The following is a 288,358-nucleotide window of genomic DNA, read 5'->3' on the forward strand; positions in this document are numbered from 1 at the left end:
TCATCAACAACAACAACAACAACACCTCATTAGGTCCACTGCAGGACGGAGGCTTCTGGCATCCGCCTGCAACCGCTCCTGTACCGCGACGCTCGAGAACCTTCTTTGCTTTCGGATTTCTTTATTTCGGCCCTCCATCAAGTACTTGGCCTTCCTCTTTTCCTAAACCCTTCTCTAGGTGTCCACTCTGTCATCCGGGTGGGCCACAGATGGTCATTTTGCCTAATGATATGGCCATTACAAGTCTGTTTTTTCTTTATTTGAACTAATGATTGCTTCTACTTAGTTTGTTCAGTGATCCAGGAAGCTCGTTTTCTGCCTGTAAGTGCTACTCCAATCAATATTTGTTCTGTGGCTGGTTCGACAGACTTAGGTTTGCGTTCAAGTTGTTCAAGAAGGTGCGAAGTTTTTACTCCTTATGTCCACACCTCACATTTATTTCCGAACTTCCCGCTGAAAATCTCCGTGGCCGCCAGGCCAAGATTGTTTCGTCCGCAAGCTTTCACATTTCTCCCAAAATGGACCGCGTTAGCACGCGCTGGAACCCGCGGCCAAGTGCGAAGCAAACGCCCGTGCTACGAACCCAAAGAAAATGCTTTGCGCACGAAGGCCATGATAGCTCAATCGAAAAGACGCTGGTTTCGTAACGCGAGCGGTTCAGGTTCAATTCCGACCAAAAAAACTCTTTTTTTCAATTGCCGGAACCTGTTATTGTTCCTTCCGCTGCTAACACGTACCTTTCGGGCCTTTGGGGTTGCTAGATATACGGCGTAAAGGTCATTGGTGTGATTCCCGGCACCTCGCTCTCCACATCTTTTGTTGAGTCTTTTAGTGTCACGGACAGATTTGTGTCGGCCTGAACGGCTCTGCCGTAAATAAAGCGAACTTGAATGGCTTAATAGAACACATTGGCTCAGCAAGCATCAATAATGTGATTGATTTATTCCAGGTCAGTTACGAAATAATAATAACTGGCCTCTTCTCATCGCTCCTATCCTGCACAGGGTCGTCATTGTAAGACGGGAGTAAATACACGTGCCAGCTTTCCGTCAAAAACAAACTAAACAACATGGGTGCGATAGTCTGTCAGAAAAAAAAAAACTTCTTTCGATTTTTCGATAAGTTCCTGGGTCAGCATCGGCTGCTGGCTCGGCGCTAGTATATTGTAAGCGGGAACGCATTATATGAATTATGTTTTTGATGAAGACTAGCCTGAATGCAGTTTGTCATAACCACGCTTGTCATTCTGATAGGTCGTCCACTACCGGTGGTCCTGTGGAGATGTGTGGAAGTTATTTGATGCCGTTTCTTGATACAGTATTCTCTCTAACTCTGCAACTACAGGTGGAGGCAGCGAACGAACGCAGGCCACTTTGAGGGCGCCGGTCATACAACTGCTCCAAGAATCACCGATAGTTGCCTCCCGCCGTAGTCCGCTTGTGGACGAGCAGCTTATCGGAGTGAAAACGACTCCTTTCGAAGGGTCGCGGCCAATTGGGTTGTTCACGGTGGAAGCAGACCTCGAGGACGACAAGGTACCAAACGCATGTCTATTTCTATTTTGAGCGCACCACTACCGTATATGTCAATGTCTTATTATTCTACCTAAGTGAACGAATGTTAACCCGCACAGGTGTTTCAAATGCCGGAAGTGCAGTATTTTGGAAGAGTACCCTGCACGACGAATTTTGGTTCTATCCGCACTCTAAGCAATCACCGCGAGTGGTCTTCACCACAGGGCGCAGCACCAACCAATCAGCGTGACCAAATGTGCGAATGACAAGGACCAGCATGCGGCAAAAGTAACAAGTTAGAACATGTTCTGGGACAACTGCGCTCATGCAGGCATTGCGCTGTTGCCCGAGCGCAGACTTTGTTTTCAAGTGCAGAGCACTTTAGGTCCGCGCCTTGTCGTCGTAGCTCGATCTCTGGACCCAAGTAGAGCCGCACGGCGTTCCATCGTAGCGGCTGTCGTCGCGGCATAACCCGGGGCTTGGAAAGCCAAGGGGTTTATATAGTCACAAGCGTTCAAAACTCGTGAACCACTGGCGCTTGCCACACATCTCCACGTCGTTTAGCGCATAGAAAAGTGCAGGTACATTTCAGGCAAAATGTACGTAACTGACCGACAGCGCCCGCATTCATTTAGTTAGGAACACTCGTTGGGTTGGTTTTTACGGTAGTAAGCGAAAAAGGGGCAGTGAAACGCCGGCAGGTGCGGGAGCAAAAGCAAGCACAAAAAGAAGAGAACTCTCGTTGGCGCAGTTTCACGTAGGGGGCGCGCCAGCACTGTGACGGCGGGACAATTGAATGGCGAATCACTGCTATGCACTTCCAGCAGCTTTCACATTGAGTGGAACGGCTTTAATTTTTAAACACGATAGTCTTTCTTGGGCTACTTGAAGGGGAAAATTTTGGTCTGTCTGTCTGTATGTCTGTCGGTCTGCTACTCAATTCGGCCAGCCGGCCAAAGCAACACAGATGCTGCACAATAGTCTTATTTACTCACAGCCAAATCTAAGCGTCTAAGGCCGGTGTTAATGTTAATCTTTGTCAACATTGTTGAACAAGGACAAGATATTTCGCAAATATAAGGCAGAAAATCAATACATGAGTGATATTTGCAGCGTGACTTACTTAAAAAATAACGGAAGCCTGCTTTTTGCGATAGCAAATAAAATACTGCATCAACAGCAAACACCCTTGCTTGCTGTTGCCCGCGCTACCTGGCGGAATTGAAAAAAAAATCAAATGGCAACAGCAACGAAAGGTTCCACTAGATAGGTTTCGCATTCCACTTGGAACGCTCGCAGAGAAGGGCAATGTGGTTTTATAAACGCTGTAGTCGGGAGCCTCGATTCCCGCGCGTCTCCGCCGTACGGCAGCGCTGGCATCGAGGCACGCGACTCGGAGCTGTGGAACATGGTAAGTTTAAATTGACTAGAGCAAACCTGTAGCACGTTATCTTGGAAGGAACGAGGCTGGATAGGAACAGCCTGAGACGTGAGCAGGAAACAAAGGATGCATTTACTTGCCAGAGGCGCCAGGTGACTATCCTCTTGCGTCGATATTTGCAACGAAAGGAGCAGATACGCAGGCAATTTTGTAGCGTAAGCTGCACTGGTCGAGGTTGAGCATTTTCGCGTGGACCCTGAAGGACCTTGCTGCCCAAGGACGAGGAGCATTGGATTGGACTGGATTTGGATTTGATTAGATTGAATTGGTATAAATTGGATTGAATGGGATTGGATTGAAAGCCAATCCAACTGAAGTACGAGTGTGTAGAGAATTGGCTTTATACATTCGCCGGTCTGCGCATTCCATAGCCGCGGCAGACGCACTGGCGCCGGCGCGTGCCCAGCTCTGCGCCTCCGTTGCGCAGTAGCCAAGTCTGACGCTGCCCCAGAGCCGCTTGATAGCCGGTTCGCGTGGCTCCTGGAGAGCCGTGCTGCGCATTTGCGAGGAGCAGTGACTGAGCTGGACTGGACTGGACCAGACCGGACTAGGCAGGATTGGATTGGATTGGACTGGATTGTACTAAACTGAACTGGATTGGATTGGATTGCATTGGATTGCATTGCTGAACCTTAGCTCACGCTACGTATATCGTGTCATAGCCGAGCTAAGCCACTGCTAATTTTTTTAACTCCAGTCGTATGCTGGGCCTCGTCATTTGCCCACTTGGCACATTCGGTTACGCTGAATGGTTAGTCTTGTGTGTTGTGGTGAATCCCACCCGCGGTGATTTTGTAGAGTGAATAATTGAGCTGAGACTCACATAAAGCTAGTTCGTGTTGCTTTCAGCGGCATCACGAGAGATGCTCGCATTCGGGCTTCCTTTCAGTGAACTTTCTTAAATGGAGCAGTTTTTCGTGTCTATGCGCTAAGTAGCTGGAAAAACGTAAACATTGGCGCAGCCTGCACTAGTCTTGCGAGGCTCGAGAAACAGCAAAGCTGGCGGCCACACTCCCTTTATTAGAGTCCCGGCTGTTCAAAGCCAACGCTACGAATAACTCAACAAAGTAATCCTGTGCTCCCGGAATGGAGTGATAGCTAAATTTCATCGACTCGGGTTTCTGAGCTCAAGGGACCCGAGTTCGTTTCCCACCTTATTTCTTTCCGATTGGAGGTTTCCTGTTACCGTTAATTAAGCAACTTAAGGCTGGGTTGAACACCTCCGCTGTTACGGAGCTTCTGAGGACAATTGAAAATTTCGCTCTGTATATTGCAACACAGACGCTAAAAAATCTGTACCACAAGTCTACAGTACGTGAAGGCAGCATTTAGGCGTATATATGTTTTGTGCAGTAAAAATCAAAAGAGTAAAGTTCCGAAATGTGAAATTCAGACATTTACGAACACTTTTGGTGTTGAATTTGAACAAATTACGAATTGCCAATAAAATCCTCACTGTAGAGTATTTTCTCCTGGGGTGGCTTCTACAACGTGGAAAAAGTTTTATTGCTGGTTCAGTTATAACATGTTTGGTAAGATCTTTGAGCAGAAAACATGTCTGTGGTAAAATTGGAAACTTTTCGAAAGGTTGAACGAACGCAAAATTAGAAGCGTCGAAGAGCGCATTTTAAGGGGCCCACTGCAAGCCCGGGGTGTTAATAAAATTTTAAACGACAGTAGTAAGTTCCTGAAAGTATGTTGTTATTGACTTTCACTGTCGTCGCAAAAGTTCAAAGCCATTCAGAAAGAGGATGTTTCTTGACACCTTCTTTGTATAGGGGCCGCAAGGCAAAAACTAGTCATGAAACTCTGCCTATAGAGGGCGGGACTTGATAACCCCAGCGAAACGTTTCAGTGAGTTGGAGTGTAGAGGGAAGCGCAATGATAGGGACGAAGCGAAGACGAGACAAATACAAGTGCTTACTAGCCACGAAATGATTTTTTTTTTGCATCGGGGCGCCAATTTGACATGCTGGTCTACCACCGAAAACAACAAAGAAGGAAGGAGGAAGAGGAGGGCAGAAGGAACAAGGGAAAGCCGGACCATACTGATTCCTAAAAAACGCACAGCAATGGTGACAGGAGACACGTGTCAAGTTTTGACATAGTGAATCTATTTATCCATGAGCGAGACCCTCAGTGTGGTAATACAATCTTCACCCTGCTTGACAATGCAAAGAGCCCCGTAAATGTCGCGTGCCTTCTGCTCTCGGTAACGGCCCAATATACTGCATTTTTGAAACAACGGTACACACCCACAGCTTTTGTAGTGCGCAGCGAGGTGCCGGCCAACAGACCTGTTAAGCGAATTGGCGTGTCCACGCAAACGGTCGTTAATGCAACGGCCCGTCTGGCCTATGTACCACTTTTTGCTATTCAGTGGGATGCTGTGCACAACTGAAGAATGGCACTCAACATAATACCGAGGATGTTTCTTTTAGCTTTTGGGAGCAGAAGACAAGTGAGATTTAAGAGGCTTTTTGCATTGTTCAGCACGGTGAAGGTTGTATTAGCACACCCAGTGTCTTGCACATTGAGGAAGAGACTCACAATCTCAAAACTTGACACGCGTCTCCTGTCACCATTGCTGTGCGTTTTTTAGGAATCAATTTGGTGCGGCTTTCCCTTGTTCCTTCTCCCCTCCACCTCCTTCTTTCTTCCTTGCTGTTTTTTGGTGGCCGACCAGCATGTATAAAAGTGGCGCCCCGATGCCGTAATCATTTGGTTGTTAGCAAGCGCTCGTGTTTCTCTCGTCTTCCACTTCGTCCCGTTCATTGCACTGCCCTCTACTCTCAAAGGCATGTACCAACCGACTCATGCTTCAACTCTTCCGTGTTTCAATGAGGTGGTCCCGTTTTGGAACACGTGAAGAAACCATACGGGCAATTCCAAAATACGCTTGTCCGCCATTTCTTTTGAAGTCGATTCGTGAACAAATTCCAAAGTTTGCCCGGGGCTGCTGCACGTAAATGTGCAGATTTTGAGTAGGTATGGTGGGCTCTTTCATTTAACCCCAGTGAATGTATTTTTTGACTCAGTTTGTACACAAGGCGACACATTCCAGCGATACCCAAGTGAAACAAATTCCACCGCCTGGGCTGAGTCACTCCGTTTGATTATGTATGCTAGGGGGGGTTTTGTCTTTTGAAAAAGTACAAGGTAGTTGTGGTTCCCGTATTCGTTTATTTCGCATTTACATGTTCCTTCGACATAAATGGTTGCCTCAGAAAAACACTTTCGTAATCTATCTTAATTTTAAACTTCCTTATTCAAGATTAATGTAGTCACAGTGTGAAATGCGCGTAAGAATATAAGGCTCCAAAATCGTTTTTTTCGATTTTGGCACTTTGCACGTGATGACCAACTACTGCTGCGTGAATTGTGTATTGGTATTTACGAAGCTCTTGTATACCTATATAGGCCGACTTTGGTTTACACTTGAGTGTCCCCTTAACAGATTTATTGACTGACTCGGCCGTTTCCAGGTGCCACCTGACCAAATCCACGATCTGAAGGCGGATCCTGCGAACGTTTCAAATGGCCAGTCAGGAGTGATGCTAACTTGGAGAAGCACTGGAGCCCACGGCTCCGAGGGAACTGGTAAGAAAGATGTGTCAATGTATTTTTCCTCTTTAATAATGGTTCAAAACAAAGTGGACGTTGAAGATTCTGATGAACATATTTAGAGCATGCAATTGTAAACCAGACTTGTGGCAGAAATACACCAGATGAATGTGAGTTTGGACACTGCGGTCATCGCTCGAAAACCGAGAGAATTTTGCTCAGTGCGACTCCGCCTCGTTTTAAACGAAGTACGGTTGAACCTCGATTTAACGAAGTCATCTGGACCCGCAAAATATTTCGTTAAATCGGGAACTTCGTAAAATAGAGAGAACGACATATTTTGTTGGAGGGAACGACACATTTATTGCCTCGACAAAAATCTTGGGATTTTCGCCTGCGCGCCATTTGTGAAAACCATGAGCACACACTTCTCGTAGCTGGCCAGTGAAGTCAAAGCGTCCTCGACACCCTCGTGTGGCCCAGCAAACCGCCTCGGAAGGTCGACGGCGTCCATCAACTGGCTTGGTGTGGGCACGGGAGCTTCGACAGTGTGCGGATCATTCGCATCGTCAGACTGCACTATCTCCTCGTTGTCGAGAACTTGTGTTGTGTCAGTGCGCGCGTCTGCGACGGCGTTCACCAAGTCGTCAAAGTTCTGATCTGCGGCTACCTCGTCACGACGACGAAGCTCCTCCCAAACTCTGAGCGATGCCTTTTCCTGCTCGTGTTGCGGGCTTGTGGAGCCCGCCCGCAACACCAGCTAACAGTACACTGCAGGCTCGTGTGCTTGCCCTGCGCTGGCAGGACAGTGGCAGACATTCTAGACGCCATAAATTTGAAAAAAAAAACTCTTTCTCTGCATCTTTTTTTTCCAGAACGCTTCGTGAAATCGGATTTGGCAGCGAAGTTTGCTTTGTTATTTCGAGTTCATGGCAACTGCGGGGGGAATCCGACTTTGTTCGTTAAATCGGAAAATTTGTAAAACCTGGTTTCGTAAACTGTACAACGAAATTTATTGGAAGGCCACGATTAGACTGTAGCCCTAGGGATAAAAACACGGACGTCACTCGAATTATGAATCGACGTGGCCGTTCGTAGATGGCCTAGCTCAAATATAAAAGAACGACACGAAGTTAGTCGGTACACCACTGTAGTAAGCAGTGGGGGGCCTAAATGAGGGAGACAGAGCAGGGGAAAGAGAGAGAACTGGGTGAAGGGGTGAGTTAAACATTTTATGAGGTAAGAATGGGAACGGTGATCTCGTGGCGAAGAGCCAGGCGATACTTATCCGTTGTGTTAGCCAAGTCCAGGCTGCCCTCTAAAAGTGCGAACTTCCGTATCTCTACGGCTTTTCCGGCGTGTAGTAGTGTGACTTCGAACAAGGTATGTTTTGTAGTGCCGGGACATCGTTATTCTATGTATAAGGTACTTCTTTTTCCGCTGAACAAATTCAGTTGTTTGTCACCGCTGGTCCTGCGCCTTCTTAATATCTATGAATCGTCAGTTTAGCCCTGTTTGAAGATAAATCTATACTGACTTGCCCGGTTTTTCCTTAATCAGTAATGACGTGTTTCACGGCAAGACTAACGACAAAGTACTTCTGATCCAGTTGTGGGTGCTTGGTATACCTTCGTTCCTTTTGTTACTTGAAATATCCAGATATCGACAAGCATTCGCGTGGTTTAAGGTTTCCCCGAATAAGAATGTTTCCTCCTTGGTCGATCACTGTGTTATTTTGGGTAAAAGAACACCTTCGGTAAGAGACAGCTCGTCGGTTTGTTCCTTTGTTTCACGCAGCCGACAAGTATGACCTGAGGATGTCACTGGATGGTCCGGCATTTGCGTCAAACTTTGACATCGGGATACCTGTCCAGGATCCCCGTGACCTGATCACTGGAACTTTGAAGCCTGCACCGTCCCGAACCTACGAACAGATCGCGGTTGCCGTGCCGCCGGAGCTACTACAGCAGCTTCCATCAGCCAAGCAAAAGGCTACAGTCCACATAAAGCTGGTTATCGTCAACAAGGAAGGTATTAGGTGAGAAAAAACTCCCGTGCGATCGCCACTAACGTGAAACCTGGGGAGGGGTGAAGCACGCAGTGTTAAGTGTATTCCAAAGATTGTAAGCCTCTCTCTTGCCACACGGCGCACACTGATTAGGTGCCTAAGAAGCGCCGGTTGGAAGAGGAATCACGGCCTTTCTGGGGAAGTGGCGCTCTCTCTTTCGTTGAACCGGATTTAAGGAATAAGTGAGCGATAGACTGGCCGTAAGTTGTTTTCGTGCCACAGGCTGCAGCATGCTAAGTATGCTTTACAGAAAAACAACTTGGCGTTTGAAACAAATTTCGAGACAGAATATGACAGATTTTTATTATAAATACAATTATGAATATTCCTGTAGTCTAAATTAGTTTAAATCATGTTCGTTGATTTTGAACCGGTATTTTCTTTATATACACTAGTTTTTTGACCATCTTTCGGCAACTTGATTTAGCGTGACGACATCAGACGATGACAACATGAGACACCGAACGGCTCGAGCCCCTAAGGTGCTCCACCCCAAAAAAAACCTGGTGTTAGACGTTTTGATATAATATAAATAATATAAATTGGTGCATCCCAGTTTTGGCTTTTTGGCGGGTGATCTAACCTGATGTATTGGCGTCATGATGAGCAGGTATTATATCATGCAGACAAAACGCAAGTATGGATCTGTCAAAGAGTGCCTTATGAAAGCTACACAGAGAATTTTTGCAGTAAACTTCACTTGCGTAACCTATAAAATTGGGAAAAGAAGAATGGCCACCTGACTCACTAGCTCATTTCCCGCACGAGAATATTCTGAACATGCTGAGGTCGGCAAATGCAAATGCAAATGCAAGTATTTAGGCAGTGCCTATAAGCTTGCGGAACAAGCTATTTTCACCGAAGTGTAATGCATATTCATTTTAGAGCTGCAAAAATAGTGGCGCAAACAATGGAAGTTACGAAAGTACATCTAAACTTATACCTGCAATGATGGTGGCGTAAACAATGGAAGTTGCAAAAGTACATGTAAACATAGAAGTACCAGTGCGTACTGTTGTTGGTTCTGCGCGCACTGTGCTTGTGGTAGCTGCACAGAAGTGCGGCACTTTGGGGCTCTCTAACATGGCACTGCTGCTTGGCGTAAGCAAAATTGTCAAACATGATCGTTTTTCTCAAACATACCTCATGTTTCACGAACGAATTCCTACCTACCGTAACAAAAACAAGCCAGGTGCAAATAGCATCAAAAACAAAGCAAAGGTAGTGCCATATAGGAGGAATGACGATAAAAAAGGCTTTGCAGTCTGCTCCAGACCGAACAACGCATTTAAATTTCACTTGAAGACCCGTCCTTGTGACGTCGCGGCAGACGTCACGAAACACACGATCTCGCGGAAGGATCAAAGTTTCAATTTAAATTGCTCAATTTCTACGTGAATGAGGCATCACGTGCTGGCAGACAAATGCTGTGGCATTATAAAACACTAAATATTTAGAATAAAACAAACTTGCATTTTTTCTGCATGGCTCTTCCAACTAAAGGTTCAAAGAGGCAAAGGTGAATAGAAGCAGATAAGAAATTCAACCGGAAATACGAGAAACCACAACAATCTTTTTTGTCTATTTGGTAAGCCAGGTACGCCCTAAATGACACCTAATTCTTTGTTTCGGTACACAACATTCTTTTATTACGCGTCTGCAAAGCCCTCGAGTGTTATCCCAGGTGTTGACGCCATTGCTAATCGCGAGTTCGCATTGGGCGCATCCCTTACCTACGAACCATTCTGTTCACGTCGACATTCATATGTCGCTTATGCGAAGCTGCACTTATTAGGCCAGTTTCAACCTCACTCCCACAAATGTTACCGGGGACAAAAACCATGTCCTCGTTCAAAAAGCTTCGTGACAGGATTTTGGGCGTCGGCGCATACGTGAAGCCATCTCTTCTAAGAAGGAGTGGCCCATAATCCCTCAAAACCAGCAGCGTGGTGTATGAATGAACGAGAAAGAAATAAATCCTCCACGATACGTTACAATGGATTAAACCGTCCGCTTCTGTCGAACTTCTCAAACGTCACTGGCGAGCCATTCTGCATTGTACGCAATACACTACCAGACGTGGTTGCCCGGTTCACAACACAAGCAAGAATTCCACTGTAGTGCAATTAAATGCGTATAAATTGGATGAAGTTCGGAGCTTTGCACGGCGCGGCAGCATTCGCCATATTCGCATCTGTTGGCTGAACACAGCACGTTGAATTCCCATGTGCCTGACAGTCGGGGAATCTTGAGACTTATTGATGCCATTACGGTTGTGTAAATAATCCCCATCTATTTAAAGAAGAAGCACATCTTCCTTGACCCTCAAATTCGTTCTCGCTGTTCTTGGTAAGATGAGTATCACTAGCGAAACTTGATTTTGCCCAATCGTTGCTGTGTTGCACCACAGAGTATTCGCTAAGTCGTCTAGACAGCGGCCGGCTTCCGATGTTTCGGAAGCTGGGTGTCTACAGTCTACTGGCCGAGGGCCTCTTTCACGATGAAATAGTGGGTTTAAGATGGCAGCCTCCCGTTCTCGGAAGGATGATAGATTATGAAGGATGGTATGACTTCTAGTAATGATCGTGTGTTGATGCTGTGATGCTGCAATCGGTGGCTGTGCTTATTCTCCTTTATTGCAGGTCGGAGCCATCAAACCTAGTGGACGCTGACGTTTGGATTCCTCGAAAATTCGCAAAGAAAAGGATATTGAATCCTAGTGCCGAGGCCAGCAGGACTGTGAGTCCTTCGCCGACTGATAACCGGGCCACGAGCTCTGCAACCAGACCTAATCAGGACATCAAAAAACATTCCTTCCCTCTACTGAAGTACTTTGCATTAGTGATTGCGGCAATCGTTTTGCTGTCAACTTTAGCTGTGGGTGCGGCAATTGTCAATTCTATAGCCACTTTAACCGAGGACCTCGAAGTACCTGTCGAAGGTGAGCCCAGACAGGCATCGAATGTTCGCTTATCCCCTCCACGCTACGACGGGCATACAGCGACCTCCAGTTCAAGATCATCTCATAAAACCCGAGACACATCCTTCGAGAGTGCTAGTGCCACCTAGTCAAAGAAATGTATTCAGACGTTTTTTTCGTTTTTTCTCATTTGATCTCACCAGCTTTATAACAATAAATCGAAACAGGAGAACAAATGTTTTATGTTTATTCAAGCAACTAGTGTGTGCACGGTAGCAATGCTGAGGCTTTGATCTAAATTTTCCACACAGATCTGCCAGTTTATTCACAAAATATTACGCTTTTGTTGTTACAACCGCTAGTCGTATAAAACACGTACTGCGCGGCAATCTCATGGTCGCGCAAACCATAATCGTCATAATGTACGCCCTCAAGGATTTTATCTTCAGTAAGGCAAACATTTCTCAAAAACCGCACTCTACACGAATAACTTGCAAAGTAAATTGTTACGGCCTGCGAAGCTATTCAGAGGGCGCCTTCATCTGCGGATCACAGAAAGGCTAGAATTAACCGTCCACAAGTCCGATAATTCAGCTTTAACAATATTAACTGAGCCGACCTCAGTCATCAATCCATTCTCATGTCTTGCCCAACTGGCCTAAGGGCTCTCGGTTCTCGGTTTATGAAAGAGGACATACAACAGTAGTTAATGCGATAGTATTATGACCTTCCGGGTGATTCGTTTAAGTGCATCCCGTGCGGATTATTCTGATTCCACAAACATGCATTATTAGTCTTTGGCCACATACTCGCTCAAGGGGATTGATCAATGACGATGACAGCTGCCTTCGAAAGCTCTCGGCCGATTTAACAATTCCCGTTTGGCTGTGACGACAGCATACTGAACCACAATCCTTACGTACCCGTTCAGGGAGATTGGTCATTGGAGAGGGCAGGTGCGGTCACAGACTCACCACGGCTATCGCATTATCGTTAGTAGTCCCGCTAGGCGCGGTGAGTGGAAGGAATATTCAGAAGCCTTTGAAACTGATTCTGCATCATTCCGCAGTTAGCAATGTCAATAAAGATGTTTTATATCTCCATGTACCCTTGAGACCGTGAAGAATGCTCTAAAGCCTTTGGACCCTGGTGTTTTCAATTGACAACACTGCACAAAATCTTCCCTAAAGCCTCGAGGACAGTGCCAAAACTGCAAGTTATCTACGGAAGAGTTTTTTTAGGGAGGCCTCATGCGATGGACGTTACAATTATTGTATTATCGCGGTACCTGACGGTATAAAGGATACGCTCGCCTTGAGGAAAGGGGTGGTGATGGGCCGGGTGGGGACGCAAATCCTGGTTTGTCATAATTGCTGTAAATTCGTAAATTCTTGCACTACCAGCTCTGTTTTGTCAGTTGGATCAGAGTGTCTTAGTTTTAAAGGAGAAGAGAAAAAATCTTCTCCTCGATAGAAAAATGTTATCTGCCTAATTCCTTAAATAATTGTGATGCCTATAAAATATTATATACTTGCACCATCACCTCAACTGTTCGTTTCAAAGCTCATAGAGTGCTAAACTTCTTGAAAGCACACAGGAAAGCAATTGCTTCTTGAAATAAAAATTCTGACTCCTAAAGGGGGTAAAAAAGTTCAGCCACCTGACTTTCTTATCTGAATAAAATGTAAACAGTCCTTGAAGTGGCACCAATTAAAAAATTTAGTGCCCTTCCACTCTGGGAAGACGGATAACTGCAAAGCAGCACCCCCTCGACGGAGTGCAGGATACAAAACACGTTTTTTGATTTATAACTGAGCATAGTTCCTGGACAATTGCCCGACTGAAATTTGGAACAGACAATAGCTTTATCTTATAGCGTACAAACGCAGAGCTGTCTCGGTTCCTACCGTATCGTAGGCATCTTGCCGTTTGTGTAACACGCACACCCAACCCACTCTGCCACAGATGACACCGGACCGGTCGCATTCGGCTGTTGGACGGCCACGTTGACCTCACACCAACACAACGCACGTGTCATAAGTAAGGGTATGAAACCTATATCTGCGCTGCACCCTCTACCGCACTCGTCTCCCAACCCGCGCACGCATAAACTGACAACCGATCATGAGCGGGTGCTTAAAAGTGAAAGCCACTGTCGAACATGTTTCTCTGAAAGGCCTTCAAGCTAACGAGTGATATTGCCCACGCCTGCGTTCCAAGCGCGCCAGTTACTGTTCCTTCGGGAGGGATTCGCAGCTACACGACCAGCGGGAACTTAGGGGCAACGGCGGCGGCAGCGAAATTCCCTGGTTCTCGCACCCATTCACGCTTCTGTTCGTGTGACGCTCCTCAAGTTTCCGCTCTTGTTCCTCCAAGCGAGCGACATATGTCCGTCCCATAGCGAGTTAACACCTGGGCGGCTTCAACCTGTATACTAGTAGACACGCGTGGGTGTTGCTTTCGCTGCTAGGTCGTAAACGTCTCATTGTGTGGGCAACACACCAACCCAGCCCCGAGCCATTCGATTGCGGAGGACCCCTGACTGGGCGCATGGCGCCATGAGACTGCCACATTTAAATCTCCCACTACCCCAAACAAGTATGTCATCGCTAGCGGCATTGAGCCCTGCTGTGCGTGCTTGCCCCTCCCTTCGCGCCCAACCCGTGCACGCCTAAACTGGCAACGGGGGATGGGTGCCTACATAGGCACAAAATGCACTTGCGAATGGAGAACGAAAAACTTTATATGCGACCAGACTACGATGTATTATTATTCTTGCGCTAGAAGAACTATGGCCAGCTGGTCGACGAGGGCCGCCGACCTGACAATGTTGCTCGGAATGGCTTTTTAAAGCTAAAGAAGAATAATGTGGTCACCCCGGTGTTCTAACGATACAAGTTGCTTTCAACCGGCTGAGGAGCGCACTAGTGGGTGAGGTGGACCTTGAAGAGGCAACGGCCGCTGCTACATTCATGGCGGTGGCGTCGGTTTCCGGCGTCTGTACACCCATTCGCCCCGCTGTTGATTCTCTGCAATCATCTGATAACGGCGCTATGGCGAGGGGAAATTTGTGAAAGAGGCATCAGGAGTGGCGAGGGGAAGAATAGTTGCGATAACCGTCGTAAAAGAGGGGTCGGTGGTGGGGAGGAGGGGCCCCGGAGCGGCGCCGAGTAAAGATGCTTCACCGAAATAAAAACTCGGGGGTTAGACATATTGGCCGTGAGGCCCAGCACTGGAGAGGCCGGCGCTGCGATCGTTTTGACGTCACTTGTAGGATTACCGTTCCTATCTTGCAGCGTAGTTGGCTTGCAGCGCGTTACACTTCGCTTAGGAAGCACGTTTTAAAAGTATTTTCGTGTTCATTTCCTTCGTTTGAAGTTAATTCTCAGTGCGTCAAGCGCAGTTCGACCTAATAGTGACTGTATAACCGTATCAACTGTAGTAGATTATCCGCAAACACCATGATCGTGGTGGGGTATTACGCATGCGACCGAAGCGTAAGCAGCGGCTTGTTTCCCCGATCAACAAGGGGGAGTACGACGATCGCCGAGTGAAGTTTCTAGATTTCCCTTGTTTGCAAGAAATGTTATAAAGCAGGAAATCGTGAAGCGTTAACTGCTCGCAGAAGCACACGCACCCGCCGTGCCTGCCCGCACAGCCGAAGGTGCGGCTCGAACGGACGCTGGTCGCGGCAGCAACAACTTTTCGAGGCTTTTTAAAATCACACAAGTCGTGGAAAAGCAGTTCCAGATTTGTGAAAGTGGATGTTAGTTTGATAAAAAATTATGATCGGTAATTTTGTCAGCTGTGGTTTTCAAAGCGATGCTCAAATATCTGCCGCGATTTACGCCGACTGGCCGCAGAGGTCGGTCCCGGCAGCGCCGGCCCGTTCACGCACAGTGCGCCGAGCGGCCGAGAGGCCGTGCAGGTATCTTGATTGTCGATCGCTTCAACGGAAATCACCGCGCTTACATAGTTCCCAGTGCGGTGAAACGTTGTGTTAGTGACTGTCACTCGCAACGCTAACGGCGATGAAATATCTCCTGCTACGCCAAGCCTTAAGTTCGCAACATCTCGATTACGTGCATCCGAAGCCGGTTGGGAGCTGTTGGCGCAGGCCCTCCCGTCGCGCACGTGCGTGTTGCGTTTGTGTTCCTCTAACGTCTTGGGGGGGCCCGACGCTCGGTTCTACTATTCTAAATATCCCCATTACCCGAAATCATTACCGACATGTTTCGCCTCGTACGCAGCCTCGCCTTCTGTGAGCAGTCGTGAGATTCGAAATTGATGCTTGAGAAATGCCGGCTTACTGTAAACATACAAAACACGCTGTAATTACCACGCCGAGCCCCTAATGAAAACAAAATATAGTCGTGTCCGAACCCGCTCGAAGGCGTTAAAAACTCGCTTTCATACCGTTCATACGTTGCGGACAAGTCGCGAAAAGTAAACATCAGCCGTGCAGAGTACAGGCTACGGCAGTGATCGTTAATCGAATCCGGGCATGACTATAAAAACATCGTAGCGAGAATAGGCACTGATTAGGCCAAACTGCAGACCATAACAATACTTTTAAGCATGTGCGGCGAAGCAATCTGATCACCGTTCTCGGGTCATTCATTTACCAGGCAATACGAGCAGTTCGCGCGATGAGATCATAAGTGAGCGACGCGTTTCCGTCGCTGTTACAAGATGTTTGCTTGCACACACATGTCTCGTCACAAATATTTCATAATGAATGCACAGTGTACATTTCTCGGCATCAGTTGCATCGTCCTTGGCGTTAGTTGGCTGCGTACGTGGGTCGCGATGGTAGCAACTACCTAAACGCGGTGGTGTCGCCGGGAACAAAAGAGTAGCTGATTGCTTGCCCGAATTATTTGGTTTACAGACAACTTTTTTGGTAATTTGCATCAAATCTACAAGGAGCGGGCGAAACGGTGGCCACAACAAGAAAACACGCTTCCGCATACGCACGGTAAATGTGTTGTAGCAGACGACAACACGATTTGGCGTCCTACAAGTGACGTCACTCGTAGGTGGCGCCACGGTATGTCCTCGAGGCCAATACTGCTTTGAACTAAAAACATGACATGTGGCACGACTGTTTATAAAAACTAAAAAGAAATAGCGCCCTTCCACTCTACGAAGGATGAGCTGTGAAGCCGGACGCAGTACAGGAAATGAACGAAGCTAAACTCGTTTGTTTGTAATTTGCGATCAAGCAATTAGCACTCAGCCCAACGAAACTTTTAAGGAGTCGAGATTTATTCTATTAGACAAACATTGTATGCATCTTCCTCGTCGTAGGCATCTAACTGTCTGCGTAACACACCAACGCACTCCCTCCACTCCCAGCTCGTGTCTGATAAACCGGAAACCAGTTACGTAGCCATTCAAGCTGAACAAGAAACATTGGCTCAAGTCGACCTTGCTGTTCATCGGGGAGGGATTTCTAGCTGCTCGGCGAGCTGGAACTTGCATTGTAATCGGCGGCGGCAGCGGCTTCCTGTTGTTTTCTCACTAATTCGCACTTCTGTTCAGGGGGACGCTCATTCGGTTCCCGCTGTACTTCCTCCGAGCGAGCGACACGCGTCTGCCCAAAGGCAGTTAAAACCTCCAAGGACTCGAGCATTATCTATATAGTGGACAAACATGTGGCTGTCCGTTCCCGCGCCGTAGGCATCTCCTTTTCTGTGTAACACACCAACCCCAACGCAAACCGGTGGACCATTGAGGACATCTGACAGGTCGCGTTGAGCCGCCAGACTTCAACGTTTAAATTTTTCTAGCACAACGCGCATGGCATCAATAGCCACATGAAGATTAGCTGTGCATGCACGCCCCTCTGCGTCCAACCCCAAACAGTGCACGCATAAACCAGCCACCGGTGATGGGCGCGTGCTTAGCCCCGTTCTCCTTGGTGCGAACTTGCCGGCGAATTCGCAGCTCTGGCGCCGCTCGTGCGTGAAAACGATGTTTTCGTTGCTGCCGAATATGCATGAAGCGAGGTCGCTTTGCCGCACTAACGGCGGCGCAACTGCGAATTCGCAAGCAAATTCGCCCCCATGTAGAACGGGCTTGAGGAGGGAAATATACGGGCGAAAATGGCGCGGAATGCCTTTCATGCTCGAAAAGAATTATGGGCTCACGTTGTCCTTCAAAGCTGGCAAGTTGCTCTTGTTACACCTGATAAGGGCGCTACCACCGATATCAGGCGATTGCGCAACTTATAAAACAGGCATCAGTTGTGGCGAGGGGAATAACAGTTGTGAAAGCGGGGTTGGCGGTGGTGACGAGGAGCACCGCAGCAGCGCTGAGTAAATGGGCTTCACCGGAATGAAAACCGGCGGTGTTAGACATACACTGCTGCGAAGTAAAAAGACGTATTAGCTGCCATACCGGAAACATGTTTATAATGGTCTGAAGGGGCAAGAATGTCATGGTTATGGTGGCTTCAAAATGTGACGTATAGGCAACATGCGTACACGTGTGGGAAGTTTCCGCCATTGCGATTGTGTGCTCAGTTTTCTGGACTATCAGGGATTCAGGACAAAGCCGTGGCTTCCAATTCTTCTCTCTTGTTAATGTTTTCGCAATGGTACAGTCTATTTCGCGGCAAGTTGCTTCTGCGTGTTTGGCCAGAGCGTTAGATGATAAGTTTTTTACATTTCTTTCGTCGTACATTTCACGTCGGTGACAGCTTTTAAAGGGACACCGGAGGGATTTGTAAACATTGTGGGATTACTAGCGCAAATTGTACTCCGGAGTCTATAGACCACGTTTTGACCACTCTGAGTTCGTTTACGCGAATTTAATTAGTAGAAAAATCAATTCGAAAGTGCTGTCCTCCTCTCTGCATCTTCGCCTATTTTCTGTGGCGTTTTCGTGTGACGTCAGGAGGAGATGACTTGGCTTGACTGCGCTAGTGCGAGGCTCGCCGAAATTACGACAGAGTCAGTCAGCCCAGTGTCTAGTCCGCCGGCAGCCGATGGGTCGTCGTAATTAGTTCGCTCAGTTGAAACTAAGCCACCACCCGTTTGTTAATGAAAGAGTCTGCGTTCCCTTAGTTTGTTAGTTTGTACATTGCATCAAGCTCAAAATTCAGGTCGCTCTACACAATCGCTGCACAAACGCACATGGTAAGCTTCGCCGGCTGGTACGCTAGTAGGAAAATCCAAGGCCACTTGAAGGCGGGAGCAGTCATCGAAGTCAATATAGGTACTAAGGAAATAAAATCAACTGAAACCTTTACCGTACAGCGTAAAACTAGGGACCAGGAAGCACCCTTTTGCGCTCGGTGGACATGCACAGCGGTCAGAAGCATGACTACGCATCTTCGAACGTTTTTACGTCTAAGAAATGCAATTGCTAGACGTGAGATATTGTAGAAATTTGGAGGACGCTTACTGCACGAGCGCTATACAACAAACAGTCACCTAGGCTGATTGAAATGCTAAAACTAAATATAGTGTCAACGGGTTATACATTATATACCTCTTCTTTCAACTCGCGGTAGCCCCCTCGCCTAACGAAGTCCATTTTTCGGGAGCAAACTGCGTTGGTGCGGAGCATTTATGCGGCGCAAAGTGACCCACCAGAATGGCTGCATCTATTGGACGCGTGCGTCTGCTTGCCAGAGTTTTAACGGACGGCTTATTTTAGATGCAGTGATGTGCATCTTCTTGGATGACTCCTAATTTTTGTAGGCTGTATTAAGGGCAGTTTTCCACGCAGTAAAGAGAAAAAAAAAACCGTGGTCGAGTGGTCAGGAGGGCTAGGCATGCTATTTGGAAATCGCAAGATCGAATTCCCCCGGGCCATTTTGTTCTTTTTTTGTAAGTCGATTCTTTTTTTGTTTTCGGCCGATGTTTTCCATACACACCCTTTTAGCCAAAAATGGTGTAGCATAAGTGAAAAAAGGATGTTGAGAGGCCTTTACACCCTTTTTCTTGAATCTCAACACCCTTTACCTAGCCCTACACCCTTTTTGTTTGAAAAAAAGGGTGTTGATCAACTTCGACACCCTTGTTTCTTTTAGGGTGTTCAAAGGGTGCGCAAAAGCTGTTCAGCTGTTCATTGAACAAGGTCATGCTTGGATGCATAATAGCACTGTAAAGAACAAGACATCTCCACATATATTTCTATACTCGCAAAAAATTTCCTAACGCAAAAAAATAATTGTTCGTATGCAATGATTGCTCGTTTCCATATGCGGTGCACCGCATGCCCCAAGTTTAGCTTTGGCACGTGAAACACCAATTTGAACCTTCAAAATGGTAAAGGAATGTAGTCGTGTGAAACTTGAGTGGGAGTGTTTACCGACTGCAACACGCTTGGCTTTCTGTAGGTTGTTGAAACGGGGTGAAGTAGGTGTTCAGTCGCAAAAAAAAAGAGCGGAGCTGGGGTCGACCTAGTTTCATCCGGTGTTGCCAAGTTTTGTTATGTTTGCTAAGCTTTGCAATGTTCTTTACCTGAATGAACATTTGATCCTAGATGTGCGCACCCTCAAGGCAGAAAATGTATCTCGCCATTAAGCTCACACGTTAATCAGACAATCGGACTCATCCGACGAATTACCGGACGCCACAATGGTCTCAAGGAGACTGAGAGAATCAGGCTTGTCCAAGCCTTTATCATTAGTCGTATAACATATTCTCTCCCCTACCTTCGTGTCTCGAACGCCGAAATGAACAAAATTAATCGTCTCATCAGAAAGGTATATAAAGCTGCACTACAAATTCATCTAGTTCATTCACTGCCAGGCTTGAGGGCCTCGCGGTTCATAATACTGCCCAGAAGCTTGTCGAGGCACACCATATCAATCAGCTCCGTCGCCTCTCAACTACATCCACTAGACAGCATATACTGGTCCGACTTGGTATCAGGGCCCCAGTCTGTTCCGAACGGGCTATTCCTATCCCCCGGCCTATCCACGACTGCCTCCGCGTCCGCCCTCTTCCGAGATACATGCACCCCAGCTACCACAGAGGTAGAAGGGAGCAACGGGCACGGGCACTGGCGAAAACATTTCCCACCAAACCTGACATTATGTATGTGGATGCGGCAGAATACCGCCATCACAACGCCTTTGCCCTCGCTGTAATTAATAGCCCGAATGACCCCCTGTTAACTCTCTAACCGTAGCACAAGCAGCCCTGCCGCGTCAGAGGAGACGGCAATAGCGCTCGCACTAACAACCCGGCCTACACCTACAATTATAATGACCGATTCGAAAACGTCCATCCAAAACCGCGCCCGCGGGTATATATCGTCCGCGGCGTCCAAAATTCTCCTTCAAAATCCACCGCCCTCCCTGGTAGACATCGTCTGGACCCCGGCGCCCATTGGTTTGGGGAGCAATGAATGAGGCAGCGCACAATGCATCACGAGGATTGACCATCCGTGCAGGTTCCAGCCTCGTCCCCTACTACGGCACCAGGTCATCCGGGGATCAGTTAATCACGTACCACGATATAACCACACATTACCGCCTCTCTCGCCCTGGGTACCCTCCTGCCCACCCTGAGATAACCAACCATCAGGAGCGCTTATGGCGACTCCTACAGACAACCTCTTGGGCCTGCCGAGCACTATTGCATCGCATTCACCCCTCGCAATTCCCCTCCACTCTGTGGGGACCCAGCAACACTAGTCCACTCTGTCTGGGCCTGCCCTTAAGGTCCCTTTCCCTCCATATTTAGTGACGAGCAGTGGGAGGGAGCGCTGGGCAGCTCGAACCAAGAGGTCGAGATACTTCTGGTCACCCGCGCTGACAACGTCACCGCCAGCCTCAAACCGACGGCCACACCGCTCCCTCGAACCCGGTTAAGGCTTAATAAAGTGATCTCTCTCTCTCTCTCTCTTCGGTTACTGGTTCGCCTGCGATGCTCTCACGCGACTATCGTTGCTCTACAATACGCCCGCAGGATGCGCGCGCTGCGCCGTCATTGCCCGTTCGTTGCGCAAGCCGCCGTAATGTAGTTGCAGGGACCGCCAATTCCGTCCACAGCATCTCTGGATGCCGCATCCTCAAGGGGAGGACGAATTTCAGTTACGGGTTCGCTGTTCGCACCTCTGCGATGCTATCACGCGACTCATGGTTGCTCTACATTCTGTCTCCAGGGCGAAGAACACTTGGGGCCACGCAGCCCTGCTTGGGCGTGAGAACTTCAGCGACCACCGCTTCAAGAGAGGAGTGGAACTTCAGAATTCGAGAAGAAAGCGCATGGCTCAGTGATTGGTTTATTAGAAGTGGCGGCTGATCAATCGGATTCGGATCTGCTGCGCGACGCATTTTACGCGCGAAGTTATGAAATTGGCCGAACAACGACAGGTGAGAGACTTGGCTGTAGCTTTGAAAGGCTCATGTGAGAAGAGCGAGCCTCCCAGTGCACGGCAAAGAGGTCTAGCGGTCTAAAGCGCACCTGCAGACCAGTAGATCACTAAGATAAGCCCTAGGGCATACCCAGTCACACGAACGGTAAGACAGCACAGCTTTGTCGTTTTCCTTTTGTAAATAACTCTTGTACAATTAACGTTAATACAGTTTTCTTTGTTGTCATCTGGTCATCGGCGCCCTCTCGTCTGATCATCGTCGCCATCACCGCCGAGTTCCAGAGCGAAGGGTTGCGTCGCTGATAAACGAAAAAAAAAAAACCCAAGCCTACCAAAGAGGTTTCACTTTCGGGATGCGCCCATTGTTCTCGTGACGTATTCGTTTGCTGTCGTCTGAGTTCGGAGGGACTCGCAGGCAGTTTTGCACTTTGATCGTTCATGCTTGCAGTTTGACTCTCATGTGGTTGGCACTTTGATCGTTGACGCTTTGAGTTTGATTGCAGAAGCTTTGGATTCGGCACTTCTCCGTAGGATACTAGACCAGCAATAGCAATCATAGATCACCGAAACACCACAGCCATGTCAAACATTTTAATTGCGCGACGACAATGGCACATTATGTGGTCCAGTTTCAAGGCAAATTGCCTTTACCTTAGGCCAAGACGGCGAGGGCAACGCATGGATTCCCGGACTAGGGTTCCACTCTCACATTTGAGCTCATTAAAATGTTTTCTCTCTCTCTACCTATCTACAAAATTCATATTGGCTGCACATAGCCCGGAACCAAAACCCCTCGCAAAAATATTAGATTGGTTGCGACCGCCAAACATGTCCCCTGGTTGTATTGGCACGTGATGATGAAGTCAAGCTAGGAGCTTACAAGCTGGTGAAAGTTCTGTGATGATGATGATGGCCTTAGTGAATGGCATATACGCAGAAATGGGATGCACATGTTGCTGCAAGCAATAGGTGCATAGATGGCACTTACTTTAAACACAGCGCCGTGTTTTAACTTTAATGTAGGTCTCACCTTCGTCATGACTTATGCCCTAGCTCCTCTTACCCACTCCTCCTCACCCACCTGCTCGTCCACTTATTCATACCTGTGTATTAGCCAGTTTAAATGAAAACAGACGTGAGAAGCTCACGTCAGCTTAGCCAACTTTCATTTAACTGTGACATCCACATACCCCACTCCCCCAATTCACACGTATCCACTCGAAAGGTGATAGTGGCGTTTGCGTTTTGGGCAACGAACCGTGGTGGAATAGCCGTCACTCGGTATGGTGGGTTGGCTCAAGACGCGGTGCCTTTGGACTTTGCGGCGACCTTCAGCGTAGTCGGAGCTGGTAACCAGCTTCACACCCCCACCCCTCCCTTCCCCGGTTCGAGAAAAGGGTTCGCAGTAGAGCTGAGATACAGCTGTTTGCTGGCGGGGACACGCCATAATGCTGGTTGTATTAGGAGAGAGGCAGACATGAGCCGAGGGGGTATGAAATGCTGCAGCATGGGTGGGTGCCAGTATGCGTGTCTTTGTGAGCTTGCTTGGACGGGAACCGGGGTTGGCGGTGGGGCGAGTGAGGATGCAACGGGGGTTAGAATATAACTGTAGTGCGCGGGAACAGCGGGGTTAATAGCCAGGTAACTCTCGCTCACTGTGCTGCCTACTTGTCAAACGAGGTTAAAACCCCTTATCCCTCCACTCCCCTCGGTGTCAAAGGAAAATTGCGACTATTGGCGGTTCCTTTTTGGTTGCTTGCGCCATAGCAGTTGAAACACTCTGGGATCGTAGGTGAAATGTGAAGTATTATTTAGCAATATTAAATTATTACTAAGCATATAGTCGGTGTTATAATGGTAAGAGAATCGCTTCATGCATTTTCTGACTTCGGGTCATCGGCCGTTTGGGCAAAGGCGATAAAGAAAAAACAGCTGCAGCCAAACCCCTTTATTTACAAACCAAGAATCACAAACGCATTCTGGTGTACCAGCCAGAAATGCGTGGTGGGTGTAGTACACTTGGGGGCATGAAATTCTCACAGTCCGCGCAGATCTTCGCTGTCGTGCGGTGAGCCTGCGTAATACAGACAATGGACTATGCGCCTCAATTCGTGACCATTCAGGAAGAAGTCAGGCTGATGGATCATCCTTTGTCTCAGAATGTCTGGCACTTCACCGCCTTGTCCGCGTTGTTCTCAACCCAGGGGTGAGAAAGCACTTGGTCGAGGGAAATGCGCTCATCAGGTTGCTTCTTCAGCAGCTGTTCAAAGACAATGGAAAACAAACAAAAATACGTTCGGCGGCAATAGAGAAAATTTAATTGTTCTAAAGCATTGGCTAGTTTTGCATGCTTCTGTTTACAGTGGTCTTACATGACGAGAGAGAGACAGAGAGCGGGAATAGACCTTAATGATACTGGTGAGGTGAGCCTGGCCAAGGCGCCTAGCTTGCTAAACCAGATATATGCAAAAAAGAAATCAATGAAGTGATGATGATGATGATGATGATAGTGGTGGTGAAGAAAACTCTGATAACTATGATTCACTCATTAATAGAGTGTTGTTCTGAGAGTCTGATCCAGTCGTGTACTTAGCAGGAATGACGATAGAGCTTTTTGTCACACGAGATCCTCGTTTAAAGGTAGACCATGGGCCTAACACGTCACTTCGAGTCACTCCTCTAGAAAGCTTAAGGCCCAAGGACAGTAAAAGGGACGCTCTAGCAGCCCTATACCGTTTACATGCACATAATACGTGGTTCAAGTCCTCGCGTACGCCACAAATAGTGCAGAAGGGGGAAGCAGCCTGTGTCATTTGGAAGCGAAAGTAACTTTTGTAAGCGACATTAACCGCACGCGGTGAAGAACCGCTTCGTCATGCTTGGGTATTCCGTCAGGCATCATAAAGGTCCCGGGCGGGTCTATGACCGACTGGTAGCGGAGGGAACCCTTCCTCGACATTGATAAACGTTGAACTCCCAGCGGACAGGTATTGTCTCTGCAGGGCGCCCTTTCTCCCAGTGCTGCGTTGCTCTGCTACGGCGGACTTGGCTGACTTATAGTCGACGTGGTTCGCAGTTTTTTTATCACGTCGTACAGAGCACTTAGGAAAGGTTGATTGCGCAGTAGTGGAGGGCTTCGGTGTAATTTCGCTAATCTGGGGTTCGTTAACGTGCTTTCAGAATCTGAACACACGGGTGTGGCCGCTGCTCGCCTCTACACGAAAAGCAGCCTCTGCGGTCGTGGTCAAACCCGCGTCCTTGGGTTCTGCTTCACAACGCCTTAGCAACTAAGCCACCAGGGCGGGTGATATCACAGGAGAAAGGAAAATTTTCGCTTCCTTCCCTGTAGCCCGAGCAAGGATGCAAGAAAAAAGCTAATAAAACTGACTGTTCTAAGCCCGCGCTGCTACATCCATTATTGTTGAATAAGTTGCGTAAGCATCTTTTTCATGCCGTCGAAGTGAGTTTCTTGCGTGATGCTGCATTCGCGCCAAAACTAATTGAACCTAACCGAATAAAAGGAACGAATATGGTAATATAAATATCGAACACTCGAAAATGACCTTAAAGAAGGAAAAATAGTTGTGGAAATTAACAATGACTACAAAACAAAAGTAATAAAATGGCTGTTTATCGCATTGCTTCACGGTAATTACCGTTTAAAAACGATAGCCTGCTACCTTCTTGCAAACAATACCCAAACTACTGAAAATTTACTAACAAGATGCGACGGTTCACGGTACCCCGAACGATTATTAGATACTTGGTTTCTCGAAAATTTAGCTTTTCGTATTTTTTGGGACGAGTTACAAGACACGCCCCGAAAGGACATTTAGCAATCGGTGAAAAGGGAGCGGCTGGGAACACCTTGAAGTCTCCGTTTTTTCAAAACAATAATTTCGGTAAGTGTACATGCCCCAACAGATGTTAATTTGTCACTACAAAATGTCTCTTGCAATATCTAGGAAATTAACACTCGTGACAAAAATGTGACCAAACATTTCTGGTTAAGGCTTTGCCGTGCCACAAACGCAGACTGGTGCTTGGAAAATGGAAAAGCGCCAGTGAAGGTTTGGCCAATAAGAGATATCTTCGGGGATGGATTTGTACCTTTGGATGGGGGGCGCGCATTTTGTAAGAAAAAAAGAGAGTTCTGATTGACTTTCCCTCCATTAATCCATCACGTGTATGAAATGAGCCTCTTTACTAAGCAAGAAACCTATCTGGCGCTGAAAGCATCTTCCACGCTGCTTCAATTTACTAATGGGTGATGTCTTGTGTGAGTTTGTGCCAGGTGTTAATACGCGTTGTCCTGGAGCACGTTAGTACGCTTGGTACGTCCGTTAGGCAAAATACCCGGCCTATTTTGTCTTAGTTTTCTTGGACCTAGTGCCTGTATGGTCGCCTGTACTGGCTCCAATTAAACCAGTCAGCATCGTCCCCTGACACGGCGCTCGCTCCTACTGAGATCGTCTAAGCAGATACAATGACACCCCAGAGCACGGCCGACTGACTCTAGTAGCCCCTTCCCCAGTTCCCACGCCCATTCCTGCCTCACTCCACGCCAAACCGGGCGTTTCAGAAAGATTCTTTCCCAAGTAGAGCTTATCCACACCGCATTCACCATTCTGTTTTCCCATTCACAACTGCGGTTAATGAGACCAACGTGCCACCCTTGAAAACTCCATGTGGGATTTCCTTTAGGACCCCTTCTGTTGAATATTCAGCAGCATGCTATAGGCGTTGGTTATATATTAGGGGACACCTTTCTTTGACAATGGAGAGAAAGCTACTTGGGGTGGGGTGGGGGGTAGCTAACTGCTTTTATTTACTGCGCCAAAAGATTCCCCATTAACTGGTTTTGGTTTGAGTTTTGGCGTGACAGATACGCATTTGCTACAGTTCATTTATTCACGGGTAGCTCCTTGGTTGAGTGCACTGAACCACAATCACCAAGCATACAGTCATATTGGCGTCTCCTTCCCTACGATTACTTTGTTTCTAAACCAAAGCAAGAACTCGGGCCGACTTAATAAACTATAGCGTGGACCACGCGTATCCAGAGAGGTTTGCAAAAGGGGCACTTGCCCGCCTTCATGCAAGCCGCACGGGTAGTTAACCCCCTCTCCTCGACTATTTCTTTGTGCCGGTATTTAATTACATCATAATAATAATTATCATCATCATCATCGTCGTCATAATCACCAGCGTATCTACGCTCACTGAAGGACAAAGGCCTCTCCCATTAATCTACAATTATCCCGGTCCTGTGCTAACTGCGACCAATTGATCCCTCAAACTTCTTGATCTCATCTGGCCATCTAACTTTCTGCCGCCCCCTGCCAAGCCGGCCGTCTCTAGGGATCCACTCTGTTACCCTAATCACCAACGGTTTCTTGCCTTTGCATTACATGCCCTGCCCTCGTCCATTTCTTCTTCTTAATTTCTACTAATATGTCCTTAACACGCGTTTGTTCCCTGGCCCACTCCGCTCTCTTCTGGCCCTTAATGTTACACCTATCATCTTCCGTTTCACTGCTCGCTGAGTCGTCGTCAATTTAAGTTGAACCCTATTAGTGAACCTCCACGTTTCTGCCCCGTGGGTGAGTATCGGTAAGATGCAGCTGTCATACACTTTCTTCTTCAGGGAAAATGGTAGGCTGCCATTCATTATCTGAGAATGCCTGCCGAATGCACTCCACACCATTCTTATCCTTCTGATTATCTCTGCCTCATGGTTGGGATCCGGCGTCACAACTTGGTCTAAGTAGATATATTCGCTTCCCCCTTCCACTGCCTCGCCACCTATCTCAAACCGCTGTGCTGTCCCAATGTTATTGATCATTACTTTAGTTTTCTGCATAATATATTCAGGCCCACGGTTCTACTCTGTTTGTCCAGTGCGGTAAGGATGCACTGCAATTCGTCCCCCGAGTTACTTAGCAAGGCTACGTCATCCGCAAATCTGAGGTTACTGAGGTATTCTCAATTAACATTTACTCCCACCTGTTCCCTATCCGATGTTCTGAATACTTCTTGTAAACATGCTGTGAATAACATTGGGGACATTGTGTCTCCTTGTGTGACGCCCTTCGTTATTGGTATTTCACTTCTCTCCTTTTTGAGGGTGATGGTGATGGTGATGGTGATTCCAGTACAATGCTTGCTTATTTTCCCCCTTGCATTGGTGACCAGAAACTCCCGAATGTTCATTGTGTTCCTGAAGTCAGAAAAAAGAGGGGGGGGGGCGTTTCTTTTGGTTTTTATTCAGCGAGAACGCAAGCGGACACAACCAAGGAGGGCGTAGGGCAGCCATCACTGGACGCATTTGTTTGCGCTTTTATTTATTTATTTATTTATTTATTTATTTATTTATTTATTTATTTATTTATTTATTTATTTATTTATTTATTTATTTATTTATTTATTTATTTATTTATTTATTTATTTATTTATTTATTTATTTATTTATTCGTTTATTTATTTATTTACAAATACTGCAGGCAGTGCTGCTGCCATGCAGGAGGGGTGATTGTCGTGTTAGTAGCGACTTCTCAAAACACTTAACGTTAGTACACTGACCATTTTATACATTCATGGTAGCGCGTTTCACTCTTCAGTCCTGCGGGGGGAATATGACAATGGGAAACAATATTTGCGACTAAAGAAATGCCGTACAGCTCTCGAGCGATTTATTATGGCTTATCTTGGCGGGGCGGGACCTATATACGTATCTCTACATAAACCAAGTTGACTATTGCACAGGTGGAAAAAGATTTTCAGCCTTGAAATCTCTCGACACAGCTGGGGCGCTTCCAATTCCAGCTGCTCGAACATGTTTGTTACAGATGGCGAGGAACAGCAGTTGTAGATTATAAATCTTTCCGCCAATCGTTGCACCCTCTCTAACCGGTCGATGTGGCATCCCATTTAAGATCGTTGCTAATTGTTAAACCTAAGTGCTTTGCACATGAGAGAGTCGGAATAATTTGTTTAATTTTGTCACGTACGGTAGGCAATTTCGATTCTTTGTTATTGTCATGTGTACTGCTTTATTAGTAAACTTGAACAGCATTCTTTTCCGATCGCACCAGTCCGCAAGTTTGCAAATGCTCTCATTCAACACCCTCTGGCAAGAGATATTATGAATAATTGAATAAACAACACCATCATCAGCAAACAGTTTCACAGTAATGGCCTCCTCAATACCATTTGCAATGGCATTTATAAATGTCAAAAATAGTAAGGGTCACAGCAACGATCCTTCGGGAACTCCGGGACATTATACGATTATTAGATCGAACAGATTGACATTCAACTAACTGGGCACGATTTAGTAAATATGCTTGAATCCGACACACAAGCCTTTGAAAACGCACAATTTGTTTTAATTTGCCGATAAGCGAATTATGTGGCACACGGTCGAATGTTTTGACAGGCCCAAAAACACACTGCATCAATTTGAGGGTGGTTATCTATGGCTGAGATGAAGCCGTGAATTGCTGCCACAAGTTCAGGTCTAGTAGAGCCGTTCTTACGAAAGCCGTGCTGCTATTAATAAAAAATTATTTTGTGCTCGAGGTGGTGGATTATGTGGCTTGCTACTGTGCGTCCGAATATTTTGCATCCTGTTAGCGAGATTGGCCTGTATTCAGATGAATATAATGTATCGCCGGATTTGAATACTGGTACAACCTTGGTTAGCGTACATAGGTTAAGAGAGGCATTAAAGAGTTCGTGAAGATACTCAGAAACTAGTTTCGAGTACTGTTGCAGAAATCCCGTGGATATATTTCCGCCCCGCTTCATGTTTTAACATTATTTTTCATAGCAAGGAAAATATACACTGCCGGCTGATAGTAATTTCTTCCATCGTGGATACACTTAGACACACAGCGGGTATCCCTTCTTCTGAGCCGTGTAAACCGGGCTCTATAAAGAAAGCATAAGAACAATTCATTCGCAGTACTTTGAAGAATATTAGCAACAATACATTCAATTATTAGTTCATCAATAATCTGTCTAGAATGAGAAATAAACGCCGAAGCTTATCAGGGGTTTCTTCAAGAAAAAAATATTTGTTTGGTCGTAAAATGTTCAGCGCGCATTCTGAATCTTCAACAACAATACATCCTTTAAACAGCGTAGTTCATGGTCTATCTGATTCTGGGGCCCTATTCTTGACGCCGCAAATTCACCGTAAACTGTGAATTCGGTCTAAACTTTGTCTGATTGGCTTTCCCTTTTTTGTCACGTGCTTCCGGTTGACGAAGCGGTTGCGTGTGCTTTTGTCATTTTGACATTTCGTGACGTCTGCTGGGACCAGTTTTGAAGTTTGCGGTATTTCTCTCTACTGAAAGGGCATAATTCCTGGCTGGCAATGAAGACTATACCAAACGAAGCGAACATGACAACGTAGGCTTGTCCTTGCTATTCAACAACAATACAGCTTGTATGTCACGCCCTTTCTCTGATTGGCTGAGAAGACGTGACGTAATGTAAACAGTTGGCGGGAAAGCTTCCGTGACACATGGGAAACTTCAGCCTGCGTAAAAGTGATGTCATGTAACGTAACAGCTTGCAAATGATGGTTAAATCGCCGTGAAAAAGGGTAGAAAATTTCACCGACCTGCGGCGTCGTGAAATCCCCGTGAATTCGCGACAGGCATGGTTTCGCACGACACCCGGCTTAAAACTGTTTTATTGCGAAAGAAATAATAGTTTTCACTGTTTCCAAATCAGCAATACCACGGAATAACAATAAGGTCTCCCGTTTTGGCTGTATGTTTTGCCGTAGCAGTAACATACGGGGGCAGTACAAGCATCTTCATTACAAATCATTTGTGTACACTCCGCCACGTAAGCTGCAGGGTCACATGATCGATTCAAGAGAAAAATAGCAAAGAAATCTGACTGTTTTATTCATTATACGCTGACTGACATCGAGCTTGACGAATGAATGAATTGGCGGCATCCCTTCTCCCCGCCGTTATCAGGCGCAGCGTTTCGCTGTCCTTACCGCGTCATACAACCGATGGGCACGGCCGTCCTTTTCTGCCACAACGCCACTGACTTATAATATAGCAGCAGACGATAGCGTAGGGGCGGTGACAGCCGGGAGAGTGATAACGTCACAAAGTAGGCATTGAACCAGAGAGCTCAACTATGTAATTAAAAGCGATTGAAGCAAACAGATGCGGTAAAAAAGATTCTGCGATATTCTTCAACTCCACACCCGCCTTTTGCTCGCTTTTGGATGAACGTTACTTGATCGCCTTATGGAGCTGACGCCAAATGTAACATGAAGAATTGTGTTCCTTGTGCCCGCCTAAGTTGCCCTCGATTTTTTATAATACAGGCTAATTGTTTTATATCTCTTACCCGCAGTATTTGATAGCTTGCTTGTGATCTTTATAAGCTAAGCGTCAAATTCAACTTCATGTCGTCATATATATAGGTGCATCACGTCACTTATTGTTTGTGTTTCGCTTACGCAAAAAATATGGTGAATTCACTGTGAATATATGCCGTGCCGAATAGGGCCCCTGGGTGATTTTTTTGTTTCCGTATAATGCGCGCTTTTAAATGAATAATTTGTCACGTAATCCATAAATATTGACGTTATGCTTTCGTTCGGCGGATCGGTACGTGTTCAGTTACGCAGTGCATGACAATCTTTCAAAACGTATCCCACACTGATCAGACGTGGCCACCGCGTGAAAAATATGACGAAGAAAAACTCATATCCTCAAGAATAGGCTAGTTGTTTGCCCAATGAAAAGCATCATACGTTTGAACCGTAGAACCACTGCATTTGTATGTCCGTCTAATGTTACGTGGACCAATTTGCGGTTAGAAACACCGGTTGTAGTTTCTACGGAACATTTGTCGGGAAAATGTTTGATGAGGACCAAGTTGAGTATCGATAGTGGATTGTTAGCAACACATGTAGGCGTCATGACTAGCTGTTGTAAGTTCTAACAAAATCGGCTCCAATACGCTGTGAAGGCGGATGGAAAGGATAGTTTTAAACGACACCCACACCTATTGCCCTGGCGACGTCACTTGAATTCACACACGTGGGTCTATGAAGAGCGAAACAAGATATTATGCCAGCCGTCCCCTGGAATTCGCGGGGGCGTCGTCCCAAACGAAGCAGCGTAGGCCACGGCTGCGCTACAGCGGCGGCGTCCGCCGCTGTAGCCCGGCCGTTCGGCGGCAGAAAGAAAACATAGAGGAGCGTATTTCTAAGGGTGAGAGAACAGAATCTAGCCATCCTGATGTGCTAGCTCGGGACTACACCACCGCCCGACACAAGTGCATACACCGAGACAATCAGCATTTGAGCTTAGTGATTCATACAAACTAGTTAGTTTATTAAGATTCAGAATTGCGAGAAAGCTGATGAAACTTTTATAATTGCTTTTTATCAGATCCAGTATCTCCTTCCGCCTTTTGTAATATCTGTTAAAACAAAACCGAATCGGTATTCGCCGATTAGAATACGGAATACCAGTCGTGGGAAGCAGTGCGCACAAGGTAGCGTTTCTCTAGCGGCCAGATGTCTGTATGTGGTCTAGATTTTGTTTCCTCACCCTGCAAACCAACACTTAAAGTATATTTACCGTACGACCATTTAATTCCGTGGGGTCCGAGTTACCCAGGAGGTGCTGTCGAACAAGTTAGTGAAGTCGTGCGAAGGAAGCGCGCAATGGATATTAAGTGGCGCAAAAACAGGCCCACAAGAATCGTCGCTAAAGCAGACAACAAAGCTGTAAAGTCGACGCACCCGCCGATGTGGGCAGGCACCTGCGTGGGGGTAACGCTGGGTAATAGCGCCCCGTCGCCGCGGCATCTACACTGTGCTCCGTGAGTGGCAAACACCCTCCCCCTCACCAGCGCGTTGGGGTTCTTGTCGCGCGCTCGACGGACGAACCGTTGGCTGGTAGAGGTAGAAACGTTTGCTTTAAAAAAGAAAACTGCTGTAGTTAAGCTGGCAAAAGAGCCTTTTACGGTTGGGTATTTCGTCCAATATCACGCAGTTTACCTCATTTTCCAGTTTTTAGAGCCACACCTCCTCCACGTGATTCCCACTCCCGCTTGCATATTTTGTGAGATGGAGGAGTAACTGCTTCCCAATCACTGATCTGGGAATTCAGCCACCTGTCTGTAACAACCAAAATGTGTCGATCGTATGTTCGTATTGTTTTCTCCAGTTCAGCAGATTTATTTGTAAGACTTCTTGTGTTCAATACAGTGACCCTCAGGTGCTTTCCGTTGGATCAACTGGGTGATTTTGCAGAATCACTTTCTAGGGGCTCATGGGCACCGATAAACCTGCACCCAAACTAGATGTTATCTCCGATTCTTTTCGTAAACACAACTGGACTGCGGCAGACTTTCGTCTTGCACGTACAGCCTGCTACAACGAAAGACCGCTTTGAAGCTTTGCTCTTTAAGCTGTTTTTCATAGTGCCACAACTGGGAACGTTTTGTTAATGTAACCTTTGACATGTTATGGTTGACAGAAATGTTTGTACCCTTTAGCTCAGAGGAATTCTTCAGAACCAGCATTTTTTTTTTCGTTATAGCCGGGGAATTTAATACAACTGGTCTGGGTTTACAGTCAGATTTCCTGTGAATTCTTTCCACAGTAGTAGCGGTTACGTTATATTTGTCTTAAAACACTTCATAAACAATTCATGATTAATTTGAGGCCAACATTGCCCCTCACCAGATCATCTATGCATTTGTGCTTTGCAAACGACCTTCTCGCGTAGCGGCAGGTGTTGAGCAACCTCAAGGACCGTGTCAAATGTGTTTGAAAGTCTGAAATTATGTTCTCTCTGCTCCTGCAAACATTCTGGTCAGAAGCTGCTGTCGGAAGGCGGAAAAAGTTTCTGGAAAATCCGTTTCGGCCCCGACGGCCACCGCCGTGTTTAGCACGAAAGGCTAGAGGAAACATCAGAATAAACAAAATAAATGCATCCGTCAATGGCAGGGAGCTCAGCTGCACGCCTTCTCTTTTGAAACTCAAGCAAGGTGCCTCTGAGTGCCTGCTCGAAAGCATTCACTGACTGCCATGGTTGAAACTCTTTTGCCCCCTCTCTTCCCCCCACACCTCCTGCTGCCTCTTGCTACAACTTTTCCTCCGTACCTGGGCTTTTGTCAACTACAGCTGCACTTGCAGCCTTCATTAGAAAGGGTCAAGGGGAAACCAACAGGATTCCTTACAGGAAGCCGTAGACCGCTTCCTTTATTCCTAATTTTCCTTTATAAGAAAATTCCTAATTTTCCTTTATAGGAATTTATAAACATTTATACCTCGTCCTCCTCCTCATGTCCACAGTTAGAAATACTTAGAAATTGCCGAACACGCACGCATGAGCGCGTGCATCGTGGCGACCGCCGGCAGTTAGGAAAACCAAGAAAATACCTATCGCTGGCGCGTGCCTGCCTCGCGACGATCGTCAAGGGCCCTCTGCGCACGTTTGTGAAGCCAAGCATACCCACTTAAAGAGATTGGCATAGATTGGTAAAAAAAAATCTCCAGCATTAGCCATAATCGTGGTAACACTTGCTGGGAACGAGAAAGACACGTAACAGCGTACCTCCCCCCAAGGTGATGTCTAATGATTCTCACTTACCAAAACATGAAGGAATCACACACTTATAGCAACATGATGGGCTAAAGGTCGTTGCAGCAGCGGGAAGAAGCAAATCGGCTGCAACCGTAAACTTAAACCACCGTGATAGTCACGAAGGTTGCGATTAGCTTCTCTACCTTCAAGTCTTACAAAATATTGTGAGCTTCCTTCTTTTTTTTACAGCTGCCGCTATCGTGCTGTACACCCGCCGCGATGGCTCAGTGGTAAGGCGTTGCGCTGCTGAGCACGAGGTCGCGGGTTGGATTCCTGGCCGCGGCGGCCGCTTTTTTGATGGAAGCGAAAAGCAAGAACGCCCGTGTGTATGAGATTTCGGAGCACGTTAACGATCCCCAGGTGGACAAAAATTAATCCGGAGCCCTCCACTACAGCGCACCTCATCGGCTGCGTTGCGTTGGCAAGTTAAACCCTACAATCAATCTATTGTGCTGTATATCTGTAGAACCAGCATTGTTTGCTCATCCAGCACCAAACAAAAGTGTTGGAAGTAATAGAGGGTATTCGTTGAAAAGTTTAGCGGTCAATTTCTTCGCTTGGCAACACTGGAAATGGCCACAGACATGGCCGATGCGCCACGGACATGGACAAGTACCGCCATCCCGCGGAGCCCAACGTAACGAGTGACGGCGCACCGTGGCCTCCGCGATTTGCTGCCGGCGGCGATCGCGGAGGCCACGGGCGTATTCACACGGCTGCATGGAGGAGAAGAGGGGTGCCTGATATGGGGGCTGTGCGCACAACGTCGCCTAGCGACAGACGCTTGGCCACAGATATGGCGGCGCACTCGCATGGTTGCCTGCATGCATTCCACGCCATTGAATACCGGCCATATTTTAGCAGGGTGGCCGGCCCGTGAGTTTTCACGTGTGCCAAGATTGCTGGGGTGAATAAATTCACAACGGAGATGCCCGACTACGTTTTGAACTATATAGGTTTACTGCACAAACAAAAAGATTACAGGGCACCACCCGACACAAGAAAAGGGAACCTTCACACTGCTGTGCACGCAGGCACTAATCCGCCGTAGACTAGGCGCACGCGCGCACGGGGAGATTAGCGCACGGCGCTAACTAAGTAGTAACACAACAAAGGAAACCCAAATACAGAGGGGGGGCACTAGGGCGACGCCCGATCCACCGTGGCGTACGCCTTAACCTCCGACCCCGAACTTATAACTCAGACAGCTGTACGCGACACGCGAAACGCTCTAGATGCCAACACTTGTTTAAACTTCGACAATGCAACAACAGCAAAAAAATACTAACACCCACGCAACACGCAAAACACTCTAGGGGACCAACATCGTTACCCCCCCCCCCCGACAACAGCACTTTCTATAAAAAAAATCTTGCAGCTCTGCAAGCTGTAACCGACACTGGAAATGCCCTCCAACATCGTTACCCTTGAAAAAGACAATTACGACACCCAACACACAAAAAACCAACTCTCAGCTCGTTAGCTACGAGCGACGCTAAAAAAAACCCGAAGGAGGCGGATATCTTCATCTGATGCAACAAACTATTACGAGGGGGAGGCGCGGCAAAAGAAAGTCTCTACGAGGCAAGGCGAACCCGCCGGTTCACCGACGGAAAGTCACGACGAGGTGGAGCCGACCTCGCCGGGCGGCCGCTTACGTGTTTCGGGGCTTCGGGGTGCAGAAGCTGGTCGGCCATGGGACTCGCGGCGACGGGCGAACTCGAGCGTTAGGCTGTGGTCGTTCTTTCGCAAGCCTACCGACGTACTTCCGTTAAAGCGCGTCACCCCCGGACCCTTCCCCGCGTAGCGCTTTCACGAATCTCCACCCGACTGCCCCAGGCGACCGCTTGCGCTCGTTAAATAACCTCTGCCGGCAGTCCCGTAGACCCACTCCGACGTCTTCCCCATTGTTCCTTCATTACCCCCTCTTGGGTCCCTCGGCAACTCGCCACGATCGCACGCGCGCATCCAAGCTAGCGATCGTGACGTTCCCCTCTGCACCTGCACGCTTGAATGCCGCAGCTCGCATTTTCCTCAGAGTTGGCAGGGCGAAACAAAGAACCTGAGCACCAAGCCGGAGGGGGCACCCCGGATTCCACAGCACGTCGCAAAATGGCCGACTCCGCCCGGAAGGCCGTCATGTCGGCCGCCCGAATGTAAAAAATGGAGGGCCTAGCCTGCAGTTTGTGACAGTTTGAATTGCTCCTCTCTGGCCATGTCCCTGTTAACGACCACGTTTCGTGGAGAACAGAGGGTGTTTCCCCGTATTAGGCACAGTTTGAAGCTAATATTGATCGTTTACTACCAAACATCGTCACCCATCTGGATTTGTGGGTATATATATTATGCAATGATTTCTACCTTCGCACAGTTTGCTTTTCTTCCACGGGGCAGGAGTGTGTTGCTATGCATAGGAACAGATGCTCTCGATATGTTTTGGGGCAGGGAACTCGGTAGTCGCGTTAGGCAAAGGGTATGGCTTGCGAGTTCGCGTGGATCTTTGTCGGCTGCATCGCGCCGTCTGCTCCAAGATCTTTGTGTCCGGGTGTAAATGTGATGTAAACGTTCATAATTGTGGATTGGAAAATCTTTCCCAAGCGCTTAGGTACTCTGCCTGCAGCCAAGGGCATAATGCCCTTTTTAGCGTGCCTAGGGATGTCTAAGCATCTATTCCATGGTTCCGCAAGGCCGGTCGCCCAGAGAATGGCTCCGGTTTCCGCGTTTTTTATTGCTCTGGGCAGCCGGGTAATCAAGTCAAAGTGGCTGACACTGTAGCCCACAACGAAAACTGTTGCCTTTGTACTTTCGAACATTCCAGCACCGGGGTACGCTGTGTTTTCATGGTTTTGAAACTTTCCCGGAAGGGATTTCATCCTTGCTTGTCGCATGCTGTTGTGTAGGTTTGGATCTATGTTTTTCGGTAGGGTTTATGGACAGCCGCTCGATCTGACATATTTGTCATGGCGGCCAGACGTTTTATATATGGCGGTGGGCCTGTATTCTATAGGGGACCGGCCACCATTTCGTTTTTACCAGACGCTGCTTCTGTGCTAGAGGAGTGGTATATTTGGTTTTCCCGAAACGTATTATTAGAGACAATTTAAAGACATTCGTGTTGACCGTGAAAATTGGGAGCTCGAGTACTGCTCCGCATGCGGCCCTACTTGATATTTATTTGTCTTTCTTTAGTGCGGCTATGTACCCGGTACGGCAGGGCTGTGCGATATCCGGCTTACGATCAGCGCTTGCATAAGTTTTGCCTTGCCTTCTCTTCCGATGTATGGGCGTTATGCAATGCAGGCCAAATAACCGAAGATTTTCTGTACTTTAGCGATAATGAGATCGGCTCTGCCAATTCTCTGTTGGGCCATGCCGAGGATCCCTTCGTTACTGTTTTCGTGGGTTACCTGGTGACTGATTGCTAAGGGTTTTTCAATTGGCCACGTGGCGCCATGCCTCGTTTCCAGAAGTATCTTGCAGCGGTGGCAGGGCCGCTAGAATGTCAAAAACATAAGCCATATTCAGGGTACAAACTAAAAAAAAAAGAAGCAGAAGAAACCTTTCTTCGGTTTTTACACCTGGTATCCCATGGATGCTGCTGAATATCGCTTATATTGGTTCAACTGCCCCCGACCACCTCCCTCCTGTGGTGCAACGCGTTTGCCCCCTTGAAGAGAAAATCCTGCTGACGCCCTTGCCATGGGTGATGTCGCCTCGCTGCGAATGAAGTTCTGATGTACTTTCAAAGAGCAGCAAGGGTGAAACTTTCGTACCGCTGCATTTGAGTCTTTTCAGCAACGTTAGTTGATGGTCCAGTAGCCAAACAAATGCTTTTACTCTTTGCAGACTTCATGGTACTAGTCAGGCTCTCCGCTTTGAGCCGCGCGACAGTACGCTGGCTAACGCCGGCAGGGTGGCTAACCAACGAAATGCGGAAGCGACGAAGAGTGCCGGATGCGTCAGTCTCATTTGGGCATGCACGTCGGAGACCATTCTCTTCGTTTGTTTTGGCAGCTCTGGGTTCTAAAGCGTCTTGTAAATCCTATGCAACTAATGAAGTGGCGAGCTACCGGGGGAAAGGAAGCGGCCGTGGGTTTTCTGAAGCGAAGCTTTGCGATCGCGACGCCAGTGTCGACCGCCGCAATAGAAAAACCCTAAAATTTTTAAAAATAAAGCGTTCGGCTTCAGGTATTTTGCATAATAATCTCGTGGCACTATAAATGCAAGTAAGGCTTAGTACGGACTAAATTTTTTTTAACTGCCTCGGTTACACGCAGGTTCGCTTTTGTGATCTTGACTTCATGGCCAGAGAAAGTTGTTCTCTAGTATGGGTAGCTCTAGCATGGTGACTCAAAGGCCCTGACACGGAGAGCTACCGAAATCGAGGCCGGGCTTCGCCCTACCGCGAATTACCGTCATTCACCATGGCTTAAATAAAAACTCTTTCTCTCTCTCTCTCTCTCTCTCTCTCTCTCTCTCTCTCTCTCTCTCTCTCTCTCTCTCTCTTCAACTGAACGATATTCAACATAGCATAAATTATTCCTCTCCCTTTGATCTTCCCAGCTACGCAAAACTGTGCAGTTGTCTCTAAGGGAACAAAGGAGTCGTCGCTAAGTGGCTATACTAGTCCTCCCTTCGAGCAGGTAAGGCTTGAGTGCAACCTCACAAAGTGGGTCCCACTTTTTAGTAAGCTACGTTCCAAGTGCCCACGCACGCGTTAATGCACAGACATAAATTTGCGATATGTTTCGTACAACTAATGAATTTTCAGCCTAATTGCGCACCCTCCAAACGCTTTTCAATGTCGCGTCCAAAACTATCGTGATAAAAGCATAACATGGTCCTCAACCTCTTTAAAGCACTTAAGCTCACCGTTAACACGAACCCTAACAATGCCCCTCAACCAATTTACTTCTAGGGTCTCTACAAAACTAAAATAGCTGCATGCTGATGAGAAATGACATCCCCCTTCCACCACGTGCAACCTTAAACCCCACCAGTTCACCTGGTATGGACTCTTTGTATAATATGTGGATCGTAGAGAGAATTTTGAGCGCGAAATATGAACAGATTAAACGTGGTAAAAATTCGGTTTTTGTGATACCACTGCGTACATGGGCTTTATATGCGCTAAAACAAGCTCCCGCAGTACAGAGGATTATCTGGGTGTCCTTTCAGGTTACAGGCGCCTGTTGCCTAATCCATGCCTTGTTAATAATTTTTTTGTGTTTTGTTTCTTTTTGAAAACTTTGTGTATGAATGCATAGGTGTAAAAACGTGTTATTTGTAGCGCATGTTGATGTGCGCACAGTATACTTGTGTTTCGTATGTTATACAAACTCTCTCAGTATGTACACATGTGACCTTGCCATTATAAGTTTTCTTTACTGTCGCGTTCATTCCGCATCCTGCACTGCCAGTGTGGCAAATAGTCTGTATATTTTATTCATCTATGGCTGTGTCCTGGTTTTCCTAATTCAATATTTTGTACCTACTTCCACTCCAATAGCCACAAAGGGGCTGCAGTCTGTTCAAATAAATAAATAAATAAATAAATAAATAAATAAATAAATAAATAAATAAATAAATAAATAAATAAATAAATAAATAAATAAATAAACAAAATAAATAAATAAATAAATAAATAAATAAATAAATAAATAAATAAATAAATAAATAAATAAAAACCTATTCTACAAAGTCTACAACATTTGGTGCACATGAATCCACAACTAGACCCCGTGGACCGTTCTAACGCTTACCCTTCTATACCGTATTCCCCGTCCTCAAAGCAGATTGTTCCATAATTATGAAATTCACTACGCGTAAGCAATTATTTTAATGCCGGATTGGGGCCTAAGTTACAAGACTAACGGTAATGCAGCAGGCGGCGGCGCACACATGAGCCGTTTATTCTTTTCGGAGCCGGAACACGTGCATCCGGCTTCGTGCTCGTCTGTGGTGTTCGCGAATATTAAAGCACGCCCAAACGTGAGCACTGCAAAAAATGAGGAGAGATAGCAAATCTCTTTCCGCCCCCTTGTTATACACCATCATATAAACCTCAGTGAATACCAAGGAGAGACAGAGAAAGAGGGAGAGAGAGGCGAACACACTAGATGCATGGCAAATATCCCTGGCCAACCTCGCCCTCGAGACTCAGCGAGAGCTGGTCCGAAGAACGAAGATCGGGACAGCTTAAACTGTGGCACTGGAAAGAAGGTTACACTTACTTCAATGAACTTTACTTCACTGACTGACATTTTGTGCTAACCCTGGAGGGATTGAAGTCATAGACAGTGCTATGGCTGCTGAGCCCGCGGTCTTTGAACGTCATCCAGCTATCGCTGAACCGATGGGCTGCGGTGATATTGTAAGTGGGCGCAATCCCTCACCTTCAAGATGAGGTCCTTAGCTTCGGCCCCGACGTGGGGAGGGAAGTGCACAACAGCCTGGCAGATGCGGTTGTATGTCTCGCGGGTGGTGGAGGACTCGAAGGGCGGGTTCCCCACTAGGAACTCGTAGGTGAGGATGCCCACCGCCCAGAGGTCCACCTTCTCGTCGTAAACCTTGCTTTCAATCATCTCCGGAGGCAGGTAGTCCAGGGTACCACACATCGTCTGACGCCTGCGCCCATAGACACAGAGCACTAAAGCACATGACCACACACTCGGCCGTAATATACGCTTGTTAAAGTTCCTTCTGGGTATGCGCAATTCATTACCATCATCATCATCGTGCAGATTACCGCAGGATTAAAGCAATCAGCCCCGTTTAGGGCAGTCATAACCCCGGTCTGCCTTGTGTTGTTCTTCAGCTTCAACTCGGATGAGTCACTCATTATGTAAAAGCATGCATTGAGGGCAAATAGCTGTTTGAAGTTTGGCACTGAACGCAGATTCAGGTACGAACTCCGAAATCTACACAACATTGCAATGAAAGCACGTTGGGTTAGCTTGTTTATTGACCTGTTCTATTTAGAATGTTTTTACAACATTTATTAATGCTTTACGCTACTGAAAGCTTACAAGTAATCGTTGGACCCATATATAATGGCTATTACAGGGTGCAGTAGTGCAGGTCTGAATCTTGGGCCTTTTAATGAGGATAGTTGGATTCCAGATTTATTTATTTATTTATTTATTTATTTACTCTTAAATATTTTTATTTATTCATTTATTTATTTATTTGTGCTACACTCAGGGCCTCAGGGCGTAACAGAGACAGCGGCAAGCACATAATACAGAGGAATACAGCGAAAGAACGCACATTACGAATAACAGTTGTTAAGCAAACATGTTGGAAAAGGCTGAACGAAACGCAATCTTATTGCTGATTTCAGCTACGAACCGAGGAAGGCTGTTTCAACGAGCGCACGTGCTGTGGACAAACGAATCCTGAAACAGATTTGTACGACGCGATGGAACGTGAACTTTGTGCTGATTGTCGATGCGGGACGACATGTAAGAAGGACTGGACAGTAGCCTGTTTCTGAAGATGGCATTATATTGATAAATCTTGTGAAACAAACACAAGCGGAAATATTTCAACGACGTTCGAGGGGCGGTGTGGTGCCTTAGGTTCGGTGATAAAATAAAGGTATGGAACGCGATGCTAGGTTCTGAACTCAGCACAGAGTGTTGTCGTGTTTGGATCCCGAACACTGGCCCAATACTCCGATTTCTCACGAACGTATGCCTCACAGAGTAGGAATTTCAGGAAACTATTAGCCTAGTTAAATATTCGTCGGAGATACCCCAACGCTAGATTTGCGTTGTTAATTAAATCGTTTATTAAGTGCGAATGCACTTCTTAAGCGACCCTGAACCTGCGTCCACCGGCGATGTCCGCATAGCATACCCACGTGGGGGATTGGCCAGGAATCTCCTCGTCTTCCTTGGCAACGGGGGGAGATGGGCGCGCGCTGCCTGGCCGCTGACACGGCACATACCCACGTGGGGGATTGGCCAGGACTCGGGCGTGAGAAGGGCTAATGCACCCGCTTAAAGGAGTACTGACACGAAATTTCAAAGCTGAGATCCGCTCTAGCAATCAAGTACAACGACAACACAAATAGGTGTCTGTGAATAAATGCATCTTTCTTTCTTTGTAGGTGTGTGTGTGTGATCTCTCTTTCGCGAACATTACCGAACCGCGAAAATTCAACTCGTGCATTCGAACTTTCACATTCTTCCCCTCGGGGAAATGCGGGGAATTTTTTTCCTCTTCTCGGTCGCTGACTCAATTGTGGCCATCCTACGCCACTTTCGCATATAGAAGTTGTTAGAGTGTCGGTTATATTCTAAAATTGGGTGTCGTACGTATACACGTCCACCTCTCACAGCTTCATGTCGCCTTCTTGTTTCTGCCTTCACTTTTTGACACTATTTTAAAGCAAAGCTTTACTACTTTCGTCTAGCGGTTTCGTGAAGGATGCCGAAGTTACCCTTGTGACCGGACACACCATCACGTCGTCGGCGCTTCGCACAAGGCCCTATTTTATCTCGTTGCGCTCACGTAGGGCGCCGTCTGCGACGGGAGCGGCCGCTCAGCTGATCGGCAGCAGACCAAATCCCAAGCCTCCTAATGATGCACCCCTGGGTCATCTCGGGCTATGCGGCTCATCTTGCGCCGCATTCACCGTGAAAGAGGAACGCCGCGTTCGCCCCGAATGAAAGCGAGCCCTGGCCTCCTTCTGTGAGAGTTGCACGTAACCGAAGCGGTGGTCGGCAATACAGCTACATCAACTGGTTAACGAAGCGAAAACAAAACTCAACCATACTAAGCCAAGCTTTTTTTGCATATCCACGGTTAGATTAGCTAAGCCGCCACCATATGTTATCATGGTCAGAGGTGGTTGCTAGCAGCCCTTCATTGCATCAGAGACAGCGTGCTTGCGACCATACTTGTTATTTACTTGTGCACTTTTGAAGGCGATCCGGATATTTCCTAATTTGAATGCCTCAGATAAACAATACGGAAACATGGCCTGGCCGCATCGAAAATGTTGTAGTGATTCAATGCGGTTAAACCAAGTTTGTCGAGTGATAGCTCGGTTTTCGATCCCAAAGCGCCGATGCAACGAACACACAATTGCGCCGCAAGGCAAAACGCAGACGGTTCTGGGCCCAGTCGGCGCGAACGCACACTGAAATGGAATGCACCGGCGTCTTCTTCTATCATTTACTGGTGCACGCCGTGGCCTTAACTTCTCCCCTTACCCCTTTTTGCGCCCTTTCCTTGCAAAGAGCGACAGAATAGACGCTTTCATTTTGAACAGGCGCAGGAGGCGCTGGCTTCGCCTTGCCAGAGCTTGAAGGTGGGATTGACACCTGGAGTATTACAGTTGTTGCTCCCAGTGACTCTATATCGTTACAATTCATGCCAACATCGTAGACGCACAGCTCCCTCAAGGCAATGGAGGAAAAAGTGAAAGTGGCACTGCTGCTGAAGACGTATGAACTTTACCAGTGGCAAGAAACGTGCTGCCGCGTTGCTCTGCACCAACCGCAAAGCATTCTCCCGCTGCTGCTACAACTTATGCCCATCCCTCCCAGATGTTCCAACTGCCCAAGCTCCCACAGTCACGTGACGACCAAAGAGACCGTCCGAGGCGCAGGGGCAGGGTGCCCTAACAAGTACCTTGACGACCGGGCATGCACAGACCACCCGAAGTCGGCGATCTTGATCTCCCCGTTGTACCCCAGAAGGAGGTTCTCGGGCTTGATGTCGCGGTGGATGACCTTGTTCTCGTGGCACACCTTCAGGGCATTGCAGAGCTGGTAGATGTACTGCGCATGCCCCCGCACACACCGACGAATGACAGGACAGGGTACAGAGGCTGACAGTGGCGTGCAGATGCAATCAAAAGTAAGCGGAGCAAAGATCGGAGAATTTAAGAGAATTCCTCCGCCACGTGCCTTGTCAGTATCGCGTACGAGACTGTTTAAGGACGCCCTCCTAACTAAATCTGCCGACACCAACAGAATTTATGCTGATAGTAACATAGGTGCGAAGCTATTTCAAATTCACAAACGAGTGCTTCGTTTACTTCTAAAGAGTCGAGGGGCGAAATCCGTTAATTAAGAAAAACAAAACTATTACCTTTAACACGCTTGTCTACACGGCTGAAGAAAACTCTCCCAGTGAGTGGTAGGGTGGAACATACGGTACAGGTTCGCCAATTCCTCACTGCGCTCAATGAATTACACTCACCGTAAAATGCTGCATAAATGGGTTTAATAACTGCGAAGGGCCAGCTACGGATAAAAGCCCTTACCTACACCAACTCGACCCAGGCCTCTTCCTTTATCGCCTGCTGCTAATGGCAGTATATTCGCAGGAACTATTTGGTGCGACTCCTGTAAGTACAAGCGGATCATATCCTAGTGTCAATACAAAAAATGCCCCCTCCCTCTCGATTTTGCAGGAAAGAAAGGACTTCCCACCTCTCCCACCCAAACCATTCGCATGATTGAGGGTCCCACCATCGTTCCTGCACCGCATATCAAGATACTCGGTATGAACATTTGGTTTCACCGCGCGAACCTCCATGCGAGCCTCCGCAAGCATACCTCGGACTGAATACCTACCATGTCGAGGGTAAATCCGAGAGGCAGACACGCCTTGCCTGGCTCACACATTCATAATTCATACTATTTTATACACTTACCCTCGCGAAATCCCCACCGCGGCAGAAACTCTGAATAAGCATGAAATGATCATATATACCTACATATAGAGTATGGACAGCGCTTGTGCGTGTTTGGAATCGAGTCCGCAGCCAGTACTGGTGGCATGGGGAGGGAATGGAAACGACGGCAACGAAAGGCCAATATTTGTGCATGAATAGCAGACAGTGCGCTGATAAAACGAGCAAATGTAGCCAGTGAGACAGGCGACAAGAAAAAAACGTCGTATTGCGAACTTCTCAAACCGTAACAGGGAATGCGCTCGGGTCGAGCTTCAAGTTCGCAGAGAAGGGCGAAATTTCCACGCATTCTTAAGCCCACCAAAAATATCTTAAATTATTCTCGGAGAAAAGTCAGTACCAGAGAACCTCTGGTAATTTCTCTCGAATAAGAATGAGGGCAAATTCGAGTTAGTTTATTGAATCAAAATCAAACATTGAAGGAAATGTGAAAAAGGTATCTTAGTTTCTATAAAGTGCGTTTTTTTCACTGGCTAGGGTACTACCCTTGTCAGCTAATCGCTAAATAGATCTCAGTTGCAGCACTAGGGCATTCACATTACACAAAATCCCATTGAAGGAAAGGGCCGCTGTTTCAAATTTCAGTACACAAAGTCCATTGTGCTTGCTACATCCCCAAGCATTACCTTCGTTCGCTAATGTCGTAAAAAAAGCAGTTCGCTACGTTTTCATGTGCAGCCATGTCTGTTCCTATGCAGAGGCGCGCCTGACAATCGATCGCTGGCTTTCGTGTAAGAAACGACGATGTCTGTGATAGATTGCGCATTTCGCCACTGTACGAGTCCTTTGGCAATTCCATGCGACATCACGGAATATTCTCCCGGAAGTGGTTGCGTGGTTACCTCACTCTGAATAGACAAGACCAGTGGATATGGTGGAGCGCCCACCCAACTGAACTAATGGATTTTCTTCTATTTGTGATTCTTGTCTTCAAACGTCGTGGCTCAGATTAAGGCGGGCTAATATTGTTCAAAAGGCGGGATGCACTGTCTAGTTGTTATTCCACGACACAAACAGCGAAAAAGACAGACCGCAGAGGGATAAAGGGACAATAAGCCAGCGCTCCCTTGTACATGGAAACAAAACTTAAAGGATGGTCTCAAATCCACATATTTCCAACCTGGCAAGAAAATAAACGGACAAATACTTCTATAGGCATGAAAAATTACAATGTTCAGTTTAGAATTGTCGCATTCTCTTGGGCCCTAATTATTATTTCATCGTGTTCTGGTCTGCACGGGCTAGGCTTTACGGGACTTAAAATCACATGTAGTCTCGAGATCACCGGGCGTTACGCCAACCCAGTTTCACGCCTTCTAAGAATAGCCTCACACTCACGCAATCTCGCAAGTGCTGAGGCTCACTGCGGTTCAAACTCACGCTCAGCTGCCTCCCACGAAGACAAACTCACGCCTAAGTCTGCGCCCAAATGTAGTCGCAGTAGCGGACTCGAGAGTGCATCTGTTGAACTGCAATATTCTTTACACGCATTTGCATTTTTTTTCTGGTGATCTGGATTTCACCTGATTTGCACATACGATTTGGGCAGTGAAGGACCGGTCAGTGAAGTGAAATCTGGTTGGCTTATGCGTATTTATGCGGACAAATGATTATGAGGCATGGCAAGGCATCATCCACATTCAGGTGAAACTCTCCAGCCCAACGCAGGTCTCACAGCAGTTATTGTTCTGGAGTTATTCAGCAGACTGCAAAATACTTTTGCACAGTTATTATAGACAGAGAGCGAAAGCTTGATTTGTGCGCAGTTTGACGTTTAGGACATTGGGACACCAAGCTCTCGAGCCATGAAAGCTACGCCATTGAAATGCATAAGGAGCAAATTTTGACAACGAATCACACAAAAAATATTCAGAGTTCTGGAAAGTATTTTAGAGTTTTCATGTCTAAATGAACTTCTTGCGCTGTGTGAAATAACACTTTCTCGCAATGGATATACTTTTTTTAGGGACAGCTTTGGAGATATCAGGGTTTATGGCATTGATCAAGACGTTCCTATACTGCCAGTAAAATAACAGTTTGATGCTTACGTAGTTTTTGTGTTATATTATGGCCTGCAAGCGCCCCCCAATATACATCCATAATATTAATTGAGCCGTAGGTAGAGTAGGTAGAAGAATAGGTAGAGAAGAACAGGCAGAGCTCTCTTTCTTTTAGCGGTAGACTATTTTCCGGTAGATAATTTGCTCTACCGGGAGTGGGGGGGGGGAGAAAAAAATGCGCAGGAATTCAGATAATTGTCTAATAACTCGTACGGTTTTTACGCCGCTCATCTTCACTGAGTTTTTATAGCCAGATTTGGCTATGGGTGCACAAACACGTTGAGTAATTTTAGAACAATCTCTTACCGTTGCTGCCTGCTTGTCGGTGAAGCGGCTGACCTTTTTCAGCTTTTTGTAGAGCTCTCCCTGAGGGGCGTACTCAAGGATGAGGTAAACCCTGGTCTCGTCATGAAACCAGTTGTACATGCACAGGATGTTCGGGTGTCTGTAAGAGTGCAAGGAAGGCCTCATTGAAGGAATGGACAGACCGGTGGAACACCCTTACATACCAAACCACAGTGACAGCTCAGCGCACTCGGCACCCCGCTCACAACAAATGCTCGCCCCCAAATTCAGCCATGAGCGTAAGGCCCGGTTAAATAGGATTTTGAGGTGGCTCCGATAATTCGAACCATGAGTTATTTGAAACAAATTCAACTGTTGAGCTAAGCTCCTGTGGCTAAGATACCGTGTTTATGGCGTTTGCGCGAGGGCAGAAAAACACAATGTTGGATATCCAGCGTACAAAGGCTAAGCTTATGGCCAAAGCAAACGCATTTCGCCGCTGTTTTAGGATGTATGAGTCTGTGTCGTTGTGCGTGAGGTGGTGTGCGCGTGATAGGGAATATAGCGCGGAGCTGGAAACCAAACGTTCGGGTGTGTGTGCTATTAAAACGCAGTCAACGCCAAAGTGACATGGTGTTAAAAACATGGGTTGTACGTCAAACATGCTTGTCTGATTACTTGCGTAAGCATTGGGAGGGAATTCATTACACACAGAAGGCACAAAGTAGATTCATAATAAAAGGTTTGCGGCTTGGACGCTCAACAAAAGTAAAACTTCCTCGTACATTTCATCTAAATTCTACGTCACCTCTACGCCGTGTGCTAAAAAGCTGCGCTTGTCATCCACTCTCACAGGGCCGGAATGGAGGGTGAAATTTTTCGTTTGCCAGGCCGTTCTTAATATATTATTCAGGCTGCTTACATTGAACACAGATTTTAGGGGAATTTGAGGTGTTTTTCCTTTGTGGCCCGCACGCGAAACAATAAAGAACATTGGTTTGAGCAGTTCCCGGTGATTTAAGAGAGAGAGAGAGAGAGAGAGAAGAGAGAGAGAGAGAAACTGGAGCGAAATAGCACTCAGCCTAGTTCGTCAAAAACCGGCAGTTCTTGTCAGGGAGGCGTTGAAGAGAATAAAACACGAATAATTAAAAACAAGCCCACAATTTTCACCACCCAAAACCTGGTAAATCTGAACTGATAACGTTTTACCCAGGTCTGACCTACTTCAGCCGAATCCAATCTAATTATGTGTCGCACTCAGCAGCCCGGAGACAAGGAGCCAGCAGTGGAGAAGGTCAAGTCGAGCAAAACATTTAAAAAATAGCCCCGGTGACTTTATATACAACCACTAAAAAGTGCAAGACTTCAGGCCAAAAACCTATTATGTCTGGCTGGTCATTCTGCCTCCAGCAGAAGCACTGTTTTTATCGCAAGCAAAAGTTTTGCCTTCGCCCATATTTATTGTGGCGGCAGCCTTAGGACGCATCAATAAATCATCATAATCAATCGTCATCGATTGCAGTGAAGACGACTGCTCTACTGATTGGAGATTGCAAAGACTTGGACCGTAATCGTACATAGTCCCCAGTTTGTCGAAATCTGCATAAAGAGGGCCGCATGGCGGGTGTAGCTCGCAGCTTTGTGTCCACCAGCTACTTAAGATGTGTGCTTCTACAACTATATCTTTTATTTGCTCTAGTGGAATGGCTCTGAATAAGTGTAACGAGAACTTGCTCCCTCTTTTCCCGTCAACGTTGTACCCGAACGGTCCTCTTTAAAGTCATGATATTGCAAGGCAGCATTTCACCATCTATTCCATTTCACTGGGATCATTAGAAATATTCTCTTGCTGTACCAAGTTGAGAATAACACAGCGAGTCCTCTACTACTTTAAGTGCCTGGGCAGTTACATGGAAACCCACAGAACTATATGTATACCATGGAGTATCTCTAGCAAGCCTAATGTGCCGTTATAAATTTGGTGACATACAATATAGGTTACAAGAAGCACCCGGGAACGAAGGTAAATTTCTGCTAAATTAGCACCGTAGGCATTTGCCAGGATATGTGAAACGCATGCAAGACACGTGAGTCCCGGCAGCACATCTAGGGTAAACCTTTGCCAACTTCTAGTTGCTCGACGACCTCACACCATCAGCTATTCCAATCCCATACCATCCCTTCCGAGCAATTACGCGCCCATCCACTAACACTGCATTCAAACAATCTCGGCGTCTCTTCAACACGCTGAGCGCCGACATCACCTATTGGAACGACGTTATCTACAGCGGCGCCATGGCCGGTTAATCTGAGTGTTTTCAAATTCCGCGGTAGGAACAGTGCTAGTGCGTCCAGCAATACCCACGGTGTCCACCGCAACCCTCGACACACGACAACGTTCTGGACGTTTCCCGAAGTGACGTCACGCCAGGCACGCCTCCTTCACCCCCAACACCATCGTCGTTAAGCACTTGGTCCAGTTTCAATCTCGAATTGAATCTCTTTTAAGTAATGCACTTTATAAGCGACCCCAAACCATCCACCGCCGGCGGCGGCGGCGTCCGCAGTGCTCCTCTGTATTTATAAAAGAGACAGCATCCGGCGCCAGGTTTCGATCCGAGGACTTTGCGGCCGCAGCGCGACGCTCTACCGACCAAGCCACGGACGCGACGCTGATATCAGTGTTAGTGACGCGCGTTATATCTTTAACGCATTCAAACTACGTCGTCAGCGGCGTGCGTTGGCGACTCAGCGGCGTTATAGCGGCTTGATAACTGCGTGGTGTACACGTGATACTACAAACCCGATGGAAGAGATGGAAGAGAAGGCGGCGAGGCGGTGGGCTGCGGGGGCCGAGCGCAAGCGCCGCAAGCGGGCCGACAACCGTGCATTCGCACTTTCACATTCTCCCCCTCGGGGAAATGCGGGGGAATTTTTTGACAAGAGGCGAGCCAAAGAGTGGCGCGTGTCCAAAAGTCGTCGACGACTGGCCTAAAATGTTTTCCGTTTTAGTAAAAACCTTTAGAGCCCTCCAACTACTGTGAAGGTGGCAGACCAGCGAAGTTTTATTGGTGGATAATATATATATTGTGTTATGTGTGGGTACGTACTTTACTCGTCGACTAAAGCCACTTGAACATAACTTCGCTAAGGTAATTATACATTTTTATATAATCTTTTTCGGATTAGTTTAGATAGAACAACAGGTACACCGCTAGGCTACGTGTACTAGATCGACATCTACGGAACATTCACAAGAAACTAGCGGCGTAAGTTTTTCGTGTCCACGCAAAGCGATGACGTAAGGACACCGACCACCATCAGAGAGTATGTCGAAATAACGCTTCGATGTAAAATTGCAAAAACTGCAGAAATTCCGAGAATTGTCTAATAACGCGCAGCTTTCGTATGCCGCTTGTATAGGCTGCGAGTTCTTCACACCCAAATATGGCTATGAGTAGTGAAAGACGGTGAATATTTTTACACTTTAAAATTTTTCTTTTGTTTCTTTTCGCCAATGATGTAAATGTACAGGGTACCCCGCTATCTTGCACCAAGATATTAAAAAAGAGGAATGGCATTACTCGAACAACACCTAGCGCACAATGTTTCCAAAAGACTGGAGTAGAGGCCTGTGATGTTTTCTTTATCCAGATTTAATAACTATTCATAAATAATTATCTCACTCTAGAAGTATTGCTCTAATCATTGACGGGTCAATGAGACACTTGTTGGTACGAAGGAGAGGAATGTAATCACGGTATTTTAAGTGTCAAAATAATTGCGTACTCATTTATTCTGACTGATGAAGAACACCCGAGAAATATAAAAAAAAAACCATGTGACCACGCGAACGCGCGCATCATAAACCAGCGCTCTCAAGAAAGCTGAATGAAAGCAACTGCTTTGCCCGTCACAGGTCCGAAAAGGGAGCGCATCCCCTTGACGCCGCCAGGCTAAAGCCAGCGGCCACCACGTCCCCGTAACAGAGCGTGGCTAAACAAAGCTTACCTCCTCCTTCTCCTCCTCTCTTGATAAGGGTATGTATGGAAGGAGCAGAACAGCCAGTTTCGCGGGGTGCGTGTGGGTGGTACGATAGAGTTTCTTACTTTATACACTAGAGAGGAATCTGGAGCTAGCATCTATATCAAGGCTCTCCGTATCGTCATGGGCCGCCATGATACCGTGCGCTCGTCTTAGTTTTGTCATTGGCTTTGATCGAAACGTTTTAGTGGCCGTATATTCAAACACAGCGCCGCAAAAACGCAAAGAATAGTGTTAGTACATAAGTGAAAATTAAAACAGGTTGTTTTAAAGCTGTAGGAAAAGAAGGAAATAAAGCGTATTTTTGCCGGAATGGTCGTCCCTACCATTTCGCGGGGCCAAAGCGGTAGCTTAACTTAGCGCTAATATTTTGGGGGATCTCATTAGAGACCATTATTTTACTATTTTACCATTATTTCGAATAACAAGTTGTTTGAAAAGCTTGGAAGTGTTTTATAGCGTGCCAATGAAAACGTCGCCTTTGTGGCGAACCCGTGCATCGACCGTCCGGAACATTTTAACAAAACTTGTTGCTAAGCGAGTTGATTCATGCATGAAGAAAACGAAAACGTGGCGTTAAACAGTCATGGACAAAGACAAGGTAGGACGGATACAGGCGTCCGAATTTGCGGATCTTGTCTTCAGCGAAGTACGTTTTTTTTTTTCGTCAGCTACAACTTTCGCGGCGGTATATTACTCGCTCATTCATACGTTCCTTCGACTCTGGCATGACCAACCTTAGGTACGATCACGCACTGCCTGCTCTTTCACCGAACACCCAATAGCGACGGCTCAGGGCCAGTGCATGTACAGGAAGGATTTCGGCTATCGCGTTCCTCGTAGACGTGTTAATGCATAGTGAAGAAAGCAAATCCCAAAAACCGATAGGCAATCTAACTGTCATGTCAAGCCCATGCCAGAAGCTGTTGTCTTCCCATTACCCCCAACGACGACAACGATTCCCAAGTGCACGTTCCTCTCTAGTCTACTAAGAAAATCTATGGGAGATAAGGCACAAACACGGTCGCGCTTTCTTCTTTCTTTCATTTCTTTATTTCATTCCGGCTACCTCAGACGCAGCCTGTTTGCGGGCATTGCTTTAGGATGCGCGCGGGAGCGCCCTCACGTCGTATTTTTTTTATATTTTACGGTGTCTCTATCAGCCAGTATAAATGAGCACGCAATTAGCACGCCACTGAAATTACCGCAGTTAAATTCTTCTCGTGGGTACCTATAAGCGTCTCATTGACACTTCAATGATTAGGGCAGTACTTATAGACTTAAATAATTAGTTATATAATTAAATAAATCTCATAACGGAGGAATTACTGGTCGCTACTTCACTGTACTGGAAACATTATGCGCTAGGTTTTTTCAATGTAATACGATTGCCCTTTTTAAAAACTTGGTGCATGATAGCTGGGACACCCTCAATACAACTAGAGCGACGAAGTTTCTATACTTCGCTAATTAATATTATGGATTTTTTTCGCAAGAATCAAGGGGTCCTGCCGAGGAGGTTCATTTACGCTATTTTTATACTTGCGTATTTCCAATGTTTTTTCGCGGACTTTTGTTCATTATTCGGTTTTGGGGGGAAATGTATGCGAGGCATATTTCAGATTGTCCGATCATTTTCGTGAATTTTTTTATATTTGTCTCATTTTATGGTTTTTATAAATTCGGTTTGACCAACCATCTCCATTTACACTATTATAACGATTAGGCGCGGAAATTTCGCCAAATTTACATTTTTGTGGATATGCACGATGTTACACGGTCCTGGCTTTGGGGGTACTCGATAAAGAATGGTACGCATTAATAGACACAAAGCGTTAGAAATTGTGGGTGTGTTTAGTTGAGAGAGAAGTTAGTTTCTCACTAAAAGGAACAAGTGTGTCTCCATTTTGCCATAAAGCGGAGTGGTGTCCCACCTGAGGTGTGACTGGATCTCAACTTCCCTCCTGAGCTGGTGCTCCACATTGTTCTTCTGGAGCTGAGACTTGAACATCACCTGCAGTTGAGGGAAGACGGCATTTCAGCTTCTCCAGACACACCGTTCACGCAAATGAATCAAGGTAAGAGGAGTGTTTTGTAATGAGACCAGCACTGGTAATGCTGGACGAAGCGCCACCTCAGCCGACATTTGGAGTACCTCATTACCAAATCTGCAGAGAATTCGCCAGTGACGAACGAAGGCCGTGATAAATTCTGCTATCGTTACAACTTTAACGTTTTAGACGTTAAATGTCCATCGGATTAACGTATGCCAAAAGTCGGTACAAACGCCGATGCGGATTGGCCTTTGAGACATAACGACGCAGCTCCCTCAGTGGTAACGGTTAGAAGAGAGGCAGCTTTGATTTATTGACTGATTGATTGATCGATTGATCGATCGATTGATTGATCAATTGATTGATTGATCAATTGATTGATTGATTGATTGATTGATTGATTGATTGATTGATTGATTGATTGATTGATTGATTGTGGGGTTTAACGACCCGATGGTACACAGGCGATGAGGCGCGCCGTAGTGGAGGGCTCCGGATTAATATCGAGCACCTGGGGACCTTTCGTGCGCCGAAATCTTTAACCCACAAGCGTGTTCGCATTTCTCCTCCATCAGAAAAACGGTCGCGGCGCATGCACTGCCACTGCAATAAAAGTTTCTTGAGTCACTGTAATGTGCTCAAGGTGTCTAAAACTTTCATGTGGACAAAGAATAGTAAGGAAGACTGTCGGATAGAGCATCCCACCACTTAGGACGACTTAATACAGCATGTTTTCCTCATTAATAGCAACGTCTTTTTGCATTCGTGCAATGCTAGAAAAACGCGCCGCAAGCATACTTCTGCGCTAGCAATAACTCGTCAACAATGCTGAACACCAACTACCCACGCGGGTCCTTCTAGGTCCCGTTTTGTGTCCATTTTAAGTGCGAATGCACTTTATTAGCGACCCTGAATTCCGGTGACCGCCGTCCGTCCACATAGCAACAGCTGCGGGTGCGCGCGCTCCTCGTCTTCCTTGACAACGGGGGGAGATGGGCGCGCGCTGCCTGGCCGCTGACATGGCACATACCACGTGGGGGATTGGCCAGGAATCGGGCGTGAGAAGGGCTAATGCACCCGCTTAAAGGAGTACTGACACGAAATTTCAAAGCTGAGATCCGCTCTAGCAATCAAGTACAACGACAACACAAATACGTGTCTGTGAATAAATGCATCTTTCTTTCTTTGTAGTTGTGTGTGTGTGTGATCTCTCTTTCGCGAACATTACCGAACCGCGCAAATTCAACTCATGCATTCGCACTTTCACATTCTTCCCCTCGGGGAAATGCGGGGAATTTTTTTTTAGTTTTCCTGGTTCACCAAAACAACTAAAATAGATTTCTTAGCCACAAGCGGATTGAGAAGGAGTCTTCACTATCCCAATGTTTTTGCGGCGCTACTTCACGCTTCGAGCCTCACCTTAAGGGCGACAAGATACTGGGTGCTCTTTGCTCGGGCGAGGTAGACGTTCCCGAACTTTCCCTTTCCCAGTGGTCGGCCTATCTCGAAATCGTCTAGGCACCACACCTTCACCGGCAGTTCTTTCCTGCAATTGAGTGGGGTCTGTGCAATTAGGAACGACAGCCACACCCTTTATGACCTACATTCATTGAATTGGGCGTGCAGACTTCTAGGCTTCAACAGTTTGACACAAAAAAGCGTCACTCAGTGATGAACAAATGCTGCGCCAGAGCAGTTGAAAGCACTATAAGAAGTGCACGATTCTGAAGGGCTGGACGCTAAATGTCTGACGACTAAATAACAGCGCATTTGGTGCAGTTATTTCGTATGTACACCTATTACTGGCTCCTACAACTGAAAAGCACCAACAGGCCATTATATAATGACGATGACCATATCGCCACCATTATCTTTATCTTCGTCCTATTTCTTCGAGGAGCGCAATTCAAGGTGAGCGGAACAGGGTTGAATAGGTTTGGTTACACTCGCGCAATCACTAGAGTATGCGTTCGCGGAAATATCAACCAGATATTACACCTTTGCAGGAGCCATACAAACTTGCGAAAAGCGATTATGTCGTCCTTCCCTTGTTTGCGCTGAACTCTCGCCGCCATTTACCAGCGGCTGTGACGGGGCAGCGCTGGGGCAGTTCAGTGGGTGCCATTATTGGCTGCAACCAATCAGCGTCTTCGGCTTTTGTTGAAGGCGGTTCTCGATGGTTCGGATAGTTCGAGCGGCGATTCTCTGGCGCGACGTACCCTCCTAGGGATCGGGGCAGGTCTCCATCAGTTTGTAGATTAGCGCGTACTTCTACAGTGAATAAAAGGGAAGCAAAAGGCGTTTTCTGCCGACACAAACGCTATACGCGCATGCCGTCCTGGCGACAGTGCGGCCACGTACACACCAGTGCGTCTCTGGGCAACATATTGCAACGTCCGCGTATGAAACGACGTAGGCACACTGCGGCTGCAGCTTGTTCCTGTTCGACCGAATGAAACTTGCGGCGAAAACAGAGCTGTAGGTGCGTGAAAGGCGATGATAGTGGGGCGAAAATTTACACTAGGAATTGTCTCATCCACGCTACCAGTGAACGCCCCAATCAAATCCGTACCAGCTTTTTCCTAGAATCGGCCAAGGAAAGCCCTGGATGATGCAAGTACTTTCAAGCTGCCACGCTATACTGGTGAAATTCGCTTCTAAAATTCGTCGCGGCTGAGCTTGTTGCGTTTCTAGCATCTCATACCTCACGCCCAAGGGATGCGTTCTCTGATTCTAAGAATAACGCGACGTCACAACCAGGGTTCGGGCGACAAGAAAAGCAAAGCACTACTAGAAAGAAGTAGGCGGGCGTGAGTGCCGGCTGCTGTAAAAAGCGTGAGGCTCTGGTGTGCGCCGCCCATAGGTAAGCGTATCTTGGAGTAACACGTGCCCTGACAGGTGTCCCTAGGTGATCGGACAACCTGACGCATAGTTGATAAATTTAGTAAATAATACCTCAGGATTTTTTTGCTCAGTTAGTAATATTAACTCATAATTTTCTTTTGTTTGTGCGAAGACCGCTCCTTGAATATTACTACAATCGTTGCGAGCGTAAAGTCACCGCCCTCAGAACTGTATCGGCGACTCGTTTACGCTACATGCGTTCCATTTTAAGAACCATTAAACTGGAACTGCGAACTGTCGACGAGCATGTCTCGCCAAGCATGTCAGATTTCTCGACTCAACCGCAACACTGTCTTTCAGGGCACCGGGTGATTGGTCGCGCAATTATTGAGCCCACTTGATCACAGCTGTAATAATGGCAGTACCGTAACGATGAGTATCGCCTATCCTTCGCGTCTGGTTCCGACACAGCAGCGATAATGGTTTTGGCAGCACTGAGTGAGTGATCGCGCCTTTCTAGACTTCGACCTATTCGCTGAGCGTCCCCCATAGGACAAAAAAGCGGTGATACAAAGGCTCTTCGAAAGAAAAATCCCAAGCGGAACTTCAAACTCCGGGATACGATTGGGTGCCTCCCTATGTGCTGCATTATTTATCAGATAGCGAGGTGAACGTAGAAGTCGCAGCAAACAAATCGCTACATGGCTGCTGCGAGCGTCCCATCGGGGTAAGACACTTACATTGCGTAGCGGTCTTCCTGGCCAGGCTTGGGCTGGCCAACGCTAGGGTCAGTTGGTTTCGTCCCGCTTGTGGCACGGCCTGATGGGGTCTCAGAGGAGTGATCGCTCATCTCTCTCAAGAAGGCTCTTCAAACTCACGAGGAGGCCGGAAGCCGCGTGGAACAAACCAGCTACGAATGAATCTAAAGGTACCACCGAGACAGGACTGCGCCTGACCCCACCACAAACGCCAACTGAAATCCCGGGGGATTCAAATTGGCTGCGCAGACAAAGAACGAGCGCACGCGGTACCGCAGGTGGTGACGGGTGGTGGCCCATAAACTGGCGCATACCCACCCAGGGGGATTGGCAAAGAAGATTTTTTCATCAAAAAGAATTAGATAAGGCAAAACAGTACAGCCGAAGACAGAATTTTTTTATTTGATTTTTATTTCTTGGCAAAAACCAAGGGGAGGCTGAGACTGAAGGCGAACGTGACCTGGCAGAGGCCTCAGCCACCCGATTTACAGCATACATTACAACACGTCTCTTCACAAATTTAAGCATGATAGCACAAGCGTAATAGAGAAATAGCACAAATCAAAGTCATTACTACACTTCCTATGTATTATACAAAGCATAGGTCTAAAATTCACAAAGGGATCACAATGTACACATAAACGCAGTAATTCGTACACATGAACTTTCATCAGTTACACTGCTATGTCACAATTACGTATTATTATATTTTTGTTTGTAATTGGTTTTAATTTCTACCTTTAGGGGAACATGTAGACATATACTTAGAACCCTTAATTTTATATCAGTATTGCGAGCGTTTCGCTTAAGTAACACTTCTTTGACTTCTTTGAGATAGATAGATAGATAGATAGATAGATAAATAGATAGATAGATAGATAGATAGATAGATAGATAGATAGATAGATAGATAGATAGATAGATAGATAGATAGATAGATAGATAGATAGATAGATAGATAGATAGATAGATAGATAGATAGATAGATAGATAGATAGATAGATAGATAGATAGATACATTATTATTCCTGGGATGGTGGCGTGAATCAGCTGCCTCGGTCCAGTCAGCCGCTGAGGGCCCTGATGATGTGGGCCGCCAGTTCCCGTTGCTGTTGGAGACTCGCCGCAACAGCCAGCCACTCTCCAGTGTAAGTGTGTGGTTGGGTAGGGTTGTAGGGGCACTCCCACAGAATGTGGTCCTGGGTAGGGGGAATAAGGCAGTGGGGACAGAGTGGGACAGGGGTGTCTGTGAGTACCACACCCCTGAGTACCACACCCCCACTGCGCATGCTTGGACAGGCACCGCTGATGATGATTGTGGCAGAACGCCCCTGGGAATTGGCCAACCAAAGAATCCATCACAAGATAGCTTCGCTTTCAACCACCATCGTCATCTTGACGGCAGTCAATGCCATAGAAGCTCACTTGAACGGAACAGGCCTTGTATGCTCACCGGTCAAATCAGAGCTTCTCGTAATCATGCCAAAGGGAGCCGGGCGGAAGCGCAAGAACATCGACACCAGACCCGAACGACTCACGATTACAATCACAACGGCAGGGGACCACGTGATCCCGGAAGTCAAGAAGATCCGAGTACTCGGGCTCCTCATTGAACGCAACCGAGTCAATGGGGAAACGGTCACCAAACACACCAGAAAAGCGGCCGCCGCAAAGCGACTCATCAAGAGGATATCCAACTGAAAGGCGGGAATGAAGGAAGCCAGCCTGCTTCGGCTCGTCCAGTCTTTCGTAGTCAGCCATATATCGTACGTCGCCGCCTTCCACAACTGGAGGACATGCGAGCGTAATAAGATAGATGCCCTAATACGCAAGACCTACGCTGCTATTGGCCTCCTTAGCAGCACGAGCAACGAAGCCCTCGCGGCCCTCGGCTTGCACAACACACTGGACGAGATAGCAGAAGCGCAGAGGACGGCTCAACTCGAACGCCTCTCTACAACCCCAACGGGCAGACACGTATTGCAGGACCTGGATACGGTCGTTACGGTACATATTGCAACGCATACGGTCGTTAACGCACCAATGGGAGCGACCCGAACCGCAGCGAGCGTCCGGACCCCAGACGCGCACCGGGCAGAGGAGGTAGCCATAGCCCTGGCCATCTCCGACCACTGGTGCACCACAGTGCTGCGCGACTCGCGGACAGCGGTGAAAAACTACGCCAAGGGACGTGTGGGCAGTGAGGCTGCGCGCATATTGCGCAAAGCCGAAGCCGTCGGACGCGACAGTGCAGCGGTGATTAAGTGGTTTCCGGCCCACATGGGCAGTGCAATGTCGAACCGTGGATACGCGAACCACAACGAGACGGCCAATGCTGTCGCGCGCGGACTTACCAACCGCGCGGCCGCACCCTTGACCGATTCGGAGTGTGACTCGCAGTGCAGTACTAAAGACAAGATGACCACCTACAACGAAATCATGAAATGGTACCGCCTGAACAGGACCGACTATGCCACCGCCCCACCCGGGCCTGTCCTGGAATCAGGCCTTGCTATAAAAACAATTGCAAACGGGGTCCCTGCTGTGGGGATCCGCTTGATCCCCTTTCCTCCTCCCGCGAGCGCGATGTTCGAACGAGCGCGTTTTCCCGCGCACGTGACGTCACCTCGCGGGCCGACGCGCCGGCGGGCACCGACTGTCCTGCCGCCGCGGTCGCTCCTCCTCGCCCGGGAACCTGCCTCCTCTCCCCCTCTCCTTATAAGCGCGGCGCGTGCGCTTCGCGCTCTCTCTTGCTTTTGCTCTGGGCTCTTGCTCCGTCTCTGGCCCCATGGATAGGGGAGATGGGGGAATGGAGGACATGGGAGTCGGATACCGGGGCGCTCCTTGTCCCCGGCTGGCTCGTCTCCTCCCCGCCGCGCCGGCCGGTCGGGCGCTGTTTGGCCCTGATCGGACGCGCAGGGTAGGCCTCTGGTCACCTTGCGAGCGGCCCGCGTGCAACCTCGGCCATGGTCGCCTGTTTGGGCGACGCCGTAGGACGCGCGTCGTTACAGTGTAGTTCTTAACCCGGTCTTGGCGTTATTATGCACTGTACGACTCGGCCAATAAACCCCATGGTTCGTCCTGGCCCCCTTGGAGCCTGTCGTCGCCTGTGTCGGTGAGTCGAACCCGTCGCGGCGTCTCCCTTGTGGACGCCGCGAACCTCTCTGGGGCATTTTGGATGGGTCATTTCCGGGCGTCGAGCTGACATCGTCGCTCAACGTCTCTAACGAGGCTAGCCGGGGTCGTTTGTTGTCCCGTAGCCAGACCCAGTATGCCCACACTGCTTACCCAAGTGCTAGCGAAACACGTGTGCCAGAGCGTGTACGAAAGCACCTATGTAGACTATGTGGGCTAAGGAGCGAGCCACTGCGGCTCACATCCTCTGGGACTGCAGAACTCACCCGCGCGAAGCCAACGAGGTGACGACGATCCCTCCGCAGCTAGAAACTGCCACGAGGTGCTACGATCCAGACATACAACTTCAGGCCGTCCAGCATGTCTCGGCAGCCCTGGAACGACAGCGACCGAACGAAACCGCGGACAAGAGACGCGGCCCATGTGCCAAGGGGCGGCGGCCCTCTCGAGTCCCCGGGAGTACCGAGGACGCTCGACCTCTGGGAGCAGGAAGTTGAGATTAAAGGAGCCATGAAGACAAAATACACGTTTGCTTTATTCGAAAGATTTCGTGTTTTACAGCGTCCCCAGTGCTTGCGCGGCAGCAAATGATGCCGTATTCACTGAGAAATGAATCAATTTAAGGTTGAAATATTGATTCTCCCGCCAAATCGTGTGTTTTGGTGACGTCTGCAATGAAGTCATAACGGTGCGTATACAAACAAACTTCCTTTGCGCCATTCAGCTCTGCAGCCTTGCTGCCGTCAAACCTCCCAGATGGCGCTAGCATACGCAGCCATCCGCCATTGCTTTGTTTTTGACCGTATTTACACCTGGCTTGTTTTTGTTACGGTAGAAAGTAATCGCTTCGTGAAACCTCGGGTATGCTTGACAAACAGGGTCACGTAAGGCAACGTCGCTTACGCCAATCGGCCAGCGTCGTGTAAGACAGCTCCGAAGCGCCGGACTGCTGTGCAGCTAAAACAAGCATAGTGCGCCAAGTACCAACAGCAGTGCTCATTCGTTTTTCTGTTTACGTGTATTTTCGCAACTTTTGCTGTTTCCCGCACAATTCTTACTGCTGTAAAATTGATATTACATTTAGGCGCAAATAGCTCGTTCGGCAAGCTTATAAGCTCTGTCTAATTTGCGTTTGCTTTTGCCGGCCTCCGCCAATCGCAGAGCTGTCTGGTATGACATCATAGGTTCTGTTGCCGGAAATGAGCTGGTGGGTCGCATGGGCATTCCCTTTTTTCCTAATTATATAGCTAATTTGAGCGCAGTTTACAATGCAACTTCTGTTAGTATGGTTCTAACGAGGCAATCTTTTGAATGAAACAAACTTGTGTTTTGTCTTCATGGCTCCTTTAACGTACAGGCCGCGTTGGAGTAGCATTTTCCCTCCCTGCGTGGAAGAAGTGCTTACTTCTGCAGGCAACTCAATAAAGTTGTACTCTCTCTCTCTCTAGGGGAACCATGAGTTGTATGTGAGGCATTCCTCCTCTCCTCTCCGACACTCCTCTCCTCTCCGGCATTCCTCCCATCCTCTGCGAAGCCCCTATCCGGGATTGCTCAACGAATGGCAACACCTGCGGCTCCGCGCGCGATAATGCGAAGCAGCTCAGGGCTAGAGACGCTACGGTAGCCGCTGCGTACTCCCCTGGGGGCGCCACTGTAGCTCCGCGGTATTTAGAACGCGCGCGCGCGCGCTCCGCTCCCCTCATTTTTCTCCCGCAACGCAGCGATCGAACTAAAAACTAATGGAAACTGGAGTCGACCCCATGGCTGCTTCGCTTACTACTCAGGGTTCCCCTGCGAGAAGATGGTGAAATTTTTTTTCGTTATGATCAATCGCACTTGGCACAACCATTCTCTCGTGACGGCCATTGATGTTGCCTTGCAAAATATGAATGCTGGTATTACTGAATTGTAAGAAAAAAAATATTTTCTGCGGAAAAAAAGCTAGAAATATCCGGTTTCCTTTTCAAATACCGGTTTTGCCGACAGCCTACAGCCACGCACAAAGTTTCGTATTTTTAGCAGTGGAGCTGCTGTAGGCCAAGCCTTTCAAGCGTCTGCTGGAGGTTATGATTTACGCAGGTGTAGAAGCAGGTTTACAGCCAGCCGGCGGCCTCGCAAAAATAGGTTACCACACACACCGATAGACGGCGCCATGGTCTCGCAGGGGCCGGCTGCCCTCCCTCCCGCTAGGGGAGGGAGAGTGTGGAATCCCCCGTAGCTGACGTTTAACTGCCGGTTCCTTTGCTTGAACCGTAGAGTTTGCTTCGCGGCGGTGCTGCAGTTCTTGGGCTATCCCCGTTTTACGTTCGAGCCGACTCAAGAGAACCAGAGCTCCGCTGTTTCAGAAGATTTCACAACGGGTTAAACTGGGTTTATTTTTTTTGATGCGCAGCATTCTTTCGTAGTACCCCCACTGCCAGCACCATGTAACAGCGCCTTTCGTTCCTGCAAAAATGCAGTTTTTTCTGCGGAAGTAACACCTTCATTTTTTATTGTAGCGTAAAGGAAGGTAATTGGTCGTAGAGAATTTTAAAAACTAAAAATAAAGAGAAAATAAAATTTTCACAAAAAAGGATATGACAAAATAAAAAAAAATGCGGATCTCATACATCTCTCCCCAAAACAGGAGAATAGATGAAAAAAGTTCGCAAAATAGGAATAAAAATTGTTGAATAGGGTGAACCGTGCAACGCCCGGCATGTCCACAAAAATGCACAACTTTTACAAGCAACACCTTTAATCTTTACAATTGCGTAAATGGAGCCAAGTGAACGGGCCAAATTTCGAAAAACGAAAAAACAAGAACAAAAGAAAAGATTAAATTTAGACAAAAATGATATGCAAAATCAAAAATATGCTTAATTCCTATACATTCCTCCAAAAACAGAAGAATGATAAAAAAAGCCCTTAGAAACGTCGGAAATACGAAGAAAAAACAGCGAAAATGACCAACTCTGCAGTGCGCCTTGGATCACCGGAAACAAAACCTAATTAGCCAAGTAAAACCGCTTCATCGCTATAACGGTATACGTTTACGTCAAAGGCGAAAGACACAAAGGAAAACTCAAAAAGAATGACATCATCGAAAGTCTTTGGCTACCCATAGCCAAATCTAGCTTTAAGACACAAATTTTAGACAAGCGCATAAGGACTGGGACTGGAAAAGACTTTATTGAAACAATTCCTGCAGTAGGGAGGAGCCGGGTTACGGCTACTCCTCGACGTGGCCTGGCGTCGCGCCTTCTTCTGCGACCGTACTCGTCACAAGCCCGTTTTACGGAGCCTGTGCATTTCGAGCGCGGCGAAGACCTGCTGGAGGGCCCATGACTGGTCGGTCTTGCTTGTAGATTCGATGGCTCTCTGGAGTTCCTTCGGATACTCTTCGAAGTGCGCGCCGTCTGGGTCGGCGACACAGTCCCACATGATGTGCCACCGGTTGGCCGGTCCTTTCTTACAAACACTGCAGTGGTCACTCGAGTACTCGTCCGGGTACATTCGGTGTAAGGAGGCCGGCTACGTTGTCGACGCCGTTTGGAGTCTTCTTAGATGTATCGCCTCCTTTCGGCCCAGTTACCGGTGGGGCGGCGGGTACGCTCGTCTGGCCAGACGTATGGTCTTCAGTGTTTCGCCGTAGCCCCTGGCTCTGTCTTTGGTTTCCGTCCACCACTCCCATTTGGGACGATTGCCCACGTTGGGAGCGCGGTATGTCATAGCGCGCGCTTCCCTGTGGGTCGTCTCGTTGTAGTTCCGCGCGTAGGGCGAGCAGTTACCCGCGTGCGAAGGGATCCATCTGTCTTCCACTTGTCTTCTGTCTCGAACTCCCGATCTTTCTATAATTCTTGCCGCTTTGCCGCTCACTCGACCTCTTTCCAGGTTGCGGACGGCCTCTTGCGAGTCGCTCAGGATTGTGTCGCAACCTCCCTCAGACATCGCCAGGGCTATGGCGATCTCGTCGGCCTCGGTGGCGTTCTCGCACTTCGCGCTCACCGACTTGGAAACCGGTCCCGTGCGTGCATTCACAGTCACCAACACTTATCTTCCTTGCCCGTACTCCGCTGCGTCGACGTGCCTCGTCCGCGGGTCCCCGCCGTACTGTCCGATGGGAAACTTTGCTCTCGCCCGTCTTCTCTCTTGGTTGTGCTCCGGGTGCACGTTCCTCCGCAAACTTCCGTATTTAAAAAAAATTTCCTCCAACTACCGCTGCGAAGGTGGTCGGGAAGCAAAGCTTTAAATGACCCCCACAACAATTGCCCATGCGAAGTCACTTGAATTCACACACGTGGCTCTACAAGCACTGAAATCAGAGATTCAGCCATCCGTTATCTGGAATACGCGGGAGCGCCGTCTCGTACGCAGAAGCGTTGGCCTCGGCCGGGGTAGAGCGGCACCCGCCGTCGCTGTAGCCCGTCCGGGCTTCCGCAGAAAGAAAAAGCAGATGAGCGTCTTGCGAAGGTTGAGACAGCGGAATCTAGCCATCCTGATGTGCTAGCTCGGGGCTACACCATCGCGCGACACAACAGCAGACAACGAAACAATTCTGCATGTCAGCTTAGTGATTCCTATTTATACCGATTTAAACTAGTTAGTTTAGTAAGTTTGAGAATTGCGAGAAAGCTCAGGGAGCTTTTATATTTGCTCTTTATAAGAACCAGTTGCTCCTTTCGCCATTTGTAATACGCACAACCGAATTGGCATTCACCAATTTAGAAAACGGAGTCTCATTCGTGGCAAGCAGAGCGCTAAAGTTGGCGTTTCTATACCGGCCAGATGTCTGTATGGGTTTTGTCATTGGTTTTTTCCCGCCCTGCAAACCAATCCTTCACGTATCTCTGCCGTACGACCATTTACTTACATAGGTTCCGCGCTACCCAGGAGGTGCTATCGAACAAGTTAATCAAGCCGTACAAAGGAAGCACGCAATGAACGCGAAGCTGCGTCAAAACAGGCCGAAAACAACCGTCGCTAAAGCAGACGACAAAGCCGTACCGCCAACGTGGCCGGCTGTGCGAGCAGGCACCTGCGCGGGGAACGCCGGGTAACTATTCGTCGTGCCTCTGTACTGTTCTCCCTGAGTGAAAAACGCCCTCCCTCTCCTCAGCCGCGTTGGGTGTTTCTTGTCATGCATGCCACGAAGAGGCTGGTAGAGGTAGAAAGCTTTGCTTTAAAGCATCAGTGTACCACGCAGCTGCGGACGAAAGGCAGCTACGCATAACTGCGAGGTCTAGGCAGCTGCTGTTGGTAGCACCCTGAAAAAATGTCGGCGAATCATCATTCAAAACGTCCAGGCATGATTGTGGATAAAGTTGGCCAGGCTCCGACTTTGCAGAGGCACATTGGCCGAACATTAGGCTTGTATTTGCGACCCGCCGCGGTGGCTCAGTGGCTAAGGCGTTGCGCTGCTGAGCACGAGGTCGCGGGCTCGATTCCCGGCCGCGGCGGCCGCTTTTCTGATGGAGGCGAAAAGCAAAAACGCCCGTGTGTACGAGATTTCGGCGCACGATAAAGATCCCCAGGTGGTCAAAATTAATCCGGAGCCCTCCACTACGGCGCGCCTCATCGCCTGCGTTGCGTCGGCGCGTTAAACCCCACAATCAATCAGGCTTGTATTTGCACTTGATCAAGAAGGTTGCGGCAGTTTTAAAAGTTGACGAGTACAAAGCGCTAGGTGTAACAGGGAGTGCTCCCCTGCAGTGGCTTTGAAACGGAATGTGTCGCCATCGAGCTGCTTCGGTGACGAGAAGGAAGAAGAAGAACGGCACAAGCAGCCTTAACTCCGGCGTCGTTTATAAGTCAAATCATCACGCCCGTGGCGCAGTTTAGTATTCTGCAACTGAGCACAGGGTGAGCGAAAGTTTATTTATGAGCGCTGCTGTTACGCATGTCTTATCATATAATCTGATCGCAGACGGTACTGAGAAAACCCTCTTTGTGTGTCACGCGGAGACGCCGAGCTAGGGCTAATTCAAGATTGACTATGAGAACGAGAGAGGTCAATCTGAAGGGTGTTTGTACAATTGTATGCTCTGTACCCGCGGTACGGCTCACAAGAAGCGAAGAACGCTTTGCAGCAGAGCAGGCTTTATGGCGCAAGCTAACTGTAAACCAAATTCAGTATGGTAGTGTCTATTATCCCGGCAACCGGTAGAATTACCGTCAGAAATTTCTCACGGTAGTCGCTTCTTATTGGCTAAGCACGCTACGCGGAGATTCAACCTGATAAATATCTCCCTAACATGCCTTGGCTGCAGCTGCCCCTGTAGCGCTGTAGAATAGCGATTGGTTTTAAATGAGGAGACTTAGGTTCGAGTCCGACTGTGTTTTTTTTTTTTTAGCTTTCGGAATTTTTTTTCATCGTGATTTTGTTAGTGCTGTTTTTACTCTGGTTTTTACTATATCAAGAGATCGAAGCACAGAACTTCTAGAATTGGTTGAATTATGTTCATTACAGGTTGTGTTCTGTGTCGTTAGGCTGGGTTAGACTAGGTTTGTTGCAGTTTGGCAGGATTTGGGTAGGTTATGACGCGTTCAATTAGGTTACGTAAGGTTCGGTCAGGTTATGTTACGTTAGGTTACGTTGGGACATAATAATATTCAGCAAATTACGGGCCAGCCAGCTTTTATGGAAACTGTCGTGAGAATTTCCCGGAGGTAATTCTCACCGCTGCCGTGAGATTAGACGCAGCCATTCAGTATTGCCAGCTGGTCTGAGTGTTCATGTAACTTGCGCAACCCTGTACAGGCATCCATCAGCGACATGGACCTGTTCGTCCCGTGATACCAAAAAGTTGCGCAAGCGGCTTTGTCAAGAACATGAAAGGGGCGCTCAGCTTTCATGGCTCGCAAGGCTGCGAAGACGATAACTTTTAATGACAGACGGGGAAACACAACCGCAATTCACAGCACTTTAAAGGAGGTTATGCCTTTTCTATTGAAACATCGCCATTCGTTAGATCAGTTTTGTGCATTAAAGCAGTACTTCGTGTAGCACTACCAATAGTATGGCCTATACTGGGTGGAAACACAGTCCCATTTTATGTACCCGCTATTTATTCAGCTTGCTGACTCCATATTTATAGAACTAGCCTTATCTTTAATAAGGCACACTGCTGAATAACGTTACTGTCTTCACGTTGCAAGGGAACATCTGATAAGCAGCTAAAAAAGTGACAACATGATTGCACTCCCGGAGTTATTTAAATATTTTTGTCGCAGGTTTTCGCTACCAATTTTTCGTACATTTTTCGTATGTCAAAGCTGTTGCATATATTAGCAGGAACAGAAAAACGACACGAATGTCCAAGCTTACCGAATGTGGTTGACAATAGGTAATCAAATAAAAATAAGTATATCCTGCAGTGCTTCACTAAAATTTTCGACTTGGTGGACAGCTCAAGTATTTTGTGTGCCCATGTTTTGCAGACAAAAGACTTCCAGACGAGATGAGCGGGTAAGTTTGCACTACCGCAAACCTTTTTGTATTTAAGAAGTCTCGGGTGCATAGGGAGCGCAGATGTAGCACGTCCGTCCCTGTGTAGGTTGCGATGGTGGCGTGCTAATGGTGGAATGAGTGCCGAAGCTCCATCACGCCACACCGAGCATGGTAGCCAAAATAAAGTTGGAGGCTTGGTCATAAAACACGAATTCTCACAAGGACGCGCCGCCAAAATCTCAGCGTAACGCTCGACGTCCGATTTTAATCCTAAATGTTGATGATTAGCGCTCTTGCCGTAGACAAAGCAAATCTCAGAGGAACAACTCCAGTTCAGTGATCAAGGTGCCAGTAGGACGACAGGCGTAAAGACACGTGCTTATCGACCAGATTTAGGGGAAATCCCCAAGGTGGAGCAAGTTTCTACGAAGGAAATTCGAGCTTTCTCAGAAATTTTGCGGTTGAAGAAAAATTCGTTCTGGTGCAGGATGCGAACCCAGGACCACAGCTTAACCTGAGCAGTCCTTCTACCAAAAGAGCTTACAAGGAGGCTAGTCATTTGTAGCGCGGGCGCGAATTGATCAACAACTGGAAGCGATGGACAGGTGCTAATTGAGAAGATCTAGGGTAAATCCCCGAGGTGGAGTAAGTTTCTACGACGAAGGTTTGTAGCCATACGGCTACAAATGAAAGCTCTATAGCTTTGCTTTGTAGCCGTATGGCTGCATTGAGGTGGATGTCAAACTTTACTTCGCATAAAGGCAGTAGGCATGTTCTCTAATAGGACCCATTTTGGCTTATGGCGAGAAACTACAGCTGCTCTATATGTGTAGGTTTGGCCATAAAGATTTTTTTAAGAACTCGCCCCGCGCCTGCTTTGCAAAGAATGCCTTAATGGTTCCATGGCCCATTGTACGATGAGCTACTTTTTTTATTTCTTTTTAAATATTTGGCACCCGCATCAGAAAAACCGCGACTTTTGTCGTTTGAAATTGACTTCAGAAACTGTAAAATCTGACCAGTATTAGGTTCACGATAAGGGGTTTGGGACGAAAAGAAATGGAAAAAGTTAGAAAAATATCATTATTTGAGAGCAGCGTGCATACAAAAGCTCATATACCACAATTATGTCCGGTCGGGAGGTTGCATGCAGCCAATATACCCAGTCGAAAAGGACGAGAAGAAAATTTCTGTAGTTTGTCGTATACCCACGGGTCGTACTGCCGTCTTGGCGTATTCTTGTCGTGTCGTGATTCTGATGTTCTGTCGTGCGTCATATTCCTGTCCTGACTTCGATGCTCCGTCGTGCCGAATTCATCTCTTGACGTGACCCTGATGTCCCATCAGATGTTGTACATGGTTTGAGTGTTATTGCGCAATTTAAAGAGTAGCGTAAATGGCCTTTCCATTAGAACTACGAGAATGTTTATCGTTGAAAAAATTGTCATTGTTACGATAGAATTGTGTGTCCTGTAACAACAGGACTTTGTTGTCACAACGAAGTTTTTTGTAGTACGACAGCAATTCTTGTTAGGTGTTTGCGGTGTTCTTGTGGTTTTACTCTGGGTACTTCCTTATTATGGAATATACCCTTCCCCGCAGGGATCCGTACTACGCCCCGTACCGTCGGGCGGACGCCACGCAGGACATCTTCATCGTGGTGGGCTTCTGTATGCTCATGTTCCTCTCGGGCATGGTGGTCGCGCTCATGCTCATCTCTGGTGAGTGAGCTTTGCTGCCTCAATAGCTTTTACGCCAGGGGTACTGGGACACAGAGTAGACTCAGCCGCCGGTGCGCCATGAGTCAGCTGCGTGATAAGCCTGAGCAGATCTGCGCACGCGCGGTGGAATTTGTAGATTATGGGAAATACATAAAGTCATATAATGCTCCAGGCGTTTCGCGTATTCCTTGGATGAGTCCCATGGGCACTTGACATAGTTTGATAGCCACAATGATTATCGGAAAACAATTGTAGAAGATTTTCTCCTGCACAACCAGGAGGCTGGTGATGAAGGAGCTATAACTGCCTGTCATGCCGCAAAAAATTACTGCCAACTGATGCTGCACTTTGTGGAGTGCGAGTGTTAGTTCCCGTCTCAAACACCTGAAATTCAGACCGGAAATTGTCGCCGTGTGAGATGACAGGATAAGATGTGGAGGATGGTTCTCAGCTGTGAAAACCCAGCGCATCTGATAACCTCTCATTGAATTATTGCAGATAAACTATAAAATTGATTGATTGTAGGGTATAACGCGCCAACGCAACGCAGGCGATGAGGCACACCATAGTGGAGGGCTCCGATTTAATTTTCACCGCCTGGAGACGTTTAACGTTCGCCGCAATCCCGTACACACGGGCGTTTTTGCTTTTCGCCTCCGTAAAAAAAAAGCGGCTGCCGCGGCCGGGAATCGAACCCGCTACCTCGTGGTCAGCAGCACAACGCCTTAGCAAATGAGCCACCGCAGCGGGTTCAGTTATAAAATATACGTGTAACATAACCATTTGAACGTCGTTATATTGAACTCTAATGAGATCGCGAAACAGTTCGATGTATCGATAATTTGAAATGTGAAATAAGCCCGTCTGAAGGTAATCTGATTACAGGACATCCCTGAGGGCTTTCCGATATTGTGACAAGCGGTAGCTTTTGTTTTCCCCACGAATAATTTGAACCAGAGCGCGACGAGCACCACCATTTATTTAACGTGACAAAAGTCTGAGATTCGCTTGCTTCTTCTTCTGCGGCATAAAGTTCTCCACACTGTCTTCAAGCTTACGAACGGCGTCCAAAAAAGAAAATCTGGCGTTGTACACTCTGCCCCAACAGTGGCAAATATGAACCCTGACGCAAGCTAGGCTGCAGCAGGCGGTTGGGGACTTTGTCAGGGTCGCTGTAGGCTCCGTTTCTGGGCCATCGGTGAAGTCCGCTACAGCCTGCACATCGTTGTCAGGGCTTACGAACTCTTGTGCCGTTGTGTCACTCAGAATAGCGCATGGGAATGCCGAAAGCTCTCTTAATTTCCTGTCGAGGCGTACAGCGCCGTCGTCTTTGGTATCCGAGCCCCTCTCGTTTGAAGCCACGGAATGCCGCTTTGCTCACGACACGCTCTGGATCAGCTGGGCCGTGGCTGTGCTGCCTTCGCCTTTACGTCAGGTTTGATGCGCAGTTTCACGCTCAAAGTGCTACGAGAAAATTTGAGTACCTCTGCAGCCGACATCTTTTCACCAGCTGTACCAGCCGAATAATGTCCGCTTTCGTCGCTCGATAAGTCAAAATGCTTCCCTTTTACACCAAAGATCTCACCGACGTCATATCCGTCACGGAAGGGACGTCGCCAGAAAAAGGCCGAATGACGCGGCAGCGCCCGGATTCGAGCCCACGACTTCCTCGCGAGAATGGGATTTACTTGGTGCTCTGCCCACTGGGCTAATACAGACGTAAGCATCGCTACGAACTCGCCTTATGTCCTTCCATAAGACTCATTAGGATAGTGCTGCTGTCTAGGAGAGGCAAATTGAAGTAGCCCATCATGACCAATGAGCGCCGACAGTTAGCGCCTCAATGCAAGCGCCTTAGCACCCATCTTTGGTGAAAACCTACGCATAGCCTGCCAGCAGAGGGTTCAATTCCAGAATCCGCATATAGACCTCATGACCTCGGAAGCGCAAATCCTGGGAAAACTTAGACAAATACGTACATACTCAAATCCAGATGGTCCAAGATGCTGCGACACCAACATCAAGACCTTGACGAAAACTAAGAAATGCGGCGAGACAGCCACTCTGTTCCACGCCACATGGTCCTTTCCAGTCATATGGGGAACAGGCACCAGCAACTTTTTAACGCAGCCTCCTACACTTGATGCATGGAAGGCGGTCCTAGCAAGCTCATCTCTACAGGACCAACTCAACCTGCTGGAGAGAGCGATGACAGTCCCACCAGCCACTGGGGCCCTGGACCTAGGGTTCCACCCATGAAATCCACTAAACTCTATCCTTGCCTCATTCCATCCTGTTCCTATTCCTCAATAAAGTTCGTTCAGTCAGTCAGTCAGTCTGCGTGTACTCTAGACGTGCGTGAATTGAGGCACAATCCGCTTTTGCCTTGTTCGCATGACAGTTATGTGCTTCAAGGTGCTGTTTCTGTGCATGTCATTTTAGGTTTTGTTGTCCTTGAATAAACCGGTTATTTTTTCTTGCGTGTCGGCGTCACTTCGCCTGGCGGGGTCAGGCTCGCGAACCCTTCGCACACGAAGGCGGTTCCTTTAACATTCAACTGCTCCCTTGAAGGTACCTTTCTCATTCGTGTTCAACCAGATCAACCAGAGAATTTTTCGTGACCAAAACTCCAAAACGCGCGCCACGGACCAGGCCGCATCGGTTCCCCTGCATGAGCCATCATTGGTAACCTCTCAAGCAAACATAAAAAAAAGGCTTTAAAGCATGCTGTTCCGGTCGGTTTTCCTTCCGCCTTTATTGCCTTTCGCACGCAATCACTCCCTGCGTTCTCGCTGCCACGCGGCTGCCCGTCATGGTAGCGTACCAACAGTTGTTGAAGGCTGCCATACACATCATCTAAGCGACGCGACGCCGCCGCTTTCTCACCGACCACGGCAGCGCCCGCGAGATGCCACCATCCCCGCATTCACTTCATCAGGAGAAGCGCACTTGCAGGAGCACTTGCGGCGCAGCGTTTAATATATATAGAATGGGCCCGTGTTCGGGAGTTCGATACACCCGTACAACAGCGCATACTTTTGCCTAGGATTACCAAAGCGTTGTTCAGACTTCCAATATAGAGAATAATTCGATGAAACTGTGTTCCATACATCTGTGCTTGACTGTAGTGTAAATACGATTAATTTAACCTCTTGTGAGCGTAATTGTACAGTCGGTAAAACGCTTGTCTATAACAGCGATTTCAACTTCAACCAGCTACATCCGAAAACTGCCGAAACATACTCGTTCCAAACATGACGGAGGCAAAAGCGAAGGGCTAAGACCTCAGTATTCCGCAGTAGTTTTATTCAAATCCCGCTTCGGCGGGGTAGGATAAGGCTGAGAGTACGAAAGCTGTGTTATAGAGAAGACTTTTACCGGCTGTACATGGGAGAATAATTCAGTATGAAGACGTGCGCAGGTATTCTTCAGGTATGAAGACGTGCACAAAAGCACATTGTCGTGGGCTAGTTCCACAAAAAAAACAAAAAACTCGGGAGCTGCAACTGTGTACAGTAGCGTGCTGTACAGTCGGTAAATCGCTTGTCTATAACAGCGATTTCAACTTCAACCAGCTACATCCGAAAACTGCCGAAACATACTCGTTCCAAACATGTCGGAGGCAAAAGTTAAGGGCTATGACTTCAGAATTCCGCAGTAGTTTTATTGAAATCCCCCACCGGCGGGGCAGGATAGGGCTGAGAGTACGAAAGCTGTGTTATAGACAAGCCTTTTACCGGCTGTACATTATTCGGTCGCGAGTGTGGAGGAAGGCTTATTTCTCAGCGGTCAACTCTTAACAACGCTTCTCACTCGGAGTATGTCAGTAGGTGAAACCACACCGGGATTTTACGTATTTTCAAAATGAATGCACGCATGTCATAATCTGCCGTGATCTTTGCAGAGTACCACGACTACGTGAAGCGAAGCAACCGCAGTACCGTCTCCGCCAGAGAGGGCGAGGAACCAGGTGAGCTGCAGCCACGAGTAAAAAAAAAACGCAGTTCAGACTTTGACTGTTCTGAGGAATCACCGGCAGGAAGTGAGCACAGGTTCTCTCGTTTCTTCGCTCCTTATTGTGTAACCAGTTATGCAAATGTGACGTAAATCCCGTAAAGTAAGACATTAATAGTTTGCTGACAAGTCGACACCAGATTGAGGTACGTTTTTAGTTGTGCAAAAACTACGGCCTCCCTTTGTCTCATCTTGCTTTTAAAGTGAAGCTTTATTGCCCTCACTAATCCCCTACCTTGTACGCCAATACTTTCTGTGACGATGAGGATGAATGATCGTGGGTGAAGTGAAAGAAAAAAAGCGGTTCCCGTGGGCGTAATTGAACCAGGGTCCACCGAGTTGTCGAGCCGGTGCCTTTCCGATTGCTCCATTTTCACATGGTCGAAGCGAACACCAAGAAGCAGGTGGCGTACGCGCTGTAGACCCCAAACTCAAACGTTAGGCCTACAGTGCACACCTGAGAGTTTCTGTGCGTACTGTACAAAAGTACTGCGGACCTCCAGAGGAGCATTTACTCGCGGTGCGGGATTTGACAACCAAGGAATCCATCATTAGAAACTTTCGTGTTCAACCATCGTTGTCGTTAGACGGAGGGGCGCGCGATTTTTCGTCACAATTACTTTCTGGAAGCATTGAATGCTGACCACCCTCAGGCTTGTGTTGTAACTTACGGGGCCTAGAGCTAGTCAAGCTGCCTAGTACAGCTTTTTTCGTTAACCTTGCCACTTCATGCGTATGTTTGTGGGTATGTAATAAGTGGAAATAAACAATTCATTTATTCATTTTTACATTCCATTGAAAGGAAGGCTACATATAATATGAGGCTGCCTCTACGGTATACAGAGTCAGTATATAAATTCAGGTGGGCGTCACAACTTCCACATTCTAAGCTAAACTACGTACTTAGAGCAGGTGCAATTCAATGCCTAGTGGCTAAATACTAACTGGGGTCTAATTGTTCCTCCTTCATAGAAATTGTATGCTATAAGCGTGTTTTTCATATTGTCAGTGTGTTTCACATTTGAGGTCAGGGAAAAAGACTAAATCTTTGGTGGACGCAATGAGCCCCAATGAAAGGCCTAATAAAGACAGGGACTACGTAATTGTGCTAAGAGCCTGGAACGTATTCGGCCTTATCAGCGGGTTCCATTCCTCGATTTTTGTGCCAATGTAAAGACCTGTCTACAAGAACAACGACCAGCTTCAAAAACAAAGCTGTGTACTCGAAATAAGGCCCCATTCTAGCTTATGTCGGTAGGAGCCCACAACCACTTCTTTCTCGAGCTTGGTGCAGCATTGTTTACCCCTAAACATTGCAACTGCCAGGCCTCTTCGCACAGAACTTTTCAACAGTGTTCTGGCATAACAGGTTATTGTGCGATGAGCAACGGTTTTAATGCGCTGGGAAAGTTTTTGTTTACGGCATCATTATTTTAAAAACGTTTGGACTCTAGGTAGGCAATGCGGGGGCATCACATTGTATAGACGTTAATTATATATGGTGGAAAATGGCAACAGTCCCTTTGCGTCCCCTATTGCTACGCTGTGATGGTTGGGAAGGTGTATGCCGACTTCTTTACTAGCTTGCAGAAAGAACGCATTCCTTTGCGCATGTCGAGAAAGGGTGCAGAAGAGAGAGAGAGAAAGACCTTCATTCGCTCAGACGTAGAGAGCTTGGGCTCCCTCTGCCAGGAAAATGAGATATGCATGAATTAGGATTAGCATTGCTCGCTTTAAAGGCATTGAGGAGGGTTGTCGGCCACTTTTTGTCGCCATAACACAGCTACTCGGTCACGTGCGCCTTTGCATATAAACTTTACCCAGCGTCTAGCTATAGCAATATGTTTTACTTCTAGAAACTTCCGGATTATTTTTTTTTCTTTTCAAAATTCGACACGCTATGCGATTGGTTTTTGATAATTGGCTGGTAGCATTCTATGCTGCTACCAGTCGAGCACAAAGCACCGTTCTCCGCTGTGGACACAAAGAGCATAAACGTAAAAAACATGATTTTCCCCTCCTTCTACACCTGACATGATTGGTACCTTCTATTTGCAGTGTTGATGCCTGTTAACAGTAAGTATGTGCATTTCTATATTTGCCTTCGCCAAGTTTCAAGTGAGCTCGCATTGTCCAGTGACTCGTCAGGTACAAAATTTCGCGACAGACATCGGCGTCGACGTTTGATTACCTGGATCTATTCACGTCGCATCTTTCACCTGCTCAGCCAAGTAACGTGTGATGATTCTCGCTAATTAAAACATGTACCCAAGAATCCCCTGGGTATAAATAGCACACGAAATTACGACAGAGGGCACATCGGTACCCTAAAGCTTATCAACATTAGCATATTCAATGGAAAGCTGCGTTAGAAATCGCAAGCTCAAAATTTCTTTTATGCAGTCAAGGTCGTTAACGTCACCCAGACAACTCGATTCACCGAATCGCCGTTTTGAGCCCGTGATTGTTTTGAACTCACACGTGAAGCATGTGCCTAGAGCAGGGATTTCAACCCACATATATGTAGGTATCCACATATCTACATCCACCTCCATATCCACATATCCATCTTCAGTATAACTTTTACGTGGCCACACTTTTTACTCCTTAGCGTGTTTTACGAACATAAGTTATGCTAAAAGCGCGGCATTGCGTGAAAATATTGGCCCAAATCAGTATGCTCCACTTAACATAACGGCAATATTTGACCTTCGCTTGCAGTAGTAGCGCCAATGAAAATTACTTCCTTGGGTAAATTTTCCCAAAATATTTATTCCTTTGTAGCATGCGTCAGTTTTATTTTCGTCATGAGTTGCATTCAAGCGAGCGGCGAGTAAATCTTTGCGCCTTCCTGCGTTGCTCCATGCGTGGAGGAAGCCGGCCGGCCCTGGCCGCCTAGCGCCTGCCGGTTTTAAACTGCTAATTTGGCGTCAGAAGTAGGTCACCTTTTAGGGTAAGCATCAGGCTTGCCACTTAAGAAGAGCTCGCGCTGAAATACAACGAATTGCAGTGGTACCGAAAGCGCAGCCCTCAATAGCTGTCTAGCTGGGAAGATGTCGGAGCTGTGCGGATGTCGGAACTGTGCTTATGTGCATAACCATGAATAACCCAAGCGGCGCGCGCCGCTCTGTAACGCTACTACCGGCACTCAACAAATTTATTGTTAGCCAGACACCTAAATCGCCGATAACACGAAACAAGGAGAACAAAGTGTGCTTTTTTTGTTGCAGCCGAGTTTCTGGCACACGCCGGCGTACGCTTTTTGTCGGGGCCCTCAAGAGGTGAGCTGTGTCCGTGCACTCCTTGAGGTTCTCTTCCTAATGAGAACAATGCCTCTTTACAAAAGCTAAATATTTAAAAGTTAAACAGACGCTAGCATTTTTGGGGGCATCCTACCCGCAATAATTTTGGTCTGTCTGTCTGTCTGTCTGTCTGTCTGTCTGTCTGTCTGTGTCTGTCTGTCTGTCTGTCTGTCTGTCTGTCTGTCTGTCTGTCGCTTGATTCAGCTGTGGCACCAAATGTCGAAAGAATGCTTGAACACGAAGTATGCATCCTCAAAGGTGTTCTAAACTACAGAAGTTTGTGGCGTGCATAACAAAAATTAACATTTGTGAAATAAGTATATAACTGACAATGCACAGCATTCCGTGATTAGAAAGGACGGATTGTATCTTTTCACTAAAATGCGCTGAAAATCTGGTTGAAGATAGGCGGGATAAAAGCGAATACTAAAAAGAAACATTTTCACGTCCAGCTGCTCCGAAAACAACGAATTAAAAAAAAGTCCCCGAAGATGACACGCGCGCAGTGAGAACGCAGGAAATGGAATCCAGTTGAGCAAGCCCCATTTGTATCCAATTTCAAGGCAGCTAGAGGGGGGATATTAGAGTGATGATTGGGGTAAGGGGAGAGGTCACGAGCCAGAGGCGGCAGACAGCTATCGTTTTTTGACGTTTGAAGCGAAGAAACCACGTACGCGCCAATTTTTTTCCGCCATTCACGCTGATAGCTGGTAGCAGTTTTCCTCTAATAAACTTGGGTTCTCTGCGGGTCACTGGACGTTTATTGGCGTTTTTTTTTTGCGCTGCAAGAAACACGTTTTGGCATTTATGTGCCTTGCACAGAGCGAGCGTGAAATCTGAGCACACATCGCCAAGACCTTTCAAGGTGCTGCCACTTTTAACAGGGTTCATAAATGCCAACCCTACTCAGTGCTCAGTGCCTTGGGTACTTCATGCCTAATTGTCAAGCGGGGAAAAATCATGCGAGTATAAAAAAGAATGTAGATGGGACACGTGCATTGACATTGAGTGGTAACAGCTGCAGCCGTCACCATGCCGCAAGGTAACACTCATCAGAACCTTTCAGTAGTTTTCTTTGAGTGGTATAGCCATACTGCTAACCTACGTATGAACCACTTGCAACTGCACCACACAGGTTGTTCACAATTGTTGTGGGTAGTTGAGTTTCTGCGCGTAAAATCCCGAAATGTAAACTTGTTGTATATTGTCCCGGACCTGTTACGGATTGCCACGGACAGTACGAAGAACTCGACTGGCAGGACGAAAAGGTAGAGGTTTAAGTGACACTGATTGCCGAAGCAAAAAGGGACAATAGTTGCCGGGCTCGCCGGGCACAGTTCGTCGAAGTCCTCTTCTTCTATCTCCGCGGTTACGAATTGATGATCATCGGTGATTGGCTTTGGCTTGGCGATGATCGGGGATAACTTATTGCTTTGCTGGCGTTCAAACGACAATACAACAGATATGCAACAATGGCGGCACTACTCCCGGTGTTGACAGACGTTGACCTAATGTCTTGCAAAATGTCACTTAAAAAACTGACCTCATGCTGTTGTTGGCTGCGGGGCTAGCGTTAGTAGTAGACTTTGAGCCGGACAACATGCACTATTCCTGATTGAGCTCTTCGGAACGATGACCGCACTCTGTCAGGAGTAATTTCATATGTTAGCTCTCCGATGCAGTGCAGAACATTGCAGGGTCGAAAGTAGCGCTTCAGTAGTTTTTCGCTGAAACCCCCGCGGTGGACTGGGGTACACACTTTTAATTTATTTACGCCCATACCTCCCAGCTTAGCCGGTCTGAAAGAGTCTCTAAATGCAGGCGTGCTGAATCGCCAAGTCTCGTCGCGCATTGTTTCCTATCGTACCCCGCTGGTTTTTCGAACTTAGGCTTATCCAGTCACGAGTGATTTTATTTCTGGCAGCGGCCCCATTTCCCCTAATTAAATGAAGATTTAAAAAGTCCCATGTGCACTAAGTTGTATTGTCCGCTCAATACCTTCCCAGGTATCTTACATAAATATATAGCCATACTGTAAGCTTCAGTACATAGCCGATGCAACTTCTTCATTACCGTTTAAAATGTAAATTTAACGTACACCATAGCACCTGTTTGCCATTCCTTGATGTTATTCTTAGCGGGAGTATATACTGTCCACCCACTCAGCTTTTTTGTTCGTTGTTACTTTAGTATTATCTGCGCTTTCCGCTTTCGTTTTAGTTTACTCGCTTACGTGTTGTTTTCTTGCGTGTTAAAGGTATGTATCTGTAGAAACGCGCTGCCACTTAATAGGCAAAAACGAAACGAAACCGCTCGGACACAATATTTCAAATAGCGTAAAAACGCAATATGTGCTTCGCAGGTGTGTCAGTTAAGCGGAGGAGAACCATGACCCGTGACACCCCTACAGGTGAGGCACGCGTACGCCTGCAAGCAAACACAATCGCAGAGTTTGAAGTCCGCAGAATTTGTTGGTGGTCTTACGGAGGTTACATGTCATCGTGTTGGTCAAGAGAAGCTTACACGACTGTTAAATACAGGCTTGCCACAAAAAAAGTGATTGAAAGTGGTATGATACGTAAAGAAAGATTAGCCAAGGACGAAAGAAGCATAACACAGCAGCATGCATAGGAGGTATGATGAGCCATTGTGTTTAGTGCAAACAACATCAACAATGCTGAGCCCCAGCTCAAGAGGCTGACAGAAAAAAAAATAATCCAGAAGTAAAAAAGAAATCGTTTTTGTGCCATTTATAACCGGCGCCTTCGTTATACCAAGCTGGGAATCGGCTTTTCCAGCCGCGATGCCCAGCGATGACAGGGAAGCGATGCCTGGATGGGCATCACTTGCCTTAATTAGGCAAGCCAGGGAATTCTTCCCGAAACGTCTTTGCGCGAGCGGTGTTTATAGAGCCGCGATGCCAAAATGTAAATATGAGATGTGCATTCCTATCGGCGGCTGAAGAGGAGCAAGATTCGGATGGACTATTTGATGCTGGCCTGCACTTTTATTTCTTAATGCATATAAAATCAAACCTGTGCTTTCGTTGGCCTTGCACTTCTTTTCCCTTTAAGATGTCCTTTAGTAGTGACCCACCTAGCTTCAAATTTTCACCGGGACCCCGCGAACAGCATTAGAGACAAAATTGAAACCTGAAACACCGTATCAGTAATTAGAATCGAACCCGAGCCGCATATACCAACACAACTCGTTCCCTAATAAAGTCGGCGACCGTTTTTTCGGACTCGACAGTCACGGCCGATAAGTCAGAATAATAGGGAGTTTGAAAAAAAGGATTCACCGAAAAAAAACCTACTTTGACCCAACGGGTGGAAAAATGTATGTATGCGCTTTTGTACACACGCACGCTTGTATTTCTGCCAGTGCTTGTTCGTCACTATAGGCAGACAGTATTTTAAGGGCTCGAGCTAGATCAGTATTTGATGTCTCTGGCGTTTGTCGCATGTCATCATAGGAGTCGCTGTCCACCTGCGCCGGTTCGAAGACCAGGCGTACAATTTCATCATCACCCAACTCGGCACACGGCAGAACGGCATTATCGATGTTGGCTAAATCTTCAAACGTAGACGCTCCAACATTGACACCACTACCACGAAGGTCATCGAAAATGTCGGATGTGTGCGGTAGGAGCGATCACAGCTGTGGGGTTGTGGACTGTGTCACTATCCTCGTCACCACAGCCAACCACTAATCCTGCGTGCCGAAAGCAGTTGCGTATCGTGTCCTGCGTCACTGCCCTCCAAGCATCACACGGGATGCTGATTGCCGAAAGCACATCCACAACGTAGCTTTTGTCACTGCCCGCACACAACAGCACAAGATTCCAAAGGCGCGATAGGTAGTGAACCTTGAAGTTCTTGATAACACCTTGTTCCATGGGCTGCAACACACTGGTGGTATTCGGCGGCAAAAATTCCAAGAGCACCGAATCTGGAGTCTGAAAAACAAACGGCGTGCTGTGCGGCATCCGAACGGATTGATTGTAGCGTTTACTGCACCGACGCAACGCAGGCGATGAGGCGGGCCGTAGTGGAGGGCTCAGGATTAATTGTGACCACCTGGGGATCTTTAACACTCGCCAAAATCTCGTCCACACGGGCGTGTTTGGTTTTCGCCTCCATCAGAAAAGCAGCCGCCGCGGCCGGGAATCGAATCGTCCTCGTGCTCAGAAGCACAACGCCTTAGCCACTGAGACACCGCGGCGGGTGCGGCGTCCGAAATATCGGTACCTATATCGGTACATATACATGTACTTCAATCGTACAAATGACCATGCAGAGGAGGTGTCCGAATAAACAAGTGGTTTTATACTTACGTTTTGCACCGTTACGATGTCTAGGAGGTGAAAGACTTGCACGGAGGTTGGTAAGCCCTTTTTAACTGGAACCAGTAACGACTAAGTCCTGTGTTGGTGCTTGAACCGCGAGGTTCATCTGTTTTTTTAATTGCTTCTTGCTTGTTCCTACTCGCAGGACATACCCGCGGGGATTTTTGTGAAGGGGTGTTAGCCGAGGTCGGTCAGTTTCCGCACAGATTTGGAGGGTCATCTGGTGTCATTTGGTGGCTCCAGATCGTCTGGTGCAGAAGGATAAATCCACTCCACTCAGCTCACTACCGATGCAAAGATGTATAACTGGTCACGAAATTAGTAAACATTTCGCTCACCGTACTACAAATTATGGTTACCTTGCATGCTCACTTGCTTCCTTAGAGCGGGAGAAAGAGAATGTTTATTGAGAATTGTAGTGCTGTTTAGGCACTTGATGGTGTGGTGGCATCCTCTAGGGCCCCATATGTCTCCAGGCAGTCCTGTCCTCTGGTGATCAGCGCTAACTGTTCTTCCAGGGCGGGGCTGATTTCGTTTGATGTATTCGGAGCATTTTTGCGGAAATGGCCAAATGTCATTCTTCTTTTCATTACCACAGACAGCAAGCACTCTTAACATTGGCTGAAGTAACTGTTCGCATAAATACCCTATTCGTTAAAGCAATGCGGAAAAACTTACCATGAATCGCGTCGTTTTCTTTTTTTTTTCAGATGATCCTCTCCTATCACGTTGAAGCATATCGACATTTCGCCTGGATGGAACTATCTTGAATGATGTGGGTTTTAGCTCCTGTAAAACGCTTCCGGAATTATATGTCTTAAAATATCCCTCAGTGCTGATACTTTGTGTTCACCACGTATTACAATTCAATAATCAATCCAAAGCAATCCAAGGCTGACTGAGTGCTCATCAAGGCCTCAGTCAGCGAGTCGTTAGAAAGCCTGTGCACGTGCCGAGGTCGCATGGGTTGGTATACGCGTGAGTGGAGAGTGCGTGCGGAAAGTTGTGTGTGGCGGCCATGCGTGGGAGTGTCGACTGCGTTTTTGCTGGTGCGCCACCACCGCATACTCAACTTCTAGTTCTGTGCCTTATAAGCGACATAACCGAGGCGATGTCACTATTTAAGGATATATTTGTCAAGACTGACACTATTTGAGGGACAATCACTAGGAAATTAGCTTCGAGCTTTGCTTGAATTCTTGTCTGGTTGAATTCTTCGTTGAGTCTTTGCGAGTGCATGTCCATCGCTGAGAGAACAGTCCATAGAAGTATAACTGCGCGAACTATGAATTCTGACTCACCTTATTTGTTTTCTGGAAAGCAGCGGCCGCGCAGAGGTGTCTTAACCCATGGTCAAACATCATATCCTTCTTGTGTAAAGTTCCGCCCGGGCATTTGGACTATCAGAGTGAGTGTAAGTTGCTCGAAATTCGGCCTACATTGCTAGTTTGTGATCGACAAAGGTGTTATGCTTGAAAAAAGCTGCACTTCTTCAAGATAAATGCGCATGCAGACTAAGCTTTGCGGCATCAAAATCAACGGCGGTCGATGGCACAGGTCACTTGTATGACTGGTTCTTCGGCGACGTGTGGCCTTTTTTTCAATTTATTGCGCTACGCAACTTCGCAACAATATATTTTAAATATTGGAATAACCCTGTATCAATGTGTACATGAATTCTAACATCAGGAAGCCCAAGTCATGCTCGCCGCCAGCAGCAAGGTCTTCCACCCGAATTCGAACCACTGATAGAGAAACTAAAGAAGACATCACTCGTCAGTGTGAACAACAAATCCACCATGAGTAATTCGGTCAGTATTTCCCGTAGTTTTGTGGGTCACGTTCGGACTATCGGAAAGAACGGCACGAGCAGCTGCAGCGGATAAGGATATTTAACCAAGAGGATGAGGGTTTTACGTAGAAGCGTAAGTGAACTGCTGCGTGCCTTTGCCTGAAACAAGCAAGGTTCCAAAGTTTCGAACTCGCTAGTACAAACGGTAATGCCCAGTACAGAAGTGGGGCAGATGTGCGGGCCTGATATTAAGCTTAACGTCACTTTTGAGGGACTAGTCTCATCACCGTGGCTTTTAAGTGCGAATGCACTTCTTAAGCGAGCCTGAATCGTCCGCAGCCGTAGTCCGCATAGCAACAGCTGCGGGTGCGCGCGCTCCTCGTCTTCCTTGGCAACGGGGGGAGATGGGCGCGCGCTGCCTGGCCGCTGACATGGCACATACCCACGTGGGGCATTGGCCAGGAATCGGGCGTGAGAAGGGCTAATGCACCCGCTTAAAGGAGTACTGACACGAAATTTCAAAGCTGAGATCCGCTCTAGCAATCAAGTACAACGACAGCACAAATAGGTGTCTGTGAATAAATGCATCTTTCTTTCTTTGTAGTTGTGTGTGTGTGTGTGTGTGTGTGTGTGTGTGTGTGTGTGTGTGTGTGTGTGTGTGTGTGTGTGTGTGTGTGTGTGTGATCTCTTTTTCGCGAACATTACCGAACCGCGCAAATTCAACTCGTGCATTCGCACTTTCACATTCTTCCCCTCGGGGAAATGCGGGGAATTTTTTTTCTTCAAGGTGGCCGTCGCTAAGGCAAACCCCTCACAATGCCTCCTGTAAGGTCCACTGATGAGGCCAGAGGCCAAGCGCCCGGGCGGCGCGTGAGAACCCGCCACTCTGTCTGGTGGCTCAGCATTGTAGACTCTACGCTGCAGCCGTCGCCAATTCGTCACGGCGCGCACAGGAGGCGGATTGTCTGGCCCACCGCATACCAAAGGGATAATCCCCCATTGAGAAAGCAGACGGCGCCGCCGGATTCCGGGAACCATCGACGTGACGAGCGGTGGTGGTGGGATTACCAGCATCGAAGCGCGTGCCGCGCGAGACACTATTGTTAACGCGCCCCGGCCGGCACAGGGCACCGTCGACGCCTTTCCCTCCCACCCCGCGGGGTCGCGCGCACCTGCTCGTCTGCGCGCGTGCCGTTCACCCAAAGATGGCGGCGCCTCACTGAATATTCCTTAGGGCGCTGAGTGACAGCTGTCTACGTGAATTTGGGCACTCCCTTACGCGTGTACGAACGCTACAGGGGCGTTCCCGAGAGAGTGTGATCTCAAGGTGTTATACGGCCGAACTTGGCCGTTAGAAAGCGTTCTTGTCTGAGCGCCGAGCTGGGCAGTTCCCGGCGGGACAAGGAGTCTCGACCGTTGAAGCTAGGTTGGGATTTGTGAGCCCCCTATCGCGTCGGAAGTTTAGGGTGCACCGCCGTACCGGGCAACTAGACGGATCCTGCGGCGAGACAGGGTCTCGGCCATCGTTTTTCGAGCGGTTCGTGTACGCTCCGAGAATAGAGGAGTTAGACGAAATTGAGGAGCTCGAGTGATTTGTTGCGCACTCGGAGCTAGCGTCTAGCTGAAGTTCGAAGTTTTTCCTCTTACTACTCATGTACCCAGTTATCCTACTGTAAATAGCTGTATATAAACCTTCGTTTCACTTAATCAACCCCAACGCCTCGAGTTTGTCAATTCGACTGCCATCTCCAAGAACTTCAACACCATCGCCCTGCCAGCCTCCTGCCAAATCAACCGGAGCCCGGGCGATTGGGTTCCTGATCGACACCGGACTTCGGGGAAACGAACCACAACCATTTTTACTGGGGCAGTCGACAGGATTTGGCAGAAGGAATCACCGGGCCACAACCAGGGGCAGCAAGCGGACGCAAGCGCACCCTCGTCGGCGGCTGCCGAGCTCCGCGCGGAGTGGAGCGGCAGAGCGAGGCCAGCGCACGGGGCCAACGACGCTGCAGCCGACCACTGAAGGTGTGGGTGAATGGGATTTCTTGCGCTTCGTTGTGGCGGTGTAGGCTGAGTCCGGGGTTGCATGGTAGTCACGTGGAGCATGCTGGCGAACATGGCGGAAGGAGATAGAAATGGTCAGACGCATGAGGCGCCACCTCAAGGAGGAGAAGCGGCAGGGGGGTGGTCCAAGCGGAGTCCGAAACAATAATTATTAGACGAATGGAATTGGAGTTTCAAGAACGGGAGAGAAAAGCAGCGCGCAAAGCGGAGGAGCGAAGGAGAAAAGCAGCACGCGAATCCGAAGAATGGGAGAGAAAAGAAGCGCGCGAAGCGGAGGAGCGAGAGAGAAGAGAGGTGCGAGAATCAAAGTAGCGCATGCAAAAGCAGACGGTCGATTCTGAAGAGCGGTTGCAAAGGTATGAGTTGGAGCTGGAGCGGAGATGGCAGACACCCTTACGCTCGAACACCCGGGAGCAGAAGCAAAGGGGCGCAGGCCCAGCAAGTCGTATAGCGACAGCGGAGTTGAATGATTCCGGCCAGTGTTTGGAAGTTGAACATTGCGATGACAAAGTAAGCAGCCATTACTCCCTAAACGAGGCTAGCATTTCCGCTGGTGTCGAACGCGTAGAGATGGACATTGGGATGAGGAGTGACGAGGTAAGCGCGTCCGGTGATACCGCAGAGCGGTATAATGAGGAGATGCTTGAACGTGACGAGCAGCCTCGCAGGCAAAGTTTGGGGATGGAGCTGCAGCGTATAAGGCAGAACCCTTCGAGGAGGCCCGGTTATGAGCTGACAGCAAAGTTGAATTGGGGCAGCCCATTTTTTAATTTGAAGCCGCGCGAGAGCGAGATAAGCGGCCGTGGCTGCGCACAGGTGGCGAGCGGCTCAGCCGGGAACAGCTGCATGGAAAGGGAAGCGAGCGTGAGGAGTGTTCCAGCGAGCGTGTCCGGTTTAAGAACGGAGTCAAAGGGTAGCCACCTGTTGTTGCGAGTGTAGGGCCGCAAGTTATGTTTGCACCAGACACTGAGCTAATACATGCTGAACTTGCTGGCACGGGCAGTGCCCAAATTCTACTCGGTCGACCAGAGGAGACTGAGTCGCGCAGGGAAGTCTCGGGGCCCGCAGCGCTCCCAATTACGCTCGAACGTTGCACGATAAAGAACTCCGTGTCGGGCGTTCAGGAGCTCTCCCAGAAGAGAAAGGAGATAGAAGACGAGAAAGCATGTGACGAGACGGAGCGAAAAAGAGATGGAGTTGACGATCAGGCTGAGGAAAAGCAGGAGTTAAAGGCGGATAAGGGAGCTGAGAAGGTAGACTGGGTTGAACATGCAGAAAACAGAGGAGAAAATGAGAGAGAACGCGAGAAGGTGGAAGACAAGGAGCTGAGAGTATTTGATGAGGGTAGGAACGACACGGAGATGTCGCGTGGGTTAGGTAGTCTTGATGGTGAGAGGGTTCCCGAGGGGGCTGACGGAGAACACTAAAACGCATGCGTGGGGACTGCGAAACAGAGCATGAGAGCTCCCGAGGAGGTTACGAAGGAGAGAGAAAAACCATGTGAGGAGACAGATGCCGAGGAGACAGGGGAACGAGACGCAATCAGCGGTCTCGCAAAACCGGTGTCCGTAATAGAGCTTCGAAGCTTTAGTGTCGGTTGCGGCCATTACCGAGATTTAGTCGAGAGCCGCGCTGGAGGGGTTGACGCAGTAGGTTCTGTGACCTGGCCGTGTGTCACAGGCCCGTGTTCTGAGTTGTGCCAGGATGAGTGCGTACTGGGACAGCTAAAAAACTGTCTTGGTCAAGCCGCTGCTCAGACTGCCCATAGCGTGCACGAGCGGTTTTTGGTAATAACAGGTGCTTGTGAGGTTGTTGTTGTGGGGCAGTCTGTGCGTAAGGGAAATAATGATCCCGAGAAGGTCGTCGGGTTCGCGGGCCGACATTCCGCTCCAGCATCAACCCTGCGCTCACGCTGCCAGCGCGAAGCATTTCCTTACGTTGGGGCTTTGGAGAGGCATGGCCACTTGGCCTATGTGACCGGAAGCGAAGTCGCATTTTGCGATACCACTCCGTCCTCCCCGAGGTTGTGTTCGCCCCATGGGGCCAAATTGTCGAGACTTGCCTTGACATTGCAACGCTCCACGGTCGGGGCCATTTGCAGAGGGTTTGGAAATACGCGAATGCACTACCCTGATTTCAGAATGTTGCTTGGGGAGGCCGCTATTGAATTGGCTCCCAGCCTTAACACCGCCACGACGGACGTGAAAGTTCCCGTCCACCCGTCCTTTTTCGTTGGTGGTGTGTGTGTGTGTGTGTGCCGTGGTTGTGCGTGACGAGATGCCTTGGGTGCTCGCTCCGTGCACCAAATTGGCCGATCCGCGCACCGAACCGAACTTTCTGTGCACCGCAAGTTAACGAAAGCACAGCCTAACATTCTTGAAGGAACGTTATCAGGCTACGCCGTCAAGTAGCACATTTGCGTGCGTGCGCATTGTGACAATGCAAACTTTCTTAACGTTTTACTTTTGGTTGACTGCAAAATTGCCCGTGTTCTTTGCCAGTCGTTATTCCTTTTGTTCTTGTTGTCAAGTGCCGTAATGTTTGTGCGTGTTTGCAGTTATAGCGCGCATCAGTGCTATAGGTCGAGTTGTCTCGTTCGGGGCGTTTACGCGCCCCGGAGACACGACCCAATTTACTTTTACTCGCACTTAGTGTTTTAACTGCAGAGCATTTCAGTAACTCACGATGTCACCGGCGTTGACGTCCGTAGTCCGCACCGTCGTTGTCCCTACTATATAAAAAGAAAATACTATCCGGCGCCAGGTTTCGATCCCTCGACCCTGCGGGCGTAACGCAATGTACATGGTGCTGTAACCACTGCGCCACAAAGCCGACACAGAATGGGACGCTATGAACGGCCTTATATCGTTGACTCGTTCAAATTACTGCTGACGAGTGCTCTCTCGTCAGCAGTTGCCACAAGTGCAACAACATTAACGTAACGCAAACTACTTAACGTCGTGCGCCCCCGGAAATGTTCTGCATTTGATCGTGCCCCTCGCGAGGAGGATGTTTCACTGCGTCTTCCTACTGGCCAGTACACTCGTCGCCATCTGTCGGATGTTGTGCAAACCCTTTGCGGCTGATGGCGCGCGATTTGAAACGACATTTCTTTGTTCCGGTTCGATTATTTCTAAATTTAGCGGACCTGGGCCCATACTCCTCCTTTCCCTTTTGCCTTTGGCGGGATACACATGCTCATTACGCGTTTTAAAACATTGCTTTTCTGGTGGCCTAAGTAAGGCTGGCGATAAACAGGCACCGGGAATAGACTTTCAATAAGAGTGTTCGTCATAGTTTTCCTTGACATGCTGAACAGATTTTCAAAGGCAAGCGGTGCGGTAAGAACGTTAAATGACTCCACGACCTCTTTGAGAACGTGGAGTCACCGGAGAGCGCTGCTGACCTCGAAAATATAAGGTATATAATATATAACCAGTTTGCACTTTTTTAGCATTTTTTTTGTGTGTTTCCAGATTACTAGAGTATCCCGTCCCTATTGAACGGCTAGTGAACAGGTTGTGCTTGTAGTTTAGGTGAGAGAGGCTTCGGATAAGCTGCAGAAATGGAAGGGGGCTCATTTGTGGTTATACCTAGCTACTTCCGCGTGTTTTTTTTTTGTGTTTGTTTTATTATTATTGCTGAAGGAGAGATGAAACGAGTGGCCCTTTTGAATTCTTTTCGGATTGACTGAACTAAGAGGTCCAGTAGCCCTCGTAAAGGGGGGAGTTGTAAGGTCCACTCATGAGGTCAGGGGCCAAGCGCCCGGGCGGCGCGTGAGAACCCGCCACTCTGTCTGGTGGCTCAGCACTGTAGACTACGCTGCAGCCGTCGCCAATTCGTCACGGCGCGCACGGGAGACGGATTGTCTGGCCCACCGCATACCACAGTGATAATCCCCCATTGAGAAAGCAGACGGCGCCGCCCGATTCCGGGAACCGTCGACGTGACGAGCGGAGGTGGTGGGATTACCGTCGAAGCGCGCGCCGAACGAGACACCATTGTAAACGCGCTCCGGCCGGCACAGTGCACCGTCGCCGCCTTTCGCTCTTACCCCGCGGGGTCGCGCGCACCTGCTCGTCTGCGAGCGTGCCGTTGACCCAAAGATGGCGGCGCCTCATTGAATATTTCGTAGCGTGCTGAGTGACAGCTGTCTACGTGAATTTGGGCACTCCCTTACGCGTGTACGAACGCTACAGGGCCGTCACCGAGAGAGTGTGATCTGGAGGTGTTATAAGGCCGAACTTGGCCGTTAGAAATCGTTCTTGTGTGAGCGCCGAGCTGGGAAGTTCCCGGCGGGACAAGGAGTCTCGACCGTTGAAGCTAGGTTGGGATTTGTGAGCCCCCTAGGATAAACGTTAGGATCGCGTCGGAAGTTTAGGGTGCAGCGCCGTACCGGGCAACTAGACGGATCCTGCGGCGAGACAGGGTCTCAGCCGTCGTTTCTCGAAGGGTTTGTGTACGCTCAGAGAATAGGAGAGAGGAAGTGGAGGAGTCGAGTGATTTGTTGCGCACTCGGAGCTAGCGTCTAGCTGCAGTTCGAAGGTTTCCGTTTACTACTCATGTACAAAGTTATCATACTGTAAATAACTGTATATAAACCTTAGTTTCACTTAATCAACCTCAACGCCTCGAGTTCGTCAATTCGACCGCCATCTCCAAGAACTTCAACACCATCACCCTGCCAGCCTCCTGCCAAACCAGCGGCGACGTCCGCAAGCGGGTGACTTAGGCCAAGCCAGCAGAAGCTCTGCAGGCATTCAATAAAGTTTTACAAAACAACAGAAATGCGGGTGGCGTTAGGCTCTGGGCCCGAGACATATGGCAAGAAAGCGTGGCGGTAAAACATGAAGAGCCAGTACTTGACGATATTGAGGTCGTACGCTCACGGAAATTGTCAAGTGGGGATATTTTGCTCTTCGGCACCAGTGCAACCCAGCTTTGTAAAAGTGAGCGGCGAGTTTGCTAATGGAATAACGGAAACCACTCGGTCCAAGGAAAAATATGCCGACCAGTTTCTACCAATGTTACCAAACCATCTCCTAAGCTTACCTTTCGTATGCATGGGTCCCGACCAACACTTTTGTTCAAGATGCCCTGCTGGCCCTATACAATGATGTCACCAAGGATCTCAACATAGCACAGTTCAAAGCCACCATGGCAGTGTACCTACAGAAAACATTAGATGATGTAGGACAATATATTGTCCTGAGAGAAGTGTAGATTGCGAAATGCAGCTCAAGCAAACTGATTCCACGAGTAGATACCAGCAAACATGTACTGACACGAACAGCGAGAAATTCTCCAAGAAGCAGTGAAACACTAATTTCCCCGAGACTGTTCCCGCTGGCGAAACAAAAAGGTCTTCGAAAGGTGTATCGTTGGGCAAGTTAAAAGATCACTTTAGAAAAATAGCTACAGCGCGAATAGAAACAAAGGTACAGAAGGACGGCGGGAGGAGCGCTGACTTCCAACTTGATTTAATAAGGGAAACGTTGCATATTTTGTACGCACTCTTTGAAAGAATAGCAGTAAAAAAATAAAATAAAAATGAAATACAAGAATTAACATAAAAAACCGACGATTAATCTCTGATAGCCCACCACCACATCAACCCGCGTTCACACAATTGGCACAACCTGCAAAGACAAAAAGTTGTCATTCCCGCTGTACAGCAAGTGTTGGAAAGGCAATCTTTTTTGGGCCAAGGCGATTTTTTAAATTTTTTTAACAAATATTTACAGGGAATTAAAAAGAATACACCTGACCTCCAACGTCTCTTTTACGCGTACGATACGGCAATCTGGACCACGAAAGGCTCCTCATGATACCTTCAGGACAGCCTGCGAACGGCCCTTATCGCCATCAGCTCAGTCACACCAGACATTGGCCTCAAATGTGGCCCTGAAACATAAGTACTGACCATTCCCCTTCCCGCCCCTCGATGGAATCCCGTACGTATTTAACGGCTATTAACAAAAGCAACAAATTCAGATCAGCATGGTGATTAAGATACTGTGACTACATACCCAGAGCAATGACAAAGCAGACATGGCGGCAGCGCGCATGTTGGGGTAAGGAGCGGAACAGTTAAATATCCGCTAAAGAATCGCAAATCGTAACCAAGGCCTAAACGAAGCAGAATTATTTATTCATACTGTAACAGGCTCTAATTATCTCTCGAATGAGGTACACCCGGCAGTTCTGTCCTCTCGCTCATCACACCAAGAGACGATTAAAGCACTCATTCAAATGACCACTGAATTCACCTTATGGCTCACCACTGCACAGCCAAAGCCCACACAGCCAACAGAGGGCTCTATGTTTCCGCACGGGTGCATCATTGAGGGTCATCGTCACGGTCACACCATCCCTCTTCGAAATTTCATACGAAGCATGGGATCGCTGACTCATGCTGTGGCGGAAAGAGAAGCCAATGACGAAATTCCCCAGAAGTTGGAAAAACAAGGTTGGGAAATGATCGCAAGGGACACGTAAAGGGGAGAGAACAAGGGCGGGGGAAAGCAGCAAGAGGCGGCCCGTTCTGTGGCTGACAAATGAAGGTCACAGACTTCACGCAAGCCTTAATGGAAATATCTTCGGCGCATCACGCTAACATGCCAACCCGAGCCATTTCCCACGACGACCATGCCCTCATCACAGCAGCATCTATACTTAGGCATATGGCGGGTCAAAAACACAAGAGGTCCAATCAGAGTCCAATTCTTACGTACAAAGCTCACAAATGAGGACCTCTAATACAAATGGCCGCGTATCTGCTCCTTTCGTTGCAAATGTCGACGAAAGACGGTAGTGGACTGGCGCCCCTGCCACGTAAACGCCTCCCTTCCCTTTTTCCCTCACATCCCATGCTGTTCCTCTCTCGCCTCGTTCCTCCCAAGATAGCACGCTAGAGGTTTCCTCGAGTCGATTTGAATTTAGCGTGTTCCACTGCTCCCGGCCAGGTATTTCGATGCCAGCGCTGCCGTACGGCGGAGACTTGGCGATTCAAGGCAACCTGCAATAATGTTTATAGAACCACGTTGCCCTGCTGCACGTGCATTGCAAGTGGAACATGTACCTATCTAGTATTAACTTTCTTTACGGTTGCGTTTAAAATTCCGCCAGGAGCTACTGAGCCGTGGGCAACAGCAGACGACAATTTTCCGCTGTTGTATTGCATTTGACATAGCAAAATTAAAGCACACCTGAACTTTTTAATAAAGGAGCACTGCAAATATCGGTTATGTATTGATTTCCTGCCTATTTTTTGTTGTTGTTCAACAATGTTGACAAGGATGAAGATTGCCGCCGTACTTTAACTTTACGGTTAAATTTGGCTGTGGGCATGTAACACTACTGCGCTGATTGAAATTTACTTTGGCCGGGTGGGCAAATCGAGTCACTCACAGGCACACAGACAGACAGACTAGAGAGACCAAAATTTCGGCGTTTAAATAGTCCAAGAAAGACTGTACTATTTAAAAACAGGTATTCACGGATCCTGCATGTCACCCGCCTAAAAACGCCTGGTTCTGCGCAGTATGCACGACTGAGGGTGACTCCTCCGTCGACATATGCTGCCCGTGCTTTAACAGTGCAGATGAAAGAAAAATAGCGCTGGGAAAACGATTTTACAACATTAATCCCTGCATAGGCACCTTAACATAAATGCGGTTTCCCAATATGCACCTGCATAATACCAAGTCAACAAACGCACCGCGCACAGCCTTTTCAGCACATCAAATGAGGCGCAAGAATTTACTGGGTGCGTAGGCATACCGGGCTGCAGGGTAATAAAAGGGCCAACCAGCCAGCTCGCCCGTGAAACCACTATCTAGGCTCGCTTTAACCGCAGCCAACCCCAGGAACCTACGCCCGACACTCATCACTTTAAAAGATACATGCGAGCACCCTAACCTCCAAACGTGCGCCCCCAATCCCAACTATCAAAAAAAGAGCAGGTACTTTTATTCGAGCGCAAATGTGTATCCGCAATCTCAGCCAGAGTGGTTTACCAGGGTATGCGAAGCCCTGCGTTCCTAACCTGCGCCAAGGCCCTCAACCAGGACCCCATCTGCCCTGGGTGAACGCCATTTCCAGGGCGGAGAATCGCACTGCAGTCACCAACCCTAGATGACCAGCGCCGCCCGGCATATTTAGCCAATAAATTTGTTAAGGCGCCCTGAACTGAGGATACCTAACTCGACTGGCAGTTTCTGAAATGAAACTTCATTCATTGAATCAATCATTCATTCCTCATGGACAAGAATGCGTGCGAAATGAAACACGAACCATGCATTAAAACAAGGAAACACAAACACAACTTTATTTACAAGGTAAACAGCTACTGAAGAGATGGGCTCAGTAGTTTCTTCTGCTTGACTCCCACAGTTGACAGCGGTGCGGGTTCAATTTCGACTCACAAGAGAAGCCTTCATGGAAGTACTTGCTGTTCTTTGCTGTCAAGTCGATTCTGCGTTCAAAAACAGTGCGCTCGGTTAGTGGCACTGGCCTCGCTCGGACTTGCTTCTTTCGGCTACCAAAACATGATCGCTTTTCTGCGGGACGAACAAGGGGGTACCTACAAGTTATAACTTAGAAAAACAGTTCTGACTCCCACCGGGCACTTACTACGGTCACGTGTCACTCAAACATCAATAGATTCCGTTGTGCTACGAAAATATAGTTCCCGAAATGGCTAATTTAAAACTAACTTTTTTATGGAAGCCCCACTTCCGCCTCTCTCGCCTGCTCCGTTCTTCCCTTCTGCTTCCAGTGTCAGTATAAAAGACCCTGTACCATCACCGTGCACAAAAGAAAGCTTAGGAGAGGCCCAGGGTGCGTGTTCAGAGAAGTGTGGAAGAAGCGACGTGGTTTTTCACCACCATCGGAGATCGCTGGCAACCTCGTTTTAGTAACGGCGCCAAAGGCCCGCCCACCGAGAGACCACGTCACTGCGCGGCACAGACGCTAGCCAATGGTCGGCAGGCGGAGGCGAGCGAAGGCGGCCATCTGCATTGCCGCCGTCTGCACCCGCCCCCTGCGCCTTCGTTGTCTACCCTGTATGCCCTCCCGAACCCTACTTTTCAACTTCCCTCAGTGTGCATAAGGAACACTTGGCTGACGGCCCAGAACAGTACGGTTACTTTATGCGCAAAAATAAAAAAATGTAAAATGAAGCTAAGTGCACACAAATGTTAGCCCATATGTTCCTTGTGCAGCCATACTCGCAATTTTTCGAAATACTTTCTTGACCAGATGTCCGTCGATACACGTAAATGTTTAAATACCTTGGTGTGTACTTCTCGTCCATCCTAAATGGGAAAAGGCAGGCTGAGCATGCTTCCCCTGTTTTTGTAGCTCTAGCACGGTGAATTCGACGAAATGTACGGGTGCCCCTTTATGCAAAAAACATTATATCAACAATGTAAGGTCTATCATGAAGTACGCATGTGTAACTTGGGACACGCAACATGTATAGTTATTGCGAAATGCTAGCGCCGCTCGATTCATTGCGGGAGGTAACAATTTACATGCCAGTATCACGTCGCTTAAGAAAAGACAGCATCCAAAGTGGCTCTTATGCGAGCATAGCAGACTTAATTACTTTATTCTAGCTTTTAAAAAAATTGGCATTGGCTGACATTTTTTGTTTACCCCTCTTTTTTATCGCAACAAATGCGACCTCTGCTGGAAATCTTTCAAAATTTCGCACCGTTTGAATGCTATTGAGGATTTCTTTTTTTGCAACTCCATGAGTCGGTAGAATATCTGCAAAATGCCGTGGTTGCCAAAAGCTGCGCCCAGTGCGGTTTTTGGCAAGCTTCTGCGACCTGTAGTTTTTTTCGCGCATATAGGACTGTATTATGTTATTTTCTGATAAGAATATTTATCATCACTACGTTTGAATTTTTCTCCTGCTGCAATACGTCCTGGTGCTGTAGAGAAATGCGAGAAAATATAAAATTTCAGGTGACATAAGTCGGCACCAAAAAGGCTGTTAACCGGGTTCTTTTATAACAGCGACCAACCGTCCAACAATAAATGGATTTTATTCGCACGATTACTGCTGTCCTTAAATATGGGAAGTGAAACGCAAATAGAGAAATTGTGACGAGCAGTTTCTTAAAATTGCATTCCTAGCTCAAAATATTTGGCTGCAGAGCCATGTTTTTATTTGATGACAAGTGGAGTTACGTCTTTACAATTAAAAATGATTTTTAACCGCTCCTAAACTGAAGAGTTTTAAGCCGTTCTTATCACAGAACCTGTACGTATGATATCATCACTTAAGGTTGTCGTAGCGCCGGCAGCACTTTAAAAAGAGGACTAGAACCCCAGGTGTTATTCTTTCGGTGTCTTCTCAAGGCCCTTCCACCGCAGGTAAACCTCACGCAAATGGATGTTTCCTGCGCAATCATTTACTAGTTTAAAGAGGGTAGTAATCTTCTGTCCTGGCAAAGGAAGTGAACAGCCTGCGTTCGATTAACTCTGCAAGAGCAGAAAATGGAGAAAGTTGACCACAAACTGTTCCTTAATGGTACAGTAGGAGGTGCACCTACAAATCTTGGTGATGCCGTTGTTCGGTAAGCATGCTCGTAGACGTGGAGCGCTTTAAAGCGGCCACTCTTGCTTTTTATGACCGGTGTTGTCGGATACACCAATCTTTCAGGAGTGTACAATCCTCTAAAAACGATACTAACAAACACCTGACAGCTCAGACTTTGTAACCAATGATATTTATATAGTGTCAACCGGAAAACTGATTATTCTAAGGACCTTGATCGTTATAAGCGTTGTATCGAACATGTGATATCGTTCCCAGTTGAAAATGACAAACATTTCAGTAGACTGTGGTAGTTTCGTTGTCGTACTGTCGTCTTGTCGTATCGTGACTCCGATGTTCTGTTGTGTCGTATTCCTGTCTTCATTTTGATGTTCCGTCATGCCACATTTATGTCTTGTCGTGATCGTCATGTTCCATCAGTAGTTGCACATAGTTTGATTATTATTGCCCATTGTGAAGAATAGCGTAAATTGCAGTTCTGTTGTCACTGTAGGAATGCTGTTCGTTGAGATAATGGACCCTGCCGTTACGAGAGAAGTGTGTGACGTAACGACATTGCTTCTGTCGTAACAACAAAGGCTTTGTCGTACGACAGGAAGTCTTGTTAGGCTATTGCGGTATTCCTGCTGTGACTTTAGACTCGGTTGGCAGTGTATCACAGGTCTTTGGCGAGCATTCTGTTCCCCCCATATATATGTTTACATAAACGCACATGCATAGCAGACACACTAGTTCGTGCAGATTCTGATACTAGACAGTCACATTTTGAGTGCACTCAGATCTCTGTACCGACTTTTTGCAGTGCACACATGTGCCACACTCGTTGCGCCCCACATCTTCCGCAGTGCAGTCGACGCATGAACATTCAGCCATAATTCTAGCTTGAACATCGCATTTTTATAGATTCAAGGTTCCGACCAAACGAACGTGCAACTACTTACAGCTTTTTGCCATTAGGAGAACCGCAGTGCATCTGGAACAAACGGACAAGGTGTCAAGTAGGCGTAACGATCCGCGTCGACATCATGAGCCAAGACGCGTTCCCTCCTCGAAAAATAGCGCCGCTGGCTGCTTCTCCTGTCGTATTTCTGTTTCTGAGGGCTAAATTCGAAAGTGATCTATTCAGCAGCAATTGAACCTCGTCAAGAAAGCGTATTGTGAGACAAAAGATTAGACATGTACTTTGGGTTTTTACAGCAAGGCCACAGGCGATAAGCAGTGTGCACGAAAGAAAAACCAATGTTTTTCTTTGAGCGCCGCTGTGGACGTACAAAGCAACCACAGCGGAGGATGTAGCTGCGCTGCACACTGAAGGCACAAAAACCGTTTCAGGTGTAAGCCAGGTCCTCATCGAATGTATTCTAGCGATTCAGAAATCTGTCAAATTGTGAGCGTCGTTTTCACAGTTGTCCTTACTCCCGAATTGTGTCGGCACGCCCTCGAGCTGTTCCTACAGCATTTGAGGGCCAATTTCATCAAAAGGCGGACCTGCCGATATTACTCCCTAGCCGTGAACAGGGCTGTGGTGTAGTGTCAATAAACACTTGGTATTGCCTTGGTAAAATGCGGGAAAGGTAAAGAAAATACTTATTTTAGGTGTATTTAGGTGGATTTTGGTGTAGTGTCAATAAACAGTTAGTATTGCCTTGGCAGAATGCGGAAAAGCAAAACAAAAAATACTTATTTTAGGTGGATTTTTGAATGGATCTGTGGTGGACCTTCAGGAATGTGGAACAGGCGGCCAGGATTTGTTTAATAACTGCAGGACAAAAAATTCCCCCGCACCTCCCCGAAGGGAACCGTGCAGAAATGCGAATGCATTGGGTGCACCGATGAGTGTGTTGCGAGTAATGGCGTAATTAATGACGAGAGTGTGAAAGTAATCATTTATTCATCAGCACCTGTTTGTGTTATCGTTGTACCTGACGGCCACAATCACTGCCTTGTGATCGCTAAAGGGCACGGTCAGAGGGTCTTTGAGAAGCATACGCGCGTCACAGTTTCGCGTGAAGACCAGATCAATGCAACTCCCGTGAATGGTAGTGGGGCACGTGTCGAAGCCGGCAGAGAGACAATGCATAGAGTGCCTGGTCTGCATGTACTCGACCAGCCACTCGCCACTCTTCATGCGCACGTCAACGTTGAAGTCGCCAACCAAGACCATGGGGTCAGAGGGTTTGGAGCGCACGCGTACACTTTCCATAGCCGCGACCAGCTGCGCGGCAACGGCGTCTCGAGCGAGGTTGGGCGCGAGGTACACGGTCACCACAAAGACTCCGTCTCCGGTGTAGGCAAGGGTGTACAAGTCCTTGTACGGAGACGTGTCTCGAACGGGAGACGTGGCAACGGCGTGCGATATCAAGTTCCCATACATGTTAGACACGAGACTAACGCCGCAGTACTGGCCGTCCTTGCCGCTTCAAGCAAACTAGTACAGCTCGCTTCAAGCGCATGCGTTCGGCATCGAGCGCGGAGAGATAACACCTGCGGGCGCACGCCGACAGAGCACGACAACCCCCGACTAAGAAATGCATTCGCATTTACGACGACGACGACGACGAAGGCAGAACTACGAGGCGCGCGCTCACGTGCGCTCGCGCTGGAGGAATGCAGGCGCATGCCGCTCGATGGACGCAAGACAACCCCCGACTAATAAATGCATTCGCATTTAAAATATCAGCGGGTGGTCGATTTCTACCTTTCATAAAAATTAACTTACGTGCAACCACAGTTGGTAATGTAGGTAAAGAAAACTCATTTTTATCCCTTCTTAGATGGAGGAATTAAGGAAACACGAAAGAATAAAACGGCAATTTATGAGAGTTCGGATGCGAAAAGCAGACACATCAAGAATAACAAAGGAAATGCTCAAAATACAGGTAGAAAGGTAAATAGAAAGGAGACACTTTAAATATCCCGCCTTGGTAGCTGAGTGGCTAAGGTGGTGGGCGGCAGTTTACGAAGACCCGGATGTGACCCGCGTGAAGGCGGCTGTTATGTTGTAGAAGAGAAAAGAAAAATCTTCGTTTGACGAGATTTCGGCGAGCGTTAAAGATCCCCAGGTGGTCAGAATTAGTTTACTGCCGTCTATGGCGGACAACTTGGAAACCCACTTTCTTACACATTTTATGGTACGACTTATACACTGCAGCCTGGAAATATTCTAAAGAAACTAAGGAAGACCGCATGGAAATTTGTATCAATAAACCAGTCAATACATTGAGAAAAGACGTTTTCAGGGTTTATGTTTCAACGCGTACACACGTATTTATACACTCTCACATAAGAAGGACTCTAAACCAGACACGCTGGGAGAAATAGCTGTAGTGTTGCGGCCAATCAGACGGCGGGATAAGAATGCGTGCAGCACTTAAAAGGTACCCGAAGGCAAAATATGCTTGGTTCATTAAGAAGGCGTCTCTGTGCGGAGAACAAGGCTACCAATTTTAGCGCGAACTTCGAAGAAAATTGGGGAAAGAAAGAAAGCCTATTTATAGGTGATATTATTCTGAAGTCATAGGGTCTTGTTTGTGCGATTTGCGGCCACCAACCTAATTCCACACGAAGACGCGTGACTGGGCGATCGCAGTGGGACCATCAGATCCATTTGATCGTACCACTCGAAAGCAAGCGTGCTGAATGAAAACCCCGATCACGTCACCCCTGCCGTGCATACTACACCACTGCAGATCGAAGTTTGAAGGTTATTCAATATTGCTTTCAGAAAAAGGTCTTTTGTGACCGAACTGATTTACCCAAGCCCAGTTCTTTCAAGTTCAACAAAGTTCTGTTTGTGTCTTCCACGCTTCTTTAACGTTAATTATAGCAGAGCTGTGATCTTGACCAGAATTAGGAGCCCTTATCTAAAAATCGGTCGAGATTTAAAGCCAGTGCGCCACACTGTCAAATGATTTATACCCTCTTTGTCTATACCCAGCACCCTAAGCCTTTTCAAGAAAATACACCCCTTTTCATGGGTGTAATTAATTATCAAAACTCCCTAAAAGGTTCTATTCCTGTTTTTAGGGTGCACGGCTTTCAAAACCAAACTAAACTCCCGAAAAGTGTTTTAATCTCGTTTTTTAAGTGTGTAAGAGTGTCACTTACATACAGTGATTGACACTTTTGAGGGTGTATATCTTTTTAAAGTGTAGTAAGAGGCGCGTACTTCGTGCTTCCACTCACCATGGCCCAAGTGTAGAAGAAGATGTGCGTGGAGCTGTAGTCGCCGATCCAGTCAATGCGGAACTCAGGACGTGGGTACGCCACCCTTAACACAGAGCGCCGGTAGTACTGCAAAGCACATAGGGAACACAGTGATAGTTAACGCTGAGCTACACTCAAAAGAGATTTACGCCTTTCAGGGCGTAAATAAGTTTGTAACTACCTTATATGCACCCCAGCCAAAAATGCGGTAAAACACCCCTTAGGGGATTTTGTCGTTTACAACAGTCGTCCACCATAGCAAAAAGACAAAACTACACACCTATAAAAGGGCGTTTTATCGCTGTTACACCCTTTCAAAAGGTGTTTTCTTTTGCTTTTGCGTAAAATGCAAGAAGTTAATTATATACAAAAAGCGTGTAAATCATTTTGCAATGCGCATCCCATTTCCATTTTGTCCATAACTAATGCCCTCACACCGCATCAAAAGAGAGAAATGCCTTTTGAAAGGGAGTAATACGATAAACCTCCCTTTAATAGGGTGTATTCTTGTATTTTTGCTAGAGTGTAAGGGTGTTATATAAAACAAAGGGTGTTTTCTTTTGATTTTTTTGGCTTGGGTGTTAGTATGTTTGTCACAGGCTGACTACACCCTTATTTTACAGTGTACGGAGGTATTACACATGTAACTCGAATCCCAACGAACACGTCTCCGAACTTGCACAGATATGCTATAATGTATCGTCAAAAATACCCGTAAAAGTGTCCAGCTTCGGAGGTACCCAGCAGTATACTACGCAACATATGGGTACCCTCTTTCACAGCATTTCACCAATGACGTAGTAAATGTTGACAGCTCTACAAAGTTTCTTACCTACCCCGACGACACCACTTTGTTTTTTTATTTCACTTAATGCTACACAACTACAAACTAAAGCCAACAATGTTCTAGAGACCCTTAACGAGTGGAGCATGCTTAATTCCTTGACTATCAACAGCACCAAGACCAAAGCAGTTATTTTTAGGGCCAAAAATCAGAACTACAATATGGATGGGGACCTGCTTATTGGTGCATCGAAAATAGAGATTGTTGCTTCTGTAAAAAGCCTGGGAATTATATTTGAAGAGCACATTAATTGGACAAAACATTCTGACTTAGTTACAAGCAGGGTTGCACGGGTTGCCGGAATTCTTGTCAGGTTGCGATTCGTCTGGCCCACCACCATTAAGCTACTCATTTGCAAGTCTATTTCTTTCACACCTTAGCTACTGATTCTTAGTATGGGGGAACACCACGAGATTTTATATTACAAGGCTTGAACGATTACAGAAGGTGCGTGCGATTTCAAATGCTGCGCATGACGCGCACACCGCACCTCTTTTTAAATCTCTGGGCGTACGCGAAATTCATCATCGGTACAACGACACTTTGCTTAAACGATGTCATACGGGAATGAAACAAAATAACAACTTCATTGCTTTGCTATCCAAGTTGAATCTGAATTGCCGCAGCTACCCAACAGGCCATTATGAAAAATGGCACATTCCTTTTCCACGAACAAACTACGGAAAACAATCGCTTCGGTAATCATTACCATCATTAGTAAACAGGCTATCCTGTGACTGAACTTCTTTGTTGCCAGCGTTTATTTCTACAAAACTGTTTTAAATGTATATTCCGGGATTGTTTTCAGTGCCTCATTTATTTATTTTGTTTGCTATACAAAGCGTATTTTTCTTGCATGACGGGGATTGTGTGACTGTCATTTATTTTCAGCGTCTATTTATTTCTAGCAAACTGTTTTAAATGTATATTCTGGAATTGTCTTGACTGCTTCATTTATTTTTTTTTGGAATACAAACTGTATTTTTCTTGCGTGACTGATTGTGTGACTGTGATTGTCATTCATTGTTACGGATGAAAACCTGATCATGTTGGATGTTGCTGCTAAACGTTTTGTACATTTTTATCATGTATTGTAAGTTTCTTTTTGTAGCTTAGAAAAATGTTTTCTGGATGATGAACTCTCAAATTAGGGGGCGCAGACCTCGTCAAGCCCGTCAGAATGGCCTTTTGTCTGTGCTCCTGGCATTTGTACCCATGAATGAGAAAGCTTGATTGATTGACAACACTGACTTACACTCTGGGAGGCCGCACCGGTTGATCAGCGAATGCTGATAGACCGGGTACTAGAGGAGGCCGGCAGATTGGGACGTTTGGACTGACTCCTGAGTCCAAAGGTCCCAACTAAGTAATCAGTATTCTACTCAGTAGTCGCTAGTGCTGGCAGATATTGCGGTGTGCCGACCAGCACCGAGTTTCGGCTTGGGGCAACTGTGAACGTGTGACACCTTAGGAGGGCAAGTTCCTCCATGGCAGTGCCCCCATCGGCAGCGGGGCCGTCCCGTGGCCAGCAAGGGCCGCAGAAGCCACCTGCTAGTCCGTAATGGCGAACAATATCACCCTGTCCGCTGAGTTTCACCTGGATGAGTGCGCTGAATTTTTGATCGGCTCAAGTTATTACCAGGGCATTAGATTTGCACTCGAGTAATACGACGCCGCCCGTAACAGCACTAGCAAAGGTCACTTCATTCTTCAAGCAAACCTAAACCCCTTAAGCAAAGTCAGCGCAAATCAGGGTTACAAGCGTTCTAATTAAACTTTCTGTCTACATGCAGCTTGAGCAGCACTATATCAAGCAAGAGCATGTCTGGCATTGAAAAATTCGGCTTCCCTTGCGGTTGAGATGCGAAGACTGAGGAAAGAGTAGCGAATTTTTCGCTATATCTCGCGCACAAAAAAACGGCAATAGCTCATTTAGTGCATCACTAAGACCAAGCGACGGACCCAGATGTCAACGTGCGACAGCGTTTTTGAACGAGGTTGCGCAAAATGCGTAACATCGTCTTCAATTCCACATCTCACTTTTTAGATGCAAAGCATCTCTCGCTCAGGGCTCCGTCGTCCATCGTCTGTACGTCCGCACCTCTCCCCCTCTCCCCACCATCTGTGCGATAGCGCACGCACTTCTCTCCCTCTCTCTACGCCAGCTGTGAAATAGCGCGCGCGCTGCTCCTCCTCTCCACCTCTCCATGCCAGCTGTGCGATAGCGCGCGCGCTACTAGTCTCACCGCAGCTGCGCGATAAGCGCGCATGTGCGTCTCTTCCTCTCCATTCCATCTGCTCTATATAATAAACCCACTCTGCGCGCCGCTCTCTCAGTTGCTGCTTCGGTTGAGTCACGCTGCGCCGTCTGGAGTTCCGACATTTTCCGTTATTTGGATACCCAATCTCGTAAACGTTTAGAACCTCCGAGATGCTTCGCATCAACTCAGGGTTCTCTCGTGGGAAGCTAGTGTCATTTTTTTTTTGCAGTGGCTTTCGGAATTGAAAAGAAGAATAAGCGTGAGAAGTAACAAGAACGTCTGGTGTCACGTTCGAAATGTTCGCGTTAAGGCACTTCTTGCGCCGCGCGGAGTAACAGCAGGCTGAGGTGATGAGGCGCTGGGGAAACTTCCGGATAAATGGAGAGAAAAAATGGAAGCTAAAACGTAGTTGGAGATGTACTGGGAAGAGAAATTGGACACTACAAAGGAAAATTTCTACGGTAATTCCCAGGGTAGTGCTTTGCTTTTTGAGGCTAGAGCAGCTTGCTTGCGAACTCAGAGCTTTGTGGGGAAGTATTCACAAAATGATGGGGTATGCGTAATCTGCGGAAAAAAAACCGAAACTAGGCGGCGCTTAGTGTTAAAATGCGAGGGTGTCCATCCAAATCTACATGACGGAAATATTCGGCTTCCAGAAGCCCTAGGATTTGAGGGTAGCATAGAGGAAGTTAATTATAAGGCTGTCGAGGCGAATAAAAGATGCTGGTGGACGAAAAGCAGAGAGGGGAATATCGCCTAGGACAAAAAACAGCTGTAACAGGAAAAAAAAGTATTTTGTGTCTAACAATTTTTTTGTGTCTGCCCTAGAATTAAACCAAGAGTATAAAACATAGGTATAAAGTCCTTTTTGTGAGATGACACGCCATCACCCCGATACAAAGGGGAAAGCAAGAGCAGTCATCAATCTTGATCATTGTTGCGGTTCTTAAGTTGTCCCGGAGTATAGTAGAACACCTGCAGTTCAGAGGTTATGTCATCACTAAGCGCAGGCAATCCCGGACGCGCGCTTCTTCACCAGAACATCCACGCCGCGACGCGCACTCCCCACACCATCTTGTGAACTCCTTGAATCCTCGCCACTTCCCCTCCCACTTCTTGGCCTACCATTTTTCTTCTCCCCGCTTTGCTGCGCCGATCTTTGAGCGACGCCCGGCACGGATGGGATTCAAGCCTAAACAGCAGCGCCATTAAAAATTGGGCAAAAAGGAAGCGTTAACGCACGCTTGCTCGTTCTTGCAACTCTTTCACTCACATGTCGAGACAAGCTTATTTGTGAAAAAAAAAAACGTGATTATATTTCGATGAAACTGGCTCAAAAGTTTACAGTTGCGAGAAACGAGATTGTTAAGTCACAAAGGCATTTACAAAGTGCGGAAGTAACCTATGGTGATCTTTTTTGTGCTACTGTGTCCGAAGCGTCCACCGTGCCTTAAAATTGAAATTGCTGCTTTTGTACCGCCGTTGCTGTATTTGTTCAGGTGTGTACAGAAGAGCTCTCTTTGCTTTTCTCCTTAGCACAATGTCTATAAAAAAAAACAATGCGATCAAGAGACGCAAGGACGGGTCGCAAGTACTGCAATCGCACGTTCTTTTCGTCTTTTTACGTCAATCACCTTCGGTGGTGACCTTCTTAGACTGGGATGGCAATATTGCTGATCAACCGGCAGTTCTCTCAAATTAATAAGTACCGTAGTTGCACCGAGCACAAGTCTGAAAGCTCAATCGGTGCTGCTACAGAGCAGTTATGATTAAAGTAAAAAAAGGGAAAATAAACTGGCGGGGACTCGAAATCGTCGATACATTACGTGCTCATCAACACGCAGGCTTTGGCCACCAGGTGGCCAAGCTGTGTAGGCGTGTTTTATATAGGCTGTGCATTTTGATCTCTGGTGGCGTAATAACCATAATTTCGAGGAACCCGTCTTCCCCTTCGGATCCACAAAGGTCAACACGCAGGTTGGCGCCAACTTAGGGGATATCGGACCAGTGGTTCGATTGATTCTTGCGGCCATCCTTCGACCCGGAGAGGACCGGGCTTCGCTAAGCTTTCAGAAGGCTCCGGCGCTACACAGCCATCTTTGACGCGACAGAGACCCAGGGACCCCGGCTGCGCATACTGCGTCGTTGGGCAGGGTTGCTGCCCCGTCTAACGCATCGGTGACATGGCGTTCGTCGAAGTCAATGGTCAGCCAATATCACCAGAAGAATTCGAAAGCGACAGGGATTGGCTGTACAGCCACCGCCCACGCGACAGCCGAGCGATCAGCAAGATGTGCCTAACAGCAGTGCAACAACCTCGCGACAGGGGCGGATCATCGACACCCATGGAAGAATCTACGAAGCGCCCGCGCAACTCGCAGCCGCCACGTGCTCCCAAGCTGCAGAAAGAAGGTATTAAGATCCTTCTAAGGCCACGTGACGGGCTGAACGTCAAAAAGCTGGGCGGCGCTCAGATCAAAGACGCAGTTTCCGCAGCGGCAAACGTTATGCGAGGCGGAGTGGAAGAAATGTTCCCCGATTAAACCCTACGGAGAACATCGCCATAATCAGCCCACCGACCATGGCGAATGCCGACAGGTACAACACCATCAGAAAACGGCTAGTAGCTGATGCCATCAACGAAATCATCACATACGCAGCCCCACCACAAATACGGTCTAAGGGGTCTTACCGCCCTTTATACGACGCGACGGAGGACATCGCAAGAAGTGGGGTGTATAACCTAAAGATATGACAAGCCAGAACAATGCGCAATCAAACTCGGTCGTCATAATATTCCAAGGAATAGGGGTTCCTCACATGGACTACTACAGATAAGCGGAGTAAATGTGTCTACCCCGTAGCAAGGATCACGAGGTGTGCGACTCGTTCTGAAAACTGGGTCACCGAGCTGACGCCTGTCCTGCGCCAGAAGACGAAATCAGCAAGGGATGTGGCGAGGACCACCCTTTATTTAGACCCCTTTTTTTTTAGACCCCTTTAGATCATTTAGACCCCTAACAGTGTTGTCATTTTCAACACCAGTACACCCTAGCAAAAGTCCAAAAATAGACCATTTACAGTGTCTTTTGTTGCTAAACGAACCCAGCTAAAGGATGGTATTTGTTTTCGACACAGGTTGAAAGTGTGTTTGTGACAGACAAAACAACGTGTAAAAATTTACATGGCCCGCCAGTTGCTGCCATACTTATGTCCACGTCGCTCACGCTACGGACCTCTGTTGATGGGAACACTTACATTAGTATTAAATCATACCCACAAGACAAGTTTCGGTGGGTATATTTCGAACCTGAACCATCACCAGAATTTATTTGTTGCAGTGAAAAAAAATTTACACCTACCCGGTAGGTCGGCGACACTGCTCCAAGCATGTATTGGTCCATCGCACCTAAAAGGCTTCCCTGAAAAAAAAAAAGAAAAATAACATGCCATTACGCCATTTATGTGTAATGAGCGGCAAAATGTCACCAAGTATACACCACGTGCGTTGAAGACGCGAAAAGGACGAAGCTGTCACTGCGAGAAATCGAAATGCTGGACGGACTCGCTTCTAGAGCCCACGTGTAATGCAAAAAGGCAAGCAGCAGTTGCGCTCAAAAGAAAGAAAATTAATAGCTGTGGAAAAATACTGAAAAAAAGCTCCAATCTAGGCTGTCAAGAGGGTTGAAAAGGAAAGCTTTAAACGACACCCACAATTGCCCATGCGACGTCACTTGAATTCACACACGTGACTCTACAAAGAGTGAAACGAGAGATTCTGCCAGCTGCACTTGGAATTGGCGGGGTGGCGCCCCGAGCGCAGACCCGTCGGCCAGGGCAGGGCTAAAGCAGTGGACGCCGCCGCCGCAGCCCGGCCGTGCCTCGGTAGACAGAAAAGAAAGAGCAGCATTTTACGAAGGGTGAGACAGCGGTACCTAGGCCGTGCGTCGGCAGACAGAAAACAGACAGGAGCGTTTTATGAAGGGTGACACAGCGGAACCTGGCCATCCTGATGTGCTAGCTCGGGGCTACACCACCGCGCGACACCAGCATAGACACTGAAACAATTCAGCATGCGAGTTAAGTGATTCTCATTTATACCGATTTGAACTAGTTCATTCAGTAAGTTTGAAAATTGCGAGAAAGTTGAGGTAACTTATTGTCACGAAGCCAAGGACGACGCAGTTGTCTTGCAGGAGAAACAAGTTTATTGGAGCGAACTTGTGCTCCCCTAACAACTCAAAAGAATACAGAGGCGGCGAAGCAGCGGTCAACAAAGTGACTTGCGTCAGCGGGCGTCGCAGAATCGAATGCCCCGGCGTCTGCTCTGCAGGCTTTTTATCTTTCGGCGCGCGTGGTTCTGGAACCGTCGATTCGCATCGAGAACATTGTAGATGCAAGAAGATTATTCCGGGATGTTCACGTTAGATCGGAATGCTCTCCCTATCAGAACAGATAACACATGCGTCACAGAAAGAAAGAATGGAACACGCGCTTCCCTTGGCACGGAGATAACACAGACCGGCGCAGCCGGACGGTAAAAGCGAAACACAAATAAACAAACCCAATGCATGGTTCGCGGCATTATATAATCGCTATTTATTAGAACTAGTTGTTCCTTCCTCCTTTTGCAATACCTCCTAAAACACAACCTTATTGGTATTCACCAATTTAGAAAACAGAGCCCCATTCGTGCAAGCAGTGCACAAAAGGTAGCGTTTCTCTATCGGCCAGACGTATGTATGTGGTTTCTACATTTTGTTTCTCTGCCGTTCAAACCACTCATTAAGTACGACCACCTAATTCCGTCGGTTCCGGGTTACCCAGAAGGCGCTGTCGAACAAGTTGATCAAGATGGGGGAAGGAAGTGCGCAACGGAAGCGAAGCTGCGCCTAAACAGGCCCAAACCACTGTCGCTAAAGCAGACAAAGTCGTATCGGCAGCACGCCCGCGGGCGAGCAAGCACATCCGCGCGGGAAACGCGGGGTAAATTGGACGCGCCATTTACAGTGTGCTCCGTTAGTGAAACTCTCGTCAAAGCAGTCAGAAAGGGGTGCGGCAGTAGCCAGGCGACAGGGAGCTGGTCATCTAGTTCAATGTGAACCCGATTTGTCCAGATCTCGGAATAAAACAATACTGCCGACGGCATACTGTGACATTCGTTAGCGCCAGTGCTGCCAGCAGCCCGTGGCATGCCGTTTTTACTGTAAAGATGTATATCCACATCCGCGCCCCTCCCAGTTTTTCCGGTGTCATAGATTTACTCTGCGCCACTGCGGGGCTCCTCCTCACCACCACTGACGGCTCTTTCACAACTATTTTCTCCCTTCCCTCCACCGATGCCCCCTTGGCAAATCGCGTAGTCGGCTGCTAAGGGCGGTATGCGGTAATAAGACGATTGCGAAAAATAAACAGAAGGACGGACGGGCGTAGAAAACGCAGGCACGATTACTACACTCCCTTATATGAAATTTGTGCGCAACGCGAGCTGCAGTCTTCTCGGTCACGGCTCATTTCTCCTGGGTCTCAGGAAGTGTTCGCGTGATCAGCGAACGTACGGTGGCGTGCGCTACTCTGCTGCTACCTCGCAGTGCGCCGCCTCCGCCGGTCAGCATGTAGCAAATAGTGTTTGAGCCTCCCGCGCAAATGGCACGTGGTTCGGATTACCCCCGCACAAGGAAGCAGCGAGCATCCTGTTGCAAATCGTATTGGAACATCACGCGCAAACGTCACGCGGTTTTGATTAGCGGAGAATGGAACAGCTCCTGCGGAAACTGTCAGGGGCTGGACGTTCCTTGGTGGCGAAACATGAAACGGGAGAGGGAAAGGCACTCAGAGAGATGACGCCGTAGCCGCAAATGTTGTACTCCGTATTCAGCCTTCGCTAGACGCTCCTCTGTTTTCTTTCTTTCGTTGCTGTTGCGTTCGCTCACTCGCTTACGTGGACATAAACAGACGCCGCTCCCGCAATACCCAGGAAACGGCTGCCAAAGGGCCGCCCCCTAAAAAGACCAAAACCCGCAGTAGCCATTTCCACTCAAATTCACTTTGCCAAGTAACTGCGAAACCCTCCCGGTAGAAGAAAAACCTCCCCAGTTGGAACGCCGGCTCGAGCTCACATTTCGTTGTCTTCTAGGAATGCCTTCCGAGCGACATTTAACGGTGAGTTGCACGCCTAAGTATGCGATATCACCGGTTGCCCGGTTATGCGTGCACGGTTTGTGGGTAGAAAAAGGGGGCGTGCACACACAAGTAGACTTCATGCTTCTACCGATGAAATGCTGTTTGTGCTGGTAATTCAGATGTCAAAATTTACATGGCTCAATCGGCTGTCATCCTCAATCGAGTGATCCGGGTGTTGGTTGATGTGTTACACAGACACCTTACACACGCAGTAAGATGAATACGATGGGGAAGGAAAGCAGACATGTTTTTATGCGACAATAGAGCTCAAGGCTTCCAGGTTTTAAATCGTTATTGGACGGATGCATGCCGTTCGTTTGGAGGATGAGGAGCAAGAATCGAAGCATTGACCCGAACAAAAGCGCGAATGGGGGAAAAACAACGGAAAGCTGCTGGCACCGCCGTTACCGCCTCAAGTTCAGCTCGTGGAGTAGCGGCGAATCCCTCCCGGATGAACCGCAAATTGCCCGCTTGAAACGCCGGCGTGAGCCAATATCACTTCTTCAGAAGACTTTCAGGGGATGTTTTCAATGGCGTCTGCCAATTCTAAGCACGCGCACATGACCGGTTGCCGGTTTATGCGTCCGTGTGTTTGTAGTGGAGAATAGTGGGAGAGATGAGGTGAGGCGTGCACGCGCAGCTATAGGTTTCATGCCCGTACTGATGCATGGGATGTCCATTGTGCTGGTGCGAGATTTAAATGCGGACGTTAAACGGCCCATTGAGACCTGTCCGGAGTTCTTAGTGGTAGAGCGGATTGAGTTTGTGTGTTAGGCTATGTTCAGATTACAGATGTAAAACCCGAATCATGATATATGGACGTGAAAAACTTATGTCATGCAGTTCGGTTGGCTGAGACACGAAATGACGGCTGTTGCGGCAATAGTCTGAAACCGGCCTTACACAAACAGTAAGGAGCTTACGACGCGAGAGGGGCACGTGCTGTTTCATGGTTATCTGAATAAACAAAGCTTGGATCCATGAGAGGTTTATTCAGCTGAGGGCTAGGAAATGTGCTCCATCGCAAATTACGATAAATGTGGTTTGTTTTGTGCACTCCATGGACTCTGTCCAGCTTATTAGCAGGTCATCCTTCTTCACACAGTAGAAGGGACTAATTTTTTGAGTAGGTTCCGTCAATTATTTGGCGGCTTTCTGCCCCAGGTTGTGATAGTATTTGCCGCACCATTAATTTGTTTTGTAAAACCCAAATGAATGAATAATTTCACTTAGGCGAACACGGCTTCCCAGGGATATACCCACGTAATTCGCCTAAAAAGTATCAAATGTTTGCTTGTACTCGATGCTGACATGCAGGCGCTGCCCCCCCTCCTCCAGTGCTCGTAGTTGAAAAATGATTGCTACATAACTCGCATTGTTACGACAGCTAATGTTTACTACACAAGAGCCCCCTGGGATCAATTTGAGTTAGAAGGAGCTACCCACTAAAATCTATTTTAGGAACGTGCCAAGGCTCGCCGGCGTATGCGTAGAAGAGGAGAGGATCCAAATCTACAAGCTAAACCCCCACTACGCTTGGCGGGAGACTTGGCTTCCCCATCAGCTCATTTTGAAACAGCTGCGTCCACTTGTCAAAATCAATTCACTCCCAGACACACTTACTTGCTTAGGAGTGAATTGGTTTTCATCGGCTTCAGTTTGCTTCAGTGAATTCGGCTGAATGTACTTACATGGCCACGAGAAAATAGTCACAGTGTAAACACCGCATGATAAATTTACACTTACAACCGACGTACCGCGATTATCGAGAGGATATGAGCCGTAATCAAATTCGCAGTTCGCCTAGTTACTCGCGCGGAGCACTTAGGATATCGTAATTCTAACACCGAGAATATACAATCAAGGCTGGTGAATGCAGGAAGCATTTAAACTGAGTCCCACACCATGTGAAATAGATGAAAACAGAGGAGCTGCGATTTCATTGTGTCGGCTAATACGTGACGCTCGCTTGAGAACCGCGGCGCCATCGCCACGCAGTCTACGATCGTTGCAAAGGAATCGGCAGCCAAACATCAGCGGCGGGAGGGTGGCTCCCTCCCTCTCTCTCCCCTAGAGGAAGGTGACGACCTCGCCGCTGCCAGACCACTGCGCCCTCCATCTTGGGTCGCAGAACCTGCTCATACCACTGCATGATGCTCGATCGACATCAGACCAAAAGGCTCGAGCTACAACTGCTTCGCTGTTAAGCACGGCGGACAAAGCTTGGTCACTTACGTTTTGTTTGCGCTGTACCCTCATGCAGTTCTGGAACTTCACCATCTTGTCCATCCAGCTGTAGCCGGCCCAGGGTACCGGGTATATTTCATTCTTGGCCACAGAGGCTCCTGCGACGTGAAGTGATACCGTTACGGGTGGGCCCACACCAGAGATGCGCGCGCGACCGGTCTCGTGATGTCATGAGCCCCGCGGTGAATATCCGACGGCACAGAGCACAGAAGACCTCGAGTTACAGATGCAGAAGAGAGTGGATGACATGCGCCGTAATGTCAACTCCACAGTACCAAAAAACGATGATGGCACCGGCGTGTGAGGGTAGCCGTATAGGTGAGAAGAGGGTGAACGTGACGGCTGTTTGGATGGAAGTGGATTCGGCTCAGTGTACTTTGTGGCCGCGGGAAAATCATCGCAGTGTAAACATTTCGTCGATTTAAACGTTGAAAGGAAAACCAGCGCAAAACGATAAAACGCGTCAAGAACGGTACTGACAGGCAGCGCTGCCTGTGCCCTCCTTGTGTTTCGCTGTTTCGCGCTGACTATAATTTTAATATTGTAGCGTCTGCCCAAATCTTCGATTTCAGTGAGTGATTGGTTTTCCACTTCGAGTGCCATCTCCCGGTATGAACGTTGTTAATCGTGGTGGTTATTTCGTTCAATCCAAGTAAATGTGTTGTGTTGGGTTTTAAGGCGCATAGGCGACTAAGGCCATCATACGCCAAGCGGAAGCTTGTGTTTTCTTTAGTGGGCTTACTTGTGTCTAGGGCATTTAAAGCTTGTTTAGTAGCTTTGCATCTTTTAGAAAACCAAAAACAAAAAAAAAATTCACCAAAGGCATCGTCTCACAGGAGCAAACTCTGGGGAAAGAGGATGTGTTCGTTGTAGGACTGCCTAAAATGTTTTTTTCGTCAGAACCTCAAATTTCGCCCATGAGAGTAAATTGGGGTTCACTGTTAGATCACATGTAGGTATCCTGTAGGTATATCTTGTTTTATGAGGAGAAAGTTATGTGTCAGATGTGTGTGTCCTATGCGCAGGCGGCCTAGAGTAACTTTTGTGACGCGATATTCGTGCAGGCTTGTTTTCCATTCTGTTACGGTGGGTTTAACCTTGCAAACTTTGTTGTTAGTTGCGGTATCTCATGAGGGCTGCCATTTGGCTACGAGTTTACTCCGTAGAAACATCATGCAGTCGCTGTGAGGAATGTTTTCTTCATTTATTGATCTATTACTGGCCTTTGCGGCACATGTATCACCTCTCGTTTCCTGAATTCCCTTTAAGTTTGCGTCGTAGAGCTTCGGCTGTTACTGAATTATGATTTATGTCTCCTACTATAAGCTGGGCCACATTTATGTACCTCAGTGCTGTGAGGACGCTAAGAAAGTGTGTAGGTATTACGGTTCTTAATTTTTACAGCCAAAGCAATGGCATAACTTTCTGCGGTGAAACTGGAAGCACATTAAGATAGCCCAATTACCTTCTCCCACTTCCCTTGTACTACTGCAGTCCCAATGCAGCCTGATGTTTTGAACCGTCTGTGTAAAATGTGTTTATTCTTCATATTTTTTAGTGACAAAAAACTCCTGTATGATGTGCTCACACTGTTTCTGCTTTTTTTTGAAACTGTTAGTGCAATGTAACATAGAGTAGTAAAAGTGCACTAAGGTTGTAGTTGGTCATGTCTCTGGGCAATTTCAGGAAATGTGTCCAACATACTCCGCCCTTGGCCATATTCTTCAAACCGGTGAACTGATGGATTAATTGCTTCGGGTTTGTTAACAGCGTCCTAGACAAGCATTTTTATACTATCTGGTAACAAAGATATTTTGGTAGTGACCGGATCTTTAGGATGCATGATGATGCAAACATCGTTCTTCTGTCTGTGAGTGGTGGTTCATTGGTTTCGTCGTAAAGACTGTTGATCGGTGGCGTCCTATGTGCCTCAGACGAGGGACGTAGACCTAACTTGTGAACTGGGTCTAATCGTTCAATAGGACAGTGTAGTTGAAATATACACAATTAAGCCATAGTCAAAGCAGGAGCGTACAACGGAGTGATAAGTTTGAAAAGGAAAGCCCTGTCGGAACACCAGTGGTTGCGTAACAAGGCTTTAAGCACTTTAAGTATGTTTAGTACTCTGGATTATTTGTTTTCCAACATATTGATGGGACGTAGAAAAGTGAGTTTTTTGTCTAATATCATGCCAAAAAAATTTAATTTCGATTTTTATGGGAAAGTGGATTTCCTTGAGGTGTACATTGGTATTGGTCTGTAAGCCGCATTTTAGTGAAAAAAGAATAGCACTGTTTTGTCTGGTGAAAATTGGAAACCATTTCTGTCTGCCCATGGTGTTAGTTTATTTATAGTTAACTGCACTTGTCTCCCGCACGTCGCTAAATTGGAGAATTTCCAAGGTTTTTGAAGGTCATCCACATAGCAAAGACAATACATATTACACTTCTGAATTATTTTGTATATGGAGTTCATCTTTAGGACAGACACTGTACTGCTTGGGATACACTCCTGAGGGACCCCGTTCTCCTGCACAAGTGCTTGAGGGGTTTGAGCCCAGGCACACTTCAACGGTTTGCCATGAAATTGTTCAGGCACTTCAACATTCTTTCACGGTTGCCTAATTCAACTAAATCACGCATGATTCCAAACCTCTATGTGGTGTCGTACGCCTTCTCAAGATCGAAAAAGACAGCAGGGCAATGTTGTTTACGTAGAAAAGCTTGTCGTGCAGTGTTTTCGAGGTGGACAAGATGGTCAGTTGTTGGACATGCTTTTTTAAAACCGCACTAGTGAACACCGAGAAGCTTTTATTTTTATTTTAGAACAAAGCTTATTCTGGTATTTATGATACGTTTAAAATTTTTGGCTAGACAGCTGGTAAGGACAGTGGATCTGTAACTACTGGGAGAGGTTGGAGGCTTCCCAGGTTTTAAGAATGCTACAATAAATGATTTTTTTCAGTATTCTGGCCATCTTCCCAGGACCCGAATTTCGTTAGAAAATTTCAGAACTGCTTCAACAGAAGGTCCCGGGAAATGTCCCAGCATTTCGTAATGTATTTCATCTGCACCGGGGGCGGTCTTCTTACCGGCCAGCAAAGCTGTTTTTAGTTTTTCAAGTGGGATCAAAATGTTTTACGGTACATTTGTTCCCCCATCTGTTCGCAGTCTTTGTTTTTCTGCTGTGTTTGTGTACTTCACGAACGCTTTAGTGTAATGTGCAGAACATGAGACTGGAAAAGGGCTCCCCCAGCATACGTTTCTGTTCTTTTATGCTTGTTTGCACAACTGGTGCTGTTAACAGAGGGACTGTGTTGGGGGATTGTGTCACATTTAGCTTATGAACTTGCTCCCATACCTTTTGCGATACAACTGAGCTATTGATGAATGAAACAATTTTGCCACAAGACTTCATCGGCTTACGGCGGATGTACCTTGCTGTAGCTCTTTTCTTGTTACATTTACCAGGTTTTTCTGTGTTCGGTACCTTCAAAGGACACCCCATGCTTTATTTTACTCCTTTTTTGCCTGTTTACACTCTGGGGTACACCATACCTTGCGGTTTTTCTTCACCACTCCCGTGGATTGTGGACTAGCTACGCATGCAGAATTAGCGCTGAAAGATGTAAATTCTTCATTCAGTTCGTCAAAAGAAAGACTGTCCAAAAAACTGGTAAAACTTTCTTGGGAAGTAAACAGTTCCCAGTTGGCAAACTCGCGTTTCCACCAGCATAGTTTTCTTTGGATAATAGTTGAAGATATAACGCTGATGATCACAGGTAGATGATCGCTCCCATGCGGATTGTCTATGCTATCCCAATGAAAATTCGTAAATATAGAGGATGAACAAAGATACAAACCAATGCAGCTCATTTTTTCTGAGCTTGGACAGCAGTATGTAGTTTTTTGTGTGTTTAAAAGACAGACAATATAGAAGAAAATAAAAAATCAGACCTCTTGCATGAATATTTTCACTCCACCAAAAGGAACAGGGGCAATGAAATCGCGAACTGTTAAAAAGGGTTCAGCTAGCTTGCTTGTATGCCTTCTAAATATTGAAGCGTTATTGAAGCGTTATCGAAATATTAACCCAAACTGTAATTGTTTTCAATGCAAGCAGGGTGGAGCCATTGCTTCTAGTTTTGTTTTGAGTTCATGTTCTCGAGCTGGAAAGCGATTTTGAACAATAATTGCAACGTCTCCAGACAGCCTGCTTGCCTGCTTTCTGTCGCGGTGGAAAACCTGATAATTTTTAGGACGTTTGTGTGATTAGCACCCAGGTTTGTTTCTTGAATGCATACCGCCACAGGTTGAGTGTGTGGCTAATACGTCTTTGAAATCATTTAAGGTATTGACTAGTCCCGTGCAGTTCCAGTGAAACATTGATTAGGTGGCATTTTCTGCCGCTCAAGGAATGAGCGCCTTTCTCTGTGCGTTTGTAAAGCCGGTAAGGCCACAGTCACCTCTATCTCTTCATCTGATGGCAAATGAATATCTGGCCGATCAGGCTCCTTCGGCCGTGCACCCCTAGGAGTGCTGCGCGTGCTACAGGTGGCTGCAGCAGCGCAGTGTTTGCAGAAAGAGAACTGGCGACTCCCACATCTTTGCTCACCCTGACTTTGGGGACAAGCGCAGCAGCAGGAGTGAGCGCAGATTCTCTCCAAACAGTGCCACTACCACTACTATGGGTAGTGGTAGTGGCCACTGGACGCCACTACCAGTGGCGTTTTCCCAGCCGGTGGAGCAGCGTCCTGGGTTGCTTTCGGCAACCCAGCGGTGGGTGGAGGCAGGACCGTGTCTGCACTGCAGTACTGTGTCGCTGCCGAGATAAGACGCAATTCCACCCATCCATCCCCCCGCCCGGTGATTTTGATTTGATTGATTGTAGGGTTTAGCGCGCCGACGCAACGCAGGCGATGAGGCGCGCCATAGTGGAGGGCTCCGGATTAATTTTGACCACCTGGGGATTTTTATCGTGCGGCGAAATCTCGTACACACGGGCGTTTTTGCTTTTCGCCTCCATCAGAAAAGCGGCCGCCGCGGCCGGGAATCACACCCGCGACCTCGTGCTCAGCAGCGCAACGCCTTAGCAACTGAGCCACCGCGGCGGGTCTCCCCGCCCGGTGAGCTTAGTGCATATGCTCTGGACGAAAACATAACGTGGTCTTTGAAGCGCTAAAGCAATGTTTTCAGTTAATTTCATTAATTTCAGGTGATTTTCTTTTCAATCTTAAAGACGTCACAATACCGGTAAAAGGCTTGAGATATTTTGCAGTTTCAGCATTTGATTGTCTTGCTGGTGCAGTTCTCAGCTGGGTGGTCATGCTGTGCACATTTCCCACATGTCAGCCTCCCTCAGCATGTGTTTGTACCATGCCCTGACAAGTGGCTAGGCGGGTTAGGAATACATGGTCGAACCTGACCACGTGTTACTGCAGCAGTCATGGTCTGAGGAAGGCTGCTTCTGTCAATGGTCAGGACAACATGTTTAGTTTTGATCTCTTTGCCATCGCATCTCATAGTAATTTGTTTCACAGCTGTTACACCTTTGTCGCGAAGGTGTTCAAGAAGATCTTGTTAGTTTTTGTCCAAGAGTTCTATTTCAGAGATGACTCCTTGTGAAGTGTTCAGGGTGCGGTACACTGAGACAGCTATTTTGATGTGACACATGTTTGCCTGACTGATCCTTGGTACATGACCTGATGACCTGATAAGTACATCAACTGATGACAGTTTCTTTGCCATATAATTTATACCGACAATGGATTCAAGGAATCGTGCCAATTCGAACACGGACTAGCTGGTGAGTGTAATTTCAGCTTCAAGAGAGTTAATCACAAGAAATTTGGGGCACTTCTGGGGTGCACAAAATATTTGGCTGTCAGACAGCAACTTTGTTGCTACGGTGTGGACCGTTTTCGGGGTCCGATGAGTTTGGGAAGGTGTTTTTAAAACTACCATTGTCGTAGTATAGAGCAGGGAAAATGGACACTTTCTCCTTTCACGTTACCCTGGTAGTCAATGAGGTACCGAAGCTCCTTGCCTGGTAGGCAGACCGGGTGCTTATCGGCCGGAGCTTGACCAAGGCTCCCACAGCTATCGTTTGCGGATTCTACCCCTCACGCTTTAACACCTCGCAATGGTTGGACACAGCTTATGCATGGGAGCTGGGGCCCGCAGTGTCACTGCTCACCGTCACCATGAATACTTTTGGTGCCCCGTTCGGGGCCAAGTAAATGTATTTTTCAGACTTCGAACTACTTTATTTTGCTCCAGGGTTTGTTCCCCTTTTCATAATGCCGGATTGTTGTCGGGGAATCTTCCTTTTGTCGCTTTTAGTCATGTGGCTCGTTAAAGGGGCCATGAAGAGAAAATACAAGTTTGGTTCATTCGAAAGATTGCCTCATTAGAATCATACTGACACCACTTTTAACGTAAACCTCGCTCAAATTAGCTAAAACACTAGGAAGAAAAAGAATGTCCATGCGCCCCCTAACTCATTTCTCACAAAAGAACCTATGATGTCATACCAACCAGTCTGTGATCGGCGGAGGCTGGCAAAAGCAAACGCAGATTAGGCAGAGCTTATAAGCTTGCCGAACGAGCTATTTGCACTTAAATTTAGGGCAGACTCCTTTATATCAGTCAGAATTGTAAGGAAACAGTGGAAGTTACGAAAGCACATGTAAACTAGAAGTACCGATGTGTACTGCTGTTGGTACTGCGTGCACTATGCTTGGTTTAGATGAACAGCACTGTTGGGCTTTGGGGTTGTCTCAGATGACACTGGCCAATTCACGCAAGCAACGGTGTCTTATGTGACCAAAGTCATCGAGCGAACACCATGTTTCAAGAAACAATTACTTTCACAATGAACAGAAACAAGCCAGTTGTAAATACGGTCACAAACACACCAAAACCAGAAAACGGCTTGGCGCAGTGTAGTGGCGCCATCTAGGTTGACTAACAGTAAACAAGTCTCCGCTGAACCCATGTTTAGATGAAAGACCTGTTTTTTATCATTTCAAACGCTGGTGAAACATGTGTTGGCTCGACAATAAAAATTTTAGCTTTCATTCATGAATTTCTCAGTGAATAAAGCATCGTTTGCTTCCGGAGAAGCCCTGGGGGCACTATAGAACGCGAAATCGTTCGAATAAAACAAACTTATTTTTTGTCTTCATGGACCCTAATCTGCCTAAGTGCTGTTTCAGGTGAGGTCCGAAATCAATGCCCCATTCGTCATACTGGGCAATGAGCAAAAGAAAAGAGCTTAAGCAAGGTACATCCACCGCAATGCCGATGAAGCCTCATGGAAAAATTATGTCTCCGCCATCAATAGCTCAGTTGTACCGAAAAAGGTATGGGAGCAAGTTTGTTTTTTTAGGCAGAATACAAGCACACAGCGCAAAGTAGAATAATTTCCAATCTTCTGCCGAGGCAAACGGGGCAAAAGGCGTTTGAGCCCGTTTGATCGAGCCCATCTGATCGAGCCCGATCGGGCTGCCTGACGTGGCCCCGTCCCTGATGTAGCACAACGGCAGCAGCACTAGCGAAGCACATTTAACAACCAGTGAATCAAATTATAAGCATATAATAAAGCAAAGGCCATCATAGGCGAACTATATCAACGCAATTGTTGGTTAAATAAAAGCAATGACAAAGCACGAAAGAAGTATAATGATAACCGATATATACTACGCAAAAGGTAGAGACCGTGACACGAGTGGAAAAAGTTTAGGAAGAGGAAGTTTTACCCGACAATACCAAAGCAAACATTTTTTTTTGCACTTACGCCGGTTACGTAACATAATTTTAACGGTATACATAAAACAATACTCAAGGAAACCTTCTCATGACGGCACAGAATACGCATATAGCCCGGTCGCGCGCGACATTCATTTTGGTCCAAAAAAAAGTTTTTATATTTTTTTCCAAGTAAATGTACCAAAGAGAACTTTTTCACGATTGTCTCGGGGAACATGGCGAAAGGAACAACGACGCCTGACTGGGAAATGGCGCCCTATAGCTGTAGCGGCTTCGAATGGTAAGTTTGTTTACAATTTTCACACAAAGCAAACAACAAAAAAGATGTACATAACTCCGGAACAGAAATAACTATCACATCAGGTAAATGAGTTTTTTTGCATATTGCATTGCATACAGAATGAAATTAAGATAATGAATTTTGTGTACATGAACTGATGTAAACACAACTTAAAAAACAGTCATGTAAGGTATATAAAATATAACACTGCGAATAGGTTGTCACACATTTCAACTCTAAATTAGCTTTATGATGGCATTTTTTCAGAGTATTTGTTTTACAAGTATTTTGAAAGTTATCCCTCGTATAGAACTATTTAAATGATGCAATAAAATTGGGCTTTTATTTAGTGGATCAGGTATTTGAGATGCCAATCTCTGAGTACCATAATTTGTTCGGGAGCGTGGTTTTGTAATTGGATTTTTTCGTAGTTCATACCAGGTGTTTTTTGGACAGTAGTTAGCTTCAAACAATGTTTTATCGGTCCTATGCTGGCGGAAAATTTCTAGGCTTAGATTGTATTTGTATAAAGTTCGAATATCGAACACTTTATGAGTTTCAAAGTACGGCGCTACGCTTTCAGTTTTGTGCTGGTTGGCAATAGCTCGCATCCCTCTCTTTTGTAGCTTTAAAAGGTTTCTTAGGTTAGTCTAAGTTGTGGTCACCCAAACTAAACAGCAGTAACTTATACGTGAGTGGACCATCGAATAATATATATCGCGTTTAACAACTGCCGGCGATAGAGGTTTCCTACTATACATTACTTGCCGAGCGTACCCTGCCCATAAGTAATATCGAAGGTACCACGTGTACAGGGTAGCTGTATTCGCCAACTTGTTCTAGCTTTCACTTCTTTTGCAGGGGCTATTCGTGCACATTTACATAGCCTCGTTTGTGATTTCTTCATAGTTATCTCCAACCGAACGATTGGGCTTTCTTTGTGCAGGTACTGAAGTTGATGCTGCGTCTGCTATCTATACTCACTCAACAAGCCTATGTCACTTTCCAAGCTCACGCGGGTCCAGTATCTACCATTTATCCGCATTCCCAGCTTTCCCAGTCAATATCTTAGTCAGGGACACCGTAAAAGGTTCGGAAAGAAGTGCCTGCTTATTTTACTCAATTTGAAATCAGAATCTTTGTGGTTCTACTTGCAGATAATACGCTTCCTGTGCATTACATGTGCATGGCACTAAAAAGTTTGACACAGGTTGTTGCCACTCCCTGATCTTTAAATGCTTTCAGTAGTGCGGTCGTGTCTAGAGAACCAAATTTGTTTTAGTCTATAAGGTCATGAAGAGACGCTTGTTATGCTCACTAGCTTCTAGATTGGCTAGATTGATGACATTGATAAGGTAAACTGGTTAGCCTAATTAGGCAGCCTCGGCTTAATTTATGCTTTTGTTACAGAATTCAACAGCCCCAGCCTAGAGGGTGCCGAAGCTCATTAATATTGTTGCATCCTTGTAGGCGCAGGTCCAGAAAGCACGATGGAGATGCATCCATTTCGTAGGCGTAGCGCTTCACCGCAGACTACAGGTGGCCAGGGTGTTCGGATGGCAGGTATCAACGAAGATTGCTGGCCCTCTCTGGCACGCCAACGCAGGGCACAGACATTCACACCGTCGTCTCCGAACAACTTCGCTGGCCAAGAATCACGGCACGTATCCTTAACTCGGGTTTGTACACAGCACGGTAATCGCACACACTGCGACCAGGGGACCGCGGCTTGACCTTTATCCACGCCACAGTCTCGTGCCTCCATAGCAACCAGAATTAATGTTGGCATTATTGAAATCCACAGGGGACCTAAAACGCCACCATGCATTTTGAAAATAGTCTTCTCAGCTTTTCTAGTACGAGCAGCTGGCTTCGTAATAATCTGATGAAATCAAAGCCCGAGCAGCCCTTTGGCACTGGCCTCGAGGTTAAGGTGAGCCTGAGCGCTTGTTAGAAGGGATTTAAGAAAAGCGAGGTTGGCGACACCCTCGTGAGCGAAACGTTCTGGCGCGTTGTGTGTGAACGCAAAACTTTCAGCCATCTACCCCAGATGACTGATCCCTCTGGAAGGATCGGATACTCACCGTACGCTGTCAGCGCATGCATGAGGCCTGCAATGACCGCGTATCCTGATAGGGCGGTGAAAGCTCGGCTGCAGTGAATGGAAAGAAATATTGGCGGCAATTCATGAGAAAATCACCGTCTCACAGTGAAAAACCATAATGTGGCACACTTTTAAAAACTGGTTGCCTTTGCTAGTACGTTATTGTCAACCCAACTAAAGACCTCCTATCTGGCTGCAAAGGCTGGGCATGTAGCGCAAAAAGAATTGCGGCATTTTCGGGACAAAAAACAAACGATGTCCAGCGTTTTGTACGTAACCTTTCGCATTGGAGGACACAGACGTCCTGCCGTACCAGATATTGCATTTTTCGCTAAGTGATAAGCGCGAATTGAAGTGTCTGCTGTGATACCAATGCTGAAAGGCCAGGGTAAATGTTTATTACAGCCTCAGTGACACATGATCGTCGGCTAGGGGAAAGCTCAAGATCAGTGGGATATTTATAAAGTTGTATCAAGTTGTGGGTACCTATTTTTCCTTTCGAACGAGACACCGACAACAGATCTGACTGTGACCAGTTTATCGTACAGGACAATGATTATTAAAATGTATTGACATGTTAGTCCGAAGAGCGAAAAAAGTTTTACACAATATCATCTTGTTCTGAGTGTCTATCCTGTGCTGTGCTATAACAAAGGGAGATGGTGGTCTCGTTGGTTCACAGTAAGCGACAAAAAAATTTGGCGGCACTTAACTCTGCTTACGGGCTCTGAATGCGAAAACCTGGTACCTTTTCATACGTGTCCACTCGTCAACACGGCCGACGATATCTTACCGTCGCTAATTTTTATTGTTGTACTTTATACTCAATGCACAAAAATTAATCAAGTCTATGTTTACCACTCTAACCCGACCTTAACCCCTCCTAAGTCCACATTATTCAAACTCCATTCTACCTTTACCTTAATCAGGCTTAATCCGCCTTATTTCGCCTTAATTTTAATCCATCTTAATACCCCGAAAACTATCAAACATGCTAACCCAATTATCCCACTTTGCCAATCATGTCTATGAATCGTCTTAGGATTTTTCTTAGAATTAAAATTTGTTAGTATTTTCCTTTCATGTCAGTGCTCAGTGAAACATGATATGGGGATGAATCTGAACATTTTGTTCTTGGTGGTAAATCGCAGTATTTTTAACACTCCTGGTAGTCGAAATGAAGGAGTGTTCATGCACATTCGTGAAAAAAAAAACTGCTGTACCGATTGCAAAGTTTAAGGTACAGGCAACCGATTTTTGTTGAGCATATATTCTCTATCCCAAATAAAAGGGCATCACCTAAAGCACCTTAACCAGAAGCGGTTTTGCTGACACCGCTTTTAGATCTACGAGCCGTATGTGTCCCACCAAAAATAAAGCTGGCAACCGTCATATACTGTAGCGTGGCAACATACTTTTGTCTGTATGCGAAACAAAAAGCGATATTTAAAAACTTGTCTGCAGCTAAAAAAACCTGATTATCGTAGGCTTTCTTATTCCTTTACATACATTTTTTTTTTCAATTTACCAGTCTATTTTGCCCGCAGGAGCCATCTGTTAGGAGGGACGACAAGTAGAATGTGGCTTCACGTTGTGTAGGTCGGAAGTTCGATTCTCCCCGGGCGCGTCCTTTTTTTTTAAGCTGCCGTTGGCGTATTTGCAAACTGAAATCGAATATTTTAGCAGAACAAACGCTTGTGACTCGGGCAGAACCGTCAAAACTCCTTCACTGGGTCTGTTTACTGAATGCTGGCGTTGATTCTGGGCAATGAGGCTGAGTTAGCCACACTGAGAGCAGCCCAGCGGCGGTGGGCGGTGTCTTAAAAATCTTTAAAATAATGTTAAAAATACATATACAATTTAAACTTATAGAAATACGTGTGTTAACAGGCTTTCAATCCATGAATAAACGTTTCAGCAGTGGCAGTAGCTGCTAGGTTTGCAGGTCACGTGACCTGGACACGTACTCTAGTGTCAAGGTTCGACACTACGAACCGCCACCTTTACGATTTGAGAACGCTCGCGGCTAAATTAATGTGATTTCCGCCAATTTGTTTATATGAAACTTGTGGTTACTGGACTATATAAAACGCTGCCTTTCAAAAGAAATAGATAACATATACGCGACAAAAATTGGTTGTCCGTTCCTTTAGCGTGTGCAGATTTCTATATACTAACAGCTGAGTGTAGAACACATAGGTTTATTATCCTGTATCGATCTCCCAGCCGTCAAATAAACCACCTATTTTTAATTGTGGAAGTGCTCCTGGATTACGCATCGACTAATCAACGTATTCTACACTTGTTGGGAGATATGATATTACACTTATAATCTGCGTACTCAGGAGCAAGGAAATTCTCGTCGTACTGGAAGCGTTCAAGTTCAACAAATACTATACATGTTCCAACAAAGCTACAGAGAAAAATAGCCGCACTGCTGGTCACCCGATCTGTGCGGCTGAATACGAGCCACTGATACATGTGCGAGAACCGAGCCCGGGCCCGTGTCCCCGGGCCCGTACGAGCTGCCTGTTTATTAACATTGAAACACTCCCGCGCGGCCAAAATTCAACGTCCAGAACGAGGAAGCAAGTAATAAGCGTTAGCCGATCACAGCAAATACGCTAATGTCGTGTATGAAAATAGGTGGTAGGAAGCAGCACTACGAAGTTCCGGGGAGCACGATGACAACTGTGCAGCAGACAAAGGGAAACAGTCTTGTAAAGTTGATAAACACCTGAACGTCTGCTTCGGCACCGAGGGTTTGCCCAAACAGTTCAGGATGCCCTCGTTCAGGAAGCGAGACACAACTTTCATCGTAATGCAGTGTTGAGTCGCGTACAATGATGGCGTTCACACCATTCCCGGGTCAGTAGAAATGTGAGGATCACCACGAAGTTCAGCTTGCTTGTGAGTACTAGATTGATGTAGTCCAGCCAGCCGCGGATGCTGTACCGCTGTCTAGCCATCCGCAGCACCAGGTACCACAGAAGGAGGTTACTCACCGTCACTCTAACTTGCAGCAGCCAGCTTCCTTCAAGACTACTCTTATTCACCAACCTTATAAAACGAGTTGCTGTCGGTGACGGCGTAGTCGTGCTAGTTTGCAAGCAGTCCATCCTGGTGGCGGCCGGCCATGCCGGCCGCGACCAGGATGCACAGATTGGCAAGCCTTTATTCTAGGGACGCACGTGTGGCTGTCCATTTTCCTTTCATAGAACGCCAAGTATTTGCGGCAGACAAATAATTTCCCTATATTTTCAACTTCTCCTGGAAGTATGTAATTATAATTGCTCGTTCTCACGTAGCTTGTTGTAACTGCCTGCCCAGTTTTCTTAATTATTTAAAATACAATCGCAAAATAAGCCGTCTCTCGAAGAAGGCGGTTCCGGTTTGCTTGAGATTATTTCTGATTTGTGATTTTTTTAAAACATTCTCGGGATCACATTATGCTGCTGATATCTGCATCCATGACTCCTATCTACCCCTTCGGCCTGCCCGTTATGTGGTGGCCATGCCAACCTGGCTCACATCATGTGGGCATATCAACCGGAACCGAAGTCCCGTCTGAGGAGAAGTGGGCGCTCTCGCTTCGACGCATCGGCACGGCCACAAGGGCGGACGAGGTCGCTAGACGGCCACTACGGGACCACCAACCTAGGTCAAGAAGACGACGTCTAGGAGGGGGCAGGCCTTCAGCACGAGCTACCACCATCAGGACTTCGATTTTCCTACAGCCACTTCCTCACGAAGTTTTCCTCTCTCTTTTGCTCTCCCTCTCTCTCTCTCCGCCGATTCGCTGCTACCCTTTTGGTTCTGTAATTTGGTAGCGCCCGCCCCGCAAGTTCCTTTGACTTGCTCGTTCAGTTGTATTTGCACTTCCATGTGCCAACTTCACTTACTTGTGCTTGGTGTTGCGGAAAAAGGGCTTCGTGAACACACCCATGGGCACAACTGAAAAGAAAGATACGGAAACGAGAGTGTTTGAAAACGTGATTCATTAAAAAAAAACATGCGATATCCGGGTAATCCTGTTTGGCCGATAAACGCCATAATTTAGTTGAATACGGATTTTTGTTAGTTCTACTACATCAAGGCGGTTACTCAGGGCATCGGTCTAACAGCTGCCTTCTCACGGGGGCCCTACCGGAAGCAAAGTTAATTTTACCTAATACTTCTGAGGGAAAATCAGCTGGCCTCTGGACGCATTAGAGTCAGCGTGTTAAAAGACTTCCCTCCACCTATCAAAAGCATGTCGTTTACACGAAGAGTGCGCTCATCGCTTGGCTTCTTTAAGGAGCACAAACACTGATGTTATGACATCAACCTGACGCCACGCTATGTTGTGACGACTTCAACTTCACATTACATTGAAACGCGCCGGATAAATTAAAAATAACGCAGTAGCTCGTACTCAAGCGACAGCTTTGAGTGCAAATTAAGGCCAGGAACTTGGTGGTGTCTTTTTGAAACTAATTATCTGGTAGCCTACTACCCTCCGGTAGACAAGAAGCTAATCGAGGTGTAGTGAACCAAAACGTCGCTGCATATCAGCACAAAACACAAAGTTGCGTTTTCCGGCTAGCGAAGTTGAAACCTCAGAATTACAAGCCGGGAATCACTGAGAACGCTTCCCCTCTTAGATGTGAAATGTTTATAGTAAAACAACAATTGCCGTACATAGAGTGCTTTCGGCTTTAAAAAGCGTTCTATAACCGTGCGTGCCCACTTAACCGTTAAAGTTTCAAAAAGGATTATTGCTTTCTTGCTGCGTGCTCTTGCCCGAGGGGGCTTGGAAATATGTGCGTAGACTTGAGGCGGTTAACATGTGGTAAAAAATGCTCTGTTGTAACGCACGAGGTTCTCATGGTCCCAGTAGTTTAACGACACGGTCAACAACATGACCCGCCACACAATATAAGACTAGCGGACGAAAATTAGAGTTGTTTGCATCCTAAACAGATGCCTGTCGTAATACTGACCAGAATTCTAGCAACAGGATGGGAACGCCACGCCTGTTAAAATTAATAACTAATGGTGAATATTTGCCACCACAGGTATGGCCTACCAAAGAATGAAACACTGACAAAAAAGGTCGCATTAGTAGCGAACTGCATAATAGAGTAAACTCCCATTAAGACGAAGTCGAAGGGACCATGATGGTTTGTTCGTCTTACCAGAAGTTCGTTTCTTTTAAAGGCCTCCCGAAAAAGGGATCGGTAACAGGCCCAGGTGCATGCAAATATCTTTGTTGAAGACGGTCAATAGAATACTGATTGATAGAATACTGAATTTGATAGAATACTGTCTTCAAATGATCTTGCCTGGTTTTATGCAGGCCAAGCAGCGACGGAGATCGTGCACCTGCTACCCGAAGCGATAACGCAGCGGAGACAGAGGTAATTCCTCGCTTTCTCGATGGTAACTCGGTGGAACTCGCGACGCGAAACGACGTGAACTTACACGATCCCGCTGAGGAACGGTATTGGTCATTAGAGCTGCTACGTTCGCGAACAGAAAGCCTCCACCATCGCTCTAGCGGCGAAGCCTCTTAGGAGCTGGGGCTGTTGGCGTCTCCTGTTGTCTTTGTAATTGTCGTCTCATGTAGTGACGGTACCAAAATAGCTGGAAATTCGTTTGCCACTCGCGCTGGAGCTTCACGCGTACTAAAAAAAAACTCTGAGACACTCGCTAACGCGTCGCGATGGACAACTCTGTAACGCGAAATAAAAAAACTCGTTCACGCCTCGCGCTAGAGAGCTTCATGCTTCAAAGACAATAACTGTGTACCTATATCCCCCAACAGTTTCATCTCCATTGGAGAAAAAAAAAAACGCTAAGGCGCCAGGAATACACTTATGCACTGCATTCTTCGCCCCTCCTCAGGTTTCATATTTGTAGAGATAGCCCGGAACTCTCTCACTTTTATCCTCATAGTTTTCCGCCACTCTCGTCCAGAGCATAGAGGCCAGAAAACTCGGCCTCGCTTTTTTAGGGCCAAAGCTCCTTTGGGGCTCGGGATGTCGGCGTCTCCTGTCATTGTTTCACGTAGTCACGTAACTAAAACACCTTAGGGACACCCGTTTCCCAACGCCTCGCGTTGGAACGTAACGCGGGCTAAAAGAACAGACCGGGACACCCGCTTTCCAATGCCTTGCGCTAGAACGTTTCATTTCCGTGGGCAAAGCGGGTACCAAAAAAACGCACCTGCACACTCTTTTTCCAACGCGTCGCGCTAGAACCTTTGTGCTTCAAAGACACGAGACTTTTACAGAAAAGCTGTATACCTCTACCCCCAACGATTTAATCAAGTCCTAAGACGCCGAGCGCTCAGCAACGAGACCGCATAAGGATGAAAAGGCGCCTCTGAACAATGGGGCTTTCAAACATGTGCTCCTGGAAAAGATTTTGTTTGCAGATTATATTTGAAGGCTAGGCACGATGTAGTGACACTATCCGAGCGCGAGCGACAAGCTTTCTGAGACGACGAGAAACATTTCATCCCCTCCGTCTCGAAGGTCTGTGTCGAATTCCGTAACAAAATGGGCTTCAAATGCCAGGTTTTCTCATGTAAAGCACGATTCTTAGTATGCTGCGGCGCGTGACACGAAGACAGGTTAAGGGCAGTATGTCTTTTAATTAATTTCTTAAATCCGCTTGAACGTAAGTGAAGGGGCGAACACCTCAGAAAGCGCGTGATTGCTCCTCCCAGCGGTGCTTCTTTGGCGCTCAACCAGCGCGCGCCGTGTGGCAAGAAAGGGACAATCTTTGAACACACACATGTCCTAGGTTTATCAGTTCAATACACTTTCGCCTGCCCAGGTGGTTTCTTTTTACTTTTCTTTCACTCTAATTGCGTGAATGCCCCGCCGCACACCACCAATACTGCCGTGTTCGCTAGCTACCCAGAATCACCTGTAGTGGTTGGTGGTCACCACGAAGAGTCGTTCGTATTAACCGAAGAGTATGTCGACGAAAGAAGAAGACGACGAGCTTGTGTGGTACGATCACCATAATTGGCGATAGGGGAGAAGAAGAGGACGAATACAAAGCCTTCTGAGCGGCGCCATGGCCCGGGGTCCAGCTTCTCAACATTTGGTGCCATGAAACCAGGAAAGAACGACCCAGTGAACTGCATGGCGGCGCAGCGCATCTTCGAGGCTCGCGAGGCCTGGGCAACTCCTGGTTGGGATACTTCGTGATTACCTCATCTCTGATGCATTGCCCTTTGGCGGCGCCCGCCATGGCCGGCTGCTCGACGCTACACACCACCCACACGCACCCGGAGACGACGCAGAGGACGTGGGCCAACTGCTACGGCTCAGAGACACCCCCCGAGTACAGATTTCAGACCTCGTCAAAGCGGCAGACCGCGCACAGGAGCAGCGCCCTGTGAAACCAAGTACGCTGAAAACCTTCTACGAATCCGCGCAGCAAAAACAGATCACCCTTTACAGCTCGACAATCAGGTGAGAAACCTATTGGATATTGATGACAACACAAATGAATATGAAGAATCTGATTTATATCTCGGAATGATTTTTCGCATTAAATCACTAAAGGTGGATCCTTTCGAACGACACACAGCGTTCCATTCGCCTCTCCAATTGCCTTTCAAGAACCCTTTGTCCCTGCCAACGAATCGGTGACAGCAGCGACCCTGGAGGCAGCCACTGTGTCTTCGGTATGCGTCGCAAACTCTGCACCTTGTGTCGCGCTGCAGCCGCAGACCGATCTCATACCACAGGGAAATGAATAGGCCGACGAACTAGGAACAGGACCCGTCGAGTGTGTGACACAGAGAGAAGGAGCATTCAGTTCTGGCTGCATTGGATTCAGATAGTGCCGTCGGAAACACCAAATCGAATTGTCGGAGGACACGGAAGTTTAGATACAGGGACAGAGGACAACATATAAGTGCGCGAGCTGAGGTCCCTGCGCTAACGGCAGCTGACTTTCAACAACGAAGAGGGCAACCATTCTCACGAAGGAGGGCGATGCGGACTACTGTTCCCTTTTACCGACGGAAACGGCGACCGAATTACGAGGAGCCGAAGTCAATCCGGCGTTGCCAAACACCCCGAACCAAGGTAGGCCTCTCTTTACCTAAAGCCTCGGATCCAAATTGTGACGGGCTTTTGTTGCCCGTGTTCAACACAGCCGTGACTAGGAAGCGACACCACAGCTCAGAGCACCGTTGGAGAAGGAAGTGGCTGAGGGGATGAGACCGACTGGACGAAACGATCCCAACTAGAATGCTGAACTGGCCATCATTTATTTTTCTAGTGTTTCCTCTGCAGTTTCTCTGCATGTCTTCTCAAGAACCATTATAGCGGGCGGGAGTATGTTGAGGAAAGAAGAAGACGAGCTTGTGTAGTACTATCACCATCATTCGCGATAGGGGAGAAGAAGAAATGCAATAAATAGCGTTCTGAGCGGCGCCATGGCCCGGGGTCCAGTTCCTCAACAGAGTATGTGCATGGCTGTTCGTTTTAGCGGATTTGTCTTGCATTGGGTCTACCAAAAACCAAACAAACGTTCGCACGTTGTTCTGCATAAGCAAGTATTCGTTTTAACTGAGTGCGTCTTACCGGGAGTTCATTGTAGTAAGTTGTCACAGTAATATTCAGGACCTTAGTAACCCAAGTTAGTGAACTTGGGGCCAGTGACTACTTCCAACTAAACAGCTATACGCCAAAGCAGCTGTCACCCACCACACGAGAAGACGTGAAAACACTGGACAAGTTGCGAGCTGCATACAAAACAGCATATGCAGTAACTGTAGCTGTTATGAGAACATTGCGCCCTCTATCGGGAGGTCTGGGAACCTGCTCCTACTGCTCCGTTACGCACGACATTCAGCAGACGAACAAAAACGATCGACTAATAACAGGTCCACCTCTAAAAGGTAGGGGCAGTTACAAACTGCATACTAACCAGATGTTTGCCGCAACAATCACTAGGAGCCTAGGGCCACAGTAACAGGTAATGTTAAAAGTCGCAACAGTAACAGTCTGTAAATGAAGGACGTATCCTAAGCCTCTGTCGCGGAGCAGCTGCAACGAAACGAATAAGTTGGAAAGGTTTTGTAAGCATATCCTTCCGAGATCAGCACGCAGACGCGTTTCTTTTCGCTACATTTGTCGACAACTCTCCTGCCGATGTTGACGGGAAGCTTACAGCATCTACATCGAACTCTCAACATCGTTTTGAAATAGAATCACCATCCAAGCTGGTGCCTCCACAGTAACAAAGGTAATCGGAGACGGCGGGCAAGATTTCTGACGCACTAGCTTTTCTGCCTGTTGTATTTACTGCAATATAGGCGCTTTTTCACACGTCGCACGTAATAGAAATGGAGCGCGCGCCTATGGTTAGCCTTGCGTTGACCCTTTCGCGAACGCCACCCGAATTCGCGAATATGGCAACTCTGCAACGTAACGCATTCGCCTTCAAAAACTTTCGGGGGCACATAACCCAACCAGAGCCCCTTTTTTCGTGAAAAGCGCCAATTATTGGTCTCACAATTCAAGGCAACAGCCAACATAGTGGCCTAGTTTGCAAAAAATCCAAACGCGAGGTGCATTAGGGGCATTACTTGCATATTATCCGGTCCTTTGTTGCATCAGCCACTAGTATCCCAGTAACAACAAATTAAGCAAACGCGTGAAGAAGTATTTGCCACTACGTGTATCGCATAGCAGTGGCAATAATAATTCTTCGTGCGGTGAAAATCGATTCAACACTCTCTTACCCGTGAGGCGCACAGATTACGACTCGACCACCGTTCCTACGGCGTCCACGGGTGCGAAGCTGCCTACGCAAGTGACGCACATGGACCTCCTCACCGGCGTGTCAGAAGTTATTTATATTTACATTTATGCCCCGTTTACTCAAGGACTCGTTGCTCATTGTTTATTGCGAGCAAACGCCGGGGAGTGCAGTTGTTCTTAGAATACACAGTCGCCGTTTCTCAGAAAGAGCTGGGCGTGAATCCGTTTGGACAGAGTACGACATTAAACAAGTTGTGTTTGGCATGTGCGCCCATGCGAACTATTTCGAGTCTTTCCTGCAGCAAGTGATAAAGCATGCGCGTGAATTATCTTTAAGCAAGCCTTGTTTGTCGCATAGAGTGCACTAAGCGTATAGCTTTTCAGCCAGACTTCTTAGTTCCCTGCTTCGCGGTACATTGTCATTGAGAATCTCGCCTGGTTTTTGATGCTGTACAATTGCCATTCGCTCGTATGCAAAATATCGGGGTATTGGTACTGAGAGTGCCTTATCCTAGGAAGCACCGGTAAATTGTTAATAAGTTTACCATTGCTACATCGCCGGATCTGTGAGATGTGTAATGAAACAAAAAATAGTCAATTTTTGCTGACTGAACATCGTGAACGCTGATGTTAACAACGAAGCTGCACGCCACTCCTAAATTCCAAGAAGAAGCTGCATTGAACTTCTAAAAGCCAGCATTGATTGATTGATTGTAGGGTTTAACGCGCCGACGCAGCTCAGGCGATGAGGCGCGCCGTAGTGGAGGGCTCCGGAGTAATTTTGACCACCTGGGGATCTTTAACGTGCGCCGAAATCTCGTACACACGGGCGTTTTTGCTTTTCGCCTCCATCAGAAAAGCGGCCGCCGCGGCCGGGAAACGAACCCGCGACCTTGTGCTCAGCAGCGCAACGCCTTAGCCACTGAGCCACCGCGGCGGGTTCTAAAAGCCAGCAGATAGATTCCTTCCTGTTCGCACCCGTCCACGTGCCAACTCTCGCTAGCACTCTCGATTAGCGCGTTTCTTCCTACGGAGAGTGGGCTACTAATTTTCTGAGCATTCGTGAAACAACCGCCGAGCACCCTCGTCTATACATGCAAGTTGCTCAGTACCATGTGTTCGGGGTGCGCCCTCCAACTGGCCGACCCCTCTCCTTCACGCCTCTGCTCCGAACACCTGCGCTTGGCGTCGGCTCTCCCTCCGCCCACTGCTTGCTCTGGCTAGGCTATGCCCTCTCCACATCGTTGCGCCCGCATTACTACTACTCGCCCCATAAAAGCATCGACGAAGAACACCTTTCCTGTAAAAATTGGCGTTTGAATTGAATTAAGTTTTTTGCAACAATATTGCTTTGCACACACCAGGCTGCATACTAGCATCCTTGTTCGTAGGAATAATGTCGTTTTTGCCAGTTACTGCCACCAGCAAACTTTCGTTTTCGTTAGACTGTTGCATATAAGCATTAAGGTGCGAAACAGAAACACACTGCTTGTAGTTCTGCGCCATGCAGCAGCTCTAGGCAAATGTTATATTTGTTTGAAACAACTAAATTATAATAAGGTGAGGTTCATAGGAAAGAGCTAAGTGGGAGGTTAGTAACTGAGCACACAGGCAAATATCTGGTTAGTAACTCCAACTCTCACTACCTTTTGTAACTGGCTAGGTGGTCAGTAACAACGAGTCAGCCACTCAGCCACCGGCGCGGATTCTTCTTGTTTGATGCACCTTTTTTAGTGTACTCGTTGTAATGACACTGAACGGAGCGGCTGAGCTTTTAGCTAAGCCGATAAAAGGTGAGTACTTACACAGGTGCTGTTCTGTTGGACTGTACGAAGCGTAGATCTGGGTGCTGCCAAATGGCTCCCTGAGAAGAAGTACGGTTTTAAAATAACCAACAGGAGCGTAATAAGTTGAGGGAAGAAATATGGGGCCCTGATTAATTGATCGAACTGCTAGACACAAAATTACTCAACAAATTTTGCGATACACTCCTTATCATGAGCAAAAAAGATCTTAGAAGCTATTTGGAGTCTTACATATACAAGGTATATTTTATTTGAAACTGAAGCCTCACATAAGACTACAGAAGCTTCGCAATAGCGGTTGTGGGTTCGTGCCGTACACGGGGTGCATGTTTTTCTTCACTTTCTATCTTTCAGGCATTTTAAGGAAATATATATATTTTAACAAGAGTTAATGACGAGCCACTTCCTTCTTGCCATCCATTTTTACATTTCTAGACTTCTAGTCTCCCTTTTTGTGTTTTTTCAAAGAGCACGTCTGTCCTAAGCCGGATTCGCTACACGCAATTGGAGGGTCTCGGTTCTGCAGTCTCGTAGCTTAAGTTGGTTACCGCTGGTTCACACCTCAAGACACGCCGAAGAGACCCGTGTCACAGCCCCTGGACTAAAAAGAGGCGTCATCTGCCCCAGGTTCTTGAAGTGGCGCTGGGCACCACCCCACGGTCAGGAAGCCATACATACCAGCCATTCTATAAATACACAAACAGTGATGTGAGCACAGCCTTCCGGGTAGCCTAGTTGCTATGGCGTCGCACCGATACTGCCCTGGATGCGCGCTCCTCTTTCTCATAACTTTCTATGCTTAAGACATTTTCGACAAAATTATGTCTGCCAAAAAAAAATGAATGGCGGACACTTCCCCCGCGCCTGTATCGACGTTCTTGACTGCTGGCCTGCCTCTCTGTGTTGTCCCAACGATCCATACACTTCTACTTCTGATTTGATATACTTTGTGTCCCAGCTATCATGCACCAAGATTTAAAAACAGTAATACTTGGTGCATAATGTTTGCAGTACTGTGAAGAAGCAGACAGTATTTTTCGTTAATGAACCTAATTAATTGTAACTAATTATCTAACTAGGGAAGTACTGTCCTAATCACTAAAGTGTTAATGAGGGACTTGTAGGTACCCACGAGGGGAATCTAACGTGGTATTTTCAGCGAGGAACTAATTGCGTGTTCATTTATTCTGACTTATAAAGAAAACCCGCGAAATATAAACAAATACCACGTGACGGTGCCTCCGCGCGCATCGCAAAGCAACGCACTCAAACAGGCTGCCTCTGAGTTAGCCATAATGAAATAAACAAAAGAAAGAAAGAAGAAATCGCGACTGAGTTTGTGCCTTATCTGCACACGGGCCGCGCGAATCTTGCTGTTGCTGCTCCTTCAGTGCATGCCATCATCAAGGTGATGCGCAGTGTGCACCGCTCGTGTCCTTATCCAAGGCATCACGTACGTCATCGAGTTCGTTGTGGTCCCGTCATGTTCTCACGATATCATTCTTAGGTGGGACTTTTATCCCGTTATCACGCCATAATCGATTGGGCTCGTGCGCAAGTTTAACTTCTAGCATTGTGGGAGCCGCCGCAGAACGAACTCTCGATCAAGTTGCTGGTTTACGAAGATACCGATATTCCCCCGAGCTGGTCCGTGATTGTTTCTGTTTCTTGCAATGTCGCTGCGGACACAACAGTGATTTTCACACCGTCGAGTTTATTTCTTTCGCGCAAGTTACGCGTGTGCACGACATCCAGTCCGAGTGGCGCTGGCTACCACCCTTAAACACAGACAACAAATCACTTAACACAAATCACTTAGCGTAGTGGTCATCGCACCAGACTCAGGAGGTCGTGGGTTCGGATCCCACCCGGGCCAGTGCAGCATAGGGAGGGAGACGATAGCGTGTTGTCCTTCCGTTAATTATTTAATTTGTAACAATTTCGGAAGGCAAACTTCCTTTATCACAGGTTCTGTGAAATGAATACGAAGCTTCTACATACTTGTTGCGTACAAGGTACTCCTTTTCTTCTCACCTTAGCAAAGGAAGGTGAACCCTCGGCGAATGTTAAGCAGATGGAGAGGTAGAAACATTTGGTAACTATACAACAGTGAAAATTTTATTGATAGTTCTCCAACCAACCTAATGGTTTTGCTAGTTCTCCCTCTGCTTCACTTTCCGCTGGGTTTCTCTTTCCTTGGAGAAGGTAAGGAGAAAAGGAGTTCCTTGTATGCTACAGCTGTATAGAAATTTTGTATTCATTCTGAGATAACCCCTGATCTAGGAAGGTACACTTCCGAAACAGTTTTGAAATAAATGTAACGGAAGGACGACACGCTATCGTCTCCATCCCTATTCTATATATATACCGCCGATGAATGGTTTGCGGGATTTCGATTTTGCACACACGTTGAACACAATTAACAGTTTGAGTTTTACGTACGTAGAAGATTCACGTACGTAATGTTTCACTGATGATGAGTGTGCGTGCTTAAACGCGAATAGTCGCCGTAAGTCTCACGGATGTACCGCCGTCCAGTTTTTTACCAATATCACGGGAGCGTCGACCTTTTCGTCGATCAGCGCCGTATGATGGGGTGATACTACAAACTCGGAGAGAGTAACCACATGCGCATTAAGCAAAGGCCGCTGCTGTCGTCTTCTGTTAGGCTGTTCCAAGAGCTGACAGCCACCCCCGATTTTTTTATACGCTTATCACACTACCCTCCAAAGCGCCGTTAACGGGGCGAAGAGGGCAAGTGAAAGTGAGTGGCAACAGCAGTACGGGGTGGCTGTCTGCTCTTGAAACAGCCTAGCAGACGACAGCAGCAACAGCCTTCGCTTAGTGCGCATGCGGTTACTCTCGCCAAGTTTGCCGTATCACCCCATCATACGGCGCTGGTCGACGGAACGGTCGACGCTCCCGTGATATTGGTAAAAAATTGGGCAGGTGTACATGAGAATTGAATTTTCACGTTGTTGGTTTTACGTAGCTTACGTACGTAAAGTTGGCGAACATGGTGGTTTCATGCCGGCCCGCTTCGAAGCGATAACAGCTTCATCGCTAGTCCTTAGGTGTGATACTGTGACCTCAGCTATTGATGTCGCCTTCAATTTGTCCATTCTAACTCTCACTTAAAAATTTATTCGAAAACCAGCTGCTGCTTTTGAGATGGACAATTTTTAGTTGCTAAGCGTGACGAAGTTGCGTTTGTCGTTGTCATAGCAACTTGCTCGCAAAATCTCCAGTGGTTACCGCAGTGCTTGTTAGCAAATGGCTCTAAAAGTTGATTGATTGATTGTGTGGTTTAACGCGCCGACGCAACGCAGGCGATGAGGCGCGCCGTAGTGGAGGGCTCCGGATTAATTTTGACCACCTGGGGATCTATAACGTGCGCCGAAATCTCGTACACACGGGCGTTTTTGCTTTTCACCTCCATCAAAAAAGCGGCCGCCGCGGCCGGGAATCGAACCCACGACCTCGTGCTACGCAGCGCAACGCCTTAGCCACTGAGCCACCGCGGCGAGTGCGGAGAGCACGCACATCCTTGCGCCCTATGCGCAGGGCACATGTAATCGCAAGGGTTTCAAAAAAACATGCGCATGGGCTCCGTATATGTCTGAGGTTTGCGGACGTCAACCCGGTACGCACGTGAAACTGAAACTGTCGAATATATCAATAACAATTCGCCAGGGGCATAGATCCAGTTGGAAACAAATAAACTTCACGAAGCGTGCGAAAACTTAAGGTAAGCAAAGACACAGACAGACCTGAAAAACACTAAAATAAAGTTAAATTTTCGGGACGAGGACTTTTCTTCAGATTGAAGTGCAGGCCGCGTTGTCAGTGTTATATATCCCCGATAAAGCCAGGAAAGCGCAGGACAAGGGAAACGAGCTTGTTCATACAATCAGGTCACAAATTGGAGGACAGAGTAAAACAGGTGAAATGACAAGAAAACTTATTTTAAAATCAGGTAGTTCAAACGTCACAGTCCGTTACATATATAGAAGCGATACATGTCCGCAATAATGAGGCACGAGGGCGATAAAAACACCCTTAGGTCAAAAAGTCAAGTGGTATTTGACGAGTGCGGTTGCAATAGGGGTCCACCAACGAAGACACGTCAATGCAGGCATGTGGCGCACGCCTCCATTATAAATCTGCGCAAACAGACCTACAAATCACATGACTAAAACATGAGACAACAGTATACTTGTGTTGTGGTGGTGCATGGAGGGGGGTGTGCACATAAAGGCAGCCAGATAGGGGCTTAAGTGAGCCTGATAGTACATCCCCACACAAAGGGCAGCAGAAAAAAATTATCACAAGAAAAAGTTGTTTAATGCTATTGTCAATCCTCCCGGGGAAATAGGGGTCAAGAAGACAAAGACATCAGTAGAAGACAGGTGTACAGGTAACAGTACCCAAATGAGGCACACCTAGACTCGCACATCTGGTCCGCGCTTTGCGGCCTCAGGGAAATACGATGCGGTCAACAATGAATGGTAAAAAAACAGGAAAAAGGGTAGGAAGGAAAGAAGCTATCACACAAACTTGAGTAGAAGAGATTTGGTGTGAATAGAAAAAAAGTTACATTTTTGCCGCTGCCCATTCTATACTGCCGATTTTGCGTGCAGGCCGGGTCAACTTCACAAACGTTGTAATCCCGTGCAAGGCCCGAACGACTGCTTAGGGATTCGTCTGATTGATTGATTGATTGATTGATGATTGATGATTGATTGATTGATTGATTGATTGATTGATTGATTGATTGATTGATTGATTGATTGATTGATTGACTGACTGACTGACTGAATGACTGACTGACTGACTGACTGACTGACTGACTGACTGACTGACTGACTGATTGATTGATTGATTGATTGATTGATTGATTGATTGATGGATTGATTGATTGATTGATTGATTGATTGATTGATTGATTGATTGATTGATTGATTGATTGATTGATTGTAGGTGTTATGAATGAATGGGCAGGATCGCGCGGAGATCAATGAGCCGGGCTGCTGTCTAAACAAACACACGCATTCTATTCAGAAGACAATGCAAACGGGCAGGTACGGAAAGCGTGAAAGCCATATTTACAAGGCTCAGAAAGAGCCAGTGAGGCGTTGGCCTACTTCAGTCCACAGGGTCTGGCACGGTGCAGTAGCGTCACGGAGGGGCCTTTGGCGAGTCGATGCGAGGCGGTGCTCTCAGCGAGGCTGCTGAACTGTGTTCGCCGAAGAGCTCCAAACTCGCGTTATGGTCCCACGGCAAATAACGTGGTGATGCCGATCACTAGCGGTGGGAGGAGATCACTTGGGCTCGAAACGCGGCCTCGCCGCCCGCGCTCCGCGTCACCGGCACACGGCTGATTCGTGGGCCGGACCCCGGCTTCTTCCGGGGGCGTCCAGGGCTGTCGTTGGGCCTACGCCACGACGGATCGTAACTTGGAAGGCAGCGCTCGCGCCGGACCTCGGGCCTATACCGCGAGGAAGCAGTCCTTCTGCGTTTTGGCCGACCGCTTAGGAACGGCTTCCTTCTCCTTCTTTCGTGCTGACCGTCTTCCGGAAGCGCTCTGCCATCTGCTCAGCGGATTGGCCACGGCACTACACTACAGTAGGGTTTAACACGCTGACGCAACGCGGGCGATGAGGCGCGCTGTAGTTGAGGGCTCCGGATTAGTTTTGACTACCTTGGGATCTTTAGCACGCGCCGAGATCTCGCGCACACAGGCGTTTTTGCTTTTCGCCTCCATAAAAAAAGTGGCCGCCCTCGCTGGGAATACAAACCGCGACCTTGTGCTCAGCAGCACCTGTATTTGTTCTACCGCCAGGTGCCCGAAGCCGTCAAGGCACAAGAATGCACTTCGTGGCTTCCACAGCCATGGTTGAGGTTAAGCTGTGGCAGGACATGCCGGCAGACTTTCACCCCCCGCCAATGCGGTGTTGTAGAAGGCCGGGGTCCCCGCCCGATCGACAAGGCTCATGGGCCCGTCCCAAAGGTAAAGGCAGCTTTGCTGTAGTGAACTGTCGTTTCAAGTGTCCGCAATGAATGAGGTGCGGGTGTACCGAACAAAGACACCGGTGGGTCCCGGTGGTACGCGAACTCGACCCCGGTAACTCCCGCATGCGAGGCTATTGGGGTACCTCTGAGCCATCGCTGCGATTTCTAACAGCGGAGTTGTTATTGTTCGTAAGTTTGCCGTTCAGGAAACAAAACACGGAGAGAATGCCGCCTGCTTATGTACGCGCGCCTAGCGGCGACCGCCGATTCCCTAACTCGCCGAGAAAACTTAGAAAGAAAAAATTCAGCGCTTTCGTCAAGCGGTACCGCGCATGTATAAAAAACGCCAGTTCTAAATCTGACGTAAAGACACCGTACTTGGTAAGAGTCACTGCGGCCGGCGCATTCTCTAGAAGCGGTTATGGGTAATTGTAGACATGCGTATTTGTGTGCGAATCCTTCCGGAGACAACTTGCTGATGCTGCCATCGCTGCCTGGAGTCGATGGCGGAGATCTGGTGCGTCTTACAAATACGGAAGCTTACTTCGCTTCCACCACTCGCTGCGAAAAAGACGACGACCTCTTCGATCCAGATCACAATTACTAGCACCGCATCTATGTAAATAAACAATAATACTCAAACTAAGCTACATACCCGGCAATGCGCACCCACGACAGCTTCGCCATTCAAGTCTTCCGCGTGAGCACAAGCTACCCTGAATTTTTTTAATTTCGATGCCTTCCACCTGGGCATTCCCGACAAAGTGGGGTAACTTTCCAACCACGACATCCCCTGATCAGGGGGTTCTTGTACCAATTTTACAGTATGATGCCCATCCGCAGCGAAGTTCTTGGTGGGTGAACAGCGCGACTACAGAGGAACCTACCACGCCTGCCGCAGTGGTAGTGCGTGTCCAAGCCCATTATCCCCTGTCGAGAAATGGGTAATAATACTTTCAAGCTCCAAATATTTACACACAGGATATACAAGACAGAGACATGCGCTACCATTGCTGACAGTTAGATTGAAGCCGCCGGAAAGAGCACACACTTCATGGGGAGTTGTCTCCACCAAATGCAGTACGAAAATGTGCGCCTCTTGCACGCTCGGATGGCGATGAGATGGATTACAAGTGAATGCTCAAGGGTTAAAGACGCAAATGGGCTCGATGAACCGCAAATATAACTTGACCAGGTGTGGGTTCGAGCTAGTTGGTTTTGGTGGCTTCCACCCGATCTTAGGCCATAGTAGCACGTCTGTGTATTGTATGTCCTATGAGTAAATATTTGGCGCTTGAAAGTCCTATGATCGAATACCAACTAGCTCTAGCCTACCAGTTATATGTTTGGTCCTAGGAGTTCGTTTGCGGATTTAGCGCTTCAACTTCACTTCGAATCACTATCATCGCCATCACAGTCAGGCGGGCACATTTTCGTACTGCATTCAACGGAGACAACTGCCCCTTGAAATGTGCGCTTTTTTCGGCGGTTTCAATCCAACCGTCAGCCATAGTATCTTCTGTCCATGTCTTGTATGGGCTGTGTGGAAATATGTGGCGCTTGAAAGTCATCAGATGGAATACCGACCAGCTCGAACCCATACCTCGTGGGGACGGGGGGTGCTTGTATCCTTTGAACAGGTGGGTGCCCAGCCGTCCAAGACCCCGCCGGAGGGGTTCGAAAAGCCTACCAGATACGTCTGCCATAGCCGCTTGTGGTCAAGCAGTAAGCGATTGTGCCACCGTCAAGACGAGCCACCCTACAGCAACGCTTGTACCTTTTGAACAAACCCGTGGTCATCCGGCGTCCCACGAGTCGAACCTGGTATCTCCCACTTACGAGACGAGTGTTTTACCCTTCGATCATCGCCATCGATTTTTGCAGCCGCCTTGTTCCACGGGGGAAATTTTATATGCCATCCGGCTCAACTTCCCAAGCATTGTAATCCCACACAAGGGACGAGAGCCGGGCTGGGGAGTCGCTTGTAATTATTTTACCGGGCAGTGCCTGGCACAAGAAGGCACGCGAATGCACATGATGTCTTCTAAAGCCGTGGTGGCAACTCCGCTCGTAACCACGTGTGGGAGGACATGCCGCCAGACCATTACAACCGCGGCAAGACGGTGTTGTAGAAAGACAGGGGGCCCCGCCAGATTGCCAGGGGTCAGGGGCCACTGGCAAGGGTAAAGGAAGCTTTCCAAACGTCAATTCCCCGTTAAATGGTCCGCACTCGACGAGGGACGTTTGTACCCATTAAAAGCCGGTGGTTGCCCGGTGGTACGCGGATTCGAACCCGGTGCCTTCCGTATACCAGGCCGAACTGCACCTATGAACCGTCGCTGCGGTTAAAGTTGACCCGGCTTGCACGCGATATCGCCCTTGTGGAATGGTGCAGCTGCAAAAATTCAACTGCTTAGGACAGCCGCGATGGCTCAGAGGTACCGCACGCACCTCGTATGCGAAAGGTAACTGGTTAGAATCCGCGTACCGCCGGGTACCCAGCAATTTTTTTAATGAATACAGGCGTCCCTGGTCGACTGCGTACCCTTGTAAGGGTAAGTCACGCCTGAAAACTGCATTTATATATGTATACTCTTGCCAGGGGCAACTTACCCTTGACCACCTGCCCCCCCCCCATCTCCCCTCCCCGGCAGTGTAGAACACCGCCTTGCCAGGGGTGAAGCAGTCTGGCAGTATGTCCTACTACAGGCGGTTACGAAATGAGCGTCAAACATATTTGTGGAAGTGATTATGTGCATTGGTGTGGCCAGGCACGTAGCGGTAAAATAGGTACAAGCGACTTCCCGGTCTGAATCTCCATGCTTGTTTTGGAATACAGCGATTGAGAACTACGTTGGCTTGTGCGGGAAATCACCCCTATGGAGTGGGACGGCTGCTAATACCCCTAGCCGCTACACGTTATCTACAGACGAAGCAAGAATCTGGCGACGTTCTTCCTAAATCAAGCATCATCCAACCACGAAATAATTATTACATGCTCTGCAACATACCACGACGTGAGTTATGCCGGTAAATGACCGCCACCTAGCGCACCGCCTGCACGGCTTTAAACTATTATTTTAATGTAAAAGGAAAGTTTAACTGACTTTGCCAACGTTTTAAACCTGCTTGAATGCACCGTCTATAGGGAAAAATATATCGGCCCGACTGAAACGTCATTTCTTATGTGGTTTACTAATCAACGCTCTCACGCCAAAATCTGCCCCTGTTTACCTAAATCAAGGCATGGGAACACTCCTGGTCATTCTTTTGAACAGCTGAAGGCCACAAATCTGCCTGAAATGCCACCCTTTAACTAGGTTTCAATGGTATCCCGTCTTTATTAGAAAAAATGAAACTGTCATCTTCGGCGGGTACCGATGAAAGTACATCCAAGCTGTTAAAGAACACTAAGCACATATCAGCCGAGTTTTTACTTTTGCTGTTCTCCCAGTCGCTTTCCTCAGGTATCCTGCCTTTCGACTGGAAGTGTGGAAAGGTCATTCCGGTTCACAAGACAGGTAAAAGTGTGGAAAGATCATTCCGGTTCACAAGACAGGTAAAAGACTGCCCGTTAAATTATCGCCCCATATCATTAACCAGTGTTTGTTGCAAACTCATGGAACATGTCATATACACTCATATCATGCATTTTCTTGATTCTAACAATTTTTTTCATTCCTCTCAACAGGGATTTCGAAAAGGCCGCTCATGCGAAACCCAACTAGCCCTTTTCCTTCACGACCTGCATGCTAACCTCGATGGTAACCTCCAAACTGATGCTATTTTTCTTGATTTCACTAAAGCTTTCGATAAAGTTCCACACCAGCGCCTACTAAAGAAACTTTCTCAATTAAATCTACCAACTGAGCTTCTCAATTGGATTACTCAATTTCTGACTAACCGCTTTCAGTTTGTTTTCGTTAACAACGTCAAATCTAACTCTCTTCCCGTTAAGTCTGGAGTGCCACAGGGATCTGTCCTTGGCCCACTTTTGTTCCTAATCTACATTAACGACTTGCCTAACAATTTATCCTGCAACCTTCGCATGTTCGCAGATGATTGTGTTATCTACCGCAAAATAACCAACACATTTGATCAAGCAGCACTACAGACTGACCTTAATGATGTATTAAACTGGTGTGACCGTTGGCTTATTACCCTTAATCCTAACAAATGCAAATTAGTTTCCTTCCACCGCCGCAAAACTCCACTCCGATTTTCCTATGAAATTGCTAACGTACCAGTCGAAACAGCCGTATCCTAAAGTATCTTGGTGTAACATTAACCCCTGATCTTTCCTGGCGAACGCATATCACTAACATGATTTCATCAGCCAACCGATCATTAGGATTTCTAAAACGTCACCTACGTCACTCACCGTATCACGTGCGGCTTGTGGCCTACGAGTCGCTAATCCGGTCCAAACTAGAATACGCATCACCCATCTGGAGCCCTCACCAAGTTTATTTGATCAACGCCATCGCAGCAGTGAAAAATCGCGCCGCTCGCTTCATTCATTCTTCTTATTCTTACGATGTCAGTGTTCCATCCCTTAAAAATGAATCCGGCCTGTCAAGTCTTTCCCTTCGACGCAGAATTGCTACTTTGTCACTGTACCACAAGTTGTACCACAGCTCACTCAGCAAACCACCTTACATCGCTCCCGCCGCACGCATTTCCCCCCGCACTGGCCATCCACTTCAAGTCTTCCGACCCCGATCTGGCACCTCAACATTTTCTGCATCATTTCTCTGCCGCGTCGCCAAAGAATGGAATGACCTTCCCCACGATGTAGTTTCAATCACCTGTCCGTCACGTTTTATTCAAAGTGTGTCTATGCATCTGCAATGTTAACCTGTGGCTTTTGCATCTATGTTGAACAACCCACCCCTTATGTAACACCCCCCTGTGGGGTCTTTAAGGAAATAAAGTGAAGTGAAAGTGAAAGTGAAGTCAAGTGAAATCTCGAATCTTGTTTTCAAACCCACCAAGATCGGAAGGTCCGAAAGTCCTATCGTCTCTATAAGCTTAAAGGAGTACTGACACGAAATTTTCGTGTTACGTTTTTTCGCGGCTATGCGTGCCTACCAGCCCACTAATCATAGAATGACAGATTAGACGGTCAAGCGCAGCGTAAACATTCATTTACGGCGTCGTTTATTCGTTACAGTTTCGGTTTCGACTGAGAAACGCCGAGCGGCCGCCATAACATGATGTATCACATGACGTCACCATTCTTGACGCATCGCTGCCTCCGTGGAAACGCGCGCGAGCGAGCGCACGCGCGCGCCCAGACCGACCGAGGTCTTCGCCGTCCCCACAGGCCCGGGCAGCATGACGTCAGTCCCAAAACCAAGACGTGTACACACGCCCGAGCAGCGCGCGCCAACCACAGCCAGCGCGTCGGCTTTGTCACGGGAGCCCCGACGTCGGCAGTTTGGGGCACGTAGCACATGATGTCATGTCGGTAGCTCTGGGCTTTCTCGTGCGGGCGAAGATTAAAATGGATTTTAAATATGTTTCCCTGAACTGTTGCTGTTGAAACTTGCTGGGAGATATCTCCTGATAAAAAGGAAGCGTTTTACATAGTAATCACAGCTTTGAAATTTCGTGTCAGTACTCCTTTAAGTCAGCTGTCCTTGGCATCATTCAAATTCATGGGAGACTTACGTGTCTTTCCTCCGATTAAAATTAATGTCTCTCCCCGTATCCTCCCTCTCTCTCCGTTATATATCGAAATCGAAGTCCTATCAAAGTAGTGCTATGTCCCTTTCTTGCATTTCCTCGACAATCATTTCCAGTCATTTGGTGACACGGAGTAGCCAATTTCTGTTTGGGTGCTACCCCAGCGTTGTACTGCACATGGGCTTGGCTAAAATAATCTGACCACTCAGTCGAAACATATTTATATGGATAGAAACCTGCGGCGCCATTGTTAGTTTTGGAATGCTCACCTTGAAATCTATTCGAGCGCGCGAGTTTGTGTGATTGCTTTCCTCCTCCCTTCCTTTTTATATATTCAGTGCTGACCGCCTGGTGGTTCCCTGAGGACGCAATGTGCCGAATATTTGTGTAAGTCCAGGGGTGCGTCGTGTGCATGCGTTCCCCTGTCCACCTCTCCTCGGTTGTGGTTCACTTCGTGACCTATACTATCCCCGAGCGCTTAAAAGCAGCACTAAACTTTCTGAGCTGATAATTTCGTTCTGCTGCGCTTTCTATGAGGATGGGCTCCCAGCTTCACTGGGAACTCTCTCTGGCTGCCTTCATGCAATCTCCCTTCCCTGCCACCACCCCAACCCAAGACAATGCTGTCTCATATTGTAATCATGAGATTTGAAATTTGAACAGATGTGTATGGCCAGAAGTGCGCCTTGTGCGTTCAGGGACGTGTCTTTTGTGGTCATTGTGGACCCCTATTGCAACCGGACTCTTCAACCACTGCTGAACTTGTTGACTTGATTGTGCTTTTATCTCTCTCCCCCCTGCATCATTGTTACGAACATGTATAACTTGTATATATGTAACAATCTCTGGTGTTTAAACCACGGGATTTGAAGATTAGTTTTTACCCAGTTCTCATGTTTTTACTGGCCTCCAGCCACGACCCGTAGTATGAACACGCTCCCTTTTCTTGCCCTGCCCTCTCCTTTGCTGCATCGGGTATGTAGAGCACTGTAAACTAGGCCTGAAATTTACTCTGAAGAAAGAAAGTGCCCTCACTGAAACATCAGTAAAAATCATTCGTTAGATGCAAGTACTCGCATTTTTACTTACCTTGTATATATACATATATATGTATATATTGTGGTAATCCGGCAATAGTGGCGGGGGACAATCCCACAGGATGGACATGTGCCGGCTGAGGATGAGGAGGTGGAGCGAGGATGGAACATGGCGGACTGGGCTGGGCTACGTGTGTGCAGCCGGATCGGCTGAGCAGTGGACCTTGGCGGAGCGGGACTCCCAGTAAAGGTGTGATCGAGGGGGCTCAGTGTCCTTTCTTGGGAACCGCGGCCAGGTGCAAGAACCCCGGTACCACAATATATATATATTGAAGCGTGGTTTATTGGACCACTAACGAGCAGTTAGAGCTGCGGAGAAGCCGAGGTTCTTCGTGCTCAGCAAGCTAAGTCCGACGCGATACTCGATCGGCCCGTGCCCAAGCGATGCTTCTGCCTCCTCGTCGTCGGGCGTGCACCAAGCCGAATATCCCCAACGGGGAATTGTCCTTGCATGGTTGCCTGTGACAATTACATCAATCGCGTCCATAGTCAACGCTACAATATTCGCCCCCGGTGGAAAAGGAGCCATCCTGGCGACTCAAGGTGTCGAGGAGACCACAGGATCGTAATACTCTTTCAGCCGGTTGGCGTGAACTATCTCGCGTCCACGGTGTCGACGGTCGGGTGCGGGCGCAACCGGTTCGATGAGGTAATTCACTGCTGAAGTTTGCTTGACGACTCTGTAGGGTCCATGATATTTTGCAACAAGCTTCGGTGAGAGACCGGGTGTAGGGCATGGGACCCAAAGCCAGACAAGTGAATCAGGCCTATAGGTGGGAGCCGCGGTGGAAGCGTCGAGATTATGCTTCTGGTGTTGCTGGTGTTCAGATGTGAGCGAGCGGGCGAGCTGACGGCACTCTTCGGCATGCTTGACTATTTCCGAAATGGGTGCGAACTCGGTCTGATCTGGGCGATACGGCAAAATTGTGTCAAGAGTGCATGCCGGCTCCCGTCCGTAGAGCAGGAAAAAAGGTGAGAATCCCGTCGTCGTCTGCGTGGCCGTGTTGTAGGCGTACGTGACAAAGGGAAGTATCACGTCCCAGTCCGAATGGTCCGACGCCACGTACATCGAAAGCATATCACTCAAGGTGCGGTTAAATCGTTCTGTGAGACCATTCGTCTGCGGGTGGTAAGACGACGTAGTTCGGTGAACAATTCGACATTCCCGCAGGAGGGCTTCGATGACTTCCGACAGGAAGACGCGACCTCGGTCACTGAGCAGCTCTCGAGGGGCACCATGGCGAAGTATGAAGCGGCGTAACAGGAAGGACGCGACGTCACGTGCCGTGGCAGTTGCTAGAGCAGCAGTTTCTGCATAGCGCGTAAGGTGATCCACTGCCACAATGACCCAACGGTTGCCAGCAGCTGTGCACGGAAGGGGACCGTAAAGGTCTATCCCAATGCGATCGAACGGTCTTTCTGGGCACGGCAATGGCTGCAGCGGGCCCGCCGCGGGAGTAGGAGGGCATTTGCGCCGCTGACAGTTGATGCATGACCGGATGTACTTGCGGACGAACGTGTACATTCCCCGCCAGTAATACCGTAGGCGAAGCCGCTCATACGTTTTTAACACACCGGCGTGAGCGCAGCTGGGGTCAGCGTGGAAGGATGCGCATATGCCCGTGCGCAAATGGCGAGGTATTACCAGTAACCATTTGCGACCTCCTGATTGGTAGTTGCGCCTGAACAGCATTTCGTCGCGGACTGCAAAGTGGGCAGCTTGGCGGCGCAGCGCACGCGATTCTTGAGCAGAGGGCACGCCAGAGAGAAAGTCAATAAGCGAAGCAATCCAAGGGTCCTTGCGCTGCTCGGCTGGCATGTCCGTGATTTCGAGGGACGACAGGCCGGCATCAACAGAAACGGAACACGAGTCTTCCGCCGGTAGGGGGGAGCGGGACAGAGCGTCAGCGTCTGAATGCTTCCGGCCGGAACGGTACAGCACACGGATGTCATGCTCTTGAAGTCGCAGAGCCCAGCGACCAAGGCGGCCAGACGGGTCTTTGAGCGACGACAACCAACACAACGCGTGGTGGTCCGTCACAACGTCAAAAGGACGACCGTACAAATATGGTCGAAATTTTGCAAGCGCCCATACGATGGCCAAGCACTCCTTTTCCGTGACCGAATAATTTAACTCAGCTTTTGTGAGCGTACGACTGGCATACGCGACGACATAATCGTCAAAACCAGCTTTTCGTTGGGCAAGCACTGCACCAATTCCGACGCCGCTGGCATCCGTGTGGATTTCTGTTGGCGCGGTCGGGTCAAAGTGTCGCAGAATAGGCGGGGAAGTAAGGAGTCGCCGTAACTTTGCGAACGCTTCATCGCAATCCCTCGACCAAGCGCCAATACCACTTTCCTTGCCGAGAAGCGCCGTCAAGGGCGCAATTATGGCGGCAAAATTGCGAATAAAGCGGCGGAAATACGAACATAGTCCAATAAAGCTCCGTAGAGCCTTTATGGTGGTCGGTTTAGGGAACTCGGCGACCGCGCGAAGTTTGGTGGCGTCGGGAAGAATTCCCTCCTTCGACACAACGTGGCCCAGTATGGTCAACTTTCGCGCCGCAAAGTGGCATTTCTTCATGTTGAGCTGCAATCTGGCTTTGGCAAGGCAAGTCAAAACCTGCTCCAGGCGCCTCAAATGAGTGTCGAAGTCGGGAGAAAAAACGACTATGTCATCGAGATAACATAGACACGTTTTCCACTTCAGGCCGCGCAAAATGGTGTCCATCATCCTCTCGAACGTGGCAGGAGCGTTGCACAGGCCAAACGGCAGGACGTTAAATTCATACAGGCCGTCAGGAGTGATGAACGCCGTTTTCGCGCGATCGGCCTCCGCCATGGGTACCTGCCAATATCCAGACCGCAGATCAAGGGAAGAAAAAAACTCGGCGCCTTGTAAACTGTCAAGGGCATCGTCAATCCGTGGTAAAGGATAGACATCCTTCCGCGTTATGCTGTTCAGACGGCGATAATCTACGCAAAAGCGGATGGAACCGTCCTTTTTCGTTACAAGCACCACGGGAGACGCCCAGGGACTGTTGGAGGGCCGAATTACTCCCCGCTTGAGCATATCGTTCACTTCTTCATCAATAGTGCTGCGCTCCTTCGGCGACACGCGGTACGGTCGTTGGCGCAGTGGTGCATGCGATCCGGTGTCGATGGAGTGAGCAACTGCAGATGTTCGGCCCAGTGGTGCCTTTGCGCCGTCAAAAGAAGAGCGGAACCGATACAGCAGAGCGAGGAGCCTCACTCGCTGGTCTGATCTGAGGGTAGGATCGAGCGAAGCGCCAATGTCCGGAGGCGACAGGTCTGGTGCTGACGGGGCAGGACTCAGTCCAGCTACTGGAACCCATGACGAAAAGTCGTCTGGTACGGCGGTGACAAGCTGTGGCTCAACAACTTCGACGCAGCCAAGGACCTCACCGTGCAGGAGACGAAGGGGCTCCAAGGACTCGTTGTTGACTACTATGGCGCTCGTGCCAGCATGAACTGTCAGTTGGGCGAATGGCAGGGACAGCGATTTTCGGTGGACAAATAAGGGCGACGGCGTAAAAACAACAGGTGCGTCGGGAATGGAAGAGCAGCAGAGCGGTACGAGAGCAGCCGAGCGTGGAGGAATGTCCGTGTCGTTGGCCACAGTGAGCTTTGCAGGGGCAGTGGACTGAAGGTCGGCGTAAGGCGCGTCCAACGGAGAATCAAATTCTACTTGCGCACGCGCACAGTCGATTATTGCGCGATTGCGAGATAAAAAGTCCCAGCCTAAAATGACGTCATGGGAGCAGGATGGCAGCACGAGGAACTCGACGGGGTACACGACGTCCTGGATTGTGACACGCGCCGTGCAGGCTGCCAAAGGTTTTACACGTTGCGCAGTTGCGGTACATAACGAAAATTGCGGCAGTGGCGTCGTAACTTTTCTAAGCGAGCGGCAAATATCGGCGGTAATGACGGAAACGGCTGCGCCTGTGTCGACTAGTGCGACTGTACGTACACCCTCAACAGATACGTCGATTACATTTGGAGGCCTTTTACAGTTCGAAAGTCGCGCAGCTCTTGCCTCCGGAACTGCGGCGGCTAGTTTTCCTGTTCAGTTGGGCTTGAACGACGTCGCATAGGCGATAGTGAGCGGCGACGTGGGGAGCTTGAACGGCGGCTATCGGCGTCACGACGGCTGAAATCGTTGTAACCGGAGGCAGGTAACGGCGACCTGGGTGGCACGTCGGTCATTAGCTGCGAAGACCCGTGTGGAGAGCCAAAAGTGTGGCTAACGTCATCATTCATCGCGGACACGCGGCGGCGGCAGTAACGGGCCACATGGCCTGGAAGTCGGCAGGCGAAACAGATGGGGCGATTATCAGCCGTGCGCCACGGATTCCCCGGTGCCGGATTCTTGTGTACCGCAGAGCGTGGCGGGGTTGGCGGCATGGCCCGAAAAGACGTCCCAGCTGGCTGTACCGGTCTCCCCATGGCTTCGGCATACGTGAGGGGCGCATAATACAGAGTGGGTGGTAGTGCCTCAGCCACCTGTTCCTTGATCATGTGGCGAAGCGCTGGAAGCGTCGGCGAGACAACGGAAGGAGTCACTTCGGTAGGCTGCGGAGGCACTCCGTATCGAGGAGATGGGCCAGCAACAGACGGTGGCATCGTTGATCCAGGCTCCAGGGTAAGAAGTGACACTTGCCGAGCGACTTCTTCACGGACAAACTGTTGAAGCTGCCGCATCAAGGATGCGTCGGCCCCCGCCACCGTCAAGCTCGACAGCGGCTCTCCCTGGACAGAAGAGCTCCGGGTAAGCGCCCTCTGTCTGCGGAGTTCTTCGTAGCTTCGGCACTGGGTGATAATGTCAGCAACGGTTCGCAGATCTTTCGCTAACAGCATCTGGAAAGCATCATCATCGATTCCTTTCATCAGGTGCTTAATTTTCTCTGCTTCCGCCATAGCTGAATCAACACGGTTGCAAAGGTCCACAACATCCTCGATATAACTGGTGAAGGTCTCTCCAGGACGCTGTGCTCGTGTGCGGAGACGCTGCTCAGCAAGAAGCTTCCGCACGGCGGGACGGCCGAAGACCTCGACAATGCGGTTTTTGAATTCAGCCCAGGTATCCATGGTGGCTGCGTTGTTGTGGAACCACTTCTTCGCTAGGTGGTCCAAATGAAACTCAACGTCATTAAGCTTCATGCGATCGTCCCATCTGTTGTGCGTGCTCACTCGCTCGTACTGCGACAGCCACTCCTCCACGTCGTTGTCATCCGTTCCATCGAAGTTAGGGGGGTCTCGCTGCCGAAGCACACCCGAACACATGATGGGCTTCGGTGAGGAAGGTGCCATGTCCCGGTCGGTGTTCAGCTGCATCACGGGCTGTAGCCGTCTGCTCCGTAACTCCAGGATGTGGTATCGGAGTCTTGCGATGCGAAGGTAGAGTCACGCTGGGAACGAACCCGCACACTCCACCAAACTGAAGCGTGGTTTATTGGACCACTAACGAGCAGTTAGAGCTGCGGAGAAGCCGAGGTTCTTCGTGCTCAGCAAGCTAAGTCCGACGCGATACTCGATCGGCCCGTGCCCAAGCGATGCTTCTGCCTCCTCGTCGTCGGGCGTGCACCAAGCCGAATATCCCCAACGGGGAATTGTCCTTGCATGGTTGCCTGTGACAATTACATCAATCGCGTCCATAGTCAACGCTACAATATATATATATATATATATATATATATATATATATATATATATATATATATATATATATATATATTGTGAGGCCGTAGAAAGAAGGTGACGGGACCGTTGCTTTCGCAGCTCCTTTATTCCAAGGCGTCAGGCGGGGACGAACCAAGATGGCGACCTAGCGTCCCTGCTGATGATGATTAGCCGAAGACGAGGTTGAGCCGGTGATGATAAGTATGTACAGCAGATGATGCGGTAGCCGCAAGCTACTGGTGATGATGATTAATACCAATGGGGACAAATATCTCCTAGCAGGCAGCAAGACACAAACTCAGCTCACACTATTATCCCCCTCGTTGAAAGAAGCGGCCGCCTGACCGCGTTTCAGAGTTCGTCGCGGCGGTTAAAAACCTTGAGCCGGGAAACGTGAACTATCTCGGTGCCACGATGGCGGCGGTCGGAACTTGGGCAAACCGGTGTGACGCGAAAGTTTACAGGAGAGGTCGCCTCGAGAACCTTGTACGGACCAAGAAAACGGTGCAAGAACTTCTCGCATAGACCCGGAACACGAATAGGTGTCCACACCAAGACTTCATCACCGGGTAGGAATTGAGGAGAGCGATGCACAGCGTCGTAGCGTTGCTTTCGATCCTGTTGGCTCGCTTCACTGCGCATGCGGGCAAGTTGGCGGCAGTGTTTAACGCGAGCAACAAATTGTTCAGGAGACGTCACAGAAGGTGACACGGGAGCGGCGAAGAAGCAGGTATCCAGAGTGTGCGAAGGGTGACGGCCGTATACAAGGTAGTATGGGGAGCATCCGGTTGTGGTCTGAATTGCGGTATTGTAAGCATAGGTAACAGGAGGTAAGATGGCGTCCCAGTTGCGATGGTCAGGTTGAATATACATGGAGATCATATCAGAGAGCGTTCGATGGAAGCGTTCTGTGAGGCCGTTTGTTTGGGGATGATAGCTGGACGTCATCTTGTGACAGGTGTTGGGAGCTCGAAGCAAGTCGGCGAGAATTTGAGACAGAAATGTCTTGCCTCGATCGCTTAGCAAAACGCGGGGCGCTCCATGGCGTAGCAAAATGTTGTTTAAGAAGAAGTGAGCGATCTCGGTGGCGCTAGCTGAAGGAAGTGGAGCGGTTTCGGCGTAGCGAGTCAGGTGGTCCACTGCCGTAACTATCCAGCGATGACCGGCCGCTGTCGGAGGCAAGGGACCGTAAAGGTCAATACCGACCACTTCAAACGGGCTTGCTGGACACGGAAGGGGCTGGAGTAGACCGGCAGGGGGTGACGTGGAGCGTTTCCGGTGCTGACAAGGCGCACAAGGGGCGACGTATTTGGCGACACTCGTAGAAAGCCATGGCCAAAAAGAAGCGTCCTCGGACACGGTCGTAGGTCTTCTGGAATCCGAGGTGGCCTGCAGTTGGGTCGTCGTGCAACGCTTCCAAAATGCGTGGACGGAGGGAACGGGGCACAACCGGAACCCATCTGGCTCCATCGGTGTGGTGGTTGATGCGGTACAGTGCGCCATCAAGAAGCTGGAACTGGTGCAGCTGACGACGTAGGCGGCTATTCGGTGGTTGTGTGGAGCCGGTGAGCCAACCGATTATTGTCCGACAATAACTGTCGGCGTGTTGAAGGGCAACCAAGTCGGGGATATCGTTGATAGGAATATCGATGGGTGCAATGGGCAAAGGCGGCACATTAGAATGTCGGGCAACGTCGTCTGAAGACTTCACCAGCGGACACCGGGAAAGCTCGTCCGCGTCGAGATGCTTGCGACCAGACTTGTAGATCACCGTGAATTCATATTCTTGCAAGCGGAGAATCCAGCGCCCAAGTCGTCCTGACAGATTTTTCAAAGAAGACAGCCAACACAGGGCATGGTGATCTGTAACGACGGTGAAATGTCGGCCGTAAAGGTATGCACGGAACTTTTGAACAGACCACACAACAGCCAGACATTCTTGCTCTGTGATGGGGTAATTTTTTTTCTGCGGACGTCAGAGAGCGGCTTGCGTAGGCAACCACTCGTTCACGGGAGTGCGCATCGCGCCGTAGCAAGACGGCGCCAATTCCATGCCCGCTAGCGTCAGTATGAAGAAGGACTGGCTTTGTGTCATCGAAGTGGCGAAGTACAGGCCCGGAAGTAAGTGCTTGCTTTAGGTTTTGAAAAGCCTTCTCGCAGTCGTCACTCCAGACAAAGGGGTTACCGGAATGCAGCAGCTGATTGAGGGGCGAGGCCAGGGTGGCGAAATTGCGAACGAAACGACGGGAATATGATGCCAAGCCAAGGAAACTGCGAAGGGATTTTTGTTCTTGAGGTCGAGGGAAATTAGCCACAGCGGAAATTTTGTCTGGGTCGGGCCGTATACCATCTCTGCTGACAATGTGACCGAGAACTTTGATGGATCTGCACGCGAAGTGGCACTTCTTGGTGTTCAAAGTCAGGCCGGCTTTGGCCAGATTAGTCAGAACTTCATCAAGACGCTGGAGATGTTCAGGAAAATTCGACGAGAAAATAACAATGTCATCCAGGTAACACAAGCACGTCTTCCATTTAAGGCCACGAAGGACTGTGTCTATCATTCGCTCAAAAGTGGCTGGGGCGTTGCATAAACCAAACGGCATTACGTTAAACTCGTATAAGCCGTCTGGAGTAGCAAACGCTGTCTTTTCTTTGTCAGGCTCATGCATGGTTATGTGCCCGCAACCAGATCGCAGGTCTAAGCTGGAGAAAAATTCTGCCCCCTGCAGACAGTCGAGCGCGTCATCTATACGCGGCATTGGATAAACATCCTTCTTGGTGATCTTATTCAAGGCTCGATAGTCCACGCAAAACCGCACGGAACCATCCTTCTTGCGGACTAAAACCACGGGCGAAGACCATGGGCTCGAAGACGGCCGAATGATGTTTCGTTCCAGCATGTCCGCTACATTTTCTTCGATGACTTTTCGTTCGGACGATGACACACGGTATGGGCGACGGCGGACGATGTAGGACCCATTTGTCTCGATCCGATGCGCTGTCACAGATGTCTGCCCCAGCTTGCTAGAAAGGCAGTCAAATGTGTCCCTGTGTTTATCCAGGAGTTGAAGTAGCTGGTTTGTTTCGCTTTCTGAGAGGTCTTTGCTGATGGTAGCCTTAAGTGTGGAAATATTTGGCTCAGATTTTGCAGGCGTTGGAACGGAAGAGACGGAGCACAGGGGAACTAATGAGAGCGTATCGTCAGGCAGAACAGAAGCGATAGTAGCACCCGCGGGGAGCAATATGGATTCGGAAGGGGCGTTTGTAGCCAGAAGCTGTGCTGATCCATGTGCGAAGCGGACGAGGCATGTCGGGATGACGACACCTTTGGGCAGAAAACCTGGAGAGGGAACTATGAGCACGTCTCCGTCACTGATTCGGTTTGAGCAGAGGGAAAGCAGCGTCTCGCAGCGGAGGTTTAAAACAATCTTCACTCGCTGTGACGTGTAGCTGTGGTACTTCAGAAATGCCGCTGAGCTGCTCTGTATCCGTGAGTTGAATTTCAGGGTGATCACATGAAATGACGGCGGATGCGGATGAGAGAAAATCCCAACCCAAAATAAGATGATGAGCACAGGGGGACAACACCGCACACTGAACATGATGCCGAAGAGAACCAACAACAATCCGCACTGTGCATTGTCCGGATGGCTTAATCACACTGCTATTCACTCCATGTAGAAAAGGTCCCGTGTATGGTGTTCGTACCTTGCGTAGACGAGCACACAGTTCCACACTTATCACTGAAACGCTCGCACCAGTGTCAATAAGGGCATCGACGCAAACACCTTCAATTAAAACAGACAGCAAGTTCGACGGATGCTCTGGAGGACTTGTAAGCTTCGCAGGAGATGCAGTTTTCCCTCCCAAAACTGCATTTACTAGCTTTCCTGGCGGTGGTTAGCGATGTAAGACGCAGGACGAAGAGGGGAAACTGAACGGCGACCTGGTGAAGGCGAGCGGGGTCGTTGCGCACGGGAGCTGCGAGGGACGTCGTCAGTCTGAGGCGGAGACGGGCAGCGGCGTGGAGGCGACAGGTACGCACGCCGCCGGTAGCCGTAGTAGTTCGGGGGTACACTCTCGCGCTCATAGGCAGCATAGCCACGTCGTTCATCCCGTTGGCGGCGTCGACAAAAGCGGGAGATGTGACCTCGAATGCCGCAATAGTAGCACACGGGCCGGTTGGAGAAGGCGTCCTGACTTGGTGGAAAGTGGGGCTTTGAGCTCGGCGCGTGGGGCATGGCCGCAACATATCCAGACGAAGGGTGGCTCATGATCGGGGACAACGGCAGAGGTGTCCGGCCAGCGACATCCGAGTAGGACGGTGTTGATGGGGCAACTGAATGGACAGGCGGCACTAGCACAGGCATAGCCGCAAGCTCCTCTTTAACCATCTCGCGAAGGCCAGGAGCCGTAGCGGCTTGGCGAACACCGTGCGCAAAATTAGAGGTGTTTCCGTACACTTCTTCGCGAACTATATCGCGAATCATCGCACGAAGGTCTTCGTTCCCAAGATGAGGGGTAGACGCCGTGTCCCGTGGGAGGCGGATCGATTGAAGTTCGCCGATGCGCTGACAGGAGGATGTTACGTCTGCTACGGTTGAAAGGTTCTGCAGGACAAGTGCGTTGAAAGCGAACTCGCCAATCCCTTTGAGAATGTGACGGACACGGTCAGACTCCGGCATATCTTTGTCGACGCGGCGACACAGCGCTAGAACATCCTCGATGTATGAGGTGTATGTCTCATTAGCTTGCTGCACGCGGACCTCCAGCTCCCTCCTAGCGTTGTCACTCCGCGCTTTAGGGGAGCCAAAAATCTTTTGCACCTCCGTGCTGAAGCCAGCCCAGTCGGTAAATTCATGTTTGTGGTAAAAATACCACATGTCGGCAATCTTCTTCAGAGAGAAGCCAACGTTGAACAATTTGAGGCGATCATCCCACCTATTGAACTCGCTGACGCGTGTGTAGCTGTCCAGCCACTCCTCCACTTCTTCGCCCGGAAGACCAGTGAACTCGGGCGGGTCGCGCTGGGGAGTGGTGACGATGCATTGCAGAGACGCAGAGGCTGCGCTACTCGGAGTGTCTTGCGACATGGACATTGGTCTTAAGGGCAAGCGGCGACCTGAACGGAGCTCCAGGGGTGTCGAAGGAGAGGTACAGCTCGGGATCGAGTTGCAACTCCACCACTTGTGAGGCCGTAGATAGAAGGTGACGGTACCGTTGCTTTCGCAGCTCCTTTATTCCAAGGCGTCAGGCGGGGACGAACCAAGATGGCGACCCAGCGTCCCTGCTGATGATGATTAGCCGAAGACGAGGTTGTGCTGGTGATGATGAGTATGTACAGCAGATGATGCGGTAGCCGCAAGCTACTGGTGATGATGATTAATACCAATGGGGACAAATATCTCCTAGCAGGCAGCAAGACACAAACTCAGCTCACAATATATATATATATGGAAAGAAAGAAAGAAAGTGGAGAAAAAATTCCCGCCAGGTGGGATCCGAACCCACGACCTCCAGAATACCGGTCTGGTGCGACAACCACTACACTAGCGGTGGGGTGATTTTCCCCTCCGCTTTCTGGGGTACTTTTGTTTAGGTATATTTTTTTCCTGTGCTTGGGGGTCGTAGCCAGCGCCACTTCTTTCTTTCCAAATTCTTTATCTGTTTCAATGACCTACCACATCCTCCCCTTTGCTTTCCGAGGTTTCCTTGACTGCCAACTCTATTTCTGTGTTATTTTCAACGAGCCCCTCATTCTATTATGATTCGCTACATGCATAACGAGGGCCTCTGTTCTGGCAGTCTTGGTGCCATAGGAAGCTTAAGAGGCTTCAACGCTGGTCGACCACTCTCGATATGTCGTGGGCACTCGAGTCTCGGCCCGGGGGTTAAAAAGAAGGTCCCCTTCACACCGAGTAGTCCCAGTGGCTCTGGTTCTGTCAGCCCACGGTTCTGGCAGACTTGATGCCAAGGGAGCATAAGAGGGTTTCCAGCCAGTTACCCGCTTATGACAGGCTGTAGACGTTCGCGTCACGCCCCGGGGGTTGAAAAGAAGGTCCCCTTCTCCCCGTGTAGTCTGAGTGGCGCTGGCTACCACCCTCAAGCGCCAGATACAGTTGTAGTAAATATAAATACCCCAGAAAGTGAGGGAGAACACAGTCGCCCAGATAGACGAATTGGTAAGGCATTCGAGATCTAATCGAAAGGCGTTGGTTCGGTCCCCACTCTGGGCGCGTGTTTTTCTTTCTTTCTTTCTCACGTAATTAATAAAAAAATAATGTAACCTCACTAATGCTAAAAAATAGTCTAACCATTCCCCTATGCCTTCTTTGGAGTTGTAGACTGCCGGCATTTCTTTCTGTATTTCCTAACGAGCCCCTCATTTCAAAACCCTATTATCGTGCGATAGCTTAGCGAGGGCCTCGGTTCTGGCAGCCTTGATGCCAAGGGAGCATAAGAGGGTTTCCAGCCAGTTACCCGTTTATGACAGGCTGTAGACATTCGCGTCACGCCCCGGGGGTTGAAAAGAAGGTCCCCTTCTCCAAGTGTAGTCTGAGTGGCGCTGGCTACCACCCTCAAGCGTCAGATACAGTTGTAGTAAATATAAATACCCCAGAAAGTGAAGGAGACCACCGTCGCCCAGATAGCCGAATTGGTAAGGAATTCGAGATCTAATCGAAAGGCGTGGGTTCGGTCCCCACTCTGGGCGCGTGTTTTTCTTTGTTTTTCACGTAATTAATAAAAATTAATGTAACGTCAATAATGGTAACAAATAGTCTAACCATTCCCCCATGCCTTCTTTGGAGTTGTAGACTGCAGGAATTTCTGTATTTCCTAACGAGCCCCTCATTTCCGAACCCTATATATATATATATATATATATATATATATATATATATATATATATATATATATATATACAGAAAGATAGGTGGGCAGTCTACAACGCCAAAGGAGGCATAGGGGTGTGGTTAGGCTCTTTTTTTCACTACGGTTAATGAAGTCAACATTTTTTTAAATATACAGCAGAAAGAAAGAAAGGAAAACACGCCCCCAGAATGGGCACCGAACCCACGCCTTTCGATTAGATCTCGAATGCCTTACCAATTCGGCTATCTGGGCGACTGTGCTCTCCTTCACTTTCTGGGCTATTTATATTTAGTAGAAGTATATCTGACGCTAGAGGGTGGTAGCCAGCGCCACTCTGACTACACGGGGAGAAAGGGACCTTCTTTTCAAACCCCCGCGGCGTGACTCGAACGTCTACAGCCTGTCATCATCATCATCATCATCACCAGCCTATCTACGCCCACTGCAGGGCAAAGGCCTCTCCCATTATTCTCCAATTGCCTCGGTCCTGTGCCAACTGTGACCAATTTATCCCCGCAAACTTCTTTATCTCATCTGCCCATCTAACTTTCTGCCACCCCCTGCAACGCTTGCCTTCTCTAGGGATCCACTCTGTTACCCTTAATGACCAGCGGTTATCTTGCCTTCGCATTACATGTCCTGCCCACGTCCATTTCTTCTTCTTAATTTCTACTAATATGTCTTTAACACCAGTTTGCTCCCTGACCCACTCCGCTCTCTCCCTGTCCCTTAATGTTACACCTATCATTTTCCGCTCCATTGCCCGCTGAGTTGTTCTCAATTTAAGTTGAACCCTCTTAGTGAGCCTCCAAGTTTCTGCCCCGTAGGTGAGTACCGGTAAGATGCAGCTGTCATACAATTTCTTCTTCAGCGACAATGGTAGGCTGCTATTCATTATCTGAGAATGTCTGCCATATGCACCCCACCCCATTCTGATCCTTCTAATTATCTCTGCCTCATGGTTTGGATCTGGGGTCACAACTTGGCCTAAGTAGATATATTCGCTTACCACTTCCACTGCCTCGCCACCTATGTCAAACCGCTGCGCTGTCCCGAGGTTATTGATCATTACTTTAGTTTTCTGCATATTAATTTTCAGTCCCACGGTTCTACTCTGTTCGCCCAGTGCGGAAAGCATGCTTTGCAATTCGTCCCCCGAGTTACTTAGCAAGGCAACGTCATCAGCAAATCTGAGGTTACTGAGGTATTCTCCATTAACCCTTACAGCCTGTCATGAGCGGGTAACTGGCGGGAAGCCCTCTTATGCTACCTAGGCATCAATGCTGCCAGAACCGAGATCCTCGCTAGGCTTTCGCAGAATAATATAGTAAGGAAATGAGGGGCTCGTTGAGGAAATACAGAAAGATAGGTGGGCAGTCTACAACGCCAAACGAGACATAGGGGTATGGTTAGGCTATTTTTTTTACTATGGTAATGAAGTTAACATTTTTTTTAAACACAGAAGAAAGAAAGGAAAACACGCGCCCAGAGTGGGGACCGAACCAAAACACGCGCCCAGAGTGGGGACCGAACCCACGCCTTTCGATTAGAACTCGAATGCCTTACCAATTCCTAGGTAACACCAATGCCTAGGTAGCATAAGAGGGCTTCCCGCCAGTTACCCGCTCATGACAGGCTGTAGACGTTCGAGTCACGCCCCGGGGGTTGAAAAGAAGGTCCCCTTCTCCCCGTGTAGTCAGAGTGGCGCTGGCTACCACCCTCAAACGTGAGATACACTTCTAGTAAATATAAATAGCCCAGAAAGTGAAGGAGAACACAGTCGCCCAGATAGCCGAAATGGTAAGGCATTCGAGATCTAATCAAAAGGCGTGGGTTCGGTCCCCACTCTGGGCGCGTGTTTTCCTTTCTTTCTTCTGTATATTTAAAAAAATGTTAACTTCATTAACCATAGTAAAAACAAGAGCCTAACCACACCCCTATGCCTCCTTTGGCGTTGTATATTGCCCACCTATCTTTCTGTATTTCCTCAACGAGCCCCTCATTTCCTTACTATATATATATATATAGTAGTATGCACATAAATGTAGTATGCACCTTGCGTGTGTACCTGACGACGAATAAGAGCCGTATTTCGCGTGTTCATCCGCACGAACTAGTTTTGCGTTGATCAACTGTCACCTCGTCACGTACGCTTCTGGACACAAATAGCCACTTTGACCGCGTATCCACGCGACGGCTATCTTCTTCGCAATAAAAAGAACATCTACATCGCAGCTAAGGTTATGCTCGTAACTCGCAAATCTATATTTCGCACCTTTTTGTCTGCCCGCATGTCCGTATAAGTTGTAACTCACGCCACAGAAGCGAAGTGTTTCTGGTAACACGACGAGTTTTCCTTGACGTGACGCACGTAAACGACGTCACGCTCGGGAGAACTCTCCTAACGGCTCAACTGATCAAGGGGACTTTTTGGCAAACCAGCGGGCAAGCCGACCAAACGGGCGCCGTTAATTCGGCTCTTCACTTTAGCCTTTGGTAAAAATATGCCAAAGCTGGAACCGCCCACCATCGGATGACAGCGCTATCCTGGGTTCACCTGCACCTGAGAACAGCGACGTGGAAACTGCGCAAGCTCCGATGACCGGCTGGTCACCCGACCAGCGGGTTGACTACCGGCACGGCGGAGGCTATATAAGCAACTGCAACTCTACGAGCGTCAGGCTTCGCAGACCGGCGGGGTCAGCCGACCGAACTGGCGCCGTTAATTCCGCTCTTAACTTTCGCCTTTCGTAGGTGGGTGGCTGTTTGGTTAACTGCTTCGTGGCCGCTTCATTGCAGCTACTTAGCTGTTTTTGCTGTTTCTGTTTTGCCCCGCTGGTCTGCACTGCCTTAATTCAACATGTCTGATAATGAGAACGTGTTTTATCTTGCGTGTCATAAGAATGTTGCGGAAGGAACTAGTTCGATGAAATGTGGGGAATGTGGCAATGTTTACCATTGTGGCAAGTGTTCCAGCATTACGAAAAATAAGCTAAAGGCTATGAGTGCTGAGGACTGTAAAGCATGGACATGTGCAACTTATCATGTGTCCGAGGGACGACAGTCGCGTGGGGAGAATATTGATAGCTGGACACCCCAGGCCACTCAGATGGACGCGAACGACACGCTGAAGTTGCTCGTCTAACAGGGGGCGGAATCTCTTGCGAGAATAACACAGCTGTTGGAGAGAATAGTAGCGATTGAAACGCAGCTCAGCGCTCAAAGCACCAAGCAGGAAAATATCTAGCAAACTCTGGAAGAGCAAAACAAAACTCTTGGAGGCTTTGAAGCGTCTGTCAAATATTTGTCCGAAAAATTTTGTGCGGTCTCAATCACACTCACTGCACAAGAAAAGGCAATAACTGAACTAAGTTCGGAAGTGTGCAGTCGTCAGGCACACATGAAAATTAAGGACAAAGAGATCAAACAGTTTAGGACAGCTCTCAGCGACGTGGAGCAGTACTCCAGACGGAAAAAACATTGAGGTACATGGAGTCGCGGTCACAGACAAGGATGATCTTATGAGTGTTGTAGAGGAAATTGCTGAAAAACTAGAGGTGCCCACACCCACTGTCGATAGCGTTAAAGCTGTGCACAGGATAAGGTGTAGAGAGGGTAAGATACCGGCTATCCTTGTTAGATTTCGGGACAGGACAGTCTGCGACACTTGGGCAGTGAAGAGAACCAAACTCAGGGAAGAAGGCATTTTTGGGAATAAAAACCTAACGCAGTACCTTAGACAGTTGATGTGGGCTACGAAAGTGAAAGCACGTGGAATATCTTACAAGTTTGCATGGACACGAAATGGCAAAGTCTTCCGGGAGGAGAAGGAAGGAAAGCCTGCCGTTCGAATAAAATCATAGGAAGACCTAATGCAGCTATAATGGCTACACGAACATTCCCAACATTTCATGAATCGCACTGCTTTACTGAAGGTGTGATGGTACAAGAAATCGTTGCAAGCATCTTGAATTACTTCATGTAAACGTTAGAACCCTTAGAAAACACTGGAACGAAATAATCGTTCATCTAGCCGAAAAACCGCAAACGGAGGTTGACATACTTGTATTACTGAGACAAACGTTGATGAAAAGTCGTGTAAAACATATAAAATACCTGGTTATGATTCATACTAGTATTTGCGTGAGGGTAGAAGGGGTGGAGGAATATTTGTATTTGTAAAATAAGAACTAAATTCTGACCAACTAAGCATTCAACTAACAGAAGCAGAAATTGTAGCAATCAAAATATCGTTGAAAGACAGTACGTTTGTATTGTGCGTGATATATCGACCACCTTCAAGTGAAGCTCGCAAATTTCTAAATGAGCTGGCATCATTACTGAGAAAGTTGGACTACACAACAAACCTTATAATTACTGGAGACATCAACATTGACACCTTAAAGATAGCCAGGCCTATTACAGGGGAGTATCTTGACGTCCTATCGCAGTTCTCATTAGATAACGTAATTTCAGAGTTACTAGAGAAGAGCACTTGAAAGATGCGCTAAAAAGGTCCTGTATTGATCATATTATGTATAGGACAAATATTTTAACACTGGTATCTGGCATCCCAGCGAAAAAATCGGCCGATCATTTCTATATTACGGTAGCTTTACTAAAGGACTGCGCTACAGAAGCCGGTAGAAGTGACACACGGTGCATAGAAATAGCTGATAATAAACTAGTAAAAAAATATTTACAAGAATACGACTGGACAGAACTGATAACATCTGATCATATAAAAAGATATGATCGTGTAGTGAACAAATTCAAAACGATTTATGCAAATTTACAAAGACCGTAAAGATTAAGAAGAGGAAAGCTGAGAATAAATGGATCGACGATGAAATCTTGGGACTGTGTCACTTAAAAGATAAAGCCTGGAAAAAAACGAGACAGAAACCCGACGATTCACTCCTAAAAGCGGACTTTCGTACTCTTCGTAATCAGTTGACAGCGAAAATTAGATTACGGGACGGAGGTATTTCGAACAAAAGTTTACGCAGGCGAAATAAAACCCCAAAAAACTCTGGAATTCCCTTATTGATCTTATGGGGGGGAATGTTACCAAGAAAGCAGCCACGATAATACAACAAGGATTGATCAATATGGACGACTCAACAACTCTCTGTGATACGTTTAATTCCGGATTTGTGGAAGCTCCAACGAAGTGAAAGGCACAAATTAATACATCACAGCTCGACACACCTAAGCTTCCAAGTATTATAAACACAGCTATATTACAAGAACTAACACCAAACGATCTAATAAGTATTGTGGCGACTATATCTCCGCATAAGCGCCCAGGTTTTGATGCCTTAAGGACACGCGATATTAAGGAAAATATTGATAAACTGAATTCTGTAATTACTTTCATTCTTAATGGAATGTAGACATCTGGGCAAATTCCAGATCTCATGAAAATTGCTGGTGTACGTCTAATACATAAACAAGGTTCTAAAAGCGATCCAACTAATTACAGACCAATTTCAATTTGATCTGTCCTATCCCACATAATGGAAAAACATATTTCGGAAATTATGGTGAAGTTTTTCACGAAATATTCAACTCTTTCAAAGGCTCAGTTCGGATTTACTAAGAACAAAAGTACCATTTCCCTCCTTGAAGAATTTAATGATGTAGTTACTGCAGATATGGACAGTAATCAAATAGCGTTAGTTTTATATCTTGATATGGCTAAAGCATTTGACACAGTTGATCACGCAATACTTATTTGTAAGCTGAAACTAATGAGCTTTAGGGGGAAGTTTGCCGGTTTCTTTGAAAATTATTTTAATGACAGACAACAAGCGGTGAAAATTGGTAACACTATCGCTAACAAAATGGCTGTAAGGTATGCAGTTCCTCAAGGCTTTAGTATCGGTCCTCTACTTTTCAACATTTTTACAAAATACTTAAATTCACTCTCTTTTTCGCCCGATTTGCATCAATATGCAGACGACACTGCGTTAATTTATGTGCACTCTTCGTACGAATACGCCGTTGAAGTTATGCAAGATGATATAAGCAAGCTGTTAAATTGGATGTAGACAAACTATATATTCGTAAACTGAACAAAAAAGAAAATTATGTGTATCAGAATCCCTTACAAAGTACTCTGTCCAAACCTCGATATTTTTCTACACACAAGAGACTGCGCAAACTGTTCTTGCTCACCATTAATGTATGTTAAGCATATGAAGTACCTAGGTATTTATATTGATGATAATTTAAACTGGGACGAACAAATTACGCAAATATGTACAAAACTAAGAGTGTGTCAGCATGTATTTATAAGCTTCAGGACGGTTGCAATATGGAAAACAGATACCAAGTACACCAGTCTTTAGCTGAAAGTGTCATTCGATATGGAATAACAATATATGGGGGCTGTGCTACAAGCAGGCAAATGAAAATAAACAAGATTCTTCACAGAATATCCAGGAACATAGTGCATGGAACACGATTGCATGGCTTTAAAACTACCGAGGTAATGAATAAATTACAGATGTTAAATTTTCACCAACTATGCAGGTATATTATCCTGACTACTCGATATTATGACACCGAATATAAATCACCCGTGAAAAAGGACCGGTTACTGAGACAACCGAGCGATACTACAACCCACGTCTTTTTACGAATTATGGAAAGAGAAAAAAAGTGATTATTATTTGCCATTTTTGTTTAAGACCCTTCCTTTGGAACTAACTTATCCAGCCTAAAAAAATGTAAATAAGACTATAAAGAAATGGTGCCTTCTTTCTTCATAACGTGCTAGGACACATTTCTTGTAGATGTGAATGAATTGTGATTGTTATTGACGCGTGTGCAAAAATGCATTGTTGTGTAGTGCCTTCGATATTACGCTTTATCTTTCCGTTTCTTGTCTTTTTCACTGTTTTCTCTGTTTCATTTTTTCATTTTTTTTCTTTCTTTTCTTTTTTTTCTAGCGTACCACTCCAGTACGCGATTATCTTCATGATACCGCTTTTCCTTTTTGGCACCTTCTTTTCCTCTTTTTATACGTCAATGTCTGCTTGTCATCCCAATTCTTTTTTTACGTTTTTTGTTTCCTTCCACAAAAAGTATCTCTACTGCCCGTCTGGTCTTGTGCTGCTGTTCTGCCTGCCTTCCCACAAGGACTGCGTGCTCAGGAAGGCAAGGAAACCCTTGTACCACTATGATGTACAACTCTCTATCTATCTAAACAAGGTCCAACGAGGCGAGAGTACCATGTTTATACGAACACGTTGAAACAAAGATGAAACGATTGCCGACGCATCTGCTTATTTCGCTGAAGAGGTCGTGGAAAGACGGCAGTTGTCTGCCGCCCCTGCCTTGCTTCTCTTTCTCGATCACATCTGCCACACTTTCCCTCCCGTCTCGCTGCTCCCAGGGCATACTCGGAAGTTTGATCAAGCGAATTTATTTTTTCGAGTTCCACTGTTCAAGCGCTATCAACTAGAACCTTTCGTTACGGTTGGACTTCTTGGAATTCCGTCAGGAGGGCTACCATCGCGCGCAAATTCTTTTTAAGTGCAGAGCACTTTAGGCGCTCGCCTTGTCGTCCTAGCTCACTCGCTGGAACTAAGCATATCGCCACGGCGTTACGGTGTAGCCAGTCACGCTACCTTCGCCGCGGGGTAGCCCAGAGGCTTCGAGAGCCAAGCGGCTATTCCAGGATATACGTAGCGTGAGCTAAGGTTAAGCTGGTCATTCTTAGCTCTCCTGGTTTTCTAGGATTAGCTTATTATCATGCTTACTTCAGCTTATCGGCCAAACGAAATCCAATCGAAATCCAATCCAATCCAAATCAAAACCAATTGAAGCCAAGCCAAGTCGATTCAATCCAATGCAATTCAGAAATCTCGCTGGCGCAGTTTCAGGGAGGGGCGCGCGATCACTGCGAAGGCGGGAAACTTGAATTGCATGGGGTGGTAGCAGTAAGCGGATAACCGCCGTACAGCCCCTTATGGCGAATCACTGCTGTGCGTTTCCGACAGCTTTCACACTTGGCGGAACAGCTTTAATTTATGTTTTGTGTTTCAAGGCCTATTTTTTTAAGTGCGAATGCACTTCTTAAGCGAGCCTGAATCGTCCGCCGCCGTCCGCATAGCAGCAGCTGCGGGTGCGCGCGCTCCTCGTCTTCCTCGTCTTCCCTAGCAACGGGGGGAGATGGGCGCGCGCTGCCTGGCCGCTGACATGGCACATACCCACGTGGGGGATCGTCCGCCGCCGTAGTCCGCATAGCAACAGCTGCGGGTGCGCGCGCTCCTCGTCTTCCCTAGCAACGGGGGGAGATGGGCGTGCGCTGCCTGGCCGCTGACATGGCACATACCCACGTGGGGGATTGGCCAGGAATCGGGCGTGAGAAGGGCTAATGCACCCGCTTAAAGGAGTACTGACCCGAAATTTCAAAGTTGAGATTCGCTCTAGCAACAAGTACAACGACAACACAAATAGGTGTCTGTGAATAAATGCGTCTTTCTTTCTTTGTAGTTGTGTGTGTGTGTGTGTGATCTCTCTTTCGCGAACATTACCGAACCGCGCAAATTCAACTCGTGCATTCGCACTTTCACATTCTTCCCCTCGGGGAAATGCGGGGAATTTTTTTCGTGTCGCTATTGCAAAAGTCAAGCGGCCATGTGTTTTTTTTTAAAACACACTGCAGATATACCTTATTTATAATGGTTTGCCCCATATATGCTAAATGTTTTCTTTTCCTCAGCAATGTTGATGAGTGTGAACATTGCCACCACATTCAGTAGTTTGAAATAATTTTGCCTACGTAAACGCCTCGTTCAAGGGTTCTAACTTTTTGCTTTGCGGATAAGTCGAAGGACATACAGAAAGACACAGAAACACAGGCCAAAATTCTCTCGTTGAAGTATCCTGCGTGCCTTCGCTTTGGGAGCTAAAAGGAATCCTCCATAGCGCATGTACAACATGCTGCTATGGGCGTGCGCAGAGGCATCGGACACCGTTTCACCAGCTTAAGACGGCATGCGTTCTAAACGTCCCATTTCACTTAGACTCCGCTTTCAATCTGCCAAAGTTGTCGATGCACACTGCCTGGGAAGGGTACATGCAGCATCCTTGGCGCTAAATGCACGCCCAAACATGGGCTCCTTATGTCACACCTCAGCACACCGCCTTATTTATGGCAGCGCGGGCTGCCATGTCCACTCCTGGCCAATTCATTCTCAGGCGGGCTTTAGGACATCTCTTCTACCGAGAACAGGCATCTTTTCTGGCGGTCTTAAAATATCCAACGATTTTTAATTTTTGAAGAATGCCGACAACTCTTCGTTGACGGACGCGTGCGAACTCTGGTACTTAACCTACCTGAATTTGAGGAGTTCCGGAGTGTAATCCCAGTATTTGCTCATCAGATGTAGTTTAGCGTCAGCCGCAAAAGTGATTGGATCCCCCTCATCGGGTACGTCAAACTATAAAGAAAAAATAAGAAAAGTGAACATTATTCATCCTCACATTTAGGTTACAAATCTGTGATCCCTCGGCAACCACAACAAGCATAGCTCTGCTGGCTGAGCGTCAACAGTCAGTGCGCTGTTGCCGACCCTGGAATATTTTCCCTTCGCCGTATCAGTTTCCCGAAGGCACATACTATATCACAGATACTAATATATCACGGGCCTGACCTTCACCTTGCCAAAACCTGCGGGTAAATCTAGCATCCTTACAACTTCCCGCAACATCTTCATGTTCCAACGGAAACATTGATACGACGGTCCAAATTCGACGGTACACCATATGAGCTAAATAGTCGCAAGCAGCTGGCCTACAGTTCAAGCAGTATCACCGGTAAAAACAGCGTTACGAAAAACATTCGTAGACTGACTGGCCGCAAAATTTATAACGACTTGAATTTTAGATGCGAAGCATCTCTTGCTCTCCGCTCGGTCGTCCGTCGTTCGTCGTTCGTCGTCCGTCCATCCGCACCTCTCCCCCTACACTATAAAAAGAAATAATAGTTGGCTGCGCCCGGTTTAGATCCCACGACTCTCTGGCCGCAACAGGAGGTACGTGGCGCTCTTCCCACTGCGCTATAAACCGGGACAGGACCAAGTGCTACGAACGCGCCTTATGTCCTTGACTTATTCAAACTACGTCAAAAAGCTACTGATAGAACGAAGGCACGCGAAGCTGAATGTCAACGGAAACGACGAACTGAAAACTTTACAGGAGGATGTTGAATTTCCCGTGGGAAAGCTGTGGCGGGAAGCGCACGCGCCTTTCAGCTCAACCAGAGAAAAGGACGAAGAGGGCGGGCAGCGGTGTAGGAGCGTGAGCACGCAATAAAGAAAGACGAGAACCAGGAAGTGTTCGATCAGGTAACGCCGGTGTCGATCTCTTCGCTGTCTCTACATTTCTCTACATTTCTCTGTCTCTACATGGGGGTTCACACTACGTTCCCATTCGTGCTCCGATAAATGGAACAACTTAACGGCAACACAATGAAACCTAAACGGAACCCCTATGATGCTTCGCATCCTCCTCATGGTTCCCCACGGGAAGATGGTGTACTTTCTGTGGTTAACATGCGGTTAATTGCATGGTTATGCAAGCTCAGGATTTATAAATGTTTGCGTATTCAGGAAGCCTTTTGGACACTTAAACGTCGTTTCTCAGCAGCCCAGTTAGGAGGTTTATCTTGGACGATGCGAGGTGGTTTCCGGCCAATGCTTTTCCAGGAATGGATAGCTTGGTGTTGTTCTCATGCCCCGCCCCTTCGCTGCAAAAAGAAGTGTTTCAACGTTTGCCAAAATCAGGATGGGGCTCTTCTAGCATGCTCGGCGTCAATGTCTTCTTGTTTTCTCCTTAAGATGGAATATTCACGTAATACGGAAAGCCTGTGTTAAATGGTACCCGGAAAAAAAAACGCAACGTGAGGGGAGCCTAGGTTGATCTTTAGACGGCAATGCCGAGACAAGCAGTGCGCCCTCATTTGCACCAAAGTCCACACGGCATTGAGTGGATCGACACGAGAGATGACGCAAAGGCACTTTACCTCAAGAAATTAATGTCAGGTGGACACACAGCATGATGCGAAAGATGCTCCTGTATTGAAAAAGACTCTGCTTAATATGATAGGGAAACTGTTTGGAGCTTTGCTTGGAGCTAGTTCGTCCTTGGAGAAGAAATGGCGAACATTTAGAACGCCAAGGGATAAATTGTATGGCATCGACACTCAGTCCCCGTCGATATAAAACAATAACTTCAAGGAATTACTTCTGCATAATACTACAGGTCTACTTCAAAATTGGGCAGCCCACCCTTTTTACTAGGTCAATAACGGCTCCAGAACGCATTTTCCCGTTTATCTCATAATACATGGCGTGTCACCGTTTGCGCCCACCGAACCTCGAACCCCTTCATTTCATACCGAGCAGTCGGTGTTAAGGAAAGTACTTTTCAGTTTGGCTTGGTTCAATAAGATCCATGCTTCTCGCAAGAATGCTTAACTGTGTACTCACCATTATGATCCTCTTCAGCATTTCGTGGTCTACGTCTTTAGTGCCATTGTTATAGAAGGCTCCTGGCGTTTTCGACATCTTCTTCGTCTGTAAGCGAAACAACCGAAAGTCATCTGTACCACGCCGTGATGCCAGAATGGTAAACTGCTTGCGCGTGCTTCCACACAGAACGTTGGAGTGACTGATGGTGCTAAACGCATTCACTGCAACGTTGTAATTTCCCATGCACCAAAGTAAGTGGGTGCCTGGCCGCAAATTGTTTCTTCCATGGTACTACCTTATTCTCTTCCTTTGAGAGGTCTAGTTTTTTTTCGTGGATTATGAAGTTTAACGCGCGGACGCTACACATGCTATGTGCCGCGCCGTAGTGGGGGGCTCGGGTTAACTTTACCCCCTGGAGATGTTCGGCGTGCACCGGAATCTTCACAACACGGGCGTTTTCGCTTTTTGCGTCGATCAGAAAAGGACTCGAGAGACCTAGTTCAATTCTGCTTGAAAGTAGTCTGTGAGGGCTTGATATGACTTTGCTAAGGAACTGACCATCTTTCGAATTCTCTGAACTTGCTTATAAACTGAACTCTAATTCATTTCGGGCCTTTTTGCTAGAACATACACTTTTTACGGGACATACACGGACACACACTTGTTCTCTATTCTCAAGTTGGCTCGCTTCGGTGATGAGGGGTCTTAAGGCAAAGACCAGGACCCGTATCCAGAAATCCATGTTCGCTCACCAGTGTCATTAGTCCTGGTACTCGCTAATCTCTCCAGTCAGCGATGCCAGAGATGACCAACGGTGCCGGGATGCATCGTCCATTAGGTAATCAGCGCCTTTGTGTTACTAAGGAGCGGAACGTCCCTCCCTAGACGCGTCAACGTGGCCGCCGTGGTGATGACGAAGCGCCGTGTCAAAAAAGCATCCCTCGCCTACTGGCACGTGTACCCGTAAGATTGCTTTGTTCTGTTCAAAACGGCATCCGTAACTCGGCTGGATGCCCATCGTGAGGACCCCTCTAGCAAAGAAACGATATTTGGGTTGCGCAGAATTTAGCAGCAAACAAGGGTTCTAATCGTTAGCCCCACGGCATGTAAAATAACCCCTATCTTTCTAGTTTTGACTAACGCTAGATTCCGCGCCGGTTTAGTCTTCTATACTGCCGTAGTCCTTTGTCTGTTCTGCGTTTTGTTGCGTTGGGTTCGATGGCATATAAGCAGCTACGGCCATCAAGTGCCACACAGAAGGTTGTGTGTTTGCTTTGTGGAGAAAATAGTTTTTAGGACAAAACTCGTTTAAGGAAGATTGCGTCTGTTAGAAACCAAAAACTGTGTAAAGGTCCACCTATGATTCATCTCCAGGGAGTAAATTAAGACGGAAAAGAACTAGTTCGTCGTAGCCTGCTTTTTGTGCAGGTTTTTATTGTGTAGTACAAAGTATAGAGCCTCGATATAGTAAATGTGCATATAGTGAAGATATGGATCCGGTAAAAGCAAATCGCGTTCCCAATTTTAGATTCAGAAACCATTGTGCATTTTTTACCGTATTGTGAAGACGGTTATAGTGAAAAAGATGGTGTAAACAAGAATTAATCATCAACCATTCACTGAACCAAGGTAAGAAGTTTAGAAGTGGTGTCTGCGGTAAACGAGGCAGAACGCATTTTCTGTGTTCTGGAGCGATGAGCATATTCGTGTTCCCACCAGAAAGTCCCGCCATTTTCAGTTTTCGATCGCGCCAACTGCGCTCGTGAGGAAGGTGCAAGTGAAAGGGATGCAAAAGAACTGCAGTCATTGCGCTACAGGCTAAACAAAAAAAAATTATTGCAGGTGTGATAAGTTCGTGCAATATGACAGGCGACAACCTCCGATGTTTTGTAAGTCAATGAAACACGCGGTGCCGTAGTATGCGAGATTACCACACGAAGTACCACTCCTGACATAACTTCTGTTTATCAAGATGTGAAGATGCTTCCAAGTAGAGCTTAGGTAATATAAGCCCTTGATGTCATCAGTACAGCGCTGCACACACGAGAGACACAACGGGTGAACTACCAAGCTTTCGCGCGCACTGAGACGCTTTTAAAGGAGCCTTGAAGACAAAATACAAGTTGGGTTTACTAGAAAGACTGCTTAGTCCCGATAACAAGGATACCTATATCAACGCAATCTTCGAACAAATAACGGAGATATTAAAGAAAACGTGTGAAGCAGTCGCAACCCCCCCCCCGCCAATTTCCTGCAACTTTTCTATGACGTCACGGAACCTTGTTTATGCGAATGGCGGCTGCCTAACTGAGCTGTCGCGATGACACATAACTGGACGTCTGTAATGGGGCCTCTAGTTCCATTTTACCGCATCAATTGAATGCTAACGTGCAGCTAACGCACTAAAAATTGTTTTATTGTTGGCCCGTATGACGTCATTCTTGCTCATAACACGTCACTGTGGCGCAAACTTTGAAAGTTTTAAAATACTTCTTGCTTTTTTTCGTTAAAAAAACATCTTTTGTGGCTGTAATGGAGCTGAGTGAGATACTGAATCCTAGTTCTTTCAGATTAAACCAAGTTGTATTTTCTCTTCATGGCTCCTTTAACAGCTCCTGGTCGAGCCTCTCGCCAAAGACCATGCAGCACTTCCCACCACTGCACTCCGAACCCCACCCGCAATAAAATTCTTCTGTGCTCCGATTCGAGTGAAAACCAACTATTCTTAACGAGAAAGGCATTTCATGCGAAGCAGCCCAGAAAAAGAACTCATGTTGACATAGCGAAGACACTGATGTAATAAACTCTTTTTATGGCCCGAGTCCCTTTACTATATCGAACGACTACTGCACAGGGAAAAGCAGTACCGAGGTGTTAAAGGGTCAGGACTAAGGGCGTCTGCGAAAAATGGGTCAATCATATGTAGTTCTTCTCTCCTTTAACCGACGGAGAGCACTGGGCGAAGGCATTGTGCAGCTCGGACCGTCAGGTCCAGGCTAAGGTCATTCAGCGAGCTGCAATGGTCACCGGACGGTTACCACCGCCGGTCACCCGCCAAACAGACGAGCACCATGGAGCTCAAATAAAGTCTCTCTCTCTCTCTCTCTCTCTCTCTCTCTCTCTCTCTCTCTCTCTCTCTCTCGGAATTTTTATTCAACCCGCAAAAGCAGCGGTCTGATTGCTTGGGGTTAACAGCGTCCTAGATAGGTATTTTGTAACTCTGGGATAAAAGAGATACTTTGGCAGTAAATGGGTTTTGAGGATGTGTGAGCACGTCAGCATGGATCTTCTCTCTCTAAGTGGTGGTTAATTTGTTTTAATGTTAACACTACTTATGGGTGATGAGCTATACGAAGCAGACCAGATACCTAAACCTGAATTATGCACTGTGTCCAGTCGTTTCGAGCCGGCCTGCCTTGCTGAGTCATACACAATGCAACCAGTATACGCAGGAGTGTACAACAAGTCGATAAATTTGTAAGAGGTGCCCATTTGGAACCCCGCTTTTTGTGTAAACGATTTTAAAGGGACACTAAAGGGTGGACACAACTTGGCCTGTATCGATGAAGTACGGTGCCGGGAGCCTAAATACACCATTCTCGTGACTAGCAGTTGTTTAATAAGGCAGAAAATGCCAGAAACGTAAAAACAGGGGACGACGGCCCCTGCGCTTTTGGCTACTACTGTTTGTGCTTCCACAAAAGGGTTCAGCGGCGAGAGCGCATTGGCGAAGAATCTGAAGATCTTTTCCTGAAATGAATAGTTTTAACTGGTTAAGAACGTGAAATAAAAACCCAGGCTGCTTTTACAATGCGAGGAAGGCTGCTTCCCCTGTTATTCAGTCAGTCGCCATGGTTTCACGTTATTTTTCGAAAATCATCGGTTCGCAATCAGAGCAGTCAATAACCTGCGATGGTGATCACACGAGCAACTGCAAGCAAAATACCCGACTGGAAGCAGTGTTATGACTCACCGGCGCCATGTTTGCGCGGGTCAGTCACCCGCCGGTCGACCTCCCCACCGCTTGTCGACGGAAACGAAAGGAAGCCGACACCGCGGCGGCGGCCACTGATTGACAGCGGCTTTTGAGCGGTGTTTAGTGTTGTTGCCCAAAAGGGATTAAGGAGCCGCCGCTCGTCCCCCGGCCTAAGCAACTGAACGCGTGTGCGCGTGAAAGCCCAGACGGCGACGACCGGACAATGGGACCCAGTGGCGGCGGCAGCACAGCGAAGAAGGCATGGCAATGGTCAAGCCATTAACCCTTCCGAGTGATTCCACGAACCATGTTAGCTCCCTGGGAAGTATGTGTGAGAACCCCACCGTGGGAACGCAGCGCGCGGCGGACACCAAAAAGATACGAGGCGCTCGCGCGTCTTCCGTTCTTCCCCTTCTACTACAGCAACCCCGACTAGATGCTCCTGACGAGTGGCAAGGGTGTGTGTGTGTGTGTGTGTGTGTGCCGTGCATCTGTCGACATACATGAAAGGTGTGTCCCTACCCGAGGGCGGTGCTTCACAGCGAGGAACTTACACCTCACCATTGGTCCGCATTGTTTTGTATGGGGATCCCCAACCTAGGGAACTAGGGATCGGGGGTCAACAAAAAGGGCGTGCTGCGGCCCGCCAAGAGCTGTCTTCTGTCTTCATCTCGACAACTGACTGTAAAAATTTAAATAAACCCGTTGAGTTTGCTCTAAGCTCTCCCCTAGTCCTGGCTCGACGAAGCGACGGCGACCGGCCCCGCTACCAGCAGACTGCGGTCGCTACAACTCGCAACAAGACGCAACAACTGGTGGCAGCGGTGGGATCTGAGCCTGGAGGACGGAGAATGATCAACACGCCGAGATCACGGAGACTGACAGCTGTGAACTGGTGAGTGCTGGCTTTGGTTTTTTGGTTGCCAGGCTGATAAGATAGAAGTGCAATCTTTTCGCTGGTAGAGGCTACCACAGAAGCAGTTGTTTCCAGAACTTCTGGGTAGAGAGTGAGCCGCACCACACTAGTTCTCTGTCATGGATTGGAAGCGTTTGTGGAAGAATCAGCTGCTGATTCTGGGGGAGGAGCTGGGAGCAGAAGTAGATTCGGGGATGAAGAAGGACGAAATTGTTCGCGCTATCGAGGGCTTGAATCTCACCAGTGAAGATATCAAAGAAACGTGGAACGAGATTCAAAAGCAACAGGAACAGGAGCGCGAGCAAAAGCGGGAGCAACAGGAGTGCCAGCTAAAGCAACAGGAGTGCCAGCTAAAGCAAAAAGAACTGGAAGTAGAACAGCTGCGCCTGGAAGTGGAAGCGAGGAAGATGGCTGAGATTCAAGGAGTGGAGGTAGCAGGCAGACAAAATCTTTGTGATTTATCTAAGCTAATGCAACCCTTCAAAGTAGGGCAAGATGTGGGCCTCTTTCTTGTGAACTTCGAGAGAACCTGTGAAAAAGCGAAGCTTGGCCGTAGCACATGGGCTCGAAATTTGTTAAGTTTGCTGCCATGTGAAGCAGCGGATGTGATCGCGCGGCTTCCGGTGGAGGATGCGGACAATTACGACAAAGTGAAGGATAGCCTTCTAAAGAGGTTCCGACTTTCGTCAGATGCGTTCCGGCAGCGGTTTCGCAATCTGACAAAGAAGCAGGGCAGCACGTATTCTGAGTTTGCCTACGAGTTGAAGGTAAACTTGGTAGAATGGATGAAGGGAGCCAGCGCTTTTGGGAACTTCGAAAAGGCTCTTGAGGTAGTGGCTCTGGAACAGTTTTTTTCTAAGCTTTCCGAGCCAATGAAGCTCTGGATCCAAGATAGGGCCGGAGTAGTAACAGTGCAGGCAGCTGCCGACTTGGCTGATGAGTACGCGTCACGCCGGGGAGAAAGGGACGAGGTCCCTCCCGCAAAAGCGGGAGATAGAGGAAAACCTTGGACGGGAAAGCAGGGGGCTGGCGCAGGTACGACGGCACAGAAAAAGGCGGACTTCGCTGCAAGTAGTCAGGGATCACAAAACAAACAGGAGGGAAAGGCTTCGGATAGTTCTCCCAAAAAGAGTCCTTTTGACGCTAGGCAACCACCTACCTGCTACAAATGCAAGGAGGTCGGTCACATTGCCATAGGATGTCGTAGGCCCAGGCCAGCCCTTTCGTATACTTGTGACTCTGCTACTAGCGAGGAGCTACTTAGTCCGTACCTTTTTAATCTAACCGTGAACGGAAAGCCATGCCGCGTCTTACGAGACAGTGGGGCAACCATTGATCTGGTGCACCCGGACTATGTGGCACAAGCAGATTACAACGGCAAGTGCGCATGGATTAAACCGGTTTTGGAAGATGGAAGCATTTGTCTCCCGGTAGCTCGAGTAGTCATCACTGGGCCATTCGGAGAAGTAGAGACGGAAGCGGCGGTGTCAGGCAAGCTGCCCTCGCAGTACTCCTACTTGTTCTCGAATCAGACCGACCGTCTGCTTAGAGAACAAGGGAAAAGTTTTCAGGAGGGAACAGTCCAAGCCTTGACTAGAGCTAAAGCACGCACGCCAGCAGCCGAACTAGAGCGGAAAGAACCAAGTTTCACCGGAAGTACAGCAACACCAGCTGGAGTCAGCACAGCGGAGTCTACTATCCCGTCGTCTACTGAAAAAAAGAGAGAGGGGTCAGAGGAGGAGACTCGCGCTGATATAGCTGAAGGGGAATCGGAAGAGGGGCTGCTCGTGTTGCCTGTATCCAAATCACTAGGCAATGTACAGGGGAAAGTGACAGGAGACGAGCTCATCGAGCAGCAGAAAAGCGATCCCAGCCTTAAGGAGATTTGGAACACCGTCAGGGAAGGGGTGGCGAGGAAGAATGTCAGTTTCCCCGTCAAAAACGGCATCTTGTACCGCCACTACCAGGATGCAAAAGGTCGCACGTTTGACCAGATTGTAGTTCCGACTAAGTATCGGCATTACATTGTTGATCTCTGTCACGGAGTTGGTCGGTTGGGGCATTTAGGAGCTCGGAAGAGCAAAGATAGGCTCCTAACGGAGTTTTATTGGCCAGGATGCTTCACCGAGGTTGAGAACCACGTAAGAGCGTGTGAAACCTGTCAGAGAGTGGGAAAGCCGCACGAGAAGGGAAAGGCGCCACTGGAGCTCCTTCCGCTCATTTCAGGGCCCTTTCCCCGGCTGGTAATAGACGTTGTGGGACCACTCCCAGCGACAAAATCAGGCTACCGGTATTTGCTTACCGCTGATTTTCTAGCAACCAAATTTCCAGAGGCAATCCCAATAAAGGAGCAAAGCTCAGTAGAAGTAGTTAACGCACTACTGTCTGTTTTTTCGAGAGTGGGCTTTCCTCAGGAGATACTGTGGGACCCGGGCTCAGTGTTCACCAGCGTACTGACCGCGGGCTTCCTGGATAAGTGCGGGATAAGGCTGATGAGCCGAGTTTTGCAGGGGGCTGAAGAATACGCTGTTCCCTACTTAGTCGACCTTGCTATGTACTACAATACATGGGAAGACCACCTGTACCAGCTTAGCGATGTCCTTAGACGTTTGACACACGCTGGACTGACAGCGAAGCCGGCTAACAGCCAGCTAGCTCGCGCCGAAGTACGGTACCTAGGGCATGTGGTAGGGCAGGGCAGGAGGCGACCTGGCGAGTTGAAAGTAGAGGCGGTTAGCGAATTCCCGCAACCAGAAATGGAGGGTGCTTTCCAAGGCCTCAAAACGGCTCTTGTAAACTCGCCCGTACGGCATGCACCGAACTATGATCGTCCCTTGACTGTGCAATGCGATGCCCGCAACAGAGGCTCAGGAGTAGTACTCTGCCAGGAGGATGAGAACGGGAACGAGAACCCGGTGCTGCACGCCAGCAGGAAACTCTCAGTTCGCGAGGAGGCCTACAGTGCGTCAGAAAAAGAATGTGCCTGCATTGTGTGGGCCACCCAAAAATTGGCCTGCTACCTTTACGGAACTTCTTTCGTCTTCGTCACTGACCACTGCCCGCTGACATGGCTCTCGCAAATGTCGGGAAAGAATCCGCGACTACTACGCTGGAGCCTTGCGCTTCAGGAGCTTAACTTCACTGTGAAGTATAAGAAGGGTTCTGCCAATGCCAATGTTGACACATTAAGCAGAGCCTTCTAGTATAGTGCCTGGATGTACTTCTAGCTTTTCTTTCGCGTTCTTTTTATTTTCAGTTGAGGAACGTTTTCAGTAATGGTTTTGAGTAGTGTTGTGAGTAACTCAGTCTAAGCTTTTAGCTGTGAGCAAGAGTATTGGTGTGGTTGCCATATGAAAAAAAAAATTGAAAAGCGTAGGTGCATTGTAGCACCTTTGAAAGAGCAGCCTGGTTGCCGAAAACTCATTGCCGGCTCTTGCTGGTTCGGGAGGTTGGTCTTTGTGGTTTCAATGGTGCTGAAAGAATGCTGCTACTGTGATCTCTCCCGTCGAGCAGCTGATACTACACGACGTCCGAGATCTTCCCGTCGGCGGAGGAGCTGTTATGACTCACCGGCGCCATGTTTGCGCGGGTCAGTCACCCGCCGGTCGACCTCCCCACCGCTTGTCGACGGAAACGAAAGGAAGCCGACACCGCGGCGGCGGCCACTGATTGACAGCGGTTTTTGAGCGGTGTTTAGTGTTGTTGCCCAAAAGGGATTAAGGAGCCGCCGCTCGTCCCCCGGCCTAAGCAACTGAACGCGTGTGCGCGTGAAAGCCCAGACGGCGACGACCGGACAATGGGACCCAGTGGCGTCGGCAGCACAGCGAAGAAGGCATGGCAATGGTCAAGCCATTAACCCTTCCGAGTGATTCCACGAACCTTGTTAGCTCCCTGGGAAGTATGTGTGAGAACCCCACCGTGGGAACGCAGCGCGCGGCGGACACCAAAAAGATACGAGGCGCTCGCGCGTCTTCCGTTCTTCCCCTTCTACTACAGCAACCCCGACTAGATGCTCCTGACGAGTGGCAAGGGTGTGTGTGTGTGTGTGTGTGTGTGCCGTGCATCTGTCGACATACCTGAAAGGCGTGTCCCTACCCGAGGGCGGTGCTTCACAGCGAGGAACTTACACCTCACCATTGGTCCGCATTGTTTTGTATGGGGATCCCCAACCTAGGGAACTAGGGATCGGGGGTCAACAAAAAGGGCGTGCTGCGGCCCGCCAAGAGCTGTCTTCTGTCTTCATCTCGACAACTGACTGTAAAAATGTAAATAAACCCGTTGAGTTTGCTCTAAGCGCTCCCCTAGTCCTGGCTCGACGAAGCGACGGCGACCGGCCCCGCTACCAGCAGACTGCGGTCGCTACAACTCGCAACAAGACGCAACAGCAGCTGAAGTCCCTTCATTAGAAGCGGCAAAAGGAGCAAGGTTAAGTGACCCGCCTGACCCTCTAATCTCCGTTCTCCGCACACATGACAAGAGTAGTAGAAGAATAGTAACACTTCATTTAAGATATTGCAATGGGTGAAGTGGCCACGTTAACATAACCCCCAGTGAAATGAACTTACTGCATGTGGTTAGCTGACCTATCCAACCTTGTCCTTTTTCGGCTTTCTGCGAACCGCCGTTCATAAACCGATAATGAAAGACTAGAAAAAAAGACAGCGACGCACGCCGTCGCTCTGCCTTTTTTTTGCGACGCGGGCAACGCAGCCTACTAAGCACGGCAGCAATGATAACCGCATATTTCCACTAGGTTTGCGCCGAGCAGGAGAAGATAAGAGGTGGTATCTTCGCCAGAGGAGGCGAAGTGAAGGCGCCTTCCTCGGCGGCGCTAGCCGGTAGCCCAGGACGCTGCGCTTGATATTGGAAACGGCGTTGATGGCGTCATCAGCGGCTTCTCCGAAGCCATCGCTACCCACAGCCCGCTCAATGGGGTCTGTGACGCCAGTGTAAGCAGGCACGCCGGCAGCTCAAGTATCTAAACACGTTTCTCACCCGTCGCGGTGGCTCAGTGACTAAGCCGTTGTGCTGCTGAGCCCTAGTATGCGGATTCGATTCCCGGGCGCGGCGGGCACGTTTCTGGTGACGGAGGAAAATAAAACGAGTGTGTGTTCGAGGATTCGGCACACTCTAAAGGTCCCCAGGTGGCTAAAGTTATTCCGGAGCCCTCCACTACGGCACACCTCACAGCCTGTTTACAGTCGGAGCGTCAAACCTCATAATCAATGAAAGGCATTTCTCATTCCTGCGGTGAAAAATCATAAACATCCTAGCCTGCCTCCCTGGCCGGCAAAGCATTGCCTTTGTCGGACTGTCGGCCGCGACTTGGAGACGCAAAAACTACCGATGCTAGCGTTTACGCTCTAGACCACATCAGGGCTTCGCTCCTCTTTTGTGACAATGGCTACGTCCCGAAGAAAATAAAATGAAGCGGGTGAGAGAAACGCCAGCTTTATTTACTTATTTTTTAATTTCTCAGCAAATAACGTGTATGTGATCCGCCTACGTGACTTTCTTCTGAGACGTTATGGAGAGAAATTTGTGTTAAATTTTAATATGCAATTAGGCTTAATTCAGGTGACTAGTGCGGTTTGTCTATTTGTCTCGTTTTTGTGAGAAAACAACACCGTTTGTTTACAGCGGTGGTAACTGGAAACGGTCTCTTTCAGCTGATGTTGCTAGTTTTAGTATAGTTTACTGTACTTGTCTCTCGCATGTCCATACAGAGATGGATGTGCAGGCTATTAAAGATTTCCCACATAGACAACACCATCTTAGTGTGGAAACTGTACGTTAACGTTCAAGCGACGCCTTAAACTGCGCTAGAGGCCCTACTACAATTGCCTGTAGATAGATAACAGCATCTTAGTGTGGTTACCGTACGTTAACGTTCAAGCGATGCCTTCAAACGGCACTAGAGGCCCTACTGCAATTGCCAGTACATATATAACAGCATCTTAGTGTGTTTACTGTACGTTGACGTTCAAGCAATGCTATCAAACGGCACTAGAGGCCCTACTACAATTGCCTGTACATAGATAACAGCATATTAGTGTGGTTACTGTACATTAACGATCAAGCGATACCATCAAACGGCACTTGAGGGCCTACTACAATTGCCTGTACATAGACAACAGCATCTTAGTGTGCTTACTGTATGTTAACGTTTAAGCAATGCCATCAAACGACACTAGAGGCCCTACTACAATTGCCTGTAGTAATGTTCTTGGCGATGGCTTTGTAGACGGCCGCCAGTTGCACTAAGATTTTGTGATGTCATTGAGACGTCGCCGAAGAGTGCTTGGAAATACGTCACTGCTTTATGTATGTAGGTTTATTGAGGTTTGCGTTAGAATCGGTATCATTATTAGTACCGCCAAACCTATTTTATTGAACCCCTTCGCATTTTCGTCTTCAAAGCCATTTTGAGGCTACATATTGTCCTCGATCAGTGCGCGATCAGTGGACAATCACTGTGCCGAAAAACACAGGTGTTAATAAAACGCCGACCATCCCGAAGTGGTTTGACTCACCAGTTGGTAGAAGCCCGCCCTGGCGGGCTCCGGTGCGCTGACTGACAGGGAGAATGACAAGGCCATTGAGTCCAGCACCCCTTGCACTTCCAGGTTCAGCAAATCTACCATCTGCGAGTGGCCAAAGCGTTTCGCGATTGGTACGAGTGGAGCGTTACCTTGATATAAAAATGTGGTTGTTCCCTCTTCCATAGGAACTGGTAAAACACGAAAGTGAAATGTGCCTTCCCAGGAGCAGTTGAATGTTTATTGTACGTCCTTATGAACTTGCACGTGGCTATTTATACCTCGTCTGTATGGCACGGTTAGAAGCATAAACGTTGGACACTCGATTGCAGGCGTCGGAGAATTACGCAAATCCGACTGAAACCACAGGCAGTCGCAAACCGTCCGTGCGAACGAAACCGAACGAGTTATCAGCGAATCGTTTGGTCGCGTCACTTCACGACACGAGCGCCACAACAGCAAGTCGGCGTCACCCGTACACGTAGGCCTCGTAATTAGAGTTTTAGCTTACTGTTTCCGACGGCTCGCTCCGCGCCGATAGCCAGCGGGAGCGCCATTGCGCATGCGTGGCGCGCCAAGGCGCTAGCAGCGATACGAGAGCGGGGCCCCGCTACGCTAACCGGGGCCTCTTAGCAGACCGTCGCGGCAGCTTAAGTTACCGTGCGAAATATCGACATGGCTGCCCCGCAATGCGAGCGCGCTCCCGCGAACTCCGTTTCTTTGGTTGAAACGTGAGCGACGAAGTCGCTAAAGGGCTTCCGAATAGGCAAAGGTACCACACTCCTTAACAAGCTTTAGTACGCAAGCGAACAACGTCGACCGAAGCGTGGGGCTGTTTCTATGCAGCACCGAGAAAGACAGCCTTGTCTTGGCTATTCCAAAGTTTATCGGCTTCTTTAAAATAATTTAGAACCATTATACTGTGTAAGTGACTACATTGTATTAAAAATGTGAAACAAGGCACTAAACTTGGTACTGAGTGACCAAATTCCAATTCGTATCTTTACTTTGCGGTGACGTCTTTGTTTGCACACGCACAGGGCACGACCAGTGACGCGAATTGTTCCCCGTCGAGTGAGATACGGTTATCGCTTAGCTAAAAGCCCTTCTGCCGCTGACGCTGCGGTTGTACTTAGAGGGCCGTCGGGAGCATAGCGGAGCGTCAATAACGGCCAGCTAAAACTCCCTATTAAGGCGCCAAATGTCGGCGCCTCGGCGCCTCTCCTAGATAAGGCGCGTTTGTCGCCCTATTCACGCGTCTGCTCATAGCGTAGTCGGGAGCATGGAGCAAGGTCGGGAGTGCGTTTCGTGGATCGAATCCGGACGCCGCTGCGTCAATCGAAGTTTGTATGGATGTAATTTTCGTGGCGGTTATCACGTCAGTTAGATCTTGTTGGACCCCAGCGTAAAACACTTTCGTGTTAAAAGGGTGTAAATCACGGAGTAAGATAAAGAGGAGCGCCGACTGTGGCCAAGAAAAAAATTATTTGCGCGGGCCGACAATGTCTCCGCCTTTCACTTTGCTCTCTTCCTCCCTCACATTCCTCTGGTCGCTGTGACTTTATACGTTGCTCTCCCCTTGTTCGCTCTCCCAAAGCCGGCTGCATAAACATTGCCTAATGCGTCGCGCACTTTTCAATGGGAAGGGTAGGGACGCTTAGTTCAGGCACTCATCCGCTACGTGGCACGCGCCGGCGGACATCTCGCGCCCTACGTCACTGCTTGCGAGTCGTGAACGCTGCACCCACTTCTACGGCGTGTGTCTGTCAGCTTGCCTGCTGGGTTTCAAAAGCCGTTTCGCTCACATCTTAGCCGCGACGGGGCGATAGTTCTGAGGCGCAGTGGGGATCTCGTTCAACGTGGCACTCGCTTCATACTTGCTGCATTTCTCCAAAGATAACTCATGGAGGTGGAACCTCAATAGTGTAAAAACATAATTTTCGGGCAGACATATAGCGAACAGAAAACCGATATTTTCGGATGGTGCAGCCAATATTTTACTGATGTTTTTCTCTCTAGACGATTTAGGGAAGAAAAAATTGCGTGCACATTTTTTTTGTTCAGGCGCTCACTTGGAGCATTACTTTCCAAAAATGCCACGTGCTTGTAAATTTCCGGAGATTACAGAAAACAAAAAAGATAGGCAACTGAGGGTCCCACCACGCTGTCCGGGAGCTTCTACAGAAGAGTCCGGAATTTTAAAAGTGCGTCCCGAATCGGAGTGCGAACCGCAAGGACAAATCAAGACCGAAATACAGAGGGGAGAGAGGGTGGGTGCACCACTAAGAAACTTTCGGGGCCCGTGGTCCAAGTAGATAAGCGCACAAAGCCGGCATCAGCCTGCGCCAGCACAAGTGATCTTGCTCTGCGACAACGGCGGTTTAATCAGCGACACACCAGTACAGACAGGCATGGTGAAAAACAAGAAGGCGTAGGAGCGCCGTGTGGGGAATGCTAAAGAAACTATTGTGCATAGTTTCCGAGAAGCGGCGCTCGCCGGTGAACATGAACGCACGAAGAAAGGCCACGGAGCGGGAAAGGGTAGGAGAGAGCAACAGGAGAGTGAGTGACTGGCCATTTTAGATGCGGAGCATCTTATAGTCTGGGAATGTCCCGCGTCGGCGTCCGCACTCACACTGCGCATGCGCAAGTCTCCTCCTTCCCTCTCTCCCACAGCTGCGCGATACTCCCGCCACTTCTCTCGTACCAGCTGCGTGCACTTCGCTTTCGCTTCTCCCGCGTTCTCGCTTCTGCTTTCGCGGCGCATGCTCGGCGCTTGCGCATCTCTCCTCCTCTCGTCTCTTCTCCTTCAACCTTGAATGTAAATCGGGTAGCGCGCTGCACGCGTTCAGTTCAGAGCTTGTTGCGGTTGACTCCACTCCGTTCTTCCGATGAAGTCTGATGGAAGCAACAGTCCTTTCAGTTAGTGGGTTGGCGCAAGCAAGCGTCAGCACCTCCGCATCTACTCAGCGTTCCCTTCGGGAAGATGGGGTTAATTTTTTCGCTCACGCGTTAGGCAATGATTATACAGGCGGCATTGGCTCTCCTCTACGGCACCTTTTCTTTCGCCGCGATGTATGTCTCGTAAAGGCCTGTCAAACTGTGGGCTCTATCACGAGACGCCCGCGGAATCTAAATCACGGGGCGCTGCCACAATGAACGGTGGGGTAATCGCACACCGCGAAATACGTGACGATCGCTTCTTTATCAGAGAACGATTGGTCGCAAATAAGCAAGGTGACCCGAAAAATATTGCTCCAACCCAGCAGATATAAGATGCAATCGCACGAGGACGATTTCTAAATACCAAACAAGAAATGAACCAAAGTAATATCCGACAGAACAACATGCACTCTAGACTTATTAGGCTACCGGCACAAAGACGAATCGCGACAATTGCTCCTTTTTTGCTCGACCGCTATCCTGCCGCGTGCCTAATGATTTATGTTTCTTTTGCACACAAACAACGTTTACGTCCGCAGTCTCCATAGGCGTGCGGCAATGATGCATGAATTTTCACATATTTTCGCACATGAATACGCAAAGGCGCTGTAAGCGTCATTAGAGGAGCAAAGAATTTCTAACGCTATTTTTGCTTTAGCTCGAATCGTAACTTAAGGTCCAATGTTCACTCTCAGTGTGCGTTCGTGCGATCTTGTCGATGCAACCAGCAGATAGCGCCAGATATATTGCTGAGCAACGTGTTCTGATGACCTGCATTGTGAAAATAAGGTTGATATAGAATAAAGGGCCAAGCCGTATAATGACCTTTATTGCAACGTAAGAAGTTCTTGTGGATTTCGTAAAATTAAATTTATTTAAAATATTTTAATTTAAATTAAATTTGTAACATTTGCGGAAATCCACGCCTGTCGCCATCTTATTAATGGTGGTATCGATGCAAATCTGCTCCCTGCATGTAGTATCTCCGTGTCCTAATTAACAGCTGGACAACCGGCTGAGGGGTCGCAAGTATTTAGAAGTTTTGGTACTATGTGGAGCCGTGCTACTGTAACATTTTTCGAAGCGTCCTGCCTCGTGCTCCTGACGTGGTTGTCTGGAACTACCCACAACTAGTGCGAACTTTTTTATATAAAACCAGCAGCTGTTCACGCAATTCAAATGATTAAGGTGATTTGATCTCAGTGTTGACTTCAAAACCACACAGCCCCAATCATTTTTTAAGCACCATTTCACGTTTTACGAGTGTCCTACAGCAAGGGGCAACCTGCGTTCGACGATTTGGATGTAGTTCTAAGCAGCGCAGTGCACTGTACAGTAGTGCGGTATGGAGTACGTATAATGCAATGCGTACCCGTTGGGCCACAGATATACGTAGGACGTCCGTTTTTGTCATGTGGTTAGAAGGTGTGGGGTGAGAGAAGGAAGAAGAGCCAGCCCATACCCGAAGGGGAATTGGCCCGAGAAGAAGAAGATGGAAGAAAAGACGAAGAGAAGAAGAATCAGCGTACGGGATGGCGAGAAGGATTTAGAAGGGACCAATGTAGAAGACACACAGGGTGATCGAAGTGGCGGAGGAGGTTAGCTGGACCAGCAAATGGGAGCCTCACACGGTACGATGCGAGCTGAAGAGGAGGACAGCGAAGTTGGTGTAGGGAGTGTGGAACGAGGTCTTGGGAGGAATGGTGGCAAGTTCGGGTCGAGCATCGGGGCTTCCAGGTTGTTATGCTACCCCCGGGACGAGAGCTGGCGGACCGCCATTGAGTCACCTGAGCCCTGAAAGCGCTCTTTTGTGAGAGCGCACCGGTGGCATCGCACCGCCGGCGACCCGTCGGGCCGTGCCCCACAACGCACCAGTGGCATCGCACCGTTTGGCAGTGGGCAGCTCGGAACCACCTAGTACCAGCAGCTTCGCACTGCTGGCCTCCTGCTGAGCCGTGCTGCTCAGGGAACCCGTGGCATCACACCACGGTCATCCGGACGACTGAAGACCACCACGTGCCATCGCGACGTGCTGCGACATTCGGCAACGCGTACGCCAACCGACCCACTGGGCCACGTCATCGGCATTGCACGGGGTACATCCAGGTACCGGGAGTAGGATTTGTTTGAATTTGGCATAGACAATGTGTTATAGAAACTTTTTGAGTAGGTTTTTGATAGTGTGAGTAGTGCTTGCTTTTTTTGGTGTAGTGACATGTGCTTGTTAATTTTCTATGATCCCGTTTGTTTGAGGTTTTCTTTTATAAATATATTGTGCGGGCATCGAATGCATCAACCCGGGCCTCATTTCTTTGCTGTGTGAGACGCGTAACAGTTTTACAGCCGAACGTCCAAGTCCCGCGCTCGACGTCTGATGGACGTACTTCGGATGTATTTTTTTGGGAAACGTGAACGTCCGTTCAATTTGGACCGACGGACGTCCGAGCTACGTTTGCGCACGCATGTTTACTGTGGTCGCATCAGTAACGTCTGCTGGACGCCCATCGTACGTCTGTACGATTGAAGCAATATTCGTCGATCATGTTTGTAACTTATCGTAATTAGCCTCGACTTATTTATGTCATCTATATTCTTGCTGGCTGCAGCGGGAGGCAAACGATTTGTCAGTTCAGAAAACAATTTTAATAGCTGTAACCCTCGCGCCTTTCTGGCCTGTGCACAAAACACTTCTTGCGGGCTGAACGAGTCAACTTTATGTAGTTATTTTCGAATTCAAAAGACGAAAGACGGCAGATCTTTTAAAGTTACATAAAAACAGCTGGGTTGATATACAACGCTGTATTGTTTGATTCGCTGATAATTAAGCTGAAACGTATTTTTGTAGCTAAAGGTTTTCTTTGTTTTTCTTTTGTGCGATGCAAAGCCAACACTGGTCAAGCCACATAGCCATTCGCTTTTGTGTGCGAGTTGCGGAGCGCCAACGGCCTTCGGTTATCTGAGAGAAAGGAACCCTGCGGCTTTCTTCTATACATTTTTATAGGTGCCGGTGAGTGGGGAGGGGGCGGGGAAATCGTCTTTAGCTTTCCGTGTGCTGCAAACGCCGTACGCTGTGCCGGCGTTAGAGATAACGGGCTTAGCGCGTTTTGAATGACAGTGTAAAAACGCGCTCAGGGAATCATCTTTTCTTCGAAAACATAGGCGCGCTAAATTGTTCCTTTAAAGCTATCAGCGGTACGTGCGCGTACTTTCGTTGAAAGAGAAAGTCGTTGAGTATACCAGCGTTCGTATTCAGCTCGGCGCTACCTACGACGTGGTGTGCGCAATGACTACTTTTACGTTCACTCACGTTTACGGAAAGGGTTGTGAGAATTTTTAATGTGTGAGCTCGTTGTAGAGATGCTTTATGCATCGGCCTTGAGGTGAAATGTAGGCACGGTGTCAGGAAACGTGCAAAAAGCTGTACGGGGCGTTTTCCGTAGAGGGGTGATTTCACGACCCCAGAAGAGGGGACGCGGCCGTAGTGTTTACGCCGAGGTGCACTATAGTGTGGCTTATGCCGGCTAACGTGGCGAAATAAACGCATTTTGCTAACGTGAGCATGAAGCGTGTACTAAAATATTCGCCGTGCTTGCCGTATGCGCTTGTCCGTATGCGCATGCACGTATCCGTCAATATCCGCCGGGGTGGCTCAGTGGCCATGGCGTAGTACTGCTGAGCCCAAGGACGCGGGTTCGATTTTCGGCTGCGGCGGCTGCTTTTCTGATGGAGGCGAAAAGAGAAATCGCCTGTGTGTACAACATTTAGGCGCACGTTAAAGATACTCACTTGGTCAAAATTAATCCGGCGCCCTCCGCTACAGCGCGCCCACCTCATAATTGATAGACGCCGTCAAAGAGCGTTGGTGAAAACGTTTGTTTATATTGTAGGATATTCGGCGGGCATAGAACAGCTTTGCTCGATGTAACCGAGGTATGCAGTTTTTCGTTTTTATAAATTAGGCTAGGCCTGTGTTCTGCAGTACCGTGTCCGCAAAATGCTTATGCTAGTGCGCAAGACAGTGCAGCTTGTCACTGAGATCGCGGGAACCTAGCGAAGCACTGCGAATCCTATTCGCTTCAGCTATCGTTTGGCTTTGCACAGGTTTTCAACAGTCAAAAAATTAGTTCGCCATGAAGTGATGACAGAAGCATGTTGCGACATAAAACTACAACAGTAAAGTATCCCTAGTGTACTTCTAACATCATTGGTATTTGTTGGCTTGCCACTATATTAGCTGTACATTCTATCCAACCAAAATAATTCAAAGCCAGGCCAAAAATTTTTTTTGTGTCTAATAATGTAGCCGTATATAGAACAAAGTAAACCATGAAGTTTGAATCTACATGCGTTTGACTTCTTCTGTAGGGTGGCCCCAAAAAGAAACATGTAATTGTTGCTTTCTGTTTTGCAGGTGCTGACCGAGGAGTTCGGGAAAATTTTGAGCCAAGATGTTCCTGGCATGACGCGCGATGGGAACGTGAAAGGTTGTACTTACGTTGGAGGGTATAAAGCGTTAATAAAGAATTTCCGAGCTTTGGCACTTCGTTTCATTTGTTTTCAGCAGCCTGCTTAACTGTTAATATGCTTCACATTTCTCAAGCTAGCTCTCTGTCCTTTAATGTGCATTGCTGGAAGTTTTGTCGTAGCAATTTAATGGAAATATCCCAAATATACTCCGTATAGATTCGTAAAGTTTAATGGTGTAGGTTTCAGTTTTCTAGTAAATTTGGGAGCCTGTACTTCCTGCAAATTTCAGTGTTTTGTTGGGAACATGCCTTGAAGCACTACTCGAGCTTTAACAACACTCGATACAAAAGCCCCTTCGGTAGCTTGTTTGGACAAAGCCCTAATTATAAATGCTTGTACCACGCATTGTGTGGACCGAAAACTCCCCACCCTATTCATATTTTTCTTGGCAAGATTGGTAGCAGTGATGTTTGCAGGAGCAAATACAGTGGAAAGTTGCAAAAATTATTATTGTAACCACTTTTCAATACGGCACCATGTGTACACTGTGGGCTGTCATGTTGGAGCATCCTGCTTACCGAGGTGGTAACTGCCTACTACAACTTATTCATATGTATGTTGACACAACAGCCCGCAGTTTATGCATAGTCCTTACTCAAAAGTCGTCACGATAAGCTTGCAATGTTCCACTGTATTATGCTTCTGTAACATCAATCTTCGGACTCTTGGCAAGGCGAATATCAATAGGGTGTGGAGTTGTCTGTCCACAGAGTGCATGGTGCAAGCGTTTATAATTACGGTTGTGCCAAAACAAGCTACAGAAGGGGCTTTTGTATCAAGTATTCTTAAAGCTGGAGTAGGGCTTCAGGGCATGTTACCAATAAAGCACAGAGGCTTAAAGCGAGTACAGGTTGTCCCTGATTCGAAAAATCATGGACTAGAAACGGACGTCGGGCGGACATCCAATATCCGCATTTTGTTATCCCCTGGACGTCCCCTATACATTTCGTTTTGGAAATGTCCGATTTTGAACATCCGATGGATGTCGGAAAATTCGGCTGGGACGTCTGCGGGACATTCGTAGGATGAGCAATTTCTTTGCATCGGATCATCCTACGGATGTCCGTAAAACGTCCGCCGGGTTCCTGCGGGCGTCTGACGGGCGTCCGAATGTCTGACACCGGATGTCCGACGTATTTTTGATGGACGTCTGTGGTCCAATGGGTATAGTGTCGTCTGCAGTCATAAAAGAGAAGCAAACAAGCTCGGGGCTGCACCCCACAACTACACCAGCAGAGATACTGAAAGAATTCGGCGTGTTCATACCGAGTTTGGGCCAGTAAGTATATAGTTTACAAGTGCCGAGAAGGTAGTAGGCGCTTTTGAAATCCCTATTTGTCACAACTAGTTGGCTTCTGTCGGCATGTGTAATACATGTAGCACAGAACAGAATTCAGATTCGCCAAATTAGGGAACGTAGTGCCATTCGTGGCACGAAGTGCGGATATGGTAGTGTTTCTATAGCGGCCAGATGTCTGAATGTGGTCTCTACAGTTCGTATTCGCGCCCTGAAAACCAATCATTGAGATATGTTTGCCCCACGACAGCTTCATTGCGTCGGGTACCGGTTTCCCAGGAGGTGCTGTCGAACCAGCTAATCGAGCCGCGCATAGTAGACCCGCAACAGACGCCAAGCTGCGCCAAACGAACCGCCGCCGAAGCAGACGACAATTTCAGCCGGGATGCGCCTCGCCGTCGCGCCCCGCGAACTGACCAGCTCCAGTGCGCTTGTGCGTCTCATTGCCACATGCCACGGGTTCCAGTTCGACAGGAAGCCCCGCTTTCAGTACTGCGCACATGGCCCCATATTCAGTCAGCTCTGGGGCGGTATTCTCGAGTTTTGTCCCTTTTGCGTCCCTTTCAAAAGTGTCCCTTTTGGCAAGCCCTGATTGGCTAAAAGCAAACTCTCGGAAGTGACGTAACGCAAGCGCGATAAACCTACTGCCAACGCTCACTGCTTAACCGGAAGTACGTCACGAGGAAGGGGCGCAAAAGGGACGTTTTCAAAAGGGACAGTTGCGAGAATACCGCCCCTGCTTCACTGAACATCGGTGGTTGCGGAAGCACCGGCAGCGGCGGCCGGTGAGCTGATAAGCAGCCGACTATCGTGCGCCAGTTTTCGTCCGGCTGCTCCTCGCCACTCCTCCCGGCGGCGGCTCGTACATGCAAGACAGGTGGCTTTCCCGCACAATTTGAAACTCAAGATGGCGGATGGACGCGCGATTCTCCTAGTAAGTATACTAGAGAGGAAACTGCGCCTCGTAAGCCGTGTCATCGTGGGGGTTCATGGGAAGACCCTCCTTTTTGGCTTGGGCTTGGCATGACAAATGGATTCTTAAGCGGTTTTGGGGGTTTGCTTCCTTCACTATGCATTAGCTACAAGGAAGCCGAAATCCTCCCTGTTCTGTGGAAGCCGTGTTCGGTGAAACAGCAGGCAGTGCGTGATCGCACCTGACGTTACTCATGCCGCAGTCGAAGGACGCATGACTGAGCGGGTAATATGCCGCCGAGAAATTTGTAGCCCACGAAAAGAACAAACAAAACGTACTTCGACGAAAACGAGATACGAACACGGGGATACGATAGATACGGGAGCTTGTTTGCGTCCTATCTTGTCATCGTGCACGACTGTTTACGCCACGTTTTCTGTTTTCTTGTTAAACTAGTTGGCGGTCGGTGCACCGGTTCACCACGAAGGCAACGTTTTAATAGGCACTCTCAAAAAACTTTCCAAACACTTCAAGCAAATTATTATTTGCAATAATGGTAAAATTAATAAAATCAGTCTCTAATGAGTCCCCCCCAATATTAACCTTGTTCGTAACTACAACCTTGGCCACCGGATTAGCAGGCACATCCGTTCCGGCAAAAATATGCTTTACTTCCTTTTGCCTTCGTTTTGAAACAACCCGTTTTTATTTTCCACTTACCTAATTGCACACTATTCGCGTTTTTGTAGCACTTTGCTTAAATTTGTGGTCACTAAAACGTTTCAATCCAAGCCAATGATGAAACTTATGTGAGCGCAATGTATAATGGCGGTCAATGACCACACAGACGGCCGTGATGTGAGCCGCATAGACGCTAGCGCCAGATTCTTCTCCAGTGTATATTGTAAGAAACTCTATGCTCTACTGCTGCCCCACTCGTAGCACCATCTGCATTCTACTCGGTTAGCGAGGGACATTAAGGGCCCGTCGGAGAGAGCGAATTCGGCGCTCCTCTTAATCTTACCCCGCGGTTAAAATAATTTTACAGGGTAGTCAGTGAGAATCGTCTTTAAGAGTAAGTCGTTTTGCAGTGTAACAAGTGTCCAGGCCACCCACGAGGCTCTTTGCAGTGATGCATGCGACCCAGTCGCAGTGCTCTTCAGCCTGTGCTACAGTGCAAAGTGATTTAGACGCTGTTTGTTTATAGCTTACCCTTTTTACACTGTATTAATAAACGAAATAAACACCGTTTGGAAGGTGTAATGCGACGATAACACAAAATTTGAAGTGTGTTTTTGCGTTTTTGCCAGGGTGTACGGGGTTTATAAACGACAAATTACCCAGTGAAATCATGACAGCGCTAAAGGACGGGACAGGGACGCGAAAACAAACGGCGTTAAACTACTAACCTGAAAAAACGACAAATAACATTTAAAGGTGTTTTCCTTTATTTCTTCGCTGGATTGTAAGGGTCTAGTTATAAATACATGATGTACACTTTAAAGCACATTTTATCTATAACTTACACCATTACACCTTCGCAAAACGCAAGAAAACACGTTTTGGAGGGTGGATAGTACAAGAAACACCTTTGCACCGTAGCAATGAGTCAAGAAAACACTTAGCTGAGCCCCAGTACGCGGCTTCGATTCTCGGCCGCGGCAGCTACATTACTGATGCAGGCGAAAATGCCAGTTTGTTCGAGATTTCGCATCACGGCAAAGGTCCCCAGGTGGTCAAATTATACCGGAATCATCCACTACGGCGCGCCTCATCGGCTCTGTACCGTCGGTGCCTCAAGCCCCATGACCAACCAACCAACAAATGGATCAATCAATCAACCAATGAATCAACAAAATTATAATAAATCAACCAAATTATTAATCTATCACGAAAAATATTAACCAAACAATTAATCACTCAAACAATTTGTCTATCTGTCTTACTATCTATCAAGAAAACACAATTTTACTGTGTTTGGTGATTCATAACACCCCTCAAAAAGGGGTTTTTGTGTTTTTGCTAAAATGTACGGGTGTTAGTTATAGAAAAAAATGCCCTTAATGCTGCGAATTTGCAGTTTAGCGCTCTTGTCCGTCGCCGCACAAGCTGAGATGTGACGAAACTATCCGCCGTAGTCGTAGTAAACCAACCACAGGCTGTACGACGAGGCTTTGTGGGGTTCGCGCAGCCTGTCACCCATTCGCACACTGATCAGGGCACAACTACTAGGGGTGCGATGTGCGGCCACTCCCTTTATGATCATAAACATCCTCAACGCACGCGCACAAGCCCAGCAATTTACGCAAATGGGAACATGCGGACGATCGCAGTAAATGCGCTCATGCACTAAGACGAAACAGCTGTTGCAAAGCAGTACTATGAAGTTCAGGGGAGGACGGCAGCGAAAGTTCTGCAGCCGAAGACAAGTACATGTCGAGCTGACGAAAGCGGATATCTCGTGAATAATTGAGGACGGCCAGGAACAGGGAGCAGGACACATTCTTCTTTACAGTGCCAGGAAAGATTATCTCGAGCGACAAGACGAACGACATATCGAAAATGATATCGTTTGCGCAAAACCATGGCATGTAGTCCGACTCGGAGGCTGCGGTCACCAACCGCGTCATTCTTGTAGGGTGGATATCAGCCTGCTAAGGCATGCTTCAGGCTGTCACACTTGCTCTTTTTCGGGGTTTAAGTCGCAAACGTTCCACCGAAACCAATTCTTCAGGCTTTGAATCAGCCAGAATTATAGAATGCGTACGACATGGCGATGGTGTTTCCAGGCTTGAAGGTGATGCCCCGAGGAATCTTGCTGTTTCAATCTCGAAGTTGCGGAACTCGCACGGCAGCCGGAAGACAAATTGACAACGCCCACCGGGAACTCGCTCCCCAAAATGAGGGTTCTGTCCGGTGCCTCTGTGCCCTGCCTGATTGCCCCTGATCCAGCGTAGCCTCCAGGATCACAGGAGAATTACTCGTGCTCTGGCTCTCGCCCCAGCCTGACGAGATCAGTTATATTTTTCCCCTGGCAGGAAAGCGTGTAGCCAGCACAGGCTGCCTATAGCTCGTAGCTGGTCACAGATGACCACTCGCTGTCAGCTGCACAGATCGTGACAATGAGCTGCGCAAGTGTGGCTCCCGAATAATGATTGCTGTGGCCGATGGGAGAAGTTCCAGGATGTTCGCAGTGGCCCGGCAAGCGCCGTGATCCACGCTTTTCGTTCGCCGTTTACTCCGTTGGCACAGGGTTTGCTTGCCGATTCACCGGATTTGATTGGTCGGCTCGGTACGTCCATCGCCTCCAGAAATTCACGGAAGCACGGAAGCGAGTGCCGGAAGCAGAACAGCCGCCATACGGCGAGTGGTAATAAGGCACCCGCCCGCGACGCCCATATCCCGCGCTCGCAAAGCAGGGGACCCCGTGACCGGCAGTGACGTCCGAACCGCACGAAAACATGAAGGCCAACTCCACTCAAAATTCCGACCTCTTGAAAACACTATTTCCGTATAGTCTGCTGAAAAAGAAAGCCAGATGCTAAATAAAACAGCTGAAATATGCGCGTGGACGCCGCAAGCGTTCAGGAAAAATCGGCGATTTTGAAACCGAAACCGAGGAGAGCGCGGCCATTAAAGACGACGTTGCAGCCGTCCAGTGAGCGGACGGACGGTCAGCAGCTCGGGAGCAAGCCTGCACGCAAGCTCTACGCTCGCACGGGGCCGAATATGGGTGAAGCGTTCGTAGCAGAGCTCGAGCGGTTCTCCAGCTGCGTGGCTGTCCAAAGGAAGAACCCCCGTCGGCATAAGCGTCACAGGCGCGTCATGGCTGTTTACGCGATCCGCCGGACAAGCAGCGTCGTATGCGGCAGAGCTGTTTATAGCGCTTCTGACTGATTAAGGAGGCACTTCACGGGGCTACCACTCCTGCCCCAGTTGGTTTGGTGGTACTACGCATTAAAAATAAATTTAGCCTATCTGAAATTTGAGTGCAGTCGGCCTTTGAGCTGGGAAGGTCCGGGTCTGCTGCTTAATTTAACATAATGGTCACAAGGACCTTTGAGAGGCCGGTTCTGTAGCCGTGAGCGATTGACACCGCACGCACCGCTAGGAAGGCTACTGGCTAAACCCAACCATACTTCGAAGGAATCTGTCGCGCTGTCCGGAGATCAGACTCGTCGGCAGCTGTGAGGACCTGTAAGTCGCAGTTGCACGGCTCACATGCAACGGGAATGTTCACACCCTTGCCAGCCTCCGCGGTGATTCTGCTGTTACCGGTGGCCGTAATGGTGTTGCTGTGCCGGATGACGGCGGAGCAATGACGCCCCGGTACACTGAGCAGCAGCTACACTCCACAATTGGTCAGGCGTAGTAAGCGTGAAACACACTGCTTCGTGTCGCAAACTTTTTTTTGAGCACCACGTGACTCAAAATACGCGTTGTTCTCTAACTTCTGAGCGTGGCGCTGCTCGAGAAAACCCCCATTCGCTTCCTTTTATGCGTGATGCAGGATTGTATGCGTTTGAAAAGGAAAAATAACGCTTAAGAAAACCCTGCGCCGGCGATCGCGCCTCTCTTCATCACGCGTATGCATACCGGGATACATATCCCCAATGGTGCCGTGCGACGGGTTGCTGCATGAGGGTGAGTCACGCTTCCTGTTTCTTCTTTTTTTTTAACGCGAAGGCGGCGCTCGGCGGCGAAAGGTGGCGCTCGCTTCAGTGATTTTCAGTGATTTCAGCTGGCTTCAGTGATTTGAGCATTGCGCAGTCGACCTGCTCGGATGTGCTTTTCCGGTGCTCCGACAACAGCGTGTTTCTACAGTGAAGGACAGCAAAACGGCAGAGACACCGGAGGACAGACGAAGCTGAGCTGAGCACGGTTCTTTCTCGTTGTGTCGGGTTTTTCAGCGGAGATGACGCGTAGAAAGCTGGTACAGTGTGGTAGCTGTCCGCGGCAGGTAGACGCAGTGGAGTGTCAGCGGGATGGCGGCGAGGCAGACGAAGGGGTAGGTAAGTGTCGGTTATGCGTAGTGGTGTCGCGACTAGAACGCGTAGAAGCGGATAACTCGGGGTTAGCTAAGCGGGTTGCGGAACTGGAGGCAGCACTAAGTAACGAACGCGATGAACGGAGGGCCGTTGAGGGAAAGTTAGAAGCAGCTGAGAGGAAGCAAGAAAAGAGCGTCATTTTGCCAACAAATGAACACATCGGCCCATGCAGCGAAGCGAAGGCATGCACCGAGGTGACACCGGGGGTGCAAGCAACGAAAGTCAACAGCTACTCCCACGTTCTGCAAGATAGGCCAGCAAAACCAGTCGATAAGCCGGGTACCAGTAAAGAGCGGCACGTGGCACATGATAGCGTGGTAATCATTGCGGGTGACTAACATGAAGAGGAGCAGCGCTGCCATAGTGGAAAGGGCAAAGGGGGATAAGCGTGTGAAGGTGGGGCGTTTCCCAGGTCAAACGATGCAGACGTTGATGGCTGGAGCGAAGGGCAGCTGTCCTCGTCTATTAAAGCTAGAAGAAACCTTGTGGTGATTTCCGTGGGGCTTAACAATGTTCTAAAGGGAAAGGAGCGAAAACTTGGCCAGAAGGTGGCGAAGGGAGTAAAGGACCTGCGGGCAACGGCCCCAAATGTGCTCATTACAGTCTGCACCGTGTCGGAGGTGATGAAACACGGCGTGCACGCCGAACGGGCAATACTCGCTGCTAACAGCGAGATCGTGAGGTGCGGCAGGGAACTTGGGCTTGAAGTGACAGACGTGAACAGGATAGTGGGGAGCATCCGACATAGGCAAGCTTTTCAGTGGGACGGGATTCACTTCAGCCCCAGGCTAGGAAACAAGGTGGGGTTGCGCTTAGGTGGGAGAGTGGTAGCTTTTTTAGGGGGCCCCGCGCAGCTAAGGAAGGCAAACTAGGAGACAAAGGGGAAGCAAGGGACACATTCACACTCAACGCTGGGAGGCAGCCAGGTCTAGATCTAAACGGAGAACCTACAGACATAACTGGGAACTTTGACAGAAGCGATTTAAGGGGAAACAATGGAGCAAACAATTTTGTAAAAGAAAAAAATAGACCCCGTAAGCGGAAAGGAAAAAAATGCAAGAAATATTTGATCAGCTAATTAATATGCAGGGAGGCAGAAAGCCTGATAAGTGAGTGAAAATTCAAAAGCAACATGAACGGGAAGGAATAGACGTGTACGCTTTAGCCGAACACCTCCGAGACCTAGAAGCCCCACCTGTCATAGACAATTATGTCTGGGAAGGTTGCAACAGGACCACAGGAATGAAGAAAGGGGGAGGTGTTGGCATGCTCATTAAACAAGGGACCGACTGGCAGAGAGTGCATGAAAGCTGTAAAGAGCATCTATGGGTTATAGGCATCATAGAGGGGAAAAATACATGGTTAGGAGTGGTGTGGCTGTGTACCGGAAGTAGTGCTAGGGAGAAAAACGAGGAAATGGTAAACTGTTTGATAATAGACATAAACGATTTCAAAGATTCGAGCGAAATAATTGTAGTTGGAGATATGAATGCCCATATAGAAGGTTTGGATGGATACACAGACCACAACGGTTCTCTAGTGATAGATCTATGTCGGGAAAACCGGCTCGTAATAGTAAACATGGAAAGCAAGTGTGGCGGTCAAATAACGTGGGAAAGCGGTAACAGACAGTCCAGCATAGACTACGGTTTAGTATCTGAGACAGTATACGGTAGGCTGCGGGAAATGAGGATAGATGAAAATGGAACAGACAGCTTAGGAAGCGACCACAAGCGGCTTAGCTTGCACTTTGGAGGCGCAACCCGGACAAATGTAGAAATAGGTACAATAGGAGGAACTAATTTGAACAATGAGCAGTTAAAGATCATCGCTGGTAGATTGGAAGATGAAATAAATAAATACCCAGACAAACATTGGGATTACGACGAAATTATTGCGTTCATCAAGGGTAAGGTGAATGAAGCAAAGCAACGAAACCGATGGAAAGGGAAGAGAAAGCCGAGAAGCTGGTGGAATAAGGAAATAAAAGAGGCTATTGACCAGCGAAGAAAGGCGTCGAGAGAACATAGAGAAGCAAAAAGAACTGGTATAGAACCGGAGGTCGTGAAGGAGATATGGGATATCTACCATGGGAAAAAAACTAGAAGTTCAGAAAATGGTGCAAGCAAAGATCGAGCAGAAAAGCGAACAATAGATGGCTGTAATACGGAAGAAGGGCAAAAGCGCATTCAAGAAGTTTTGGAACCATGTAAAATTACTAAGCTCAAAAAACGATAACCATCGAAAATTCCGGATTGATGAGGAGGGGAAACATTTAGAGGGAGAGCACGCGTTGGCGCATATTCATCGAGTGATTAGTGAGAAGGTTAGAGCAATAGTGGTAGGGAAACCTGCACCGATAACATCAGCGCCACAGAAGACTGCGGAAAGGAAAATAAGTTTGAGCAACTTTGATTGGAAAATAGCAGAGCAAAAGGTTTCCCCCCCAGGCAGCAGTGGGCCCGGACAGAATAACAATGCAACTGGTAAATCTGCTTGGACCTAAAAGTAAGGAATCGTTTATGAGGGCATAGATAAGGTGATAAAAACCCAGGAAATACCAGAGGACTCGCTAGAAAGTAGGATGAATTTAATATATAAAGTCAGAGGAGACAACGCCAGTATTGATTCATACAGACCACTCACAGTAACATCAGTGCTGTATATATTCGTAATGCACGCGATAAAATCAGAAATTTAAGCATGGATGGATGAAAATGAAATATCTGGCGACTACCCAATAGATTCACACAAGACAGGCGACTGGATGACAATTTGTTCGTGATAACGCAATGCATTGAAATTGCGAAAGCACAAAATAGACCACTATGGATTCCGTTCTTGGACATTAAAGGTGCATATGACAACGTAAACAGAAAACGGCTGTGGAGAATGCTGAAACTCCAGGGATAAGATGACGAGTTAAAAAATTGGGCCCATCTCCCCGCGAGGGGGACTCGAGTAAATGCGTCGCATAGGGGGTGGGTGTATTGCGTTAACGTTAGTGTTCGGGAGTTGGTGGTAGTGAATGCGTTGTATCAGTAGCTTCTTGACGTAGTTTGATGAGTCAAGGATATAAGGCGCGTTCGTAGCCTGCCATTCTGTGTCGGCTTTGTGGCGCAGTGGGTAGAGCACCATGTACTTTGCGTTCCGCCCGCAGGGTCGAGGGATCGAAACCAGGTGCCGGATAGTCTTTTTTTATATAGTGTAGGGGGAGGGGTGCGGACTACGACTACGGACGTCAACGCGGGTGACATCGTGAGTTACTGAAATGCTCGGAATTTAATAGAGTTCCTTATGGTGATCTATAAAGACAATAGAGTAAACCTGACATGGGAAGGACAGAGATGCGCCCAGTAGGTAAACATCCATCGGGGACTGAAACAGGGATGGCCTGTAAGCCCAATACTGTTCATGCTTTACATGGCAGGGTTAGAAAAGAAACTGGAAGAAAGTCAAGTAGGGTTTAGCCTAACCCACATGCTGCAAGGCGAAGTGGGTTCCAAGTGGGTCTGCGTATAACATTCCAGCATATTCCGGGAATGTTATACGCAAAAGACATTGTTCTTTTAGCTGATAACCAAAGCGATATGCAGCGGTTAATAAATATTAGCCGCCAGGAAGCCACCGACCTCGGGTTAAATTTCCGTGCAGAAAAATCAGGAATAATGGTTTTCGATGACGCTACCACTGACGTAGTGTCTATCCAGCAAGACGAATTACCTAGAGTGAAGCAATATAAATATTTGGGAGTGTGGATAAACGAAGGGGATAACTACTTAAGAACTCACGAGGAGCAACTTAAGGTTAAGGGAAAGCGAAACTCCGCTATAATGAAGCATAGAGCTATGTCGGGGTATAACAGATATGAAGTAGTAAGAGGAATGTGGAAAGGAGTAATGGTTCCGTGTCTCACGTTTGCGAATGCTGTACTCTGCTTAAAATCAGATGGTCTATCAGGCCTTGAAGTAAACTAGAGAACGGTGGAACGTTTGGCCTTAGGCGCGCATGGAAAACCAAAGAAGCAGTTCAGGGAGATATGAGCTGGGCGTCGTTTGAAGTTCGAGAAGCACAGAGTGAAATATGTGTTGAGATGAGGTTTAGGGCAATGGATTAACGAAGGTCGGCAGCTATGAGTTTTTAGGTACATATACTTGAAAAGCATGGACACGGAGTGGTTAAAAAAGACTAGAAGGCTAACGATGAAATATGGAAAGAAGAGTGGAGAATCTAACACAGCCAAGATAACCAAAAAAGAGGCAAGGCAGATTGAAACGAATAAATGAAGGGGAAAAAATGGAAGCTAAAACGCCGTTAGAGATGTACAGGGTTGAGAAATTGAACATCAGAAAGGAAAATTTCTACAATAATTCTCAGGGCAGTGCTTTGCTTTTTGAGGCTAGAGCAGGTTGCCTGCGAAGTAAGAGTTTTGTGGGGAAGTATTCACAAAATGATGGGGTGTGCGTGGTCTGCGGCACATAGTGTTAGAATGTGAGGGTATCCATGCAAATCTACATGAAGGGAATATTGGGCTTCCAGAAGCCCTAGGATTTAAGTGTATCAAAGAGGAAGTTAACTTCAAGGCTGTCGAGGGGACAAAAAGAAGATTAGAATGCTGGTGGATGAAAAGCAGAGAGGGGAATATTGCCTAGGACAGTTACCACCTGTAACAGGAAAAAAAAAGTATTTTGTGGCTAATAAGATTTTTGTGCCTGCCCTAAGCAGCGCTAGTAATAAACCAAGAGTGTAAAACGTGGGTATGTTAGTCCTTTTTGGTAAGATGACATGTCATCACCCCGCTTCAAAGGGCAAACCAATAGCAATCATCATCAATCATCATTGGCGGGAAGGCGAAGGCGGCGCTCGGCGGCGAAAGTTGGCGCTCGCTTCAGTAATTTTGGCGGGAAAACGGAGTTAGAGCCTTTGGAGGCATCGGCCGGAGCAGGCGCTTTGTGAGTCGTGTCTGCCTGCTATTCAAGTGTGTGCTGTGCGGAGTGCTCGCTTTCTTGCGGTAAAGAGTGGCGAAGGAGGAACAACGCGATGAATAACTTGACATCGCCTGGCCCGTGTGGTGTGCCACGATGTAGGTGCGAGAACACCGAGTGTCGACTGCCGGGAATTCTGGGGCGGCACGACGAACTCCACTTTTCTTTCCGGGTGCGTTGTTACATTGGGCAGTCAGATGTCATACGCGGTCAATTGGAACATACAGGTAAGCAAATTATTTATTGACATCTTTGCTCATTATGTACCTTAGAAATATTTTCGGAATAACGACGTTTTTAGTGTATTGTGTAGGTCTTCCTATTGACCTCGGAACGTCGCATTAGGGCCACGCCTAGTTCCCTTTGGAGCTTCTGTTTGACACGGGTCATGTGGTCGGCCGGGATATATGACCATAACGAAGGAAGGAATGCGTTTCTTGTTGTCGTGGCTGTGAGTCGTTTCTGTTTTTCGCCGGCCGGTTTCTGCCGGTCTCGGCGCCTCGGGCTAGGCATCTTTAGCTCCCTGGAGGTAAATTTCGCGGCCGCGTTCGCGGTTCTCGTCGGTGACCGTTCTCGGGCGAGGAGGCGCTACACCTCCGGTGAAAGAGCTGCCTGCTCTCTCCGTCCCCCTCTGAGCACCTACAAAACGACGAGAAATATTGTTCCGCAGTTCACATGGTCGAGGTGCACACTACGAAGCGTAAGAAATCGTTTCCCATTCAACAGAGATGTGCGCATTTATGCTGCTCACCACGGCAGCAGTTTGTGTGTTGTATGACAGTTTGAACGCATCAGTCAACAGGGTGTTCTCGCTATCATGCACCAAGATATTTAAAAAAAGCAACGGAGTAACGCGAAGAAAACCCAGTGCATAATGTTTCCAGTACAGTGGAGTAGTGGCCAGTAATTTTTTTGTTAGTGATATTTAATTAGCTAATTGTAATTATTTTAAAACTTGAGAAGTACTGTACCAATCATTAAAGTGTCAATGAGGCACTTGTAGGTACCCACGAGAGACATCTGAGTGCGGCATTTTAACCGACGTGCTTATCGCGTACTAATTTATTTTGATTGATAATGAAAGCCTGCGAAATATGAAAAATAACACGTAACTGCGATTTAGCCCGCATCCTAAAGCAGTGTTCTCGAACCGGCTCCCTCTGAGTTGGCCGGAATGCAATAAACAAGAGAAAGAAAGAACGAATCGCGACCGAGTTTGTGCCTTCTGCCACATGCGCCCCGCGAAACTTGTTGTTGCTGCTCCTTTCATGTATGCCATCATCAAGGTGATGCACTGCCTCTTTGGGAGTGTGACAGGAAAAGCACGTTGCAGTCAGAATATTTGAAAGCGCTGGTTTACGACGCGGGTGGGGTGCAACTCCACTGTTCTGGAAACATTATGCACTAAGTTTTCTTCGAGTTACGCCGTTGCTGTTCTTAAAAATCTTGGTGCATGATAGCTGGGACCCCGGGTATAACAATTATATTGAAGTAGCTTTTTATCTCTTCCAGGTATCACCCGTGGACATCGTTTGCCTGTGCACTGTGTGAGGCGACCACAAGCAGCTGGTACGCGGCAGAACCCAGAGAAATTGTGAAGTTGCAACTGGACACGTCACTGGAAAAAGTTTTGGAGCTGTGTTTGTGTGTGTATTTTTTTATTTTTTTCCTCTTAGTGCGCCACTGGCCCCGCCGCGTAGGAATTCCAAATCCGAAGCTTCCAGAGCCGCGTTAATCCCCCACCGTGTATTTAAAGGCCAACTGAGAAAGCAGGAAGACTATTCGCGTTCGCAAGGCTCCCTCGACCCATCTCAGTTTCCGCCGAGGGAAGAAAATAAGCTGCGTTTCTAGAGAACAGTGTTGCGGTATCTGCCCCGGGACTCTTTATTTTCCTCTTTCTTAGTAGGCCACTGGGCCGCCGCGTAGGAATTCCAACTTCGAAGCTTCCAGAGCTGCGTTAATCCCCCGCCGTGTATTTAAAGGCCAACTCAGAAAGCAGGAAGACCATTCGCGTTCGCAAGGCTCCCTGGACCCATCTCAGTTTCCGCCGAGGGAAGAAAATAAGCTGCGTTTCTAGAGAACAGTGTTGCGGTCTCTGCCCCGGGACTCTTTATTTTCCTCTTTCGTAGTAGGCCACTGGGCGCGCCGCGTAGGAATTCTAACTTTGAAGCTTCCAGAGCCCCGTTAATCCCTCGCCGTGTATTTAAAGGCCAACTCAGCAGGAAACCATTAGCGTTCGCAAGGCTCCCTGGACCCATCTAAGTCTCTGCCGCGGGAAAGAAATAAGCTGCGTGTGCAGAGAACAATGCGGCGGTATGTTCCCCGGGAAACTTTATTATCCCCTTTCTTAGTAGGCCACTTGGCCCGCCACGTAGGAATTCTATCTTCGAAGCTTCCAGAGCCGCGTTAATCCCCCGCCGTGTATCTACGCCGCCGTGCATTTACGTGTCTGCGCCACCGCTGCATCGCCATGCCGTGCAGCGGTGCAGCACGGTAGAGCATATGCCTCGCGTGCAGAAAGACCGTGGTTCGAATCCCGTAGCAGGACAATTCCCACCGATAAACAAACCGCGCAATAATGAAATTTGCCATTGGGGCTTGGGGTGCGGCCTGACCCCCGCGACCATTGCCTATAGCGCACTCCCTCACCAGAGCAGGATTGGCCACCCTGGTGTAGTAACACCCACAACCTCCCATGAATACGCCAATTAACCCACGGCACTCAGTTTCCAGTGGCTGCGAAGCAACTGACCACGGCGGCGGTCAGACCTGTGACGCAGCAGAGGGTGCTAAGAATACCTGGACCCGGACGGGCCGCCTTTGGAATCTGAACCTAGAAACATTTAACACGAGAACCTTTGTGAAGGCAGTCTAGACGTGGAATTAAAGGGCAATAAAGGGGATGTCATAGGGCTTAGTGAGGTTAGGACAAGTGAAGCCTTTACGGTGCTGAAAAGTGGACACGTCTTATGTTACATATGTTACCGGAGCTTTCAAAGTTAATCAATAAGCGCGAGACAGCTGCCATACAGAACTATAATATGGAGAGGATCGAATAAGCTGTAAAGAACGGAGGTAGCCTGAAAGCAGTGAAGAGGCGTCTTGGCGTAGGGAAAAATCGTATGTATGCACTTTAAGATAAGCAAGGCAATGTCATCACAAATAGGGATAAAATAGTCACAGTGGCTGAGGAGTTCTATAGGGATCTGTAGAATAGCCGGGACATCCTGGATAATGCCGAACGAGAAAGTAGCTCAGAGGAGATAGGCATCCCACCAATAACGACCGCAGAAGTAATGAAGGCTTTGAAAGAAATGAAAGGGGCAAAACACCTGGCGAGGATCAGATAACAGCAGACCTCTTGAAGGACGGCGGAGAAATTGTACTTGAAAAACTGACAAACCTGTATACACAATGCCTAATTACCGCAAGTGTACCGGAATCTTGCAAGAACGCGACCATCATCCTAATCCATAAGAAAGGTTATATGAAGGACTTGAAAAAATTACAGGCGATCAGCTTACTGTCAGTCGTCTACAAGGTACTTACCAAGCGAATCGCTAACAAAATTTGTGCAACCTTAGATTTCAGTCAATCTAAAGAACAAGCAGGGTTCTGTAAAGATTATTCAACAATGGACCATATTCAAACGATCAATGAGGTGATAGATAAGTGCGCTGAGTATACTGAACCCCTATATATAGCCTTCATAAATTATGAGAAAGCATTTGACTCGGTCGAAACCCTAGCAGTGATTCAGGCATTACGGAACCAGGGGGTAGATGGGCATTATGGGTCCACAGCTACGAAGCTAGGCCTCCATAAGGAGAGCAGTAAAATACCTATAAGGAAGGGCGGCAGACAAGGAGACACAATCTCTCCAATGTTATTCACAGCACGTTTACAAGAAGTATTCAGAACGTTGGATTGGGAACAGGTGCGAGTAAGAATTTAGAGAATACCTCAGTAACCTCAGATTTCTGATCACGTTGCCTTGCTAAGTAACTCGGGGACGAATTGCAACGCACGCTATCGTCACTATACGAATCGAGTAGAACCGTGGGCTCGAAAATTAATATGCAGAAAACTAAACTAATGATCAATAACCTCGGGACAGCACAGCAGTTTGAGATAGGGGGCGAGGTAGTGGAAGTGGTAAAAGAATATATCTACTTAAGCCAATTTGTGACCCCGGATCCCAACCATGTGGCAGAGATAATTAGAAGGATCAGAATGGGGTGGAGTGCAAACAAGCGTGCGAAAAATCGCCGACACTCGCGCTTGCTAAGCGTTCAAAAATTTAGAGTGTAGGCAAGGGACCGCGGAAGGTCAGGCGATTGCGGATCTCGATGACATGGTGGTTGTAGTGATTGTAGGCAAATAACGATTCGGTTTCTAATGCGTCCGAATATACCGTCTCCCGAACGGGCTCATCCAGGGCATTTATTTCCTCGTACTTGCTGCAGACGGCTGTGGCCCTGGCTGGTCGACAAGAGTGGATCTTGCAGAAATAATAACCATACCCTTGTGGCGGGTTCTCGCACAATGTCACGGCGGTGGCGTAGCACCTTTATGACATACGTCTAAGCTTTGCGACGGGGTGGACTCAGCACGAGCACAAGCCGCGGACAGCGTCACATTACGGGGCTGGCAGAACGGGATAGTAGCAGGTGTCATGTGCTAAGGTGTGGGGTGAGAAAAGGAAGGCGAGCCCATACCCGAAGGAGGATTGACCCGAGTAGATGATGACTGAAGAAAAGACGAAGAGAAAGAAAGATCAGCTTACGGGATGGCGAGAAGGACTTTGAAGGAACCAATGAAGAAGACGCACAGGGTGAACGCAGAGGAGTAGGAGGTTAGCGGGACCAGTAAATGGGAGCCTCACACGGTACAATGCGAGGTGAAGAGGAAGATGACGAAGTTGGAGTAGGGAGTGTGGAACGAGGTCGTGGGAGGAATGGTGGCAAGTTCGGGTCGAGCATCAGGGCTTCCATGTGGTTATGCTACCCCCGGGACGAGAGTTGGCGGACCGGCATTGAGCCCGTGATCCCTGAAAGCGCCCTTAGTGAGAGCGCACCGGCGGAAGCGCACCGCCGGCGACCTGTCGGGCCGTGCCCCTAAAGGCACCAGCGGCCTCACCCCGTTGGCAGCGGGCAGCTCGGAACCACCTATTACCAGCGGCTTTGCACTGCTGGCCTCCTGCTGAGCCGTGCTTCTCAAGGAAACTGTGGCATCGCACCACGGTCATCCAGACCACTTAAGACCAGCACGTGCCATCGCGACGTGCTGCTACGTTTGTCAACCCGTATGCCAACCAACCCACTGGACCACGTCGTCGGCATCGCAGCGGGTTCGTCGGGTTACAGGCGGTAGGATTTGGTTTACTTTGGCATAGACAGTTGATGTATTATAGTGACTTTTTGCCTAGTTTTTTGATAGTGTGAGGTTGGTCTTGTTTTTTTGTGTAGTGTGATATGCTTGTTCATTTGCTATGAACCCGTTCGTTTGAGCTTTCGTTTTGTAAATATATTGCGCGGCATAGAATGCCTCAACCCGAAACTCATTTCTTTGCTCCGTGAGACGCGTGACAGCAGGGGATAACACACCTCCTTGCATCCTGCGCCGCATTAGGTCAAGTCTGCTAGCGGCGTCAGTCTTCCGGCTTTTACGGCACTAGAGTGTGGTGAAAACCGATGTAGAAAAGGCCCCACAGCCGGTCGCCCGTTCGCTGCGTTGTTCTCGAGCAACTGTTAGAAGCGCAAAAAGCAAGCTATACCCGTGGCCCCGCGCTCGTGCAGCCCTGCTTCTTGTATTCATTATCATCCTAAACATCCGGCACACACGTACTCTGCAAAATAGCGTACACACTTTGGAAGAATTTTCGCTGTCTATATAGCTAACATTCTTACATCTTACGAAAAACTTGAGAAAACACACTTAAAAGGTGTTTAGTATAGCTATCAGCCTTACACCCTAGAAAAGCGTTTTAAACGTTGCTGTCTCGCTTAGAGCACCCTTAAACAGGGCGTTGTTTGTTGTTTAACACGATGTTTTTTAAGAGGGTGTTGTTTGTTTAACCGGGTTTTGTCCTTGCTGGCGTGTAAGGGTGCCAGCTAGAGATAAAAGACAGCGTTAAAAGTGCAAGTAATTTACAGTGTGTCTACTATTGCAAGTTTGGCGCGTTTGTTCATGTGAATGGTCAAGCGTTCAAGCAACGCAGCGGAGTAACGGTGACCGGAGCGGGAACGCAGACGTGCCTGCCCTAATTTGCTTCGCTTTGCCTTCACTGTTTCTTTGTCTCCTTAGTTAGGTTTGATTTTTGAACCCCCATGCACGTACTCAAATCCAGGGAGATTTTCCCCTGCAATAGCGCCCAAAACGCGCCCTTATCCCTGAATACTTACTGCTGTGGCGTTCCTCATATTTGGCTGGATTCCGTTGATAGCGCCGAAATGCCCGATGCGGTGTAGAAAAAAAGCAGCTGCAGAGGCTCCAGGCAGGACGCGGTCCGCCCAGGGATAGCACAGGTGAGGATTATCTTTGCGATCTTTCGGGAGGAACGCCAATGGACCCAGCAAGTGAATCAACGCGTTAAGTTGCAGCACCACGTTTCCGGCACCGGGCCTGCGCATTTCAAAGGCGTTTTCTTGCACTCAATCAAAGCACACAAACTGCACTACTCCAGCATTAGTTGTGGGTCACCACAGAACAAGTCTGGGAGCCGCAATCGACGTGAGAGCTTAAAGACTGCCGCAATTCGCACTCCACTCTCCTCCTCAATAAATTTAATTCTGGAACGTGAAGCATTCCGCGCCTATGAACCGGTAATCGATCCGTTCCCGGTGATCTGTTCGTGTTGTTTCAAGCCCAGCGCGCTCACTCACCGCTTGAGCGCATGTGTATGTTTACTCAGGGGAAAACGAGAAAAATTAGGTAAGGGTTCCTTTCCTTAAAGAGTCAGCCCGGATTTCGTTTTATGACCAAAGAATCTTCTATAGGCTTCGACTACTCCAGACTGCTTACCCCATGACCTAACTTGCTTGTGCTGAAATAACGCGCCGAGAATTCACTGGTCACGCCCACGCAAATGGGTCATACTCTGTATTGACGAGAAAGAGGGTGCCGTTTGCCGTACTGATCGCTGAGGTTTTTGATAGGTGGTCTGAAGCAAGAGTTTCTTGCCGGCCTCGTTCGCAACCGGTAACAATGTCAGTTTTCGAGGCTGTCGCAATAAAAACATATTCGGCATGCGCTAATGGCGCTACAATCCAACATCACCACGATGACCCCCAACGCCGCAACAGGTTAGAAATGACGCCAAGAACCCTGCGTCAAATAATCTGTTACTAAGAGTGTGAAGAACTCACAAACCTCTTCACAACGACGATGCTACATCAATTACTCTTCATAACAGACGTGATTCGAGGAGGGCAAAATGCAGTAGACATTTCCATGCCGCTGCCGTTTATACTCCCTCGTCATCCGTTAGCACCGTCGCGGTCATTGTTGGCCACCTATGTGCAGCGGGCTGCCTATCCTCGCCCGCTGTGCCACCGCTGCACAGAAGCTGGCCAAATCAACCCACACTGCCCCGTCAAGAGACTGCGCGTTTGCGCACCTCGCCCGTTTCCCGGAGAGCGCCTGAACGAAACCGAATCACAGCGCATAACCACTGTTCGCCGTAAAGCTATTCGTACTTACGGCACAGCCGCCGAAGGAATGCTGACTTTGCGAACAGAAGGTCCCGAGACCGCGTAAAGGAAACTGAAAGCAGCAGCCTCCGGGATTAAAGTTGTTATATGACAAAAAAGTTGAAGCAGTACCACTAAACATGAAAGCTATCGAGTGTGGCACAGTCATTTTCTAGAGGAGCAGTGGCTCCCCCTCTTGAGTAGTTTCACGATAAGCATGGTGTTCATACGAAAAGTAGTCAATAGAGAACGCTGCAGCCGCTGAAAACGCCTCTAGGAATTGAAAATATTTGATCTATTAACTTGTAATTTGCTGCTTCCTACCACACCTCGCGTCTTCGCATCTTTGTCTCCCTCCTCTCTTGATGAATTAAAGAAGTTTCTTCAATGCGATTCAACTTTCCCATCGACCCATTTGTCTTATGTCTTGCGTTGGTAAACTGCGTAAGACACCTTAAATTGCACCTTTTCAATACAGCTGCCCACATTTTACCCAAACCAGATGGCGTCATACATATCCCCTCCGGATACCCTCACCCGCATCTCTCATGATTGATCTCAGCTTCGCGACATCCTTAGGTCGGTGTCCATTAGGCTTTAGACAATGTTCAATACTCTGCCATTCTACCGATTGTGGCTGAAGCAAACTACAGTTCTCGCATGTATGCGCTCTTTCTCCCCTTGTGTTTGTCAGCCGGTGTCCTTCAGGGCTTCACCTTGCTGTCCACTCTTGTTATCCTCGCTTTAGTCTCGCTTCTTGTTCTATTAGACAACATCCCTCCACTCTCCTACTGCACATAATTGAACATTAGGCTACGGTAAACAAAACATTGTCCTGATCTCATTCAGGAATATTTGACTTCTCTCGGCCTCGTATGTCTTTCACAATCTACACTTTTTTGTACACAGCAACAAGCGCAGGGTGGAACCGGCTTAGATTTAAGGTAAAAATTTTTGGCCCCGCCTACCTGACATTGATGCGCCCCGTACCCTTGGACCTGCACTCTATCATATGGGCAAGTCGGTAACTACAATGGCGGCACTACACACTCAGGTAATCGAGCTTCACATCGTGTATTACCATCGCTCCCAAAATATCTCCCCCCTGAAAGCACATCGCCACCATGGACCCAAAGCCACTACTCCTAAACATAGGACAAGAACAAACGACAAGGCGAGAAGCTTCATCAAGACATGACACGCAAGCAAGGCAACTCATCGATGGCCGTAACCTTCCTCGCAAGACCCATGTAGACTATGGAGATGCCGAAATTGGCAACCAGGAGCAGAAGCAGCAGTCAATGTTCACCATGGCATGGACAAACCATGACGCAACAATCCGAGGAAACAAACTACACCTCACCCATAACTCGTCAACAGCTCCCTTGCAGAACAGGTGTGTGATTGTCGATTTTGCCGAGCACGTCAGTTTGGCTCAACAGCACACAGGGGAAGATTTCCGCCATCGCTAACGAGTCTCCACGGACTGGCAGGAAGCCTATCGTGCCTGCCAAAACACTCGCACCACTACCGTCGTTGTCTGGAAACTGCGTCTCCGCGTTAGCAACCTCCGTGCTCTGGGAGACGACTTAAGTGTACACTGGGACTCAAGACCATCCGGAATACCAGGAAACGATTGGGCCTTTTGACTAACGCGCGCTTTACTTCTATTCGCGCCGTCGAAATCACGTGAGAGACTTTTCGACCAGTTAACCGACCACGTGGAGACGCGCAATCCGTGGCTAGATCCAGCAATATTAGTATCTTTGGCCAAGCAGCACTGACGCTGCCATCTACGCAGCGCGTGCCGCCCCCCTCAACTTCCCCGCATGGCTGCTACCTGCTAGCAACAAGGCACGCTCCGGCGGGTAGGGCCTGGCACCTACCTTACTCCCTAACTTTTGCAGCGCCCCAAAAACATGGAAAGCAGCCGTTCCATGAACCAGGCCAACACTGGAATGCGCCAGCCATGCAGCACCCGGGCCGACCCGGAACACCTGCTTTCGTTTTGCCCGCTGTACTCGAATCCCAGAGCTCGGGCCCTGGCCCCACTCCCGAGTGAGATACGGCCGTATTCGCTTCAAGCTGGGCTACACCACACCCACGTACGACTGGAGCGGTCGCCAACAAGCTTTGGTGGTCATTAAACCAGTTCATGGATGACACAGAAGCTCCTTCTACGAGTTTCCTGCTGGGGCACACTGCCAGAATTACTGGCTTACACGGCCGAAGCCAGTGGTCAAGCGACAGAACGTTTGTTTCCTTTATATTTATTTTTAGCGTGCTTCTTTCTAAAATTCTTTTATAGAAGCCTTCGACTGGCATACAAACGGGAAATAAACGCGTTCAACACTATCACCAACATGGATCGCTCTTTAAAGAGCCAGACATTCTGAACCTCATCTCTTCGGTATCATCGATGCTTTTTTTACGTCCCTAATTCTGTACACCATTCAATGTTTACACTGCTCGCTTTTTCATCTCTCGTCCCTCGAGGCATCGCTTTATCTGTTTTATCGGATTTCCGTCAGAGTACCCTTCTATGCTCCATGCGCTGGAATATTCTGGAACTGAGACTTGCGAGGAGCGAATCACGTGCCATCGCCAACTCGAACTCGAACGCCTCTAGACTTCCTTTCAAATTCAAGCTATTTTAGAAATTCTTACCCCCACTATTTCATTACTGACCTTCTGAATCCCCTCCGTGGGTCACGTTCTCCAATTTGCGTTTCGACACTCTGTCCAGCCATATAAACCAAGTTCGACACTCTGCTCATTTCTCACCACGTATTCAGTTTCTCTCCCGAGTGGTTAATTATTTACCTGATCAAAGTTTCTTTTTTGAGCACTTGGGACAATATAATCGTTCGCAAGGGCGGCACGATGGTCGCACTACGCCGTGAACTAGGATATTGCTTGCCCCCTACTTACACCTAAACCATTAAAATGAAAGGGATTTTGAGAAGACTGTCAACCACGGGGCACAGAAAGAGACCACATAAAACACTCAACCACGACTAGTGTAGTTGTTTAACAAAAACATAGCAAAGCCACAAAAATACCTATATGCAGACTGGGTAAAGGTGATATACCTGGCCCGAATTCACTCCTTATAATGGAACACACAAACCTCAGTGCAGCAACGGCGGAGAACGGCTCAAAGTTTCTATCGTGTAGCTGAATGCTGTGCTAATAAGGCTGATAAAAGGCGGCATTGACCTGAACTTGCAAGTACAAATTGCAGCTGCATTCCCTGTTGCATTTGTCCGCTTAACAATAGTTAGAATTCGAAGTTTGTTAGCTCGCCTGCCCGACGCTGATTTTTTATGCGTCATATCGTGGCTGTTGTGACAGTAAATTTTTCGGCACTTTCATGTTTAACCACCATCATTGTCACGTCTCATAACCTTAGGCTCCTTCAAGGTTGAACATTTTGTCCATGTAACCCTCTTCATGCTTTAAATTAAAGTTTAGGTAGAGCTCTTACTGTATATTTTTATTTCCTTTCCATTCGTTTCGTTGTAATCCCACAAATAAATAACAGTAGAAGATTATGCGACAAGGCCTTGCACTTCTTTTGCTTAGCCTTCCATGCGCCCATAATGGTACTACCGCCAAAACAAGACTTTGTATTTTAGGTCAAACGGGCTCGGCTTGGGGCACGGAGTCCGTTGTCGAAGGAACCGTATTTTCATAAAGTGTCGCCAGGCAATAATTATAACACAGGCGACATCAAGGGAAGGTTCGCTCTCTCTGACCACATTCCTTGGAATCGCTTGGGGAATTGTCAATGTCCATGTACTTTGCAACAGCCCGCATTTCCCCTTCAGTTATCGTTGAAGGCTTGCAGAAATTGAAGTGCAGGAAGTGAAGCAATAATTGAGCACACTTAGAAAGAAATAAAATATCCCATGGAGCAGACCGCTTCCACGTGGAATCTTTTGATATCAAACTGTGCGATACTCTGAATAATTGTGAATCTGTCATGGTTATAGCCTCGTGTAATGAGACGATTTCTTCATCACGAGTAGGGTACATGTCTGCCGAGTAATCTTCGCGTCGTCACGGTGCACATGGTACTGCCTGGTAAGAGGATTTTAGGCCCAGGGAACCATGCCTGAATAATCGTTTGTGTTGACTTGCATCTTCTCAGAAATGCTAACGTGGGTGGTCCCTTTTACAGCTACAGCCGCCAAGGTAGACGCTTTAGACTCTATACTACTAAAGAACATACAGAGAAGCGTGTCCAGTGGTGCGATTGTCCGGTTATTAAGATGGCCGTTATTTCTAGGCCGCAGCCCTTTGACGCCTGTCTCTGAAGTGAGCATCGTCACCGTCGTAACCTAGTGAACAATGGCAAGACCGAATGGTGAAACAAAGCAAAGGAGGAAAGAGTAGCGAACTTGTCAGAGGAGGGCGTTCGCCGTGGCGGGGCGAGCGTTTTCCGAAAGTGTGCGGTGTGGGAGCGGCGGCAATATGCTCCAAGAAGGAGAGTGTCGCGACATCGTAAGGGGAGGGCGGGTCGCCACGGTGGAGCGCGAGCTCTCCGAAAGTGTGCGGGGTGGGAGGGGCGGCAATATGCTCTAAGAAGGAGAGTGTCGTGAAATTGTGAGGAAGGGCGGTTCGCTGTGGCGGCGCGAGCGCTCTCCGAAAATGTGCGGTGCGGGAGGAGCGGCAATATGTTGTAAAAAGAAGAGCATCGCAAAATTTCAAGGGGAGGGCGATTCGCCGTGGCGGCGGGAGCGCTCTCCGAAAGTCTTGTGTGGGAGGGGCGGCAATATGTTGTAAGAAGAAGAGTGTCGAGAAATCGTGAGGCGAGGGCGGTTCGCCATGGCGGCGCGAGCGCTCTCCGAAAGTGTGTTGTGTGGGAGGGGCTGCACTATGTTGTAATAAGAAGAGCGTCGGGAAATCGTGAGGGGAGGGCGGTTCACTGTGGCAGCGCGAGCGCTTTCCGAAAGTGTGCGGTGCGGGAGGGGTGGCAATATGTTGTAAGGAGAGTGTCGCGAAATTGCGAGAGGAGGGTGGTTCACCATGCTGCGCGAGCGTTCTCCGAAAGTAGGCGGTGTGGGAGGGGCGGCAATATGCTGTAAGAAGGAGAGTGTCGCGAAATTGTGAGGGGAGGGCGGTTCGCCGTGGTGGCGCGAGCGCTCTCCGAAAGTGTGTTGTGTGGGAGGGGTGATAAATTACGCCCACCTCCCCTCGCGGGAACCCTGGTGTGATGCGACGCTGAGGGGGTTCAAGCGCAAGTGGAGAGCAACCGTCGACCGAAAGGCCGCCGGAGAGCGGCACACTGGTTATATTCGCAGCACGCCCGAAGGAGAGGAGACCGCAGAGAGAGAGAGAGCACTGCACATGCGCAGCACCGCGCGCAGCGCCGCCTACCGGCGGTGGGAGAGCGCGCTGGGCCGCACACGCACTCCCCTGGGCACGCGCCGGTGCCAGTGCGTCTGCCGCGGCTATGACGCAACACAATCCAACCCAATTCATTTTAATCCAATCCAATCCAAGTCAAGCCAAGCCAAGCCAAGTCAAGTCAAGTCAATACATTCGAATCCAATCCAATGCCCCTCGCGAGAGAGTGTTCGCTATCGGAGAGGAGAGTGGGAGGGTAGCTGCGGACAACGGACGCACGCGGACAACAATGGACGCAAGCAGGAAGTACAGGGCCGCCGACAAGAGATGCTCTGAGCGTCGCATCTAATATGCTGTAAGAAGGCGAGTGTCGCGAAATTGTGAGGGGAAGGCAGTTCGCCGTGGCGGTGCGAGCGCTCTCCGAAAGTGTGTTGTGGGAGGGGCGAGACTTCAGGAAGATGAGGAAGAAGAAACAAGACGGGGCCTTCTTTTCCTGGAGCTGAATATATTCAGGCCTGTGCAGTGAAGGTGAGCTCAGATCACATTCAAATTCCGCACAATAGGCCAGTTAATAATCCGCCATGTTCTGTCAAAATGTGATCCGGTTTGATACAGTTTTGAGTGATCTAAGTCAGTGAAGATCCCTCAACTACCGTAGGCCTAGCATCTATCTGGCCCCACGGAAAAGGCTCAAGCCCACCTTAATCTAAGCTGGACGCTTCCAACATCGGACTTTATCCTTCCACAATGTCCTCGAACTCTGATATTCAGGTGCTGCCTTAAGCGGACAACGCAAGTAATTTAAAGAAGCGGAAGTTGAGCCACACCAACACGCACCTACCGCAAGGAACCACCTCAACTTTCACTTCGGCTACGAATGTTCCCCAAGCAGGCAATACCGAAGACGGTTGGACATGTTTCCCGATCTCGTCGAGCGCGACTACGCCTTACCACGGCAACGCATTATCGATTCACTAAGGAGAAGTTCACGGTGCTGCTGCGCCCAAAGAACAATGTTTCCGTCGGCGCCATTCCCCGCAAAGGGCTTGCTGAAGTTCTTGCTAGTTATGCCCCGCATGCATCATTGAACGGACTGACGTCTACTCATGTCAACCACCGCAGCAATTCCGTCACTATAACGTTCTACAACAACACCCAGGCACTAGCATGCTGTGCGCAAAACAAATGCAAGATTAATGGTGAAACTTTAGAATATGAGGCGCACCTCATGCACCCCAAAGGGACATCTAGGGGTCTGATCCAAGTCGACCCGGGCGGCTCCGACGAGGACCTCCGAAGCCAGACAACATGCGAGTCGGCCGTCATACTAGATATTCGTCGCCTTGGAAAGTCTAATTATGCCCTCGTGACGTTTGACACGACCGCCCCTCCTCGAACCGTCCGCAACTACCTCGAGTTGTGTAAAGTGAAACCTTACGTCCCTCGCACACTGGTTTGTTATCGTTGTCACCGGGATGGCCACCAGCAGAAACATTGCCCCAATCCTGCTGTATGTTCCTAATGTGGTAGACCGCATGAAGAAGACCAATGTCCTGATGCGACGCCATATTGCAACCTTTGCAATAAGACTGGCTATACAGCCCGTGATACCAATTGTCAGTTGAAAATCAGCTGCCCAAAGATCATGCAGAAGCGAATGCACCACCGTTCCCACAGTCCGCCCCGCCAGCACATCTCTCGCTCCGAACCTTCATTCCCGTGTAGACAGTACAACATAAGCAGTACCGTGGATTTCCCGTAGCTTTCCCCGACACCCGACATTTCGACCACGACTGCGCGTTTACCATCTCGTGAGCGTTCCGGCAGCGCGTCAGTTGGCAACAAGCGGTAAAAACAGTCACGAAAGGTGTCCAACAATGCTCCCTCTTTGGAGTACCTGGACTGTCTTTCTTCGAAGATCACAGCCCTACAAACTGAGCTGTCATCACTGCAGCAAGAATACAAGCACGCCTGCACCACACAAGCCCAAAAGACAGCAGAACTTAAAGCACAGCAGAGAACCACGCCATTCACGTTCTTAGTCAAAGGAATTCTACGTGCCAGACGTCCGGTTTTCATTGCACCTGGGCCGCCACAGAGGTTGAACACTTTATAAGCAGGTTGATCTCCAAACATCTCGACATCGCGCTCTCTAAGTACTGGCCACACTTTCCTCAGTCTGCAGATCCCGCTGTGCCCAAAGCAGCGCCCCAAGCGACCCCGCCCTTTCAGCATGATCCATCGATACTATCCAACACAGAACATGGCAGCAAGTGCTAAAGCCCCGTTGCTGCTGCAGTGGAACTGCCGCGGGTTGCGCGCCAATGCCGCAGAGCTCAATGAACATCTGCGGGCTTTTGATCGCAAGCCGTTGGTAGTCCTGCTCTAAGAGACGAAAGGAAAAGGCCCGGGCATACAAGGCTACCGTTCTTATGAGGTACCCACCATTCGCTACACCTCCATTTCTGACCAAGCCACCAGCGTAGTGATCCCACAGACACCTTTATACGTTCTGAGAGGAGCCCCTCACTGCAGGCATGTGCAACGATGTTCAGGAAGTAGTGGCTGTCCCGTTGTCCTTTGGACGGAGGACCTTACTTGTGGCATCGACCTATGTGCATCCTCCATTACCAGGTGCAAATTTTGACTGGATGCGGCAGTTGCGTTCTCTGTACCCTCGGGACGAAGTTGTGATTGGGGGTGATTTCAATGCCCTCAGCACGACTTCGGGATATCGCGTCACCAACATTCGCGGCCGCAACCTCGAGGAATCAGCAGAAGATGCGGACCTCATCCTTGTTAATGATCTGTCGTGCCCCACGCGGCTGGGGCAGTCGCCGAGCCAGCGGGACACCATTCCCGATTTGACCTGGGCCACTCCTTCCACGGTGTCATTATGGAAATGCGACTCTTCATCTTGGGGAAGTGACCATTACCCCATTTGGATGACGCTTTTCGGCACCGCGCGGAAAATTAACAAGAAAGTCCAGTATGTAGACTGGCCTCGTTTCAGGGAGCTTCAATGTTTCGAAACAGAAAGACATCGGAACTCGAACTTAGACTCCCTCACAATTCTGCTAAGTCGCATTTTGATTGCTGCAAATGGTGCTACAACGGTCGTCCAAGTGGACCAGGACACTCCTGCTCCTGATCGACACCTGATCAATCTATGGAATGTTCGCGACGACGTTCAGGAGCGCTATCGGACCAGAGGTCGCACTTATGTTGACCTTGTGCGCCTCCGCCACCAGACAGCGAAAATTAGAAAATAAGCGAAGCTCCTTGCCCGCAAGCGTTCGGAAGAGCACTGCGACTCTTTTTCGTCTCATACTGGGTCCCCGAAACTGTGTAGCACCTTCCGAAGCCTAGCCGGGCGTACAAAGCTGCAGGGTACGGTGGATACGGTGCTACTTCGTACTGGGCAATCCCGTGAGGTCTTCGAAAGAGAGGCGGCACGTATTTTCTTCCCCCAACAGTCTTAACCGCCACACAATATCTACGATCCGGAGCCAGTGAACGACAGCGAACACATTGAGATGCCATTTACATCTGCTGAGCTCAAGGTTGCCCTTGAGCAAATTAATGTGTCTAGCACAACAGGAAAACACGGTGTGTCTTGGTCTATGCTTCGCAATCTGCCGGTAGCACAGAAAGAGGATCTTCTCCAGGCACTTATGACATATGAATCAGCGGCGTCGTCCCTTCGGCCCTCAAGCACGCTGTTGTGGTACCCATTCCCAAGGCAGGCAAGCATCCTGCAGTCCTTGCAAATTTACGTCCAATCTCGCTTACGTCTACCGCCTGTCAGTTGATTGAGCGGATGGCCACGACTCGACTGAGTCATCACTTGGAAGAAGAAAAGAACTACTTCCACCGGCACAGACAGGCTTCCGACAAAATTTAAGCACCCACGACAGCCTCTACCTTCTACGAAAGTTGGTGCGAGCAAGCTGGTATAAGCGGCCACACATTCTGGTTGCTATTGATTTGCAAAAGGCTTACGACACCGTATCACACGCAGCGGTACTCGATGCCCTAGTAGATGCTTATCCTAGTAAGCGGCTACGCAATTTTGTACGGAGCTTCCTGGCTAACCGCACATACGAGATTCGATCCTGCCACCACGACACCATATCCTTCACCAATTGCTGCGGGGTGCCCCAGGGTGCTATCATCTCCCCTATTCTTTTTAATTTGGCTCTCAGGAAGTTGATTCATGGGGTGTCTGCGGTGGAAGGTGTTCATATCACGGCCTATGCCAATGACATCACAATTTGGACTGAGGCAAGTGACCACCCCACAACCGACGCCGCGATGCGTCAATTACAGAAGGCCCTAGACACGTTCAGCGCCCTCCTAGCTCCCACTGGAATGAAAGTATCGCTGGCGAAAACACACTTCCTGGCCATACGGGGCACACTTGCAGAGCCCTCCCAGATTCATTTAACCATTGACGGCGTTTCGCTCCAGCCTGCTCCACAGGACTAGGTGCGTGTCCGCGGGGTGCCTATTCACCTGAACGGTGGCGCTACAGAATGGATCAAGCAACTTCGGCCGCAATGGTGTAGTCTCCTGCACCTCATTCGCCGCATCTCCAACAACTTTTCCGGGGCATCGCAGGACGTAGCTCGGCGTTTAGTGCAAAGTGTACTTGTGTCCAAAGCCACATATGGCACCATGTGCTATTCCCTCACCAAACACCAGACCCACCGGCTAGAAGTCCTTTACCGGGAAGCGCTTCGAGCTATAACTGGGCTTCCACGACACACACGGATTGAGGAGCTCTATCGGTACGCTGGTCTTCCTACTCTGGAAAGCATAATCCAATGCAGGGCAGTGGAGGCGAAAGACCGTCGCAATCTCACTCACTAAGGCCACCGCTTACTGTGCCATGCCGGTGAGGATTTGGACATGTCTGTGCCAACCATACATAAGCACATTCCACCTTGGGAGGATGAGCTCATTACTGAGCAACAGCCAGCACCCACTCCACGTCACCAAGGAACTTACCCATCACATAGACATGTTCCTTTGGTCACCGCACCTCCCTTGAGCACAAAAGGCTCAGCAACACTTTCTGTCTTCGTGGCTGCTTTGTGGCGGCGCCATTTACAAACGGCGTCCATCGCCGACGTTACACACGTACCGGCCGTAGACACAACCCGCACCTTCAACAGGACCATACCACCTACCGCCACAGCACTGGAGCTTCGCAACATCGACGAGGTGATCCAGCTGGCTGTACGCCTACTGGCAGCTGATCCCCAAACGTACCGAAGCATCAGCATATTTACGAACAGCGCAGAGGCTTTATGTTATCTCATTGGACCACCCAGACGGCACTCAGTCGCTGATAACATTAAACGTTCCTGTGCAGCGTTGCGACTGCGCACTGGCATTACTGTGACCGTTCGCCTGACACCCGGGCACGCAAGAGCCCTCGGTAGTGAGTGGGCCCATCAGCTGGCGAGCGAGGCTTGTCGAAAATCCGCCCGAAGCTTGACGGCTTCCGCACTGAGGAGTTCTGCTTTGATCCCGATGGCGAACGCCGCTGCCGCAAACAGCGCCGCCGTCAGGAGATCCTTTCGACAGTGCCCATCAACCCGGACCCAGGGCCTCCTGGGCTTAGCCGCACTGCACATGTCTTCCTTAACCGTGCGCGCTCCGGATACGCTTTAACTGATGACGCCGTGGCCAGGTGGAGGCACGCCTCGACTAGAACAATGAGGAGCGGGAATTCCCCGGCATCAGCTTCCGAAGACCTTTCATCTGCTGTGGCATCACCATCCGACCATTCGTACGTCTGCTACGCATGTGGGCAGTCACTGAAGCCAACCATCCATCACCTTGTATGGGACTGCATAGGTCTCGTAGGGCCACGTGAGACACATCAGCCTGCCTAGGTACTCGCTTACGAGGACTGGATACGTCCGAAGGGCCACATCAAACAGACTTTATCCGCACTTTGGCGGTTCGTTCTGGACTCCTTCATGTTGGGACACTATTGAGGTCTTCATCTCCCCTCCATCCTCTTCCCCATGTGGCTTGAGCCATCCCTTTTAATAAATGTTCGTTTGTTTGTGGAAGGGGCGGCAATATGCTGTAAGAAGGCGAGTGTCGCGAAATTGTGAGGGAAGGGCTCGTCGCTGTGGCGGCGGGAGTGCTCTCCAAAACTGTGCAGTGTGGGAGGGGCAGCAATATGTTGTAAGAAGGAGAGTGTCGCGAAATTGTGAGTTGAGGGCGGTTCGCTGTGGCGGCGCGGGCGCTCTCCGAAAGTCTGCGGTGCGGGAGGGTAGCAATATGTTGTAAGAAGGAGAGCGTCGCGAAATCGTGAGGGGACGGTGTTTCACCATTGTTGCGTGAGCGCTCTCCTAAAGTGTGTTGTGTGGGAGGGGCGGAAATCTGTTATAAGGGCAGCGTCGCGAAATCGTGAGGGGAGGGCGGTTCGCTGTCGTGGCGCGAGCGGTTTCGGAAATTTTGGGGTGCGGGAGGGGCGGCAATATGTTGTAAGAAGAGTCGCGAAATTGTGAGGGGAGGGTAGTTCGCCGTGGCGGCGCAAGCGCTCTCCGAAAGTGTGTTGCGTGGGAGGGGCGGCAATATGCTGTGAGAATGCGAGTGTCGCGACATCGTGAGGGGAGGGCGGTTCGCAGTGGCGGCGCGAGCGCTCTCCGAAAGTGCCGTGCGGGAGGGGCGGCAATACGTTGTAAGGAGACTGTCGCGAAATTGTGAGGGGAGGGTGGTTGTCCGTGGCAGCGCGAACGCTCTCCGAAAGTGTGTTGTGTTTGAGGGGCAGCAGCATGTTGTAAGGACAGCATCGCGAAATTGTGAGGGGAGGGCAGTTCGCTGTGGCGGCGCGGGCGCTCTCAGAAGGTGTGCAGTGCGGGAGGGGCAGCAATATGTTCTAAGGAGAGTGTCGCGAAATTGTGAGGGGCGGGTGGTTCGCCGTGGCGGCGCGAGCGCTCTACCAAAGTAGGCAGTGTGGGAGGGGCGGAAATATGTTGTAAGAAGGAGAGTGTCGCAAAATCGTGAGGGAAGGGCGGTTCGCCATTGTGGCGCGATCGCTTTCCGAAAGTGTGTTGTGTGGGAGGGGCGGCAATATGTTGTAAGGAGAATGTCGCGAAATTGTGGGGGGAGGGCGGTTCGCTGTGGCGGCGCCAGCGCTCTCCGAAAGTGTGTTGGGTGGGAGGGGCGGCAATATGCTGTGAGAATGCGAGTGTCGCGACATCGTGAGGGAAGGGCAGTTTGCTGTACCGGCGCGAGCGCTCTCCGAAAGTGTGCTGTGCGGAAGGGGCGGCAATATGTTGTATGGAGAGTGTCCCGAAATTGTGAGGGGAGGGTGGTTCGCCGTGGCGTCGCGAGCGCTCTCCGAAAGTACGCGGTGTGGGGGGGTGCGGCAATATGTCGTAAGGAGAGCGTCGCCAAATCGTGAGGGGAGGGCGGTTCGCCATGGCGGCGCGAGCGCTCTCCGAAAGTGTGTTGTGTGGGAGGGGCGGCAATATGTTATAAGAAGGAGAGTGTCGCGAAATCGTGAGGGGAGGGCGTTTCGCTGTGGCGGCGCGAGCTGTCTGCGAAATGGTGTGGTGCGCAAGGGCCATTAATATGTTGTAAGGAGAGTGTCGTGATATTGTGAGGGGAGGGTGGTTCGCCATGGCGGCGCGAGCGCTCTCCGAAAGTGTGCGGTGTGGAGGGGCAGCAATATGCTGTAAGAAGGAGAGTGTCCGGAAATTGTGAGGGGAAGGCGGTTCGCTGTAGCGGCGCGAGTGCTCTCCGAAAGTGTGTAGTGTGGGAGGGGCGGTAATATGCTGTAAGAAGGAGAGTGTCGCGAAATTGTGAGGGGAGGGCATTTCACTGTGGCGGCGCGGGTGCTCTCCGAATGTAATGTATGCGGCGTGGGTGGGACGGCGATATGTTGTAAGAAGGAGAGCGTAGGGAAATCGTGAGGGGAGGGCGGTTCGCTGTGGTGGCGCGTGCGGTCTCCGAAATTGTGTGGTGCGCGAGGGGCGGCAATATATTGTAAGGAGAGTGTCGTGAAATTGTGAGGGCAGTGCTGTTCGCCATGGCGGCGCGAGTGCTCTCCGAAAGTGTGTGGTGTGGAGGGGCGGCAATATGCTGTAAGAAGGAGAGGGTCGCGAAATTTTGAGGGGAGGGCGGTTCGCTGTGGCGGCGCGAGTGCTCTCCGAATGTAGGCGGCGTGGGTGGGGAGGCAATATGTTGCAAGAAGGAGAGCGTTGGGAAATCGTGAGGGGAGGGCGGTTCGCTGTGGCGGCGCGAACGCTCTCCGAAGGTGTGCGGTGCGGGAGGGGTGGCAATATGTTATGACTGTCGCGAAATTGTGAGGGGAGGGTTGTTCGCCGTGGCTGCGCGAGCGCTCACCGAAAGTAGGCAGTGTGGGAGGGGTGGCAATATTCTGTAAGAAGGAGAGTGTCGCGAAATTCCGAGGGGATGGCGGTTCGCCGTGGCTGTGCGAGCGCTCTCCGAAAATGTGCGGTGTGGGAGGAGCGGCAATATGCTCTAAGAAGGAGATTGTCGCGAAATTGTGAGAGGAGTTCGGTTCACTGTGGCGGCGGGAGCACTCTCCGAAATTGTGTTGTGTGGGAGGCGCGGCATATTATTTTGTAAGAAGGAGAGCGTCGCGAAATAGTGAGGGGAGGGTGGTTCGCTGTGACGGCGCGAGCGCAATCCGAAAGTGTGTTGCGTGGGAGGGGCGGAAATATGCTGTGAGAATGCGAGTGTCGCGACATCGTGAGGGGGGGGCGGTTCGCTGTGGCGGCGCGAGCGCTCTCCGATAGTGCCGTGCGGGAGGGGCGGCAATATGTTCTAAGGAGAGTGCCGCGAAATTGTGAGGGGAGGGTGGTTGTCCGTGGCAGCGCGAGCGCTCTCCGAAAGTGTGTTGTGTTGGAGGGGTGGCAATATGTTGTAAGAAGGAGAGCATCGCGAAATTATGAGGGGAGGGCAGTTCGCTGTGGCGGCGCGGGCGCTCTCCGAAGGTGTGCAGTGCGGGAGAGGCGGCAATATGTTCTAAGGAGAGTGTCGCGAAATTGTGAGGGGAGGGTGGTTCGCCGTGGCTGCGCGAGCGCTCACCGAAAGTAGGCAGTGTGGGAGGGGCGGCAATATTCTGTAAGAAGGAGAGTGTCGCGAAATTCCGAGGGGATGGCGGTTCGCCGTGGCTGTGCGAGCGCTCTCCGAAAATGTGCGGTGTGGGAGGAGCGGCAATATGCTCTAAGAAGGAGATTGTCGCGAAATTGTGAGAGGAGGGCGGTTCACTATGGCGGCGGGAGCACTCTCTGAAATTGTGTTGTGTGGGAGGCGCGGCATAATATTTTGTAAGAAGGAGAGCGTCGCGAAATAGTGAGGGGAGGGTGGTTCGCCGTGACGGCGCGAGCGCTATCCGAAAGTGTGTTGCGTGGGAGGGGCGGCAATATGTTGTAATGAGAGTGTCCCGAAATTGAGGGGAGGGTGGTTCGCCGTGGCGTCGCGAGCGCTCTCCGAAAGTACGCGGTGTGGGGGGTGCGGCAATATGTCGTAAGGAGAGCGTCGCGAAATCGTGAGGGGACGGCGGTTCGCCGCGGCGGAGCCTGCGCTCTCCGAAAGTGTGTTGTGTGGGAGGGGCGGCAATATGTTATAAGAAGGAGAGTGTCGCGAAATCGTGAGGGGAGGGCGGTTCGCTGTGCTGGCGCGAGCTGTCTGCGAAATGGTGTTTTGCGCAAGGGCCAGTAATATGTTGTAAGGAGAGTGTCGTGAAATTGTGAGGGGAGGGTGGTTCGCCATGGCGGCGCGAGCGCTCTCTGAAAGTGTGCGGTGTGGAGAGGCAGCAATATGCTGTAAGAAGGAGAGTGTCCGGAAATTGTGAGGGGAGGGCGGTTCACTGTGGCGGCGCGAGTGCTCTCCGAATGTAGGCGGCGTGAGTGGGGCAGCTATATGTTGTGAGAAGGAGAGCGTCCCGAAATCGTGAGGGGAGGGCGGTTCGCCATGGCGGCGCGAGCGCTCTCCGAAAGTGTGTAGTGTGGGAGGGGCGGTAATATGCTGTAAGAAGGAGAGTGTCGCGAAATTGTGAGGGGAGGGCGTTTCGCTGTGGCGGCGCGGGTGCTTTCCGAATGTAGGCGACGTGGGTGGGACGGCGATATGTTGTATGAAGGAGAGCGTCGGGAAATCGTGAGGGGAGTGCGGTTCGCTGTGGTGGCGCGTGCGGTCTCCGAAATTGTGTGGTGCGCGAGGGGCGGCAATATGTTGTAAGGAGAGTGTCGTGAAATTGTGAGGGGAGTGCGGTCCGCCATGGCGGCGCGAGTGCTCTCCGAAAGTGTGCGGTGTGGAGGGGCGTCATTATGCTGTAAGAAGGAGAGTGTTGCGAAATTTTGAGGGGAGGGCGGGTCGCCGTGGCGGCGCGAGCGCTCTCCGAAAGTGTGTTGTGTGGGAGGGGCGGCAATATGTTGTAAGAAGACTCGCGAAATTGTGAGGGGGGGTCGTACGCTGTTGCGGCGGGAGCGCTCTCCGAAAGTGTGCAGTGCGGGAGGGCCTGGAATATGTTGTAACGAGAGTGTCCCGAAATTGTGAGGGGAGGGTGGTTCGCCTTGGCGGCGCAAACGCTCTCCGAAAGTGTACTGTGTGGAGGGGCGGCAATATGCTGTAAGAAGGAGAGTGTCGCGAAAACCCGAGGTGATGGCGGTTCGCCGAGGCTGTGCGAGCGCTCTCCGAAAGTGTGTTGTGTGGGAGGGGCGGCAGAATATGTTGTAAGAAGGAGAGCGTCGCGAAATCGTGAGGGGAGGGCGCTTCGCCGTGGCGGCACGAGCGCTCTCCTAAAATGTGCGGTGTGGGAGGAGCGGAAATATGCTGTAAGAAGGAGGGTCGCGAAATTGTGAGGGGAGGGCGGTTCACTGTGGCGGCGCGAGCGCCCTCCGAAAATGTGCGGTGTGGGAGGAGCGGAAATATGCTGTAAGAAGGACAGTGTCGCGAAATCGTGAGGGGAGGGCGCTTCGCCGTGGCGGCACGAGCGCTCTCCGAAAATGTGCGGTGTGGGAGGAGCGGAAATATGCTGTAAGAAGGAGAGTGTCGCGAAATTGTGAGGGGAGGGCGGTTCACTGTGGCGGCGCGAGCGCTCTCCGAATGTAGGCGGCGTGGGTGGGGCGGCAATATCTTGTGAGAAGGAGAGGGTCGTGAAATCGTGAGGGGAGGGCGGTTCGCTGTGGCGGCACGAGCGCTCTCCGAAAATGCGCGGTGTGGGAGGAGCGGAAATATGCTGTAAGAAGGAGAGTGTCACGAAATTGTGAGGGGAGGGCGCTTCGCCGTGGCGGCACGAGCGCTCTCCGAAAATGTGCGGTGTGGGAGGAGCGGAAATATGCTGTAAGAAGGAGAGTGTCGCGAAATCGTGAGGGGAGGGCGCTTCACCGTGGCGGCACGAGCGCTCTCCGAAAATGTGCGGTGTGGGAGTAGCGGAAATATGCTGTAAGAAGGAGAGTGTCGCGAAATTGTGAGGGGAGGGCGGTTCACTGTGGCGGCGCGAGCGCTCTCCGAAAATGTGTGGTGTGGGAGGAGCGGATATATGCTGTAAGAAGGAGAATGTCGCGAAATCGTGAGGGGAGGGCGCTTCTCCGTGGCGGCACGAGCGCTCTCCGAAAATGTGCGATCTGGGAGGAGCGGAAATATGCTGTAAGAAGGAGAGTGTCGCGAAATCGTGAGGGTATGGGCGCTTCGCCGTGGCGGCACGAGCGTTCTCCGAAAATGTGCGGTGTGGGAGGAGCGGAAATATGCTGTAAGAAGGAGAATGTCGCGAAACCGTGAGGGGAGGGCGCTTTTTTCGGGAGGGGAGGGCCGCACATTTTCGGAGAGCGCTCGTGCCGCCACAGCGCACCGCCCTCCCCTCACGATTTTACGCCCTCTCCTTCTCACAACATATTGCCGCCCCACCCACGTGGCGGCACGAGCGCTCTCCGAAAATGTGCGGTGTGGGAGGAGCGGAAATATGCTGTAAGAAGGAGTGTCGCCAAATCGTGAGGGGAGGGCGCTTCGCCGTGGCGGCACGATCGCTCTCCGAAAATGTGCGGCGTGGGAGGAGCGGAAATATGCTGTAAGAAGGAGAGTGTTGCGAAACTGTGAGGGGAGGGCGCTTCGCCGTGGCGGCACGAGCGCTCTCCGAAAATGTGCGGTGTGGGAGGAGCGGAAATATCTGTAAGAAGGAGAGTGTCGCGACATCGTGAGGTGAGGGCGCTTCGCCGTGGCGGCACGAGCGCTCTCCGAAAATGTGCGGTGTGGGAGGAGCGGAAATATGCTGTAAGAAGGAGAGTGTCGCGAAATCATGAGGTGAGGGCGCTTCGCTGTGGCGGCACGAGCGCTCTCCGAAAATGTGCGGTGTGGGAGGAGCGGAAATATGCTGTAAGAAGGAGAGTGTCGCGAAATTGTGAGGGGATGGCGCTTCGCCGTGGCGGCACGAGCGCTTTTCGAAAATGTGCGGTGTTGGAGGAGCGGAAATATGCTGTAAGAAGGAGAGTGTCGCGAAATTGTGAGGGGATGGCGCTTCGCCGTGGCGGCACGAGCGCTCTCCGAAAAGGTGCGGTGTTGGAGGAGCGGAAATATGCTGTAAGAAGGAGAGTGTCGCGAAATTGTGAGGGGATGGCGCTTCGCCGTGGCGGCACGAGCGCTCTCCGAAAATGTGCGGTGTTGGAGGAACGGAAATATGCTGTAAGAAGGAGAGTGTCGCGAAATTGTGAGGGGAGGGTGGTTCGCCGTGGCTGCGCGAGCGCTCACCGAAAGTAGGCAGTGTGGGAGGGGGGCAATATTCTGTAAGAAGGAGAGTGTCGCGAAATTCCGAGGGGATGGCGGTTCGCCGTGGCTGTGCGAGCGCTCTCCGAAAATGTGCGGTGTGGGAGGAGCGGAAATATGCTGTAAGAAGGAGAGTGTCGCGAAATTGTAAGGGGAGGGCGGTTCACTGTGGCGGCGCGAGCGCTCTCCGAAAATGTGCGGTGTGGGAGGAGCGGAAATATGCTGTAAGAAGGAGAATGTCGCGAAATCGTGAGGGGAGGGCGCTTCTCCGTGGCGGCACGAGCGCTCTCCGAAAATGTGCGGTGTGGGAGGAGCGGAAATATGCTGTAAGAAGGAGAGTGTCACGAAATCGTGAGGGTATGGGCGCTTCGCCGTGGCGGCACGAGCGTTCTCCGAAAATGTGCGGTGTGGGAGGAGCGGAAATATGCTGTAAGAAGGAGAATGTCGCGAAATCGTGAGGGGAGGGCGCTTTTTTCGGGAGGGGAGGGCCGCACATTTTCGGAGAGCGCTCGTGCCGCCACAGCGAACCGCCCTCCCCTCACGATTTCACGACCCTCTCCTTCTCACAACATATTGCAGCCCCACCCACGTGGCGGCACGAGCGCTCTCCGAAAATGTGCGGTGTGGGAGGAGCGGAAATATCTGTAAGAAGGAGAGTGTCGCGAAATCGTGAGGGGAGGGCGCTTCGCCGTGTCGGCACGAGCACTCTCCGAAAATGTGCGGTGTGGGAGGGGCGGAAATATGCTGTAAGAAGGAGAGTGTCGCGAAATCGTGAGGGGAGGGCGCTTCGCCGTGGCGGCACCAGCGCTCTCCGAAAATGTGCGGTGTGGGAGGAGCGGAAATATGCTGTAAGAAGGAGAGTGTCGCGAAATCGTGAGGGAGGGCGCTTCGCCGTGGCGGCACGAGCGCTCTCCGAAAATGTGCGGTGTGGGAGGAGCGGAAATATGCTGTAAGAAGGAGATTGTCGCGAAATCGTGAGGGGAGGGCGCTTCGCCGTGGCGGCACGAGCATTCTCCGAAAATGTGCGGTGTGGGAGGAGCGGAAATATGCTGTAAGAAGGAGATTGTCGCGAAATCGTGAGGGGAGGGCGCTTCGCCGTGGCGGCACGACACTCTCCGAAAATGTGCGGTGTGGGAGGAGCGGAAATATGCTGTAAGAAGGAGAGTGTCGCGAAATCGTGAAGGGAGGGCGCTTCGCCGTGGCGGCACGAGCGCTCTCCGAAAATGTGCGGTGTGGGAGGAGCGGAAATATGCTGTAAGAAGGAGATTGTCGCGAAATCGTAAGGGGAGGGCGCTTCGCCGTGGCGGCACGAGCACTCTCCGAAAATGTGCGGTGTGGGAGGAGCGGAAATATGCTGTAAGAAGGAAAGTGTCGCGAAATCGTGAGGGGAGGGCGCTTCGCCGTGGAGGCACGAGCGCTCTCCGAAAATGTGCGGTGTGGGAGGAGCGCAAATATGCTGTAAGAAGGAGAGTGTCGCGAAATCGTGAGGGGAGGGCGCTTCGCCGTGCCGGCACGAGCGCTGTCCGAAAATGTGCGGTGTGGGAGGAGCGGAAATATGCTGTAAGAAGGAGAGTGTCGCGAAATCGTGAGGGGAGGGCGGTTCGCTGTGGCGGCACGAGCGCTCTCCGAAAATGTGCGGTGTGGGAAGAGCGGAAATATGCTGTAAGAAGGAGAGTGTCGCGAAATCGTGAAGGGAGGGCGCTTCGCCGTGGCGGCACGAGCGCTCTCCGAAAATGTGCGGTGTGGGAGGAGCGGAAATATGCTGTAAGAAGGAGATTGTCGCGAAATCGTAAGGGGAGGGCGCTTCGCCGTGGCGGCACGAGCACTCTCCGAAAATGTGCGGTGTGGGAGGAGCGGAAATATGCTGTAAGAAGGAGAGTGTCGCGAAATCGTGAGGGGAGGGCGCTTCGCCGTGGCGGCACGAGCACTCTCCGAAAATGTGCGGTGTGGGAGGAGCGGAAATATGCTGTAAGAAGGAGAGTGTCGCGAAATCGTGAGGGGAGGGCGCTTCGCCGTGGCGGCACGAGCACTCTCCGAAAATGTGCGGTGTGGGAGGAGCGGAAATATGCTGTAAGAAGGAGAGTGTCGCGAAATCGTGAGGGAGGGCGCTTCGCCGTGGCGGCACGAGTGCTCTCCGAAAATGTGCGGTGTGGGAGGAGCGAAAATATGCTGTAAGAAGGAGTGTCGCGAAATCGTGAGGGAGGGCGCTTCGCCGTGGCGGCACGAGCGCTCTCCGAAAATGTGCGGTGTGGGAGGAGCGGAAATATGCTGTAAGAAGGAGATTGTCGCGAAATCGTGAGGGGAGGGCGCTTCGCCGTGGCGGCACGAGCACTCTCCGAAAATGTGCGGTGTGGGAGGAGCGGAAATATGCTGTAAGAAGGAGAGGGTCTTGAAATCGGGAGGGGAGGGCGGTTCGCTGTGGCGGCACGAGCGCTCTCCGAAAATGTGCGGTGTGGGAGGAGCGGAAATATGCTGTCAGAAGGAGAGTTTCGCGAAATCGTGAGGGGAGGGCGCTTCGCCGTGGCGGCACGAGCGCTCTCCGAAAATGTGCGGTGTGGGAAGAGCGGAAATATGCTGTAAGAAGGAGAGTGTCGCGAAATTGTGAGGGGAGGGTGGTTCGCTGTGGCGGTGCGAGCGCTCTCCGAAAGTGTGTGGTGCCGGAGGGGTGGCAATATGTTATAATGAGTGTCGCGAAATTTTGAGTGGAGGGTTGTTCGCCGCGGCTGCGCGAGCGCTCTCCTAAAGTAGGCGGTGTGGGAGGGGCGGCAATATGCTGTAAGATGAAGATTGTCGCGAAATTGTGAGGGGAGGGCGCTTCGACGTGGCGGTGCGAGCGCTCTCCGAAAGTGTGTTTTGCGGGAGTTGCGGTAATGCTGTAAGAAGGCGAGTGTCGCGAAATTGTGAGGGGGGGTGCGGTTCGCTGTGGCGGCGGGAGCGCTCTCGAAAACTGTGCGGTGCGGGAGGGGCAGCAATATGTCGTAAAAAAGAGAGTGTCGCGAAATTGTGAGGGGAGGGCGGTTCGCCATGACGGCGTGAGTAAGCTGAGCCTACACGAAACGCTCGTCTGCTAGACGCTGGCGAAAACGTGAGGGGGGCGTGCGGGTAATGATGGTGTGCGTACCCTGCCTAAGACGCGGGTGGCAGTCCCTTCTTGAGACGCACTTCTCTCCGCCGACGAACAGGCTCATCATTTCTGCCATCGATGTAACCCACGAGTGAATGCTTCCTCAGCGCACTGCACCTACACCCAAATGTCGCAGTAGGGAGTATCGTAATCACCAGCCAATTTGGACCAATTTCGTCGTTTTCTTACACGTCCTCTTTGTTTTATCTTTGCTTCTGCTCTTCGTCATCTTCTCTAGGCTATATTGGCGCATACTGACGGAGGTCGATGTGGATTCGTTTTTTTTTCTCCTTAAAATACGGATTGCATATTAACGCCTAGGTGCTTCGGTAAATCTGTAATCACGTTTTTACGATGAAGACCCAAGAGTATTCAATAGGTAAACCGGTTTTTTTTTTTGTTTAAGACAAGGCTGGGCGATGTGTTGGCCTCGTATGTTTGAGGAACCCAATGAGAATTTCAGACGTATATGTTGTATTCTTCGCTATTCTTCAATTTGCTCTGTCGGCCTTTATCGCACCACGTTTGGGGGACCCGTACTCCGGGCGCCGCGTTTTTGTTTAATGGTACACTTAACGCTCCCTCATTAAAGCATCCCACAAAGTTTTTGGCGTCGTCAGCCTAACAGAGGAAGTTACAAAACCCAGTCTGGAAGACGAAGTGCACAGTTTTTCTGGTTAAGGCGGGTGTAATAAAACGTCTCAGCCTCTCTGGGAAAGACGAGCCCAGCTCCAAGCGTACAGACTGAAGCCTTTTCCAGGCGCCCCCCCCCTTCCCCCCTCCCCCACGGCCAGGGGGCCCCTGCGCCAAACCCTCACAACCTGGGAGAAGAGCTGAAGTAAAGTTCACTATGAATGCTTGGCTCATATATGTACGCAACCCCAAAACTGTATTTTTAACCGCAGCTGGAATTAGCCTTCTAAAGAGCGGTACTTTTATTGCGCTTTTCGAGCTTGCCGACTTAGCGAAAGAGTGGGGCTGCTTGCTTGGTGTAATTTAAAGTCTGGGCCTTTCACAACTCAGTAGAATTGTGCCCAACACAGCCTCGTGGTACTCACAGTAGCACTGTGATGTTTGAAAAGCCATACAACCCCAGCAAGTAAGTGGGGTGCGACAGTCGTATCTTGTAGTCATTGGAAACGCTCTTGGCCACGGCTTTGAAACTGTTGAAGAAACCATCCCACTTCCATGGTGCGTTTGGGTTCTGTAAATGATGAGAAGGGAAAAATACAGTTATGAGTGAAAATGCATAGCGGAAACCCAAGTGGACACATTCGAGTTTGCAGTGAAACGTTACTTTGGTGAGGGGTTCAAAATATAAAATGGAAAGAAAATGCCCTGCGCAAGGTTTCACCGAATTTCTGCGGACAACGGACTCAGTAGCGCCGTCATGGCGGGTAGGGATACGGGGCCCCGACTAAGCCAAGGGAGAAACTAGGGGGAGGAAAAAGCTGCCGCTGAAAGAGTACAGCCGGGAAGATTCGATGTTCGAGGAGAGTTTTTGCGTTCGTGAAGCTTGTATTTAAAAAAAAAATTAATGTCGTTCCGCTCACTGCGAAAGCTGTCGGAAGTGCAGAGCAGTGATTCGCCTAAATGGGCTGTAGCGCCGTTATCCGCTCACTACTATCACCCAATGGAAATAAAATTTCCCGCCTTCTCAGTGCTCGCGTGCCGCCTCCCTGAAACTGCACCAGCGGGACTTTTGGCTTGCTTTTCCTCCCGGGCGTGCTGGTGTTGCACTGTCACTTTTTTTCTTTGACAATTGTAAAAACGAACTCAACGAGCGTTCCCAACTAAATGAACGCGGGCGCTGCCGATTAATGGCGTATATGTTGCCTCAAATGTAGCTACAGTTTTATTTGCGCTAAAAAACGGGGATGTGCATGACAAGCGCCATCGGTACGCCAGTTTCGAACCCTTATGACTGTATAAACCGACTGGCTTTCTTTCCAAGCGTCTGGGTTACGCCGCGACGACTGCCGCTACGACGGAACACCGTACGGCTCTTCTTGCGCCCAGCGAGCGAGCTGCGAAGACAATAGAATGCTTTGTTGGGCGAGTTGGTTCATGGCTTCAAAAAAATGAAAACGAGCGCAAACGATGAGGACAGAGAAACACAGTCCCATCTCCAGTAGCGCTCGTCCCGTCTACGGTGCTTCTCAGTCCTCGTCCTTGGCGCTCGTTTTAATTTTTTCTGCGAAGACAAGGCGAGCCCCTGAAGTGCTCTGCACTTGAAAGGCGAGGACCCTGGTGCTCTCGTTATAGGACGCACGGACACCATGTTGCCAGCGGCAAGGTCGGCCCATCTTCCACCTGCATTGCACTGCGGCTTTACTGTTTTACTCTCGCTTCGTCAGCAGCTACAGCCCTGACCCTTCGCAGATACTCCGTGCACCAACCATGTCAGTCTCGGATGTCGCTAGGCTTTTGTATTGTCTTTCCTACATTTTGGGACTATTACACACTTTTTCATTTACATTGTATTGTTTTTTCGAACTTTCTCTTGTTGCTTTTGTTAGGTTTACCTGTACTGATTAGCTCATAATGTTGTCTTTGCGTCTTCTCCTGCATACATGCCCTTTATCCTTATCTGTCAAACCAATGTTGCGATTGTTTACTCCTGACTTTAACTGTCGGGTCGTGACATCTCCCAAGGCTCAACAGCATCACAAAATGGCACCCAAGGCAGGAGAGTAAATAATCTCCAGTTTTCAATGTATTCCTATACCTCAAATTGATGTTTCTTGATTCCTCATAGCAAAAAAACCTTCTCTAAGTTTCATTTCACAGAGGCCTTTTGCTCACAAGAGTGCTCACCAGAGGCGCTGCCTCCTGGTGAGCACTAGTGTTTTAATAAGAGCAGAACGAAATTTTTTCGCTTAAATTGAGCGCTTTAGTAAACAAAGCCCGTCTAACACGTTGTTTATAAAAATCCGAAACAAATTACCAGGCCGTTGATTTCCACCAAGACCTTTTTAGATGCGACGCTCAGAGCAGCATCTCTTTTCGGCGGCCCTGTCCTTCCTGCGTGCGTCCGTTGTTGCCCGCAGCCACTCTCCCCTTCTCCTCTCCTATAGCGAACACTCTCTCGCGAGGGGCATTGGATTGGATTCGATTGGATTGGCTTGGCTTGGCTTGACTTGGATTGGGTTGGATTGGATTTGGATTGGATTGGATTAAAGTGGATTGTGTTGGATTGTGTTGCGTCATAGCCGCGGCACTCTCTCTCTCTCTCCGCGGTCTCCTCTTCTTCGGGCGCGCTGCGCATATAACCGGTGTGCCGCTCTCCGGCGGCCTTCCGGTCGGCGGTTGCTCTCCGCTTGCGCTTGAACCCCCCTCAGCGTCGCATCACACCAGGGTTCCCGCGAGGGAAGGCGGGCGTAATTTTTATTTCAGTTTCTATTGTTGTGTGTGTACGTCTAATGCCGTACACACCGTCAGTGTGCTGGAGTCCCTACAAGAATTGCTACGTCGTTCCACCATGAGTGGTTGACTCGGTTCGGTCTCGGGCGAAGTGTTGGACAAATCAATAGACATTTATGCCTTCAATCAACTCAGGTTTCTCTGCTACATGTTGCCATTAGAGCACTAATCCAACAAATACTGCTTCTCTTCATATTCTCGGGGAATTCAAGCCACTAATCCAGTGACAGTGCTTGAATCGTGCACCGACTGGAATTACCGGATTGGTGTCGTTCCCGCCTGAGATTTACACAAAACTACACGCAACAATTGCATAACCTAAATAAAAACTCCCCGAATGCCGTGCGCGGAAAGTCGACAACGAAAACTGCCAAGTGTACCGCTTAGTGTTTCACGAAATATCAGGAGCAGATACTTACTTCCTGGTCCTTGGCGATAAGCTCGTCCATCGTCATAACGATTGGAATGTTGTCTTCTGCTTTACTCGTCTTGTCCAGGAGAAACTGCGAGCAGTTGAAAATTTTCAAAAATAGCGTTATTGCATACCCTTCAAACAAACGATAACATAATTCTTGTACGAGTGTTAACTTCTACCGTTCTCTATGCAAGAAGAGAGTCATTAGGTGAAGCGATAGGCGCAGTTTCAAAGCCTTGTTTTCGTTTACCACTCGACCGACGGCGATGGCCGAGTGGCAAAACACTCGTATCGTAAGCTGCAGATACCAGGTTCGAATCCTGGGCCGCCGGATACCCCCCGTTTTCTTGAAAGAGTACAAGCGTCCCCGGAGCCTCTGGACGCCTTGGACGTGGGAATAAACGCTTCGAGCTTCACCACAAGCAGCCGTAGAAGGCTATGTGCGAGGTCCCTCGAACCTCTTCGGGCGGGGTCAGGCCGAAAAGGTTCGAATCCGAAAAACAAATCCCAATTTTGTGAACCCAGTAAATTCTCACGGCGTGATCGTCTGGCGCGGAATATAGCAAAGAGTTGCGATAGGACCATTTTTTGTCGACGGCACCGTCACAGCTGAATCGTACCTGAACCTCCTCGAAGAATAGTTTTCTGCATATGGTGCAATCCCATATGCAGAAAGTGGTTTGCGTTTTGCCGCAGGATGGAGAACCCGCCCACTTTTCCGCTAACGTCCGCGGTTGGGTCTACGCCAACATTCATGACCGCTGGAATCGGCCAGGTTCGGCCTCGATCCACAGGCCTCCGTGCACTCCCGACTTCACACCATGCGACTTTTTTTGTGGGGTTGCGTGGAATGCCTGGTGTACCACAGCGGCCCAGTGACAAATCTCGTGACCCTTACAAAAAGCATCTATGCCGCCTTCACCGCAATTGACGACAAGATGAGGGAGGCAAGCAGTCTGACGCCGATGCTGATAGGTTGCAGAAGTGCGTCTACGCTGACGGCGGTCACTGTGTTAAATGAGGAATGGAGCACTTCGTTTTTGTTCTTGTTTGCTTTGACGACTGCGTGAAGCGTTGAAATGAGAGCATTCCGTTTTTTACATGGGCGATGGCGAGATTGCCGGAAAAAAGGTCCTTGTTAGGGCCAACATATGCGGCGTGGCGAAAGAATGTGAAGTTGTTCGCCCCCCCAATGTCCTCTCTATCATTCTTAACGATGCAAAATTTAAAGACCAGTGTAGCTGAAAAATTGTAACTGACGCACTTATGTACACATTTTTCATACGACGTGAAAGCACGCGACGAAACAAATTGAATGTTTATTGGCTACGATGAACCATGGGATTACTTTATTATGATTTGTATCAACTGATATTCACGCATTTGTGATCATCGTAAACTAGGGAAGAACGTTATTGCGATCGTCTGGTAAACCGTTTGGCTCCTCCCTATCGTAAATCTCAAACTTGCGTGTCGCTCTGCATACCCTTTGTGGCGCCATTTTCCCATAGGCGAAAATCGTTTTTATTTTCAGAATAAACACGTAAGTACCGTCGTTATTTTCAGTGTCAAACAAAATCGACCACAAAATGCGGCCTTCGTGTCAAGTTTGAGCGCGAACAGAGCGATGGTACACTCCGGAAAATTTAATTAAATGCGTCCAATTAATTTCTTCTACCGCACTACCCTGTTGAAACCTCAACAACCCTTTCCCTTTGCGTGGTCCTAAATACTGTTTCCGCACTGATTAATCACGAGACTTTGGGCGTCCTCTCGATCCTTTCTCTGGAACTAGATTCTCTTCGTGTTTAAGATCGTGCTCATCATAGTTCTCATCGTTTAAGTACAATGAAGAATTAAAAAAAATATTCTGGGGAGAGTGCGAGGCTTTCTAGAAGTGCGAAGGTGTACTGGGGAAAACAGTACTAGCCACAATACCTATTTTAGGCGTACAGTGCTACTTCAGAAATAAAAAAAGCCGTGGTTGGAAAAAGATTGCACATTCAGAACAGAGGATTCAAGCCCGTTTATTCCAAAATGCACATTCATACAACAGTTTTCGTGACTGCATGACGGCTGATTGCTCTGTTATATGGTCTCTTTCATTCAACACTCGCACTTTTTGTAACTGATGTAGAGAAAATAATTATATTGCTTCCAACTTCCAAGCTGCAAGACCAGATGTGAAAGCAATATTGAAATGCGCAAAATTTGTAGAAGCTGCTGCATCAAGTCAACAATCTTCCTCGCATGTTTCTTGAGAAACTGAAGTTAAACGTTTCAGCTTCAGGTACAATTTCAAGGGGCTGTGAATGCTGGCTAGTTTGCAGTTCATTGTTTAAACTGCAGCACAAATCCCAGATAGGTTACCAGGGAAGGATGGCCTACAAGTGCTCTTGTATTGACCCTCTTTTATTCCTGCTTCATTCCTGAACTGTTTAGTCCTACTAACGTGAAAGGAACAGGCGAAATAAACAAGACAGTTTTCGGTTATGTTTATTCCCAACTTCACACCTATAGAAGGCAGGTATTAGAGGCGTCCAGCACGTACGTTTCAGGTGCGTCAAGATGCTTGCCAAGAAGACTTTTGTCACTGAAAAGTTCAAATACACTTTGCAAACTGGTGAAACACTAGACTGCTGCCTTCTATAGTGCATCTCATTAAAAACCGAATTGACAAAGAATATGAAGCACAATACTTCATTATTGTACTTTTTTAAAGCAACGCTTTCTATCTCTACCAGCCAGCGGTTCTTTCGCGGCGTGCGGAACAATAAGCTCCCAACAAGCAGAGGCGGCAGCGGGGTGAGGGGGAGTGCAGGGTTTCACTCACGGAGCACACTGTACATGGCAGGACGAATTAACCCAGAGTTCCTCGCGCGGAGGTGCCTGCTCGCCGGCGGGCCCGTCAGCGGTACGGTTTTGTCGTCTGCTTTAGCTACGGTTGTTTTGGGCCTGTTTTGGCGTAGCTTCGCCTCCATTACGCGCTTCCTTCACACGGCTTAACTTGTTGCACAGCACCTCCTAGGTGCCGGACCCGACGGAATAAAGTGGTCATATGGCAAAGATACGCCAATGATTGGTTTGCACGGCAGGAATACAAAATGCAGAGACCACGTACGGATATTTGGCCGCTGGAAAAGCGCTATCTTTTGCGCACCGCTTGCCAATGATGGGGCACTGTTTTCTAAATGGGTGAATACAATTCGATTGTGCTCTAAGAGATATTGCAAAAGGCAAAAGGAGCGACTGCTTCTCGAAAATAGCGATTGTAACAATTCCCTGAGCATTCTCTGAATTCTCAAACTAGCTAAGCTAACTGAGTTAACTAAGCATAATAAATGGGGGCCACTAAGTTCGCCGTGTCGAATTGTTGCGCTTCCAGCCCTTGTGTCACGTGCTGGTGTAGCCCCGAGCTAGCACAAAAGGATGGCTAGGTTCCGCTGTCGGTGAGACAGCGGAACCTAGAGACACTCCTCTCCGGAACCTCAAGACACTCCTCTCCGTTTTAATTCTGCTGACCCACGGCTGTGCTGAGCGATGGCGTGCGCAGCTGTAGCCCGGCCCTGGCCGACGCTGATGCCTTCGGAATGCAGCCGCCGCGAATTCGAGGTAACGGCTGGCCAAATCTCTGGTTTCGCTGTTTGTAGAACCACATGTGTGAATTCAAGTGACGTCGCATGGGCAATTGTGGGCTTAGTTTTAAGCTTCACTTTCCAACCACCTTCACATCTTGGACTGGTGCCAATTATTTTTTAGTCCCTTCCTTTGCGTTATTTGAGAGTAGTCTTTTTCGCTATGCGTGTGTGCCTATGACCGTGCGCTAGCCACCACGCTAGCGCGTGTTTCGTATGTTTCGCGTCTACTGTTCAGTGCCTGCCCGCACGAGTGCGTATGTTGGCGTAAAAGTTGTTACTTCTGTCTGCCTAATTAGTCACGTGTCCCATGCCTCCATGTTAAACGTGTTTTTTGTGCCTAACCGAAGTGTGAGCACGTGTGGGCCTTTCTACCTCCAGTGACTCCGGCTCGCGGGCTCATGTGCGGGCCTGACACTGTTGAATGTTAAATAACCATTGTCACACTTCTTGTTTCCCACAGGCGGGCAAGCCGATGTGACAGAGACACTGTAATGTCAACGGAAATGAACAGACAGCACTGGGGAAGTAAATTGTTCACAAGCAGGAGGAATTCTGTATCCTCGAAACGTGCCTCCGCGGCCAGCACTCCCATGTGGAGGCGGAAGAAAAAGTCCGTTTTAAGACGGCACGTGTTGTGGGTTGTTCGTAGAGTGTTGTGGGTTGTTCGTAGGGAGCGGGGCGGCAGGACCTCCTGCACGTGGTCCCGGTATAATTTCCTGGGATTTGCTCAAAGCAACGGCTAACTTCTTTAACTTCTTTGAAGAACCAGGTTTCACCTTTGTCAAAGCATAGAGGTGCTAACGTGGCAAACCACGGTGCCAAATGCCTGGTACCCGGGTCCTGCGTGGCTACCTGAAGGAACAGAACACGCCGATCTAGAAAGTAGAAGAACCCCTGGACAGTTTCAGCACCACATTCACGAGACCCAACCCACCGTATTCGAGGCTCCAGAAGAGATTTGACCGGTGCATGGGTTTGCACCCTGAACGCCAGAGGAATTCCGCCCAGGGCCGGTGCAGCGTATTTGGTGAACCTGTGTCAATGGTAGTGTTGCGCGTCCCGGCAGCACTGCCTGGTTACGCTATCGCATTTCATACATGGGCCATCGGGAACACAGCGATGTGTCTGTCGCCCCGTTTGGAGCTGTTTTCCTAAGCTGCCAGCTAAGGTTTTTTATCGATTTGTGACTGCGGTGCTTTTGTTGAGGTGTGATCCATGTAACTATACACCTCGTCCAAGGTCACTCAAAATACGTGGCTGAGTTTGGAGTCCCATTCGCCCCACCAGGCTGCCCTCGAGTCAAAATGGTTTAAGTACGTTAAGCAGGTTAAAGTAGCTGCCGAAAAGTGGTACAACTTGTTCGGAAGTCTAATTGTCTCGCCAACGGGTGATCCTCATGTGCGAATGAAGACCGCATAGTTCGGGTAGGCGAGAACGTAGAACTCCTCGCGTTCCATTTTGAGGCCATTATTGACCTCAGATATGCAAGGGCCATAAAGCACAGAGGCCCAGGATAGAGTGAAAATAAGATGTGTGACACGGGAAAGCCTTGCAGGACAGACGTACCGGTGTCTACTGGCGTTCCCTGAGTGTTATTGTTACAACGCTGGTAAAAACGTCCTCGTAGCAAGTTTTGATTCACTCAAACATTGCGCCAATGTAGCAGTGTTGAAGGAGATCAACTGGGAAAATTCGGTCCACCTGCTCAAATGCTTTCCTCGTGTCAGGTTGAACAACTCCCAAAGGTATGAGGCCCAAATCTGTCGCCTCCAAGGCGGCCCTCATGTAGTGTAGGTTAGAGTTGATGGACGGCCCTTCGAAACCGCATGTGTGGAGCGGACTAACTGCTGCGCTCAGTGTTTTCTCAAGTCGTCCGGCAAGAATTCGGATAACCAGTTTGTAATATGTTGCCTGTAGGCTAATCGGTGATGATCGGCAACGTCGGGTGTGTAATGGGTGGATACGTTCATGGAGATTCAGCCTATCTCGGCTGTGCGCACGGAGGACGGTGGACGTGTCTGTGTTCTTATCTCTTCGAAGACCATGGCTTTAATGAGGCTCAGTTCTTTTCTAATGGCCACATGAAACTGAATCATGCCATCCAGCCTAGAAGAATTGTTTCGCATTAGGTTCTTGATGGTACGCCCAATATTTAATACCGGTATGGGGGTGTGTATCATTTATTTGGTTTCATCTTCTTTTTCAGGTCTTTTATTTACCACACCTGCTCGGATTGTGACTGGGACTGTTCGCGGCGAAACCCAATTGGGGTAATAGATTATGACGGGTCTGACTACTTCATGCCCCGCCTGAAGGATGTTTGTCTCCCGTGATTGTTTTGCGTGCCGAGTGCTCCGTTTCAAAGGCAGCAAAAAGCGTCGACGGCTGTCCTTCGAACCGTAGCCTTTTGTCCTTGCTCCGTACCAGAACGCCCGAAAAATCTTTCCCTAGCTATCTTTGGAGCTTTTCTTCTCGAAACTCGCCTGCCTTCTCTTCAACATCTACATCTCTTTCTCTTCTCTTTCTCATCTACATCAACGACATCACCGTGCTTCCTCCCGGCAGTGTGACCTTGACCGAATCCTTGCCGGGGTCCATAAGTGGCACATGAAACTTCATCCCCAAAAATGTAGCCATAATAACTTCAGCAGAAAACGGGCTAACATTATCCAAAACTACCACTTAGGCAGTGTTCCAATTGAAAAAGTAGATCACGGTAAATATCTTAGTGTATTCTTTTCATCAGACCTTTCATGGAATAAACATGTTGACTACATCCTCTTAAAGGCTGGACGTGTTCTTCACTTCATAAAAAGAAACTTTAATAAGGCTCCTCAAGATGTCAAACAAAAATTGTACTCTTCTAGCGTAGATTCGATTTTAGAGTATGTTGTTGTGGTATGGGACCCAAACACTAAGATCCTTAAAAATAAACTGGAGGCAATTCAAAATCGCGCTACCCGACTTGTTACTAACTCTTACAGTTACAGAATTAGCGTTAGCGACCTCAAACGATCTATTTCATGGGACACTCTACAACTGCGACGACCCTTTTGTATGTGATATTTTTGAAACAGATTGTGTGTGAGGAGGTGGTAATAGATCGACATCTGTACCTTCATCCGCAAACGTATGTGTCTAGCCGAAGGGACAACTGTAAAAAAATTGCCGAATATTATTGCCGTACATCTGCTTTCCAAGCGTCCTTTTTCCCTCGATCGATTAAAGAGTGGAACGCCCTACCCGACACTGTTGTTGCCACCCCCACTGAACTGTTTTCCGCTGCACTCTGGCAGCACTTGCGCACGAGCACAACATGACTTGAATAGGTATTTTTTGCTCTTTTTGGTCTTTTTTAGTGCACTGCTGTTATCTGCATTTATTCGTTGTGTCCGGTATAATCCCTGTATGCGAAGCCCTGGCAGCACTTTAGCAAGGTCAGATAATCTGAAACGTGTTTTTTTTTGTTTTTTTAGTGTGTCACTGTCGTCTGTTGTTTGAGCTGGTTTTTCTTTGTATTTTTTCCCTTGTTACCATTATGCCGTGCGCGTGATTCTTTGTGTTTTTTTTTCCTGTATCACAACCCTCTACAACAATGCCTATTGGCGAATGCAGGTATGTCAATAAATAAGTAAAACGGCCTCAGTGAAAGCGCATAGGGTGTTCGTGAGGCGGCCCTTTTCTTCTTTGCGTGCGGCCCCATCGTCCTCTACAGTGATAGCAAAACTCTATTCTTTGAAAGTTTCCCACTTTCCGCACAAAACGCCCTAATATGAAATTCGGGCGCAGCGCGAGCTGCTGTTTTCTCGGTCACGGCGCATTTCTGCTGCATCTCAGGAAGTGTTCGCGTGATCAGCGAACGCACTGCGGCGTGCGCTACTCTGCTGGTACCTCGCAGTGCGCTGCCGCCGCCGGCCAGCATGTTGGAAATCGTGTTTGAACCTCCCGCGCAAATGTCACGTGGTTCGGATTAGCCCCGCAGAATGAAGCAGTGAGCCTGTTGTTGCATATCATGTTTGAACCTCCCGCACAAAGGTCACGTGATTTGGATTAGCAGAGAATGAAACAGCGTCTGGTGAAAGTGTCAGGGGGAATGCGTTACTTGTTGGCGACACATGAAACATCTACGAGGGAAAGGCAGTGAGAAATGAGACCGTAGCCCCACGTGTCGTACTCCAGTTCACCCTTCGCTAGACGCTCCTCTCCGTTTTCTTTCTTTCGTCGCTGCCGTGTTAGCTCAGTCGCTTACGCGGATATAAACAGACGCTGCTCCCGCGAAGTCAAAATAACGGCTGCCAAAAGGGTGCCCCCTGAAAGAACGGAAACCCGGCGCCGCCGTTTTCACTCAAATTTGCTTCTCCAAGTAGCTGAGGATCCCTCCCGGCTTGAACGCCGGCTTGAGCCTATATTTTTTTTTCAGCTTGGAAGGCCTTCCGAGCCAACTTTTCGCCAGTGTCTTTCACGCGTAATATGCGTCGGCATGGTTCGCGGGTACAAAAAGGAGGCGTGCACGCACAGCTAGGCTTCTCGCCGCTACCGATGAAATACAGGTTTTGCTGGTGGGGAGCTTTAGATATCGAAATTACGTGGCTCTATATGGTTAGTCGGCTGTCCTCAATCGAGTGGTTCGGGTTTGGGTTGATGTGTTACACAGACATATCACACGCACAGTAAGATGCATACGAGGGGGACGGAAAACGGACAGTCACATGTTTCTACGCGAGAATAGAGCTCAAGGGGGCTTCCAGGTTTTAAATTGTTGTGGGACGGATGCATGCTTGTCCGTTTAGAGGAAGAACAGCACGGATTGAAGCGTTGGCCAGAACACAGGGGCGAATGGGTGCAAAAACAACGGAAAGCGCTGGCACCACCGTTACCGACTCAAGTTCAGCTCGTCAAGTAGCGTCGAATCCCTCCTGTATGAACAGCAAATCGCCCGCTTAGAACGCTGGCGTGAGCTAATATCACTTCTTCTCAGGGCTTTCAGGGGAAATTTTCGACGGCTTCTCTCACTTCTAAGGACGCGCAGATGACCGGTCGCCAGTTTATGCGTTCCCAGGTTTGTAGTGGAGTATAGTGGGAGGGAGGAGGAGAGGCGTGCACGCGCAGCTAAATGTTTCATGCCCGTACCTGTTGTTGCGTCTTGTAGCGAGTTGTAGCGACCGCAGTCTGCTGGTAGCGGGGCCGGTCGCCGTCGCTTCGTCGAGCCAGGACTAGGGGAGAGCTTAGAGCAAACTCAACGGGTTTATTTACATTTTTACAGTGAGTTGTCGAGATGAAGACAGCAGACCGATCTTGGCGGGCCGCAGCACGCCCTTTTTGTTGACCCCCGATCCCTAGTTCCCTAGGTTGGGGATCCCCATACAAAACAATGCGGACCAATGGTGAGGTGTAAGTTCTTCGCTGTGAAGCACCGCCCTCGGGTAGGGACACGCCTTTCAGGTATGTCGACAGATGCACGGCACACACACACACACACACACACCCTTGCCACTCGTCAGGAGCATCTAGTCGGTGTTGCTGTAGTAGAAGGGGAAGAACGGAAGACGCGCGAGCGCCTCGTATCTTTTTGGTGTCCGCCGCGCGCTGCGTTCCCACGGTGGGGTTCTCACACATACTTCCCAGGGAGCTAACAAGGTTCGTGGAATCACTCGGAAGGGTTAATGGCTTGACCATTGCCATGCCTTCTTCGCTGTGCTGCCGCCGCCACTGGGTCCCATTGTCCGGTCGTCGCCGTCTGGGCTTTCACGCGCACACGCGTTCAGTTGCTCAGGCCGGGGGACGAGCGGCGGCTCCTTAATCCCTTTTGGGCAACAACACTAAACACCGCTCAAAAGCCGCTGTCAATCAGTGGCCGCCGCCGCGGTGTCGGCTTCCTTTCGTTTCCGTCGACAAGCGGTGGGGAGGTCGACCGGCGGGTGACTGACCCGCGCAAACATGGCGCCGGTGAGTCATAACAGCTCCTCCGCCGACGGGAAGATCTCGGACGTCGTGTAGTATCAGCTGCTCGACGGGAGAGATCACAGTAGCAGCATTCTTTCAGCACCATTGAAACCACAAAGACCAACCTCCCGAACCAGCAAGAGCCGGCAATGAGTTTTCGGCAACCAGGCTGCTCTTTCAAAGGTGCTACAATGCACCTACGCTTTTCAATTTTTTTTTCATATGGCAACCACACCAATACTCTTGCTCACAGCTAAAAGCTTAGACTGAGTTACTCACAACACTACTCAAAACCATTACTGAAAACGTTCCTCAACTGAAAACAAAAGAACGCGAAAGAAAAGCTAGAAGGCTCTGCTTAATGTGTCAACATTGGCATTGGCAGAACCCTTCTTATACTTCACAGTGAAGTTAAGCTCCTGAAGCGCAAGGCTCCAGCGTAGTAGTCGCGGATTCTTTCCCGACATTTGCGAGAGCCATGTCAGCGGGCAGTGGTCAGTGACGAAGACGAAAGAAGTTCCGTAAAGGTAGCAGGCTAATTTTTGGGTGGCCCACACAATGCAGGCACATTCTTTTTCTGACGCACTGTAGGCCTCCTCGCGAACTGAGAGTTTCCTGCTGGCGTACAGCACTGGGTGCTCGTTCCCGTTCTCATCCTCCTGGCAGAGTATTACTCCTAAGCCCCTATTGCTGGCATCGCACTGCACAATAAAGGGACGATCATAGTTCGGTGCATGCAGTACGGGTGAGCTAACAAGAGCCGCTTTGAGGCCTTGGAAGGCACCCTCCATTTCCGGGCTCCAAATTACCTTTTCTGGGGCCTTCTTGCGCAGTGCATCCGTTAACGGAGCGGCTACTTCCGAGTACTGAGGAATGTAGCGCTGATAATACCCCGTCAGTCCCAAAAAGGAGCGGATAGCAGTCTTGGTTTCTGGCTGCGGGAATTCACTAACCGCCTCTACTTTCAACTCGTCAGGTCGCCTCCTTCCCTGCCCTACCACGTGCCCTAGGTACCGTACTTCGGCGCGAGCTAGCTGGCACTTAGCCGGCTTCGCTGTCAGTCCAGCGTGCGTCAAACGACTAAGGACATCGCTAAGGTGGTATAGGTGATCTTCCCATGTATTGGAGTAAATAGCAATGTCGTCTAAGTAGGGAACAGCGTACCCTTCAGCCCCCTGCAGAACTCGGTTCATTAGCCTTGAAAAGCAAAATGGGGCGTTCTTAAGACCAAAACTCAAAACTAGGGGCCGAAATGTGCCCGTCGGTGCCACAAAGGCTGCATACTCACTAGCTCGTTCAGACATTGGAACTTGCCAATAGCCTCTTACTAAGTCCAAAGTCGAGACGTATTTTGCAGCACTCACTTTTTCGACCAGCTCCTCCACGTTGGGTATAGGATAGGTCTGGTCCTTCGTTATCGCGTTAAGTTTGCGATAATCCACGCAAGGTCGTGGATCCTTGCCAGGAACCTCTACTAGTATCATGGGGGACGTGCAGGTGCTTTCGCATGGTTCAATAAGCTTAAGCTCCAGCATTCGATCTACTTCTTTTTTCAAGATCTCCTGCTGCCGCGGGGCTAACCTGTACGGCCTCGACTTCACGGTGGTGTCAGAAGTTAGTTCAATGTCATGAGTGATAACCGTAGTTCGCCCTGGCCTTTCCGAGAAAACTGTGATGTGTTCTGACAACAAGTTACGTAAGTCGACTTGCTGCGTCTCAGTCAAGCCCTCAGTAGGTGCCACGGCTTTCATGACGTCGGTAACCTCCATTGATCTTCCAACCTCAACCAAGCCTGGAATTTCAGGCGTTAGCTCCTCCGGGCTATTAAGAGCCAAGTTCACCTTCTGCACTTCTCCCACATAGCGCTTCATTAGATTGTGGTGATAAATTACAACCTATCGGCGCCTTCCTTTCCGTTCCAGTGCATAATTTGTGTCCGAGAGCTTTTTCACAACCCGAAAGGGCCCTTCCCATTGAACCTCCAGCTTATTTGCTCGCGAGGGGCGCAAGACCATCACCTGATCCCCTTCCTGATAAGCTCTCAGTTTCGCGTTTCGATCGTAGTAGCTCTTGGCTCTACTTTGGGCCTCTCTCATGTTCGCCTCAGCCATGTCGCGAGCGCAACGCAATCTTTCCAGCAATTCGAGAATGTACTCGACCACCGTAGGGTCGGTACCTTTCGACTCCCAGGTTTCGCGCAAAAGTCGCAGTGGAGACCTGAGCGTCCTTCCGTAAACCAGCTCCGCGGGGCTGAAACCCGTCGCTTCATGAGTGACCGATCTCAGCGCAAACAGCATTGCTGGGAGACAGGCATCCCACTGACACTTCTTTTCAAAGATAAGGGCTCGCAGGATTCGCTTCATCACGGAATGACACCGCTCTACACTGTTGGACTGCGGGTGGTAAACTGAGCTGTGGATTATTTTCATTCCACACTTCTCGAGGAAGCCCGTAGTCAGAACGCTGGTGAATACTGAACCCTGGTCGCACTGTATCTCCTGAGGAAAGCCCACTCTCGAAAAAATAGACAGTAGTGCGTTGACTACTTCTACTGAGCTTTGCTCCTTCATTGGGATCGCCTCTGGAAATTTGGTTGCTGGACAAACGGCGGTAAGCAAATACCGGTAGCCTGACTTTGTCGCTGGGAGTGGTCCCACAACGTCTATTACCAGCCGGCGAAAGGGCTCCGAAATGAGCGGAACAAGCTTAAGTGGTGCCTTTCCCTTCTCGTTCGGTTTTCCCACTCTCTGACAGGTGTCACACGCTCTTACGTGGTCCTCAACTTCTTTGAAGCATCCTGGCCAATAAAACTCCGTTAGGAGCCTATCTTTGGTCTTCCGAGCTCCTAAATGCCCCGACCAACCAACTCCGTGACAGAGATCAACAATGTCATGCCGATACTTAGCCGGCACTACAATCTGGTCAAACGTGCGACCTTTTGCATTCCGGTAGTGGCGGTACAAGATGCCATTTTTGACGGGAAAACTGACATTCTTCCTCGCCACCCCTTCCCTGACGGTGTTCCAAATCTCCTTAAGGCTGGGATCGCTGTTTTGCTGCTCGATAAGCTCGTCTCTGGTCACTTTCCCCAGTACATTGCCTAGTGACTTTGATACAGGCAACACGAGCAGCCCCTCTTCCGTTTCCCTTTCAGCTATATCAGCGCTAGTCTCCTCCTCTGATCCCTCTCTCTCTTTTTCAGCAGGTGACGGGATAGTAGGCTCCGCTGTGCTGACTCCAGCTGGTGTTGCTGTACGCCCGGCGAAACTCGGTTCTTGCCGCTCTAGTTCGGCTGCTAAAGCGCGTGCTTTAGCTCTAGTCAAGGCTTGGACTGTTCCCTCGTGAAAACTTTTCCCTTGCTCTCTAAGCAGACGGTCGGTCCGATTCGAGAACAAGTAGGGGTATTGCGAGGGTAGCTTGTCTGACACCGCCGCTTCCGTCTCTACTTCTCCGAACGGCCCAGTGATGACTACTCGAGCTACCGGGAGACAAATGCTTCCATCTTCCAAAACCGGCTTAATCCATGCGCACTTGCCATTGTAGTCTGCTTGTGTCACGTAGTCCGGGTGCACCAGATCAATGGTTGCCCCACTGTCTCGTAAGACGCGGCATGGCTTTCCGTTCACGGTTAGATTAAAAAGGTACGGACTAAGTAGCTCCTCGCTAGTAGCAGAGTCACAAGTATACGAAAGGGCTGGCCTGGGCCTACGACATCCTATGGCAATGTGACCGACCTCCTTGCATTTGTAGCAGGTAGGTGGTTGCCTAGCGTCAAAAGGACTCTTTTTGGGAGAACTATCCGAAGCCTTTCCCTCCTGTTTGTTTTGTGATCCCTGACTACTTGCAGCGAAGTCCGCCTTTTTCTGTGCCGTCGTACCTGCGCCAGCCCCCTGCTTTCCCGTCCAAGGTTTTCCTCTATCTCCCGCTTTTGCGGGAGGAACCTCGTCCCTTTCTCCCCGGCGTGACGCGTACTCATCAGCCAAGTCGGCAGCTGCCTGCACTGTTACTACTCCGGCCCTATCTTGGATCCAGAGCTTCATTGGCTCGGAAAGCTTAGAAAAAAACTGTTCCAGAGCCACTACCTCAAGAGCCTTTTCGAAGTTCCCAAAAGCGCTGGCTCCCTTCATCCATTCTACCAAGTTTACCTTCAACTCGTAGGCAAACTCAGAATACGTGCTGCCCTGCTTCTTTGTCAGATTGCGAAACCGCTGCCGGAACGCATCTGACGAAAGTCGGAACCTCTTTAGAAGGCTATCCTTCACTTTGTCGTAATTGTCCGCATCCTCCACCGGAAGCCGCGCGATCACATCCGCTGCTTCACATGGCAGCAAACTTAACAAATTTCGAGCCCATGTGCTACGGCCAAGCTTCGCTTTTTCACAGGTTCTCTCGAAGTTCACAAGAAAGAGGCCCACATCTTGCCCTACTTTGAAGGGTTGCATTAGCTTAGATAAATCACAAAGATTTTGTCTGCCTGCTACCTCCACTCCTTGAATCTCAGCCATCTTCCTCGCTTCCACTTCCAGGCGCAGCTGTTCTACTTCCAGTTCTTTTTGCTTTAGCTGGCACTCCTGTTGCTTTAGCTGGCACTCCTGTTGCTCCCGCTTTTGCTCGCGCTCCTGTTCCTGTTGCTTTTGAATCTCGTTCCACGTTTCTTTGATATCTTCACTGGTGAGATTCAAGCCCTCGATAGCGCGAACAATTTCGTCCTTCTTCATCCCCGAATCTACTTCTGCTCCCCGCTCCTCCCCCAGAATCAGCAGCTGATTCTTCAACAAACGCTTCCAATCCATGACAGAGAACTAGTGTGGTGCGGCTCACTCTCTACCCAGAAGTTCCGGAAACAACTGCTTCTGTGATAGCCTCTACCAGCGAAAAGATTGCACTTCTATCTTATCAGCCTGGCAACCAAAAAACCAAAGCCAGCACTCACCAGTTCACAGCTGTCAGTCTCCGTGATCTCGGCGTGTTGATCATTCTCCGTCCTCCAGGCTCAGATCCCACCGCTGCCACCAGTTGTTGCGTCTTGTAGCGAGTTGTAGCGACCGCAGTCTGCTGGTAGCGGGGCCGGTCGCCGTCGCTTCGTCGAGCCAGGACTAGGGGAGAGCTTAGAGCAAACTCAACGGGTTTATTTACATTTTTACAGTGAGTTGTCGAGATGAAGACAGCAGACCGATCTTGGCGGGCCGCAGCACGCCCTTTTTGTTGACCCCCGATCCCTAGTTCCCTAGGTTGGGGATCCCCATACAAAACAATGCGGACCAATGGTGAGGTGTAAGTTCTTCGCTGTGAAGCACCGCCCTCGGGTAGGGACACGCCTTTCAGGTATGTCGACAGATGCACGGCACACACACACACACACACACACCCTTGCCACTCGTCAGGAGCATCTAGTCGGTGTTGCTGTAGTAGAAGGGGAAGAACGGAAGACGCGCGAGCGCCTCGTATCTTTTTGGTGTCCGCCGCGCGCTGCGTTCCCACGGTGGGGTTCTCACACATACTTCCCAGGGAGCTAACAAGGTTCGTGGAATCACTCGGAAGGGTTAATGGCTTGACCATTGCCATGCCTTCTTCGCTGTGCTGCCGCCGCCACTGGGTCCCATTGTCCGGTCGTCGCCGTCTGGGCTTTCACGCGCACACGCGTTCAGTTGCTCAGGCCGGGGGACGAGCGGCGGCTCCTTAATCCCTTTTGGGCAACAACACTAAACACCGCTCAAAAGCCGCTGTCAATCAGTGGCCGCCGCCGCGGTGTCGGCTTCCTTTCGTTTCCGTCGACAAGCGGTGGGGAGGTCGACCGGCGGGTGACTGACCCGCGCAAACATGGCGCCGGTGAGTCATAACACTGTGGATGGCATGTCCGTCGTGCTGTTGCGATGTTTAAACGCGGGCGTTAAACGCCCCAATGCGACCTGTGCGGAGTCGTTAGTGGTAGGGCGGATTGGCGATCAGGGTCTTGCACGGTGGAGCAAGACACACAAATTACACAAGTTGGCAGACTGACCTTGCGCAAAGTTTCTTACCCCACTGAGCACACGGAGTGCTAACAAAAAAAACAGCATAATGAAAAACGAAAAGGTCAAAACGAACATTTCAACAACTGGTCATGTGACACTGCCATAAGGCAAAGAAGTTCAGTTTTATACAGCTAGATCTTTAAAAAATATGCATCAGTGGTTCTCATGACCATTTTAAGAGCATCATTGTCAGATAGTTGTGTTACACAATCGCTTATTTTTTGTCGGGGAACTCCTAGTATTATACTAGGGACCACGTAGGTCACCATAAGCCGGCCGCGCAGCGTCATTGGTGCTAAGGGCCCGGCGTCGCCGCCGACACCCTCCTCTCCTCCCGGATCCCCTCTCGATACCTACAAAGAAAAACAACTTATCGCTTTTACTGCGATGCAGTATCTGTCCCACCTACCAAGTTTTCATTCCGGTGAAGCCAATTTACTAGGCGCCACTTCGGGTTTTCTCCTCGCCTCCGCCGACCCTCCTTCACAACGGTTATCACAGCGATGATTCCCCTGGCCACCGCCAATGACTCGTTCCCAGATTGCTAAGTCGGCCGACAGCGCCCACAGCTCTGTTATCAGAATATTGCGGACAATCAACAACAGCTCGAATGCATGTAAAACATTTCTGTCGTTTAGCTTCGGTTAAGCCTACTTCATAGCGAAAACTTCACTGCCCTGGCTACGCCCATTCTCGAGGTGTATTTTTTGAGGCGTGGTTTCGCAGTGATATACAGGCACGTTTTCAATGAATGCACTCTTTATTCATCATATTTTATCGTCTCACGGTGTTATTTAAGCCTCGCCACCGCACGAGCGACCACCGCTCGATATTCGCCTTCCTCCATCGCACACGGCTTTGCGCCGGCCATGGCCTCCTGGACTGCCTTTGTGGCGCGTGCTTGTAACTACGGCGGCAGCCTCCTCACCTTACTCTGCGAGTTGGCAATCTTCGTTCCCTCCGCCGCTACAACTCGGCAGAAAGTTTGCAAGCTGAGCTAGTTGGAAACACATTCTTAGGTGAAACCGGAATGAACTTAAATACAAAGGAAGTGCAACACAAGTTGTATCAACATGCGTTTGAGGGAGCACGATGTCTCTTTGAAAGGGCCCTCATCATCCCATTTTTATCTTATTATACTAAGTGCAGAGGATGTAGTTTTTATTTTCCTGCCACTGACATTAAAATTGACGCCCCGTGAACCAATTGTCCGCGAAATTATGGAAGTGTTTCAGGTAGCAGAAAGAGGAGATAATTGTGTGAGCCAAACAAGTTACTGTCTTCACCCGAAAGAGATTGCACATCCAGGTGGGCCTCGACTAAGCCAGTGTCTAGTTGCCTTCTTACCGTGGTTCTTGTAAACTTATTTCGCTCATGTACAGTGTTTTTATTGCTTGTGTTAAGTGTTTATATTCACCCTACTTGCTATAAACATTAGCTTTGAAACGAGTTGCTATCCTTGTGTTCCACTTCTTTTGTCTTTGTTTAGGTTCGTGCTGGTTCAACCAGGCATACGCCTACCTCTTTCCTGTCGCCTGTCTGTCCCCGCCATCGGGCCGCTGCTCCATGCCCGTCAATTGCCGGAGGGGACGTGCTTTGACCTCTACCTTTCAAGGTCAAACTGGTCACCCCGACTGCCCGAAGTAGAGCAGTGTAGCTTTCGCTACATAACACCGGCAGTCCGCCACCACCGCAGCCGCGGAAAATGTAGCCGGGGCCGTTGCCGCCTCCAATTCCTTCTAGCACCTTAGCTGCGGGGCTCTGTTGATTGAAAGTAAATTGTCCCGTCGGAACGCCGCCGCGAACACATTATTCTTTAGCTTGAAAGCCATTCTGAGCCACATTTTCACGTCGGCGGCCGTCATTGACCAGCTAGTCATAGTTCTTGTGGTGGAAGGTTAATTATAAAGCTAGCCTGGCCGCGTATAAAGTCTGTCTCTCTGCCTTCGCCGATGTACAGCAACTGGCACGCTTGAAACTCCGACGTGGGCCAATATCACTTGTTCAGCTTAAAGGCCTTTAAGAGCGACATGTTCAACAGCGTCTTTTACTTCTAAGCACCCGCTCATTACTGGTTGCTAGTTTATGCGTGCACATGGTCGAAGTGGAGGGAGGGTGGCGCACGCGCACCTAAAGATTTCAGTCCTATACTGCTGACATGTCCGTTGTGTTGGCGTGAAGCTAAAACGTCACTGTCGAATAGCCTAATGCGACCGGTCCGGGAGCCTCAGTTGAGTGGTTTGGGCTGACGTGTTACACAAACAGTAAGATGCCTACTACGTGGGAGTTAAAATACACCTAATGCTTTGTCCGCTAGAACAAAGCCCGGGTATTTGCAAAATTCACTCAGGTAATTTGCTAGGAAGTATGCTCAGCCGCAAATCGAGAAAAAAATTCCCTCGCACTTCCCCGAGGGGGAGAGTGTGTAAGTGCGAATGCACGGTTGTTGATTGCGCGATTACGGTGGATATCGTGCGATTACGGTGGATATCATGATCTTGGAGTGGAGAGGAGGCGCCCAACACCCGCAGTCACTGAGCGGAGAGAGGAGGAGGAGAGTAGCGCCCGCCGTTACGGCGAGGGCTACACGAGCGCCCTCACGCGTCGGAATGCGGAGCGCCCGCTACGCGAGCGAGAGCTCTCCCGCCCGAAGTGGAGAGGAGGCGCCCAACACCCGCAGTCACTGAGCGGAGAGAGGAGGAGGAGAGTAGCGCGCGCCTATCTCCCCCCGTTGCTAGGGAAGACGAGGAGGAAGACGAGGAGCGCGCGCTCCCGCAGCTGTTGCTATGCGGACGACGGCGGCGGACGATTCAGGCTCGCTTAAGAAGTGCATTCGCACTTAAAACTTGCTTTGTTTCGTGAACTCCGTAACGGGCGTGCAGCCTTGCAGGTCATCCGTTTTCCTCGAGTGAAGGGCACTGATTTTTTGATAAACACCATCTATATATCTTCTGTAAGGATGGCAAGTCAGTGCAGTAGGGTGGGATTTTCCCACAGGCTTGTTGTTTCTGCTGAGAGCTCTTATATTGTGTCGTACACCTTCGGCTTTATATAGTGCCACGGATTATTTGTCCCATATACAGCTTTGTCTCTATACCTTCAGCGCACACTTTAATGACTGTTGCTGCTGGGGCCTCTTCATCACGTGCCTACAATGTTGTATAATTTGTGTACATCCTGGGAAGTGCGACCTTTCCTTTACTCTGTTCTGTACCCCATCCCTACTCCCTCGCATGCCCTTATGACTACTGGTCTTTGACAAAGCGTTTCACTCCCTCAACGTCACAGCCCCCCAGACGCGCTTATACTTTTCACCATCAGTTGCCCCGTGCGCTCTCCCTCTCTGTCTCCCTCTCCCTCCCCCCCCTCTCTCTCTCTCTCTCTCTCTCTTCGTGGTTGACGGTTTCATCTTGGCAGCGGTATTCTTATGTTCTCTGTACAGAAGCGATGTATCCCATTCAGCCTAACTGTACGAAACTTCGATGTGGGCACACGACATACTCGCGAGATTTAAAAATTGGCACCAATCCACGCTGTTAACGTGGTTGGAAAGTAAAGCTTTTAACGACACCCAGAGCAATTGCCCACGCGACGTCACTCTAATTCTCACACGTGGCTCTACAAAGAGTGAAACCAAATTCTGCCAGCCGTTACCTGGAAATTGCGGGGCCGGATTCCCTAACGTAACAGCGTCGGACACGGCCGGGCTAAGGCGGCGGACCCCGCCGCCGTAGCACGGCCGTGCTCGGCAGAAGAAAACAGAGAATACCGTCTTTCATAGGGTGAGACAGCGGAACCTAGCCTGCCGGGTGTGCTAGGTCGGAGCTACACCACCGTGTGACACAGGCGGTGACACAGAAACAATTCGGCAAGTGGGTTTAGTGATTCCCATTTATGCCGAATAAAACTAGTTAGTTTAGTGGGTTTGAGAATTACGAGAAAACTTAGGGAACTTTTATAGTGGCTGTGTATCATTACCAGTTGCACCTTTCGCCGTTTGTAATATCTCTGAAAACACAATCAAATTGGTATACATCAATTTAGAAAACGGTGCCCCATTCGGGGTGCGCAGTGCGAAAAAAGCGTTTCTCTAGCGGCCAGATGCCTGCATGTGGTCTCTACCTTTTGTTTTCCCGCCCTGAAAACCAATCCTTAACGTATCTTTCCCGTACCCCCACTTAATTCTGTCGGGTCTAGGTTACCCTGGAGGTGCTGTCCAACTAGTTAATCAAGCCGTGCGAGGGAATCGTGCAATGGACGCGAAGCTGCGCCAGAACAGGCCCGAAAAAACTGTATAAAGCAGACGACAAAGCCGTACCGCCGACCCGCCCGCCGCCGAGCAGGCACCTCCGCGCGAGCAACGCTGTGTAATATCGCCGAGCCATCTACTGTGTTCTCCCTGAGTGAAACCCTCCGCCCGCCGCCCCGCCGCCGCCGCCGCCGCGTTGGGAGTTTATTGTCCCTCACGATGCGAAAGAACCATTGGCTGGCACGGGTAGAAAGCTTTGCTTTAAAACAAGCATGCAAATTTACGTTGCAGGCGCAGCGCCTCACACATCCCGGACTGGGCTTGGGGAAGCACACACCACCGATTCGATGAGGCTTGAACAATGTTAGAAGAAGTTAGGAACAACAAACGCTTAAAATTGCGACAGGAGCGTCGGGGATAAGAATGACAGCTCGCAGGCCGAGGCCGCCACGAAAATAAAAAGGAGTTCACGCAGACTAAAGTAAACAGTGCAGTGGCGTAAAACAAGAAAGCCTACAACACAAAACAATGAAATTACTGACCTTGTTTGGAAAATAAACAGAGATGTCCTTTTACCCGCTCTTCGATGCCTACAGCAAACGCTGGAGCTCAGCATGGGTCAGCCCACCCTGGAAATCTTATGAAATTTTGTAGTAGGTACGTAAGTACACCTCATCAGATAAGGAGGTCTCACCAGTATTTACGACCTATTTACGCATCAGCAGTTGCCAATTGTGGCACTCTACACAAATTGAATAGCTGGATAATGACGGCGTGAACCGTTCACCCGGAGAGGCGTAGAAAAAATCGTGCATCCTTCGGTCTAACGACGACGAAGCTTCCTTGTGGTGGGCTCTTTGGTTGGCCCGTCCCACAGTGCAAGTATGTGCTACTTTTGAAGTACGCATCGCTTTTTTAGAACACCCACAGCAACAACCCAGTGTGCGCTTCGTTGCCGTAACGTTTGGATTTGGGGTGTACGGCGCGAGTCGGTAGCAGCTGCGTGGTGGTCAGTGAGAAATCTCTAGAATTGGTGACGATCTGAGGTTTTAAACCCCGAAATTTCACGTTAGGCCTAATGTTGTAACCCTGTAAATGGTAAGTTAGGCCTAACGCCTTGTGGCTAGCAGCCTTATGGTACGCAGAGCAACGCCATTCTCATCCTACACTGGCCGGTGGGTAACGGCTGTAGATTTTCACCTCACAACTTGACGCTACGCCTATTTACGCCGCGCTGTCGCACGCCTGCGTCCCCACCTCCATCTTCTGCACACCAACCTTTAGCGGACGGGGTGCAATGGAGTTGCCAGCAGGCTTTGCCCGGAATCGTTTTATTTTGCTACACTTCATCCAAAATCGTCATCGTCCTCAGGGAAAGCTCTCCTGCAGGGTGTATTCGAATAGCAGACGCCATCCGTGAGAACATTAAAACTCCTCTAGGATACTGGGCCTACTTCATCGTCGTCCCTACGCGCAGAAACATAGGCCAAGCGACGCCAGGATTTGATCACGCGACCTTAGGATTGTTGCCTTTGCAGTCAGGGAGAAAAGCGGAAGACAGGTGGTAGGACAGGCGATAGGGACTCAGCATTCTGTTATGATGCTCTGTTGTAGGCTCTCCTGTGGTGAGAGCTGTGAACACCGGACCCCGATCTTATTCGAGGAGGGCACATGTCTAAGTTCATCCGCAGCGCGTCGCTAATCAACGGCGCCTCACCGCAGACGACCGGCAGCCTGACACGTACCTCGGAAAAAGCACAGCCGAATTGCAGCTAAGCCATTATCTTCTTTTCGACTTTTTTTTGTACCCTCTCTAATCATTCACTCTACTGTCGCACTACTTTACAACAAACGCCCGGACATGGGTATGGGCCTCCTTTAGTGCTCCGTGTTGCGTGTCCAACGGGTCTTTCCTAGCAGTTTAAGGAAGCCCCCAAGCCCGCCTATTAGTGCGTTTTAGCGTCCGTTTCTCCTACTGCTACCCAGTTCCTGAGCTCGCATCAGCGAGCTCTGTCTTTCTTTGCTCCCAATGTATACTGTGCCATTTTGTTGCACGCAATGTGCATGCATCGAGTCGCGAATGTCGTGTGTTCTGCGCACTAAATGTGCTTTAGTGTGCTTCGGTCATCCCGGGTATGCACTCGCGCCTCGCGCCAGTGGCTGGTCAGGCGTGGACCTTTTGCCGGTCGGCGCGTCCTGACTGCGCTTGTGATCCGCACGCAGGAAGGAGGTGTTTGTCAACCTTACCGTCCGCGCCACCGGGCTCGGATAGTGTTGTGGCTCGTGACACGTTCCTCAATCGCATTCAGAATCAAACGCATTCAGACCCCAGCCACCATAACACCTGGAATATTTAACAGCAGGCAAAATACTTACATCTGCGAACTGTTTCGCGAAATCCTCCGGCGAGGTAGGGAGGAACGATTCATCTAGGTCTATACCAGCCATTAAATCCTTGTATGACTTGCCGAGAATATCCATGAGCATGGTGGGATACATGTCCTTTATAGGAGCGCTCAGCTGAAAAGAAATCACATTTGATGTCACGCTCTGTTAAGAACGCACACGCTTATGTCAAAGCGAAATTACCAATTTAACACGCCACAGGCTGGACTTGTAGATTGCGAGCGCATTGCTTTCGCCCACATGCGTTAAGGGTGTGCAAATGGTACTGTGACCCGTCGGCGCTTACGGCAGCACCATTCGAAATAAGTTCGCGTGAGCTTTCAAAGTCGCTCCGCAACCTATCTGCATTTTTTGTGCCATTCCATGCAATGAACACCCCAGTTATTCAGATATCTTGAAAGAGGTGAATGGTTTGCAATAAAGGCTAAAGGCTTAAGCGTCCCACTTTACACAAAACCGTCGTTGACCAGTACAGCAAGGGGCGCCGCTGTAAAGACTCAAAAAACCCACTTGAGTCAGCACGGGGTTCCAAACCGAGTCCGCAGAATAGTAGCCGAGCGCCTAAACACGTCGCAATCCTTGCAAGTTGGCAGCGTCAGATTAGAAGGTTATCTCGTTCTGAAGAATTGTGAGCTTACACGTACTCCGCGACGTTCCCCCGCTCTGTCCCTACTGATCCGGAAATATCAGTGATATTATCTGGCACCCTTGAAGCAGAAGAGTCGAGATTATGGGAAGGGTGTGGGGACATATTTTGCCCTCTCCTAAAATTGCAACCAGAATATTGGGAATCAGTCGTTTTTATGGCGTGAGGATGGGCAGAGATGGTTAGTACGGTAGCTGCTCATTACGCGGGAGTCGGATCAGTTGTTTTGGTTCTTGGAATTGCAATCGGTCTACCCCTGCACGAGCAGGCTGGTGCTGTCGTTACACAATCATTGCGGCCCTCAGCGTCGACGGTTATTGTAGTAGGGTGGGAGTCAAACATTTCGGGCAAGTATTGGGCATTAAATGTTCTGCGTACTTGATCGCTTTCCGGATGCATGTGTTTGGGGAGGGAACCGACGTCAATGGTTGTTTTATTTTTCGAAGATTGTCGAACCGACCTTGCACCACGGTCGGGGTAGTGATCTGCTGTTAGATTCGCTGTGCATATTCCTGACCTTATGACGCGTATTTCGAAGGGCCACGGTACGGGACGTAGCCACTGGTAGGTTCAAAGAATCGTTCGAAGCACTTTCTCAGGACCCATTTAGTCTGTCCTGCTTTTTGTGTTTGAGGTTCGGAAAAGGAACAAGGTGCGTGTACCCGTAGACCATGGAGGCTGGTACATTTCGGTGGTTTCGGTCTCCTAATTCTGTGATTCTACTGCGAAGCAGTATATGTCTCACCCACCCTGTTTTCATTCCGGTGAAGCCAATTTACTCGGCGCCACTCCAGGCTTCCTCCGCTTCTATGCCGACCCCCCTTTTACAACGGTTATTACAACGATTATTCCCCTCACTACCCCCGATGCCTCTTTCACAATTTGCGCAGTAGACTGACAGCGTCCGTAGCGCCGTTATGAGATTATTGCGGAGAATCAAAAGCAGCTCCAATGGGTTTAAATCCACCCCAAAAGCCGCCGCCACCACAGCCGCCGACAATGTAGCCGTGGTCGTTGCTGCCTCAAATTCTATTTCGCACATTAGCTGGGTGTACCAGCCCGTTGAAAGCAAATTGCCCCGTCGGAACGCCGGCACGAGCACTAATTCGTTAGCTCGAAAGGCATTCCGATCGGCATTGTCGCGTCGACGTCCCTCATTGACCAGCTAGCCATAGTTCTTCTGGCCCAAGAATAATAATAAATCTTTGTATGGCTGCATATAAAGTCTGTCCCTTCCTTCACCGGTGTATTTCACGCCTAATTATGCGTCCACCTCCAGCTGCCGGTTCAGGCGCTCACAGGATGGGGGTGCAGGGAAGGGACGTGCACGCACAGCAGGGCTTAATGCCGCTACCGATGACACACCCGTTGTGGTGGGGGGAGATTTAAACGTGGGACTCATGGTTCAATGCACCGTGTCGGCTCTCCTCCACAATCAAGCGTATTGGTCGGGGTTGGTGTGGTGTAGAGATAATAAGATGCCTACGACTGGCCAGCAAAAGGGAAACTCACGTGTGTGTCCCCTAGAATAATGATGAAGTCTTCGAGGTGTTAACCCGCTATGCAACGGACGCATGTCGCTCGCTTGGAGGAAGGACAGCGGAAACCCGAACCGAAGCGTGATGGACGCGAAAACAACGTAAAGCCACTGCCCCCGCCATTGCCACCTCAGTTCTAGCTGGTCGAGTAGCTGCGAATCCCCCCCCCCCCCGGATAAACCGCAACTGACCCGCTTGAAACGCGGACGTGGGCCGATATCACTTGTTCAGCTTAAAGGGCTTTCAGAGCTAGATGTTCGACTGTGTCTCTTCTAAACACCCGCTCATGGCCGCTGGGCAGTTTATGCATGCACAGGTTCGGAGTGCAGGGAGGGGGCGAATAAGCAGCTAAAGGTTTTATGCCCTTACGGACAACACGTCCGTTGTGTTGACGTGAGGTTCAAACGTGACTGTAAAACAGCCCAATGCGACGGGTCCGGGTGCCTTCAGTGGCAACGTTGATTGGCTTGGTGTGTTGCACGCAAAAAGAGAGCTCTAGGTTTTTCCACTAGGATAAAGTTCGGGTCTTTCCGTATTTCATTCAGGCAATTCCCTAGCAAGTATGCTCAGTCGTAAATTAAACAAACCTGCTTTGTTTCGTGGACTCCGTGAATGGCGTGCAGCTTTGCAGGTCATCCGTTTTCACTGAGTAGAAAGGCACTAATTTTTTTAACTCCCCTGATCATCAGGGTACCTGCTCGGCCACCGCTATAAGGCGAGTAACCATCACCTCGTCGTGTGCCATGTTTGAAAGGTTTACGCCAAAGACACAGATCTTGTGTATGGGCAGAGGTATAAAGTGTACGTGGATTTGGTCGGGTGTCGTTTCGGGTGTTTCGGCTGTTTGAGATGAACCACCAGTTGTTTCTACTTATCCGAACGCACTCAGTGTGCCGGGTCGTGTGTAGGTTTTCACTATTGCTTTCCTTTTCACTATTGCTTTCCTATAGCTGTCCTTTACGGCTGAACGACTTTTTCGGTTTGACCATATGGTGATGTCTGCGGAAATTGCTTGACCAATGCCCCTAACCACTTGGCCGAATTGGGGCGGCACATGATTCATCGCAAAGCTAAAGGAGTTCCTTGCGATCCCAGCTTGATCAAATAAGACTCGAATCTCCATATGTTGAGTTTTTCTTGCCAGAGTTGTAGGAATGCTCTGTTATAGATGTAGGTTCTGGGGCTGCAATTAGTCTCCTCTATGGCGCGTAGTGTGCACAATTGCACGTCGTTATCAAAAGTGTCCTTCCAAGGTGTGAAGGTATACGTTTCTGCAGACTTGTAGAAGCACGTCAGTGGTGCATACGTGTGGTGCGAAACCAAATGGTGGTGTGGTGTGGTGTAAAATCAAAGTTTTGTTCCCGTGGCCAAAAAACCGTTGAAATTGGGTGTTTCTTATTTACTTCCGCAGGTAGGATTGGAGGAAGACGGCCTTGAGATTGTCCAGCTTTACCACTTTCCGTATAAACCGAATTTCTGGTGTGTGCGCCTGTTGCGGCAACAAAACGGGAATCCAGTACTTTTGATTGAAATTCTGGACCAGATTGATTTGATTGATTGTAGGGTTTAACGCGCCGTCGCAACGCAGGCGATGAGGCGCGCCGTAGTGGAGGGCTCCGGATTAATTTTTACCACCTGGGGATCTTTAACGTGCGCCGAAATCTCGTACACACGGGCGTTTTTGCTTTTCGCCTCCATCAGAAAAGCGGCCGCCGCGGCCGGGAATCGAACCCGCGAACTCGTGCTCAGCAGCGCAACGCCTTAGCCACTGAGCCACCGCGGCGGGTGAAATTCTGGACCAAAGCATGCACGGCTGCGTCACCAACTGTAGGGACCTCTCGCCGTAATGAGGCCTCCTCGCTGGGCCATGTATTTTTTATTATTGAGTTGGTCTTGATTTATTGGGTAGTAATGGGCTCGTGCAAATACTGGTTGTGATCGCCTAGGTAATACGGGTGTATTGGCCTTGATTGCCTAAATACTTTGACTTGAGGTTACTAACAGATTCTTGATCCCTCCCGGGTTATTCTTTCCCCAGTTTCGCAAGCCGCTTGGCGTGGTCAGTTATCGTGGCAGTTGGCTTCATCACTGCCTCAAGAACATTCCACGTCATTGCCATGCCTTACTGGCTAGACAGGACACTGGTAAATTTTCACAGGAAACGAAAGATCTAATTAGGAAACGGCAAACCAAGACAATCTCCACCCCCGCTGACAATAGAACTAGCGGAGCTTTCGAAATTAATCAATAAGCGTAAGGCAGCTGACATACGGAAGTATAATATGGAGAGGATCGAATACGCTGTAAAGAACGGAGGTAGCCTGAAAGCAATGAAGAGGCGTCTTGGCGTGGGGAAAAATCAGATGTATGCATTTAAAGATAAGCAAGGCAATGTCAGCACAAATAGGGATAAAATAGTCATAGTGGCCGAGGAGGTCTATAGGGATCTGTACAGTAGCCGGGACATCCAGGATAATGCCGAACGAGAAAGTAGCTCAGAGGAGATAGACATCCCAACAGTAACGACCGAAGAAGGAAGGCTTTGAAAGAAACGAAAGGGGGCAAAGCACCTGGTGAGGATCAGATAACAGCCGACCTCTTGAAGTATGGCGGAGAAATTGTACTTGAAAAACTGGCAGACCTGTATACGCAATGCTTAATGACCACAAGTGTACCGGAATCTTGGAATAACGCGAACATCATCCTAATCCATAAGAAAGGTGCTTAATGACCACAAGTGTACCGGAATCTTGGAATAACGCGAACATCATCCTAATCCATAAGAAAGGTGACATGACGGACTTGAAAAATTACAGGCCGATCAGCTTACTGTCAGTCGTCTACAAGGTACTTACAAAGGTAATCGCTAACCGAATTTCTGCAACCTTAGATTTCAGTCAACCTAAAGAACAAGCAGGGTTCCGTAGAGGTTATTCAACAATGGACCATATTCACACGATCAATCAGGTGATAGAGAAGTGCGCGGAGTATACTGAACCCCTATATATAGCATTCATAGATTATGAAAAAGCATTTGACTCGATCGAAACCCTAGCAGTCCTTCAGGCATTACAGAACAAGGGGGTAGATGAGCATTATGTAAAAATACTAGAGAATATCTACAATGGGTCCACAGCTACCATCATCCTCCATAGGTAGAGCAGTAAAATACCTATAAGGAAGAGTCAGACAAGGGGACACAATCTCTCCAATGTTATTCACAGCATGTTTACAAGAAGTATTCAGAACGTTGGATTGGGAACAGGTGGGAGTAAGGGTTAATAGAGAATGCCTTAGTAACCTCAGATTTGCTGGTGACGTTGCCTTGCTAAGTAACTCGGGGGACGAATTGCAAAGCATGCTTTCCACACTGGAAGAACAGAGTAGAACCGTGGGCATGAAAATTAATATGCAGAAAACCAAAGTAATGATCAATAACCTCGGGACAGCACAGCAATTTGGGATGGGGGCGAGGCAGTGGAAGTGATAAGCCAATATATCTACTTAGGCCAAGTTGTTACCCCAGATCCCAACCACGAGGCAGAGATAATTAGAAGGACCAGAATGGGGTGGAGTACATAGGGCAGACATTCTCAGATAATGAATAGCACCCTACCATTGTCACTGAAGAAGAAAGTGTATGACAGCTGCATCTTACCGGCACTCACCTACGGGGCAGAAACTTGGAGGCTCACAAAGAGGGTTCAACTTAAATTGAGAACGACTCAGCGGGCAATGGAGTGGAAAATGATAGGTGTAACATTAAGGGACAAGAAGAGAGCGGACTGGATCAGGGAACAAACGCGTGTTAAGTACATATTAGTAGAGATTAAGACGAAGAAATGGACGTGGGCAGGGCATGTAAGGCGAAGGCAAGATAACCGTTGGTCATTAAGGGTAACAGAGTAGATCCATAGAGAAGGCAAGCGCTGCAGGGGGCAGCAGAAAGATGGGCAGATGAGATCAAGAAGTTTGTGGGGATAAATTGGTCAAAGTTGGCACTGGACCGGGGTAGTTGGAGAATAATGGGAGAGGCCTTTGCCGTGCAGTGGCCGTAGATAGGCTGGTGATGATGATGATGACTGGCCCGACATGCTGTGACAGAACGTTTGCCAGTTATGAAGCTTTAGGGCGTAAAACTGTGCCTCCTTTATGAGTTGGGCCACTCGACGTCGTAGTTTGCGGTTACGGAGCTGTATTTGCCATGTGTGTGTGGTCGTCTGGCATCCCATATGTGGACAAGGCTGCATGTCCATAGGTGGCATGCCTTTAGGCTTTCCGCAGCTTCGAATTTTGTTATGGGGTTCAAACCTCGATAGAAGCTTTGCGTGGCCACTGTGGAATGCCCATCAAGCTACCGGTTCTTCCTGATTCTCAATGTGGTTAGTGTCAGCCTGAAGACTAATCTTGCTCGGGCGGAGGGTCGCATTAAAGAATTCCGCGCGCAGCTTGTTGAAGTAAGGTCTCATTGCGTTTAATCTCCTGCCTTTAAAGGCGCAGTGGTGTCCCCGGCGTCGGTGCCAACGTTGGCCAACATGACCCGTGGTGATCGTGCCACGCGCGCGATCCATGCTCACTCCGATGCCAACCATGTGACACCAACTGGTAGCTCTGGCCTTCAACAATCGAGTTCTGGTGGCCCTCACGTGCGCCTGCAACTTTGCAGCAATCCAAACCACGTCCTGTGGCTACCTCCCGTTCTGCTGACTGCTAGTCGGGAGGCAGACAGCTCACATTGCTTAAATACACTTTCGGAAATGACCCCTCCGGTATCGGAGAGAAACATGTGGCGGTTTCTCGGTCACGGTCGGGCCTAACTGTTGTCGCTCCCGATCGAGAGTTCGATGACTTCGAGACAGCCGTTGCTTTGGACGTGCAAATCAGTTTTTCTCGAGGTTTGCTGACCCCCCTTCGCATTCAGAATTCCAAACCTCCGACGCGGACCCTACAATCTGCATGAAACCTTGCGTGCAAATTTAAATGTGCGCAACAATTGCGCCATTTCCGAAGATGCTTTCCGTCATCGGACATATTTCAGAGACCGCGCAGGGAGCACCATGCATGTCATCGAGTTATCACCCGCGGAGCATCACTTAAAAATTGGGAGGGACTTTTCATAGGCTTTGTCACGTGAACGGATGGTGGGGTGGTCTTAACCAGCTTGGAGAAATGGACATGGGGAAGCCATTGATGTGTTTAACTACATACATTTATTACACACAAAGAAACCCTCAGGCAAAGCACTCAATATCTAAACTGCACACAAATGATACACACTCAAGCCTCTAACAACTCCAAAACACAACTCAAATACAAAACCCTAACTTTACAGCTTAATATACAATTCAACTCAAAACCCAAACGGCTCTACCATAAAGTCCTACACTAAGTACCCTCTAAATAGACTCATACAGTTCTAGTTAATCTCTCTCGAACCACAACTCCCTAGTTGTGTCCTTGACAAGTGCGTCCCTACTGGACCAGCCTACCCCGGTCGTCGGCGCTGACGTGTCGCACCCTTGCGTGGCCGTGACTCGGTGGTAGCCGTCGTCTCGCTTCGTCGGTGCTGGCGTGCGGTGCGCGCGGTCACTCCTTGGACGGGGTGGGCTCCGCGCGTCCTCACGTCTTTCCTCTGTGGCTACCACCTGGTAGCCGCTCTCGCTGGAGGTCCTTGATGCCGGCGTTCGACGCGCGCGGTCATCCTTTCGGCGGCGTGCTTCCTCGGTGGCTACCCCCTGGTAGCCGCTGCCGCTGGAGGTCTCAGGTAGGCTCCGCCCAAACGTCGCCTTTCGGGGCCGTCGAGACGAACGTCGACGGAGCGTGGACGCTGGCCGCTGGTGCCCGACCGATGCCGCTGGGGCCACGAAGACACAGGTTCGTGGTGCATCTAGAATGACGGTGCCGATGCGAAGTCGGCCCGGTCCCGCCCAGGCTCGGATGGCTTGGTCGATGGCCTGGCCGCGTCCCCCTGGCTCGTTCGTTGAAGCGCACGCGCTCCGACCGCCTCCTGGTTTTTTCGGTTTCTTGCCTCCCCCTTCTCTTTGTGCGCCCCGCTTTTATACCCTCTGGGCTCTCCCGTGGCGCACCCCCATTGGCTTCTTGCTTCCTCCCTGTCCTTATATGGCCATCTCGCCACTTGTCACCTGCGTGGCCTTCCCTGATTGGCCGACCCGTGTGCTGCCACCTTTTCCCAGGATTCCTTGCTGCGTCGGCACTGGCGCTTGCTGATTGGCTCGCTCCTGGCGCGCACTTCAAAATTGTCGTTCCTTTGTTCTTTTCTTCCATTTTTCGGGGGGTTTCATGCATCCCCTCTCGGGGGGTGCCCTTGACACATGACAGGCTTGACCTCCTGCCATATCACGAAATACTTCCACATTACCGCCTGCCCGAAGTTGTGCTCTTCTGGCCATCTGTCCGCCCGCTGTACAAACGATCGTCTCCCCTGCCCATATTGTGCCGAGGCGCACTCAGCAGATGTGAGCAATCTTGAAAAAACAATAACTTCTGTGCAGAGAGTATCGTGTGGCTAGGAAAGAGATAGGCTCAAACTGGTAATGCCTTGACTACGCCCACCACCTGATTAAAAGTGAGAACAATTTATGAGGAAATTGTCGGTTTGCCTGCGGTCTGCTTAGGGTTTCTGGAAAAACGACATCGCTCACGATTTTACAAGCCAACATAGATCACACACGGGCAGCAACGGCGCATTTCGTCTAGTACATTGAAGCCCAAAAACAAACTTTCTTAGTTGCTTGTGAACCATACGGTGGGGGAACAGTAGTCGCGGAAATCTTCCAACCCCGCTGTGCACGGTTGCTTCCCCAAACCCATCTCTGGACATTTTTCTTTTTCACGTATCCGAATTCATCAAGGCTTTTGCGTTGAGTGCGCACAGCCTCTCTATACTTTTGGTGCATACGCAGCTTCATCAGTGGCTCCGGATCATATCCTGCTAAACCCTTAATATTGCGGTGCGGTGCATTGTGCTGCTGTGGTCGTTTTTGTTATGCGAGGAGCTTGTGCGGTGTTGACGTGGTTAACCGTTGACGCGATTAACACACGGGGGCAGCAGTTGGACCGCCATTGCGGATTCTAAGCGACCCGAATTTCCTCTTCACGTTTATCAATGACCACACAGAAACTCAAATTCACGTCACGCTGTCTGTTGGAACAGCGTATTCTCCCAGGGGTTTTCTAACAGTTCAGGAAACCCCGACCCTGTCAGATCATCGTTTCATCGTCTTCGGTACAGAAGCTGTCCCAGTCGCGCGAACGAAAAAACTGACCAAAGCTTCCGAATCTCGTCTAGTAATAGCTACAGGATCCTTGGATCGAGATTATCTTCTACTGAAATGGCACCTACGGGGAGTCTGAATGGCATCGTCAACGTGTTTTATGCGAAGGTCGACTGCTTGCGCACATTTTTGGAGCACCCGCCCAAGATGTAATACGGGAAATTCTTGGCCGAAAGCTGATTTCGGTCGGAACACTCGTCTGCGACAGCAGTGCGTCGGAGGCATCACATGTGTCGTGATCCCTTGCTTCATGCCGATCTCAGGTTTTGTTATTACAAGTTCCTCGACGGGTACAAAAGAAATCGAGGCAGCAAAATACAAGGCCGTCATTAAGAGGTTGTAAGGTGAAGAGCTCAGTCGGCGGGGACGAGGACGACGACGACGTCGCGGAAACATGCCCGTGAAGAGATTCTCCTCGTTTTGGCAGGGCCGAAAAAGAAGTGGCAGGCTACACGATCCGATGACGGTGAACGCCAGTGGGCTATGAGAGCCGGCCACAACGGAGCGGTGACGAGGGCAGAGGGAAACGAGGAAGGACGGCCATTCCAGTGGAGGAGTTCCGAGAGGACGGTTCGAGGAGAGCGGCGTCCAGGCGCAGATCGAGAGCTCATCGGGTCTCGGGGACCCAAGCTCGGAGGGATCTACCGGACGCCAAGGCCTCCCCTGACCAGCGTCCTATTCCCCAGTGTCCTGGCCCGTGGCAGACACACGCGCTGCGTCGTGCCCCGGTCCTGAACGACCACGGCCTGGAGATCATCGTCTACCGGCGGCTACCGGTTGCCGACTGCCCGCGGCCTTCGGTGACGTGGGCCTGGTGGTGACCAGGTTCCGGCCACGACCACTCCCGCAAGTACCGTTCCTGGAAGAGCTGCGACGGAGCTGCATCGTCAAGGGCCCAACACGCGAGACTTCCCGACGCGGCCCTCAGCGCAACGCAACGGGACACCCCGACGCCCCGAGTACTACGGCACGGCACGGTGAACTCGTTATGAACTTTTTTGTGGCACTTTTCTGGCGATTAGATTTATAGCGTTCTCTGTGCATTAGTTAGAGGTTTTGTGTTTTGTTAGCTCTCTGGTAGTATATCGTCTAAGCATTATTGTGTGCGTCGTGCTTTGTTCTGTAATACATGTTTCTTTATAACCTCTCAAAGCGCCCTCGTCTGATTAACTGGTGCCTGTGGCTACCCCCAGTCGCCAGTGAACACACCCTACTCAAGGACCTGCAGAGGGGGTTTTCTTTCCCTCTTCGCAGAGGTATAGCCTCTCGGAATAATTTATTCGAAATTCCTTCAAAATTGGTTTTCAAAAGCTTCCTTGTAGTGACGTTCAACCCCCGCCCTCCCTGAAAGAGGAGGGCACGGCGAAAGCGCTGGGCGCAGGTCACTCATCATGCGTTTTGTTGTCGCCTTACAGGCCGTACTGATGTCTGCGTCCGCATCGCCGATACCCGTGTGCGCAGCTAAAACCTTCGACGGGCTGCGCAGTGGAAATCAAGCATCAAGTTACCGCCAAATCATCGAGGATGTGCCGCCCCTAACGTCAGTACGCGGCTTTGTGATGCCATCAGCAAGCTCCCCTATAAAGACTGCACCACTCCGTTTGAACCTCAGTGGGCACGGCGAAAGCGCTGGGCGCAGGTCACTCATCATGCGTTTTGTTGTCGCCTTACAGGTCAGTTACAGTTCCTTGCGAAGTGATGATAGAATTCTTGTTGTCGTGCCGTGCCCACACACGTGCGTCCGTATTGCGTATGACTGTTTTTGTGTTTGCAAATTGTTGGTTTGTGGTGATGTCGAGGAAAATCCTGGACCCACGGTAGAGGAGATGTTAGAACAGCTGTTGGGAGGCCAGCAGTCAATTAAAACTGACATTTCTTACTTAAAAAACCGCCTGGAGACTACGGAAAAAGTGATGTATGGTTTTGGTGCTCGAGTGACAAAACTAGAAGAGGAGGTAAAGGAATTAAAAGACAAGGCGACCCTGAACGCAAGTCGTGGGTTAACAGAATTTAAAAGGGCACTTCACTTGCAGCAGGGAAGACTGGTAGATTTAGAGGACCGAAGCCATCGGTCAAATTTGATTGTATTCGGTGTTCCTGACATAGCTGAAGAATCGGAAGAAGCACTGCGAACCACAGTTATTAAAGAGCTGTTTCAGGATAAACTGGGAGTCACTTGCTTATCGGTCGCTCGAATTCACAGGCTTGGTAGGCCGAAGCAAAATCGCCCAGTTATTCTTTATTTTCAAGATTACAGGGAAAAGCAAGCTATCTGGAGCAACGTTAAAAAGCTAAAAGGAACACCAACATCTATTCAAAATGACTACTGCGCAGACACTCTCAGAAAGCGCAAACTACTCTGGGACAGCGCGAAGGCCGATAAGGACGCTGGAAGGAAAGTGTCATTGGTAAACAATAGGCTCTGGATTGGTGACACTGCTTACACGTGGGATGATGTCTCGCGCACACGCAAGGCAGAGCCAAAATCAAACCGTGTAAGCCACAAGGTGCCAACGGCTGTTCCTAGCTAGTGACTACAGCATTGCCAGCTTCGCTTGCTTTCTTTCAATTCTCGGAGTATTGTAAATAAGTTAGATAAACTTGAAGATTTGTTGCTGCTATATGACCCGCATGTTTGCTTCATCACAGAAACTTGGCTAAACGAGTTTATTCGGGATGATGAAGTTGTGTCGCCGGAATATCAGTTGCACAGACGAGACAGAGGCTCCCGTGGCGGTGGCGTAACTGTAGTGGCACGAAAAGGTGTTGACGTACAAGTTCTTGACCAAATTGATAACCATGAAAGCTTGTTCTTGAGAGTTGCGCTTTTTGGTATTACGTTCATTCTAGGCGCTGTTTATCGCCCTCCGGAGTCCGATTCCTCGTACCTGAACCAATTGTACGATCACGCACTAAAATTTCAAGAAAAGAATGTAATAATAACCGGTGATTTTAATTTGCCTTTTATTGATTGGCAGAGGCTTAGCTATGGCTGTTCCACCCAAGGAGACACTATATTGGACATTATGCTTTCGCTGAACCTAGAACAAGTAGTGACGGCAAGCACAAGAGAAAATTCGGTTCTAGATCTTTTGTTTCTCAGTGAATTTTTTGGGAGTGGAACTCTGTCAGTTGAAAATGGTATTTCAGATCACAAGTTAATTTTTTACTCATGGAGCAACAGTACTGTTGAAAGGAAAAATACTTCTGTAATGAAAATTATCAAGGACTTTGTCCGAGCAGATGATGTTGCAATAATACACTACCTGGATGCTAACCTTTGCGGGCCTATCAATAACGTTGCGACAGGATGGCAGCTTTTTTATAATGTTGTTCAGTATTACATCGAAAACTTTGTGCCAACAAAAACGTTCCGCCAGCGTCGTCAAAACCCGTGGATTACCAGAGAAATAATCCAAACTAAACGCAAAATCAAGCGGTTGAGGAAAAAACGTAAAACAGAATCGGAGCAGTTCAGTATCCTTAAGGGCACTTTGCTAAAGAAGGTTAGAAAAGCAAGAAATACATTTTTTAACAACACTCTAGCAAAGTTTATAAAAAACGATCCATCGAAATTCTGGCGCTACTTAGGCAACAGCAAAACTGAAGTGTCCAAATTGAATGTTGAGAGAGTTGCTTCGATTGATGCTCTTAGCATAGCGGAAAGCTTTAATCGTTACTTTCAGTGTTTTTTCGGAACGTGAAGAATATGAGCCCCGAACCAGAACATCGGACATCCCACAGGTCATTACGGTAACGCGAGAAGGTGTTTTGGCGATGATTTTAAGCATTGATATACGGAAAGCCATGGGGCTGGACGGCCTCCCAAACCACTTTTTGAGGCGATATGCTGAACAACTGTCTTGGTTTTTAACGGAATTATTTAAGTTGTCACTGGCAACGGGTGAGATTCCAGATGACTGGCGTAACGCACGTGTGGTTCCTATACATAAGAAGGGTAGCGGGCTTCTGCCTGATAACTACCGCCCGGTTTCCATGACCAGCCAATGTTGCAAAATGTTAGAGCATGTGATTGCTAAATACATACGAGAATTTCTTGTTGAACATAAGGTGTCAGTTTACCAACACGGGTTTAGACAAAGTATGTCCACTATTACCCAGCTAATATCAACGTTACATGATTTGTTCAGTGTTCTTGACAAGGCTGAGCAAGTTGATGTTTTGTTTATGGATTTTTGCAAGGCCTTCGACAAGGTACCGCATGGCAAATTGTTATACAAGTTGGAGAGCATTGGTTTCCTTCCTGTATTATTAGGTGGATTTCCGCATGCCTTAAAAACAGAAAACAATTCGTACAAGTGCAAAATGTTTCTTCTACTATGCTTCCTGTCACCTCCGGGGTCCCATAGGGCAATGTATTAGGACCTTTATTGTTTTTAATTTATATAAATGATTTAGCAGAAGTGATTCCACATGATTTTCTAATAAGATTATTTGCCGATGACTGTGTTGTTTTTAAAACAATCGAGACCAAAAGCGACCATGCTTCTCTGCAGGCAACTGTTGTGGCAATTCATGACTGGTGTGTGAGGTGGGGCATGGCCCTGAATGGTGAAAAAACTGTCCTTCTGCGTGTAACAAGAAAAAAATCCCGAGTGTTTGCAGTTACCAGCTTAACAGCAGCACTAATTAAAAGGTTGATAAATATAATTACCTAGGGGTAACACTAAACTAATCTATCGTGGGGGATGCACATTTCTGAAATCTGCGTGTCAGCTTTTCAAAAATTATGTTTTCTTAAGAGGAAACTTAAAAATACCACTTCAAGTGTTCGGCTTTTAGCGTGCAATGCGTGTGTGAGGTCCAAGTTAGAATACGCGTCGGCACTACGGGACCCACATGTTAAGAAGGATATATTAAAACTTGAACGCGCACAGAGGAAGGCCGTTAGATTTATTTTTGGCAAACACAAAAGGACAGATTCGCCGTCATCGATTATGAAAGATAATAACATTGCTACATTGGAAACACGCAGGAAAATAAGCCGGCTGCTTTTACTTCACAAGTTTCTTTCAGGAAAAATTGCTCTAAATGAGACGAATCTTATCCAACCTGCACTGACACGAAAAACAAGGCACACTGCAAATCATGCCCTAACCCCTATTTTTGCGAAGACTAATTCATATAAGTATAGTTTCTTTCCCAGAACGGTGAGTGAATGGAATGACTTGCCACCAAATGTTGTCAATTCCGACGATTTTTTACAAGAATTGGAACGCTTCTGTAGTGATCTGTAGAAACCGCAGTTTTGGCGGTGCATGCTATTTTGTGGTTATTAAGGTGCTATTACATTTTATGCTGTTTTCGGTTTTCCATCTTGGTTTATTATGTAATGGTTTGTGCGTTTTGTGTTCTGCATTTTATTAAGTTTACGCTCTTGTGTTCTCAGTGTTGAAGATGATTCTGTTACCTGCTTTTGTTTTGGCATTATGTCTGCCCATTGTACTAGCGTCGTCCACTGTGATACTTTTTGAATCAATACTGTTTGTCATTGTTTATGTAATGCCCCTCCTGCCAGGGCCAAAGAATTGGCCTGCAGTATTCCTAAATAAATAAATAAACTGACACGGGGTCTTCTTCGAAAACTTTACCATAGGCAGCGTTATTGCTCCAAACCCCCCTGCCCACCTATGTTTCCTGAAGGCAACAGTTCCCATCGGGCTATGACGATGCTTATTCGCCGAAAAAGGTACGTGCAAACAGCTAGGGATCACTACTTTCCATGAATGAACTCCGGCTCACTGCTAGAAATTTAAATTTAAATTCCGTGCCTGGACCTGACGGCATAACTACCAATAGTTGGCCATTCTTGTTGCACATGTATTCTCATTTTTTTGTTTCCTTGTTTAATGCGTGCCTGTCCTTGGCATTTCCTGTCTGTCTGGAAAGATACGGGGATTATTTGTCTACTGAAACCAAACCGGCCGCTATACCACTCCTCGTGATCCACACCATTTGTATTTTACCTAGGCTACTAAAAACAATTCCTAATGGTTATTATAGTATTACTATTATTATCACTTTATATTTGTATTTTATTTAATATTATTTTATAACTAAACTTTGCAGTGTTTTTTTACTTACCTTTTTACTGTCTGTCAGAGCGCTGATATATTTCAGTGCTCCCTTTCTTTTCCCTTTCATTGTGCTAGCACAGAGGTTTCGGCTCTTCCTGGACACTTTAATAAATATTATTAAACTACTATATTATTATTATTACGATTATTTTCCGAGATAGCGCCCAGCAAGAATGCCTGCGTTCTCTGCTCCTGTGTTTTCTACGGAAAAGAAATATCTGCTTGCGGTGAGTGCAATGAACGTGCTCGCTCGAAATGCATGACGCTGTCGGGCGACGACCTCCAATTAAGTCAGGTGCGCGGCTTTTCGTTCGCAATGCATACAAGACTGCATCGTAGCCGGCTAGCCCTAACATCGGCCACGGCCTTTGGACGACAGGGGTCACGGCCTTTGGACGACAGGGGTGGACGAAAGCGCCGCCGGTGCTTTCGTCCACCCCTTCTGCCGCCGCAGCCACCGCCAACCACCCGGTTGACCTTGCCGCCTAGCTGGTTTCCCACTGTGCCCTTCTCGTGGATGACTTGGGGTGGAAACGATTTCTTGTACGACTACGTTTTTACGCTGGGGACGACAACAAGCAGCTGCGCAATGAGGGTTCAAAGAAATCGTAGGGTCACGCCGCTGGCGTGATATCGCTGCGCCAAGAGGTGCATTCTCTACGCAGTGAATCGGCTCGACTGAAGGTTAAGCCATGGCTAGCTGATTTCCCGCCGCTCCTAACCACGACGGTCGCGGCAAGAAAATCCCTACCCCGCTGAAGCCGGCCACTTCACAGCATCCCGTGCTGCCTGTCTGTGCCTCCGCAAGCCCGATGCGGGAGAATTTGGTTTCCCCTCCTCCTTCACGACTTAACACCACCTACGCAGCAACGCCGCGAAAGACACACGAAGCGTCCGCTAGCGGTTGGCATTTCTGATGGGCCTGGACATGGAGCGATGAACCGTCCCAAACCCCTAAAGCTATATTTACCACCAAGCTGTGTCCCACAACATCGCCGCAATTTCCCAGGCCCTTGTGTTGTGTAGGTGCTGTGCCGATCATGTGCAAGCGGGTGAAAACGCAGGTGCTCGTACGCCTCCTACGTCACCATGGATGACGTGTGTTTTGTCGATGCACTTCCGCCGCGCCTCGGGCTGCACTTTGGCCTAGGCATTGCCTGTTTAAACCCATAGCTGTGTGAACAAATGATCAATGTCGAGGAAAATCATCTCGGTGGCAAGAAAGTGCAGTTCTGGTTTTTTGTACCAAAATGTCTATGGGCTACGAACTACATCAGTCTAATTTTTTTCTAATGTTATTTTTTCTTGCTTTCCTGCTCTAATTCTTACTGAAACCTAGCTCGGCCCGGACATTACCTCTATTTCCTTCCTTCTCCTAAACCACGAAGGCTTTCGGCACGACCCAGGCAACCCTTCGTGTGGCAAACAACGGCAGGTTGCCCTACTTGATTCGATCAATTGGGAACGGCGCCTGGACCTTGAATTAGAAACAGCCTATCTGGTTAGAGGTGCTTTGCTTTCGTGGGAAAGACCGCTCACTATGCACTTACTATATACTTCCCGAGACAAACAGCGCTGACTTGAACAATACCTTAAATTTAATAGAAAATGTAACTTCTCACAGTGATCAAAGTTTCCAGATAATTCCCAGTCTGAGTTTCCCATTAACCCACAATTGCATGGGAAACTCGGTTGATCGCGCTTCCCGTCCGATATAACAAGTGTGTAATTTTGCTAGATATTGTTCCGCTTCGTTGCAGCAATGCAACTTCATTAAGAATCTGCGTGGAAACCTTTTCGACTTGTCTTTTACTAACATTGGCCAGTGGGCACGACAGAGGCGCCGAGAACGTGATTCCCAGGAACCCATTCTTGTTTGTTATTCAGGTGCTGCTTCATGTTCGTGCTATCTGCGCATCGGAGTTCCCTTGTTTCGAGACGCAACCAGCAAGATATCATGCTGCCTAGAGCACGTATCCGCCCATGCACAGAATCAACAGAAATTCTTCAAGCCTGCGCACTACTACTCCGTCCCTGGCGGCGCATCCAGTACCACCATCAGCCACGTCAGCGACACCCACAGATATTAGAAGAAGCGCTCAACGGGCATCGACCAGTGGGCACGGCAGAGGCGTCGACAACATGATTCTCAGGGACACATTTTTCCGTGTTATTCCGGTGAGAGACCACGGTCCGGAGCTGGCATGTTAAGGTCATTGGTCATGATGTATGCCTTGTGCATCTGCCGTGCCCACTGTCGCTGTTGCTTGTTCTTTCTGCAGTGTATGACTGTTTTGCATACCTGCTACCTTGTTGTGGGGGTGTTGAGTCGAAACCCGGCCCCAGTGAAGCTATGTTTCAGAAGATACTAGACAGAATTCGTCAACCCTAAGAAAGCTGAGGTGTCGCCACACAACGGTTGAGGGAAACTCGTGACAAGCCCTCAGCCTTTGAGAGAAACATGAGCTATCCGGGGCCATAAAAAGTTACACCTCTAAAGCAGACAAGCTACAACAGCATGTGGACCGCCTCGTTTATAAAATTGGCGACTTGAAAAACCGCAGTCGGAGGGATAATTTGATAGTTTACGGTATAAAAGAGATAAAGGATGAAAACGTAGACTTCTAGAGTATGTCGTTCGAACGACATTCTTGGTGGAATACTAAAAGTGCAGAATGTCAAAATAGAACGTATTCACGGGATAGGTAGGAAAACGAAAAATAAATGTATGCCAGTACTTTTCAAGCTGGTGGTCGGGAGAGAGAAAGCGAGGATACTAAATAACTGTAAAATCTTGAAAGACACAAGTTGTGGCATTTCAAAAGACTTCGTCTCGCACCCGGGCTGTGCGGAAAAAAACCTTTGGTATTGCACAGCTGAACTAAGAGCGAAGGGAATAAAAGTGACGCAGTAGTTCGACAACACCAAAGTCTGTGGAAAGCTTTGTGTGTGGAACGACACCCTTGGATCGAGAGTCCCTTTCGCTCCGCAGTGACGATGGCCATCAGACCATGACCCACCAGATAAAGAAAAGAGCGACCCTGACGTGACTTTACACAGGAGCTTTAAACTATTTTCTGTTTTGAATATAAATGCCCGAACTGTTTTAAACAAATATGATGCTCAGAAATAACGTTAAACACACGACACTGACGTAACAGCTGTAACAGAAACGTGGCTAAGTGACGAAATTCCAGACTCGGTAGTGATACCCAGCTCCTCTGAAACCTTTCGCTGCGGCCGGGCTTCGAAAGGTGGAGATTAGGCACTAATGACAAAAATAGGCTTAGTCTATGCTCCCCTTCCTCAAGGTGAAACATCTAAATCAGTTGCATGATTTTTCACCATCCACAACTCAAAATCTTCATCGGTGTATTTTACAAGCCCCCAAATTCCAAGATTACAGTACTTGAAGCATTTGCAGATTAGGTAGGGGAGTATGCCAAGCGCTACACGTATATGATACTCTGCGGCGATTTTAATCTACCCCGAATTGCCTGGGATTCGATGCGTGTCGTTCCTACATGCGATCATTCCAAATTACTGCATGATGTTGCTTTTGCTTGTCAGCTAGGCCAAATTGTGAATAAACCTACTCGTGTCTCAATTAACTCAAGGTAACTACTTGATCTTGTCTTTCTTTCTCTCGGATCATGAAATAGTACAGCTCAAAAGTCGTATGTTGCCTTCGACTTCGTGGGTAATAACTAAGCCATTTCGAGATTTCAACAGTACTGATATTTAAAGTATTTTGGAATTCCTTGAGCTATATTTCGACACCTTTAAGAGCAAATACAACGATGGGGCCTTCGACTTAAACTGACCGTGGTTGCACTTCAAGGCGGCCGCGCATACTTGTATTAATAAATATGAACCACAGAAACAAAGAAAGATTAACCGCGAAGGCCTGTGGACTAAACGCAACATTATTCATTTAAAATGTCGCGTTACGAGTCTTTCGCCAGCGCCCAAAACGCCTAACGTGCTGCCTTCCCTACGGACTGACCTACGAGAAAAAATGGGAGAATCAAAGTATCACTTTTTAATGTTAAAATAGGCAGCATTATTTTCACCAACCCCAAGAAATTCTGGACTCACATCATCCAAAAGACAGACCCACTAGGCAAAATTAAAATAAACGACAGGGAAGTACCCCATGCCTGCTCTATAGCAGGGGCTTTTAATGCCTTTTTCTCGTCTGTCTGTGCATGTGAAACCCACTGCTGCACTCATTTCAACATCCCTGCCTTTGATATTCCGGATATAAGTATTACTGACCCGGGAATACTTTCGACCTTACTTAACCTTGACCCTAAAAAGTAAGCAGGTCCAGACGAAATACCGAATGCCTTCCTTTACCCGTATGTTCAGTGGTGCTCGAAATACCGTTACGTTATATTTAACGAATGTCTACTAAGGGGGGTGAGTCCATATAATTGAAAAACTGCAAAAGTTACTCCTGTCCATAAATACGGTGATAAACTCTCTCTGAAAAACTGCCTGTCTATAACCATTTTATGTACAGCAGGTAAAGTTTTGGAGCATTTTATATTTAAACACCTAGTAACGTATCTTGAGAGCAACATGTTTACGAGCAATCAGCATGGTTTTCGGCGAGGATTTTCCACGTTAACGCAACTAATACATACGACTAACGACATCTCAACAGTTTTAGATAAAGGGGGCAAATGGACGCAATATTCTCGGACTTCGAGAAAGCCTTCTATCGAGTACCCCACAGCAACTTAACGTTGAAAACTCAAAACTTGGTGAAAAATTAGAAAATTCAGTGGTTAGAGTCCTACTTATCAAGTCGGTATCAGTGCGTTTAAATAGGCGAGTTTACCTCTCACTTGCCATCAGTTGTTTCCGGAGTCCCATAGGGCTCCGTCTTAGGTCCGCTGCTTTTCATTAACCACTTTACAATTCGACTGTCCGGTGCGCTCCCGTTTGTTTGCCGATGACTGCGTTGTATATCTCCTTATTGAATCGGCAAACGACGGTAAAGTTCCCAATAAATACTTAATAGCTGCCACTAATCGGTGTGCTGATTGGAACATGAGCCTCAATGCAGCAAAGTGCCGCCAAATGGCAATAACTCGCAAAACGTGCCCGTGGCAATATGCTTATAAAGTTGACAATGTCGAACTAGAGGTTGTTAACAAGTTCGAACAGTTGGGTGTAAACATGACCTCAAACTTCACTTGAAACAAACTCATACAAAACAAAGCGCCATCAGCACTGCGCAAACTTTGCCTACTAAGACACCGACTTTAGCACTGTACAAGCAGAATGAAGACAGCCGCGTATACTGTATACGCTGGTCCGCCCCTTGCTCGAGTATGCAGGCGGTGTGTGGGATCCACACACAAATGCGGATTCAGCGATGCTCGAACGGGTACCGAAAAGGGTTGCGATTTTTCACAACGCACACAGCAGGCCAGTATCCGTGACACTGCGCAGGTGTTCTGACCTACCAACACTAAGGTCCCGCGGCAAATAACACCGCCTGAAATTATTACAGAGCTTAGTCAATGGTTATTCAAAGCTTCACTTCAATACCTACCTGGCATTCAACATGTCACGCCGCACCCGGAACAAGAATAACAAAACAATCCTAATGCCTTTCATCAGAACAAAGGCCAACCGTCTTTCTTTTTTTGCGAGAACGATAGCAGAATGAAATACTTTTCCACAAGTTACAAACATCACTAATCAAAATGCTTTTTTAACAGTTATTCAAAGTTGTGCATTATTAAAGTGCTAGTCATGTTCCCCTTTTGTTTGGGCTGACCGTTCTGATCAACTAACGTATTTCACATGTTAGCTTGCAGTCAGGACCTTAATGGACTCGGCAACGCGAGATTTACTTTTTTCCACTTTCTGGACAATGCGCATACTGTACTTTGCTTGTTTTCGCATTGGACTAGCATTGCCGGTTTCATTGTATATTAATTTAGCTGTTTGATTTATAATGAGCATTACTGCTGCTTTGAGAATTGTGTAACGCGTTAGTGATTGCGTGTGCTTGCGTATCGTAACAATCTGTAAGCTTACTGAATTATTGCTTCCTTGTGTACCTTATACCGTGTTACTGGACGAGTGTAAACTCTACCACTCCTGCCCTGGCTGCCAAACGGCGGCTGGCAGTATTGAATAAATAAATCAACACGTTGAGGTGTCGCGTAATTATATGGACCTCGTGAAACCTGACAAGTTTTACCCACCTCCATTGCTCATTTCAGTTTCTCACGTATCCCTTGCCTATCACATTCCTCCCATCAACATACCAGGTATCAGTGGTTACAACTTTGCTCTTGGGAATTATATTTTCGTATTGGACTTCCTGGGTGAGACGGATTGCTCACCATTGGACAACCTCAATGACGCTGACGAAATGACTGATTTTAATGCGCAGCATTCTTTGCCGAGTACCCCCCCAGCCGGGACCGTGTAACGCGCAGCATTTCCACAGAAATGCAGATATCGCGGAAGTTACAAATGTATTAGCTAATAGCGTAAATAGAGATAACTGGTCGGACAAAGTTTTAAAGCACTAAAAAATAAGGAAAAGACAAAAAATACGCAAAATAGCGAAACATCTTACGCCCTGCACTTCCACAATAATGAAGCTTTAGCAAAGCTCCACGAGTAATCTTTAGAATAGCGTAAGTGTGAACTTATCAAGCAAAATTTTGAAAAAATAAATATAAGAAAACTATAAAATAATTACGAAAACTGGGGAATCAGTAACGCCCTGCATTTCCAGTGATCAATCAGACCACCAAGGAGACCAGCCAGGATTGTATGGGCACCAGTTCATACTGGCATCCCCGGCAAACACGATCACCAACCTCCTGGGTCGAGATTTGACCCGCTTAGTTAGCGCTGACAAAACGGAGCCCGCGCGCCTGCATGCTGTAGTCACATACGAGGAAATCACTCAGGACTATTGGCTCTCCCGTAGAACGTATTCCTCCCCGCACAAATCGCTACCGATTAACCAGGAAAAATTATTCTGCGCCCTGCGGGTTAACACATTCGACTTCACCTCTTTGACCGGACACAATTCTCTCCATTTTGGCTTCTGTGAAGGGCCTGGTAACCTCAGACATAGTAAGCGGCTGCAACCAGTCTACCCTGTATCCGCCCAACCTTCACGTTTATATACAGATTTCGGAAAAAGCCTGGGCCAGCTCAGGCCTAGCAGATCAGCTGCTCTTGAAGGAAACGGCTGTCCACTAGGCCCCCTTGAATGAGGAAGCCTCTCTGAAACTTTTTCTAGAATTATTTAAGTTAATTTTCTCTCTTTCTACGAGTGATCATTACTGCTGCTTGTGACTTCACCAAGCTATTGTTTTTCCTAGAGTCCAATCGCCGTGACGTGTCACTGAAGTTCCATTAGCAAGTTCCTGTCTACGGTGATTCCGTATCCAATACCGTCCTATACGCGCCGTCCAATAAGTCGTTATAACCTTTAAATGTCATCGTGAACGAAACTACAGGACTTAGGAAGGAAACACGGACACAACACAACAAAGCATTGTGTCCGTGTTTCCTTCCTACATCCTCTGGTTTTTCTTCAAGCTGAAAGTTCAAGTCGATATGAACCAACTCGAACCAAACCCAAGCAATTCATTACAACCGTTCTTTCTAACCGCTCGGTTAGCAGATAAAAATATGACAAGAAGGAAATCACTGTAAACGCCACTGTAAACGCCACTGTAAACGCCAGGCTTGACAGTCGAAGGTCGACACCGACGCCGCGCGGTTTTCGACTTCTAGCACTGTTAATGATTTCGTGTTGAATCTAAAGCGCCGTTGAAACTAGCGGTACATGAAAAGGGTAGCAAACAAACCAATTTGCAAAGCGAAATTTTTTGCCTCATTGTGCGAAAATAAAGGTGCGGGCGCGCGTGCGCGCCTAAACATTTCATGGATAAAAAAATGGGCTCCGAGGCTCTCCTGCCCGTTAATGATACCGCCCGTTTGCAGGTAAACCACCAGCCCGCCTGCGTGCTTGCCTTCCAGGCAGAAGATTCCCGCGAGGATGCGTGATTTGGGAACTAGGGGCGGCTCGCTACAAGCCGCACGGTGTGGGGTGGGGGAACGGAGACGCAAAATGCCGCACCACGGTGGCATTTGACAGTACCGAAAAGATATTGTCGGACCGGTTGTTTGCTTAGTAGGACAGGACAATAGGCTGCCGGGAGGCCATTGCAGGAAGATTCTGGCTAGGATGCACCAATGGGGGAGGCGTTAGAGGCACCGGGCAGCTGCCCACTGCCCAGGACGACACATGTTTGCCTTCCAGAAGACTGTGGCGAGGATGCAATATTTGGAGACGATGTGTGGGCCGTCACTCGTCGGCTCACCTCGTAGGGCGTCACAGCTGCGGCTCCGTAGAGCCATGCGTTGGAGAGCAACGCTTAAGCACCCGCCCCTGTGCTTACGCGTAGTCCCTCAGGGTCGGCCTCGTGACCGAGAGAACGAAGACGCCTCTGGAGAGAGCAAGCAGTAAAACGGAGGATGAAAGTATGACGAAAGCGTGAGAGGGAGGGTGTTTTTCCGAGACCGCACGAGACGTGATCCACGGTGGCGACGCCTTACGAGACAACGACAGAGTATAACGGACGCCGTCGTGCATTCGCTGATGACGCGATCACTTCCTGGGACAGCAGCTAAGCGCCGTCGCCGAGAAGACCACAGCACTCAATTTCGCACTAGCGAGTATCGCAATCGGGGACCAATTTTTTTTTGTTTCCTCAGGAAAACAACTGCGGCGTATAAAACTGCAGTGTTATTAGCCAAGAATACGCATAAATGAAGTTATAGAACATGAACGAAACCAAATAATTAAAGGAACCATGAAGACAAAACACAACTTTGGTTCATTGAATAGTTTGCCTCGTTCGCATCATACTGACACCACTTTTAACGTAAACTTCGTTTAAAATAAGCTGTATATATATATAATTAGGAAAAAAGGGAATGGCCATGTGACCACTAGCTCATTTCCAGCAGCAGAACCTATGATGTTATTCATACCAGACTGCTCTGCAATAGGCGGAGGCAAGCAAAAGCAAACCCGAATTAGGAAGAGCTTATAAGCTTGCTGAACGAGGCATTTGCACCTAAATGTAATGCATATCCATTGTACAGCAGGAAGAATTGTGCGGTAAGCAGCAAAAGTTGCGAAAATAGACGTAAACATAGAAGTACCGATACGCACTGCCGTTGGCACTGGGCGCACTATGCTTTTTAGCTGCACAGCAGACCGACGCTTGTGGGTTGTTTTATACGACGCTGACCGATTGGCATAAGTGACCTTGCCTTACGTGAGCCTGTTTGTCAGTCATAACCCCTGTTTCACGAAGCGATTACTTTCTACCATAACAAAAACAAGCAGGTGTAAATAGGGTAGAAAAAAAAGCAACGGTGGAGTGCTGACTATGCTAGCGCCATCTGGGATGTTTGACGGCAAGCAAGTCTGCAGATCCGAATGGCGCAGTGGAAGTTTTGTATTGGCGCCGTTATGACTTCATTGTAGACGTCACCAAAACACGATTTGGCGGGAGAATCAAAATTTTAACCTAAACTGATTAATTTGTCAGTGAATAAGGCATTATTTTCTGCGGCGCAAGCTCTGGGGACACTATAAAACACGAAATCTTTCGAATAAAACAAACTTGTATTTCGTCTTCATGGCTCCTTTAAAATAAAAATAATACGCAGCATTAAGTGTCCCACTGAACCTTTTATTTCGCTTCAGTTAGTGTGTACTCGTTGACCTACCATAGAAAACATTGTGCAGTGGTTGTACAGCTAAAAGAACTCAACACTTTCACTCTTCTTCGCCTCTGCAAGCACTGTGAAAGCTATAGCTTTTGCCGGCACACAGCAGCAGTCCGTGATTTGCTCGACGCTGCGGATACGCATTCTGTTTCTGAATTTGTGGCTTTATTTTTTTGCTACAACCTAAGGAAAGCTGGCAAATAGCCGCTACACGGCTGTAATGATGTCATTCCAGCGGTAGAAGAAGGCCAAGACCACGTGTTAAGTTCGGGCCTCTCACTTATTAAGTAAAACCGCCCGGAAACTAGATATCTTTCGCTGGGGTTAGCTTGTTTACCTGTATGGTGTTTGTTTTCACACCAGCCGAGCTGACTTGGGCCCGAGGGGCGTGAGAAGAATCCGCGGAAACTTCTTTTTTGTTCGCCGCGCTATTGTGTTTATCCGACGAGCGGGCGCAGAGAGGACGTATATACAAATGCGTCGGTCACCACACAATACTCAAAAGCGATGTAAGCTTTTGAAGGAGGCTTTCCGCTAGTTCGTTTGAGAAACCGGCGGAGCGGACCGGTGACATATTAACGACCGCGATGCGGACAGTAGCTGAACGACAGTCAAGGGGTCAAACCTTAGGTCAAACATAGGCAGAGAGCGCCAGACATTCTGTCTGCGACAGTTGCACTGCTCAAAGTTACGGGGCGAAGTTTCCGTTCGTCACACGGCTCACTCTCGCGACTCCGCGGTTGGGATGCGTCAATGGGTAGGCGACCAGGCTTTGTTCGGCCCTCCACGTGTCTACAAAGGAAGGCATTTTGGTGGTGCGGGGCACAATCATAGGCGGCATGGCATGGATAATACTTTAGGGCAAGCCGCCCAACAACTGATGGCCGGCGAAATGTTTGCTTTTCCTTGGATGGTTTTCATGCGGGTTTATATATGTGCTTTGCGGAATACCTCCGCGTTTCTGTATGAGAGTGAGAGAGTGGGTCGCGTGACTATTTTGAACCCACATAGCTTTGTTTGTCACTGCGGCCTAGTGGGAGCTAATAAAAGAGCCATCCGCACTCTCAAATTGCGACGTCCCGGTTCTGGGCGGAGTTTTAGTGGTAAAATTGATGATGATATTTTCAGAAGAACAGGAGGAGAGGAGAGAGCGGGGAGCCCCGTTGGACGCGGGCCTTGCCCGGCCTTTTGTATGCGATCATGAGCCTTTGAAGTGGTAAATACGCAGTGTAAATAAAGTATACATATTGTACATTTTGAGTTTACGTGGAGTAGCCCGTAGTCGGCTATGTGCCGCCGGCCACCGAGCCAGCGAGTCATCGTTTCAGCTATCATCTCATCGGATCATCGCTTCGATGTGAATCTTCGGCTGAACCATCCAAATTTCAAATTTAACTCCGGGAAGCCGAGAAAAATATTTTGAGCAAGTTTCTAAGTTATCTGATGTGGTGAGAGAGGAGTAATTTCTCGCTGAGGCACTCTGCAACCCCCTAATCTAAGTACTGAAAGTATTCGCTGACTACTTTCTGCAAGCATTTAATATTTAGAAAAAAGTTGAAAAGTGTTGCAGGGTGTTGCACAGAAACTTACATGATGACGCTGTTTTTACACCGACTTGACTAAGAAAACGAAATGCAAGCACAAAATAATTACAGAAAATTACAGGCCTGTTTTTTCCCTTCGAAGTCGTTTGAACCCGTTCGAACCGGTTCAAACCGGAACGGAATAATTCTCCGTATCCAAGCCCGGAACCGAACCCCAAAGGCTTGAACTCGAACCCGAACCGAACAAGAAAAAATTCCGGTTCGACACCCTGCCTCCAAGACTTTGCCCTCGGGTTTTCCTTCTTTCCTAGATGGCAGTTCGTGCATAGGTCAGTTCCAGGCATGCGCTCCTGGTACTGCTAGTTGTTACCCGTATAGGTGGGAATCGGTTGGTGGATAACGTTAGATGCTCCCTGCCTGCCAGTTTTTTAAACTCCTTCCTTTTGCTTTTGTTCACGAGTATCCCTTCAGGACGCTGTGATCGCTGATTTCTCCCGACCCCATCACGCCGGCAGCACGGCCGGACCAAATAACAGGGATTTGACTAGGTAGACTGAAGTGGGGTCCCAATTTCTGGAGGGAATATATACGTTCAGGCTGTGTAGATGCGCCCTCTTTGTTTGGCCGAGTATATTTCCCCATATTCATGAGGAGTGTCCAAGTTGAGTGCCTTGTGATGGCATGCAGCTACTCTGTCTATAAGGATGGAGCTATTCTTGTTTCATACGTCTTAAATCCCTGAAGTTTCAATTTTGGTGGGTATTTTGCGTGCAACCTGTATCAGAACAACTGCTCCCTATCCCACATCCTTTTCTACGCAAGTTGCAGGAACAATTGCTGCTGATTGTACCCCCGGCAGTTGCACTGTCATATCCTAGATTCGCAATCAATTATCACGTCGATTTTGTTCATTCCCCTCGCATTGCCATGCTCTTTTCGCGTTTTTCTTGCATCTGGTGTCTGGGTGCCCTTATCTTCGTTTTGGTGTAGCGCCGGTTGCCTGCAAATCGCTACTCATCTGTCAGACATTTGCCTACACTTGTTCTTGTTACTGCTGGGATTCCTCTTTGAAATTTCGGAACTCTTATAGAATCGGCTTTTGAACTCCTGTAACATAAGAAGAATGGTGTTTATAAGATGTCACTTATTTACAATGCGGCCATGGCAGCTGAAGCAACGTTTTAGACGCCACCTGTCGTCATCATGGCTGGTTGTGGAAATTTCAGCCCGCTGCGCGTGAATGTCCCCTCCTTTTTCTTCTCGTCCCGTTAAGGCTGTTGAAGGGTCGTGAGCAGGAGAAATGATATGAAAACAAACAATAAACGAGTCCTTCTTCCTGCCGTGGAGGATGATGATGAGGACGAGCTGAACACCTGTTCCGCAACATCAATGCCCGCCACCTCAATGAAGCACTGTCCAAAGCCCTTATAGACGCGCGGGGGAACCGGGCAGGGAAACGGCATCGTAGTATTTACAGGTCGCGGCGGGTCCCTCGGCCAACCTCTGCGGCTCATAGTCCTGGATCACGGGGCTGCGGAATGAAAGTGTCGATGGGTCACCGGGGTTGTGGCGGGCCGAACCGATCCCTGAGGCGTGGAGCGACCAGTTCAGGAGTTGAAAAGGGGCGAAGTTTGGCGCCAGGCTGAGAATAGACAGAACAGCTGGACCAAAGATGTTATGTGGCCTGCCAGACGGGGGTTAAGTGAACAAGGGCAGATGTTCAAGGAATGTATTTACAAGAGGATGCGATTTATTCACACTTCGGCCATGAAAGCTGCAGCAATAATCACGTCTTCATTGTTTTTGTCAGTGGGTGTCCACTGAGTTGCGCGCCGCTGTCCATTTTTTTTTTTCTTACAGTGCTGTTTCCAGTGGAAGCGGTAAGCAAATGCATCGACTTAGGACAAGTGGTGACCCCGGAACTTAACAATGAGGCAGAGGTAATTACAAGAATAAGAATGGGTGTAGTACATTCGGCAAGCATTCTCAGGTAATGGCAGCCTAGCATCGTCCCTGAATAGAAAGTGCATAACAGCTGCAACTTACCGGGCTGACCAGAAGGATTGAACTTAAAGGGGCAATGACACAAAATTTTGAAGGCGAGATAACTTCTGAGGTAGATTGGTGTGAACACATATACATCATCTGCAAAATATCAGTGGCCAATACATCCTAGAACATCTTCAAAGTCAATTTTAAATTGTGCGAAACGCAAACGAGTAGCCAGCAGAGGACCACGCGCAATTGACATTGCGCGGATATTTTGTAAATAAACAACATCCAAACACGTCACGAGTTTGTGTTTGCCGATTCCGCACTGCCGGCGTTTTTCGCCGGCTCGCCCGGCTCGCCGCTCCAATCGGAGGGCCGGAGAGCGGAGCTTCTGCTCTCGAGAACGAACGACCCGATCGTTGGCGGCGGAGGCGCTGTAATTTCGTCAGCTCATCGGGAAGCTAGGCGCTACCAAAGTTCTACAGCGGTTCCAGGCACTCTCTTTTTCTATTACTTGTTATTTACATTGGACGCAAAAACGCGCAGGAGACACGAAAAGTCCCCTGAGCGAGCCGCACGGTCGCTGTGCAGGCGGCGGCCACGGCCCAGGCCGGCGCAGGTAGCTCGAGTGATAGCTTGTTACCGCTGCACGAAATTGCGTCCAAGTGGCAGCTTATGAGAAATGAGTTAATGATGCGATTGCGCGTTGCATTAAAAATTGTCATCTGCACCGCTTACGAGAGAGACAATCGAATATCCGCCACAGTGCTAAGCCAAACACATCTGTAGGTGGACCTGTAGGCAGACCGGCCGGCTGCTACCAGCGCGCGTCTTGCCACCCACTGTCTCGAGCGTCGCGCGTCGTTCTTTAGCCGCGGTAGCATTTTGTCGCGAAATTCGGGCCCCTCCATGGCTGTCTCTTTTTTTTTTCGCTCGCCATATTGGGACCCAGCGGGAGGATCCCGGCGGAGCAGGAATGTTTTCGCCGCCATTTCGGCCCGCGGGGCAGTGGGCCATGTGTTTCGGAAGAGAGGGGCGAGAGTGCCGCGGCCAGCGGAGGTTCCACCCGCTTGGTTCTCGGAAGAGGCGCGGTCCGAAAGACTGTGCTCGGTGCAGCGCGGGGTTCACGACTCGCGGGGAGAAGGAAGCGAGCAGTGGCGGTGGAAGGTGGTGCGGTTGAAACGCGGCGGCCGGTTCTGTGGGCTGCGCTGTAGCCCCGAGTGCGACGACAGCGGCGACCTCGGCCCCCGAGAATTCCCCTCGAGGAGGGGACGGTGCGCGGCCCAGGTGTGCCCGAATTGCGTCGCCGATCAACGGGACTCATCGCAGACGACCGGCGAGCCGACGCATCTTCCCCGACGAGACCACCGACCAAAGTCCAGCTAAGACCTCCTCCCCTTCCCCACTCTTCTGCAGACTCTATGATCGCCCTCACTATTATCTTCCTCCTTCGCATCGACTCCGCGGACTTGATTACCCTCTTTTCTTAGTGTACCCTGTTGTGTGTACGGGTGTGTGCGTGTGTGTCTAGCGAGCCGAGTGTTAGAGTAGTTGGGGGGGGGAAGCTCCCCTGCCCGCCTATTGTGTGCCTTACTCCTTCCCTCGTGTTTCTTAAGCCGAGCTTCGTTTTCTTTGCCTGTATTACCCTCTCTGTCTATCTGTTTTGAATTTCCCGTGAATGTTAAGTAAATTTCCGTTGTTTCGAAACTGTTTTCTCGTGCCCCGTCTCGTGCCTCACGCCAGCGGCCAATCAGGCGTGGACCTATCTCCGGTTAGCAGGTCCGAACCACATTCTCGAATTCGCACGTAAGGGGGAGTTGTTTGTCGCTCCTCCCGTCCGAGACATCGGCCACTAAATTATTACTTCGCTTAATTCTGTGACAAACTGGCGTCCACGGCAGGACCGCTAACCACGATTGGCCCGGGGCGTGAGGCATAGGGTAACGGGTGATCTTTCCGCGGCAGACAGAATGGCCGATCTGGAGCGTATAGTTGCTCTGGGTAAAGAGATGGGCTTTGAAGGGACCGCTCTTCAGGAATTTTTGAGAGAGGAAAGAGCCGCAGAGCGCGAAAGGCGCCGGGAGGAGGATGAGCGTGAGAGGGAGCGCGAGGTGCGCGAGAAGGAGCGCGAGGAGCGTGAGAGGGAGCGCGCGGCGCGCGATAAAGAGGGCTCAGCACAGAGGGTGCTAGAAATGGATAAGGAAATGGAACTCCTGCGCACGAGGAGCGAGGCTGGTAGTAGCGGCAGTGCAGTGGGCGACTTGAATGAAACCCAAGCAGCATCACGACCGCCCGCGGTTAGCCTGCACAAGCTGATGGCGGCGTTTAACGAGAAGGGCGACGATCTCGACGCCTATTTGACTCGTTTTGAACGTGTCGCGGAGGCACAGAAATGGCCCCGAAGTCAGTGGGCCACGACGCTCAGTACTTGCCTCACGGGGGAGGCTCTAAGCGTTTTCGGACGAATGCCCGCGTCCGATTCCGCTGACTATGACAAGGTGAAGCGGACACTCCTTCTCCGCTTCCGCCTCACGGAAGAAGGTTTCCGAAAGAAGTTCAGGGGGGAAACGCCGAGAGACGACGAGACTCCATCGCAGTTCTTCGCCCGACTGGAAAATTATTGGGAAAGGTGGCTACAACTTTCTGGGACGGAGAGGGCTTACCAGGGGGTCAAGAGTCTGCTCCTGTCCGAGCAGTTTTTGGAGAACTGCGGGCCCCCTATGGCACTCTTCCTAAAAGAAAAGAAGACGCGGGACACCGAGGAGCTCGTCCAAAGGGCGGACGACTACGTAATGGCTAGGAACATGAACAACTTTGGGAGGAAAGACCAGAAGCGGGAGGACCCCCTGGCGGGCAGAACCGCAGACCCAGGCCGGCGCGAGCAGTTCGACAGGCAACCACATCCGCCAGCACCGGGCGTACGCTGCTACCTGTGCTACCGGATGGGGCACGTCGCCGCCCAGTGCAGAGCGAACCGAGGTCAACAAGGCCCGAAGAACACGGGTTTGGGGGCCGCAAGGAACGTGTCCGCCTGCTTGCAACAGGGGTACTCGAGCCTAAGCGAGGACAAGCATACCTCTGTAGACAACGCTGCCGAGCCTCTCGGGGCACCAGACCTGCCGGTGGTGGAGGGCCGAATCAAGGGCCGTCGCTGCAGGGTTTTACGAGACACGGGGTGCAACATCGTCATCGTCAGCCGAAGATTTGTGGACGATCGAGAATTAACCGGGGCCCACCGGACTGTTCACTTGGCGGACCGTACTGCTAGGAAGCTACCGGAAGCTCGGATCCAGGTAGACACGCCCTACTACAGCGGGGAGATAGTGGCGGGATGTATGGATGACCCG

The 288,358-nt window shown here is 48.8% G+C and overlaps 3 protein-coding genes across 4 annotated transcripts in view; 1 reads left to right on the forward strand and 2 right to left on the reverse strand.

Moving 5' to 3' along the window:
• Nucleotides 1-24,000: 24,000 nt before the first annotated feature.
• On the reverse strand, nt 24,001-53,600 carry LOC144151795 (aurora kinase A-B-like). Its single transcript, XM_077682931.1, has 5 exons — nt 53,521-53,600; nt 47,564-47,702; nt 44,129-44,277; nt 40,882-41,113; nt 24,001-24,105 (listed from the first exon to the last, which is right to left on the reverse strand). Exons 1-5 carry the CDS (start codon nt 53,595-53,597, stop codon nt 24,001-24,003), a joined length of 702 nt encoding a protein of 233 aa, XP_077539057.1. The 5' UTR covers nt 53,598-53,600.
• Nucleotides 53,601-93,351: 39,751 nt separating this feature from the next.
• On the reverse strand, nt 93,352-219,374 carry LOC144152334 (endothelin-converting enzyme 1-like). Of its 2 annotated transcripts, XM_077683599.1 has the most exons (13): nt 219,149-219,374; nt 207,500-207,719; nt 181,377-181,487; nt 169,970-170,056; nt 167,817-167,920; nt 133,093-133,151; nt 125,417-125,468; nt 121,495-121,562; nt 111,350-111,459; nt 106,294-106,353; nt 99,806-99,913; nt 96,562-96,593; nt 93,352-93,526 (listed from the first exon to the last, which is right to left on the reverse strand). In XM_077683599.1, the coding sequence occupies exons 1-13, from the start codon at nt 219,355-219,357 to the stop codon at nt 93,415-93,417; spliced, it is 1,332 nt and encodes a 443-aa protein (XP_077539725.1). In that variant the 5' UTR covers nt 219,358-219,374; the 3' UTR covers nt 93,352-93,414. The 2 variants fall into 2 exon arrangements, with proteins under 2 accessions (XP_077539725.1, XP_077539726.1); XM_077683600.1 differs by lacking the exons at nt 181,377-181,487; nt 207,500-207,719; nt 219,149-219,374 and adding an exon at nt 179,409-179,544.
• Nucleotides 219,375-286,981: 67,607 nt separating this feature from the next.
• Nucleotides 286,982-288,358, forward strand: part of LOC144153239 (uncharacterized) — a 4,335-nt gene continuing 2,958 nt past the window's right edge. The window contains exon 1 of the mRNA XM_077684888.1: nt 286,982-288,358. This exon is cut by the window's right edge and continues 2,958 nt beyond it. Coding sequence (XP_077541014.1) covers nt 286,982-288,358 — 1,377 coding nt within the window.

Source organism: Haemaphysalis longicornis, unplaced genomic scaffold (genome assembly GCF_048455015.1).
Source record: "Haemaphysalis longicornis isolate Haplotype H1 unplaced genomic scaffold, Haemaphysalis longicornis Haplotype H1 scaffold_9, whole genome shotgun sequence".
In the NCBI taxonomy this organism is placed as follows: domain Eukaryota; kingdom Metazoa; phylum Arthropoda; class Arachnida; order Ixodida; family Ixodidae; genus Haemaphysalis; species Haemaphysalis longicornis.

What these genes read in the sequence shown, in the direction of transcription:
- LOC144151795 (XM_077682931.1), bottom strand. Translation starts at nt 53,597, where the DNA reads ATGTTCAAGTCTCAGCTCCAGAAGAACAATGTGGAGCACCAGCTCAGG. An exon ending in GTGCATGCCCGGTCGTCAAG is followed by an intron (nt 41,114 to 44,128) that starts GTACTTGTTAGG and finishes CTATGGGCGCAG; the next exon opens with GCGTCAGACGATGTGTGGTA. An exon ending in CTAAGGACCTCATCTTGAAG is followed by an intron (nt 24,106 to 40,881) that starts GTGAGGGATTGC and finishes GTCTTTGAACAG; the next exon opens with CTGCTGAAGAAGCAACCTGA.
- LOC144152334 (XM_077683599.1), bottom strand. Translation starts at nt 219,357, where the DNA reads ATGTTGCGAAGCTCCAGTGCTGTGGCGGTAGGTGGTATGGTCCTGTTG. An exon ending in TGCTGAAGAGGATCATAATG is followed by an intron (nt 167,921 to 169,969) that starts GTGAGTACACAG and finishes TTTTCTTTATAG; the next exon opens with TTTGACGTACCCGATGAGGG. An exon ending in TCCAACAGAACAGCACCTGT is followed by an intron (nt 125,469 to 133,092) that starts GTAAGTACTCAC and finishes CTTTCTTTTCAG; the next exon opens with TTGTGCCCATGGGTGTGTTC.